The sequence below is a fragment of the Canis lupus genome, chromosome 3 (genome assembly GCF_011100685.1).
Source record: "Canis lupus familiaris isolate Mischka breed German Shepherd chromosome 3, alternate assembly UU_Cfam_GSD_1.0, whole genome shotgun sequence".
Classification (NCBI taxonomy): Eukaryota; Metazoa; Chordata; class Mammalia; order Carnivora; family Canidae; genus Canis; species Canis lupus.
In genome coordinates this window covers 40,341,049-40,629,406 of record NC_049224.1, presented here as the reverse complement: position 1 = coordinate 40,629,406, position 288,358 = coordinate 40,341,049, and the positions used below count along the sequence as shown (strand labels likewise).

At 45.8% G+C, this 288,358-nt stretch overlaps 2 protein-coding genes, 1 long non-coding RNA gene and 1 pseudogene across 6 annotated transcripts; 3 read left to right on the top strand and 1 right to left on the bottom strand.

Moving 5' to 3' along the window:
* Positions 1-74,618: 74,618 nt before the first annotated feature.
* Positions 74,619-78,817, bottom strand: LOC111095359. The gene is made up of 3 exons (XR_005356337.1): positions 78,700-78,817; positions 78,355-78,597; positions 74,619-75,301 (listed from the first exon to the last, which is right to left on the bottom strand). It is a non-coding gene; the product is annotated as an uncharacterized LOC111095359 (long non-coding RNA).
* An 18,767-nt stretch (positions 78,818-97,584) lies between these two features.
* Positions 97,585-135,290, top strand: ALDH1A3 (aldehyde dehydrogenase 1 family member A3). Its single transcript, XM_038532642.1, has 13 exons — positions 97,585-97,776; positions 103,128-103,232; positions 105,219-105,359; positions 109,478-109,607; positions 110,147-110,208; positions 112,827-112,955; positions 114,562-114,675; positions 117,383-117,485; positions 120,004-120,188; positions 124,854-125,018; positions 126,220-126,377; positions 127,421-127,495; positions 133,394-135,290. The coding sequence occupies exons 1-13, from the start codon at positions 97,678-97,680 to the stop codon at positions 133,464-133,466; spliced, it is 1,539 nt and encodes a 512-aa protein (XP_038388570.1). The 5' UTR covers positions 97,585-97,677; the 3' UTR covers positions 133,467-135,290.
* Positions 135,291-138,638: 3,348 nt separating this feature from the next.
* On the top strand, positions 138,639-262,984 carry LRRK1 (leucine rich repeat kinase 1). 4 transcript variants are annotated; one of them, XM_038532639.1, is made up of 34 exons: positions 138,639-138,655; positions 143,943-144,159; positions 180,897-181,060; positions 189,093-189,264; positions 193,593-193,772; positions 194,187-194,335; positions 211,905-212,131; positions 213,198-213,325; positions 213,412-213,575; positions 214,704-214,841; positions 216,717-216,829; positions 218,133-218,209; positions 223,086-223,215; positions 223,851-223,963; positions 224,357-224,571; positions 226,644-226,808; positions 227,354-227,526; positions 228,540-228,660; positions 228,945-229,104; positions 229,536-229,812; positions 232,395-232,566; positions 234,918-235,081; positions 236,068-236,207; positions 238,226-238,475; positions 241,006-241,172; positions 243,609-243,806; positions 244,836-245,113; positions 247,016-247,210; positions 248,224-248,375; positions 254,429-254,546; positions 255,571-255,687; positions 258,437-259,287; positions 259,644-259,745; positions 261,546-262,984. In XM_038532639.1, the coding sequence occupies exons 2-34, from the start codon at positions 144,063-144,065 to the stop codon at positions 261,721-261,723; spliced, it is 6,045 nt and encodes a 2,014-aa protein (XP_038388567.1). In that variant the 5' UTR covers positions 138,639-138,655; positions 143,943-144,062; the 3' UTR covers positions 261,724-262,984. The 4 variants fall into 4 exon arrangements, with proteins under 4 accessions (XP_038388567.1, XP_038388566.1, XP_038388569.1 ...); XM_038532638.1 differs by lacking the exon at positions 138,639-138,655 and adding an exon at positions 141,686-142,001; XM_038532641.1 differs by lacking the exons at positions 138,639-138,655; positions 143,943-144,159 and adding exons at positions 178,687-178,780; positions 180,003-180,290.
* Positions 262,985-268,714: 5,730 nt separating this feature from the next.
* On the top strand, positions 268,715-277,788 carry LOC119876158 (annotated as a pseudogene).
* The last annotated feature ends 10,570 nt before the right edge of the window (positions 277,789-288,358 follow it).

Below are 288,358 nucleotides of genomic sequence, written 5' to 3'. Positions count from 1 at the left end.
GCAAGGTGACAGCCGGGCTCAGCTCGCTGTGCTCGCAGCTCCCGGGGAGGGGCTTCCGCGGGAAAGCCCCGGGCAAGGCGGTCATCCACGCGCTCTGCACCGGCGCGGCCTTGTCCATCTCGGGAGGCTTGTCCCTGAGCTCCGCCACCGGGCCTCCATCGGGGGTCCGCGGCAGCGGGGGTGCGGGGACGCAGGGGCCACAGCGCAGGGAGGCGCGTGGCGGAGCAGAGGCAGGTCCGGCTGCGGCTAGCTGAGCTGCACAGATGCCTTCTAGAAGGAGGGGCCTGGCGGGGTGCGCTCAGGGTGCCTGGAGCTGCTCTGAGACTAAGAGCACACTGCCTGGCTCAGGTGAGAGTCAAGACTTTGAAAGGAAGGAAAGGCCCCGGGAGCCCCAGGACCTGTGCTATTGGGTGAAATAATCAAGAAAAGCTGCCTCATCTCCCACGGAGACATAAATCATCCTGTGCCCCTCGGGACTGATACTCACTGTCGAGTTCCTAATTTTTCACAGCTGTCCCCTCGAGAGGCAACTGGGTGGGGGGAGGGACGAGAGTATGAGGCAGGAAAAGGGGCTGAGAGACCGGCCCAGAGAGGAGAGGCGGCAGGGAGGCGGGGAGGCGGGGAGGCGGGGAGGCCGGGGAGGCGGGGAGGCAGGGAGTCGGGGAGGCGGGGAGGCGGGGAGGCAGGGTGAGGCAGGGGAGGCAGGGAGGCCTGGGAGGCGGGGAGGCAGGGAGTCGGGGAGGCGGGGAGGCAGGGGAGGCGGGGAGGCAGGGAGTCGGGGAGGCGGGGAGGCAGGGGAGGCGGGGAGGCGGGGAGGCAGGGAGGCGGGAGGCAGGGGAGGCAGGGAGGCAGGGGAGGCAGGGAGGCAGGGAGGCAGGGGAGGCAGGGAGGCAGGGAGGCAGGGAGGCAGGGGAGGCAGAGCCAGAGACTGAGGGAGCTGCGGGGATCGGTGTACAGGCACGGGAGGAAACAGGAAGGGAAAGGGAGTCAGAGACAGGAGAGACACACAGAGGGAGACAGTCGTGAAGTCAACAGAGAGCCCGACTGCTTCAGGGGACATGGGATAGAGGTGAACTAAGGGGATTGTGGCAATTAGGAGAATCAGGGAAACTCCGGGGGAAGGGGGGGTCCTTGGTCTAGTGCCACCTGTGGCTCCTATGTGCCCGGGAGGCGCAAGGCAGGAGGCCATAGGCCCTGGCCTGGGTCCAACTCCTACTGTCCCCATCTAGAAACAACTGTGAACTGTTTTCTGAGGCAGGGACAGGGCTGGCTGGGCATGTGCAGGGCCTCACCATCCAACCTCCTCAGAGGCCGCCCCTGCAGATGAGAAGCAGGGGGTCAGAGAGGGAGTGAGGGCCTCTGCACCACCCCCAGGCAGGAGGCGGGGCTGAGGAGGGCACTGCAGGAAGGCAGGCAGGTTCTGCTGCTTTCTGAGGGCTGAGGCCCAGGCCCATCCTTCCTGGAGACCCCAGAAATGCCTGTTTAGTGGGTGGCCACTGAGGCCAAATCTACCCTGCCCCCGCCCTGGAGAGAGCCTAGGCCTAGTCCTGATCCCCAAGGATCAAGGATAAAGTGAGATGCCTGATCCCTGTTCCACAGAACATCTCTGATGGGAAGACTGTTACCCTGTTTTATAGATGGGGAGACTGAGGCTCAGAGGGGCTGAACATCTTGGCCAAAGTCTCTCAGCTGGTAAGAAGAGGGACCAGGAAACAGAAACCAGATGGGCTTGCTCCTGCCCCTCCCTTCCCTCCTCCTCCTCCTTCACTATCCCTCACCCTTCTCCTTGAGTCCTCCCTCTTACACTAATCTGTGTCTCCCCACTCATCTGTTGCCTGAAGAGAGGCTGCAGGCACAGAGGAAGTGCCTCTGGGAGAAAATGGCGGCTCCTCTGGCTCCAACTGTAGCCATGGGCATCAGGCAGTGAGGGCACCGGAGCCCCTCTGCTCCTCCACATCAGAGCCACCTGAGCTGCTTAGGGACTAGGGAAGCCTAGAAGGAAATGCATCCCCCTTCAGAGCAGTGAGGGGTCTCAGCACACCAGGGACCACAAGCCTGAGAGATCCAGAAGCACTCACACTTCCTCCGTGGCCGCCATCCCTTCTAGTTGCACACCCCAAGACACACAAACTGGCCAAACCGAACCAGTCAGATGGCCAACTTGAGTCTCCCTCTCTTCCTTTCCCTCTCATCTGAGGTTGAGGTGCCCATAGGGTTTGGCCCTGTCATGGTCAGGTCCCTGGAATTCTGATGGAGGTCTAGGACTCCTTTTGATCTGCATTTGAACCCTGTGCACCAGCTCATCAGACTTCTGTAAAGTGAGGATAATTAGAGCCACCTTGGAGGTGAGTGACAGTGAAGGGGCAGCCGGTGCGCATGATGCCCTTCCTGAGCCTCCTTCCCGATGGCACTGAGGTCAAGGGCGTGCAGCTCCGGTTTCCTTCAGGCACCAGGGGAAGGACTTTGGGAACCTGAGGGCCAAGGGAGAAGGGGGACATCCTCAAAGTCCTCAGGGACATGCAGATGCAGCTGTGTCCACAGGATGGGAGCCAGTATGTTCTCCTTCCACCCTGAGGGCTTAGCAGGATCTTTGTGAAACTTTCCATTGATCCACATGCAGACATTTTGCTTCCCAAACTTCCTCTCACCTTGGAGAAGACCTGGCCCACAGGAAGCCTGCGGAGAGGACCTCTGTGTTCCCATTTTCCTGGGTGCCCCTGCCTCCCCCCATCAGAGTGGCCAGTCTTCTACTCCCTAGAAGCTTGGCATATAGGTTGCAGAGGGATTCGACCCCTTTCTAGTCTTCTGCTTTATTGTTGCTGTGGGTTGTTCTGGCCTAGACAAGTCCAGCACAGAGACATTAGATCAGCATTTCAGCCTGGAGCGCGTGGCCAAGTCCATTACAGCACTGCCCTCCTGGGATGGCCGGCAGCTGCCCTGCCCCATGGCCGCCTCCACAAGTCCTGCCTTCCCAGGGGCTGCCAGAATGACCCACCCAGTCCATCGGAGTCCAGCCTGGGGTACCGAGGCCTCCCCTACTGCAGACAGGGGCCTCCTTGGAGGAACCAGAGTCTACAAGGATCAAGTCCTGCCCTTCTGTGAATTACCCAGACCCCAAGATGGAGTGATGGGTGGCAGTCTCGTGAATGGGGAGCCAGGCATGTCTGAGTGTCAATCCCAGCTCCCAAGAGCTGACAAAAATCACAAACACTTATGTGTCACTGTCCCTCGGTGCCAGGAACTTGCTCTAAGGGCTTATGTTAATTCTTGCAAGAGTCCTGGGGGTGGGTCTCATGATATCTCCATTTCACAGAACAGGAAACCAAAGCACAGAGCAGGTAAGAAATATGCCCTAGCAATGTTTTCTGAGGATAGGTAGTGCTCAGAAAGTCCCTGGCAGGGTGCTGGGACCTAGGAGCCCAGAGGAGAGAAGTTATCATTACTGCTCTTGACACGATCCACCAAGACCTGGGACAGGAGCCCATAAGAATCTGTGGCATCCTGCATGTGGACCTGCCATAGTGGGGCCAGTGAGCAAGTCAGAACAAGTGGGCTAAACATCAGGAGAACCTTCCTGACTCTATCACCTTTTCCTGCCACAGCTTTTGTCCTGGATTGGTGCCAGGCCATTCACAGCTTGGACGGAGCCTATCTGGCACTGCAATAGAGAACCCAGGGTCACCTGATTCCTGGCCAGCCCATTTGGTCATGGAGTGGGGGGTCTTCTCTGATGCCACCATGTCTCCTCATCTCTCTGAGATATCACCAAGCTGACCCACACATTGTCTATGTAGGGCTGGAGCTTTAGCGAAGTCCCCATAATTGAATGGCAATAATATGGAATTTGAAAAAAAAAAAAAAAGTAACCGAGCACTAATGGGGCAGCTCTTCTTCATCTGCACATAACACCGCCCCATTCTAAACAATTTGAATCTCTAACAGGGCTTCCATCTATTTATGGATTCCACCTCAGCTCCATGTTCAGTAGGGAAAAACCATTGGACTTCTCCTCATTCATCAAAGGTGACTGGATCAGGAATGGATGTGGAACACTGGCTGAATCAGTCAAAGGCTTCCCCATCATTTTTAACTTGGGACCAGAGAAAGCTTCAGTCTGTCTCCTGGAGGGGGGCTGGGAGATGTGTGGGGTGAAGCTGCCAGGGGCCAAGTGTTTGTCTGAAAAAAATCAGCTAACAGGGAAGAGAGGGAAGAGTCTTGGTGGTGGATGGCTGGGAAGAGTGTCAGAAGGTCTGGAAAAAAGAATTTTTTCTGGTGAAAGGAGTTTCAGAAAGGAAAAACAATAGGACAAACAGAACTTGTAAAACTCCTTCATGGAAAAATAATCATGAATGCAATTATTGTGATGGAATTGACTCTAGAAAATACTTTCTTCCCTTAAAAAAACAATATTGAAGCATTTTTGTCTAATAGTTTTGTATTCATAAACATAGCATCAAAAGTCCATTAAGATGGTACATTCAAGATGCCCCGAATTCAGTAACTAAATCTATCATCCTTCTGGCTCTTCCTCCCCCACTCCCTCCCCACACCCTTTGAGTACTTTAGCAGATAGGGTTTCTTACAAACACTTCAATATGCAAATAGCACATTATTTCTAACTATTTTTTAAAAGATTTTATTTATTTATTTCAGAGAGAGAGAGAGAGAGAGCACACAGGAGTGGGAAAGGCAGAGGGGGAAACCTACTCTCTGCTGAGCATGGAGCTGCTTTCAGTGTTAGATCCCAGGACCCCAAGACTATAACCTGAGCTGAAGACAGGTGCTTAACTGATTGAGCCACCCAGGTGCCTGCCCCTATTTTTTTAAAAGCAGTCCTTTAAGTGAGGCTACTTGGCAACCCAGAAGTCAGATTCCTTCAAGTTACTTTATGTTTTCAAAAATATTCACAAGTAATCAAAATGCAACTACTTAACAACCACAATACAGAAATAACCCAAATGCCGATCAACTTATGAATGAATAAAAAAAGATATGGAACATAACACAAGGGAGTATTATTCAGCTATGAGAAAGGAGGACATTGTACCATTTGCAACAGAGTGGGTGAACCTTTTTGAGCGCATTGTGCTAAGAAGATAAGTCAGACGGAGAAAAACAAATATTGTATGATATCACTTATATTTGGAATCTAAAAAGTTAAACCTATTGAAAAATAAAAAACCAACCAGAGAATAAAACAGTGATCACCAGGGGAGGGGAGTAAGACTGATGGTGTTTAGGAGTACAAACTTATGAGTACTAACTAAGCCATTAGTTAGTACTAATGAGATCTAATGTGCAGTATATTGAATATAGACCATAGACAATAATGTACTATAATTACACAATGTGATAAATATCATTACTATGGCAATCATAATAAATAAGTGTATCTAAGTCACATGCTGTATACTTAAATTTACATGTCAAATTTACATGCCATTTTCATGTCAAATTTATCCAATAAAAATAAATATTCTAAGCTTTTGACTGCCCCCCCCCTTCATTTATCCTTCCACTAGTTGGGTGAGCTTCCCAAGGTTTTGTCCTATAAAATTCAGTTAATGGCATCTTCATTATCATCACTACTGTGTCTCTAAAGTTGAGTGTCCTCTGAAGAACTAGTCTCTATCATGTCTTTCTTTCCCACGTTGAACACCGCCCCTCCCGTGGGTGCACATGGCCAGGTGAAGGGACTGGCTCTATGTAGAGTAGGTATCTTGTCCTTGCCCTCGTGGGCAGCTGGCATTGACACCTCTGCCCACTCTGGCCCAGAGGACTAGGGTGGATCAAGGTCAAAGGTGGCCTGAATCAGGGTTAGTTCATCTGAAGCAGCAGCCAGGCAAAGAGAGATGTGGGATAATCACTCAACAAAGGGTGGTCTTCCTCTTGCAGCCCAGGCCACATTGCTGGCTGGCTGGTGACTCCAGGAACAGAGTGATCTTAGGCCATTTATCTCTGCCTGGGGGTAAGATGACCCTCCTGCAGTTAGGCCAGAGAAACAGGACTCTAGATGCCAGCTTCAGAGTCTGAGATGTTGTTTTCTATCTTCACCCTCTTTTTCAATGGTTCATCATATTTTCTTTTTTTAGAAAACATATTCGATTTAAATTCAATTAGTTAACATATAGGGTATCATTAGTTTCAGAGGTAGAGTTCAGTAATTCAACAGTTGCCTATAACACCCAGTGCTCAGGGCACCTGAGTGGCTCAGTGGTTGAGTGTCTGCATTTGGCTCAGGGCATTATCCTGGGGTCCTGGGATTGAGTCCCACATCAGACTCCCTGCAGGAAGCATACTTTTCCTTCTGCCTATGTCTCTGCCTCTCTCTCTGTGTCTCTGATGAATAAATAAAAATAAAATTAAAAAAAAAAACCACCCAGTGCTCATCACATCACATGCCCTCCTTATTGGAGATTTTCCAATGTCCCCACCTGACTCTCCCCACAAATGATTTTTTTGGGATTTAATTGACATATAACATTATGCTAGTTTCAGGTGCACAATGTAATGATTCAATATTTGTATCTGTTGTGAAATAATCACTAATAAATCTAGGTAACATCCATCACTGTACATAGTTATAAAATTTCTTTTTCCTGTGATGAAAACTTCTAAGATTTACTCTCTTAGCAACTTACAAATATACAGTGCAGTATTATTCACTATAGTCCTCATGTTGTGCATCACATCCCCATGGCTTATCCTATGTTTAGCTGGAAGTTTGTACTTTTTAACCCCTTCACTCTACAAATGATTTTTTTTAAACAAAGGATTTTTGATCAGAGCACACAGTAGGCTAACTTGCTTTCTGTCCTGGACTGAGGGAGAGAGAGACAAAGACAGAGTGGAAGAAGTAGGGAGGGAGGGAGATGGGGGGGAGAGAAAGTAAGGGGAGAAAGGGAGAGAAGCACATACAGAGCAAACCGGAGCGAAGCTCTACCCTTACTAGCTAGGCTTTTCCACTGAAGATGCTCAGCACCATCTTAAGACAGATGATTTCAGGATTGGGAGGAGTCAGGCAGGTCTGAGGCTCAGAAATGGGCTCCAAATCTACCAGACCTGGAAACTAGGAAGTGGCCCTGGGCTGTCATCAGAAGATCAGTTGGATGGTCAGGCCACAGTGCTAGAGGAGCAGGGAGGCTGTATTCTCTGGGCACCGTGGGGGTGAGGACAGCAGGAGGTGGCAGGCTGTCCTCAGTAGCTGGAAGCCTTCCTAGAGCTGGCCAGCCAACTGTTGATGTTTGTGTACTCCCTATCTGCACCCTTAGCAGTGTTCTGGAGGTTACTCATTCCTGATCATGAGACAATGGAGTGACATTTTCAGAAATGTTGTGAGCTGGCTGTTAAACACAGCTTTTGTGAAACATTAAATTATAGACTCACAATTAAATACATCATATCAAAAACAGAGGTAATGCTCAAATCCCATCCAACTCATCACTTCCTGATTAATTCACTCTATTTTACATTTGAGTTTATTTATATCTATTTATAATCTGTATGGTGCTTATATGGTGGAAATCCTGTATAATATGTGTTACTGTACATATCTCCCCAGCTCTGAGTTCAAAGATTGTCTTGTTGGCGGGAGTATTTATGCCATTGCAAACACTACAAAATGGGGACTCATGGGCTCCTCCCCGCCAGAGTGCTGGTTATTCATCACTATCAAGTTCTAAGAGTGTGTGTCCTCACACACCTCCCATGTGGAAAGTGCTCAGGACAAATCCATCAATGTATATTTAATAAGCAAGGTAAAGCACATATCAATATTTATGGCCATAGGGCTCCTCAAACTTTCCAGGACAGTTTCAATGCAACTGTTCTTTCCTGTGGTCAGAGGAGAGGACCCAATTAGGTTTCAGAGCCAACATTGGATGCAGGGGGCCACTTTGAGATAAATGGGTGATTTATAGACTTTTTGTCCTCTCTTTTTTCCATCCCCACAGCACCGATCACTCTTCTCTTTGTATATTAATTGCATTTTTAATCCCCCCCCCAATTTAGATCATGGGTACTTCAAATTACCTTCTTATTTACCGACTTCAAGATCTAATGCTGAAACCTCAAAGGGGAATAACCAGTTTTTTTCCAGGGCCAGATTTGAAAATTAATAATTAAGAATAATAATAGTCAAAACTCTCAAACCTTAAACATCTATTGCCTAAAATAGACAGTTTAGAGCTTGAAATCCAAGTGACTCACAAAATATGTAGCTGGTGACTGCCCCCCTACCTCCAAAGCTAATTGAATAAAAAGACAAAACAAAACAAAAAAAACCTTGAAGAGGCTGGTTTCTCCAAGAAGCAAACCCTGCACACTTCCTCTTCTCCAGGCCTGAGGCTCGCTTGGCCACACAAGGCATATAAAAACCCCATTTGGAGAATCACTTGTTTCCCATGTGGCTCTTCCATCAGTGTAATTTAAGAAAACACACAATTCCCGCACCCAGATTTGGAAATCACAAGTGATACACACCTGAAAGGGATGCCAGAGGTTGGAGGAGTGGTGTTTCTCTCTGTTTAAGCCCATGAGCTGGCTTCTTGAGATTCAAAACACTCTACGGAGGTGAGGTTGATATACACTCAGGGGGGAAGTAGGCTATAAATTCTAAAGGGAGTCTCTGGCCAACCACGCCATCAGCCAGAAATGAGAAGGAAGTAGGTCGGCATGTAAACTGTGCTCATCTCTGAGTGGTGGGGTTGGGGAGATTTTCATTTTCTTATTTATTGTTCTTTGAATTTTCCAAATGCTTACTGATGAACAGATAGGGCATTTTGTGTATAGTTGGGGTGGGGAACATTGTTTGCTTGCTTGGCAAAAAGAGAACAGGGTTGTGTCTTTGCTCCTCTCTGAGTGCCCCTGGGCTGGGGTTATTTGGTGTTTCCATGAGCAGGTCTATCCAACTCCATGTGAGTCATCCCAACCCGAGGCTTGTTATTTAATTAGCTGCTGAGGGCCTTAAGTTAAAAAAAAAAAAAAAAAGGTGATTTAGATGAAGGGGAAACTCAACACAGCAAATTTTTTGGTAAATGTGGCACTAGTAATGGTGCTAAAGCCTTTACACAACTGGGGAGTTACCATCTGTCACCAGTGGTGAAAGGCACCTGGCTCTTTGATTAGTCTCCATGGCAGGGACTGCTGGTTACCAACCCAACAGCTAGTTTTCTCCATTGCTAATATCTATTCTTGTTTTCTTCACTCCATTCTAATTTTGATAAGGGGATCCAGATGCTCAACAAAAAATACGTCTACTTCCTGGCCTTCCTGCAGCTCAGCAGCACGTGGTCCAGATCCAGAGGAGAGAGGAGAAGATCAGCTCAGCCCAGAATGGCCTCTGGCTGGTTGTCCTACCTCCTCTTTCCTGCCTGCAAAGTAGCAACAAGCTTGAAGGTGCTCAGCTCTGTGCTTGTCAGCTCCTCCATCCAGAACAAGACCTGCCTTCACCTGACATAGCCACTGATGGTTTTGTTTCCCAAAGTAGAAGGAGTTCTCCCTCAAAATGAATTTGGCATCTGTCTCTGGCCAAAAGGAGAAGTATTTGTGTGACTTCTAGTTTCTGGCCCCTCCATTTCCATGGCTACTAGAACTAAGAGCCCTCCAGATACACACTATGGATGAAGGACCCTCTAGCTGCTCAGCATGGACCTAAGTCTCCTGAGGTTGAAACAGGTCTCAGGGATCGATTCCACACATAGCAGAGATCCATTCATTGATTCATTTATTCCTTTCAGCAAACGCCTCTGATCCAGGCAAGGTTCAGTGTGAACAAGACAGTGTGCAGGCTTGTGGAGCAGCTAGGTAGTAAACAAATATAGACATAGCAATTTCAGGTAATTAAAGTGCTGTGAATAAAAATAAAGCAGGGTGGTGGAATGGGAGAGCCACTCGGTTAGGGTGTTCAGGCAAGGCACTATGTCATCTGCCTTGTGAGATAGGCAGTGACCTGAAATGAATGAGGGGGTGAGCAATACAAAAGTCTCAGGTGAAGGCATTAGGCAGTGGAAGCAGAGATCTAAGGCCATGAGACAGAAATCAAAGAATAGTAAATACATTCTATAATACTCTGGGCACTGTTTTCAGTACTTTAAATATATTCCTTGTTTAATCCTCATGACAACTCTAGGATATAGGTGCTATTATCCCTATTTTATAAATGATGAAACTGCAAACCAGAGAGGGTAGGTCATTTGCCTAAGGTCACATAGCAAATCAACCACTTGATTATTATTTTTTTTAATTTCATGAGCCCAGGTACTAGATTCAGGGGTAATTAACATTCAATCCTTCCTCTATAAAATTATAAGACTATATCCAGACCTTTAATGTCTATGGGTGTGGTATTATTCTGTTGTCTCCTTTGGAATAGGTGATGGGATCAATCCTGCTTTGCTATAATTCTAAATATCTGGATGCAATTGATGAATATAAGTCAATCATTTAACCCTACTTACATTTAATCCTAAATACATTAACCCTACTATATAACCCCTTCAATGTGTGGGTGGTTGAGTGGGCCACCAGCTGGGAATTGTGAAAATCTGGATCCTGGACTATGTTGATGATGCAGTTTTCTTATCCTTTTTATAAACATAAATAACAGTTTTATCGAGATATAATTCACATACCATACAATTTCCCTATTGAAAATGTACAAGTCAGTGGCTTTTATTTTATTCATAGGAATGTGTCTCAATCACAGTCAATATAGGAACATATTCATCCTTACAGAGAAGAAACTGTACCTTTCAGCAGGGACGCCTCTTTTCCTCCCTGACTTCACCCAGGCCTCTAGGAAACCACTGATCTATTCTCTCTCTGGATTTGCCTCTGTTAGACATTTCATACAAATGGAATCATATAATACTTGCCCTTTGTATCTGGCTTCTTTCACTTGCCATGTTTACAAGCTTCATTTATGTTGTAGTGTGTAAGGTTGATTCCTTTTAATTGCCAAATAATATTCCATGATCTGACTATACCACATTTTATTTATTCATTCACCAGTTGATGGATGATTGGGCAATTTCTACTTTTTGGATATTGTGATTAGTGCTACTATGAGCATTCATATACAAGTTTCTTTTTTTTTAAGATTTTATTTATTTATTCATGAAAAACAGAGAGAGAGAGAGGTTGAGACACAGACAGATGGAGAAGCAGGCTCCATGCAGGGAGCCTGATGCAGAACTCGATCCCGGGTCTCCAGGATCACGCCCTGGGCTGAAGGCAGCGCTAAACCGCTGAGCCACCCAGGCTGCCCCATGTCCAAGTTTCTACACGGACTATGTTCTCCATTCTCCTGGGTATATCCCTGGGAGTGGGATTGGTGGGTCCTACTCTATGCTTAAGCGATTGAGGAGCTTTGTCGAGGGGTACAGCTTTACTCTTCTTGGGCCATTTCTGTCCAGCAGCTGTGCTCACCCTTGACGGGTACCCTTGAAACCAGCCCAGGGGAGGGAGGGTCATTGGTTCTCACAAAAGTTGGTTGGCTTTCCCTGATCATCTCCTTTAGACAGTTAGGAGCATCTTTCTTAGCAATGATACTTTATTACTAAAGAGTATTTTGGGGGTTGACAAACTGTTGGCATTGTTTCGAGGTTGCTTAAAGCAGTAACTTCACAAACATATCCGCACCTCTGGGAAATCAGGCCCTAGGAATTAGCCGTTTGGTTTACTCTTGGCAGGAGGAGAGGGTCAGAATGAAAATAACTGAATTTCTTCTTTTATAAGCAAATGCTAGCTAGCTTTACTGCCCCTTCCCAGGGTCAAGGCGAATCCACCAGTTACTCTGTCACTGTCTACTGCTAATGATCCATGAGAATGGCAAGGACACCCCGCCGAGCAGTGGCCACTGGGCTGTCAGTATCCGGCTGTGGGCACAGGGCTACCTCACGACTAGAAAGGCCCAGAGCAGGCTGGACAGGCTCTGCTTCCTCCTCCCACCCCCCACGTACGTCCTGTCTGCAGGGAGACCAGCTGAGGCCCTTCCGAGGAAGTGGGCTGGGCCTGGCCAGGTGCTCCGCTCTCCCACATCAGCGCCGCGCACGTAGATGACAGCAGGCTTCCAGGTGGGAAGTGCAACATCCGGGAGTCTTCAGGGCCTGTCCAAAAATCCAGATGTTTGGCGTCGACGGCCCCCAAACCTGAGTGATTGAATCTGACACTTTTTTATAGAGTGTAGGCACAGCTGTCCAAAGAAAGCTCGTCTGTATTCACTCCTTCTCTGCCGGCTTGAGTGTGCTCTGAGTTCTGATTGCAGCAAACTTTTGGCAGCTTCCTTCCATTCTTATGCTGGCAAAGACCCAAAAGAACCTCCAGCCCCCTAAGAGAGAAGGAGATCAGGAGCCTGACCTATTTGATGGAAGGGCAAAAAGAGGGTCCAGATGAAATGGTGCCATGGGCTGGGGGGTCCTGCACTGAAAGGGGGTTCAACTAGACAGTCTTTGAGGTCACTCTCCATTCTAGGCTACTAGGACACTAAAGAAAGCTCAACAACCCCCTCTCCACCTCCTAGATTCCAGAAAAAGGTTTTTCCTTAGGAGGCCTTCAAAGGGCAAGACAGAGAGAGCTCAAGAGATACGAGACATCCCAGAGGGGATGCTGCTGAGCCTCTGCCCTTCTCCCACATAACTTCTCCCAAATGGCCAGCATCCTTGAGGTCCCCATCTGATGCCCCGAACAGACCACTTCTTTTTCCTGAAGCATACCATGCCTTCCGCTGCCCTCCTCTCCTTCCTTGTCCACCTCATCATCCTTCTTGGCTCAGGTTCAGCCCCAACGCCCCCTCCCTGTGACCATCAGTGAGCACCCCAGTAGGGCCACTGGCATTTCTTTCATAAGCCTGGGAGCTATGGATGTACTTCCGTGGGAGTACTCAGCATGTCCTCAAGGACAGAGACAGGGACCATCACTCTCTGTAGCTTCCTCTCCAGCCCAGAGCCCAGAATGGGATAGCATCATGAGAACCCCATGGAAGTTTGTGACATGAATGAAAGGAAAATCTGTTGGACGGCAACAAGATGGGTAGAGTCAAGATGCCAAAGTCAGCAAGAAGGAGCACAACGGAGGAGGGAGAGAGGTCTTCTTATGGTGCTGAAGCCACAAGCTAGAGCAATTAGGGTACCCTAGGCTTGCATCCCCTGAGGTGATTTAAACACCATTACAGGGTCACCCTTAAGAATTAGGAGACTGTCCTTAAAAATCCAGATATTTGGCATCTAGTAAAAAACTCAGACGGTCTCAGCAAGAGAGGCCAGAGCTGGGCAGCAGCTGCCCCGTTGGACAGCCATGGTCTGCCCTCATTTTCTCTTGGTGGCTTCTGTCCTGGGCCTGGTGGGCATCGAGTTTGCCACCCTCTCTGCTGGGAGGTGCAAAGCAGAAGGTCGTTGCCTTAGGAGTGGCAGGATAGAAGAGAACCTGCTCCAGATTTTACTGAGGGCCTGACTGGGATTTTAAATCACACCTGGGGCTGCCTTTTATTTTCCCCAAAGGAAAGGAGATCTCAGAGGGTCATTCAGAGCAATCCCTATAACTCCCAGGCATCTGAATCTTAGGTTTTCTCTTGACAGATCCAACCCCACAGCTGTATGTGGAAGTTGTGACTGTTCCCCAGCATTCCGTCCACACACTAGAGAAGCTTATTCTCCGGTTTTCACTTCCCACCAACTTCTGTTCGTAGAATGAAATTTAATTTATTTTAATTTTTTTAAAAAAATGAATGCCATCAGTAAAAGCAAGAAGCACAGTCTGGGTCGGGGCTGGGGGTGGCGGGGTGGAAGATGGAGGGAAGACTCCTGATGGGCTCCAGGAAACTTGTAGAGAGTGTCAATGTGCTCACTATCTTGACTGGTGACTGTTTCCAGGGCTGGGGTGGGGGGTGCCAGAGGTTATCAAACTTGCACTTGAAATAGGTTCAGCTTAGTATATGTCAATTACACCTCAATGAAACTGTTTTTTTTTGTTTGTTTTCGGGTTTTTGGTTTTCTTGATTTTTTTTTAAAGCAAGAAGCACCATTTGAATTTAGTTAAAAGGTACATGGCTTCAACATGGAACCATAAACCTTGCAGAGCCCAGTGACTCCTGTTTGGACAGCGTGCTGGGTATTTGAGAGAGTGGTCAATAGTGAGGGGCCCAAGGCACAGAGATCCAGAGGCCAGGGTGGGTCCTGGTACTCTCAGAAAAACCCACCCTGGGTGGCTCAGTGGTTGAGTGTCTGCCTTTGGCTCAGGTCCTGATCTCAGGGTCCTAGGATCAAGCCCCTTATCGGGCTCCCCACAGGGAGCCTGCTTCTCCCTCTACCTATGTCTCTGCCTCTCTCTGTGTGTCTCTCATGAATAAATGAATTTTTAAAAATCTTAAAAAAAAAAAAAAAAGAAAACCCCACCTTTCTCCCACCTGTCCCCGCTGGATACTCCCCCACTGTGTTCCCCTCCTGGGGCTTCCTTCTCCCTACCTCCCACCCAGAAGGAGTGTTCTTCCAATCCCTGGTAGGGGGGGTTAACAGCTCTCAGCTGAGGAGGAGCCAACCCTGCCCCCAGCAGATTCTGAACCCCAAAGGCCCCTGCCTGAGAGTGAAAAGCATGGGGGGGGGGCACACCATCTTCCCCACCCTCTTCCTCTGCACTCCGCCCACGCATGTCCCCTGCAGGAGGACTGCCATTGGTGGCCTGCTCATCACTGCAGCCATTCCCAGGAGCTCTCAGGGCTGCCTTTTTTTCTTTGCTGAAGCCCACAATGTACAAACACATATCTAGCAAATAATTAAAGAAATAATAATGAGCAGCCTCACATCAGCAGCAGAGGTTAACTGCACTGAGCAGTCTTGCTCCCGTCTCCTGCCCACCCAGCTCCTCTGAAGGCCAGGAGGGCAGCCAGTGGACCAGCTTGGGTGGTCGGCCTGCCAGGCAGGCAGGCCTCTCCATTCCCGTTATGTGGGCAGCCCCAGGAGCGCTGCTCTCCATCTCTCTAATGAACTTTGACTCTGCTGGAAAGCATTTGTTTGCACAAAATGTAACTGGAGGAGGAGTGGGCGAGTGGGGAAGAGGGGGGCAGGGCCCACTGTCACAGTCTGAGTAGCTCCCAGGAAGGCATGGACAAGGCACCCCAGGTACATTTGCCCCTTCTGTAGTGGGGGAGCCTGGGCTGGGCTCAGGCTAAAAGGCATGCTGGGATTTCCCACTGTGTGAAGCTACCAGCCAGAGGGAGCTGATCTTGATGTAGGACATCTTTAGGAGGCACCTATCCTGTTTCCAAGGGGGCTGGATGTCTTTGGCCTTGTTCTAGCCACCCCATTGGTACTCAGAGGGTCTGAGGGCAGGGCCAGGCGTGAGAAGGATCAAGAGTCAGGCCCAGACAGCTCCTAGCTCTAATGGGACAGTAGCCTAATCAAGAAGTGAGAGTGTAGGAAATGGGTGCTGTCCTTGAGGTCTTCAGGAAAAGAGAATGACCGAGGGCCAGGCAGTACCCAGCCAAGCTGGCAATGCTCAGCATGGGAGTTCTGGATCCAGATGCAGATCCTCTGGTCCTGCCCTCGCTCTCAGGTGTTCTGTCCAATCCTTGCACCCAGCATCATCACCCCATAGTCTGCCCTGTGTCTGCTTCCCAGCCCATTTCCTGTTTCCCCAGCTTTGGACTCATCTTCTCCTCTTGGACTTTGAGAACCACCTCTCAGCTTTGAACATTTGCTGCCCCCATAGACCATGATGCAGCCAGTCCCGAGTGGCCTCTCAGGTGTCAACCACCCATCAGCCCCGCTTGGCTTGGGATCCAGTCCCATAGCAAGGACAGTGCAGGTGATGCCCATAGCTGAACTCAGGCCCACTAGTGAGACAGATGGGAAGAAAGCCTGGTGGTATGGACTGGAATGGCCCCACAGCACAAAGCTGGCAGCTCACTGGCAGCTGAGGACCTGGCTGGCCCCAGGCATCTGTCTACCAGGCAGTGTTGGAGGCCCCAGTGGGCTTCTGCTCTGCTCTGTATTAAGTCCAATATTGGCATCAGTGGTTGAGGGCAGTTTTGGACAGAAACTGTGGGAACTGGCCTCAGTGACTATTTGTTTATCTCTTGCTTCCTAACAAACCACCCCTCACTTACCATTAATATCTCTTGTGGTTCTGGAGGTTGACCTGGCAGTTCTGGCTTGGCTGCTCTCACTCAGGATGTTTTGAGGGACTACAGTGAGTAATTGGGGTCCAGGGTCATCTCAAAGGACTTCTCCACTTACACATCAGGCAGTAGATATTGGCTGCCAGCAGGGCTCTCAACTGAGACACCTCAATGGAAGCCTCAATGTGCATGGGCTTCCTCATAGCATGGCGACTGGCTTCCAGAGACAATCATCCCTAGAAAGAACCTGGCAGAAACTGTCCTACCTTTTATAACCTTTCCTTCCTGGTCATGAGGCACCATTTCTACTCCTTCAAGCATTCCTCATAAGGGAGGAATTCAGCTCAGCCCAGATTCAAGGAGAGAGCAATTAGACTATGCCTCTAGATAGGAGGCACATCAAAGAATTGATGAGGTGGTTTCAAACCCTCCTGAGTGACTCCTGCTGAGATGGGCCTGGAAAAATAGAGCATGGAAACTAAAGGTAGTTTATAGGATTTTATATGCTCTCATTGCCAAGAAGAAGTCTTCTGGAATCTTTGACTCCCAGCTGGCTTTCCTACTGATGATGCTTTTATCATGACAAGTTTGAAAAGCTCAAAAATGCCTGCTCATGGGGCTAAGACACTGGGTACTCTTTAATGGGTGTGACTGGCCTTTTCAGAGGGTGCCGGCTCATGTGGGCTGGGAGTCATACCCTCAGTACACAGGACAATGCTCACATGTCATGGGGAGGAGCCCTGCTGCTCCCAGAGGCCTGTGTCCTATGGGGGATGGTGTGCCATAAGAATGGCCCATGAGGAACTCTTCTAAGTTCTTGCCTTTGTAGGGAAGAAAAACCTTTTCCTCTCTACTTTTATGTGTGGTGCCCAGAGATCAGCAAATTAGACTTATAAAAGTCATACTAACAAGAGGAAAGAATAGATATAATTACATATGTATGCACAAGACCTCTCAAAGAAATGTGACTCAAGCATTTAGAATTTGGAGCTTATATATCATCTTAACCAAAAGCTAGGAAAAGAAAAAAACTCAGGAAATAGGTTTGGGGCTTCTGGGAGTAGTGAGTTGTGGGAAGGTCAGAATAGGGGGAAAGCTCATAGAACATAAGGAGTATTTCAGTAAGGTTTGTTTATGCAGATTCAAGTTGGTGCCATGTCAATAATGAGTGGTTTCCTCTTCCTGGTCTGGGAGAAGGGAGGAGAACACCTTGACAAAGGGAAATTTATGCTCTACCTTGAGGCAGATGGGGGGAGGGTAGAGTTTTTTCTGGGTCTGCTGTTTTTCAATTGTCTTCATCTCAAAATAACCCTTACATATTTTGAGGTGGCATCTTCTGATCCTCTTTTCCTTCCTGCCACAGTAGCTGTGATTCTGCCTACTGCACTACCTTCACTCCAGGGGGTTTGGAGTCAGAGGACAAGTCAGATTCCTGGTTCTGACCCTTACCAGTGGTGTAATCTCATGGCCTGCCAGCTTCCTGAACCTCAGTTTCCTCTACTGGGAAACAGGAAACCATGTGCCTACCTCCTAAGGGGAGGTTATAAGCATTCCATAGGATGGGATGAAATACTAGCCAGCATGGATGTTACCTTCAAAAGGATCAGTGATGATAATGGTGATTTCAGAGCCATGTAGCACATCACCCAAAAGATCCTCATGGATATGGTGTCAGTGAATCCTCACAGTTCTTTCATTGTGTGGATAAGCGCATGAAAGCTCAAGCCAGTGCCTGGCCCAGGTCACAGAGCCCATGGCTATAGCTCAGGCTCCTGGTCCCACATAGCTGGCTATCCCAGGCAATGCTTCCCTGTGTGGCTCACTAAGACAATGAATCCTGATGTCCCTGGATGGTGCCTACAGGCCCCAGGAAAGCTGTGCATGGGAGGGAAGGTTTGCAAAGGGTTCCATGTGGCCGGTGGGGGGTGGGTGGGGATCCTGAGAACTGGAGGTTACTCTCAAGGCAAGCTGAAGAGGAGAGACATCAGCAAGAGCCCAAGAGGAAGGCCCAGGGAGCAACAATTGGAAGAACAAGAAAGAGGCAGGTAGAGAGAAGGAATGAGATGCAGGGGAAGAGCAGGCTCAGTGAGGTGAAGCCCTGAGGGGACACAGAGTGAGGGTCAAACTTGGACCAGTCAACACATAAAGTCCATGTGTGCTTCAGTATGTAGAGGCCACAGCTGGTGTGTCTCTACAGCTGGCAGCTCTGTAAAGGTGTGAGCGGGCATCAAGAGGGCAGGAAGAGTAGGTTCAGCTGGGCTGTGATGAGTGAGGTGGGTCTGTAAGAAGTCCTGAGGAGAGAAGGCGGGGAGACAGAAAAGGAGGTGGGCCTGAATGTGGGAAGCTGGGACTCCAGCTTGGTCACTACACAGAAGGGGCAGTGCCCCAGGCTCTCTGCTATAGATTCCATGTTTGTGTCCCCCCACACACAGTGTTAAATCCCAACCGCCAATGTGATGGCATTAGGACCTAGGGCCTTTGGGAGGTGATTAGGTCAGCAGGGTGGAGCCCTCATGAATGAGATTAGTGCCCTTATAAATGGACCCCAGAGCACTCCCTCATTCTTTCCACCAGGGAGAACACAGCAAGACTTTGCAGCTTGCAGAAGCATGAGAAATAAATGTTTATTGTTTAAGCCACTTATCTATGGAATGTGTGTCATAGCAGCCCAAACAGACCAAGATATACTCTGATCCCGAGAAGTTCAAGGCCCTCAGCAGGTTGTGTAGGGCTCAGGGCACATTGTTTGCCTATCTGACTACCCTGAGTGTTGGTGAAGGGGTTTGCAAAGGGGGCTCTCCCACTAGCCATCAGAGAAGTATTGTGACATTCTGGAAATGTGCCTGCAGTACCTACTAACATGAAGAAATGCACCCCTGTAGCTCCAATTCCACTCCCAGGCACATTTCCAACAGACACTGTGCACAGGTGTGCCCAAAGACAAGCACAAGGGGGTTCATGGGGACAGTGTTCCTAGGAGCCAGACCAGAAACCATTGCCAATCCACCAGTAACAGAAGACATGAAGAAATGGTTCGATTCACATAAAGAGGTGATTATGTTGAAATGAGATCATTAGGGTGGCCCTAATTCAATCTGAGTGGCATCTTATAAAAAGAGGTGATCAGAACACAGACACACACAGAGAAACGCCCAGGTGAGGACACAGGGAGGAAGTAGCCATCTACATACTAAGGAGAGAGGCCTCAGGAGAAACTAACGCTGCCCACACTTTGATCTTGGACTTCCAGCCTCTAGTACCATGAGGCCATCTCATCCTCGTCATTCCCCAGCCCCCACTCCATGAAGGTGCCATTTCATTGGATTTCACCCTGGGGCAGAACCTCATACCTCACCTGGACCAGACCTCTGCTCTTTATTTTTTTTTTTTACATTTTTATTTATTTATGATAGTCACAGAGAGAGAGAGAGAGAGAGGCAGAGACATAGGCAGAGGGAGAAGCAGGCTCCATGCACCAGGAGCCCAACGTGGGACTCGATCCTGGGTCTCCAGGATCGCACCCTGGGCTAAAGGCAGGCGCCAAACCACTGCACCACCCAGGGATCCCGACCTCTGCTCTTTAGACCAGGAGGTTAGCGGCTTGTTGGAGGTCATACAGCTCCTAACAGATCTGCTGCCACTACTGGGGCAGATGGTCCTTCAGGGAAAGGAGCTGGAGCAGAACTGGGGTGGGTGGTGTGTTCCTATAGGACATGACCCTCCATCCAATCAGAATCATGAAATTTAAAAAACTTACCCTGCCTGGATCTACCTGGACCAGTTAAAGCAAGATATCAGAAAGTGGGACCCCCTGACTTGCATGTGTTTTCTTTTAAAATCTCCCCAGAGGGTTCTCATGGACAGTCAGAGCTGAGAACCCCACCAAAGGGACATCATGGGTACTCAGTGGCTGCTGCCACTCTGTTCCCCTGGTGCCACTTTTTGGGTAGTTTGAATGTGCTCCTTGATGCCAGTTGTGTGGGCTTCCCACCTTCCTGTTGCTAAATCCTTGTTTGGCAATCGATTGGGTCAACATGACTTTTCCATAGAAACATTTCTGTGGTCTGGTTCTTCAGGTAGAAATCGTATGCCCTTTCTGTTGTCATAACCGATTTCTCCAGGCAGAATGAACAAGGGCTTGGGTCCCTCCCAGCACCACACCTGCTTCCTTCCCCACACGCCCAGGTGGCATGAGGTCAGCCACTTGCTCTGGGAATGCAAGAGGCAAGACCAAAAGAGGAACCTGCCCGGGCTGCAGCTTCCCCCACACAAGGGAGCAGAAAGCCAAGTTGGGCTGGGTGGGGCCACACAAAGGGAGGGGTGGTATGGGGGAGATAGCCAGAGCAGAGTCTAAGCTAAAGGTGTGCTTTTGGGCAAGTGGCTCACATGCGCCAGCCTCACTTTACTCCTCTGTAGAGCAGGACCAGAAGCACCCAGCTCCAAGGATAAACGAGATGTAGCATGTGCCTTGGGAAGGCAGCAGAAAGCCCTCATGGTGCCGTAGTTGCTCCTAATTCCCCCCCCCCCACCTTGCACCCTTTTGGTATCCCCATCCTTGTAAGCATCAGAGGAGATTCCCATGTTGCTAAGGAGGGTGTTCTCCTAGGGCTTTTCCCTGATAGTTCCCCGCCAACCTCTGGGAACTTCCTCTCCCTCTTTTCCTTCTGAGAGCCTCCAGAGTCAGTATCTGCCAATCCCACAGCAGGCTCCAGGGCTGGGATGAGACGGAGGGAGAGGGGTTAGGGAAGGGAGCCCTGTGGCTGGTGGACCGGACATGGTAGGGGGTGGGGTGGTGAGGGGCAGCAACGGCAGCCAACTCTTAGCCTCCTGGAGCATCCCCTGCAGCAGCTTTGGGATCCCTTGCAACTTTGTTCCCTGGTTGTCAAGATACACTGGGGTGAAGGAAGCTCAGCAGCATTAGTGAGATGGATAGCACTTCTGTGTGGATTATAGAAGGTGCTCCCTCTAGGCAGCAGCAACCATGGGCATGACTTGGCAAGTGGGGTAGGGGCTGGATTTCAGGTCCAGTTTGCTTCCCAGCTGGACATCTTTGGTACAACACAACTACACAGTTGAACGGAATGATTCTAAGGGTAATGGACATTTAATTGTCACATGTGGAAACCATTTCTAGTAAAGGAAACTCAAGTTCACTCCATAGCCTGACTTGGGATCTGTCTCCTCCCTCCCTCCAGGCACCATGTCCAGAGTAGAGATACTTGAGGGAGCCAATGGCCCTGTGTACAGAGAATGGAGCCCTGCAGTATCTGTGCCAGCTACTGCTCTGATATTGTGGACAGTCCTGAGTCAAGGCTTCTCAGCAGATACACAGGAGAACATGAAGATACACAGTCCTGTCAAGGCAGCGGTCTGGCTGCCACAGAGATGGCTCTAGAATGAGATGCCTGCGAATGTGTCCATTGAACAGAATGTCACAGGGTTTTACCCTCAAAACCCCTTGAGATGTGAACTCTTTTCTTGTCCCATTGACCTCCACCCTCTTGGCTATGCTGCCCCCATCTATTCATTGATTCTTCCAGCAATTGTTGAGCATCTTCTGCATGTGCATGGAGGAGCACACCATGGGGGTTGGGGAGGTTAGAGAGGGAGCCATATGACAAAGTCAGAAGGAATTTAGTCAAAGGGGGTGTTCTGACATAAACACAACCTTCACTTTGTGACTGATTGCCATGGGCTCGGCAATGCAACAAGAAGGTCACAGAACCAGTCAAAGGAATATTTTGATGGTCTGTGCAGCAAACCTGGCCCTGTCCAGAATAGTGGGTGACCAACCCCCAAAAATGGAATGGAATCAGACACACTGACCCTAGAATTCCTGCTTTTCCCACTGCTCTCCACATCCCACATCATTGTGCAGCATACACATGGCTCTGACTAGCATAATGGGATTTCATTTCTTCAGGAAAGTCTGCCCTCAGCAGGTGACCCCCTCCTCCGATGTATGTCCAGGCTTTCAACCTCCCCCTATGCCTGGCTTCCAGAGCTTGTGAACCTTAGTTGTACTAAGGAGTGAATGAGCCCTTACAGTTTAGCATACCCCCATGCCCCAAGAAGTTGGGAAATCCCAGAGAAGGAGAAAGAAATGAGCTCTCATTCCCACATCTTAGATTCTAGCTGGAGGAGGATACAGAAATATTGTGCGGTCTGCTGCCTGGCCTTGAAATCCCAGCATGGTTATTCCCTGTCCACCCTGAGCTAGATGCTTTTCCACACTATATACATTGTGACATGCTCCACAGCTACCTGAGGGAAGAATGCTCATCCATATTTTATTTATAGACCAGGAAATAGAGGTAAGAGAAGAGAAGGGTCGTCCTTGCCTCAAATCACTAAGAGGGTCATGTCACACTGGAATATTTGGACTCCACCCACGCCTTGTGCTCCTTTCTCCATCCCTCCTCCCTGTGCCTGGCCATGTGGATGTGGATCAAACCCAGGATCCTGAATGGCCAAGGTGCTTTCCAGTAGAGGTACCTGATGATGTTCTGACCATCCTTCTAGGCCTTCAAAAGTAGCCTTTAGAGCCAGGCCAACTGGCAAGAGGGCCCCTTAAAATCTCTGTGCTTCTATTTCCTCATCTCTAAAGTGCAGGTAGCCATGACTGTGTCCAAGCACTGTGAGAGTCAGAGAGAAAGGCCCAATATAGCATCCACACATGTTCCCAAAAGCAGGAGTTATGAAAGGGAGGGAATGTAGTGTCTGTTCTCAGGCAGGCATTTTTCACAGCACAGGCCTCCTGGAATATTCCTTTTGTACAAGGCTTCCTTCTTAAATATTCCCTCACCCTTAATGTGGCCCAAGCCCCAGACATCTAGTGACTTCCTTTGCCTCATAATCAAATATGTCACCTCTCATATAATCTACTCATTAAGACCTTCATGGATTACTTTTTAAAATGAACCAATGGATAAATGGATAAACAAATGTGGTCTATCCATACAATGGAATGTTTCTCACCTTAAAAAGGAAGGAAATTCTGACACTTCATTCACTTCAACATGGATGAACTTGGAAGATATTAGGCTAAGTGAAATAAGCCAGTCACCAAAAAAAAAAAAAAAAAAAAAAAAAAAAAAAAAAAAAGACATGTACTGTGTGATTCTACTTATATGAGATTTCCAGTGTAGTCAAAATCATAGAAACAAAAAGTACAATAGTGGTTGCCAGGGGCAGGGGGGAAGGGGGCAATGAGGAGTTAATAGTTTTTTTTTTTTTTTTATGATATTCACACACACACAGAGAGAGAGAGAGAGGCAGAGACACAGGCAGAGGGAGAAGCAGGCTCCATGCACCGGGAGCCCGATGTGGGATTCAATCCTGGAGCTCCAGGATTGCACCCTGGGCCAAAGGCAGGCGCCAAACCGCTGAGCCACCCAGGGATCCCAGGAGTTAATAGTTTAACTAAAAGGGACAGAGTTTCAGTTTGGGATGATGAAAAGAATTCATATACCTAATGCTACTGAACTGTACATTTTAAAATGTTTACTTGGTAAATTTTATGTTATGTGTATTTCATTTTTTTTCTTTAATGAATCATGTTTTTTGTGTCAAGTCTAAGAACTCTATGCCTAGCCCTAGATCCCATAGATTTTCCTCCTAGGATTTTTCTAAAACTTACAGTTTCATGTTTTACATTTAAGTCTGTGATATGTATCTTGTTAAGTTTTCTATAAGATGTGAGGTTTAGGTCAAGGTCCTTCTCCTTCTCCTGCTCCTCCTCCTCCAACTCCTCCTCATTCTCCTCCACGAGTTATCCAATTTCTCTAGCACCATTTGCTGAAAAGGCTGTCCTTCCTGCAATGAATTGGTTTTGTATCTTTGCCAAAATCAGTTGAGAATATTTTTGGAGATCTCTACTTCAGTTCTAGGTTTTCTCTACTCTTCCATTAATCTATGCATCTATGCCTCTATATTGCCACACCTGCTTAATTACTGTAGCTCAATAGTTAGCCTTAACATCAGGAAGAGCAAGGCATCCCACTTTGTCCTACTGTGTCGTTTTTATTTTCTTTTTACTTCTCCTTTTCATATAATTTCAGAGTAAATTGGTCTATAGGTAAAAAAAAAATCTTCCTTGGATTTCGGTAGGAATTGCATTAAACTTATGGATAAATTTGGGGAGAATTGATGTGTTTACTATGTTGAACACTATAATCCATGAACATAGTATGTCTCTCAAATTTTTAGGTCTTACTTGATTCTTTTAATCAGCATTGGTAATTTTCATCATACAAATCCTCCACAGGTCTTCTTAAGTATATCTAAACATTTCTTTTTTTTTTCACTGATTATAAAAATGATATGGTACTTTTAATTTTGGTTTCTGTGTGTTCATTTTTAGTATATAAAAATGTGATTGATTTTTGTATTCTAATCTTGTATTCTATGACCTTGCTGAACTCACTAATTAGTTATAGGATCAGTAGGTTTAGGTGTGTTTGTTTGTTTGCTTTTTGTAAATTCCTCAGGATTTTCTATGTAGACAATCATGTCAACTTCAAATAGAAAGAGTTTTATTTCCTCCTTTACAATCTGTATATCTTTTTCTTGCCAAAGACTTTTGATATCCATAGTGGAATGGGTATCCTTGCTTTTTTGAATATCCTTGAATATGAGTAGTAGAAATGAGTATTTTTGGTTTTTTTTTTTCCAATCTAAGGGTAAGCATTCAGTCTTTCTCTATTAAATATGATGTCAGTTATAGTTATTTGTAGATGCTCTTAATTAATTTGTGATAATTTCCTTCTATTCCTACCTTTTTTCTTTATAATATACTGTCTTTGGCCTCTCTATATATATATAGTATATACAAACAACAGTGTCTTATACCCAGTAAATGCTAAATACATGGTATTTACTATACTGATGATTATAATGATCATAATGATTATATATATGATTGGGTAGGAAGCACCCCTCTAGAGACACCGGTCCTCAGGCTCTATAACTTACTTGCTGTGTGAATAAAGTCAATTATTTAATACAATATTACTATCAATTATTATTTATATAAGCTTATACTGTTATCATATTATTTATTATCAGTTAGGTGTTATCTTTGAGCCTATATACTCTCATAGGGAAATGGGGTTGACAATTGCTGTTTTACATCCTTCATGGGGATCAAATGAGATGTAAATGAGTTGTGCAATGCAAAGTGATTGTCTGGGAAAATGCAAGGTAGCAATGCTACCAGGTGGCTTCACCTAGCCACGGTTGTAGTGGACAAATATCCAGCTGTATAGACACTGTCCTTTCCATCTCCAGGCCTCCCGTTCACTCTTGTACATTGCCAACTTCATACTGTGATCCTGGCAATAGTACTCTTTCAGTACCTGTCAGTACTAGTCATCTATGAGTACTAGTAAACACTGCATCGACACTAGTACTTATATGAAGTGAGAAAAGACACTTGTATTAACAGTTTTCAACTAGGTGTATCACTCTGGCTGAGTCATCTTACTGCTCTCTAATTGGTGGGATTGAACCAGATGACATCTGGGCTCCAACGTTTGAGAATTTGATCTGGAAGAGGTTTTAGATTTTGTAAAATGCTTCTTTGCATCAATTGATATGATCCCATGATTTTTCATCTTTGACTGGTTTTGAAATGTTGAGTCAGTCTTGCATAGCTGGAATAAATCCCGCTTGGTATGGTATATAATTATTTGTGTACATTGTTAGATTTGGTTTGCTAATATCTTGTTGTGAATTGTTACTTCTAGGTTCATGAAAGATATTGTTCTCTCATATTCTTTTTTTTGTACTGTCTTTGTCCAGTTTTAGTAAGGTAGTACTGGCTTCATTAAAAAGAGTTGGGAAGTATTCTTTTCTCTTTTATTTTATGATAAGGATTATGCAAAATTAATGTTAATTCTTCTTTGAATGTTTGGTAGATTCCTCCAGACTTGGAAATTTCTTTTTTGGGCAATTTTAAATAAAAAATTCAATTTCTTTGGTAGTTACAGGGTTATTCAGATTGTCTTTTCATCTTGTTGGGGTTTTTTTTTTTATTGTAGTTTTTGTTTTTTGTGGAAGTGATCCATTTTTTTGTCAAACTTATGAGACTAAATTTGTTCATAGTATTCTAATATAATCTAATTAATGGCTACAGTCTGTAGTCATATCTCTTATTTTGTTCCTGAGACTTGTGATTTCTGTCTTACCTCTCTTTTATTTTCTACAGATTTATCAATTTTATTTTCAACTAATCACTTCCTTATTTCATTAATTTTCTTTCTTGTTTTTCTATTTTTTAATTTCATTGATTTCTGCTCTTTGTTGTTTCCTTCCTTCTTCTTACTTTCAGTTCACTTTGTTACTTTTTTTCTAGCATATTAAGGAAGAGACTTTGGTTATAGATTTGAGATCTTGCCCCATTAAACATTTAGTGCTATAAATTTCCCTCTCAGCTTTAGTTGCATCCCACAAATTTTGATACATTGTCTTTCTGTTTTCAATCAACTATATGTATTTAAAAAAAATCCTTTAAGGCTTCCTCTTTGATCCATGAATTATTTAGAAGTATATTGTTTAGAGGCCTGGGTGGCTCAATTGGTTAAGCCTCAGACTCTTGAGGCTCAGCTCAGGTCATGATCTCAGGGTCCTGGGATGGAGCCCTGAATCAGTGGATTCCACACTTAGCATGGAGTCCACTTGAGTTTCTCTCTCTCTCCCTCTCCCTCTGCTCCTCCCCATTACTCACATGTGCACACTCATCTGTCTCTCTCAAATAAATAAATAAATATCTTTTTTAAAAAAGAGGTGTATTGTTTAATTTCCACATTTGGAGATTTTCCTTTTGCTTTTCTGTTATTGACTTGTTATAGTCAGAGAATGTACTCTGCATAATTTTAATTCTTTTAAATTAATTGAGGTTTGTTTTATGGCCCAGGAAATGATCTATATTGATGTTTCATAGGTACTTGTAAATGCTTGGTGCTTGGAATGCTCCTAGGAAAAAATGTGTAGAAAGGAAAGCTTGCTTCCAGCAGATCACCATATTCCCTTTTAGGTATTATTTTCCCTTAAAATTTTTTTAATCCAGAAGGAATTATTTAGATATATTTTTATCAAATTGTCAAAGAAGAGAAAATTTCTACTTTTATAAGTTACTCCACATAATGGGAAATAACTAAAGCTTCTTTTGAGACAATTATAATCTGGATGAAATAAAAACTGGATAATCTCCATAAGAAAAGAAAATTATGGGCCAATGTCACTTAGGAATATAAATGTAAAAATCCTATAGGAAATATTAGCAATTTTAATCCTGGAGTACATTAAAATAATAATTTGTCACACCCAAGTCAGGCTTTTATACCAGGAATGCAAAGATGGCTTTGCCATTAGAATAAATGTAGATATAATTTATCTTATTAATAGACTAAAAGAGAAAAATCATAAGGACTCTCAAAAGATACAGAGAAATCATTCAATAAAATATAAAACTCATTCATAAGAAAACTTACAGCACCTAAACATAGAAGAAAATTTCTTAAAAATAATAATTGTTAGTTATCAAAAACCTACTGCAGACAGCATATCTAATAGTGAAAAAACATATTTAATGATGAAACTAATGTCTATCTAAGATTGTATTGGAGTTCCTAAATAATGAAATCAGCTGAGAATAAGAACTAGAAATGTAGACAATTATAGATGATATGATCATCTACATAAAAAAACAAAAGGAAAATAAATAAAAGTATAATAGAATTAGTGAGACAATGAAGAAGGGCATACAGACACAAAGTTTTAAAAATCAGTAATGCTGTTTTTTATGTGCAATAAGGAACTAGAAGTGGAATATTTAAAAATTTTACAATTGTTAAACACAGGCATCTAAAAATAAACCTAACAAAAATATGCAAATGTTATGGAGATCATTAGAACACACTGAAAGACAGAAAAGAGACAAAGAATTAGATATTCTCTCTTCGTATAGAAGGACTCAATACCATAGAGGTCTAGCCAGTGTCCCTCCAAGTAAATACATACACTGAGAGTGATTCCAATTAAAATTCTTTGGCTCTTTGATTCATCTCAGAAAACTGTTTCTAAAATTCATATGAAACAATAAAGGAATTTGAATAGCTAAAATCAACTCTGAACACTGTCATCAAAGAAAACCTCACCCAACAGACATTAAGCCATTTTACAAAGCCAGAGTAATTAAAATAGTGTGGCACTTGTGCCCGATGGGACACAGTGGCGCCCTCAGAAACAGGCATGGACATCTATCAGACTGCAGCATTCATGATGGAGGCAGCACTGTGTTGCCTGGGGAATAGCCTCTGGGAAATAGAAACCAAACTCCAGATGAATCCTGTGAAGCAGAGGAAAGAGGGGCACTAGCTAGAAGGAACTTTGAGAACAAGGCAGTTTTGCTTTGTTATGGTTTTTTTTTTTTCTCTTTTTAAAGATTTTATTTATTTATTCACGAGGGAGAGAGAGAGAGAGAGAGAGAGAGAGAGGCAGAGACACAGGCAGAGAGAGAAGCAGGCTCCACGCAGGGAGCCCAACGTGGGACTCGATCCCAGGTTTCCAGAATCAGGCCCTGGGCTGGAGGCAGTGCTAAACCGCTGAGCCACCTGGGCTGCCCTTTTTTTTTTTCTTTTCTTTCCTTTTTTGTTTTGATGGAGAGATATCTAAATGCAAGAAAAGCTGATGGGAGGGACCAGGGTGAAAAGCAGAGTGTGAGCTTGCTACAGGGATACGATGGCCTCTGGGGTCAGTTTCTGGAGACCTTGAGATGTAAGCACGTTGCATATCTGGCACAGGAAGAGAAGGGAGTGCCTGTGTTTCTATTCGCCACTGTTCCATAAATTTTCCTGGTGCACTAAGCTTATCTACATTTTAGACACTGATCAGTGGTAACTAGAACCTGCATGGGAGCCTTCCTGTCTGTGAAGGTCAAACTCAGAGAACTTACCCAGCTGCTGCCTCTCAAGGACGAGGACCAAGGAGGGGATCCTCAGCTCCAAACTAAGGGAGGAATGCGGTACACAGGGATCATTATGCACTCCCTCAAATATCTACCCAGCTAAGAATATGTCAGTGTGTGCCATGCAACTCTGCTCACAGTAGTAAAACACAAATGCCTTCAGTAAGGTGCAAGGTGCATTTGGGAGGTTTGATTGGACATGGATGGGGCTCATAAAAATATGAGTCTGCTAAAGGGGTAAGGTCTTAAACCAGCCCAGCTCATCTCTTTGATCATTCCTCTCAAGCTCTAATACCAACCAACCAAATGAAACAATGTAAAAAGGAATGAGAAGATACCTAGGTTTCATGCCTAAAGGGAGAACCAACCATGTGGGATGAGCCCCATGCTTGGACTAGACTGAGCAGGTTGAGGACAGTTGGGAGTATTTGAGAGAGAGTGAGGTTGGTATGTCACCCAATGCAGCCAAAGAGAGTAGAGCCAGGGAGTGACTGGCAGCAAAACCAAGCCCTGGAATAAGCTCTTGGGACCAAAACAGGAGCCTGACCCATGTCAGGGGATCATATCTGGGGGGTGAGCAGAGAGTAGGGAGGCAGGCGAGCAAGACAGGAACATGACAGGAAGCAAGGAGGAGGTTCTGGGCTTTGGTGTGAGCAAGGGGCATGAACCTGGGGCTCCTTTCCAACACTCTGACCATCCAGGTAGGATTAAGTGGGCCAAGGAGAGAGGCACCAGATAAACTGAAAATTAGAGACACGAATCGTTCTGCAAACAAAAATCCGGGGCTTCTGGAGGCAAATAAAAAGGAACCGGTGGCTGTCCAGGGTCCAGGAACAACAGCTATCAATTCAAGAATCTGTTAGAGCTCAGCATTAATTTGACTACATCAGTGATGGCCCCATGGAGGTGCGGTTCAGGGGTTGCTGGCATTCTCCAATGAGGGTCCCAAACCCAGACCCCTGGTCCCATGTAGGATGTAATTGCCATCCACGAGGTTGAGTGTCTTCTGCTCTGTTCATGCATTTCAGCCATTGTATCTGGGCTCTAATAACACTGAAAAATTCCAGAATAGTCTCACATTACAAAATATCCCTGGTCTTTGGAGCTAAATTGCTTCAAACCTACAGCAAAGGTGTTAGTGCCCTGGACTGAGCTTCATTTCCTTTGACAAGAAACCCAGCCATCATGAATAGTTTTTTTTATTATTATCTTCATGATTTTCACTATTGACAGATGTGAAAACATTCCTCCAGGCAAGTGGCTTTGTACCTGTGAGGAGCACGAGCCAGGACAGCCTCTGTGTGTGTGTGTGTGTGTGTGCACGCGTGTGCACACGTGCACGCATGTGTATGTGTGTGTGTGTGTGTGTGTGTAGGTTCCACCACCCTATCGAGTGGTTTTGGGTGTCTATGGGTGCATCCCTGCCCACAGCCTGCCTAGGACGAGCTGGGCCCCACAGCCTGGGGTCTAATAACATGGCCTGAGCCCTCTCTGCTTTCAGGTGTCCGGGCCTCTCCAGCACCTGCCCCCTGGGGCACAGATGTAAGCGTCATTGGGCCATTCAGCTGGAAATCTGGGAGCAGTGACTGTCTGACAAGACTCCAGGTGCCCCGGTCATTGTGGACAGAGATTAGATGCCAATCTCCTTCCCTAGGACACACAATCCGGCAGGCTTGTTTACAGTCAGACAATTGACCACTGTCCCCGCCTGGGGGGCTACTCGGCCGCCTGCCCAGGCCGATGCCAGACACGGAGCAGGAGCCCTTCCCAGCATGCTGTCTCCTGGGCCCAATTAGGGAGGGCGGCGTGGGCCTGCAGGGATATCCTAGCGTGACTGGCCCTGCTACTGCCCAGGGCCCCCTTTCCACCACTCATCAAAGGCGGCCAGATTAGAACCCACTTCCCCTTACTCACAGGAACCAGTTAAACAATCTCAAGTGTCTTCGGATGTCCCCTCCTGCCTGTTTGTTTTTGTGTTTATCCCCACAAATAGGTCACAGCATTTCCTATAATAGTGGAAAAGGCAGAGCGAGCAATGGCGTGTATTCAACAGCCAGTAAAGAAAAAGAAATCTTGTCTTTGAAGCCAATAGCGTGTATCTAGATAGCTAGCAGAGACTACAAGACCACTCCTCGGCCAGTCTGCTTTGAGCTGAAGTGAAAGATGTTCCCACAGCTCGTGCAGCAGTGTGGCACTGTCATGTAATCATGGTGAGGGCTAGTGGCCACCTTGTCTGAGGTTAGCAACCATAGATCAAATGCATTTCGGTGGGCCAGGAGGTTCTCCAGTCCTCGCTCATCTCTGGAAATATGACAGGACACAGGATAGGATAATGCAATGGAATTTTGGTCATGGTGTGATTTTGCCATTCCGAACACATCCAGGCTGTACTCCGACTGGGCCTGCAGATGCCACATTGCCAAGTATGGTTCGGGCATGGCCCCGGAGTGAATTCTGGGGACAGTCTCCTGAGGCGGGGGGAGGATCTCTCAAGAGTGGTTCTTCGTCCACAATGGGGTGAGAAGCCCTCTGCCATGCCTAGCAAGTGCTGAAGCAGGACAGTGCTGAGCCTCTTGAGGCCCCAAACACTCTTTTTTCCTACCACACAAAAGACCTATTGATTTCATTATGCAGTTCCCATGCTTGGGCCTAACTGAGCTCTCCAGGGACATTTCTTCCAAGCTGATCCCTGGGTCTCCAGTGGCTGAAGGCAACTAGAGGTCACGAGGAGCCTGCAGGGCCAAGGGCCTCTGCTGCATTGGGTGTTTACTAAGGGCATCAAGTCAAGCTCCAGTTATTTGGGGGCAGTGGATACTTTATGAATCAAGACACTATACTTATTTACAGGAATGGTAAACCAACCTGGAAAGTAGAGTAGAGTCCAAGTTTCCACTCTCAGACTCTGGATGAACTTGGGATATCAGGCTGGAAGGCATTATTTCCTGTCAACGATTTAAATTCAAATCCAGCCAACCAGGAACACGGTGAATAAACACACAGGGACCTGTTAAACATGGAACCGTGGGCGAAAGTGAGTTTATCCCTTCCCAGGACAGGTATCAGATGTTCACTTCCCTGTCTGTAGGGGACTGGTAAACAGCCACTGGGGAGTTGCCTGCCCTTTAATTGGAGTGGTTCTTGAAGCAGATGTCCATTGCAAGGAAGATGTGGATGACAGCTCTGAGGCCTCTGGCCCTAGAGGCTGAAAAAATGAAGAAGGCCCAGTAGGCCAGACCAGAAAAGTATCACTCAAGGGTCAATGCCTTAGGCCTTAAATCTACCCAAAGCAGCACCTTCCCTAGTTTACAACCTTTTGGCATAATATGAAGAAACTTAAAAAGTTATTAAGTGTGTTGTATTCAAGCCAGATTCTGACAATGATTAGAAAGTCTCTTCTGAAAAAAGCTTTTCTCAATCTGTTTTCTAAACTTTGCTGTTTAGAGCCTAGGGTCCAGGCACAAAGCTCCTTTCTTCCCCCCTCATTCCTGCCTGTCCCTGCCAGGGTGGATATGCAAACACACATTACACTTGCTCTCTTTGGGGGAACACAACCCAAAAACTGTTTAAAAGTTACTAGCAGTGAGGTTGTGCTGAAAAGCAGAGCTTTTACAGATGAGTTTGAGATTTGGTAGAGTTAAGTCTTGCCATGGGAGCTGGAGACAGGCAGGAATAATCAGTAAGAGCAGGAGTCAATGCAACAGAAAATAGAGAAGCAATGGATAAAATCAATGAAAGTAAACATCGTTCTTTAAAAAAGTTAATAAAATTGATTAACCTTTAAAACTAGATCGATCAAGAAAAAAATGATAGAAAAAGCAAAATACCAATGTCGGCAAGGAAAGGGGCTTTTAAAGACATTAGCAGGCTAATGAAAAGAAACCATGAACTACTCTATGTACATAAATTCAACAACTTGGATGAAATGGACTGATTTCTTAAAAGCCATAAGGTACCAAAAATTAAAAATAAATAGAATATATAAAAACTTTGAATTTGTAGTTTAAAAACCTTCCAAAAAAGGCAAAATCCAGGCCTAAATGGTTTCACTGGTGAATTTGGCCAAACATTTAAAGGAGAAATAACAGCAATTCTTCATAAATAATTCCAGATAATATTAACTGAAAAAGGGCACCCTTCATAATTCATTTTAGGAGGAAGCCAATGTTACTCTCATAATAAAGCCAGATAAAGACAATTATAAGAAAAAAACAATGCTTCCATTAATATAGATTCAAAACTCCTCAATAAAATATTAGCAAATTAAACATAAGATATTAAAAAAGGATAATACACCATTGGTCAAGTAGCATTAACCCTGAGATAAAGATAGGTCAACACTTGAAAAGTAATGAATATGATTCACCACATGAACAGTGTGCACACACTAACAAAGAGAAAATATTCATGACAATTATTGTCCTCGTTTCTGTAACTGGTCATTTGGCTGTAGCTGGCAATTATAACTACCTTCTTCCATATTCCCTTTGCCTTCAATCAGTCATGACCTCCATTGGCCATGGTTTTTTTTTGTTTGTTTGTTTTTTTAATCCCTGCTGGAGTAAGCCAAGCCTTAATTCGTGAAGGATTTGAGCCATCAGTAGCCCTGCTGGGATTAGGTTTTGTGGTTTTCCTTCAAACTTAATCACAGAGCATAGTGACACTAAGAGACACTAAGAGACACATTAGGAATTCCAGACTTACTTCTTCCTTGTAGAGTAGCAACCCAATTTCCTTTTGGTATTCAGGATCAATCATCTAAATCAGGGTACGCACCTGGGTGGTTCAGTCGGTTGAGCATCCAATTCTTAATTTCAGTTTCACTCAGGTCATGATCTCAGAGTCATGGGATGAAGCCCTGCATCAGTCTCTGCACTCAACAGGGAGTCTGCTTGAGATTCTCTCTCTCCCCCTCTCATTCTGCCCCTCCCCCTGCTTGCTCTCTCCCTCCCTCTCTCTTTCTCTAAAGTAAATAAATCTTTAAGAAAAATATCTTAGTCAGCAGAGTAACTTCTTTCTTTACCTATTGATTCAGAGAAATGTGAGTCGAAAATGGTTGGATGGCAGTCTTAACTTCTAGATCAATGAAATCATTATTGTGCCTCCTGGTGAAAGCATTTCTTCTTCTGGAACTAAGACCCCTAGGCCAGCAGAGTGTAAAACTGTGGGAATAAGAATCAAAAATTTCACTACTGAATCACTAGGGGTAAGTAGTAGCGAGTGATGTCACTTCCATTTCTACCCCTTGATTCCTGATCCCATGAACCTGGCTATGGAGGAAACAGTAACATAGATGTTGATTCAGAGCATATGCAGCTTTCTGAAGAACCCTTCTCCAGCCACGCAAGTTATTGCCACCTAGCTGGAACTGTAACTGAATCTTCAAAAGGCCATTTTACCATTTTATATAGCAAGCCCATTCAGTATGGAGGGAACATGGCAAGATCAGTGAATTTCATGAATATGGGCCCATTGTGGCCTTTCACTTGCTGTGAAGTGAGTTCTTTGATCAGAAACAATGCAGTGTTGGAATACCATGATGATGAATAAAACATTCTGTAAGCCCACAGTTGGATGGCAGTTTTAGCAGAAGCATTGTGTAAAGGAAAGGCAATTCTATATCTTAAATGTCTATTCCAGTAAGAACAAAATGTAACCCCTTCCATAAAGGAAGTGGCCCCATGAAAACAACCAGCCACCAGATAGTTGGCTGATTACCATATGGGGGACTCAGTGTTGGTCTCTGCTGCAAAAGATTGTGCCCTTGGCCATGGCAAATGGAAGTCTATGTTGCTGAGTCCATGCCTAACCTCTATCCCCACTGTGGCCACTTTGTTCAAGAGCCCTTTAAGCAATGACAGGTTGGGGAGAGGCTGACTGGCATCCAAAAGGCAGGCAGGTCATCTGATCCACTTGATTATTAAAACTCTCCTCTTTATATGTCTCCCTTTGGTGGCCATTGACATGAAATACAAATATCTTCACATTGTTAATCTATTCAGAGATATCTATCCACATACGTCTTACCCAAAATTATTTATCATCCATTTTCCCATTGTGTTCTTTCCAAATCCCTGACCATCCAGCCAAACCACTGGCTAGCCCATGAATCAGTATATAATCACACATATAACCATTGTTATTTTCAAACAAAATGGTTAACCAGGTGCACTATTTGAAGTTCTGCCCACTGGGAGGATTTCCTTTCACTGTTGTCCTTCAGGATATTCCAGAAGGAGGCTGTAGTGCTGTGGATGTCCATTTCTGAGAGATGCCTGCATATCATGCAAAACCATATGTAAACCACGCTCAACTTTTCTCTTCTTCTGTTAACTAATTATGAGGAACTCCTCATGAGATCATAGGTGAAGACTGGGAAAGAGAAGTAGTACAGGAGTAGTACAGCAGGAGTGGCTTTATGCCACTTCTTTATGTAATTTACTTGGATGATTAGGGCCTGTTCTGACCCAATCACATATAGACCATTTCATTTGATGATGGAGTGCTGCTGTGCACAACCAACTTTATGGCTCAGTGCATCAAATAACATCTAGTTCATGATGAGTAGCTTAGATCATATGGTAACTTGGTGGCCAATGGTTAAGTGTCCAGTGTCCACTAAGGCCAGTATGAGACCAAGAGCTATTTCTCAAAAGGAGAGTAGTTATCTGCAGTGGGTGAAAGGACTTTGTTCCAAACTTGACTCATAGCTATAGAAGTAAAGAGTTGTGTGTGCCTGTATGTGTGTGTGTGTGGGGGGGGGGGGGCGGGTATTGGGAGGTGGGAAGGGACGTCTGAAAAGAATAAGGATTGTCTTGCATGGAAATTGCCTCAGGGAGGCCATAACAGTTTCCTCTGGCAATGTATAGCTAATCCCCTGAGATGGGGGTGGGGGAAGGGGCTGCTTCTACTGGGAGTGGACCCTCAGGAAGACTTTAAGAAATTAGGTGCTCAATGTCCCCAGTTTCATAAAAGTCTTCCCACATATCCCCATTCCAACTTTCAAGAACACATTCCTTCCCAATGAAAATTACTGTAACAGTAGAACTTTGCAATGTTGGAAATTAAATTTGCATTGTAAGTCAGCCACTCACATAATGGGTTTCTACCTTTGGTTTTCAGCAATCTCAGCTCTGGAGCTACTGGAGATAAGTGTCTCTTTCAAGGTAGACATTGGAGTTTTCAGGTCTTTTATTCAACACTTGAGCTAGAAATTGGAATCCCTCAGCTCATCGTTTTGTTTCCCAACTTTGCCCAGTGATAGGAGCAACCAGGCAATCTCATTATACTCATTAGTTTGATTAAAATGTTTGAAAATATCATATATATGATACTGCAGATTCTTGCTTTTTATAAGTATTTGATTAGGAATATCTGGTGATGATATTTTACATATCTCTATTGCCAGATCCTGCCACTGACTATCAGTGCTGTTTACTATCAGAAATAAAGTCATTATGTATTTAAACCTAATTAAATTAGAAAACCAATTCTAGAAACACTAACACTAATTCAGAAAATTTGTTCTTAAGATTTTGTTCCCCTAGAGCCACCCTTATTTCCAAAATCTCTATTAATTAGGGTTCTCAAGAAAAATGGAAACATAGGAGACATATACTATATTATAATTTAGTTATTAATAAGATTAAAATATATTATATTCCTTAGAATAAATAGCCAATTCCTTAGAATAAATCTCTCCATGTCTCTACCTATCTAGATAAAAAGATTTATTCAAAAATACTAGCCTCTCTGGCATGCATATTATATATAATATGGGATTATATATATTCATACTTCAAACTTCAGATGAAGTCCAAAGGTAATCTTTTGGAAATTTTTCTCTTGCTCAGGAAAACCAGTCTTTTTCCTCTATTAGGCCTTCACCTGAGATGGCCATCCCCATCATTGAGGGCAATCTGCTTTATTTTCATTGATTTAAATGTTCACTGACTTAAATGTTAATCATATCCCTAAACACCCTTCAAGTTGATACATAAAATTAACCACTATAAGAATTAACAAGAAAAATCACATCATTATATCAATAGATATAACAATAGATGAAGAAAAACATCCAAGCACTATTTTTAAAAAGTTTTTTGACAGAAAAAAATAGAAGTGAATTTCTTCAATCTGATAATGGGTGTGTACAAAACAACTACAGCTAACATAATTCTTAATAGTGAAAGACTGAATGCTTTCCCTCTAATACTGACAGCTAGGCAAGGATGTCTACTTTCACTACTCATACTCAATAGCATACTTCTAATGCTAGAAAATGTAATAAGGCAAGAAAAAGAGTTAAAGGACATCTAGATTTGAAAAAAAAAAAAAACTATTCCCATTCAGAGATAATATTATTATCTATGTAGAAAATCTCAAACAAACTATTTTAAAAATAAGCTCCTAGAACTAATAACTGAGTTTATCAAGGTCATAGCATGTAAGAGCAATGTAAAAAATCACTCGCATTTCCATATAATAAAAATGGACAACTGGAAACTGATATTTCTAAAAATAGTAATACTTACAATAACTTCCAAAATGAAATAGAAATAAACATGACAAAATATGTGCGGAATCTATATGCTAAAAAATACAAAATGCAATGAAAAAGAGCAAAGAAGACCTAAATAAACAGTGTCATACTATACTCACAGACTGAAAGAATTACTTAAAATGTCAATTTCCCTAAATTGATTTATAGATTTAATCTTAGTAAGATTCTTTGTACACCTAGACAAGTTGATTCTAAAGTGTACATACAAAGGTTAATGAATTAGAACAGCCAAAGAATTTTGAAAAAAGAACAAAGTTCAAGGACTCATATTACCTGATTTTAAACCATATAATGAAATTCCAGTGATTAATACAGTATAGTATTGGCAAAAGACTAAACACACACGTAAGTGAAGTAAAATAGAAAATCTGGAAATAGGTTGCACAAATATGGCCAACTGAATTTTGGCAAAGTTGCAAAAGCAGTTCAGTGGAGAAGGAACAGATTTTTCAATAAATGATTCTGAATCAATTTAACATCATGTGCAAAAAGAAAAAACCTCAATCTTCACTTCATGCCATATTAAAAAGTTAATTCAAATAAGATTATAGGCTGAAAAATAAACATAAAACTTGTAGGAGAAAAACTCTTCATGATCTTAGGTTATTCAAAGAATTCTTAGATATGACACCAAAATGTAATTTTTCTTTCCATTAAAAAATTTGATAAATTAAACCTACTCAAAATATAAAACTTTTGCTCTGTGAAGAGTAATGTTTAAAGAATAAAAAGACATGGGAAGCCCGGGTGGCTCAGTGGTTTAGTGCAGCCTTCGGCCCAGGGCGTGATCCTGAAGATCCAGGATTGAGTCCCATGTCGGGTTCCCCGCATGGAGCCTGCTTCTCCCTCTGTCTGTGTCTCTGCCTCTCTCTGTGTGTGTCTCTCATGAATAAATAAATGAAATCTTTAAAAAAAAAAAAAAAAAAGAATAAAAAGACAAACCAAAGACTGGAAGAAAATATTTGCAAATCACATATCAAAGGACTTGTATTCAATATTCATAAAGAATTCTCAACAAAGAGAAAATAATAACAAAAGGAGCAAAAATTGAACACATACTTTATAAAGTGGATACATGGATAGCAAATGAACACATGAACAGGAGCTGAAGAAAAAACAGCAAATAGATCCTACGCCCAGCAGAAGAAGATAATTAATAAAGATTCGAGCAGAATTCAATGAAATAGAGACCAGAAGAATTGTGGAACATATCAACAAAACCAGGAGTTGGTTCTTTGAAAGAATTAATAAGATAGATAAACCATTGGCCAGCCTTATTAAAAAGAAGAGAGAGAAGACTCAAAGTAATAAAATCATGAATGAGAAAGGAGAGATCACCACCAACACCAAGGAAATACATTTGATTTTTAAAACTTATTATGAGCAGCTATACACCAATAAATTAGGCAATCTTGAAGAAATGGACGCATTTCTGGAAAACCACAAACTACCAAAACTGGAACAGGAAGAAATAGAAAACCTGAACAGGCCAATAACCAGGGAGGAAATTGAAGCAGTCATCAAAAACCTCCTAAGACACAAAAGTCCGGGGCCAGATAGCTTCCCAGAGGAATTCTATCAAATGTTTAAAGAAGAAACCATACCCATTCTACTAATAGAATGGGTAAAGATAGAAAGAGATGGAGTACTTCCAAACTCATTCTATGAGGCCAGCATCACCTTAATTCCAAAACCAGACAAAGACCCCACCAAAAAGGAGAATTATAGACCAATATCCCTGATGAACACAGATGCAAAAATTCTCAACAAGATACTAGCCAATACAATCCAACGATACATTAAGAAGATTATTCACCATGACCAAGTGGGATTTATCCCTGGGTTGCAAGGCTGGTTCAACACTCATAAAGCAATCAATGTGATAGATCATATCAACAAAAGAAAAAACAAGAACCATATGATGCTCTCAACAGATGCAGAGAAAGCATTTGACAAAGTACAGCATCCACTCCTGATCAAAACTCTTCAGAGTGTAGAGATAGAGGGAACATTCCTCAGCATCTTAAAAGCTTTCTATGAAAAGCCCACAGCAAATATCATTCTCAATGGGGAAACACTGGGAGCCTTTCCCCTAAGATCAGGAACACGACAGGGATGTCCACTCTCACCACTGCTATTCAACATAGTACTAGAAGTCCTAGCCTCAGCAATCAGGCAACAAAAAGAAATGAAAGGCATTCAAATTGGCAAAGAAGAAGTCAAACTCTCCCTCTTCGCAGATGACATGATACTGTACATAGAAAACCCAAAAGACTCCACCCCAAGATTGCTAGAACTCATACAGCAATTCAGCAGTGTGGCAGGATACAAAATCAATGCCCAGAAATCAGTGGCATTTCTATACACTGACAATGAGTCTGAAGAAAGAGAAATTAAGGAGTCAATCCCATTGACAATTGCACCGAAAAGCATGAAATATCTAGGAATAAACCTAGCCAAAGAGGTAAAGGATCTATACCCTAAAAACTATAGAACACTTCTGAAAGAAATTGAGGAAGACACAAAGAGATAGAAAAATATTCCATGCTCATGGATTGGAAGAATTTATATTGTGAAAATGTCAATTTTACCCAGGGCAATTGACACATTTAATGCAATCCCTATCAAAATACCATGGGACTTTCTTCAGAGAGTTGGAACAAATCATCTTAAGATTTGTGTGGAATCAGAAAAGACCCCGAATAGCCAGGGGAATTTTAAAAAGGAAAACCATAGCTGGGGGCATCACAATGCCAGATTTCAGGTTGTACTACAAAGCTGTGGTCATCAAGACAGTGTGGTACTGGCACAAAAACAGACACATAGATCAATGGAACAGAATAGAGAATCCAGAAGTGGACCCTCAACTTTATGGTCAACTAATATTCGACAAAGGAGGAAAAATTATCCACTGGAAGAAAGACAGTCTCTTCAAAGATGGTGCTGGGAAAATTGGACATCCACATGCAGAAGAATGAAACTAGACCATTCTCTTACATCATACACAAAGATAAACTCAAAATGGATGAAAGATCTAAATGTGAGACAAGAATCCATCAAAATCCTAGAGGAGAACACAGGCAACACCCTTTTTGAACTTGGCCACAGTAACTTCTTGCAAGAGAAGGCAAGAGAAACAAAAGCAAAACTGAATTATTGGGACATCATCAAGATAAAAAGCTTCTGCACAGCAAAAGAAACAGTCAAAAAAACTGAAAGACAACCTACAGAATGGGAGAAGACATTTGCAAATGACATATCAGATAAAGGGCTAGTATTCAAGATCTATAAAGAACTTATTAAACTCAACAGCAAAGAAACAAACAATCCAATCATGAAATGGGCAAAAGACATGAACAGAAATTTCACAGAGGAAGACATAGACATGGCCAACAAGCACATGAGAAAATGCTCTGCATCACTTGCCATCAGGGAAATTCAAATCAAAACCACAGTGAGATACCACCTCACACCAGTGAGAATGGGGAAAATTCACAAGACAGGAAACCACAAATGTTGGAGAGGATGTGGAGAAAGGGGAACCCTCCTGCACTGTTGGTGGGAATGTGAACTGGTGCAGCCACTCTGGAAAACTGTGTGGAGGTTCTTCAAAGAGTTAAAGATAGATCTGCCCTATGACCCAGCAATTGCACTGCTGGGGATTTACCCCAAAGATACAGATGCAATGAAACGCCGGGACACCTGCACCCCGATGTTTCTAGCAGCAATGTCTACAATAGCCAAACTGTGGAAGGAGCCTCGGTGTCCATCGAAAGATGAATGGATAAAGAAGCTGTGGTCTATGAATACAATGGAATATTACTCAGCCATTAGAAACGACAAATACTCACGATTTGCTTCGAGGTGGATGGACCTGGAGGGTATTATGCTGAGTGAAAAAAAGTCAATCAGAAAAGGACAAACATTATATGGTCTCATTCATTTGGGGAATATAAAAATTAGTGAAAGGGAATAAAGGGAAAGGAGAGAAAATGAGTGAAAATATCAGAGAGGGTGACAAAACATGAGAGACACCTAACTCTGGGAAATTAACAAGGGGTAGTGGAAGGGAAAGTGGGCGGGGGGTTGGGGTGACTGGGTGATGGGCACTGAGAGGGGCACATGGTGGGATGAGCACTGGGTGTTATGCTATATGTTGGCAAATTGAACTCCAATAAAAAAAATTAGAAAAAAGAACACATGAACAAATGCTCAATATCCTTAAATATTAAGGAAATGCTAATTAAAACCACAATGACATATCACTACACACTTAGAATGGCAAAAAATAAACAATAAAAAAACCCAAAACTGTGAATAATACCAAGTGTTGGTAAGATTGAAAAGCAACTGGAATTCTCATATACACATTGTTAGTGGGATTGCAGAATTGTACAGTTACTCTGAAAGATAGTTTAGCAGTTTGTTATAACAATTGATGTACATGACAACTTGGATGAATCTCGAAGGCATTATGGTAGTGGAAGAAGTCATTTTCCAAAAGTGCTCACAGAAGGCACCTGGATGTGCAACTTAGTTTTGACTCAGGTTACGATTTCATGGGTCATCGGGTGGAGCCCTGTGTCAGGTTCTGTGCTCAGAGGGGAGTCAGCTTGAAGATTCTCTCCCTCTGCCTCTCCCCACCTTTCAAATAAATAAATAAATAAATAAATAAATAAATAAATAAATAAATAAATATTTTTTTTAAAAAAAGCACTCACCATGTGATTCTATTTATATGACATAAAAAAAGCAAAACTGTATTGATGAGAACAGGTAACTGATTGCCATGGGCTAGAGCAAAAGGAGGATTTGACTACAAATGGGCAGCACAAGGTTTTTCTTTTGAGTGTTGAAATTCTTCTGTATCCTATTTGTGGCGGAGGTTATGGAAATCTATGTGTATGTAAAAACTCCCAGAACTGTTCATAAAGAAAAGTCAATTTTATAGTGTATGAATTAAAGCATTAAAAATTTATATGTTTCAAGTTGTATATATCTGTTATAACATATATGTTTAATATAGGTAAACATATATCTATTATGCACATACACACACACACATATATATATATGGGTCTCAAATCTCTAGAAGTCATTATGTAATATGAAACTTTTACCAATGGGCTAGAAATCTTTTAAATGTGGAGAAAAGAAAAAAATCATCTTAGAATGCTTAATTATACATAATTTATTGATGAATAGAGTCTGTACGTTTTACAAAATGTTTTGTGGGCATTGGATTCCTAAAATTACAGTTGTCACATTTCTTGGGTATAATTAGATGGAGAATAGCATTTTACATTGTTTAAAAAGAGGGAGTGGGGGAGAAATGTCAAAGCTTTTCTGTCTGGCTTAAATGATAGGTCAAACTGCACAGAAATCTCTCTGGTTTTGGAAACTGGCATTTGGGCCTAGATTGTCCAATTATCTGAGCCATCAGCCTCATGTCTGAGCTGTCCACAATGATGCTTTCTAGGCCCAAGGCCAAGGCTGCTAGGCCAGAAAAGCCTTCACTGACGTCAGGAGGCCGAAACTGAAGAGGAAGGGAGGGAGGGATCCTATACTGATCTGCATTTGCCTTGAAGGAATTATTTGACTGGTAGTGTTCAGGATAAGAATTTTTACCTTTTCAAATTAGCTCACTATGATATGGCATGTGAGAGCTCACTCAAAAATCCCAGTGCATACTTTAGAAGGAGCCCAAGATTATGGAGCTGAAAGACTTATCCTCTTTCTGACAGTATATCTGCTTCCCAACAAAGCCCACAGTGAAATCCCTTTCAAACTGCGAAGCCCTAAGATAAAAGACCTCATCCTGCTAGCACCTCAGACGTAAATCCAGTAGTATATAGGGATGGTTTTCATGGACCATCCCTAAAACCGGACTCCAGTTTTTCAGGAAGGCTCTCATATTCTTTAAGAGTGGATATGAATCTTATCTTTATAAAGCCACCACCAACTAGATTGAGATGACTTGCCAGTGGTTTGCTCTGCACCATTTATTGGGTGATTTATATGTTGAATGTGCCGGCTTCTTGCAGCAGCCTGCATAGATTGATATGAAGGGCTCTGGAAATTACCTACTCTCTGAAATATTTCTTCCACTGGCCTCCAAAGGCCCCAAATGCCTATAATATTTACCCTGCAGACCAAATTATTAATATGTAAATGCTAACCAGGATGGAGTAATCCATTAGGTTCATCACCACAAAGTGATTGGCTATTCCATCAAGAAGGAGAGCCCTGGAGAGATGGGACTGAGAAGTTTTGACATTAGAGAAGAAAGCATTTAAAATATAGGACTTTAGGGTGGTTCTAGTGAGGAGGTTACACCAATGTACTGGGGGCCTGAGAAAAAGGGCAGGTGAGGGTACATCCCAGATCTCACCATATTCATCATTTCTTTTACCAAAACGACCTTCCTCTCCAGAGTATCTGTCAGGTGACTGAGTGTGTACCTTTCCTTAATTTTTTCCACTGAGTTAAGAAAACTGGTATGATTCCTACATCCTGGCAGCAAACACAGCAGGGCAGGCCACACTGCCAGATCAAAATATTAGAAACAGACATCAATTAATAAACTGAGGGTTTACATTTTTATATTAACGAAAAGCAAATGGGTCAACGTGTTTGGTGGAGGAATAAGGAACCGTTATAGGAAATCAACGCCCCTTATCTAAATATTGGGGAAACTTCTTAGTGGGCATATATATCAGAAATGTTTTAAGAACTGGGAAGCTGAGTATTTTAGTGAGTTGGCAGAGAGGGGGCATTCCAGCTCAGGCATGGCTTTGGAGAAAGAGAGGAACAGGAATGCAATGTTAAAAGATAGCGGGCTTGAGTATTTAAGTGCCAGGTGGATAGGAGCAAGATGTGGTGGTGGGGGGGGGGTGCCGAGGGGCTGAAGGACAAAACTTGAAAACGATGTAGCCCAGTGTGGCACAGACTTTTGTCTTGTCCCATTAATGTCCACTAGATTTAGGGTGCCCATGTCAGATTTCCAGCTCCTCAAAGGTGACAGCCCCTAGAAGACACAGCTCACCTTGGGCCTGGGTTTCCAGTCATCCCGGACTGAGAAGTGGACAAGCTTAGCAGCAGAGATTGGGGAAACTCTGCTGGTTCGTGCCCAAGAACACTCGAAACTCATTTATACCTAGTCAGTCCATCAGCAGCATCCCTCCCACGTACCCCCTCCCCCACTTAACCCCATGGGAACCTGATCTGGCCTCCCTTCCCCCCTTGGGTGCATGACTTCTTTTTCCTTTCCAGCTTATCTTTGGGAACTACTTTTTAAAAAGCACTTTATTATGGAAATTTCCAAATAAACTCAAAAGCAGAAAGACTAGACAAATGTACCTACACGTAACAATCATCAACTTCAACAAGTATTAAGTCATGGATAAGATAGTTATATCTACATTATGATTCCCCCTTTACTCCCCCTTATTGGATTATTTCAAAGCAAATCTCAGATATCATATCATTTTGTCAGTAAATAATGAGATATGAATACCCAAAAAGTTAAAGACTCATTTTGGAAAAAATAATAAGCACAATATTATTACCACACTTAATTTTTTAACAAAAAGCCCTTAATTTCATCAAATATGTGGGATTTCTTCTGAGCATGAGCCCTGGAGCTGGGGAGATGAGATCTGTAGGTCAGGGCTTGGGCTCTGAATCCCAGGATAGGGCCATTCTAGAAATCTGAAAACCTTGCCAGAGTCCACGGTTCTAACCTTCAAGCCCCTCGATTTGGTCCACTCTCCTTGCCTTCCAGTTCTAAGTCTAGAATAAAAAAACTACCTGTGCTTGGTGAATGACCCTGTTCTCTTACTTATTAGCTACCTAGTCTTGGGCCAAGACTAATGACCATTTTCTCATCAGTGAAATGAGATAATAGCACAATATCATAGAACAGTGGTGATCATTGTGGACAGTGATTTGTTGGGGTGCCTGGGTGGCTCAGTACGTTAAGCGTCTGACTCTTAATTTCAGCTCAAGTCATGATCTCAGGATTGTGCTATTGAGCCCTGCATGGGGCTCTGTACTGGCATGGAGCTTGCCTAAGAATCTTTCCTTCTCCCTTGCCCCCCTCTTCACCCACACTCGTTCTCTCTCTCTCTCTCAAAAAAAAAAAAAAAAGGACTTCTGTTGGTCATTCTTCTACGGTAGGCCTGTTAGTAACAAATTCTGCTTTTTTTTTTTTCTTTTATCTTAGAATGGCTTTATTTTCTCTTCATTCCTGAAGGATATCTTTTGCTGGATATAGAATTCTGAGCTGACAGTTCTTTTCTTTCAACACTTGAAAAATGTGCCACTTTCTTCTGGACTTGATAAATTCTTTTCTTTTTTTTTTTTTTTTTTTGGACTCAATAATTTCTAATGAGAAATGCATTGTCCTTCAAATTTTTTTTCCCTGTAGGTAATATATCATTTTTCTCTCTAGGTGCTTTTCCTATGTTCTGAGTTTTCAAAAGTTTGACTATGATATGTTCAGACATGGAATTTTTGGATTTATCCTGTTTGGGATTCACTAAGCTTCTTGAATATAGGTTTATAACCCTTAACAAATTTGGGGAAATTTCAGGCATTATTTCTTTGAATATTTTTCCAGCCGCATTCCCTTTTTCCTTTCCTCTTGAGACATGAATATTAGTTCTTGAGGCTCTGTTCACTTTTTTTCAGTCTATTTTCTTTTTTATCCAAAGTGGGTAATTTCTATTCATCTGTCTACAAATTCACAGATTCTTGTCTCTATTACCTCCTTTTTTTATATCAAGAATTTTAAAACTTTGATTATTTATACTTCTCAATTCTACAGTTTCCATCTAGTTTTTATATTTTCTCTTTCTTTCTCGAGATGTCCCATTTTTTAAATTGTTTCAAATGTTCTTAATTATTTATTAGAGCATTTTTATGAAGGCTGCTTTAAAATTCTTGTCTGAAAATTGCAACATCTGAATCATCTCAGTGTTAGCAGCTGTTGATTGTTTTTTCTCAAGTTGTGATTTTTCCCAGTTCTTGGTATAACAAATGATTTTTAAAAATTATATCCTGGACATTTGGGAATTGTGAGATTCTGGATTCTATTAAAATCCTCTATTTTACCAGCCAGTCATCTGTTTAGACTTAGCACATAGGTCTAGTCCACTTCATTTGTGTTACCTTGAGGCTAACCTGAAAACCTAGGCGATATTCCCTACTGTATCACTCAAACATTTGTCATGTTAATTATGAAGTTTTATATGTAGGTCACTTGGGGTCATTTCATATACAGGTTTTTTTTAAATATTTTTTTTATTATTCATGATAGTCACACAGAAAGAGAGAGAGAGGCAGAGACACAGGCAGAGGGAGAAGCAGGCTCCATATAGGGAGCCCGACGTGAGATTCGATCCCGGGTCTCCAGGATCGTGCCCTGGGCCAAAGGCAGGCGCCAAACTGCTGAGCCACCCAGGGATCCCTCATATACAGGTTTTAAAAGTTTCTTTCTCTACTGTCTTCACTCTGAAATTCTCCTGACTTTCTAGTTGGGAAATGAGGAATATAATCTTCCACTTCTGAGTGAAGATGGAAGTCCACCTCCCTACTTGGCCTCTTGAACACCACCCTGGCTCAGGAATTAAAGGGATCCCTGATACTTCTGGGCAGGCAGTGGAAATCAAGGCTCACCTCTCAGCCTTCACTGGCACTTGAGGGCTGAGGGAAACTGGAAACAAAATGGTTTCTGTTCTGCTAGGAACCCCTTTTCCTTGTCCTTTGGCTAGAGAGACAAGGCTTTTCTTGGGGCTTCAAAAAATCTAGACCTATTGGTGTTTCTCAGTTGAAAACTTTTCCAGCACACAATCCAGAACATATGGGAGACAAAAAGAAAATCTAGGAACACACTATCATGCCATTCCTCAATGCCCAAGATTCCTAGCCTGTCCTGTTTTTTCCACTATTCAGAGGCTTCCTATGTGTGTTGTATTATTATCAGAATTTTTAGTTGTCCATATGAGAGGAATAGGAAGAAATGAGCCTATTCTATCTTGTCAGGCTCATCACCTTCAGAAGATCTATGATACCAAGCACCGCTTGAGTGAGAGGATCCACATCCTGATTTGCCTTTGCCTTGAACTTAGGCATTTATCTCTGACTTTTCCAGGGTCAGGGAGCTGCTTCCCAACTTGGGATGGCAACTCTTGAAGGCTCAAGGCCCCTGGGAGTCTTGGAGCCCTTATGGAATTCTTTCTGTATTCCACAATCGTGGCTGAAAATGTTGGCCAGAAGAAGCATCCTGGCTTGCCTGCATGTAAGTGGCCCATCTCTTGCTGTGCTGGGGAGGTAAGAGTCAAAGATCAACCATAGTATCCTCACTGCAGGACTTCTGTCCCCTGAACTTCACAGCTGTGCCATATAATTGTCCAGCCTTCAGTATCTAGAGACTGCAAAGCCAACAATTAGGAAGAGAAATCAGTCCCAGAGCTGCCATTTCAACCCTGTGAGCAGTTGCTAACTTAAATTCCCCAGATTATTACAAATGCAGGTGCCTGCAGTGTTTCTTTATCTCTACCTTTGTCCCAGAGCAGAAAAATCACACTTAGGTAGTGAAATATTTATTTTCAAAAGGAAAGTCTCATTTAGGACTCCAATAATCGTATTTTCTCAGAGAAAATTATTGCCAAACAACAATCCTATTCCTGTATGCAATCTTTTATCATCTCAACTTTTTTTTTATAGTTCTTGGATCTAAAAATTATTTCCCTAAACATTCCATATCAGATATCCAAAAATCTGCAGAATTTAAGTCCTATAATTCAATAGATCTCAGATGTGCTTACCTTCAGGCTGACCTATCAGGAAACTGCAAATTTTCACTGAGGCAATGCCTGCAGAATCTCAGTGACACCCTCCTTGGTGGATATGACTCCAGAAACAGGCTCCCTGGGTTTGCTTCCTCAGAAGCACACCTGTTTCATTTCTAGCTTTTATGGAAATGATTTTATTTTACTTTGTCTATTCCTCAGGAATTCCCCAAAGTAACTATTACCTGAGTATTAGTGATTCCTCAGGAGGCCCATGCTTGTGGCTTAGATTATATGGGATTGCACAGGATCCCATATGTTCTACACACTCTTTTTAGAAAAGTTAAGTCCACCATTAGGTGGAATTTAGAAAATATGTCCTTCTTTCAGGAAGAATAAAATCGAGATCAGAATTCTTTCTAAAATTACCGTTAAAGTCCAGGACAACCTCTAACCACCCTTTAGTCTCTCCTTCCTCCCCAGATTTTTCTCTTGTCTCTGAATGTAAAGGGAAGGGGGGATTTTCAAAGGAAAATTCCTTCATTTTGGTGGAAATGTTCCCATTGCTTCTTGATTCTACTCAATAGTTTGGTTCACCCACTTGCTCCTCTTTAGATAAAGATGAAATTCAAAAGAGATGAAGAAAATGGATTCATAGTAGATCAAGTCAAATCGCTGATGGTTGAGAACCCACTCCCTTCATTTTGAAGCATAAATTGTTCCCAACTTTTCTTTGTAGACAAAGCCTCTCATAAGCAACTTTGAATTCCTTTTATAGTGAATGTAAAACTGCAGAGTTTCCATCAACAGAAAAGTGAATTCCACACCAGTCTGATGATATGGATAATTTGCCTTTGTAATGACATAGAGCATGTAATCAAATGGCCATGGATAAGCCTGGGCAACCAGACGCTGGGAAATGTCCTGATTTTTTACTGTGGTCTTTCAGGATTGTCTCCTGGCACTCTTGAGGCAAGATGGAGCCTCTTGACAACTTGTGACCTGGGTCAGAGAGGGACCTCCTCTACTGTCCCAGCCAGTACCATAGCAGAAGAAGCAAGTGCAGGAGGTGGCTGGCAGGCGGCACATGCTTGGGGAATGTGTGGACACTTGCGTGTGGACATCAGAGGCATGGGATCTCAGGCTGAGCTGGGAGCCAGTACCCGACAGCACCGAACGTGAGGAGCTGCATAGACTGAGACAGTCAGTTCAGCTAGCAAGGGGCACACACGTGTGTCAATTATAAGGGTGACCAGTTGATAAGAGGCCCCTTGAAGAGCCATGGGAGCCTATGCTGTGGCAGGAATGAGTGGGGAGCTTTGACAACCATGTGTTAATAGTCATATACAAATCAAATCCCATTCTGTGTCTCATGATTGCCATTAGAAGTGGTAGTAGGAATGGGACAGGGCACACAGCTGATCTCTAAGTTTGGGAGTGCCACCAGAGGAGCGTAGGAAAGGGAAAGAGGAAATGTATGACCTTCTCTTCCTTGGGCAATACAACTCCCCCGATAAGAGCATACGTTCCCCCTCCCACCCGCCCCCAAGATTGACTCTGATACAGCTCCATCCATAGGGATCTGGTTTAAAGCCTGGAGTGCTTTATAATGGGACATGGAACAAGAACGATAGATGCAGCGCCAGGAGAGCCCCAGAAGCCAGGAAAAACACAATCTAGGTGCTGTCATCCTGGGGAAATGAAGAAACTCTGAGCACCCACAGGAATGGGAAGCAGAGGGAGTCAGGCCAGCAGTTAGGCTGCCCCAGAGTACACACAGAGGATGCCAGCTGGTTGGTTTGATGGGAAGGAAACAGTGATGAGCAAGGGATGAAGAGACAGGAAATTGCCAATCTTCAGGTCTCTGAAGGCCAGCTCCACCAGCCTTACAGGGCATGGAGGCAAACGCCCTCAAGAAATTCATTCATTCCTAGGTGAATTCCTTCCAAGGGGTGGTACCAATCCCTATGAGCACAGGAAACTGGTACAAAGTTCAAGTTTTAATACTTCTTGGGTATTCCTGAAGGATCACATCGCCAATGATGTTGGCATTTTAAATGCCTCTCATTGACCCCCCAATCCTCGGGATCTAACAGATCACAGACCCAGACTGGACTTTCTGAAATGTGGAGGATTTTATTCCACAATTTTTGGAAATCCATAAAGATTCTTTTACCTTTTTTCTGAAAGGCTCTTTTCTTTGCAGATTCCACATCAAGCAGTTGGCTTCTGATGGCTTTTCCTTCACCTTCTGTTCTCCCTTCCTTCTTTCTCCTCTGTCTTACTTTACCTCATTTTCATAGATTTCCCCCAAATAAAGTCATCCAAAGATTATTCATAAAACAGAACTCCAGAAGTTTCTAAACTATCATTAAGTCACGTGCCTTCATTTTAGTGGAAGAAATTAGGGTGCAAATCATGACTACAGGGCAAATAAATAATGGCTTGTCTTAGCTGAAGACATTTTAAAAACCAGTGCACAAGCTCCATGCAAAGTCAGATATTAGCATTGTCTTTAAAGATGTTATCACACTGGTGACACGTTATGGTGAGTTAAACAAGGTGCGTAGCATTTTAGACAAGGACAGGAAAAAACATGAATTCAAACAAGCCTCAAATGATGATTGTTTTGATGATAGAATTTGCAGGGTAAAAATATCAGAGACTTGAAAAGCATAGCATTCCAGATGAAAGACTTTAAGTGGCAAAAGAAATTCATTACTATAATAAGGAGGATAGAAATAATACAACCTAGCAGATTCGGAGTGTTTGTTGAACAAATGATCAGAAATGCAAGCTAGAGTAAGTGGTGGTTTCTAACTAATGATGATGACATAGCATATCTCAGTCGAATGGTTAACACTTGAGACAAGTGAAATTTCATTCAACATGTTCACAGATAATCTGACGGGAAAATTGTTTCCCCTTCCTCAGGGAGTTACTACAGGATGTGTTCCACAAAAAATGAGAGAGTAAGCCAAGAAAGAGAAAGATGTGGATTCTAGGAAATGAGATCCAATGAGGAAGAAAGTAAAGGGAATTTATAAGACATCAGCAAAGAAAAATCAGTGGTCAACATCTGTACATCTGTACAGCAGGCTTCAGAAACTGCCTGTGGAAATTGGTGCAGGGTGGAGAATCTGGGCAGGGGGTCTCTAACATGCAGGGCTCCGAGGGAGCTGGCTGGCATCAGCAGTGGCAGCCAATTGTTAAATATTCAGGAATTTCACAAGCCAATTGTTAAACACAGCCACTATTAAAAATTAGGTTATGAGGGACACCTGGGTGACTCAGTGGTTGAACATCTGTCTTCAGCTCAGGGCATGATCCTGGGGTCCTGGGATCGAGTCTCACATCAGGCTCCCCATAGGGAACGTGCTTCTCCCTCTGCCTGTATTGCTGCCTCTCTCTCTGTGTGTCTCATGAATAAATAAATTAAAAATCTTTAAAATAAATAAATAAAATAACAGGTTATGTAAACTAATAATTAAATAAATCATACTAAAAATGAAGGTAATACATTTTCAAAATTCATCTCTAATTTACCTCATCTTACTAATATTTTTGTTCTTGAGGTTATTTATGTTTTTTACATTTGGATGGTAGAAGTATATAGTGGATGCCATTACACATGTTTCCCCAGGTCCATGTTCAGTGATGTCACATTTAGTAGCTAGAAGTTGGCCAGAGTGGAAGTACTTACACTACGGAAATTGACAAAAGCTGCAAATCAGGCCTCGATTTTTTTTTTTTAACGTGATTTAACAATCACGTAAAAACTATGCTTACTTATTATGGATACTTAAGAGTTTGGCAAAAAGCAGTGAAAGCATTCTATGAGAACAGAATGGCTATGTGGATGTTATGATAGAATTGCATGTTTTAGCATTAATTGTAAATAGTAAATTCTGTGCTGCATGTTCTTATGTCTGCTCCATGGGCTTTAGCCCAGGACAAGTAACCAACTTGCAGAGCTGCCAAGAAAAGGAACCTGGGGCAATCAGCCCCGCCAGTCTGCTGGTCCACCTTCTTTGCATTACAGTTACATGCATAAATATGCACATGCTGTTAGCAGGCACATAGGCTATTAGCATGTATGTAGACCATCAGCATGCACATACAGTGTGTACATAGTCTGTAGTATGCACATAGACTGTTGGCACACACATAGATTGTTAGCATGCACATAGACCATTAGCATGTACATAGACAGTATGTACATAATCTGTTAGCATGCATATAGATTGTGCCAATGCTTATAGAATTTTTACAGCGAGGCAGGCACTATTGTTATAATGTCCCATTCACAGACGTGGGGGCTGAGATTTCCAGTGGTTTATATGCCCCACAAAGTCATCCAGCGTAAGTGTGCCTCACCATACAGCAATGCTCTTGTGCCCTGAAGAACCACTTGCCTCCCCAGGGCTAGGGGACTGGAAGCTCTGGAGGTGACCAGGAGTATAGGTGAGCACCCTCTACTCACCAAAAAGGTTCTCTGTTCACCTAATGACATCATCTTCTGATGGCAGTAATCCTATCCACTGAGTGTTTCCCTGAGAAAATAAATTAAAGCAGGGCTCTCTCTGTCTCCAAACCGTTTAATTGTCCTGCTTTCACAGTCTTTGTCTGAGAAACAGGCCTTGCGTCTTGCATGGGTACCACACTTCGTATATGGCTTGGCACCCAGTTAGTGCTCAATAAATGTTAGCTGATATTTTCACTTACTTGCTTTTACTATTAATATTTAAATTTATATACAGTCAAATTGACTTAGGATGCATCTTAAGACCCTTTAAATATGTATCTGTTTGGGGGTGGTTATTTCCGGAATTTAGGCCTTTGAAATCCCACTCAATTTACAAAACATGTTTTATGTTTCATACATCTCACTTGTTTGGTCTACACACAGTGGATTTTCCCCCCAGAGAAGAAGCTTGCAGTCAGTCTCGAAACACAGGCCTTTCCCATACACTTTGCCAGGGCCCCACACTCATCATGGCAGATTGGGGTCACTCTCAGAATACCACACGGAGAGTTTGGGGTTACAACCAGCTAGGATGGAGAACACACAGCAGAGGGGAAGCACAGATGGACAGACTCACAGACGTCTGCCCACCCTCAGGATCAGATGGGCCAGGCAGTCTTCAGTATGCCTCAGCTGGCCACATTCCAGTGAGTCCGGGCAGAGTCACCTGCAGCCACAAATCAACTCCAGAACCTTCCCTGAATCACATTAACATCTGACTCTGGTCAGATAAAGCCCCACTCCTGCACTGTTTAGAGAAAGAATTATAGGCTTTGTGTGGAATGCTTTTAATTTTTATCTATGTCAGGACGAGGCTCGTCTTACTGAGCACTAACTTGTGTGGTGACTATGCCACGGCACCCTGGACAGCCCTAATCAGGAGCGCCCTCCACTGAACCAGGGCGGTCTTTTTCCATACTACATGGGTATCAGGAATCAGATTGTATGGCTTTTCTGTGTGCTCAGAGGATTGACTCCTGGGAATGGCCACCATCAGCTCAGCCTCCTGGCACATACCTGAGTCCACCTTGGTGCCATTTGCCAATCTCAGCTAGCACAGAGCTTCCATCCAGAGAAAGCCAGGTCTCATGGTAAGAGACCAAATCCCATGCACCAATCTGTGAAACTTAAAGAAGAAAGTAAAAAAGCAAGTGGAAAAGTCATTGTTAGAGCAATCACCAGTGATAGATAACATTAAGTTGTTCTGGGATTTGGGATTTATGCCAGTTGAGTTGAAAAGGCAGGTGGCTGAGATGTAGTAGAAAGCTGCAGTCTGAGACCAAAACTGAAAGGAGTGAATTACATGACCTTAAACCAACCACATGTCTCATATGGCTTGGCACCCACTTAGTGCTCAATAAATGTTAGCTGATATTTTCACTTATTTGCTTTTACTATTAATATTTAAATTTATATACAGTCAAATCGACTTTAATTTGATAAATAGTCCTGTGAGTTTTCACACGTAGGTAGATCTGTGTAACCACCACCAATAGGTTATGGAGAATTCCATCACCCCAAACAAATCCCTCATGCTGTCCCTTTACAGTCCTTCTTCCACCCCAACCCCAGGAAACCACTGATTTGTTTTCCGTCTCTCTAGTTTTGCTTTTCTCAGGATGTCACGTAAGTGGATTTAGACGGTAGGGAAATTTTGAGACTGGTTTCTTCCTCTAGCACAATACCTTTGAAACATCTGTATTGCCATGTGTATCAAAAGCTGGTTCTTCTGACTGCTGAATAGTATTCCATGGTATACACACATGTCTGTAGTTTATCGATTTGTCCATCCAAAAAACACTGGGGTTATTTCACTTTGGGGCAGTTATGAAGATTGTTTCTCTAAGGATTCATGAACAGGCTTTTCTACATTTTTCTAGAACAAATATCTAGGAGTGAGATTATTGGGTCACCTGGTCGGTACATTTATAAGATACTGACAAATTGTTTTCCAGAATAGCTACATTCTAATTAGCAATGTATGAGAGTGCCTGTTGCCATATTCTTGCTAGTACTTGGTATTGCCAGTATTTTTCATGTAAACCATTCTGGTAGATATAGAGTGCTATGTTAGGGTGGTTCGAATTTACCTTTCTCCAGTGGCTAATGATGTTGAGCATCTTTTTATGTGCCTATTTGCTATCCTTACATCTTCTTTGGGGGAAATGTCAGTTCAAATATTTTGCCCATTTTTAAAATTGGGTCATTTATTTTCTGACAGTGAGTTTTGAGAATTCTTTACAGATTCTGGATATAAATCCTTTACCTAAAACATGATTAGGAAATATTTTCCTCAGTCTGTGGCCTTCTAATCTTTCCTAAATAGTGCCTTTTGCAGAGCAAAAGACTTTAATTTTGATGAAATTCAATTTATGAAGTTTTTCTTTTTCCCATCAATTGTCTTGTTAATGTCATATATGAGAACTTTTTGCCTGACCCAAAGTCATAAAGATGTTCTCCTGCTTTCCTAAAAGTCTTATACTTTAACATGATCTATTTTGAATTTATTTTTTATAAGGTATCAGATCACAGTTTTTTTAGGTTTTAAGAGGTTTTTTTGGTTTGGGTTTTGTTTATGAATGTCCACTTGTTTTAACTTCAGCCAATATTAACACAAATTTTTAACCCTTTTTCTACCCCTCTTTATATAAATTTTTATTTCTCTGTAAATTGAAGATCATTTTTTCTTACCTCAAATAAGAAGATATATACGTGGAAGGGCCTAGCCCAGTGTCTGGCATGTGGTTCATGGAAAAATAAATAAATAATGGTTTAAAATACACACACACTCCTAGAAAAAAAATTGCAAATTAGGCCAAACATTAAGATCCATCACCTGAAATTAAGTTCTGAAATCACAAGGTAGCATTTGCAGCTCTAACTCAAAGCCACTAAAGAGTAGCCATCACTGGCTCTAAGGTGGCCTCTGTGGACACCCTCCCAGGGAAGAACACACCTGCCTTCCTGTAGAAATGAGGTCCCTTGTCCATTCCAGTGAGTGGTCAGACAGGTGCGCTGTTAAAATGCATTGACCTCAGCTGAAGTTGAAAACTGTCCTCATCAGCTGCAGCATGTAGCTTGCGTGCGTGTGTCAACGTGTGCACACATGTGGGATATGTACAAAACCCAGTCCTTCTAGGCAGACTGCAGACCCACAGACTTTGCCTGCACAGACCCCTCCTGGGAGCTGTCTTCATGTGAACGATTTACCCTGGTGACTTCAAGACCACAGAACTCATCCAACAAAGGGGCTCATTTACTTTCTGACATGGTTAATGTCCTGATTTAATGACCCTCTTATATCACACTCAGCACCCTAAATTATAGGGCAGCTCAGGCAATTACACTGCAGGATCTCAGGCTGCACCTCTCCCAAGAGTTGCAGTGTGGTTGTCACACAGCTGCCTTCCAGGGCTCTGCTGAGCTGCTGGAGGAGCTTCCAGCCCTTCCCGTGAGCTACAGGCCTTGGCTCCCATTAAAGTAATTGTTTGCACCTCCTTGTTGCTCCAGATCACTGTCTCCTGGGATTTTCCGCCACAGGAAATATTATCCTGAGCATATAACCACACGTGTGAAAGACTAGAAATGTCTTTCTTGTAGTTATTACTAAAGAAGCAGAGTCTGTGTTTCTTGTGCATTCAAGGGAGAAAAAAAATCTCGTCTCCTTGGCGTGCTCTGAAATGTCTGAGTTATGAAAGATCATTTTCCATAATGACCCTTTGGGATAAAAGTAGTTGTAGTAAGGATTTCACAAACAGGAGTCTCCGAACTTGCTCCTGAACACTGCCAGACTCAGAGCACAGCCAATTAGAAAGGTTTAGCACCTAGCAAAAATCCTCTCAGGTTTAAGAGATTTTTGCAACCCTGGCATTGATTGTAAGGCTAGTGTAAGGTAAAAAGGTAAAATTCTGATGCTCAGGACCCACATTCAAGGGCTTACATCCAAGGAAACCTATGGTGACTTACAGGTTGATGCATTCTAAGCATTTCTCAGCTTTGATCTACTATTTATTCAGCAAATGATTTTGCTGGTGGGAATAGTGGGAAATGAAACGGTTGAAAACACGAAGTATCTGTGAAAGGAAATTTTTCTTTGAAAAATAACATCACAGTCTTAAACTTAGAATCCACTTTATAAATATGAGAAATAAAACAATCTATGTTTCGATGAGACAAAATAGGGAATGACAAGTTAAAGAAATTAGCATTCAGAACAAGAAAGAATAGCTTAAAATCCTGTAATTATATCAATTTGGTTCACTAAAAATAGATCAGGTGGAAAGGAGAGCCTTCTTGAGAGAGAGAAATTGTAGGCAGGAAACAAGAGGACTCGATTTTCTGTTCCAAACATTGACTCCATGCTGAATCCTCAAGCTCCTGACCAAGCTCTAGAAAAGGATTTATGGCCACTTTGGAGGAAGAGTCTTTGGAAGTTAGAGATAGGGAAGTAACAGTGGCTATTGTCTTCCTTCCAGCATTCCAACCACTGCTGCTTATATATTCTGAGCTTTATCTCAGTCCCACCTGAGGTTAATTAATCACCCAGCTCCCTCAGTTTCCTCATGTGTAAGATGGGAATAAAAATTCCTATCTCACAGAGTTGTTGCAAGAACCAATGTAAGATGCTTTGCAAAGACTGATTTAACATAAACTGAAGATTCAATGACATGTAGCTGGTATCATTATTGTCATGGCTCTCATTTGATGAATACTTGAAGATGTTCAAAGTCAAAATGAAGTACTGGTAGAATTTAAAAGGAACATGAGTGAGCTGCCCTGAGATTCATATACAGCTATGTTTGCTCTGAGAGAAAAAGAAGCTGTGGGAAAAAAAGAAACAACAACAAAAAAACAAACAAACAAAACACATTAAAGGCAAAGTATAAAGGGAAGAAATAGTAGGTAACACACTCTCTCTTCTATTCTGAGTTGACTGGCTAGGGGAACCTAGGCCATTCCCTCCAGCTGGCAACGGAAGGAAAGCCTAGCTCACAGGGGCCCTGTAGAAACCATAATAGAAAACACCCCTTGGCCCTGTGGAATTGAAGCCTGCTGTAGTTGATAGCACGTAATACAAAACACATTTGTCATTTTTCCTTATATCTAAATAAATAAATGCCCAGGGGGAAGGGGAAGCACACTACAGTAATCAGATTTGGTGATGTGTCTCAAGAAAGAATGCACACCCAAGGACTGGCATGAAAGATGTGAACAGCAATCAGCCAAATGAAACAACCCGAGAAGACCCACCGCATTGGGACAGGGTAGAAAATGGCAGATGGTATGGGCAATGGAACCAAATGAATCCCTTGGGAATTATATCATTTTTTTTTTTTTTTCCATCAGATTGAGTCATTGTGAGAAAATTGGCGGGGGGGGGGGGAGTTCAAAATTCATTACTTAAGGGAGCATTCAGGGATAAAGTCACAGTTTTATAGGTTGTATGTGAATATTCATAAAACCAACGTTGGATTTTATATGCCACATTTCTGAATGCTTTGGAGCAATGCCTTCCCTTGGAAACACACGGCAAAGGAGAGAGGTATCTGTTGGAGAGGCTCTTGATGTCCATGGTGGCACATAGAAAAGAGAAGGGATGAAGTGTGACCACTCCCAAAGCCAAGAGGTAGAGTTGGAACCACGGTCCATCTGGGAAGGTGATGCCCCATGAGGGGGCCAAGCTTATCTGTTCTGAGGTTGTTGACTAGATTCTTGATTTTGCTCCTTCTGCTCAGTACCAAAGGGCCAGGATTATTTCTGGCAGGGATTCCAAGAGCAGCCTACATTAGCACTGGGGCCTGGAATCACTTGGCTTCCCCTGGTATGAAATTCACAGATTTAGGAGTATATTTAAACACTCCCTTCTCCCCTTTATGTCCTATATGTCTCTATCCTCACAGAAGCTAAGTTTCTAAACCTATGCAACCTCTCAAATGGACATAATTTAACATTGTAGGTCCTTGAATTTACCTGAAAGTTCAATGCTACCCCTAGTAAATTGGGAAAGTAGGAAAAGGAAGCTGGACTTCCCAAAGTGTGGGGAGGCATGGCAGAAATGAAGATAAAGAGTATCGCTTTGTTTGTTTTTGGTGTATCAAATAGTCAAGATCAAATAACATTTGGAGAGAAAAAAATTAACAGCGACTATTCACCTTATAAGGACATTTTCACAAATATAAAAAATCTAGCAAGTGTTGTTTTTAAAAGTAACTGATTCCTACAAATTTTAATAACTTTCTCTCTACAAATCTCAGGACCAAAACTAAATAGAAACTGGAATTTCAAAATATTAGAAGATATGGGCACCTGGCTGGCGCAGTCAGAAGAGCATTCAACTCTTGACCTCAAAGTTGTGAGTTGAATCCCACGTGGGGTATAGAGATTACATAATAAATAAAACTTTAAAAAAGAATATTAGAAAATAAAAATAATAAAAATATATATCAGAAACTACATAATACAGCTAAAACAACACTCTGGGGAAAATTTATAGCCTTAAGTACTGAAATTAATAGTGTATGACTCAAAAATATTAGGAAGAGAGCAATAAAATAAATCTGAAGACATTTCAGGGGGATAAATAGTAAAAATAAAAGGAGATAAGAAGAAAATGTGGTAGAACTGCCAAATAAGTCCGATGCACCCTGCCCAAAGGAAAAAAGGGTAAACTAGAGGTTATTTAAATAATAAAACTTTAATTATAAATAAAATAAACAATTTTCCAAATGGAGGGAAAAGAGATAAAGCCATAAAAAAAGAAAGAAAATATGAAAATGGGGAAAATTCTCAGCTACAAAGGAAGATTTTGAAATAATAAATGATTTCGCTGCTCACTTCTACCAAAGTAAATGTGAAAACCTCAATGACTTCCAACAAATATAAATTACTAAAAATAGAAACCATAAGAGATGGAAATAGAAACAAAATTATTTGCATATAGAAATTTTATGATATCAAAACGTTGCTTTCCAAAAACAGTACAATTGGTATTGTAAATGAATTCTATCAAATATCCAAGTACAGAATACCTTCAGTGCTCTTTAAAGTGCTATGGATTAGAAAGAAAGAAGGAAAGTTTCCAAACTACTATTAATTTCAGAATTTTGATTTTGAAATACTTTTAGATTTGCTCACAAACAGCTCCAAAATGTCTAAATAATCCAACCAACCATGCTTTAAAAGAAAAATACACCATAGTCAGATGGAATTCAATCCAATATGTGAGAATGTTTCAATTTAGATCATCTATTAATGTAACACAGAGTAGGCCAAAGGGAAAAAATTAAACTGATTTATCTATAGCTTTAGGAAAGGCACTTATTAATTTCAACATAATTCATCATTTAATATCTTTATAAAATATAAAGAGGCACTCACAATTTTACACACACAGCAGCATTTTGCTTAAAGGCAAAGCATTGACAGTATTACTATTGAAGTCAAGAAAGAGATACAATTACTAGAGTTATGAAAAATTGCACAGAAATTACAAGCCAATGTAAGTAGACAAGAGAAACAAAATGCAAAAAAAATTGAGAAGGAAGTTAATTTTTCATTTTTGCAGATGATAGAATAGTATGCCTCAAACAAACATATACATTCAAACATATACACAAAAGAAAAAAACTATTCTAAACAATAAGGGAATTTAGTAAAATGGCTGCTGACAAAATTATGCAAAAATCAATAGCTTTCTTATGCGCAAGGAATAACTCATTAGAAAATAAAATGGAAATAAAGGGTAGAAAAAAGGAAAGAGAGAGGATGTCTGGAATCATACTTCATAATAAATGTGCAAGTCCTAGATAAAGCCACTTTAAATGATATTAATGGTCATAAGAAAAGAAAATGAGAGAAATTACCTTAATGTATAGAAAAAAAAAACCATTGTAAAGATAGTAATTTCCCCCAATTAATGTGATCTCAATAAAAATACCAACAAGATCTCCCAGTTTGGGTTTTTTTTTTTTTCATTCTTAGATTTTACTTTTAAGTTATATCTACACCCAATGTGGGGCTTGAACTTACAAACCTGAGATCAAGAGTTGCATGTTTCACCAACTGAGCTAGCCAGGCAACCCACTCTGGTTTTTTAACTGCATAAGCTAATGCTAAATCCACATAGAAAAAGAATAAGCATTTGATTATTTCCAGAAAAATTGTTAAAACCCAAGAGCAATGAGAAGGAATGTGCCCTACACATGTTAAAGTATTATAAAGCTGTAGTTTGGTTTTTGTGCACAAATGGATTAAAAGCAAGGGAACTGTGTAGTAAATACAGAAACAAGTTAAATGCATATAGCAATATGGCATATGATCAAAACTGCATTCTAAATCAGTGAGTAAAAGAGTAGATGATTCAAAAGTAGAGTTGGGGCATGGCATAGCAATCTGCAAAATATAATATGGAAATCCTTATTTCATTCCATTGAACCAAAAACTTCTGGATGGATGAAGGATTTAAACACATACAAGATGAAACTGCTGAAATATTAGAATAAACCTCAGGAACATTTGAAAGAAATGAATGAAATCTTAGATGAATTGATAAAGATAATGTGGTCTAGGGATGCCTGGGTGGCTCAGTCAGTTGAGTGTCCAGCTGCTCTTGATTTTGGCTCAAGTCATGATCTCAGGGTTATGGGATTAAACCCTGCATCAGGAGGAGTCTGCTTGAGATTCTCTTACTCACCCTCTGTCCCCTGACCCTGCTCATATGCTCTCTCTAAAATAAATAAATATTTTTTAAAAAGATAATGTGGCCTATACATACAGTGGAATATCATCCAGCTTTTTAAAAAGGAAGAAATCCTGCCATATGCAACAACATGGATGAACCTGGAGGACGTTACACTAAGTAAAATAAGCCAGTCACAGAAGGACAAAGATGGTATGATTTCACTTACATGAAGCATCTAAAATAGTCAAATTCATAGAAGCAAAGGATAAAATGGTGGGTGCCAGGGGTTAGGGAGAGGAGGATATGGGAGGTTGCTAATGAATGGGTATAAAATTTCTATTATGCAAGATGAAAAAGTTCTGGAGATCTGCTCTACAGCATTATGCCTGTAGATGAGGATAGCATATTGTATACCTAACAATCTATTAAGAGGGTAGATCTCAGGTTAAGTGTTCTTACCATGATAAAGAGAAAGAAAAAAACTAAAAGCAGAAATTATAGCATAACACAAAAAAGACACAAAGCAGTTGTTATATATGCGAAATAAATAAATAGACAAATAAATATCCCTGAGTGCTTTTAGGTCTTTCAACACAAGATATGATATCCTGAAATAATAAGGGTAGTTAATATGACCACACAATTTTGTTTAGGAAAACATCATAAACAGTGTCAAAAAATAAATGGCAATCAGAGAAAAATAATTGTTACAGAAAGCATATGAAAGGGGCTGATTTCCATAAAATGCAATGATCTGTTGAGATTCAAAAAAAAAAAAAAGACAACAAAGGAATAAGTAAAGCTATTTTCATGTAGAAAGGAATACAAATGGCTGCCCAACCTTAGTAATAATTATAAATTTTATTTAATTTAAAAGTCTAATACTTCTACCTTTCAAATTAGCAGTGATAAAAAGGTTTAATTTTTTCACACTATCATAATGAAGCAAGACTCCCATTCAGCGGCCACAATAAGTATAGCTTCTTGGGAAGTAAATTTCGCACCATCTACCTTTTGACTTGGTTGACAGAGGATTGTACCCTTTATTATACTCACAGACGTGTGCAAAGACACACTTAGAAGGAGGTGCACAGCAATAATATCCGATCCAAACAACCTAAATGGCCATCAGTTAGAAGACTGGTTAAGTCAGCTATGGTACTTTCCGACAATGGAACACAACACAGCTGTGTAAATGAATGAGGAAAAAGAAAAACTAAATGAGATATCGTTTAGAGATTATTACATATGGAATAAAATGGTTTTTATAAAGCAACACAGTGTGCCCGAACCTCTGCAATTTTGGACAAGATCTGGTTCTAAACTGTGTTGGTGGGCTCAAGGGTCTGTGTTTCATTACTGCGCTTAACACTATATACTCTTTAGGGGTTCTATTGTATCTACCAAGTATTATGTAATAAGAGCTGTCTTTTGGAATTGAGGTGGCTCCAGGGCTTCAACAGCAGTAGAAGTCACACACAGGTTCTGCTTTGGAGTCTTGGGTTGGCCCCCCAGATTGGTGACCTTGGGAAAGTCATGCCTTTGTTTCCACATCTGTAAAGTGGTCTTAATCATTGTACCTACCTCCTAAGAGTGTTGAGGAGATTAAAAATATATGTAACAGCACTGAACATGATATCCTTTGTGCACAGAGTAAGAACATGGAAGAGTCAGTCATTATTGCAGCGAAGGAATGACCTACACAAAGCAAGAGGCAGAAGTGGGTGAGGGACCACTACCTTTGGTGTAGTAGGTGGGGAAGAACTGTATTTTGTGAACTCCTAGAATATTGACGCCCACAGAAGTTAGGCAATAATGGCTCCTCTGGAGAGGACAACTCAACTGGAAATTTAGAACAGGATGGAGGCTTGCCTTTCATTGTAGAGTTTGACTCCCCACCCCTTCCATGTAAATGAATTCCTTTTTTAATTAAAAAATAAATCTTGTATTGAGCCAGTACTAAGCTGAAAGTTTTTCTACTCTGGCTAGGAGGAATTCCACATGCCCACAGCCTTTCTCTCTGTCCACTGATGCTTAAGCTATCAATAATCATCGGGCTTGATGTCATGCCAGTTCCCAGTGGTGTTGACAGACTCCAGCTCAAAAGTCCCTTTATTAGACCTTGTCCCTCAGTAAAGCTTGCAAATTGCTCTGATCTTAGGAGACAAAACCATCGCTCATACTCTGAATCTCTGAGCATCCTACACAATAACATAAGAATTGGCGAAAATTACCCAAGATAAAGCGTCCTTTAGAACATCAAAGTCCCTGATTTCCAGGCTGTAGGCTGCAGGTATGTGACAGGCCTGACAGGCCAGGTGGACGGCAGAGATAAAGCAAAAAGTGAAATTCTCCAGCCACGGTGCCCGCCTTGGATGTGGTGCTAGGTTTTCTGTGAAGGGGATTAATGTTATCCTATGAGGTGTGAGCACATTTTGCTATTACCTTCAAACCCAGGTAATCAGCAGCAGATGCAATCAGTGAATGAAGCCTTTAAACCCCACATTGAGCTGCAAAGCCTTCCTCCTACCAGGCTTAATTTTGGACTGGGCCATTTCAAATTGTGTCCACACATTTCATCTCCTATGTTTAGGCTAAATTCTTTGTGTTTCACTTTATTTATGGTGAGAGCATCTTTTCCTTACTACCATCATTGCTGTGCTCTTAGGAGCAACAGCAGCCTTTGCCTGCATTTCTGAAGATGGGTTCTGGCAAACTTACCATTTCACTGAGTTGACATAGTACTGTACGTAAATATGGCCAAGATGGAAGCTTGCATATTACCCAAATGCATGCACATCCAATCTGAAACCGGCAACATGAGTTAGAAGTTTAATCATCCGGATCCCTGGGTGGCGCAGCGGTTTGGCGCCTGCCTTTGGCCCAGGGCGCGATCCTGGAGGCCCGGGATCGAATCCCACATCGGGCTCCCGGTGCATGGAGCTTCCTTCTCCCTCTGCCTGTGTCTCTGCCTCTCTCTCTCTCTGTGACTATCATAAATAAATAAAAATTTTTAAAAAAGAATAAAAAAAAGAAGTTTAATCATCCACTTAGAAGAAAATGATGGTGTCTTACAATTCACAGAGAAATTGCTTAGCTTGACCACTGAGCTCTAGCTATCTCTCTGGAAATATTTTACCATACAACCAGAAGAAAGGTGAAACTTTTTATACTGAACAGTTGGACTCTTGGCCTCACCTTGACTATTTTAGCCTCAAGAGTTCTGTTCATAAAAATAAGCTCAAGTCACTGAATTGAACAGGCTCTTGTTACTTCAATGTAGATTATGGGAAACTAACAAGAAAGAGGTCAGTAATATGGACATCATAACTGAAGATTCTGGGAGAAAGTCAGACGTGAAAAAAATGTTCTTGTTGAGTTCAAAGTAATGTTGATGTAAGTACAGTTTGTAAATGTCACTGATCCACCATAGCTCTGGAACAGTATTTTCAAAGAAAGCAGAATACAATTCAAATAATTCCAGTGCTATGACCTCTGGCTCAGGAAATTTAATAATTTATAGAATTTATTGTTTAGATAAATGCTTCTTGAACCTGGAAGAAACTCAAGTGCATGTGGATCAGTCTGTGGGGAAATGCTACGAAGTGGGATGGATATAGAGCTGTTGGGTATCTCTTTGAGAACACAGCTGTGTTAGAAAACCACAAGGCCCAATGAATACAATAGATGGATTCCCAAAGATCTGAGTCCAAACCTGCACATTTAGTGGAGCATAGCCTTCCAAAGCCACCTCTTTGGGAAGCTGGACATCCATTCTCACGATGAAGTTTTGCAATATTCTTGGAAGTGCTACTTAATACACATCATCACAGAAAGTGGTCTCATTACTTTTCTTAAGATCATAAGATTTTTAAAAAATAAATAATGGCATTACCTACTACGATTATTTTTTTCATCAGATCTGAATGATTTTACACCTGTTTTCAACCATAAAACCCACTATCAAAGAACAAATACTTGTCACCCTTGAGGAAAGTCAAAATCATGCAGCACCATCCCTGAGCCATCTGGTTGTATTTTGGACAGGGCTGGGTGGCTGGAATGGAGCATCGATCTCCTGAAGAGCCCACTCCTACCAAGACAGCATTGGTTGTTTGTGTGAGGGGCATGTGTATTCTACACATCAGCTCTGTGGCCTCTATTGATGCCCGTGTGTGCTATGTGGTCCACACCCTGAGCAGTAGGCTCCCCTCATGTCAGGTCTCTGGAATCTAATCTAGTGAAAGGCTGAAGGCCTTTCAATCTGAACAAGATGCATTGGTGTTTCTTGCCTCACCCAAGCCATATATAGCCATTGTCCAAAGGTCATTTAGAGCCACTGCCCCAAGGTCATATGGAGTCACTTAAAAGGGTTCCATCTACTGACTGAGTCTTGTCCCTGAAGGGCATTCAGATCACAGGGGCCTGTTTCTGGCAGCTCAGGTAGGCCCTCTGGCATCACCAAGAAATGCACCAGACACATTGAAACTCTGCAATCGTGTAATTCAGAAAGATGGGAATTATAAGGCTGCTCTGGTTTTTGGTTCATGGTTAGGTTCAGTTCAAGATCCAAATCAGAAACTTTTTGTCGGGGCAGCTCCATTGGTTAAGTGACCAATTCTTGGTTTCTTTCAGCTCAGGTCATGATCTTGGGATCGTGGGGTCGAGCCCTAAGTCCACCTCTGCACTCCTCGCTCCGTGGGCTGGAGTTTGCATGGGACTCTTTCCTTCTCCCTCCCACTCTCCCCCTCTCCCTCTCTAAAGTAAATAAGTGAAATCTTTAAAAAAATTTTATTTACCTAAGGTATCTCAATCCAATGGATAAACAACAAAATGACATCCTTTCTAACTTAGAAGCCATTTGCTTTTCATAAAGTAGCCTCACTCAGAAATAGCTTCGCTTGTCATCCCTCCAAGAACCGACATTTCAGAATGCTTTACCATGTGTTCCAATGTGGTTAAGGCACAGACACAGTTGGTATTTTAAATCTATTTTTGAGAAGAGAAAAGAGGGAGTCCCTCACCTGCAGGTGAGTGGGGCAGGCGGACACTGGACAGGGCAGAAGCGCATCAAACCATAGGTCACGCCTCATAAGCTGTCATCATTATGATGCTTTAAAACTAAGCCATGTTTCATACCACCTGTTGTACATGTTCTTATCATTTTCAAAGATAACAAAGGGAAAAAGGTAAATGTCTTCAATTGCTCAAAAAGAAAACTTTGATACACACACACACACACTGAAAATTATTCAGCCATGTAAAAGAAGGTGATCCTGCCATTTGCGACAATGCAGGTGGAATTTCAGAGTATTATGCCAAGTGAAATAAGACAGAGAAAGACAAATGACATACGATCTCAGTGATATGTGGAATTGATAAAAAACAACACAAACCCACATGAACTTAGAGATACAGAGAACAGATTGGTGATTGCCAGAGACAAGGGGTTGGAGGTAGGTGAAATGAGTGAAGGTGCTCAAAAGTTACAAACTTCAATGACAGAACAAGTAAGTCCTACGGATATAAGGTACAACATGGTACTATAGCTAAGAATATCGTATTGCATATTTGCAAGTTGCTAAGAGGACCAATCTTAGAAGTTCTCATCAAGAGAGAAAAGTTTGTAACTATATATGGTGATGGATGTTAGAAATTTTTTTAAAATTTTAAATAAAAGTTGTTACTTTCTAAGAGTCCATACTCACTAGGCCAGGATCACCAAGCCCACTTCTGACATGCAATGGCAGAGGCTAGCTTACTGGGTCGAACAAGCCACCCAGGTGAGAAAGGTCTATGCTGGGACTGATGCTCAGCAGAGTGGGGCCCAAAGCTGGCATACCAGCCACGCTCTGTGCCCGCTCTGAGTTGGGCCATGTGTTGGAAAAACAGGCTATCAGTGACATGGTTTTGACTTTCTTTGTTTTGATTTTTATGCCATTTGCTGTTGGGCATTTTAAAAAGCCCAACTTTTAAAAAGCCCAAAGTTACTAAAAGTAACTCTCCTAACACATGCTCTAAACTGAACAGAATTATGAACCAAACCTGGAACAAACCTAGTAATTAAAAAAAAAAGATTTTAAAATGAAAAAGGTGATTAGAATACATGAATAGGACAACTGCACCCATAATTTCACTCTCTTACCCTAACTACTATTGGTACTTCTGATTTTTGCATATACTTATACTCCCTTATATACATTCACACAATTGTTATCACGTAATATGTACTTTTATTGTCTTCTTTGTTTTTTTTTTAAGATTTTATTTATTTATTCATGAGAGACACAGAGAGAGAAGCAGAGACATAGGCAGAGGGAGAAGCAGGCTCCATGCACGAAGCCCAATGCAGGACTCGATCCCGAGACTCTGGGATCACGCCCTGAGCCAAAGGCAGACGCTCAACCACTGAGCTACCCAGGCGTCCCTATTGTTTTCTCCTTCAAAAAAAGTTATAACATAAATTTTTCCCTGTTTCTAGCACTTACATAACTTTAATTGCTAAATACCATGTCATACACTTGATCTATTGATATATTATTTTCAGCTTTTCTGCTACTATATAATGTACTATAATGAATACCCTCACATACATAGTATTTTTTTGTTATCTTAAGATAAATTCCCAAGGGGGATGCTAGTCAGCAGCACAGAATATTTTATAGCTCCTGATACACAGCATCAAGATACTTTCTCAAGTATCAAAATTCTCAAAATTAGAAGGCCAGTCCACAGTGCTACCAGAACAACCACCATAAGCAGTACTTTTATTACAACTTTGCCAATCCAAGTCCAAACCTCCCGATAATACTCACAGATTTGCATGATCATTAGCTATTCAAGATGTCATATATTTTCTGAAACGATTACTGTGCAAAACAGTAAAACATCAAAAGAAATACAAAACAGAATTTAAGTATGATTTTAATTACTGAATTTTAGAGCTCACCAGGACCTCAGGAGGAGAGAAAAGCTGGAGACACTTCACCCTCTCCCTTTATTTAGCCCATGAAAATTCTGAGACTCATTTGCCTGAAGTCACAAATCAGGTCAGCAACAAAACAGGACGGACAAACTGACAGACCTACTGAGGCTTTTGATGACAAGTCCAGAGCAAAGAGGAGACTCCACCTCCTCCTCCCTTTCAGGCAAAAGCCCCGGATTGAGTCCCACCACTGCCTCAGAAAGGGAAATCTAAATGTGCCCTTGTGGTTTCTGGTGATAGGCATCAGGGTGTTAGAGCATTTCCAAAGTCACTGCAGATGGCCTCTGAGTTGCGATGAGCAACATGTCCCAGACCACTACCCACTTGGATCGCACCATCCCTCCTTCCTCCATCCTCCCACCTTCTGTTTTTAATTAGGACCTTGGAACTCACTAGGTCAGATCCAAGCAATTTAAAGAATGACTTTCAAGTTGTATCTTTTAAGGAAAATGACTCTTGGTCTCCAGCCTCTATCAGACATTATACCCTCAGGGAAATTAGCAACCTGATTCTTCCCCAGGCTGTCATTTAAAATAAAAAGCTTTCTTATTTGCCATTCAAGAAAAAGTACAGTAAACCTAGCAGCAGGCGGATAGGGGTAATGAAACATAATTAACCATATTCAACAGGTTCCCAGTATCATATGTACCTGCATGTTTCCTGGTGATGTAACTCAGAGATGATGAGTATTGGCAATTTGCAATCATGCTGCCTGTGAGGGCTGGGTGTGATTGTGACAGAGAGAGCAGCGTGTCCCATGAGATGACCTCAGTGTTCCCAGGGCTGTCCATGCTGCCCCGATGCTGGATATACAGAACCAGCATCTGTGTTCAACATGAAGCCTTCAACAAACCCCACTGTGTATGTACTGGGCTCTCTTCACAGAGGCTGCTTGAATGGCACTTATGTCCTCTGATGATTGAGCTTCTCTGGCTAAATACATGTTTTTTCCAAACCCCACATTAACACGTGCTTACTGTGTACCACACTGTGTTAGGCACCTTCCTGGTATTAATATAGTGAGTCCTCTCAACAAAGTTACAGGAAGATTCCGCTACTCTCCTCAGATAAGGAAACTGAGGCATAGACAGACAGATAACTCACCCAAGTTGGGGCAAGAGCCATGGTTTGAAGCCAGGCAGTTGGGCTTCTGAGGCTATAATCTCTGCCAAGCCTGTACCCATCCTTTTTTTAAAAAAAAAAAAAGATTTATTCATTTATTTGAGAGAGAGAAAGAGTAGGGAGAGGGATCAGAGGGAGAGAGAGAATCCCAAACAGACTCCCCACTGAGCTAGGACCCCCCCCCCCATGTGGGGCTCCATCTCACAACCCCGAGAACATGACTTGAGCTGAAATCAAGGGTCGGACGCTCAACTGACTGAGCCACCCAGATGCCCCTATGCCACCTCTTCTGTGGACAGGGTCCTGGCTCAGCCTTTCAGGAAGCTGTGAGTGCCTTCCAGAGAGCTGCAGGTACAGAGCCTCACCTGGGAGAAACTTCCTGCCAGTAACATGCAACCTGCAACTAAGCCAACCTTTAGATGGAACTCTATAAGCACAGTTAAAGAAAGCCACAAGGAAACAGGACATTCTGTTTAAGCAAAGCATTAAGCCTAGTCTCTTAAACACACATATATACATGCACATCGCAATGCCACGGGAGAAAGGGCAAGCAGAGGCAGGATGGCTGTTTTAGATGAAAAGAAACTAAGGAGGCATCATGTATCTTCTCAGGTGATATTATAGCATCACAGGTACCATAGTTATATGATACCAGTCTTGCTCATTTTCTTGGGGGTTATTACTGTGTTGCATCATGCAGAAGAATGCACTTATTTCCAGGAAATGCATGCTGAGGTCTATAGAGCTAATGATGTCTGCAACTTAGTTTCAAATATTTTACAAGGACACACATACATAAAGACAAGGAGGTAAGGCAAATGTTAATAACTGAGGAATCCAGGTGGCAAGTACCCAGTTACCCATCGTACTGTTCTTTCACCCTTTCTGGGTATTTAAAACTTTTAATAATTTAAGTTGGAAAAACAATAGATCTGGCTAGACTTATTTTGGAGTGTGCTCACTGAAAGGAGACCCACAACCAAAATCTTAGAACATAAAATTATAAAGAAGAAGGAACCTGAGATTTCATTCAGCTTCTCTTGTTTTAAAGAGGAGAAAGGCGAACACATTGAACAATTAAAAGCTATTTAAAATACTGTGTTATAAGTATTTCCATTAAGTGTTTATTTATCCTTGTAATCATTTTCGCAGTCTTGAAGAAAAAAATCAAAATGTAAATAAGACATCTAAATATTGTGCTGGTTATTTTTAAAATGTTTAACATTTTAAGAAGCTAATATTGCTGTATAATCACGCAGCATAAATGCTAGCATATTTGGCGCATGTTATAAATTAAAGAAAGATCCGGGTTCTTTACCAGAAGAATAAGTGCAACAGGCAGACTTGGGTTTAGTTCCAAACAACTAGAGCAGAGGAAAACTGAACATATTAAAACCTAGGAAAAAGGGGTGGAGAGAGGGTGTAATGTGATGATTTTACCAAGGACTTCTTTATACCAACCAGGCAATACCTGGTACAATAAATAACTCTGGGAAACCGAATCCAACATGAAGGGACCAAAGCACATCTCAGGAGTCATTAACCAGGTATTTCCAGATGACAACTGTGATGTGACTAATGTGCCCTAGCTGGACCACTGCAGTATGCATCTGCACCCAATATGGAGTGTGGCCAACTGCAGTTCCAGGGTAGAGGTGGGAGGCCAGGAACCTGGATCTAGAAGGTATCAGTAACTCAAAGTCCCCACATTCATGGTTTTCACCCTCTTCCTAAGCCCCTGTATATGCCATCCCCACCCTCAACTGTCCTCTTCCATCCCTCAAACCTGTGACTGCATTACCAGGAAGGTCCACCACTCATCAGCTCTGGTTCCTCAACAAAGGGACTAAAAAAAGGGGGGAAGTAAGCACAGAATCATTTGAACTGTTGGTTTACTGGAATGCCTGTCACCCAGATGTTTAAACATTCTCCAGATGTTGTCCTTGCTCTGCACCTGAGAGAGAAACTGGCCATGGGCACCTCTTAGAGTTGAGACCAAGAGGGAACCGTGGTCCCGAGGGCTTGAAATGCTATTCCAGAAAGGTTTCCACTCTTTCAGCACTTTGCTGCCTGGCCCTGGACAGCAAGAACCTGCTCTTTAAGAGTGCTTAAATAAATACATCATCAGATCTGGAAACAGATAAAAGCCTTCATCTAATTTCTTTCCCATTATATGCATGTGTTTCTTAATGCTCTTGATCTTGGATAAAATATGTTCCAATGAATTAGATTTTAAGCCATTCATACATATTATAAATTAAATATCCAATTATTTCCAATGTCTTCCTTGTTAATTGATACGAATCTTTATTAATTCATACTAACTTACAGATTTAGTTAATTGATAACAGAAGTTCTCGAAGTAAAAATTCCTGGAAAGATATAAATTAATATTAACAGTTTTAGAAAAACCTGTAGGTATTGTTTCAAGTCACCTTGGGTACTTGATAAAATTATGTTCTCCAGGTACCAAATAGTATAGCACCCCAACAAATGTGTAGCAATTGACTTTTGGCACTTCTACCTGTTGGATTTAGTTTGGTGGCATAATGCTACTTGCTTGGGCTATAGCGTCACATATTAACAATCACTAGAAATATGAAGGCAGAGGGAATAATGTGGGTCATGGAAACTGTTTGGGATGTTATACTTAGAGCAATGCCAGCAAAACTTCCATGGTGACCCTGACCTTAGAAGGTGGCTGGGGACCTGGCAGCCTATTGTGCAAGGTTCAGCTCAGAGGGCGAAACACTGACCCCACTAAACGCTGCATTAATGAGCTGGGATCTCCACTCCCCCCAGCTCCCTGCTTAGAGTTTTCCCAGTTTCTACGTGAATCAAATTACGGGCACCTCTGCTGGGTTTCCTGTGAAATAACAGATCTTACTGTAACCAAATATTACCATCTCGGAAAAACTTCATGCAACTAGCGAGAGGACTCTTCATTCTCAGGCAACAGAGAAAAGCTTCTTTGTTTTGAGATTGAACACACCTGGAACAAGTTATCTGGGCGGAGGGGGTGGAGGTGGGGGTGGGGGGCTCCCTGGGCCCACAGTGGAGAGGGAGCTCCCGGGACCCAATCACATCCCTGCCTGTCAAAGGCCAGCCGCCCAAATCTTCTTCCCAGCTCTCTGGCCAATTTCATTGGAACTTGCAGTTGGCTGTAGCCACATGGCAGAGGGAGCCCTGCATCTACATGGAAGGATGACGCTGTTAAGGATCACAGAGCTCAGAGGCAACATTCCTACAAGCTCTGAGAAAGAGCTCACGATTCAGAGACCGGAAGTGTGGAACCTCTCCTCCTGTCCTCTGACCACTCATACCCCCCACCCCTGCCCTGAAGCAATGACCAAATAAGAATTCTGGCTGTGTCTCTGAGACAGCAGGCAGACATCTGGCATAGGATTAGTCAGTGTGTGCATCTGTGCATGGCTTCCCTTGGAAACCAACGAAACCCTGTGTTTCCACCTTTGCCTCAAAACACTTGCTTTCCAGAAGAAAACCTTGTGTTGCTCCTTTCATCTTTATGCCATGGCTGGTCCAGCAGCCGCAGAAAGGAATCTAACTCAGACCAGTGTGGAGGCAGGAGGTATGGCTGGTGTGGTAGATATCAGGTTATAAAACCATTGTTGAGAGGGGAACAGGACCATTCCTGGTCTCATCTGGAACAGGACCATTCTCACCTGTTGAGAGGGGAACAGGACCATTCCTCAGTGTGGAGAACTGGGGTGAATGTAAGGCAGACACCCATCCACACGCTAATGCAATTTTTGAAGATAATATCCCATCTCTGTTCACATTTTTTAGTCTTTTTTTAAAAATTTATTTATTCATGAGAGACACAGAGAAACAGAGACATAGGCAGAGGGAGAAGCAGGCTCCCTATGGGGAGCGTGATGCAGGACTCGATCCCAGGACCCCGGGGATCACGACCTGAGCCAAAGGCAGATGCTCAACCACTGAGCCACCCAGGCACCCCTCCACACCTTTTAGTTTTAATAAAATATCAGGTTTTTGCTGGAAGGGACCAGCTCTTACTCACCTTTGGTCCCTTCACTTAAGATGCCTGGATGAGGTGTGTAGTCATCAACACCTATTACTAGAACTAGTCTTACAAACCCTTATGTGTACAGCAGTGCCCTGGGGGCTGAGACAATGAAGATTCTGACTCAGTGACAGGGTCAGGCCTGACTTGGTACTTTTCTAGCAAGTTCCCAGGAGCTGCTGGAGCTGCTGGCTTCAAGTCTGAGTTGAAGGATGTCCTAATGACAGTTATTTGCCTGTGGAACGGGCAATTTCCCACATCCAGGGAAATTGCCATCTCTGACTATCTAAGGTAGCTATATGAACGTGGCATTCCACGCACCACCACCCCATTGCCCCACCAAACAAGAACGTGTTATTGTGTCTCTGTACTCATTCTTGTGCCATTAATTCAGCCATTGACATATGAATGGTGAAAACAAATCTAAGCAATTCATCAACAACCTAACTCACAACACTTTATTTATGGATTGATTTTTAGAGAGAGAGGGAGAGAGAGTCTTAAGCAGGCTTCATGCCCAGCATGGAGCTCATCACAGGGCTCGATCTCATGACCCTGAGATCATGACCTGAGCCAAAATCAAGAGTTGGATGCTCCACTGACTGAGCATTCCAGGGGCCCCCTAACTCAAAACACCATACATGAGGATTCAGGAAAACAAAGCTGAGACTTTTTTACAGAATGGTGGGAACTATGTTACTGTTGAGCTATTGCTATTTTAAATAATTTTAAGTAAATTTTAATAAAAGCCATTAGATCTTGCTAAAGATACCAGTGTGTTTTGACAGGGACAGAAAACCAGGTAAAGCCTCCCTGAAGGCTTTCCCCTTTGCACTAAAGTCATTGGGAGTCTATACCTAGTTGACTCTTTTAAAATGCATTCCTTTATTTCTGAACTGTTGATAAAGGGCTCTATCAGTTAGCAAGACCTCCCTTAAAATGGGAGGGCGACTATTAATTATTTCCCTCCCAGTGTCCTGTTTCAAGGGACCTGGTGTGTTTTTATTCCAGCAAGATGCCATTCGGCTGCTGCTTCTTGCTTTATAGCAAGTTTAATTTACTCGATTAAAAGTACACCTATGTTCGTCGTGTCTCCAAAGGGCCAGAGAGAGACATTCATGAAGACTTTCCCTTTGAAATAAAATATACAGATTTTGTTTCCCAGTGTCTCTATGTCGATCTTCCTTGCTTTGTTGGTTTCCATTGTGGTATCCAATATCACAGAGGCTGGCAGCAGAACGATGTGGAAATGCTTCTGATGAGAGCCCATTCTTGGGCTTGTCGGCATAACATATATTTTATAAGAACAATGAAAATCCGTAAGGGGTCCATTTTGCACGTCCCCATAGAAGAAATGCTCTCTCCACCAGAGGTGGGGGTGCTGGGTAAGTGGCTCTGATATAAAGCCCCCGCCAGAAACACAAGCACTCCCCATTTCTTGGGATTTCTTGTCACTACATTTTCTTCCACAGAGTTCCTCTGCCTAGACGGTTCACACAAACCATAAAAATTCCTGAAGAAAAAGGAACTTTATTGACCAGAATGCATTACCCAATTAAAAAAAAAAATCAATGTTTTATATTTATTTGTATATTTATATCCTGCAGGGGAAAAGTATGTGATGTATCTTATTTTTACCATGATGTGCAGCAATTCCTTAAGCAAATATGTGATCAGGCCATTTAAAATGCAGGGTGTATGTATTTATAGCTTATACCCACACATTTATTTTTATTTATCCAAAAGATTGAAACTGCGCTTTCTTGGCCCTTTCTTTGGTTTCCTGCTAAAATATATAATTAGGCAGATTTTTAATGTACCTAATGTGCCCTGAGGAGACTAAGCAGCGACCTTTTTTTGAAACTTTAAAAATATTGGTAGGAAGCAGTTCTCTTTTCTTTTTCCCAAGTTCAATAGCTCAGCTCTCCGTTTCCTGTTTCCAATAGCCAAGGTAATTAGACCATAATGAGAACTCTTTGCTTGGAAGATGACATCTGAAAATTGAAACTATTTGCCACACCAACCTCGACACCAGGGGGAGGGGGCAGGGATCGCCTCCTTAGAGAGAGAAAATTCTACAACTAGAATGTCATACCTCCAAAATTATTTCTTCCTGAAAAGACTCTGAAGTCTGGAAGGTAAAGCGACATTTGTATTGCATTTTGTTTGTTTGTTATGGAGTAATCAATTCTTCATTGTTAAGGAAACATCTCTAAAAGCTTTAGAAAGAGCCCGAACATGCGGGAAACCTGTTCACCACATCAACTTTTTTCTTTCTAGGCAGCAGCCATACAGTAAAGTGCGTGTGTCTTAAAAGTACAGCCTGGTGACACAGAGAGGGAAAATATCAGCGATATTGTCATAGTGTTGTACGATGTTGTATGGTGACACATGGTGGCTACACTTGTGAGCACAGCATAACATACAGACTTGTCCAATTACTATGCTGTACACCTAAAACTAATGTAACATTATGAGTCAACTACATTTCAATTAAAAAGTAGATCTTGATGAATCTTTTCATTTCCCATGATAAACCTGTGTAACGGCTACCAAGGTAAACAATTAGAACATTTCTAGCCCGTGAAGGCTCTCAACCCCTTCCTAGCAATACCCTTCCTAGCAATACCTACCCCCCCAACGGAGCCCCCATTCATCCTGACTTCTATCCCCCAGAATGGTTTTTTTTTTTTAATTTTTTTTTTTTTTTTTTTTTATTTATGATAGTCACAGAGAGAGAGAGAGAGGCAGAGACACAGGCAGAGGGAGAAGCAGGCTCCATGCACTGGGAGCCCGATGTGGGATTCGATCCCGGGTCTCCAGGATCGCGCCCTGGGCCAAAGGCAGGCGCCAAACCGCTGCGCCACCCAGGGATCCCCCCAGAATGGTTTTGCCTGTCCCTGGATTTCACATAAATGGAGCTGTGAAGCATATACCCTTTTCTGTCTGGCTTCTCTCTTTCAGCTTTGTATCAGAGTCAGCCACGTGGTTGTATATACGTTGGGTTCTTGCATTTTCATTGCACTATGGTATTTTCTTCATGTGGATATGCACACTTTATTCATTCTACCTTTCACAGACATTTGGGTGTGTCCTGGTTCCTAGCAAGAACGCTGCTATGGACATTCTTGCCCATATATTTGAGTGAGGATAAACACTTATTTGCCTTAGGTAGGAGTGGAACTCCCGGGACATGGAGTGTGTACAGATTCCGCTAAACTGCTTCCCAAGGACGTTTTATCAGTCATCCCTGCAACTGGGTGCCTGTAGAGCACCTTTTGAATGGCAACACGGGATGCCTGGGGTCTCACCATTGAAAGCGAAGTCTCAAGTATTCCCAAAAGGGAGTACACTGGGAGTGAGCAACAGAGGCAGAGAAAAAAACCATTTCACAAAATGAAAGCTACTCCCCAGGGAGGAAGCTGGCTAAGTGGGCTCTGGCCAGGGTCCTAGGGCCTCTCTGGGTGAACCATTTCACACCCACACTTGTGGGTTAGTCAGAGCCAGTGGCATCGGTTGGCCAGCTCCCAACCTCAGGGCCTTTGACCACTTGCACATAACCAAAGAAGACTTTCCCGGGGTCAGGCTGCCCCTAGCCAGGCCAGCCTGGTTAACAGCCTTGAAGAGGGACACCTCTCGCCAGATACCTATTCAACCCAGTGAATTACCTGAGCCTTCCTCATTTGGACCAAATTCCTTATTTTCTCTTTTTCCAGTCATCTTTCTAATTATTGACCAAAGAGTTAATAGTGGGATTATCTAAGGAATAGTCCTTGTGGCCAGTAATCCTCTAACCCACACTAGCCCTGCTGCCCTCAATGGGTCCTGTCTGCCTCCTGGGGACACCACCTTATCCTCTCCACTTATATGCAGACCCTCCTCAGGCCCCAGAAGAGAGACTTTGGGATCTGTGCTCTACATAGGCCAGAATCCCAGGGGAGGTGAGAATCCTACCCACCAACCCACCCCCTCTGCCAAGACATTCTAGAAATGAGGAAGATGATGGTTCATAAGAGACTGTTGCCCCTACTGACAACTTTTCTGAACATCCACCATGATGTCATCTAAAAAGTTTAATATTCTTGCTGTTCCCTCTCCAAATTGAGAATCTTCCATTGGCAGAAGCTATATGGGTTATCAGAGAGGGACTTGAGAGGCCTTCCTACCACTGCAGGCCAGAGCCTCTGGGTCAGGGCCCACAGCTGGGCACATCTTGCCCACGTCACTCCCCACCTCCATCGCTCTGATTGCCAACTTCCCACTGGGTTTCCTCTCAAAGCTCTGGCTCTTTCCTCTTGTCTGGTTGCAATCTCTGCTAGAAGTTTCACAGGAGCCAGGATGTTCATTAGGCACTTGGCCTTAAAGTTTCACTCATAACTCAAAGGGTTACATACATAGTGGTTTGTCATTTCTCTGTAGCATAGACTTGAACCTAGGCCTTGGGAAGACCATGCACTTAGTATATACGTAGCTAGTGAAGGGGTCCAGCTGTCTGTTAACCTTCCTCACAAAGGAACATCTCAGTCTGCCTGGGCAGAGACCCCGGCTCCAACAGGCCATACCCACCTGTGGCAGAGCAGAGCTGGCATAAGCCAGAGGAGGGGTTGGGCAGCTTCAAGGACTTAAGTACTTCCCTTCTTTCTCTCTCTTTGTCCTTCTTCACCAGGAGACTCTGGAAAGGTTTGCACTCCTCTCTTCTCACCTTCCTCCCATTTGGAGACTGATAAGGATAGACGGAGAGGCCGGGCTACCCCTGAGGAGGACTGAACTGTGGCCAGATAGACTCACAGCTAATCTGCTCCCAGATCCCTGAGTAAGAAAATAAATAACTGTTGGTTGAAACCACTAAGTTTTGAGGTAATGTGTCACACAGCAATACATAGCAAATGGAAGGTTACTGGTACTACTGACCAAATATCTCTGGTCTGCCTTCTAGAAGCATAACAAAAGGACACGTCTCCTCTCACATATGTATATGTCACTTTCTTTGGTAATGATGTGATCACCTCTGTGAAGGCAGCTCAAGAGCCAATGTGCACTGTCATCATCTCTTTCTCCCTCTACTACACCCATGGTCAGTTTTGCTCATAATGGGACAATGCTTCATGAGTGTAGGGCCCCAAGGGGAGGTGATGGAGTGCAGAGCTTTGAGCCCACCCCATGAACATGCAGCAGCAGCAGAAGAAAAAATATCTTTGCAGGTCGTAAGCACCTCCATTTAGGGGGTTTGTTACCATAGCAGCATCAGAACTATACTGACTAAACGGGCAAGGGTACGCAGGGATTCCCCGTCCGTCCACCTCTGTTTCTTCCTGCCGACACCTCCAGCCAGGGCAGCGGGATTGGCCCCTCCATATGGGATTCCTACAGTCCGCACATGGAGCAGGACTCTTTCTCCTGTGGGAGCCTGATTCGGGAGCGAGTTGGGACGCCGGGCATTGTCCCCGTGACTCCTGTGCTTCAGAACCCAGTGAATAGGAAAAGCTTGTGTGTGAGTTAGAGGAGTATAAGGTGTTAACGGCCCATGCGATCCAGTTCTGAAAGGCACAAAGTCAACACCCATTGATCTTGTGCTTTTTTTTCCGGAACCAGAGAGAATTTGGGGGAAGTTACTGTCTGGCCACCCAGAAAACAAAGGCCAGTTAGGATTTGTTTTATTTTCTTTTCTTCCCAGATCAATCCCTAGTTCCCCGAGGATCCGGTGTGGTTTTGAGCTTCCTCTGTGCCTGTTCTGCTCCCCACACACCCCCTGCTCGCCCCTCCCAGCCCCCTCAACCGTTCTGTCCTTCCCCATACCCTCCTCTGCTGCCCCCTCCCCTCCTCAGGCTGTGGCCTCCTCCTCGTTAGGAAGTGTTAGAAAGTTGCTGGAGTGCGAAATGAGCCTGCGAAAGCTCCTTGTCCTAATTAAACTTCAACGAGGAGAGTGACAAGAGGCGACGGGGAGGAAACGGGTGCCACGGGGGTCTCAGACTGGGTCCAGGCTGGGGAGGCCATTGTCCTGGAGAACAAAAGCTGCTGTTTGCATGTGTTAAACCCCATCAAACTTCATCAGACCCAGGTGCAAAAGCCCACATCCCAAATGCCATCCCGGCTTATGCCACCTTCCAGAGCACGGCTGGGGCCCCAGCCATCAGCCCTAATCAGGACAGGGCCCCACATCAAAGCTGGACTCCCTCCACAGACAGCTTCTGCTCCAAGATGCATTGTTGTTGCGACTCCCTCCGCTCAGCCCTTGCCCCACGAATTAGGGCACCGAGCCCCCCCCTGCCGAGCCCCCCCCCCCCCCATAGCATGGCTGGTCTCTGCTGGCATTATTGTTAATGAGGTAGGAAGTGCGGCTTCGTCCTAGCCCGGGACTAACCTAATCACATAAAGCTGTCGCTCTGGAACAGACCGAGCGGCCCCAGAGTCAATTTCCCTGAAAGCAACGCAGAGCAGAGCTTCCTGGGAGAAGACACAATGCTGTCTATTGTCTCTGTCACTTCCTCTGCACCCTCCCAGCGTGGAAGCATCTCTTTGGGAGCCACAGTCCTTTGCAAAAGCTGTTTGCTGAGGCCCCGCCGCGGTTTCCAAAACCCCCGTGAGAAGCAGTGTCTCTCCGCAGTCATTGTTTCCAGGCTGGCCAAGCCGGCTAGGGAGGAGAAGCCAGACCCAGGGAGACTGTCTCCTGGCCCTGGGCTTGCGACACTGGACCCTGGTGGTTCCTGGCGCCTCAAGGTCTCTAGAAGCCGCCCCAGGATCTGGGCAGAAGCCAGGGCGATGCCAGATGCAGGAGGAGCACCCTACAGGGGCCGGGCCCTGGGTGAGAACAGAGCCAGAATGATCTAGAAGGTCCTCAGGATGTCACTGGGCATCCTGAACGAGCTTCCCATCAGGACTCTGGGCAGCCATCTGGGCCACCGCTTACCCAACCGTCCTTCCTAATTATGGCCCATTCCCGGGGCGTGGGCCTTCCCCTCGAAGTGACCAACACTGGACAGAAGTTTCACTCACTCGTACCCGATGTCCTCATGTTTCTCTCTTCCCGCTGCGATGTGTTCCCAAGAACCCAGGCAGGGAGAAGGTGGGCTGGGGGAGGCCCAAAATGGGCTGAGGAGGGCCTGGGGCAAGACAGAGGTAGGGTCAAAATGCAAAAGTAAAGTAACCTGGATGGGGTGTGGATGCTGGTCTATGCTGAGCACTGGCTAGGAGACCAGACATTACAATGGAAGCTACGGCTCCCCATCTTCCCGAACGAAGGCTGTGTGTTTGGGGGCTTCTACCCCATTCTCTGGGTCACCAAGATTCTAGAGTGATCGAGATACAGCCCTTCTCTTATCAGCCAGGAGATTGACATGTGAACAGCCAAACCTAATCCAAGGCAGAGTTTACAGAAGGCTGTTTGGAAGGTGGCCTGAATGAGGACGAAAGAGGAAGGTCTGGTACAGGAGGAAAGAAGCTTTCCTGAGAGGGCTGCCCTCACTGTGGCCTCAGTGACCCAGCAGGATTTTGCAGAGAGAGAGAGTGGATCATAGGTGAGGCCAAGCCTTTGCTGAAGCATTGTTCATAAAAGGAGTCCAAGCACTTACTTCCCTCCCAGCCCCAGGTTAGCCTGGTTCTCCAACCCAGTCTTTGGCATTCCTGGGAAATTGTGACTTTCCTAACCTGCGGCCAGCCCACCACGTTCTCCCACCACTCATTTTGCAGGCTGGTGTGTGTGTGGGGGGTGGGCACTCAGAGAATACTTGCTGATCCTGGGGAGTGAAGCCATACAGTAGGGCCCCTGGAAACCAAAAGGGCCCACTTAAGCAGATCACTCTTGGATGCTGGCAAGAGTGAAATCACTTGATAGGTATTTTGTCGTGTGTTTCTTTTTAACTATATAAAAAAAGGGTGGATGTGCAAACCCAACCCAAGAATACCTTGGCTCAGGCTCAACTAGATGAAACCTTAAAAAATGATTTAATGTTCTGTTAGACTGTTGCATATTAAGGCAATGTAATGCCTTCTAAGAGATGAGAATCAGATCCTGTGATGACTCGGACACATTTAAAGAGTTATAGCTCACTTATCAAAAAAGCAACAATAAACATTTTGCCCAATGTGTATAGTGGCCTGGACCTCAGAGTAATGTATGCAAGTGTCCCTTTGTTCCCAGACTATGATGCTACCACCTCCTACTTCCCTTCCTGAGCTGCGCTTTTGCAAACAGGAAAGCTTGTGGGAGAAGGGAGTACGTGGGGCTGCGTCTGCCCATGGAGTGGGGCTGTGTGATCACTGAGTTGCAAAGTCAGAGCTCTTCCCGGGAAACTGAATTTCCAATGGCTCTCTGGGCAGGGTTGACAGGGGTAGGCCGCAAGTATATGCATTGGGTATGTTGCACCTTAAGTAGTGCAGCTGTGAAACCTTGCTGTACAGAGGCATTCATGGAAAATTATTGGGCACTTGGCCCACAGCAGATGTGATGAGAAATTGGGCCAGGAGGAGCTGGGATGAGGCAGGAGAGAAGACATGGAAGGACTGCAAAGCCTTACAAGGTGACCACAGGCGGAAATCTTAAAAAAAAAAAAAAAAAAAAAAAAGAAGAAGAAGAAGACATTCCCACCAGTTCCAGAAAGTAGGGCTAACTTAAAATGCAACTCCTTTCCTTGAAGTGGGCTTGGCAGGCTCAGTTGTTGAAAGGAAAAAAAAAAAATCAATTTTTTAAAAAAAGAAAGAAAAGAAACAAAATCAACATGTTTTACATTTGTCTAGCCTGCGTTTCCCCCCAGGCATCCCCCTCCTCACATGCTGAAATGATGTGTGAGATCAGAACAAAAGAAATTTAGAGAAGCTGTTGCCATAGGGTCCAGAGCTAAGGAGGCTGCAATTTTATTTTATTTTATTTTATTTTATTTTATTTTATTTTATTTTATTTTATTTTATTTTTTATTTATGATAGGCACACAGTGAGAGAGAGAGAGAGAGGCAGAGACACAGGCAGAGGGAGAAGCAGGCTCCATGCACTGGAAGCCCGACGTGGAACTCGATCCCGGGTCTCCAGGATCGCGCCCTGGGCCAAAGGCAGGCGCCAAACCGCTGCGCCACCCAGGGATCCCCGGAGGCTGCAATTTTAAAATATTGTTTCATGTATTTATGATGTGAAATCGTCAAACAGGTAGTAGTATGCCGAGTCCTCTCGGATGGTATCAGAGTCACATAGCTGGAGCCTCTCCAGTCATTGCTTAGGAGAGTCACCTGTGCCCCTTGCCTCCAGACGCCATCTCAGCCCAAAAACCAGAGGAAAGGCAGCATTTCCCCTTGTGTTCAGAGTTCTTTATTTCTCCATTCATGTTCCAGGACCCACACTCCAAATCTGTTGTTCTGTAAAGAGTGGACACTTACTTATACCCTAATGTGAATGGGAACCCCAACTTTTTCTTAAGATGGATAGGAAGACTTATGTTTTCACTGATCCTAAGCTAAAGTAAGGTTAAACAGATGAGGGAATTATATTTAGGGGCAAAGTGTCCATACCCGACTCCTATGAGCCTTCCTTAAAGGCTCTATGAAATTTCTTACCTCCTAGGCTTTATGCAGAAGTTGGTTCTCTCCATCTGCAATGCTTTCTGCATAATTGACTCATATTTTCTTTCCGCTTCATGATGACACATTTCTCTAGAATGGTCTTCTATGATTAGGAGTGTCTCTGTGGCAGAAACTGCTAGTTGCCTACCAACATCTATTCCCCTTTCTTCCTGACTAACAGACTCCTATGTTGTTAGGAGCATCAATGGGGCCAGCTGGAAAAGCAAACCAAAACAAAACTTCACTTCCCAGCTTTACAGATATCTGTAGCCAAGGAGATGTAAGCAGAAGACATTGATGGTGGGGAGGGGGTTGCTTTAGAGAAAATTCTTCAGAAGGGGAATAATTAGACCAGGAAGCTGGTTTTCTTCTTAGCCTTTCTCCTTGGAATCTGGCCATGATGGTTGGAGCTCCAGCAGCCATCTCGGGGCCAACCTGAGGATGGAATTAACAAGCTACAGTGGCAAAACAGAAAGAAAGACAGAGATGCCAGGCTTTCTACTGACTGTGTGTGGTGCTGTCTTATCAGCCCTTGGCTTCCCATCTCTGTATGTATTTCTTTTATGTGAAAATGAACTTCGATCTGCTTTCAGTCACCATGATTTCCAGTTTCTGTCACCAATTGAACTAAACCTAAGTAAGTCCTCCTCTTTTTGCACCTCTCCAAATGGCTGTTTACATTCCCAATCTCTCATCGTGAGCCTGTCTTCTCCCCAGTCTGTGAGAGCTATAAGGTCAGCAGTGAACTTTGACTTTTGGAGCTTCAGTGCCTGCCTTGGAGTCTGGCACATAACAGCAGTCCTACACATGTTTGTTGAGTTGGAGGCCCCTGAAATATGGCTCTGCCTGTATGTGGGCATACTTGAAACCCCTTTCAAGAGTTAAGACTACAGGATATTGGGAGCCAGAGCCCAGGAGAAGTCAGTATTTAGACTACTTTGGACTCAGAAGGGGAAAACCCACCTATTTATATTTATTTATAACAACAAAATGGCTATTTTTGAGCACCAGCTACGTGCTCCAAATATTGGTTCCCTCTGTCCCACTTCATCCCATACTTTTAAGATTTCTGCCTGTGCATGATTATTGCAGATTAAAGCATATTCCCACATGCACCTTGCCTACCTCACCTTCTCCCTCTTCAGCCAGGAATTTCCCCAGTGAATCTCTGCAGGTGCAACAGGAACCAGGGGCCTCCCGGGGTGGGGTGCTCAGGAGGTGGGAGATGGAAGCATGACCCCAGGGCCCACAAGGAGCCCCAGAAGTAAGGTCCCCACAGAGCCCCTGAGAGTTTCCTTTGTCCACCTTGCATCTATTTTGCCCAAATGTGCTTTTGGGTGAACAGTTACCACAGAAGAGCAGGCCAGGCCCCCTGGCCTCCAAGCTCAGCCTTCAGGGTAGGGCAGAAGAAAGAATGTAATCAGAGTTATGGCTTAATGAAGTGAACCGTGATGACCATAAACAGACAGTTTGGGATTTGGTTTGTTATTTTGTACAAGGCAGTATCTTTCAACAGCGACTGGTGTTAGGGTCAGTCTTAAACATTTTCGTGTCACCCACCAAAAAACAGTAATGCCATTGTTACACTGTACTTTTCCACCTTAAAATGGGATTGGTTTTGTGGGTTGGGAAAGTTACCAAAAATAAGTTTCTTCAATCACAAAAGTTAGCACAGAGGAAGTTGCTAGATCATTTGAAAGATGGGAGAGGACCATAGATAAGAAAGAGTTGTTACAGACAACAGACTTCCAGACCACCTACACTCCAGCTTTTTTATATTTAATGTATATAATAGACAGTGAATCCAGCCCAACTGGAGGAGAAAGTTTGTCTACTAGACCCTATTATATGGGGTAGAACCCAAAGAGCTTTATGGGATAGCTCATAGCTGTGTGCCATTTTACAAAATAGCAATAAAAAATGTTCTCCCTCTTGAGATCAGCATCCCAAATGCAGTAAGCCCAACATGGCCATGCCAAACAGCCTGGCAGTGCAGCTTCCTGAGTCCGGGATGGAAGGTGACAGATTTGGGTTGTGGGCAGCATTCCCTCCTCCTTTGGAAAAAGTCTCTGCTATAAGTTGGTGACCTTTATTTTGTGCCCAAACACGTCAGCACTATCTAGTAACAGCCCGAATCAGGCCTATTTTTGGCACTTTCAGAGTTTATAGCCACTTGGGGATGCCCTGAGGGGCTGTTCATCTTTAAAGCACATCCTAGAAATGCGTTGCATGGGAGATGCTGGGAACCAGGCAGAAATGGCAGGTCTGAAGGATGACAAGGAGCCTAGGTCATACGTTGGGCCGAGGCTGGCCAGCCCCATGGCCCCAGTGCGATCCTTACCCAGAGGTGAAGCTGGGACTCTGGCATCTCTGATGCAGTTGAGCAAATGCTGCCAGCTATCATTTTGTCAAACAAGATTACAACACAAAGGTCCAAGTGTATGGTCTTGAATCTTTTTTAAAAAAAAAACCTTCCATTATAACCAAGAGTACCATCTCTTACCTCTATTTCTCCAGGCAGGCATTATTCTATCTGGATGTATTTTCCCATCTAAATGAGAAACTCCTTGAAAACAAAAACCACATCCAATTTTTCTGTGGTCATCATACCCAGCTCATAAAATGTTTTAACAAAGTATAAAATCCTTTGGATTCCCAGATGTCACTTCACTCAGGATTGACCTTTTTAACTTCTTACAAGGTAAAAACCAAGAGGGTACTTTAGCATATGCAGAGGATTGTAGATTTCCACCTGGTGTAGAAATCACCATGTGGTTGGGAGCCAGGTGTCTGGGCATTCTAGCCCTGGTTGAGTCACAACTAACACAAGGAATTCATATTTTTTAAAAAATAAGAAATTAGGTAAACTGTGCAAGCAGATTGATTTGTCACTTCATATTGGATCATGTTTACCCTGTCTGTTGGAACAAAGTGAAAACTCATGGAATATGAACTAAAGCTTAGGAGATTACTATATACTCATGGAAGATTTATTATAATTTACTTTAACTTACCAAGAGAACTTCTGAATATATTTCTTAGAGTTGTTTTATTTAATTCCTACAAAACCCTATAAAAAATACATTTCTCAAGTGAAAGGAAAAAAAAAACTAACACTGTGACCCCAGACAATACTGACCCTCCAAGTCCAGAGTTGATTTGCCTGTGAAATAAAGAAATAGGTTTTGGAGAGCTCTGTGGTCTCTATCAGGTCTACAATAGAGGTTAAACATTGAGAATGGCATCTCATCTATTAATATCCCCAGAAAGGGTGGAAAAACAAGCAGGACTTAACTGTATTACTCCAGCTCAAGGCTTTTAATTTATTCTAGAAAGAGAATCTATTGTGATGCATTCACTGCAGACCTACAAATAAAGTACCCAACTCACAGTTGATGAAAATGCTTAATATGTATTGACCATTTGCATTTTGCGTATTTTGGGTCCCTTTCAGGACCTAGTACCAAGCTGTCCTTGGTCAATGATGCTCCCTGGTGGCTGGTGTGGGTGGTACCTCTATAGTTATGCATTTGGATTCTAGAAATAGGAGTCCAGGCAATAAGCCAACTTGGAAAAGGATATAGTAAGTGCTGTAAAGGCAGTAGGACAGGATGCTATGAGGGAAGAATGTTGTATGGGCTAGTCAGGGAAGGCCTTTCTGATGAGACAGCCTTTGAGCTGAGACTCTCATGATAGAAGAGGTCACAAAAGAGCATTCCAGGCAGAGGCAATTGCAATTGCAAAGGCCCTGAGGTAGAAATGAGAATGGATATGTTTTCAGAACAGAAAGACACGCTGTGCAGCTGGCAGCTGACAAGCATGCAGTGTGGCCTGGATGTGGCACAAGATGGAAGAGAGATCAGGAGAGGCCTTTTCGGGTGTGAGGAGTTGATTCTGGGTGGGAGGGGTTGGGAACCAGAAAGGAGACTGATGTGGTGCTACTATGCTAGATGTCTTCACTCTCTTGCACATTCCTCACACTTCAGTCAATTCTACTTTAGACAATATTTCTTTCTATCCCAACTTCTGTTCAAATAGCTCAGAAAAAAAAAATTGCTTTTCCCTTGATCAGCCTTCCATTCCATCCCATTGAGAGCAAAATGACCCTGACCTTGGCTAATGTACAGCCGTGGTGTTGGAGAACACCCTCCTTGAGAAGATGAAGAGCAACCACACACCCAACCTGACCAGGCACCCTCACCTGCAGAAGCCCATTTCCAGAACAGCCCAGCACCTTAACGACAACCATCCACATAGCTTTGTGCTGCTAAACTGTCCTATTTTACAGAGTAGGGAGCTGAAGGCTGAAGGCTCACCCCAGGTCACATGGCCAACAACTGCCAGAGCCAGGATGTTAGAAACTCCTAACTTGGCCTAAGTCCATGACATAATATGGAGGCAATGCATGGACTCAAAATTTAGTGATTTTTTTTTTTTTTTTTTTTTTGCACATCCACTATTTTGGCCACTTGGCTGGTCAATGGGGGAGAAACTAGACAGTGTTCCTGCCCTCAGAGTTCAGTCTCATAAAGAAGGGGCACCTGGGTGGCTCAGTGTGTTACGCATCTGACTCAATTTCAGCTCAGGTCATGATCTTGGGGTCTTGGGATGGAGTGCCATAGGGCTCCTGGTTCAGTAGGAAGTCTGCTTCTCTCCTTCTTCCTCTCCTCTTACCCATGCCCCCCACCTGCTCACATATCCTTTTTCCCTTTCTTTCTCTCTCTAAAATAAATAAAATAAATCTTTTTTTAAAAAGACCAATATCAAATTAATGACTACACAAATAGATGTATAATTATAATTTTGCATATGCAAATCATATTTATAATATAATGTAGCTACCCCATGAGTTGGAATCTGTACAATGGCTAGAATTGCCACTCCTACAAAGACACCTGAGACTTGGTGCCATCTCCCTGTTCTGGCCTCTCATTTCCTGCATTGACTGTCCACTGTCCACAATTGGCCAACCATTCTGGGCAAACCCCTTGCCATGCCCTGCAGCCCACAGGGGGAGTGAAGCCTCATATCCCAAAGTGGGCCTCTTGACCTAGTAATATCCATCCCAGCCCCTCCAGTGGCACAGAACCTAATTCCCAAAGTGCCTTAAAGCCCCTCCTACCTTCCCCAGGTCTGCATCTCATTCCATTAAACCTGTCTTCCTCGAGCCCCAGGATTCAACACCAGTCTAAAGAACAGTTCTTATTCCATGGAATGAAAATATAACCCCTTCTTCATAGTATTGCCCTGGTGTTTCTGGGCTCTGATCTTGTCAAACTGTATTGATTAAAATTCTGCAAAGCCATTCCTTTGGGGGTAGCTGTAAGGAGTCTCTGAAGAGTGGGGGCAGTTGGCTCTTGGCTGAAATGGGTATTGAACTTTCCTTAGGTTCATGGTGAGATATGAGCCTAAAGCCGATCTCTGTTCTGAAAAGAAACAGAGAACTAGAGAGAGGGAAAGGACTCATTTCAGCCATCCTGAGAAGATGGGCTTCAGGTTGGGGGTGGGGGTGGGAGGTGCCTTTCATAATAGACCAGGTATTGGCCAACCAGCCATCAGAGCCTGGTGGCCCTTCTCATGCCGTGATATGCATACAAAACTCCCAGGGCTCTGGTTAACATGCAGATTCTATCTCTGTAGGTCTAGAGCAGGCCCTGAGAGTCTGCATTTCTAAAAAGCTCCCAGGAGATGCTGATGCTGCCAATCTAGAAAGCACACTTCTTAGATACTTGTTATCTAATATGAAGTGCAGAATCCTTTTTTTTTTTTTTTTTATGATAGTCACAGAGAGAGAGAGAGAGAGAGAGGCAGAGACACAGGCAGAGGGAGAAGCAGGCTCCATGCAGGGAGCCTGACGTGGGACTCGATCCTGGGTCTCCAGGATCACGCCCTGGGCCAAAGGCAGGCGCCAAACCACTGTGCCACCCAGGGATCCCTGAAGTGCAGAATCCTGAGCCCACCTCAGACCTGTGAATTGAGTCTGTAAGTTAACAAGATCCCAGGTGATTCCTGTGCATGGTACAGTGTGAGAAGGCTGGTTTCTAGAGCTTCTCTGAATGCTGTGCCCATGGCAGACATGGATGGCTAATGAATCTCCACACTGGTGATGAGTTGAGATCCTTCTCTGCAAAGTCTACAAATGAGAGTCAGCCGGAGAAAGAAACCTTGAGGCCAAAATGCACTAAAAATACTGGGAAACAGGGTTGCTGGAGGGGAGATGGGCAGGAGGATGGGGTAAATGGGCATTAAGGAGGGCACATGATGTGATGAGCACTGGGTGTTAAATGTAACTGATAAATTATTGAACACTACATCTGAAAATAAGTATGTACTATATGTTGGCTAATGGAATTTAAATTTAAAAAAAAAGAAGAAGAAAGAAAGATTGGAAGAATTAGCCCTAACATATGACTGATGTAACAGGGGATAGAGAAACAAGGAAGGGCAAAGTTAAGCTTTCCAAATCCAAATGTTTCTAGAAGGAGACTAGGAAGAGAGAAGTTTCTGCAGGAAGCGTCTGCAGTGTCAGGATGAAGCATAAATATATGTGAAGGGGATGAGTTTCAAAGGGTGTAGGCCTGGAGTCAGACAGAGAAGGGTCTCTGTCCCCTGGCGTCTGGAGCTGCTGAAAACCACCTATGATATACATCACAGAGAAAACTAAGTTCTAGGAAAAAGGTTCTAGAAGGGCTGAAAAGCTGCCCACCCAGCTGGGAGTGTCTTGGCCAGGGCTGAAGGAAGGAACTGGCTTCTGTCCCTCTAGCATGAGAGTCTCAAGTGGCATAAATGGAGCATTCACCATACACCACACAGGACTGGCCCTGACACATCTGTGATGTCATTTAGGTTTCTCAACCCGTTCAGGAGGTCCCACCATCCCTTTCTGATAGATGAGGAAAGTGAAACCCAGGAAGCTTCAACAATGAGGCTAATAAATGCCTTTATGGGAATCCTTCAGTCCATCTGCAAGGCTGACCTCCTAGGCATATATATTTATCCTTTGGCCTGAAAAGAAACTTTCCTGCGGTCTCTTGGCCAATTTTCACTAGAGGGTCCTTGGCTGCCTTGTCTGTGTGAGGGGCAGGAAAGGATGAGGATCAGGAAGCCTCCAGAAGGCAGTGATGCCTGGGAGCTGAGGGAAGGCAGGAGAGGGCTCTGGTGTGATACTGTCTGTCCAGTCAATTATGATGTGGGCAGCAGTGATGTCGTCCTGTCTGTTTTACCACGCGAATGCTTGGCATGTCACACCTGCTCTCTTGTGTATTCCCATGACCTTGCTGGGAAGGAACTATTACTCTCATTTTCAGAAGAGAAAGTGCAGTGCAGGAAGAGGTGCAAAGCGCTTAGCTCAAGTGCCAGGTCCAAAGTGCTCCCTGGACAGAGAGTCACACCCACATGTGTCTGATCTCAAAGTTAGGACCCCTTTTCAGGCTAAGAAGTGAGTGGGATTTTGTGGGCGAGTCTGGGCACTGATCTCTATTTCTGGCATCGTGTCTATGATACAGGTGAAGTGTTGGGTACGATCAATAAACTGTTGAAACACCATTTGTTTGTAAGTTGGGGAATTCCTGCTTCTCGCAATGGAAAAAACTTTAGTGGCAACTTCCTACCGAACTTGGTCCCATGACATCTAGTGGCCACCCGGAGGAATGCAGTGGAACCCCTGGACGTTGGCTAGCAGGTGCAAATGCTGGTACTTCCCGGGATAAAAGACGGGCTGAAATGGACAATAATTGAAGTATCTGTGGAATTTATAAAATGCACACTTAGGCCTCGTGACACTTGTAATTCTTGGTTTTGTTCCTAATGGTTATGCTTATTTACCATCACTGGTGGAAAATACACCTTATCCAACCCATTGTTTTTTAATTGGTAAACTATGTTTAATGATTATAATAATATAGTATAGCATACTAAAATATAGTATAATAGAATATAAACTCATTTTGGGATTATTCTCAATAATAAAAAGCATTATAAAATTGAAAATGCTATAGGTGGCTAGTCTTTTCCCCTGGGGGTGGTGTGGAAGTCTTAGGATCACCATAATGCTGTATCAAAAAAACTATATGACGATATACATAAACAGGCTTCCCATCTGTTGTGCCTAAACATATTCTAAGACATGATGTGCTTTATAGAGACTTTCTGATTACAGGGGAACCTCCAGAGCACTGCTTGAGTGACTTTCACACCACAAAGGCACGACAACAGGATCCCCAGGCTATTTCGTGAGAACACAGATTTCAACAGCTTCTCCACTCCCCGCCTCCATCTCCACCCCAGGATTCAAATAATGGCAAACGTCCAAAGGAAGATTCTTCCATAATTGATGCTCCTTTACAGGGAGTCCCGGCTACAAGGCAAGAGGAAAGTCTTGTCACTGTGGGGTTAGGATACGTGGGTCCAAGAGCAATTCACCAAACTTACACACTCAAATTAGTTTTCAAACATTTTGGGTTTGGCAAACTACATCTTGCTAAGCCCCCTTTCCCAACATTTTTATACCCATGTGGATTTCAGGGGAAATTTAATATGTATGTTTCTGATTCACTTAGGCTTAACTCAGCACAATTGTTTAGCGAAAGGCACTTTATGTCCAAGAATCTTCCAGAACCCTTTTATAAGCCCCTTAAATACCTTTCCTTCTAACCAGGAAGTGTGTTTTGCCAGAATAAATTGAGCTCACCACCCCGCCAAATAATTCAAATTTAGTTCAAAACGCAGAATCCCTGAACTTCAAAGAGGATTGCAAATTTTGCAAACAACTCTTCATGTCACTGAGAAAGTCTGGTGGCAATATTGAGAAGTGTAGAATGCTACGAGGGAGATGCAGTGGTTACATGTAGTGGCATTTTGTATATTTTAAAACCAGAAGTCTCACTTCTTGCTGCATGGATTGAGTGCTGGCCTGGCCAAGAAGCTTCCAGATCTGGGTGGCCCAGGGACCTATGCAGTCACATCAGCTCTCTGAGCATTGGTACCATATTCACTCAGAAAGTGCAGCCCAAAGCTAATACCCCCCAGCACCTCAAATGGTGGGCTACCTGCCTAGCCCCATAATCAAAGCTGTGGATGAATGACTGAGTTAGCTTCATTTATTCCATCCCAGGGTTATTTTCTTCTTTGTTCTTTAATTTACCATAAACCTGAGCACAGATATTCAGAATATTTGATTAAAGCCAAAAAAGATAAAGATGGTTAAGATTTCAAATGTGCTTATTGTATATAAAGAAAACATTATTATTCCACCAGGGTTTAGAAGTTTGTCTTTTTCTAATCTTGGTGATACAGCATGATTTAAGAGTCTCATGCTCTACTGACTGAGCTAGCCGGACGCCTTACAGCATGATTTAAGTAGCCAGTTGTATCACTTAGGATTAGATTCAACCACATATAACAGAAAGCCCCAAAAGGAGGGATTTACCCTGTGCTCACATGAAAAAAATCCAAGGGAGGAAATCTGGGGCAGAAAGCCTCATTCTACTGTAACCAGGGACATAGGAATCTGCTCCAACTTTTTTATCACATAACTTCCATTCTCAGAACTGCTTTATGGTCATAAGATAGCTGCGAGAGCTCCAGCCCTTGCATCTATGTTCCAGGCAGCAGGAAGGAAGAAGAGCCTCTCAGCTGACTCAGCCCCACGAAAAGAGTTCTTCGGAAGCCAAAACCAAAGACTTTGGCTTATATCTTATTAACGGTTCCCATCTGCAAGAGGGGCCTGAAAATATGTTTTATCAAAGCGCACTGTTGTCCCCAGTAATTCGAAGTTCTACTAGCAGGAAGGAAAGGAAGAGTTGGGTGATCAACCAGTTGTCTCTGCTTTCCCTGCCACGCTGTCTCCTGGCGTTGTCACAACTCTTAATCACTGGGGTAATGGGTGGAAGGTGGACCAGGGGAAAAGTTCCAGCAGTCGTAAACTGTCAGGCTGGGTATGTGTAAGGCCTGATCAAGGCCTGACCCACAAATGTTTTGATGTATCGTCTTTTGCTTTTACATAGTTATTTCTCTGCTTCTGCGTGGTCTGAACTTGATTTACCTCAGACCAATATTGTGTGTAAAGATTTTCTCTCAGGTCTAGAAAGGACCTGGAAAGGAAGCGGCTAAAAACTGTGGTTCTGTGGCCCTTTCCGCTTTGACGTGGTTGGGTGTCAGCTGGCTCATCTTCTGCAGGCCCAGATGTTCCTGTGTCTGGTGTAATCACTGAAGAAAACTCACAGGAAAATAGCTCAGTTTGTGTGTTCCCTGAGGACAGAATGATGGAGAAGCACAGAGCCATCTTGTGGGACCTTGAGTTCTAATGAGTGCGAAAGCCAAGTAGCTCCCTGTTCACATCAAGTTTCGGCAACACTGAACAATTCACATGAAAGGTGGGATCTACCTCATTGACACCAGGAGGGAGATGCCTGCGGTAAAGTTATATTCTCGGGATATCTGGGTGGCTCAGTGGTTGAGCATCTGCCTTGGGCTCAGGGCGTAATCCCGGGGTCCTGGCATCTAGTCCCGCATCGGGCTCCCCCCAGGGAGCCTGCTTCTCCCTCTGCCTGTGTCTCCGCCTCTGTGTGTGTGTGTCTCTCTCTTGAATAAATAAATAAAATCTTAAAAAAAATAAAGTTAATATTGTCTCATTTCAAGGGACCTATCAGCCCATTGTAGCCAAGAAAACTGAGGTTAGGTCACCTGTCCTGAGGCACTGAGGGGCCACACTGCTTCCCAGCTCTGGAGAACCACCTTCATCTGAAGAGTCTGGCTTTCCGTGGAAGTGTTCTGAACACCCAGGGGCCCCAGAGCCTGGTCTTGACTTCTAGATGCTGGGTGAGGTGAGTGGTCTTTGGGAGGCAGTTCTGCAGCTGGCCACCAGCTGTGGGGATGCTGAGGACCTTCAGGAGGTCTCTGGGCACCCCTATGGAGGCTTAGGTACCAGACTTGAAATGAAGGATAACGAAAATGTGGGATCCATTACTACCGCCATCATTATTAATTACATTTGCTACAGACCTCAGTATCTCCCACATTGTTTTATAAGTTTAAAATAGAATTAGGTGGAGCTTTCAAAGCTGGTGGAGGGGTAGAGGGGTAATCGAACTTTGATTTTATCTTAGTGTTCTCTTCACAATTGCTTTTACTGAGCATTCATCAAACAAACAGGCCCTCCACACAAAATGTCTTGGATTCATAGAGATGCCAAGAAGCCAGACAATAGCAGCACCACAGAGCTGCATACAGAATAAGAAGAATATTTTTACAGTGACATTAGTAGAGTGACTGTCGAATAGAGAAGCTTCCACAAGTCAGAGAAACCAGCAGAACTTGCTAACTTCCCAGAGGAATCAGTCTCCAAGAAGAATGGGAAAATGAAGAACCGGTATACATACAGCACTTTACAGTTTATAAAGCCTTTCTTTGCACCATTCTGTTGCTTGAGCTTCCTCAAACACTGTCAAGTGGGAAAGAGATTATTTTATAGAGAAAGAAATCGAACCTCAGAGTGATGAGGCATCTGACCCAAGGACACCCAGCTGGAATCTAGATCGGAGATGTGGTTAGAAGGGGCTGGGCCTCTGCGCCTTGGTGTTCAGGCACTCTCTCTGGCACCCAGACACCCAGTGGTAGACTGTGGGAGGAAATCGTCCTTCCTCCTCCCTTAGCAGTGGCAGTCACCATCTTGGAGGCCAGGACCCCAAGGTCTGGTCCCTAAGAAAGGCACAGCCTATAGGAATGCTGCTACCACTTCCACCTGTGCCTTCACCCCACTCTATGCTGCTCCAGAGGCATGGGGCTACAGGAGGACCCAGGTGCTCGCTCACCTTGGTGAAAGAAGAAGAGCATATACAGAAGAAGGTAAGAGAAATCCCTCCTCCACAGTCTGCCCCACCCACCCCCACAGCGTCTGGTCTTGATTCCTCCACGGCCGCTGATGTCTGGGGCAAGTATCTGCATGCCTCTGTTTACTCACCTGTAAAATGGGGGGAAGAGCATCTTGCCTTCATCCCTCCCACTGAGTGGCAAGACAGGAGCAGGGGTAGCTTGCTGGTCTAGACAAGTCTGGAATCAGGCCCATCCTTCTGACCTGTTCTCTGGGAGCTCCCTGCTATGACTGAGGGCCCTGCTCCCAACCCAGGCTCCCAGGATCATGAGGGTGGCTGTCAACAGGAGGATCTGCAGGTGAGGGGGTCAGCGTCATTGGAGCTGGTCCCCAAGGCCAGATGCTGCAGATCACAAGGGTGTCTTGGGGTGTGAGCTGAGGTGGCTTCTGTCCCCAACTTCATGATAAGCAAGGGGGCTGCTGTCTACCTTCCAGCACACAGGCTCCACTCTCTAGGCGAGCAGAGTTCTACGCCCCCACCCTGTTTGCCTCTACCCATCCATCCAGCAGTCACTCACAGAATTCCCTCCACAGATCTTCAGACTTTTTTTTTTTTAAGGTTGGCACAAGTGCCATAAGTTCAACCATCCAGGATCCCACAGAAACTCTTGGAATGGTTCAGTTTAGAAAGCTTCTCCAGTTGCAGAGCCATTATCATGCCATGCTTGGTGTACCCACCAGCCTTGGGGCCCTGGCCCTGGGGGCAAGGAGAATCTACTGCGGTACCCTGCAGGCCTTCCGGGGCCTAGACGCCCAGATGCTAGGGTCCAGCATCCAGCCAGGGGCCCTGACAGGAGACATCTGCCCATGTGTTTCCAAGAGAGCTGAATGGGGGCCACAGGGCCAGTCAGGCAGGGCAGGGAGCCCAGACACTGGCAGCATTGCTCTGGGACTCATGGATGTTAGTGAGCCTGGCACTAAAGACAGATTCACTGCTGCGGGTCGGCCGTAACCCGCGGAGTCCCGGGACCCATTACCCCCTTTCCTTGCTTCACCTGTGCATTCTAACCCATAACAGCACAGGACCCTTCCACCCCCAGCAGGCAGGTGATCTGATGAAGGGTTCGCAAAAGCTTCAAAGCTTACATACTCCACTGTCTGGAGGGACACTCAGTAGCACTGCCTTAAGGAGGAAGAGAGGGGACAGAGATGGACGCTGAGCCCCGCAAAGCCAACAGGAAGAGCATCAGGACAGTAAAGAGTGCCTCCGTTTCCGTTCTCCCCATTGAGATTACTCACAAAAGGAAACAGGCTGACGGGCTGAGCCTAAGGATTAAACCCTTGCTTTCGTTGCTGGTGCCTGCCCCACACCATTGTTCCAGAAACCTGAGGTATGACAAGCATGGGAAGCCACTTGCATGTCTCAGATGGGGACCCGGGGCAAGTCCCTAGGGTTGTTGGAGAGCGTTTCCCAAAGAGCGACACTAGAGGAGCTGGACTTGCCTCTGCTTCCCTGGGAAAGACGAGCCACCCACCGGACAAAAGGCTTCAACACTTAAAACACAAAATTGCAAAGATCTCGTGTGCTTTCTCTTTGGTCTTCTTTTTTTCTTTCTCTTCTTTCTTCCTTTTCTCTTCTTTCTTTTCTTTTCTTTCTTTCTCTTTCTTTTCTGTTAAATCGAGGTATAATTCATGCATTTTAAAAGTCAAAATAATTGCACCCAGGGCCCCGGCTGGAGTGCGGTCTGCGCCCGCTCGGGTCAGAGGCCCGGCGCGGCCCAGCGAGGGCCGACGGCTTGTCCTGGCCTCCCGGCCCTCCGCGTGTGAGGCCCCGGGGCAGCAGGGAAAGTCCGGGCCATCTGGGCCAGCCGGGCCCGGAGGCGGTGCCAGCAGGAGCCGAGGGGGCGCGGCGGGCGGCGGCCGAGCCCAGGCCCAGGCACGTGGGCAGCGGAGCGGGGCCGCCCGGCGGGGCGCGCAGACCCCCGACGCGCCTCGGGGCTCCCGGCTGCGGGGCGCGCATCCCCGGGGCACCGCGCGCCAAGCGAAGCCGGGCGAGTGCGCTGAGCGGCGGCGGTCAGGGGGCGGCAGGTGCGGCCGGCGAGCTCGCCCGACCGCGGGGCAGAGCAGCCGACCCGGCGCCCCCGGCGCCCCCACTCCGCGCCCCGGCCGGCTGCCCGAGCCCCGGCGCTTCCGGAGCCCGGGGGCGCTTCGGGGCGCTCCTCCAGGGGCAGCCCCCGGGGCGGGGGAGCGCGCGGCGCGGTGGCCGGGCGGGGGGTGGCCGGACTCCGCAGGGGCGGCGGGCGGGGTGGGGTGAGGCAGGCAGGCCGGCCCCCTCCCCTCCCCTCCCCTCCCCTCCCGTCCGCGCCCGCCCTTCCCCCGGTCCTGCAGCCAATTAGACAGCCCCCTCGGGCGGGAGGCGTGGGTCGCTCCATAAAGCGGCGCGGAGCTGTCACCCCGCGAGCAGGCTGCGCACCCTCCGGCCGGAGCCCGCGCCGCAGACTCGGGCGCCTGGGGCCGGGGAGCGCAGGAGAGCCATGGCCACCACCAACGGGGCCGTGGAGAACGGGCAGCCGGACAGGAAGCCGCCTGCCCTGCCGCGCCCCGTCCGCAGCCTGGAGGTCGAGTTCACCAAGGTGAGGCGGGCGCCCGCCTGCCCGACGGCCGCGGGCTCGGCGCTGGGCGGTGCGGCGGCGGCGGCGGCGGCGGCGGCGGGGCCGGGGGTCCGCGGGCCGGGAGCCCCGCCGCCGCGCTCCGCCCCGAGGGTGCCGGGCTGCGGGCGGCGCGCCCTCCGCCGAGCTGGCCCCGCGCGCCGCGGACCCGAGCCTCCGCGCCCGGGTCGGGCCCTCTCGGAGCCGCGCCGGGAGGCGGGACGGCGCGGGCGGGACCGGCCGCCGCGCACCCGCAGGGCACGGGCTCCCGGGCGGCGGGGCTCCGCGCTGCCGGCCTCCGAGCCGGGCCGGGGTGGCTGCAGCCGCCGCGGCCCCGACGTGCCCTTACGGGCCCGCCTGGGAGGCGAGCGGAGGGGCGGGCCGCGGCGCCCCGGGCTCGCCGGCCTCCCCGCGGGCCCTGCGGCCGGGTTCCGGGGGCTGAACGGGTCGGGCTGCGGGAGGGTCGGGGGGTGCCTGGGAACACCGGGGGCTGACCTGGAAGCCCGGGGCGCGCTGGAGACGTCCAGAACCACGTCCTCGGGAGCGCCCGAGCGCTTCGTGCCTTCCGTGCCAGGCCCACCATGGTTTACCCAAGGTGGGCAGGAAGGTGAGCCCCGGCGAGGCTGCCCGAGCCCAGCGGCCCCGGCTCCCACACGCTGGGACTGCGCTCCCTGCCCGCGGGCTCCCAAGCCGGCCTGCGAGCCGCGGGGGGCCAGGCCCCACCGGGCCGCGCCCCTGCGGTCTCTGCTGTTTCGCGCTGGGCTGGGGAGGCTGGAGCGTCGGCAGAGCGGTGAGATCACCTGCCTAGGGCAGAAGGAAGCCGGCGAGGCCTGGAGCCCGGGCCGCGGAGGGCAGGGCGGCCGGGAGGGAGCGCGATCCGTGGGAGGACACCCCGAAGCTGCTCGGAGGCTGGAGCTGTGCACTGGGGCCGGAGCCTCGGCTGGCTTCTCCTTCCCCAACTTAACCTCCTTTTCATTTTTCTTTTAATTTGCATCTTATCCCTAGCTCCCAACTCCAGCTGCCGCAGCGCTGAGAAAATTTCCCCATCAATTTTACTTTCAAAAGTAGCAATTATGTCCCTCAAATAGTTTTAATCAAGCGGAGAAAGTTGCAGGCCACTATGTGTGGCCTTCAGATTTTGGTCTCTTGGCACTTCATGTCGGCTCTGCCTCTGATCACATGACATTTTAAATTAACTGTTTTCAGAGGGCTCCGTAATCAACAAAGACACTTCGCCATGAACGCTGGAGATTATTTTTAATGTAGTTTCCCTAGTGGTATCAGCTTCAGAGCGAAAATTCCATCACCAGTTCGGGGAACAGTAAGAATAGTACTTTTCAGATGCTGACCTGGTGGTGGTGATGGTGGTGGTGGTGGTGGGGTGGTTTTGTTTTATTTTTGTTTTATGAGGTTGTGATGCAGAAGCCAGAAATTGCCCATGTTAGTGTCCTTTGCCTTTTTACCTTTTTGAGGCCTCTCAGAGCAATGCAGCCACCTATGGAAGTTTCCTTCTTGCTCTGCAAGTCTCTATGGCCCTTCACAAGTGGATATAGAGGAGGATCTTAGCAGATTCGCAGAGCGACCAGTGTCTCTTGTCTTGCTGCGTGCCCCCTCTTCCTAGTGGAACAGACTGGGGAGAGGCAATGAGATAGAGATCCTTAGGGGCTCTCAGGCCATGACAGCTGCTATGGCCTGACACCAGGCCACCGTACCTGCTTCCCTGTGGCTCTGTCCTTGCTCCTGGCCCGCAGGCCGACCACCACTGAGGCCTACCCCTAACAGCAGCAGGGCACAGGCAGCCTGTGTGGTGGTGGCTGATGGACAACAACCCCAGCAAGCAACGCTTAGGGAGCCTCTGGCTGGAGAGACAGCAGACGGGGCCTGGGAAAGAAGCAGGAAACCCAGAACTGCAGAACCCAGGCCCTGGAGCAGGCAGTGGGGAGGGGTGGAGTGTGTGAGCCGGTAAAGGCCTGTTAGTTTTCAGATGGAACTCATGGAGCTTCTTGTTAATGGAGGACATGCCAGAAATGGTGGATCCGAGCCCCAGTTTGGGGGGAACCATTTCCTAGGATAAGTCCTGTTTCCAGAAGGATGGCCTTGTCACAGCTTCTTCATTTGTTCTCACATTTTTTAAAAAAAGATTTTATTAATTTATTCAACAGAAAGCGTGCGCACGCCGCCAGAGAGCAAGCATGAGCAGGGGGAGGGGCAGAAGGAGAGGGAGAAGCAGACTCCCTGTTAAGCAGGGACCCCAGATTCTCAGGGCTCCATCCCAGGACCCCGAGATTTTGACTTGAGCCAAAGGCAGACACTTCACTGACTGAGCCACCCAGACACCCCTGATCTCACATTTTAACACTGGCTCTGCTTTGTGACACTAGTGAGGGGAGGGTCGCCTTCAGCATTCCTCTCCCCCAACCCCCCCCCCACCCCAGATCTCAGAGGATAGCAGCCTCTTTCACTTTAGGGCGATCCTTTCCTTTCCTTTCCTTTGAAAATTTCTTCCACTGACAGAGATTCTCTTTAGGAGTTTCTGGTTCACTCAAACACCCTCTTTCTGATCCCTTTTTATAAGAAATACAATTCCCTCCAATCTCCTGTTCTGAAAACATACTCTCTTGAGTTTAGCTGAAGTCCGATGGAAGTTATGGTCACTGACATCAGCAGCCCTTGCTTGAGTGGCCACCACCTTCACCTCCACCCCGGGGCACCGGGCTCCTCTGAGCAGTTGTGGTTTTCCGGCTCAGCCCGGACAACATGCCATTCCACTCCTACAGTAAAATATGAATTCCATAACCTAATTTTTATACCTCTGTAAGGTTTATCTGATACCAATTTACAAGTCGAGGAGAACATTTTTTTTTCTAGGCACATTTTTCTGATTTGGGGCTCAATGCAGTACAGGCAGCATGATTGGTAGGCCACACTTACTGACCCTTTCTTTATTTGTGTTTTTGTTTTGTTTTAGTGGGGAGGAAATCAACAATAGAAACCACTTATAAGATTACTTACTAGCGTCGTATACAGAAAAAAATTTTTTGCTAAATTGGCAACATCATGATGGGAAAGTATGGTTAGGGTTGAGGAGTCTGACTGGTTTGTTTTGTTTTGTTTTTTAATGTCTCTGGTAAGAAGGGACTACAGATTAATGTCATGACTGACCAAGTAATTTTTTTTCTTTGAGGAATGAACATGCTTGGAGATGAAGTATTATAGACATCTGATCGTTGCAATCTGTTTCCATCCTCCTTATTTATATTCTCTTCTACCATCTCCTCACTTTCCCTCCCCCTTGGAATTGATACCAGGAAGGATCTAGAATCAGCAGTTTTCACTGATGGTCTGTATTTTCTAACCCACGAAATTTCATCTTCCGACAAAGAGGCCTCTCTCTCTGGCTGCACTTCCCTCCCCGCGCTAACTGAACCTCTCTTCTCCACTTATTAATTTCTCGCTGTTACCGAGTGATTACTTGCTGGATGGCAAGAGTGAACTCCTGGATTTGGTTTCAGCTGGAAGAATAAACCTGTAATTGTAGCCTGGCTTGTTCCACGTGCTTCCCTGGGGGCCTGGCCTCATGGTGAAGGCACTGAGCTTCCAGAAGTCGGATGGGCACATCCTATAGGCAAGGGATGCTCTCAGCTCTGGATCCCACACGGGGGACAAGGTGCCTCTGCCCACCTGCCCGGCAAGAGCTGGCCTTCCGTGCTTTGTTCCCACTCTCCCGGGAAGAGTGATCAAAACGGTCTCCCCTAGACTGAGTTTCTTTCCCAGTGAGTCTTGGAGTTTTCACAGGAGAGCCCAGGACGGAGACAGTAACCAAGCCGCACACTGGATGAGATGTCTCCCCTCTCATCTATCATCACTGGGGAGTCAAGTGTTCCAAATGAATAAAATTCACAGTAACTGGAATTAGCCCTTGGAGCGACACGATTCTTTTAAATGACTCAAAGACAAGCAAAGAGATGCATATAGATACAGAAACGGAATTCGATGAGCTAGTTCTGTACTTAGAAATTATTGATGGCATTTCGTTTGATAGAAAGGCTTCTAAAGCATCTTTCCCGTGTCTGTGACTGGGGTCTCTGTGGGCTGTGAGCTGTGATGACAACGCTGTCGCTGTCCCAAGGTGGTATGGCAGCAGATTGTCTGTCCCCTCTGGGTAGCTGGGCCCTGCACACTGTCAAAATGTGTTTTGTACATTATCTGTCACCTCTGTTCCTGGTTCTTCTCCAAAGGCCCTCTCCTTGAATATGGTGCCTTTCAAAGGCAGTTAGCAGACTAAACTAAGAGTAAACAGCACACACCTTTCAGCATGGGAACTTTGTGAATTCTTTTTCATTCACTCGTGATGTCTTCTTATTTTTAACGTCCTTATTCTCAACTGTGTTCTAGATAATTGAGGCTCTGAATGAAGTGATTTTTGTGGATGAAGTCTTTGGTTTTAGATATAAACGGTTATTTGCTGCATCTGTTCATACAACCAGAACATTTCCCAGCTCAGATAGTTTTCTTTGTAGTCCAACACTGGCTTTTAGTAAGGCCACCATAAAAATAGACATTTTAAAGAGAATGGGGGAGGTGTACTAATGTATACCAGTGAAGATTAAGGAGTATATATAGTAAGATTCTTGTAGAAAGCCAGTTCCTCGGCAATCTGGCTGAGGGTTTTGGCAGGGAGGAGGCAGGAGTGCTCACTGCTGACCTACCCTTCAGGGGCAGGTGATCCCTTGGCACTTTATATGTATGAACCTATTTAATATTCCCCCAAACTCGATGAGGGTGTAGGATTTAACTTATACCCTTTAACTATTTAACTCAGCTCTTCCTCCATGAATCCATGTTAATGCTTTAAATGGCTCATTCAGTTAAGGGTCTGCCTTTGGCTCAGGTCATGACTCCAGGGTCCTGGGATGCAGCCCCTCATTGGGCTCCCTGCTCAGCGGGGAGCCTGCTTCTCCCTCTCCCTCTGCCCCTCCTCCCTGCCTGTGTGTGCATGTGTGCTCTCTCTCTCTCTCTCTTTCTGTCAAATGAATAAATAGAACCTTTTAAAAAATAAATAAAAAGAGAGAGACAAAAAAATTGTCTATATGATTTTAGTTTCATTATGACAAAACGTAATTCTCTGAAAATGTATTAGAAGTCAGGAGACTTGGATTCTAATTCTGAGTGTGCTCCTGGTTGGGCATGTGACTCCATTTCCCCTCCAGGTCCCGTCTATAAAAGGGTGGGAGGCAGGGGAGGGAGGACAAGACGTTACCTAAGGTCCTCAGCATGTTGGAATGATACGATTTTGATTTAAGCCCTAATGCATTACAACTTCCTTTCTTGGTTAGATATTCATCAACAATGAATGGCACGAATCCAAGAGTGGAAAAAAGTTTGCCACATATAATCCTTCAACTCTAGAAAAAATATGTGAAGTAGAAGAAGGAGATAAGGTGAGTGCTTCCCCCACTACCACCCCCACCCCCAGAGTAATTAAATTACAGATAACTAAAGGATAAGGAGGTGGTTTGGCTTAGCTGTAAGACAGACCTGGCCCATACTTGGGGTAGGACCTAAGTGAGCTCCTTCTCAGACACATGGCCCAGAATGGGATCAATTAGGGACGATCCATTGCAGAGTCACTCTCCTTTGATAGATGTTCCCCCGTCTATAAGGATGACCTCAGCTATCCTCATCACATGGCTAAAGGAAAGGTTTTTATCAATGATTTGAACCTGGAGGCATGAAACCATCTTTCCAGAAAGCATTTCCGGCTGGTATGTTTCACCAAGTGCAGCATTCTAGCAGGAGACACTAAAAAAAAAAAAAAAAAAAAAAAAAAAAAAAAAAAAAAAAAAAAAACCTTAAAGGGAAAACGACTTGCTAACCAAGTCATGCGGGGGTAATAACATCATGCAATCACCAGATTTCTCTGAAATGATCACAGAAAGCTACAGTCTTTGTAATGATGTATGTACTTATATATATAAGGGACTTCTGGCATGTATCCTTGATACATTTCAAAGCCGGAAAGTATCTTTTAAATATATGTGCCATTAGAGGAAAGGTTGAAGGTAAAGATTTTCTAAGGAGGGAAGAGAAATCTAAACCTCTCCTCAACCACTAATCATCTGATGTTCTTCTAAGTGTATGGGTAACATTGAATATGGGCAAGGTGAAAGATACCTGTAAAATAGGCTTGAATTTGATCCCACCAGTGAGAGTTCTGTAACAGGCAGTTCCCCCCACACAGTGGTTCTACCTGTACAGACTCTCATATGCACAGTCCCTCAAGCTAAGCTCTGTTTACAAAGATAGTAGCATCAAGGAGCTCATCTCTATATGACATGAGGACATGGGGTGGCTAGGGCGTGGGGGGCATGATGTGGAGTGGGATCCCAGTGGGTGATCCCCAAGTACAGTACCCAGTTATCAAGGAAGAGAATGAGATCCCTGCCCCAGGCTCTGGTTTTCCCTTGGTCTGGAGGACTGCTCTGAGAACCCAGAAACAGAGGCTCTCCCGTCCACTGCAGTTGGAGAGGCCCCGGCCTCCAACCCAGAGCCTGGGACGAGGAGACACAGGATCTTGGTGGAGTATCACTCTTAACTGCATCGGCAGCCCTTGCCTGCTGTATACACTTCCCTAGGGAAATGAGGCTCAGCGGGGCCTGGGACATGAGCCATTGCTCATCAGCAACCAAGCCTTAACTCATTTTCCTGAAATAAGAATGAGTGACATTAAACAGCTCTAAACAGCTCTCACTTCTTTCCTTTTAAGAAGAAGGTTCCATTGTGGTTCTCCTATGGGTGCACAGAAAATCCAGTTCCTGCCCATGGAATGGTGCAACACTTCTGCCCCGCCGAGTAGGGGCGGGGTGAGGGGGGGTAGGGTGGAGGTGAGGCCGAAGAAGAGAAAAGTTCCAGATCCTCCCTGTCTGTGGACTTTTCCGATGTGGTCAGTTCTGAGATCCCGAGAAGCATTCATGCCCTGTTCTCACTTGCGGACCGCAGTCCTCAGCTTGAATAAAATGCCAAGACAGACATTTCCCACCTAACTGATGAACTGCAGGGGTGTGTGTGTCCAAACTGAGCCAGCAAGTGGAAAATCTTTTCCCATTTGGGTCACCAAGAAAAATAATTAAGGTCGGTTGTCTTACAAGCTATTTTAACACGCTTTTATAATCAGAAGGGAAGTTCATACTTGGCCGATGTAGAAATCTTGAAAAAGATACATGATGTAAAGACGCAAAAAGTCACCTGGAAGCCCCGACCAGGTCCAGTGATCTCAAACTGAGCTGCCACCTTGACCACCACCACCCTCCCTCCTCTGCAGCGTGATGGAGGCAGGTGTCTGCTAGCCGATGAAACTGACTGCTGAGTTCCCAAAACGCAGTTCCTACAAGAGGTGACACACTCTTTTCTGGTTTTTGGCCACTCAGCTTGACGTGGATAAGGCAGTGGAGGCCGCACATGCCGCCTTCCAGAGGGGCTCACCCTGGCGCCGCCTGGATGCCCTGGGCCGTGGCTGGCTGTTACATCAGTTGGCTGACCTTGTGGAGAGGGACCGCGCCATCCTGGCTGTGAGTATATGTACACAGGCGGCAGGGCAGGAGTGGGACCACCTGGCCCCCTATGGGGCTTGGGGGAGATCCAGGGTGCTGATTTTGTATGGAGGTAGATGTGTTGGGTCCTTTGAGGTCTAGCTCTCTGGCAGGAGGCACACCTGCCAGAGAGGTGTCCACACCTTCTAGCTCCAAACCCTTTCTGTTTTGAAGTCAGACTTTTGCCTCCCCCCGCCTTTGTTCTTGACCAAGAAGTTGCCTGGAGGAAGTTCAGCTGCGTTGGTGGCTCCCAGACTCAGGAGGATCATGGCCCACCAGATGATTGAGGCCATATCCTGGTCCTACCTGTACATTTATGAAATTAACTTTTTTAAAAAGATTTTTTATTTATTTATTCATGAGAGACAGAGACAGAGAGAGAAGCAGAGACATAGGCAGAGGAAGAAACAGGCTCCATGCAGGGAGCCCCATGTGGGACTCGATCCTGGGTCTCCAGGATCCCGCCCTGAGCTAAAGGCAGATGCTCAACTGCTGAGCCTCACCCAGGTGTCCCAATTAACTCTTTTTTTTTTCTACCTGAAATCTCTTTTATTATTAAGTCTAACTTCATCCTAGGTGACAGGATCCATGAAATTACAGGTTTAATGTGCTGGCATATATATTTTTTTCAAATACTTATTAAAATAGATGCCACCACTTAATATAGAAAATATTTCCCATAGAACTTAAAAATGACCCCATTTCACCCCTGAATTGTGCAGTGGTGAGCATGTGTGGAGTGATGGTGAGAGCAGGGTAGCCTGGTCATGGGGAATCTTAGGGTATCAAAGACCTCAACTCCAATCCCAGCTCAGGACCCTGAGATCATGACCTGCACCAAAGGCTGATGCTTAACCAGCTGAGCCAGCCAGGCACCCCAGTTCCCTCCTCTCTTGATTTGATGTCTGGAACGAGCAGTAGAATAGCTACCTACATGGAGACCGCATCGTCCAGGACACTGAAATTGTTTTTGCCTGTGGATATGTGATTTGGGGCTGGAGAGTGGGGGAACTGTGTATCTGGGGTGCTGCTCTTAGGTGCATTGCCCCGAGGGTGCGTCTGCATAGACAGCTGAGCTCTCCTGCCTTCTGGCCCAGTCAGGCAGTCCAGCATGTTTGCCCCCAGTCCGGACGAGGGCGGCTCCCTCTCAGGGTCAGCGTTTCTGTCCGTGGAGCCTCTGGCTTCTTCCTGCAATGAGAGCCAGCCTCAGCTCTCTCAAGCTGCCAGACTGGCTTTTTCAAAAACATTTCTGTTTTCACCCAGCATGAGCTCATCGGTCTGCAATGTCCGTGGGGGCTAATAGCAGGCGGGAGAGGATGTGCCCTGGGCACCCCTCCCCACCCTGTCCCCAAGCGTCAGTATCATCTTAGGGAGCAGGGGCTGGGGAGCCACCTTTGCCTTCAGCCCGCCCCATGGTCCTGGGAGAGACAGAGCAAGTTGCCTCTGTCATTGGGACCTTGCTGCCCACGAGAAACGAGATCCAGCTCTTTGCCACATCATGAAAGGAACAAGAGAATGACTGGCAAATACAGTTCTTCGAACCAGGACCACATCACCCTCCACCTCCATAGGGTTTTCCTGCATTTTCATGCAGCGAAGTGTTCCTTTCCATCACATTCTCTGGCCGCCTCAGTGGTTTTGACAGAGCTACGTATTCACTTCTGTATTCAATGTTTAGAAACAGATGTGGGGGACCTGGCAGCCCCACGTTGCTCCCCTTCTGGAGGCACCTGGGGCCCAGGCTCTGGCTCTTCAGGTGCTCTTTCTGGAAACCTCCAAATAGGGGCCCTCCCTGTTTACTCTCTTTTCAACCCAAGCCCTGTTTCTGGGCCTCCTCATTCTAAGCCTTGGCACACGAACGGAGTCTCAGGGCAGGTTCGTGGGGCCCTTTTCTTCACTCTTTTCTATCTGCAAGTTACAGGGTGTCAATTTTTCAGAAGGCATGTTTTTCTCTTAAAATGTCAAAGGGAGTAAACTCGAGAGCAGCTGTGGTTTACTCATGGTCCAGCCGCAATAACTGTTTCAAAGTCCCAATCGGTAGCTGACACTTGATTTCCCTGGTCCAGTCCTGTCCACTCATCTGTGAATCTTTTTTTATGCTTAAAAAGAATTTCCTGTCTACACTCATTATGATCCCAGTTTTGCTTGGACAGCTTCCATAGAACCAACCTGGCAAATTCATGTTGTCACTCTGGGAAGCAAACTTGCCCAAGTTAATAACAAAAGAGAGCCAACGTTTGCTGAATACTCACCGTGGACCAGGCTTGTTGTTAGACACTTGGCCTGCACTTTGATGATCCCAATGCAGAGATGAGGACACCGAGGCCCAGAGAGTTTCAGGAACCTGTCTAAGGTTATCCAGCCAGAGAAAGTAAGCCAGGGCTAGAGGCAGGAATGCCCTGCAGGCTATGCCATGGTCCCCTGCCTTTCTCTTCCTTGTCCTATCCCAGAAAAGGGCTAAGAATAAACTCCTGGTCCCACTGACAGATCCACAGGTACTGTCAGGAGTAGCCTGGTCCTGGGCCTTTTGGCATGATTTGCAACAGTTGGGTTTCCCATGGGAAAACAAGTTTCAACTTGGAATTTAACTTAATAGGAGCCAGAGATACAGTGACTGGATGTTACCTTGGCCTGAGCAGCATCTGCTGGGGGGCACGGGGATACATAACAGACTCAGACCAGCCCTGTAACCTTCAGCAACTCACAGTCCTGTTTCCTTGGTGTCCCCAAGTAAGGATCGCCAAAAAGGAAGATGACCATAATCATCACAGCTTTTACTGTCATCATGAAACAGTTAGCATGGCACTTCCTGTGGGCAGGCCCTGTCTTAGCCCTCACCCCAGCCCTCATGAAGCAAGTACCCCTATTATTACTATTATTATTATTATTATTATTATTATTATTATTATTAAACAGATGAGGAAACTGAGTCAGGGAAGGATTTGAGGGCTTGCTGCCCAGTGAGGGGAGCAGTTGCTCCTGTTTAGGAATGCGTGGCTCCTCCCTGAAGCAAAGTTCTGATAGTCTCCTGGAGCACCCTATGTAGCCATTCTGCAGTCTTCCTAGATGCAAATGTCCTGGAGCAGCAGCCTAAGGAGTGGTCACTGTGCTGGCTGGAAGTTAGATGCCCCAAATTCAGTGTTCCACTGGGTGACCTTAGGTATCTTCAGCCTTGGTGTGGACACCTTGAAGTGACAACAGAGGTGTCAAAGCCAGAGATGAGGTATATGCAGGTGCACGTGGAGGGGCCTTTCTTCCCCAGTGAATCACCAGCTCACTGCATGGACTCTAAAATGAGAATCTAGCCCCAGGCTATGTGTCAGGGTGGCCACTTCCTGCAGAGATGGATGACAGGCGGTTTTAGCGCCGGGCTCAACTGGGGCCGCTTGTCTGAAGGACAAAGGAGTCCTCTTAAACCCAGGCTGGAAATAGAAAAGAATCCTGCCATTGAGCGGCTGCACACTCGCCCTGGGTAATCACCTCCCTCACCACAAGGACGAGCCTACTCCTTCCAACTGTGCATCCGGCTTCGGCAGCCCAGTTGGGGAGGACTGTGCCTTTGTGCTGGTGGCACTACCCTTTGGGGGCTCTGTCACTCTTTCTATAGCCACACTGGTCAGCCTAGCCAGGAAGGAAGAACCTGCATCCCCACCCCTTATTGCTAGAGGAAGAGAGCGCTCTCTCCCGCCTCCCCAAAGGCAGCCAAACTCACGAGAGCCCCCTGGGAGTGCACAAACCCCTGTGGCCAGGCCACACAGTTGAGACAGCTGTGCTCCAGACAGAAGACTAAATACAAAGACCGTGTCTTCCTTCCCAGCGAGGCTCCAAATCGGACTTTTACTGCTGTTCTTCATGGGGACACATGCCCATGCCCTAGCCAATCCCCTAGACTGGGGTGTTTTGAAAGAAAAGTCATCCTTGACAATCTGAGACAGGTCTTAAAGGAAATGGAGTGTCTTGCTTTCTGAAGGGACACGGGGAACATTGCGCGTGCAGTGTCAGAGGACTGTGCTCTCTTCTCCTGCACCGATAGCCTTAACCACCTGATGGCTAAAAAGGAAACTATATCTGAAATAGATGTTGTCTTTGTATTGCAGACCCTGGAAACGATGGACACGGGGAAGCCGTTCCTTCATGCCTTTTTCATCGATCTGGAGGGCTGTATTAAAACCCTCAGATATTTTGCAGGGTGGGCTGACAAAATACAGGGCAGGACCATCCCCACAGGTGAATGAACACAGGATTCCTAGCCTCATGGGAGGGGGAGAGGGGAGGAGCGTTGGTTTTGGGGGGCTTTGTCTTCTCTTTGCTCCAGCTAGCCTTTTCAGAGCACCCCTGGTTTTTCCCTCCCAAGGCACCCTGCCCTATTGTAAAAGAAGTGGCACTGTGGCAATTTCTTCTCCTAAGGAATTTTACTTTTCTAAAACTTTTTTAAAGATTGTGTTTATTTATTTGAGAAAGAGAGAGAGTGAGCACAAGCAGCAGGGAGAGGGAGAAGCAGGCTCCTGCTGAGCCAGGAGCCCAACACTCAATCCCAGAACTCCAAGATCATGACCTGAGCCAAAGGCAGATGCTCAACCCACTGAGCAATCCAGGCGCCCCAGGAATTTTACTTTGAAAATTGAGTTAAAGATCATTTCTTTGTGGACTAGACAAGACTTTGAGCTGACACCTTTGTGGGCTTCTTGGTTTCTTTCTCATCTTTTTGCTACGTAAAATCCTTATAGGTGAATCCCAGTGTATTCTCCATATTACCTCTCTTCCAGATGACAATGTTGTGTGCTTCACCAGGCATGAACCCATAGGTGTATGTGGGGCCATCACTCCTGTAAGTATGGTGACTTTTCTAGATAGATCCATGTAGATCCTGCCCCACTCCCCTGTAGTCTTTAGAACCAGTTTCTGGTGTGTTTTGATCACAGCACAGTTAACCGAACATTTGCGCTGTGGCCTGGGGCTGGATACTTGAGAGATACCAGGATGGGTTCCATCCAATTCCTGCTCTCAAGGCGCTGACTCCTGAAGTACAGCAGAAGGCACTGTGGATTGCAACCAGAGGGCTCAGGAATGACCAGTTTCTCTAGGGCAGCCGTCTCTTAAGTGGGCCTTGAGAAAGAGTTGTTCAATAGGAAAACAGGTTATCTAAGCAGTAGGAATGGTCTATGTGAAGGTTTCCAGGTGCCTGAGCTACTTGGAGGACAACAGCAGGATAGCTGGTGAGGCCACACTTAGATGAGGACGAGATGAGGAAGAGGAGGAGCACACATCAGGGGATACAGGCCCGGCACCTGATGGGCTGTGGCTGCCAAGGGCCTGGAACTTTATTCACTGGGCAGGTTCCAGGGAATGTGGTGATGCTGCCCATCTATCAAAGGAAGTCCCAGGCCACTGCAGTACCTGGGCAGGAGGCTGGGCAGACACGTGGCACCTTGGAAGGAAGCTACATCCCTTCTACCAACAGTTGAGAGCCTGCTGTATGCCCAGCATGGCCCCAGGGTACCAGATCCTGAAGCCATGGAGGGAAAGGGCCTGGCCTTTTGCCCCTGAGGAACTTGCAGGGCAGTTAAAAGGCTGAGGAAGGAATCTCCATCAAGAAAAATGAGAGGACAGGAACTGTTTGAGGAGCTCCTGCTGCAAGCAGAAGCATGGATTTGAAAGCTCATAAGGCAATTTGATTTGGTAGAGTTTAGTGTCTAATCGAAGGCTGGAGGTGAGGCCTGGCTGGAATTGAGTGGATGGTGTTGCTGGTTGATTTGAGGAAGACTAGAGGAGAAGTAGGTTGAGGTGGAGGGACATGAAAGCTGAAGGTCATTCTGGGCAGGTGTGGTAGAGAGGCCAGTGGAAGAGCCAAGCAAAGAGTTCCATTAGGCATCTGCATCTTTGGGTCTGGAGCTCAAGAGAGAGGTGAGGGCTGGAGCTACCCCACAGGCAGTGGTCACGACAGAGGTGTTTCTGCCCACCAAGTTGGGAGGGGGTTATCCAGAGAGAGGTACAGAATGGGAGAAGAAGAGGGCCTGGGGCCAAATCCCATGGACTATCAGGGGATCCCACTGAGAAGTCTGAGCATTTAGGGTCAGGAGCATCCCAGGAATGGAATACAGTTCCAGAAAAAGACTATGGTCAACAGGGGCCTTTCCTTTATAGGAATAAAAAAGACATAAATACAACTGTCAGATTTGCTCACCAACATCGGTGTCAGGATATTAGGTGCAGTGGAAGTCCCACTGCTGGGACTTACATAAGAGGATCTGGGCAGGTGGGCACAGCTCTTCCAAGAAGCTTCAAAGGGAAAGAAGGATGCTGCTGGAAGTGACAGAAGCCAAGGGAAGGTATGGATTTTCTTGTTGGATAGGAAAGATGATGATATTTGTGTGCTAAGGGGGTGGGGAATCCAGGAAGCAGAGGCGACCCCGATCATTAGTCGGGGGAACCCAATACAATACCTGCCATCATTTAGCTGAGCATATTGGCCCTTGGGAACTGGAATCTTATGTTTATTGTCTAGAGGTAGGAATTCCAGACAGAGCTGGGGGAGGAATTGTAATGGCAGTATCATGAGGTGGTCACCCTCGGCCAGCCCTGTCGGTGTAGCTTTGCAGAGAGCTCTTATGTTTGGCATCCTTGGAACATAAGGAGCCGAAGGAACTCCTTTGGAATGAGAGTGGTTGAGGGACAGCTAGAATCAAGCTACCTGCTGTCTTAGAGATGCTTGTCTTCATTTTGCCTCATCAAAGATACTACTCGGAGTGGCAGTGTAGCAGAGGACACAGGCTATGAATCCTGGCCTTTACCTGCTAGTTTGTGATCTTGGGCAAGTCACTTTCCCTTCCGTGCCTCATCTGGAAATGGAGGTGATAATATGACTGTATCATATGGATGGGTAGGGATCAAATGAGTTAAGTGTTTGTGAGTGGCTAGAACAGGACCTGGAACAGAGTTAATGTTCAGTGGCTGTTAGGCTTCTTGTCACAATGACTTTGGTATCCTTGCCTCTGTAGTTGAAAGATGACAGGAAAAGCATTTCCCAAACTGAATTTCAACAAATAGCAATTCAGTGGGGGTTTCGTATGTTATTCTGGAAGAAGAGGAAGGTCCTGTGACATCTGAGTTTAGGAGGGGCGGGCCTCACTCCTGCAGTATTTTTCAGATCCTTTAACTCATTGATGGCATCATAAACCTCCAAGAGGAGATGTAGGGCACATACAGCAGAAACCTCTTTGCAAAGACTACTTATTAACATCTCCTAGAACGCAGTCTAGGAAGTACGGGGCAGGAATGCAGTTCCGATCTTTACACACCCCTATATTACCTCTTATGCCCCAAATCTAGACCATGCAAACAGATATCCTGCATGGAGACACTGCTGGGCCTCCAGGACAAGGTGCAGGGTGGATCCAGGCACCCCACCCCCGCACCCCCTGCAAGTTCCTCTGTGTTTCATTGTAGTGGAACTTCCCTCTGCTGATGCTGGTGTGGAAGCTGGCGCCTGCTCTCTGCTGTGGGAATACCATAGTTGTGAAGCCAGCGGAGCAGACTCCCCTCACTGCCCTTTATCTGGGCTCTCTGATCAAAGAGGTAAGGCACCTGAAAAAGAAAGAAAATATTATGCATTGTTGATAATATTCCCACTCCTCAGAACCAGGCCACTGTCACAAGATAACGCTGCCCCGTGGAGCTGAGCTGTGCGTGACAGTGCCAGCCTGCTCACAGCCGAGTGGGAAGGGAACGGCTCCTGTGTTGCACTTGGCAACTGTACACTCTTTCTCTTGCCTGTGGTCACTGAGCTAGAAGAAACTCATTCCTCCCACTGATCCTAATGAGAATACTTAACTCTTATTATGGGTTCAAACCTATGGTTTAGGAGCAAATGTTTTGTCTAGAGAATTTGCAGCAGGGTCACCGGAGAGGGAGCCAACTCTTTGGAGGTTCTCCGGGCCTTGCATTTGTGGTGGAGGAAATGGCCCATTTTTATCTTGGAGGGGTAATCTTGCCAGCTCCCACTGAAGGGGCTGCACCAAAGGGGGGACTCCCTCACCCAAGCCTCCCCACCAGTGCTCTGCTCTGGGACTCTGGGACAAGTGTTTTCCCCTCCCCAAGCCCTGCCCTCGCAGCCACTTTGTCGGAAAACATGCAGCCCAAAGAAACACCTCCTTCCAGACACACCTGGCAACACGCTTCAGTGGATCTGTGCCCCACTTGTATGTAGCAAAGAGGTTAAAAACGAAACAGGAAGGGAAGAGGGATGGGAGAAAAGATTCATTCATGTCCTTTCTCAGCTGGGCTCATACGATCCGGAAGCATGACCTTTACCACTTAGAAGTAAGGCTGCAGCCACCTGGAACCGACAGGTTTTGCACCTCCCTTTGCCTGGTGATGGAGGACATGATGATGTTCTGTTAATGAGACTCACAGATTCTAAGGTCACGACCATTAACACACAGCACCTAGAGAAACGAAAGACTCACTCCTGCACCATGTCCTAAAATCTTGCCTAAGATCATGCAGTTTTAATAGCATTAGATATTAGATTAAGTAATGATTCATTAAATAGCATCCCCCCCACCTCATTCATTTGTGGTGTCCTTGGTTAACCAAGAGGCCACAGGTGTAAAGCAGGAAGCTTGACTGAAAGAAGCGGCGGTCCCCACCATCAGGGTATGCCGGCTCCGGGCGTGGCTCAGGTTCAATAAGCAGGAGCTTTGAGGGAGTGATACCGAGTTGCCATTTGGAACATTGATAGGGCAGGTTTAAAGAGTGGGATCTGAGGCTCAGAGAGGATTTTTTGTGGGAGCCTCTGAGCCTGGGAGGTTGTAACCAAGGTATCTCTTTTCTCCCCGAGAATACATATGCATAGACAGATCCACACAGAGGTACTTAAGGACACGCACAGAATGGTGCTCGACTGTGGAGCCTCACCGCCATTTTGCTCAGACACCATTTTGGGTTATGAAGAGCTGCCTGGAAGGAAGGGTGGATGTACGCCTCACTCAGGCACAGCACGCACACTGGTTGCCTGGGTCTGGGTCCTGGGGTGGCTGTATGACTGGGGCCCTGGCTTCCCAGTGAGGATGCCACGGTGCTTGTGGACATCCTACAGCCCTGGGTCTCTCCGCCCAAGCGTGGTCTGTGGTAGACACTGGTCCAATCTCCTGTTCTGAATGCCACCTCGATTTCCATCCAGGTCGGATTCCCTCCAGGAGTGGTCAACATCGTGCCAGGATTTGGGCCGACGGTGGGAGCAGCAATTTCTTCTCACCCTCATATCAGCAAGATAGCCTTCACGGGGTCCACCGAGGTAACTCTCCTCACTGGCTGTTGGTCAACATAGCAGTCATTGTATGATCTGAGACCAGGGTATTTTTTCCTTTGAACAGCTAAATGATGAGTTATTACCCTAAGTATGACCACGTTTTAGTACATAACAGTCATTAAAAAAAAAAAAAAGTAAATCATTAAAGACACTGGTCCAGTTTCCAAACTAAATAAACATCAAATAGAACTCAGAAGCCTTAGAAGAAAAGATTGGTAGATAAGATAAAATAAAAATGTAAAGCATCTGTAGGAAAAACAACGTCACAATCAAAGTTAAAGGATAAATAGCAATCTGGGAGGAAAATAGTCATAATTTATACAGCTCTCCAAGGCTTAAAAATCCATAATATCCCTAAAAATCAATGAGAAGGAAAAACAAACAGACAAAGCACACAGAATGGTGGGACAGTGAATAATTCAGAGAAGAGAAACACCAAACATCCAATAAGCTTGACCTAGCTCGTTGGTAATCAGGGAAATGCAAGTGCACATTCAAAGGAAAGTCAGGAGTCTCCTTTTTTCTGTCAGATTGGTAAAAATTGGAATCTGGTATAATGGAGGCTGTGGGAGGATAGGCACTCACCCGCACCCGTCCCGAGGCACAGGGCCATGTTGTACTACCGATCACAAATTTGATCTTCAGATTCAGGAATTCCATTTCAAAGCAACTACTTAGAGAGATGTTCTCACGAGCCTCCTTCAAGGACCTGTTTTGCCATATTACTGCATCCATTCTGGACGAGGTGTTATAGCCATTCCAATAAGGAAAACTGTCTGCCATCTGTGGTTGCAGCACAATAAAAGCACACTGTGGGAACATAGCTATAGTATTAGGAAGAGTGTGTGTGGAGAGAAACAGAAATTGTCCATGAGACACCCAAGAAATTCTTCCTATGGCCACCTCTGGACAGGTCCTGGGACACAGGGTAGGGGGAGATGTAAACTCTCCTCCTTTTAAGTGCTACACACCTGTATGTGGAATTATTTTTAATATTCTGAGAGAGAAATGAGTAAATGCTTCCCAAGTAGTAAGAGTCCCCATCTCCCCACTAATTTGGTCCAGCCAGGAGCCTGAGCCCCCTCCTGTGGTCTGCTGGTCAGTACTGCCTCCACCCTCGTTTGCTGGCTGGAGTGAGCATTGCTAGAGAAGCCGAGTCAGGGGCCCGGCATGGTGTCACAATAGCTGTGGGTGCTCAGCATGCCCAATGGAGCAGCAGCTCCATGCCTGACTTGGGGAGATGAGGGGCCAGAGAGGTGCCAGGCATGGCTCCTGCCCTCTGGCTGCTGCCCCTCCTAATAGCAGAGTCATCCCTTCTCCTCCCCCTGCCTGGCTTTTCTGCCTGAACCCTCTCTAGGCGTCTGTAGGGCTGCCCATGGGTCCAGGGGGGTGGTGCTCTCACTCGCAGCTAACCTCGAGGACAAGAAAGTGGTCTCTGTGGTCCTAGAGATTGCTCAACTGGCAGGCATCTCCATCAGTGGGGGGCGGGGGTGTTTTCCCACCCTAGGTCCGCCTGCTGCATCCAGCCGGGAGAGCACACCCCAACCCACAAGGAATGGCCAGCCTGTGCACACTAGTTTTGCTTCTGTCACTCTCTGGGAACGATCACTGTCACCGCGGAACTATTTCAAATGTCATTCAGTCCATCACCCGCGAGCTGGCCAATTTTTGAACTTTTTTTCTTTTAAAGATTTTATTTATTTATTCACGAGACACAGAGAGAGAGAGAGAGAGAGAGAGAGAGAGAAAGGCAGAGACACAGGCGGAGGGAGAAGCAGGCTCCATGCAGGGAGCCCAATGTGGGACTCGATCCTGGGACTCCAGGATCATGTCCTGGGCCGAAGGCAGGCGCTAAACCGCTGAAGCACCCAGGGATCCCTTAATTTTTGAAATGCACTCATGCCTTAGTCTTGGGGCAAACAGCCTCAGCCCGAGAAGAGCCCAGCCCTGCCTCTCGCTAGCTGTCTGGCTCTAAGTGTCCATGTGCGCAGTCGTCTCCTGAGAGTCTCCCCAGCTCTGAATCTGGGGGGCCTGCTCTGGGATGGGCCAAGCCTAGCCTCTCGCAATGTGTGGAATGATAGGCAGACCCTTTAGGCACGTGAAGGAGGCTGGTGAGTGAATGTCCCAATCCTCTCTCTTAGCCCTGGGGAAGCCTCAGTCCTGAGTCTGTTGCCAGAGAATTGGCTCCTTCTCCTCCTGATGATCAGCTTCCCCATTAACCATAACTTTTTGAGATTCCCTCAGATTATACCAAAGAGCCACATGGAACCACATCCCCCACGAGTGAGGGTTGGAACAACTGCCCCTGGGTCCCCTTGAGCCCTTTACCAGACTGGCTGTCCCAGTCTGCTGCCAGGAAGGATGGGCACCAGGACTAGTGACTAGCTGACTCTGCCGCTAGCCAGCTCTGTGGCTGTGGGCAAATCCCTGGGCCTTCCAAAGGCTCCCACTCCACCCCTGTAAGTGGAGCAGCTCAGATGGAGGATTTTGGTGATGTCAAAGTCTGATCCATGAGGAGATGTGGGGAGAGGCCACAGGAGTGGAGAGGCATCATCATGGCCCAAGGCACCTAGGTGGAGAGGCAGAGAATCCCTGGCCACGTTGTGCTTGTTGCCTCCTAGGCTCGTCCAAAATGTTCAAACCAGGTCTTGCCCCATCCAAAGTTTCATCCAGTTTGTTTTTCATCCTGAAGGTTGGAAAGTTGGTTAAAGAAGCCGCCTCTCGGAGCAATCTGAAGAGGGTGACGCTGGAGCTTGGGGGGAAAAACCCCTGCATCGTATGTGCTGATGCTGACTGTGAGTCTCTCCCCTTCTGGGCATTGCTGGGGCTTAGGCAGTCCATAAATCTCTCCCTGCTTCCTTGCCCAAGTTCAGAATGAACTGAGAGAGAAACACACACACACACACACACACACACACACACACACACACACACAGGCTGTTTTTCCACTTTGGGTTGTCCTGCCGTAACTAGGCAGATGGTGATCTAAACATCAGCTTTATAGCTCATAGAAAAGCTGCATTGGAAAGAAACATGTCCTATGCGGTGGCCCAGAGGCTGCCTGTTTCTGTCCTTCGAGATTATGTTTATGGTTCCCATCCCTGCAGAGCTGGGGCCACAAAGAGCAGATCCAGATTCTTCTCCAGAGCCCCCTGTGCAGGGAGATGGCCAAGAGAAGGAGGAGCAGGGCAGGTGCTCCCCACTCACAGGCATTAATCAACCTCCCTCCCCCCGATCAGTATTTCCTGCAGTGCTTAGACTCTCAGAAACTTGAGATGTTTCTTCCTTCTCAGGCCTGACAAGTGAGAGGCCAGTGGCAGCAGACCCTTAAAAATATCGCCCATGTCTGGGTTCTCTCTCTCTCTCTCTCTCTTTCTCTCCACCGCCTCTGCCCTGGAAAAGCAACCCTGCCCAGCAGCTCAGGGGCAGTTTGTGTCTTACCAGAGCTTCATGACACAATATGAAACTATCTGTTGTTCTTGGCTGTCATGTCCAGAAGAAGGAAGAAAGGGCCTCATTGGGCATTCATTCACCTGCTGACAGGGTCAACCGCCAAGAAGCATGATTTCCCAGATACCCTGAAGCACCTTGTAGAATAGCCTCCCCCACCTGCCCACTGGTGCCAGAAATTCCTTTCATGGAGAACAAAGCTTCCCATTCCACACTCCCGATAAGGTGGGAACTGCAAATATCCCGAGTAAAATTATTCTAGCACCATTTCTTGCTAAGGTGTAAAGGACTGATATCACTTCCTCTCCTTGAAGCTGGCTTTCCATGGGAGAATGGCCTGGGTGAGAAAGCAAGCTTCAGGGAAGGAGGAGGAAACTGGGCATGAAGACAGATTGCTCATATTTTGCCTGGGTTGGTGCTCCTTTGTAGAAGTACCATTGGTGTCGCTACTGGTTTCTGGAGCCACATGGAACAGTTCTGACTGGTGCCCCATTCAGGTCCCATACTCCAGTCCTAAAGAGGCAGGACCCCTGTTTTGGATTCTTGGATCACCATATCTGGGTGCCCCATCTCTATCTCAGCTCATTCCCTCTCCTCACCTGGGAAGAAAACTATAGCTAAACCACAAAACTTCCTGTTTGAGGATTGGTTTTATGATGGTCCTAAATGCCCTCCGGAGCCATCTCCTGCTCCTCCTCCAGGCAGTGCCAGTCCACAAAATTCAATTCTGGCATAACTGGCATCCACCCATGATGTCAATTAGTAACATGCCCCCATCCCCCACCCACTCCTACAGCCACCACCCCTGGCTCCCATCAGGGCACAGGAAGGAAATGAATTTGTTCTTTTAGAGGAGGGACAGTTGTGAGTTGGCACAGAGAAGGGGAGGGTGCAGGGAAGGCAAGATCCTTATGATGCTATCTGCTGCTATAGGGACTTCTATGGAAGACCTGGCTGGAAAGCAATGGTTCGGTTCTCAAAGCAGAGGGCAGCATTCCTCTGAGCTGCTCAAGAGCGATGCTGGGTGTCTGGATGACCTGCCCCATACCCCCAGGGCAGGCAGGGGGGTGGGGGGAGCATGCTTTGGCCTGTGCAGAGGAAAGCTACATTTCCTAAGCAGCAGTATGTGTGTTGGAGGGGAGTGGGGGGTGCACAAAAACCAGCTAACCGTGGAGCACTAGAAGCCACACCAGGAGCTGTAAATGATACCCTGCTGAGCATTCTTCTTCATGAAGCACATCCCCCAAAGATTTTACTTAGTAAGCACCCTTCTAGTTTTAACACGATGTCTGCCCAGTTCAGATTGAGCACCCTTCAGGCAGAATCAGTGCTTTCTTTTTAACCCGTGTGAGTTCTACATGAAGTTAATATTACTTAGACTCAATAGGCAAAAGAAGCTGACTTAATAAGACTTGATGGTGGAGGAGACTCAAGGTGGAAAAGCTCTCACCAATTGGTCTACATCAATACTTGTGGGAGGTTATTCTATAGAACTGTGGGTCCTCTAGAAAGGGGGAGGAGGGATCCCTCTAGAACTGTGGGTCCTCTAGAAAGGGGGAGAGGGAGGGACCCAGGAGCAGGTGAACCAAGAACCAGGGGAATGTAACAACTCTCTGTGCTCCTTAGCAGCAAAGAAGCCCTGCAGTCCTCCCAGGGACTGATTTAACCCCAAACTGGATACACCAGAAATCCTTTTTTCCATCCTCTCTATTGAGAAATGCCGGGAATAAAATTAATTTCTGAAATGCAGCCATTCCCAGGGCTGTTTTCTAGTGCGGGCAATTAGAGTTACAGCTGTCACCAGTCCTGCCCTAACGACTTAATCGCTTCCTCTTGCCCCCGCCATGGCCTCCCCCCCTCCAGTGGACTTGGCAGTGGAGTGCGCCCATCAGGGAGTGTTCTTCAATCAAGGTCAGTGTTGCACAGCCGCCTCCAGGGTGTTCGTGGAGGAGCAGATCTACCCTGAGTTTGTCAGGAGGAGCGTGGAATATGCCAAGAAACGGCCCATCGGAGACCCCTTTGACATCAGAACAGAACAGGGGCCCCAGGTAATCAACTGATATGTCAGTGCGTCTGGGGGCTGAACCAGGCAGCCCCTCTGGCCCTGGCCCCTTACAGCTCTGCTGCTTTTCTATCGATTCCAGGGTCCCTCTCAAAGCAAAAGGGAGGCTGACTAAACTTGCCACTCGAGGCTTTTGTTTAGATGCCGATCAACAGTCCAGTCCCATCAGGTCTCCGTGGGGTCATAAAGCGGGAGTGGACACACAGAGGTTTTGCTCTTTGCAACAGAGAATGCTCAGCTCAGGGCCTCAGCAGTAGAAAAGCATTCCGGGTTCATAGCACCTTATGCTTGCACCCTCCAGCCAAGAGGACCATCCCATCTCTGAGCCACTGGGATCCCCAGAGAGAAACTCAGGCAGAGGCTGTCTTACCTGGCTGGTCTTCCCTGCAGGAGAACGGTTGTAATCCTGGCTGAAGGGCGGCAAGGTACAGGCAGAGGCAGAGTAGCTGGAGCCCACAGTCTCAGCCTCCAGGCCTTCCCTCGAGCTCACAAGACAAGGTGACCGTCAGAAACCAAAGAATCCCAGTGGAGAGAGAGAGCGAAGAGGGCTCGGGGAATGGGGCTGCATCTCTGGGCAGAACATGTCTCTGGAGGCCTGTTTTCCGAAACTAACGACAGGATGAAAATGATCATAACTACGAGGTTTAATAACCTCTTTAAAAGGGCACATCCTGTATCACTTTCTTACTAATTATGCAGTGCAGCAGATGGATAAATATTTAAGAGGGCAGCCTCACCATCCCATGCATTATTGAAATGGAGCTCGACAGCAACCTACTTTTCTTGTAGCCAGAGTCCTATTCTGGCCATGAAGTTTCAAATCACATGTCAAGACTCACCTACTTGTGTCTATGCCGGGAGCTGGCTGCTTCCCCACCGCATTGGCACCATGTGTTTACTCGGGAAGCTGTGGATCTGAGCGCACGTTTGGCCCTGTGACTTTGGGGAAGTCCCAAGCTCCTTCCAAACCTCCCTGTCTTTGGAAAATGGGAGCAATGGATGAATATTATGAGTATTTCAAGGTACCTAATAAGTCTTTATTCTCTAAAGGTGGTGGGGGAGCATTAAATGACAGGCTTCCTGATCTAGGGTGGCAAAAATGTCTGTGCATGACTTGAGGCCAGGTCTTGCTTACCATCCCGTGGGGACGAAGAGGGAGGACCATGTGCAAAAGGTGCATTTCTGACCACCGTGCCCATTCTTGCCAGGCCCCAGTCCACATGCCCTGTGGCTCCAATGCCACGTGACCCTGGTAAGGAGAAGCATCCCAGCTTGTGGCCAGAACTCCCCACCCTGCCAGACCTCAGCTCCAAACCCAGTGGCCAGTGACACGAAGTTGTCTAGTGGCCTTGGTTGGATTTCAGGTCTGAATGCAAACATGGCCACATGCCATTATCAAATCCACCGTGATTGTAAAGCTAATCCAGACTCCGTGGGAAATATGCGAGCTGATCCCATACTAAGGAAAACCTTTCACCCCATCATTATTCATAAGTCTCTTTTCCAAGGCTCCAGGCTTGACTTTTGAAGCCAGATACAGAAATCTCTTCCAAGAGAGCAGATTCAAGCAGAATGGGTGTTGATTTCATCGGTGCTTTTGATGCTGCTGCTAAAAGTCCTTTTGAAAGCTCACTTAAGCCGCCTAACCTCAGCATATTATTTTAGGACACTGTTGGATTTTTTTCTCCCAAAGTGCTTTTTCATCTACAGTAATAAGATTTTTACTCAGAGAGGATTTACAGCTGTCTAAATAGTCCTGTCTGTCTTCTGCCTGTAAAACAGCTAGCTGACCTAGATCGGTGTCCACTGCAGGCAGTTGCTTGCTAAATGCTCCAAAATCTTTCAGGTTTATTTGGCAACTTGAGCAATGAGGCGCAAAAACATTGCACAGGCCACCTGGTGGGAGCAGGATCCGGTGCCCTCTCCAGCAGAGCCAAGTGCAGCTTTCGACATGTCCTTTGGGGTCCATCCGGCTCTGTCTCTGGTGTTGTGCCCTGCCGCGTCCTTCGCTTCTGGCAGGTTCTTCCAGCACTGGAAGGCTCCAGCGGACATTTCTTGGGGGATTATTAGATTGAAACAATGTGTTCACATGGATTCATCAGGAAGAGTGGAGTCTGGATTTGCAGGTTTTCCACGGGGGCCCAGCACTGCCTCCGGGACAGATACGTAGAGAATGGTCATAGCCACTCAGGACCTATAATTTGATGAAGCCCTGAAAGCCCTCTTGTCCTCCAGGGAGGAGGAAAGAGCAAACTTGGAACTTTTAACCAAGACCTGGCTCACTGAGAGAGAAGTTGAGAGAACCTTGAGATACGACTATATCCATTGCAGTTGTTTCAATTACTTTCTTGAGGTGGGAATACATACAGGGGTTAAAAGCTAGAACGCATATAAAGGTCAGTGAAGAAAAGGCTTTCTTCCATCCTCCCCACTCCATTCATAGGCCTGGTTCTTAACCTTCGCCCCGTGGGTATCCCCTGGTCTTAGTTCCTCATGTATCCCTCCAAAACTTCTTTATATACGCATTTATGCATATATATACACATATATATGCAAATATCTATAGATATCCTCCCTCCTGTTTTTACCCAAAAGATAACTGTGATATCCATCCTGCTTTGCATCTTGGTTTTTGTGTCCTCGTAAGAAACTTGAGGAGCCTTCCATACTAGTCCATGAGAACCCGCCCTATTCTTTTTCATGTATACACAAAATTCTGCTGTAAAAATTCACCAGAATTCGAATGACATGTTCTGATGTACAGGCGAGTGTGTACAGTTACGTGCAATGTCTCAGAGTATGTCGTTTTGCACTCATGCAAAGAAATCAGTGGGACACAGTCCTAAGTGGGATTGCTGAGTGAGAGCTCGTTTGTAAGTTCTATAAGCATTGCCAGATCACCTTCCAAGAGGATCAACCAACCTGTGTTCCTACCAACCTTGTATGAGCTTGTCTGGGTCTCCAGCCTTACTGATACAACATGGATTTTGCCCATCTGATGGTTCAAAATGATATCTCACTTGGTTTGAATTTAATATGCATGCATGACTTATGATGTTTAAGGCAGCACATCTTATCATGTTTAAAAGCCATTTGCAGTATCTTTTCTATCAACTACGCAGGTGCTTTACATATTTTCTCTTGTATTGCTGGTCATTTTTCTTCGACTTCCAAGAACTCTTGAAATGCAAGGAAAGATTAGCTCTGGTTCTATGATATGGTTGTCAGATTTTCTTCCAGTTTGTGGTTTTGCCTTTGACTTTGCTTGTATGATGTCTTTGCCTTTATTTTACAACTCAAATTTATCAATCTTTCTTTTTGGCTTCTGCATTTCACATCATAGAAAGACCATCAGCAGCCCATGATTATAGAGGCTTTTTCCTACAGGAGAGAAAAACTTTCATTTTCCATGGTTAAATTTTTGATCTGCTTGGAATTTATGCTGGTACAAGGTGTGAGGTATGGATCCAACTTGGAATTTTAACACTGGATCCACACTTCCGGAGATGACTGGCCCAGTACAAGGTTATGTGCCCACCCTTTCTGGGAAAACCAACCTGATCCTCAGGAACAGACATTTTTCCAAATGGATTTCACCATTGGATTTGCTTATTTTTTAAATTTAAAGTTGCTTTTAATGAAACCAGTTTTTCTATCTAAAAAGCTCAGCTATGGCAAACCTAACAAAACTCTGTCTCTCTCAGCCAAAGAGGAGGGGAGTAGCAACAGGGTCATGGTCAAGAACAGGGCACCCACAGATGTGGGTAGAAGGACCACTGGGGATGGAGAGAGGACTTCTGCCCTCAAGCACAGTCTCCCTAAAAGGGTGCCCTTTGACAGCTGGTTGAGCGCCATGTCAAAAAGAAAAATGTTGCACTGGGGGTACAGGGTGCACTATGGCTCCAGAGATCTCTAGACAGGGTGGCAGAAGGTAGAGCCTTTCTGATGATCTGGCTCCTCACCAGCAAGGAGAAGCCCATCCATCTCACCTTCAAGCTTATGCCACTCTATGCCCTGGAGTGCTGGGTAAGGTGGTCAGCTTTCCTCCTCCCTTCTCCTCTGCACCATGGATGGACAGTTCCAATCACTATCACCCTCGTGCACGGTGCCCTGTGAGAAGGGAGCAGGGTTTCCAGATAACCTACATGACACTCAGTGAGATTGGAAGCTCAAATAAACAAGACCCTTTTTAAGATAAGCACTGTTTGGGATATGCTTATGCTAAAAAAGTCCTTCATTGGTTTTCAAAAATTAAATTTAACTGGGCATCCTGTAGTGTTATTTACTAAATCTGGCAACCCCCTGAAGGATGCAAAGAGTTGAGAGAGCAAAGAATGTGACCACTTCAGATCTTGTTTTGTTCATAGATTTGCTTAACTGCATGGAAGATGTCAGTCTTATGAATAGACCCTACACCTGGAGAGGATGAGGAGATCCTGTCTCCCCTTCTCTCCCCTGTGCCAGCCAAAGATCCTAGACTTGTGCATTGGAGGAATATTTGCATATAAGGCACCTCTGTTCTGTGTGACTTATGATTTGGCAAGGTCATTTAGGAGTAGCACAGCTAATTGTGTGAAAGGCCGTGCGATCCCCAAGATGGCAGCTGCTGCCCCAAAAGAATCTGGGCTGTACTCCTCATTGTGTTTTGCAGATTGACCAAAAGCAGTTTGACAAAATCCTCGACCTAATCGAGAGTGGGAAGAAGGAGGGGGCCAAGCTGGAATGTGGGGGTTCGGCCATGGAAGACAGGGGACTCTTCATCAAACCCACTGTCTTCTCAGAAGTTACTGACACCATGCGCATTGCCAAAGAGGAGGTACTGAGGGGGTGTAGGAAACGCTTCATCCCAAGGGGACTCTTGTGGGACGTGGGGATGGGGAGCGAGAGGAATGAGCCTTACAAACAGAAGCCTTCTCTAGGGCTCAGACATCCCAGAAGTCTTTGTGAGGGGAGCATTATCTATTCTCCTGTGGCCTCCTCCTCTCCTTTGGGGTCTCGAGATAAGCCATCTTGCCTACCTGCCTTTGGGAACCCCCACCATAGTTTAGCGGGTGCAGAGTTTGTCCTAACCCCCTCCCGCATTTTCACACATCTCTGGGGGGTGACAGTCCCTCTTCTCTGTCTTCTCACACATCCTCTGGGTGGCCCATGGTGGAGGGCTCTTGCCACCTGTGGGTTATACCAGTGGATTCATGGCCCAAAGCTGCCCTCTGTCCCCCGAGACAGAACTAAAATGACAGACAAGCATGTTCATTCAAAGAACAATCCCGGTTGGAATTCTCTTTGAAGTTTTCCATCATGAGCGTCCTTAGAAATGGTGGAGATTGAGGAGCCCCCCCATAAGGGATTCTCACGTTGTTGTTCAATCTTACTGTTAATCTAGATGGGCCACTGACTCCCACCTAGGGTTCTGGGTAATTGGATCCCAGAATGTGGTCTTTTGGGACGCAAAAGAAAATGAATCACTGTTGAGGGCTTCCTCTGTGGGTATTTTATAGACTTTCCCCTGGAGATTTTTATTTTGCATGGCAAGGAACATTGTCTCTCACCCCCTTACCTGGGAGTTGGGAGTTATTAGGGAAACATTTTATGGCGTTCTCATTGATGGCGAGCGCAGCACCAAGAGGTCGGGGCACCCGGTCCCACAGTTGTGCCCTTGCAAACACCTCAGCAATAACTTCCCAAGAAAAACATGCAAAATTTTGTCTTCCGTGCACATCAACGGGCAGGGGCTACTCCAAAGTCAGGGGCTGGGGCTTCTCTGAAGCCCTGATTACAATAAGAAATGGAAGCCTGAAATATACTTCCAGTTGGCATTTTAAGTTTTGTTTAATTGTAATCCTTCCCTTCAGATGTCAATGGTCAAGTAGCCAAAAAGATCTCCTGGGATTCTTTTTCCTCCAGCCATCCTTCCTCGGGCATGTGAGCACTCTGGGTAAAATGAAGGCAATGCTTGCTCACAGTGTCTGTGCTTCGTCCGACATGTCTTTCACTGCCATTCTTGCAATTAATCACAGATTTTTGGACCAGTACAGCCAATACTGAAGTTCAAAAATATTGAAGAAGTAATCAAAAGAGCAAATAGCCTTGAATATGGACTCACAGCAGCTGTGTTCACAAAAAACCTCGACAAAGCACTGAAGCTGGCGTCTGCCTTGGAGTCTGGAACTGTCTGGTGAGTAGAGGAAGTGTGTGTTTCGGCTGTCCTGAGTCGCTGGCTTACTAGCTTCATTGCCCTTCTATTGACAGACTATTGACAGACAGCTTTGAGTCATATGTTATGTGTCAAGCACTGTCTGAGAGCTTTGCTCCATCCTCATGACCACCTGTGAGATAGGTACCATTATTGTCTCTATGTTACAGAGGAGGAAATCCAGACACAGGGAGACTAGGTGATTTGCCTGGGGTCACACAGCCAGTACATGGCAGAGCAGAGCCCTGAGTCAGCTGTCCAGCTCTGGTGCCCCTGCTCTGGACCACCGTGTTGTGGTGCCTCTTGGGCTTCACTCCCTCTACCTTTCATTTTTATTCTGACTCTAAAAGCAGTGCATGGGGACGCCTGAGTGGCTCAGTGAGTGCCTGCCTTCGGCTCAGGTTGTGATCCTGGGATCCTGGGATCGAGTCCCACATCAGGCTCCCCCCACAGGAAGCCTGGTTCTCCCTCTGCCTGCATCTCCTCCTCTCTCTCTCTCTGTGTCTCTCATGAATAAATAAGTAAAATCTTAAAAAAAAAATAAAGCAGTGCATGGTCTTGTTCAAAGTGTGGACAAAAGTCCTTGCTTCACGACTCATCCTGCAGATGACATTAGCCTTATTTGAAAGATGGTAACGCTGATGAATATAAATTGAGGATCAGAGAGACTGAGTAACCAGCGCAGAATCCTTCAAGCCAAGAAGCAGAACTTTGAGTTCAGGTCTGGCTCATTTCAAAGCCAAATCTTATTCCCCAATGCCACAAGTTCCCTCTCCTTTCTTCTCACCTTGACATTCCTTTCATATCCCAGCGGAAAGCTTTATACTTAGGAATATTCACATTTTAGCTTCTGGTGAGAAGAATGAGAAGACAGAAGTTGAAAACGCACTGTCCCCATCATTAAAACTGTGACGAAAAGTCATTCCTTAGGCAGCGGTCTGCTTCAAGCCCCTGAGAGCCGGGACAGCCACGCCCCAGGTGGGTCTTCTCCAGATAATCGTGAGCATCTTTCGTTCTTCCTCTAGGATCAACTGCTATAATGCCATCTACGCACAGGCTCCATTTGGTGGCTTTAAAATGTCAGGAAATGGCAGAGAACTGTGAGTATCTGTGATCGCACGCCTGCCGGCAGGTGAATACAACACACACTAGGTTCTCAGGGTGGTGGGGGCACAGGCTCCAGGCCACTGACCTTGCCTGTGCTCCCATGGGTCAGGCTGGATGGGCCATGTCAGGAAGGCTGGTGGCCCTTTCCCTCTGGGGCTGTGATGGAACTCTCCCATCCTCTCTCTCCCTCCTGCCTTTGCACTTCTGCTTTTCTCCACCCTCATCCTGGTGCCATACTCATTCAGGATCCAGGACCAAACCTCTAGCCTCAGCTTCTAGGTCCTCCCCAACACCCATCATGCATGGAGATGTTCAGTAGAGACTTGGTGCAGGCTCTCCACATGAGGATAGGGGTAGAACTTTTTGCCAGACTCACGCCAACCCCAGCCCTCAGCAAGGAAAATAGGCTCCCTCCCAGGTCAGGCTCTGACCGTATCTGCCGCACTAGCAAAAGGCTCCACAGACAGACTCTCGGTGACCCTGGCTCCTTCTCAATGCCTGTTTGGGAGACATACTGCCGTGTCCTCCATGGCTCCATCAAATCCACCGCATACTCCTCCAGGGTTCCTTTCTGCCTTGCCCTCCAGGAAGGTGAACTCCATAGGCATAGACTCATGGACAGGCCTTCTTGTGTCTGGCCCAAGATGAAGGGTCCAGGGATGGAGCTGGACAGAACGTTCTGGGAGTGGACACACTGTTGTTTCCAGCTGGATGATGCCTTCTCTCCCACGTCCTTCATGGTGCTGCTTGGGATTTTATTAGCCTTTGTGGACAAACAGCTTGTAGGACCAATCTTCCCAGGGGGACCTTCTGTGACAACATGCAGGGCTACTCCCGGAACATCTCAGAGGGCTGCGAGCTCTCTTAGTTAAACAGTTTGTATTATTTATACACAAATGTATTACCTCGGCCTTGTTTGTACATCTTTCAGTGAGAGCACTCAGATGCTTCCCCTCGGCCCCTCTACTGGGGCCTTTGGGCAGCTCCCCTTCCAGATTCTTAATAAAGATGTTATAAGAGAATGGGCTGGCTTCCTTCCCTGAACAAATGCTTTTGACCAGTCTCCATGGAGCTGGGGTCCCATCCCCCGTCTTGGTCTTTCTTTCTAGTCCATTCCTGAGCCATGGCACATATGCCAGAACCATCTACACATCTGAGCAGAGTGTATCCACTGGTGTCCCTCTATGTCCAATGACTTGTTTCCCCCTCAGTAAATTCTCTGCCATGAAAACCCTCTGCAGAAATCATGTTTTGTCCCCAGAGTGGCTTGTCTGTGTTAGGGTCTATGCACCTCTGCTTCATTTTCTTTTCACATCCTCCTGCCTAAGAGAGACAGGCCTGTGCTGGGGTCACCTGGGTCCCTGTCAGGGCTCCCCCAACAGCCATAATACTGGTGACATCTGGCACTTGCCAAACACACTCTGCCAAGCTCTGTATGAGCACTTTGCATGTGTTAATTCATGCCATGCTCACAGCAGTCCATGTGATGCTGTCTTACTTTGTTCTGGTTGCTCTAACAGAATATCATAAACAGGGTGGCTGAAACAAGAGTCAGTGATTTCTCAGAATTCTGGAGGCTGCAAGCCTGAGATAGAGGGGCCAACAGATTTGGGGTCTGGCAAGAGCTCCGCTCCTGTTTCACAGATGGCTGTCTTCTCACTGTGTCCTCACACAGTGGAAGAGGTGAGCGAGCTCTCTGGGGTCTCCTTTATAAGAACGCTTATCCTATTCATGAGGGCTTCCAACTCTTCTAACCTAACCACTTCCCAAAGGCCCCACTTCCTAATGCCTTCACATTGGGAATTAGGGCTTCAGTGTATGAATTATAGGCAAACATATACATTTGATCCATCGTAGATGGCTATTGCTACTACCGTCGTTTCTTCATGAGGAAAGCCAAGGAGGCCAGGGAGGCTCCGTGCCTTTCCTGGGTCACACGGCCAGAAGAGACAGAGGTGGGGTTGAACTAGTGGACCTATCACACCACCACACCCTGCTCAATAGAGGTGTCACCTCTCTAAGGCACTCAGAATGAAGCCAGCCAGGTCATCCATGGCCATTTGTCCCCTCTGACCAGTTGCCTTCGACCAGCTGTGGTGGGGGACCCAGAACCCCACACAGAGGCCAGGCGCAGCTCCCTGCTGCAACAAGAATTTTGCTTCCCAAGCAGATGGCCTTGGATGTCGAAGCTGCTGGAAGGGTGTGTAGAGCCCACTTGACTTCTAGCCTCTACAAACTCACACTGACTGTTGCTTATTGCTTTCCTTGCCTGTCACTGGTCTCCCTTCCCACTGCTCTGACAGCCCGTCCAGGGTCCCAGCACCCCCACCTGGCACAGAGCACAGCCCAGCCCGTGTCTTATCCTGCCACTGCGGGGACTTTTTTCCAATGTGTTTTTCTGACCCTCGGCCTATATTTTCCCAAGGCTTTTGATAAAGCACTTTAGCATAACTCACAAGGAGCCTGGAAAACTGACTTGAAACCCAATTTCCATTTTCACTTGTCTCTGATTAATGTCTTCATGTCGCAGCCAGTTCTCCTTTTGTATGCTGGAGCACGGTGCGGTGGATTCCATGGTTTTCCCCATCCCCGGCCGCCTGGACAGGGGCTGGCTCCCTGCCGCCCACCCATGGGCCCCTTGGGGGATCTGTTTCTGTGTGGGTCTTGGGACGAAGCTTCCAAGTGCTCTTCCTTCTGGGCACTTTTCTTGGTGGTTTTGCAGCAGCAACAATAACAACAAAAATCCACGTGTGGAAGAGACGTGTGGAAAGTCTAGGCCTCCCTCCACTGATCCACAATCCCGTTCATTAGAAGGAACCACTGTTCCATCATTCATTTTGTTCATTTGTTCACTTAGCTAATATTTCATGAGAACCTTTGGTGCACCAGGCAGGTGCTGTGTTCTGAGTGCATAGCTGGTAGCACATGGTCACCCAGCCCCTCTATTTCCCAACATTCTGGTGAGGTCGGATAGGAGAAGGGCTGGGTTCATGGATAACCTTGAGCGCCAAGATCATTATGAGGGGGCAAGAAACACATTAGGACACGCCACCGTGGGTCCAATAAGAGCAGCAAGAATTTGAATGTTGGCAGTGATTGCAGTAATAAGAATGGGATGATTCATGTACTTAATCTTACAGGAATGGTTTAATGTTGGACTTATTAGTTAGTGGGCTAATGAGCTACTTATTAGAGCTACATCATTCGGTTTACTTTTCTTTACGAAGTTGATAAATCACTAATTACTTTGCATTTTTAACAGTGCCACACTATAGGCTCACTTTTAGAATTTATTGTGCATTTCTTTTGCATACAGTGGGTGTACATATGTGCATTCTTTTCTGTTTTCAAATGAAATGGGAGCAAATTACTTTCTGCCCTTGAGAATGGGCCCTTGAGAATGGGCTTCAGATATCCCTCTAGCCTTTTCATTAAGGATCTTCCCTGATGGACTTTATTTCCAAGGGCTTTTGCCCTCACCAACCATGCTGGTGTTCCCCCTTATGCATAAATCATTATGCACTCATGGGAGATTGTTTTCAGAATAAATTCCTAAAATTGGGTATTTAATCTGCCACATGAAAAATGAGCTCCTGCTCTTTTGGTTTGCATATCTTTAATTGTGAGAGTGTTGAGCATATTTTTTGCACTTACTAGTGATCTGTATTTGTTTTTCCGTGAACTGCCTATTCATGCCCTTTGTTGATTTTTTCCATTTGGTTGCTGTGGGGTTTTTTAATTGGTTTTTAAGAACTTTTTGTATATTAAGGAAAACAGCACAGTTTCTTACACAGAGTTGTGAATATAACTTTTTTCTAGTTCGTCATCTGTTTTGAGGGGATTTTTAAATGGCTTTTCTGCTCTACAAAATGAATTCATCATTCTGTATGTGACTTATATTTTGTGTTATGTTTAGAAAAGATTGCAAAATACATCACTCATTCTCATGGGTTCTTGACCTCTTTCTTTTAGGAAACTACCAAAAAAAATCCCAATGACATATTAATTAAATAATAATAATAATAATAATAATAATAATACTTTCTACCCTTTATTTTTTACCTGTACATAAGTACATAGGTGCTTGATAGTAAATCATCTCCAGCCATTATAATGACAAGAAGGCAATAGGATGCCCATTTTAAAGATAATGGGTTGGAGGCTTAGGGAAGGCAAAGAACCTGCCTCCATAGGCCTAAGCAAGTGGATCTCCAACTGAGCTGTATCAGAATCCCCTGGCCTGTTAAAACACAGATTTCTGGGCCCCACTTCAGTAGGTGTATTCATTTTTTTTATTGCCGCTACAATAAATTATCACAATATTCGTGGTTTAAACAACATAAATGTATTATCTTATACAGTTGTGTGGGATAAAAATCTGACAGTCTCAGTAAATTGAAATCAAGGCGTGCGCAGGGCTACATTCCTTTCTGGAGACTCCAGGGAGAGAATATGTTTCCTTGCTTTTTCTGGCTTCTAGAGGCTTCCCACATTTCTTGGCTGGTGGCCCCTTCCTCTGTGCTCAAAGGCAACCCTGTTGTTGCTCTCTGAACCTCTTTCTGTAGTCTTATTTCCCTCTGACTCTCTTCTTCTGCCTCCCTTTAACCCTCGTAAGGGTCCTTGTGATTACATTGGGTGTATCCAGGTAATCCAGAATAACCTTCCTATTTTAAGACCAGCTAATATTTGCAACTTTAAAAATCCCATCTTGATCCCCCTTTGCCATGTAACCTAACACAGGTTTGGAGAATTGAGATACGGTCACCCTGAAGCAAGGGCATTATTCTGTCAGCCCCAGTATATCAGGGGCAGGGTAGGCAGCCTGAGAGCACTGAGGTGTTGCCGAGGCTTTGAGACCACACTTTGAGAACCACTGATCTAAGGGATTAAATGGGAACCTTCAGTGGCCACCTCTACTTCTACCTCTGTTCCTTAATAAGGATCCGTGTTTATTCATCTAACAGCAGAGCAAGTGTTGGAGCAGCGTTTAAAGCTGTCCAAAGCCTCATCTCAGTTCTGGGAAGGGGAGCTGCCCAGAGGATGGAGGATGGCCCATAATGCCTGAGAAGGGTCATCTGGGCTCTGCACGAACCAAAGATGTGAACTCAAAGGCTGTGGTCATCCTTGTGTCCAGTCTGTGCTAATGTCTGCTCCCTTCACTGCTCTGGGCTGACCTTAGACCTCTTACAGCTGGTTGCCAGCTGCAGGCTCCAGGGTTGACTCTAGGCTCTCCGTTTCCTTGCTCCTTGTGAATCCTCTGGCCATATCCCCAGCTCTCCTCCTTGTTCACCCCTGTCGGCCCTCTTCTCGCTCTGTACTCCCCACCCAGGGACTCCACCTCTTTCTTTTCCCATCCCTTTCATTCATTAAAGGCAAACCCTTCTTTCCAAAGCATCGCGCACCAAAAAACTTGATAGGTAAACTTAAGTTACACATCCGGTGACTTAAAAGCACTAATGGTGTTACCATCCTGGCCATGCCTCTATTAAGTCATCCCATTGTGACTTTTTGCACAGACTCCAAATGCCCAACAGAGGAATGACCCATCAAATGTTAGAATGCACTGGAAAAGGGGACCCCTGGGTGGCTCAGTGGTTTAGCACCTGCCTTTGGCCCAGGGCATGATCCTGGAGTCCTGGGATTGAATCCCACATCGGGCTCCCTGCATGGAGCCTGCTTCTCTCTCTCTCTCTCTCTCTCTCTCTCCCTCTCTCTCTCTCTCTGTGTGTGTGTGTGTGTGGTGTGTCTCATGAATAAACAAAATCTTAAAAAAAAAAAAAAAAGCTGTTCAACCTCCAAGAACTTATTTAAAAAAAATGTTAGAATGCAGTGGAACAGAATGGCTAAGTGACATGCCCTGTTTCATGTTCTCCTCTTTTCTGTGATCGCAGAGGTGAATACGCGCTGGCTGAATACACAGAAGTGAAAACTGTCACCATCAAACTCGACGACAAGAGCCCCTGAAGAAACAACAGGCTCCTTCCTCAAACATTTGACAGCTGAATGTGGCAGATGGAACTTGCCGAAGAAAACCTGCATTTCCTGCCTTCCCCGGTTACTTTGTCCTGGAGACTTTAAATCTACTGGATTTGAATGATTTTTATTTTCCTCTCACACTTCCTGTTTTATTCTGGTGTGTGTGTGAAAAATTGCCGTCCTGCCTGAGGGATGGAGCTATTGGCCATTTCTGTTTTTCCCTTTCAACCAGGTCCCCGGGGACAGTGAAGAGGCTCAGGGTGTGGCCAACAGGAAGTGGTATTTGAAGTATCCAGCGGTCACTTAAAAATGTTTTGCCAACTCTGACTCCAGTAAGAACTTGGAAAAACTACAGGTTTGTTCTGCAATCAGGGCCCTCCCTGCACCTGTGGCTTCCTCTGGGGGGTTACCTGCTTGCAGAAGAAGCCCCTCCTACCACTTAGTGGGAAAGAAACAGGACTAAGTTAAAAACAAAATAAAAACAGGATTTTGAGGATCCAATGTAGGGAGCTCGGGGGAAGCAAGTACCATGGATGGATACTGAAGGTCTTGGTTGTGAATGGGCATAGGTCTTCAAGGACTACATCTAGACATTGACCATGGGACTCAGCTTAAAACCAAAACTCCTTTTGGAACATGACTGAATCAACCCCCAAAATACTTATCTAAAACTATGTCACGGTCTACCTTAACCAAGGCACTTTCTTAGGCAGAGAACATTGCTAGTGTCACCATCGCTGCTAAGGACACAGTACTGTGACACTACCACAGCATAGCAACCGCGTCTTGCACATCAGAGCCATGATTCACTTTTACAAATTAGGAATTTCTACCACTTGCATTAATAGTTTGTGATCAGCTTATGTAGATTTCTTCGTCTCTGGTTTGGGTCTCTGGTTTGGTTATCTATTTTAGATTAGCAAAACATACGCAACTGGAAAGGATGTTGTTTTAATACAGTCTGGTTTTTTAAAGTCCTCTTTTGATATTAATTAATGATTAACAAATATAACATCCAGACTCCATGGAAGAACCAGGTCTCCAACTGAAGTGGCCTGAGTACTGCACTAATGTGTCGTGAATTTTTCTTTTCTTCTTTATATGTGCAAATGCGGTGCAACCCCAAGTTCTAAAGTGTTCAGTATGGCATTTAAAAAACAAAACCAAACATACTTGCGTTATTTGGATACTTTCACTGTTACTAACTAGTTACTTTTCAAATGGTGCTTATGTTTGGGAATTAAATTATGTTTGAGAGTTAAATTGGGGGGAGAGCACTAGTAAAATAAACATTGAAACCAGTGTATGAATGAAGGAAAGTCATATATGGAGTGGGGTTGTCATTCTTGTTAGAAATAGGCAATATGCAATTCACCTCCTCTACATCAGTTAATACTTATCACTTAAACTGTCAGCAACTTGCTAAGTCAGGAGTTGACTCCATACACTGAATTTTCAGGATTTTATCTCAAGTAACTATAGATACTAACCTTGATAGTAATTCATTAGAGGGTTCTTAATCTCTCATTGTACAATAATGCCTTTAATATGAAATGCTACATTATTTATAATTGGTATAGTTAATGTATCTTTTTATAGTTGTAAGTAAACAGAGGTGGTATATTTAACCTTCTGTAATATACTGTATTTAGAAATGGAAATCTATATAGTATTAGATTTCACTTCTTTTAAGGTTTACTCCTGTGGTATGGTTTTAAAAAAAAATCCTATTGGCCTGGGAATTCTGACCCCAACTGCAGATTGTGTCCGACAATGCAACAATGATAAAATAAAATCAGATATATGACAATCCTTATGTTTTTTTCATTTAAGGACAAAACTTGTTTCATTCTGTGGCTGACCTTTCTCTTTCTCGGAGCTTCTGTACAAAATGGCTTGTAATAAAGAAGTATTGAGAGTTTAAGATTCAAATTCCATTTGCTCAATCAATCAGCCCTAGTATTTAGTCTGAGCGTGAAGCCCACTTGCACGGTGTTGCAGGTTGAGCAGGCAGGGAGCTCAGCCTCAGAGGCTCTGCATTTTAGTTGGTAAAGTGTAAGCTGTCACCTAAGCTGCTCGAGTCTCCTTTTCCAGAGTGGGTGACTCTGGTAAATGGTGGAGAGGACTGTACAGGGGTTTAGGGAACATACTGCATCCTGCTACTGTGTGCATTTTTCACAAGGATCTAGGTGCTTGGGTTTAACCTACCTGAAGTTTCTAAGAAGCCTCAATCACCAAGTTGTGAGCTGACACTGAGGTTGGATCAAGAATTGGGAACCTGGGCACCTAGGTGGCTGAGTGTTTGGGCATCTGCCCTTGGCTCAGGGCGTGATGCTGGGGTCCTGGGATCAAGTCCCACATCAGGCTCCCAACAGGAAATCTGCTTCTCCCTCTATGTCTTTGCCTCTCTCTTTGTGTCTCTCATGAATAAACAAAATCTTAAAAAAAAAAAAAAAGCCCTTGTATTTGGTTAGGTCCATCCAGTTATACCTGTGTATTTGATGTTGAGAGTCCAGATCACTTTGGCCATGGGTAACAAGGTGCCACCTTTTAAGAGAAAACTTAAGGGAAGCTTGGATCAGATCTCTCTTAATGTATGCACTTACATATGTATTAATTTATTTAGAAACCTTTTCTTTCTCAATCTAAATGTGAGTAGAAAATTCTAGGAAAATGGCCTTTTCCTTCATTTGGTTTACTCTCTGAAGGGAACCATTCTGGGGACACCAACTGGCTGTCATTTGTGTGCATGTGCCTGCATGTACCTGTGTGCTTGTAGTGGGGGGGGGGGGGCCATAGGAGATGGGCACGTTCTCTAAAAGTGGACCTTTTAGAATACAATAACTTCTCCTGACAGTGGACAAATAATTTATGTCCTCTCCCCTAGCATGTATCTGACTTGAGCTTAAAGGTGGATGATAAGGGATTTGAAAAAAAAAAAAAATGTCCAGGAAAGAGTATCTGAGGAAACTTTCCCAGATGAAGAATGACTAGAAGACAGTGTGGGTGTGAGGTGGAGATGTTAGGTTGAGGAGGTAGCCTCCCGCTGACTCCACCTTAGGAGGGGTCATTCCCACAGGAGGTGCTGAGAATCTGGCTACCCACAGCAAAAGCTAGAGGACCATGGGTCAGTGGTGGTCAACAAGAAGCAGGAAGAGATCTTAACGGGTCTGTAATAACTTTCCCAGGCAAACTTGTGACTAACTCATGCCTAATGAATAGAGTTAAATGCTGGGATATAATTGACTCAAAACAGTCCACTCGCTGTTCTCTACATTGGAAATGTTCCCTAGCCTATTCCCAAATTAATTTAAAAGAGAAGCTGAGTACTGGGTGTTACACTATATGCCGGCAAACTGAATTTAAATAAAAAATCTAAAAGATAAAATAATAAAATAAAATAAAATAAATAAAATTCAAAAATAAAATAAATAAAATAAATAAAATAAAATAAGTAAAATAAAATAAAATAAAAAAATAAGAAAAAAATAAAATAAATAAATAAAATAATAAAATTAAAATTAAATAAATAAAATAAAATAATAAATAAAAAAATAAATAAAATAAAATAATAAATAAATTAATAAAATAAACTAAATAAAATAAATCAAATAAAAAATAAAATAAAATAAAAATAAAATAAAATATAAAATAAATAAAATAAAATAAAATAAATAAAATAAAAATAAAAAAATAAAATAAAATAAAATAAAATAATAAAAATAAAATAAAAAAATAAAATAAATAAAATAAAATAAAATAAAATAAAATAAAATAAAATAAAATAAAAAGAGAAGCTGAGTTGCCCAGGCCGCGTTGGCCACATGAGCTCCAGGGTCCTCCCGCCGCCCCTCCCCGCGTGCTGTTCCTCGTGCTGCCACTAGATGGCGGGCCGCGCGCCCCGGAGGCGCCGCACCGCGAATGCCCGGCTCACTCAGCACCGCGACGCCACGCCCTGCAAATTATTAGGGACTTTTCGGTAGCAATCACATTGCTGCTTTTTGAATACTGGAATTAGGACCAAAATATTGAGGACAGGATTGCAAAACCGCACCCACCCTTTTGCAAAGGGCGTTCCGTGGCCGGCGAGCTAAAGGCGCAGCCTCTTGGGAGCAAAGCGAAGCTGCCCCGTGGTGCCCTTGCCAAGGGGCCACTGCTCAGAGTGTCCTTGAGGTCGTGCGGGGGCCCTGCGTCTGCCTGGCGTTTGTGAAATGGCAGTGAGGGTGGTGGCGAGTCTCTGACTTGCGCTAAAGTCCCAGGAGCCTTCCAGTCGCAGCGCAGGAGAGGTCTAGCCTAGGCTGCGGGTCCTGCCGGGCTGTGGAACCATCTGCTTCTTACTGGGCCGGCTTGTCTTCCTGTGGTTGGCACGCGGAGCCAGGTCTGATGCCTGCTGCACGTCCCTGCGTCTCTGTGATGCCGTCGGATAATGGTCTCCGTCGGGTGATGAACATACATATCGGGTCGAGACATAATAAATGGCCAACATTCCAGCATGTTTTATCTACTCCCCGCAGAATTTAAAATGATTCACCCAACAGTGACATCTTTCTATATTCAGCCCCAATTAAATTCTTGTGACGGAAGGGGCACCGTTTGCCAAACTCTAAAGCTAGAAAATACCTATTTCTATCCTGCCCTGCACAGAGGTGTAGGTCAGAGTACAGTCACTGCGAGGCCCTGCCTAACCCATACAAGTCCGAGGTTAGCCCTTGGGTTTTGCTCCGGAGCCCGGGGACGGTGGACGACGCTGCGTTGAGCAGAGAACCGACCAATCTTGCGGCTGCGCCCGCCCCGACAGGAGAAGGCAGGGCCCCCAGACCCGGCGGGGTCCGCGCGCTGCGAGGGCTCACGGGCCTCCGGGGCGCGGCGTCGGGGCACCTCCGCGTTCCGGCTGGGGAAACTGAGGCGCCCGCGTGCAGCTCGCCGGCAGCGCCGCGCCAGCCCCCCCTCGCCCGCGCTCGCTCCCCGCCAGCCCGCGGGCCGCAGGATTGAGGAAGTGCGTCTGGGCCCGGCCCGGCCCCCGCGCGCGCGGCCGGAGGCGCAGGGGGCGGAGGGCAGGGGACGGCCAGGCCTCGGTCCGCGCGCCCAGCCCCGCGTCCCCGGCGCCCCGGCCCCGGCCCCGGCCCCGGCCCACGCCCCGCCGCCCCGGCCCGCCCCCGCCGCCGCCGCCGCCGCAGGTAAGCGCCCGTCCGCCCGCGCCGCGCCGCGCCCCGCCCCGCCCGGGACCCCCGCAGCCCCCTCGGCGCCCGGACGGCCGCGTGCTCCGCCCAGGTGGCCCGGGGAGGGGGGCACCGAGGGCGCGGGGGACCCCAGGCCCCGGCCCCGGCCCCGGCCCCGGCCCCGCGGAGTGGGGGAGGCGGCGGGCCCCGGAGGGCCACCCCGAAACCCCGCGCGGGCCGCGGCCGGGAGAAGGCGCGAGAAGCACCAGTGAGGCCGAGCCGCGGCCGGGCGACCACGGTCTCCTCCGCCCCTGGAGAAGGCTCCTTGCTTCGGGCCGGCGCGGGCCGGGTGTGAGCCGGGTGTGAGCCGGGTGTGAGCGCGAGCGCGCAGCGTGCGGGCGAGTGTGCGTGCGTGTGTGCCGGGGAGCAGCGCCCGCACCTCCCGCCGGGCTGGGGCTGGGGCTGGGGCTGGGGCTGGGGCTGGGGCTGGGGCTGGCCGGGCTCCTGCGCTCCCGCCGCTGCGGGGGAATCCGCCGTCTCCGCCACCCTCCTCCGCAGACACGCGACAGGTCCGCGAAGGGGCCAAGAGGGGAGCCCGGTTAGGTGGGGGGCCGGGGGAGGTGGCGAGGGAGAGCGTGGGGACCTCTGGCCCGCTCAACCTGCCCCTGCCCGTTTGGAGGCCTGGAAGCTTTCTCCCGGAACACATCAGCAGGGGTCGGAGAGGCAGAGAAAACAGCAGCCTGTGGCGAAGGCTTCAGCAAGGCTCTCAGTGAATACACTCTTTCTAGAGGGTGCCGGCCCCTCAACTTGGTAACAAAGTACCCAGACATTAAAGGGACAACTAGAAGAGGTGCCATTTGGGACGACATTAACATGAAATGCTTTTTGTGATTTGACTCTAATTATCTTTGCTTCCGTCCCTGAAGAATTAAAAAAAAAAAATTAAAAACAAAAATCTCACATCTGATTTGTCCCTAAAGGAGGTTTTGGGGTCAGGGAATGAGCCCATAGTCAGCTCACTTGTTCGCCTTTCCTCTATCCCATACCCTCATCCCTTGAATTCTGTGAACCATCAGCAAGTTCTGTTGGGCTTACCTATGTGTCTGGCTGAGTCCAACCTTTCTTTCTCATTGTCTCCACCTTAGTCCAAGGTACCAGCATTTGTTTCCTGCGTGATTACAATCCTCCCCTCTCCAATTCTTTATGTGACAGCCAGAGAGTCTGTGCGTGTGTTTTTTTTTAATAGGTAAATCAGAATGTGTCAATCCTCTGCTTAGAACCCTGCCATAATTTCTCCTTGTGATTGGCATGAAACCCAGGACACCTCCTTCCCCTCAGTTGATATGGAGTCTGGCATCATCAACCACCTGGCCATTGCTCATGCCACCCTCTACCCCACCCCACCCCACCAGCCACCATGGTCCAGCTGGCTCTTCAGCATATGGCCTCTACATGCTGACCCCTGACTCCTCATACTGCCAGCCACCCCCTGTAAGCCCAGCCTCTTTCTCACATCCGCCCCCCCCCCACCCTTGCTGTCTTTTGCAGTCTCCACTGGTATTATGGTCCCTCTTCATCTATTTGCTCTCTTCTTTAATTGCCTGGCACTCTCCTGGAGCTCCAGGGGTCAGAGACCATTCCTAGGCACCAGCATGGCTCACTGCTGCGTCTTCACGCCCAGAACTGTCTGAGAGGTGCCCAGTACACCCTGGCATACAGATTGAATGGCGAATGGACAGTCTTAACTTGTTTGTGGTTTCAGACTCATGAAGGGCTTCTGTTCCCAGACCTTTGGGTGTTCATCTAGGACTGAGATCTACACATTTCTCTGGTCCGCAGCCCCTTGATATTTTGAAGTCCATGAATCCATTACACACATTCTGTAGGCAAGCCGGTATGTGGTCAGAGGAGGCTAGTAGTGCCAAAGGATTGTCAAGGACTATGGGCCAACCATCTCTACCATGCTTTCACTAAAAAGAATTACTGGATTATCTGAGCTGACGTGCTCATTTGCAAGTGTCTTCTAGCTCTTTGGTACTGACAATCCTTTCCAAGCCTCCTGAAAAGACAAGTAAGCAGGTCCAGGGTCTCCTCTATTTCTCCTCAGTCAGAAATTTTGTGGCAAGCACTTACTTAACTGTGCCTTCCCACCAGCTTTAAGTTTCATGAACACATGGAGTTCACTCCTCATAGAAAGGGCCCAATAAAAACATTTGCGGGATGAATGTCAGCTTCCCCTTTTCTCTTTTTGATTAAGCATTCAGTTTTATTCATTACTGCACGTATAAGGAGCAATGAAAAATTGGTGAGGTTTTAAAAAGTATTAAAATTATTACAGAAAACCTCTTGAAGTCCTCTTAAGGCTGTATGCACCACAATGAAAGGAAGACATGTAACTTACAACCATGATTTGTTGCATTGGTCTGAGCCCAAAAGAAGCAGGAAGAAGCAAAGATCCGTTTGAGGGCAAAGATTGAGCAAAAGTTGAGTTACCTCATTTTAAACCTTCTACCTTAGAGTCTAAGCCAACATACAAATTACAGTTGAAAAACTGTGCCAGTGGTAAAATCCTCCATCGGTAAAGAGATTTTCAAAAGGAAACTGAAAATGAAAAGGGGAACAAAATGTGCTGGCCGAGGGTTGGCCTAAAATATTTTAAAGATTTAAAAAAAAAAAAAAAACTTAAAAGCACTCTATGGTAAGACACTTCTGTTTTCAGAAGGCAAGTCTACTAGCATTTGGATTTTTTGAGGTGGTACTGGGTAGATGTGGTAGCTGATTTTAAGACGTTTGAAAGCAGATGGCCACTGTGCTCCTTGGTGTCTGAGTGTTACTGCAGGATTTAGAGCCTTTATTTTAAAACAAATTGTTTTGCTGTTCCTCTGACTTCTTGTCTCAAGTTGATTTTCCTGATCATATTTTACAATTTAGAAAGCTTTCGATGGTCTCCTAAATGTTGTCCAGGTTGATCATTCCTCCTTGGGTTTTTCAGGCTCCCAGACTCCAAACACAGGTTTTCCTAAGGATGGTTTCCTTAAACCTCTCACTCCTTGGTTCAGAAAGGTGAGGGCTCATAATGGACAAGGCCTCTGGGGCAGGGTTTTTCTAGCTCCACCTCTCCCTGCCTATAGGAGTACAGCCCGCCTGGGCCTGATTTCCAGGATCTAAGCTGAGAAAGCTCCAGTGCTCGCCCCGCCTCATTCAGTAGCTTGCTCAGTGCCCACACTGTTCAGGGCACCTTCTAGAGCTTGCTCACTGGAGAGATGGTGTATCTCCCTCCAGCGGTGATACTCTGAGCTTGTTCATCAGAAGGGCCCGTGGGAGAGACCCTGCTGGTCAACCAGGCCTCCCGCTGATACTACAGGTGAGAACCACCTCCCATCTCTGGCCGTTATAGAAAGTGATTGCAGAAAATTTACCTTAGTTGAAATCACACAGCAGCCCTGCGAGGTCACCTGGGTAAGAGGGTGCATGTCTCTTTTTAACAGATGGGAAAACTGAGACACACAGGTTTCCGCTTGAAGTCACCCTGCTGACACGTGACACAGACAGTCCAAGCCTTTCACATCCAGATTATGCTTTTTTCCTTTCGATGTTGTCTTAAGCATGATTTACATGACCTCAACTTTTTTTTTTTAACTCTGCACTTCAGAGTTATCTGTCTCAGAGGGTAGTCGCTAATGACCTTGTACTTATGCCTAGTGTAGTCTCTATACGAAGACCCATAGAACACATGCATTTCACATACTAATTCCCTTCCCATTGTGCGATTTATCCTGTGCCAGGCCTCACCTGGACCAGGGTCTTGCCCTCGAGGCAGTTCTAGAAATATAATCATCATGGCAGGATGGGCACCTGTGTTGGGGGGCACCTGTGTTGGGGGACCCCTCCCCCAGGCTCAGTGGGAACCCAGCATGAGCGAGCAGCACACTAGCTTAGCGGTTATGGTAGCCAAGTTAGTTTTAGGAGGTAAATCTTTTTTTTTTTAATTAATTATTATTTTTTTTATTGGAGGTCAATTTGCCAACATATAGCATATCACCCAGTGCTCATCCCAAGTGCCCCCCTCAGTGCCCGTCACCCAGTCACCCCAACCCCCTGCCCACCTCCCTTTCCACTACCCCTTATTCATTTCCCAGAGTTATTTGTCTCCCTCACTGATATTTTCACTCATTTTCTCTTAATCCAACTCAAAGTTTTTCCATAATTGGAACTCTTCGGGCCAGATCATTTTCTTTTGTGGGTGGCTGCTCTGTGCATTGTGGGATGTTCAGTAATGGCCCTGACCTCTGCCCACTGGATGCCTGTAGTGCCCTAGTCTCCAAGCCTGTGACAGTTAAAAATGCCTCCAGCCATGGCCAAATGTCCCCAGGCAGGCAGAATGTGTATGGCTCCTGTCCGTTATTCCCCAGGGCTCAGACTGCTTTGTCTTCATAACCAGTACCAACGCCTTCCAGACACCTTCTTTTTGGGATCATTGTCTGCTTGCCTCTGGGCTTCCAGAAGAGTTTGTTCTGGGCAAAGGGAAAGCCTTGTATTGTGATCTGTTGTGTGTCTGCCCCACCCCAGCTTGAAGTGTGAGCCCCTGAAAGCCAAAGCTTCATTTAGTTGTACTGATGACACTGTGCAATAGACAACGTTCATGTGTTGACTGAACAGTCACTGAACCCTTTACCAGTGGGTGTCAGCAATTGCTGGGGTTTCTTCGAGACTATTTTATTTTAGAGAGAGAGAGAGTGAGAGAGTGGGGGTGGGGAGGGGCAGAAGGAGAAGAAGAGAGAATCAGTGTAGAGCCCAATATAGGGTTTGATCTCATGACTCTGAGATCATGACCTGAGCTAAAATCAAGAGTCAGACACTTAACAGACTGAGCCACCCAGATGCCCCCCCCTTTTTTTTTTAAGATTTTGTTTATTTATTTACTTGAGAGAGAGAGCATGCACAAGCAAGGGGGAGAGGTAGAGGGAGAAGCAGATTGATGCAGGGCTCGATCCCAGGACCCTGAGATCATGACCTGAGCTGAAGGCAGATGCTTAACCAATTGAACAACCCAGATGCCCTCACCCAGTGCTCCTTGGGACTGTTTTTAGGTTAGACATGTTCCATGAGGTGGGGGGATCTCTGTCCTTCCACTGCCTTCACCTGATGGACGTGTCTAGACAGATGGAATGTGAGGAAGAATGTCGCAAAGAAGAAAAAGAGTACCAAGGTGCAATATATAAATGGTAAATGTATGCAGGACTATGAGAAGGGACTTGCCAATTAAGAAAAAACTTTCTGATTTTATGATATTTTTCACCACCAGAATGAGAGAGCTTTCTGCTCAGCCATGACTGTGTGTCACTGGCTTCATCCATCCTCCCGGCAGCGGTGGCGGCGGTGACCCTGGCCAGGATTGACTTGGAGGGCAGCCACCCAAGAGTTGATGGCTGGCATGTCTCGACGACCGCCCAGCATGTACTGGTGTGTGGGGCCAGAGGGGTCAGCTGTGTGTCCGAAACGTGCCATGGAGACTCGCAATGGTAAGAGCAGAGTCAGCCTGGCATGCCAGGCTCCACCTGCCGTTTGCATCCTGTGGGGAGTCTAGAACAAAGGGTTTTCAACCCAAGGTTAAAAAAATGCCAATTGCTTGGTGAACATTTCATTATAAAATATATCTTGGGATTCTCACTTAAATTGTAAACTTTGAGGAGCTGTGGGGCAAAATTTATGATGGAGTCAAGAATCTTAAGAATTGGGGTGTTACTTCACATTGGTTTAAAAGCTTTTTTAATGGAGATTTGGGTTTGTTTTCTCAATATAAAAATAATATATGTTTATTAAAGAAAAACTGAGAAAAGGAAAAAAAATAAAAGAGAAGTAGGGGAAAAAATCACCAGGGGTCTCACTGCCCTAAACACAAGCATGCTAAAAGCTTGGTATGTTCTCTTCCAATCTGCTTCTCTGGGTTTCAGGGATTTTGTTTTAATTTTATATTGTTTTTTTTTTTAATTTTATATTGTATATAGTTTAGTATCCTATACTTTTTTCTCCTAACTTCGCTAGTCACCTTGATTGGATGATCTAGTAAAACATCATCTTATGTGAGAATACTGTATAAAATGATGGACCTAGTCCTTATTGCCCTGTTGGATGTATGGGAGTAGTCTGGTTGTTTCTAATTGCTGACTCTTACACAAAGCATCGCATTCCCATCTTTTTAGACGTGCTTTTTCCATAAATCTTAAAATAGATTTATGGAGGTGGGATTACTAGGCTTGAACACTTTTAAGCCTTTTTATATGTATTGCTGGGTTTCTGCTAGAGTTGAACCACTTTTAACACTATCAACACGAGTAAAGAGGATGGCATTGTCACTGTTGTTGATGATGACACACCCAATGTCAATGTGTAAGCCCTGAGTGCATACCAGGCACTGGATTCAGTGCTTTAGGAAATAATCTCCTTTAATCCTCACAATGACCTATAAAATGGTCATTTATCCCCATCTAATAGTTGAAGAACTTGAGAGTGAGAGACGCCTAGACACTGGTGTCAACAATTTATAAATGGTGGAACTGCAATTGGAACCTTCATCTTCATGTTAGAATTCTAGCCCTTAAAGTCTAGGCTACTGTGTGGGGTTGGAGAGGGCCAGTATGTTGGATCGGAAAGGGCCAAGTGATTGTACCCTCGATGAAGTTGGGGATTCAACATTGTACCTGGCTCAGCAGACACTCTGTTCAGTTACTGTAGAACAAGATATCTGATTTTTGAGTAGTGGCTCTGTTTTCCCATACTTTCCAGCTCTATCATTGTACCTGTCTCTCCTCTTAGCAATCCTGATGAATGAGGGTGGGGCTGGGACTTTGGGACTTACTGGGTAGGTGACTGTGGCAACTGAAAAAGCCTCAGAGGGCATCTGCCCCATCCCCTTCCTGGTCAAGAGTTGGTGATCTAAATGAGTAGGTCTCCACCCTTGCCCCCAGAAATCTGGGGGTGTCTAAACTATCAATGCCCAGGCACCCCCCAGACTCACTAGAGCAGCATTTTGGAGGGAGGGGAGGCATGGGCATTTTTTTAAAGTTTTGCACCTCCTTCCCATGATTCTAATGTGTAATTGGGACCCCGGTTGACCCCAACTGCTCTAAATTGTTTGGGTCCTCTAGAACAGAATTTCTCAAATTGCAATATATACTTGGGTCCCCTGGTCATCTGGTGAAATACAGATTCTCACTGTGTAGGTCTGGGAGCACTGAGAGTCTGTTTCTAATGGGCATGCCCTGTTTCCCGGGGCATGCCGAGGTTCTGGTCTACCTACCTGCCTCTGGGCCTGAGATCACACAGATAACCAGGAAATGTTCATGTGCACTAGGAGGCCATGCATTGATACTCCCCAGCTCCCAGTTTTTTTCCCTTCGAGATCTGTCTAGACTTTACCCTGTTCCTACAGTAGATTCCCCACTAGGTTGGAAGAAGCTGGCTCAGAAAAATCTTTTTGCTGTAGGGACTTCTTTCCCCAATGGAATCTCAGGACTCCCCCCTACTCTGTTCTGAATGAGCAACAGGATGCACACAAGGGTACAGGAGCCTATGGGAATCATGCAGCCCCCACTGGGTCCTGTTCCAGATGCTGGGGGTTGGAGGGAGGGGGTCCCACAGGGAGGGAATGTCTTATGAATCCCTAATGTGAGAGAGGTGTTTGTGTGGAGACAAAACACATAAACCACAGGGTTGAAGAAGGATAAGAGGAAAGTAGCCTGAAATGCACTGGAAACTTCTATCCTGTGGCTCAGCATTACTGGAATTAGAGTCGCTATTAAGGAATTATAATAGTAACTGAATTCTCATGAGGATTCCATGAAGAAGTGCAAATTTATGCCCAAACTCTGAGAGTGGAAAGGTACCATAGGTGGTAGCAGAGGAGCTGAGGGTGGGAGCTCCACCTTGGGATCCTCAGATCCTCAGAAACCTTTCAACACTCCCTTCCTGCTGGCCTTGGGCTGCTGTGGTGGCCAGACATCAGGCCCCTCCTGGCCTTCTGCAACTACCTCCCCCCACCGACGCAGACGCAGTGGAAGAATGCGAGCAGAGGAGGACCCGCCCTTCCTGCCTGTCTCCTCCACAGGGGAACAGCAGCACTGTGGGGGCCTCCACCGGACCTCCCAGACTCTGAGAATATTAAGTCTGTTACCTCTGGCTCCAGGTTAAGGAGCCACTACTAAAGCATGTTAGCTAGAGTGATGAGCGCTTCTGTCACTGCCCTGTTTAGAACCCACAGGTAGTTGATGATTGTGTTTCTTTTCCCTGAGCAGGAAGGGGTGGGAGGACATTTCTGGGATTCACACAGTGTAGTGGGGGCTCAAGAGCCTGCCTGTGGGGTTAATCAGGACTGTATTCAGTTGTTAGTACTGGGTGACCTCCACTGTGTGGCTCAGTTTCTCTGAACCCTGATTTCAGACAGACACGGGATCTCAGTGGGTTGTACCAGTGACTATTTGTTTCTGGCCTTCACAGCAGGAGGTGGCTGGGGGGCTCTGCTGCATGCTGAGGTCTGAAGCTCTGCTCCACATGATTCCCATCCTCCTGAGACCAGCAGATGGGCAGGGGACCTTGTCCCCCTGCCAGTGGCAGAGATGCAAGTGGAGAAAGTAGAAACATACCTTACTGCGGAGCCCCAGAATGGCGGGCTATTACCCGTGGCCAAAGCACATCATGTAGAGGAGCCCAAATGAAGAGCTCCATCCACAAGGAGGCCCTGGCCAGGCTGTGGATATGGACAGAGGTGAAGGATCAGTACCTGTCACTCAGTCTGCTGTGATGAGAGTTGGTGGGCATCAATCCCTTGAAAAAATATGTTTATTTATTTATTTATTATTTATTTATTTACTTACTTACTTACTTACTTACTTACTTACTTACTTATTTAAGCAGCCAGCATGAAGTCCTCCCGAGAGCCTATGTAACACTTCACAGTGGAGTTGCTTTGATGGGCAGTGGTGAGTGGTGGGGCTGGTGAACCCCACTCACCGGCCCTCACCTTGACCCCAAAGCTCTGCAGGCCCAATTTTAAGACATTGCACGTCTGGGCTTTATTTTCACAAAATGTAAATATATTTTATATTTTGGCAGGCAGGTGACATTCTGAGGGTAGCACAGTCACGTGGAGATTACAGCCATTGCTCTTTGCTCATCTGTAGGGTTTATGTTTTCTACACTGAGCATGTGCTCCTTTTTTTGTTTTGTTTTATTTTGTTTTGCATTACATTTACAGCCAGAAGACTAACGCTGCAATTTATTTTTAAAAGTGTTGCCTCTTTAATACTGATGTTTTGTGATTACAATCTAACTGACACACTTCCATGCTCACTTTTAAAGCCAACATTGCTTCAACTGGCCTCTTTCCTCCTAATTTCTTTCTAGAACAAATAGGGGAGTATTTGGCTCCATGAGGCATAAAGCTGCATCTACCTTCTGGGCTGTGTCCCCCCAAATGAGCCAAATTTGTTCTGCTCACCTTCTCCCCAGACCTCCTGGGAACACAGGGAGCTCTGCTTCCCCTCCCATCACCCCAATGCACCCACCTCACAGCAGGGAAGCTTATCACACACCCAACTTCCAGCACCACCTAAGGAAAATTGACTGCCATAAAGCAAACCAATAAGACTCAAATTATAGTCAATGGAGGAGCAGCTCTCTCTCCCTTTTAGAAGCTCTCTCTTTTAAAAATGCTTGGAAGACAACATGCTTTGGAAACGACAAAGTTATTATTAGGCTTCCAAACATAGTTTAGAAAAAGCTCCAAACGTTAATGAAAATCAGGAGAGAACTCATGTTTTATTTTTGGGTTTGGGTAATAGCATTTTGTTTGCATATGGATATGAACTAGGTGTGTTTCTCGCGCCCATACCTGTTTTGATTGTGTAGTTCACCTTATGCTTGTTTAGCATGTCTAGCCCTTCCAAAGCCCGTGAAGGTGGGAGCATCTCACCAGTTGCACAGTGGGGCCAAGGTGGAGGGGGGGCGGGGGGTGCTGTGTGTGTGCTGTGTGTGTGCTGTGTGATGCCTATCCTGTGTTTGTGTGGCACAGTCGTGTCTCAGGAAGACATGTTGCAACCTTATTAGCACTGTCAGCAGTCAGCTTGCCTGTGGTACAAGAGAGATATTTAGAAAGTGTGGAAGAGCTGAGAGTGTGAGTTGATAGAACAAGGGTCAGTGAGATATTAGGCTGGGGCTCAGGGGCAATCTGTGTGAACAAACACATCATTGCACATTCTTCTGAGTCAGAGTGGAAAAACCTGTCCTGCCAGCTGAGGTGAGGCTCCCTGGAAAGTGGAGAGGTGAACAAACTTCTAGATAATTCAGGCCAAGAACTCTTGGCGAGACTCTTCTGAGCCACGGAGGGTGAGGGGTGCTCAGGCAAACATCAGCGGGCTGCTTCCAGTACCCCACCGCTCTATGAGCCGCCCCGACTTCAGCTGCCTGCCTCTCAGAGCACTGTCCTCCACTGGACCAGCATGGACCAAAGGAGGATGAGAAACCTTCCAGAAGGTCTTCAAATCCCAGGTTTTTAATTTTTACATAGCTACTTTCAGCATTTTTCTCTTTTTCTTTTGACTTTTTCAAATCTGTATTAAAAATAACTTCCTAGGAACCAAGCAGTTTCCTCAAGTAGGGGCTCTTCTTGCCTTCCAGAAATAGAAATAGGAAATAGGCTGCAATAGGAAGTGCCCATCTGGTGGTAGTTTGCTTTCTCAGAGGACCACTGTCGAAAACCCTACAGGGGACAGGTCCATGTTGAGGTGTGCCTTTCAGAGCCAAACTGCCAGCCCACATCTTGAACCTGTTTTTGGATTGGATGTCCTGCTCCTGCAAACTGGGCCATGTTCATACCATGGGAGCAAGGAGGGTGGACAGGGCTTTGTTTGGATGGAGACTTTGGTCCATGGGCGCCCCCTGCCTCAGCCTGGCCTTAAAAGCAGCACTGGGCCCTCCAGGAACCGCAGCCAGTATCCAGTGAGGAATCCTTTACTGAGGGAGGTAAAGGGAAGGGAGGCCAAGCAGTGACCTCAGGGGCTGGAGAAATGGTTGTGGGCATCCATCCATGAGGGTGGCAGTTAACACGGCTGTGCTGCATGCTGCCCACAAAGCCCTGCCCAACTACAGAAGCTCTGGGTTCGATGGGGATTTTAACATTAGCCTTAATCTGAGGCTTGGGTCTGATTCTTTATCCAGAATGTACTTGCTTACTTCTAGCAACGGGAAACTGACTACCTCTCAAAGAACGCCAGCCTGCCTATGGGCAACTCTGTTAGGAGGTTTCTGCCACAAGACCAGTCCTGCCTTCATTGCATCTAGCTCCACCTACCCTGGCTGATAAGAATCCCTTCACCCCTTTCTTGAAGTAACTAAAAGCAGAGCCTTGCCCTCCCTCCCTGTGGATTGCTTTTCAGGCTGAGTAAACCACCCACTCTTCAAGAGCAAGCAACCTTCTGCTTGGTTATCACTGAGTTTTTTTGGTCTTTGGTCTGTGGAGCCATTAGGCCCTGGCCACCTAGGGCCAGGGAAAGAGCTGCCTCCCACCCCTTCCTGCCACCTTGCTGCAGGCTTTGTATAGGCTCTTGGGAGCATCCATTCAAAGTGGCAAGAGCCTGAAGCTCACCCAGGACCTCAGCCCTGACCCACTGCCCACCTCCCCCTACCCAACATTGGCCCTACCTCGGCTCCCTTTCTGAGGATGGGCAAGGCCGTCCCACCTGATAGCCCTCAGTGCTTGCTGGAGAGCAGCCCAGACCCACCTGGCATGCCTTCAGTGGCCAAGAGATGGAATGCTCTTTATCCAGCCCTGCACCCAGGCCCCCATGGAGACATCAGTGACCTGTGACCAGGAAGGTGCCTGTGTAGACATCCCCAGGTCCCAGGGCAGAAGAACAAGGATTTTCTTCCACCTGTTTGGTTTCCTGGTCCACATGAGTCAGACCTTGAAGCAGCCATAATTAGGGATTTTTATGAAATTCTATAGTTCTCTGGGAATGGACCCCTCCTCTGCAATAACATATAAATCCAAACTTTCGTCTATGAATTTCACACACATTTCAGGAACCGTGATGAATGAAAGTAGGAGGATTCCAATATTCCTTAGAATCATTCACCACCCTGACCTCCCCTGTGTTCAGTTTGTCCAGATTCCACTTAGACATCTTGTTATTTATTGACATTTGTCATAAAGAAGAGGAGAGAGATATCTGGGTGGCTTAGTTGGTTAAGCATCTGCCTCGGCTCAGGTCATGATCTCAGGGTCCTGGGGTGGAGCCCCAAGTCCTGGCTCCCTTCTCAGTAGAGAGTCTGCTTCCACCTCTCCTCTGCCCCTCCCCCCTGCTTGTGCTTGCTCTCTCTCTCTCAAATAAATAAAAATATTTTAAAAAACAAAAGCAACAAGCAAGCAAAGAACCCTTGACCAACAGTGGGCAGGAAGCTCCCCAAGGTGAAGAAAAAGGTTTTTATGTATAATTTATACCCATTCTCATAGAGCATTCACATGATACAGATAAAGCCACTGTACTCTTTGGCTCCTTCCCATCCTTCCAAGTGATCACAGGTAGCTGAGTATGTTTCCTTCCCAACCTCTCCCTAAACTTGGGCTCATGCATGGACACACACACACACACACACACACACACACAATTCTTCTGTGTGTGTTTCTGGCTTTACATGCATAATCTTCAATTGTACATATGTTGTGCAACTTATTTTCCTTGAGTTGTGTTGGAGGCTTTTTCACTTGCACCAAATTTGGTAGTGTGAATAGAATGATGTTTATCCAATCAACCTTACATTAAAGCCCCTTTAGATGGTTTCTACACTTTGCTTATTGTCATAAGAGTTGATTGTCACTGCCTGTGAGCTAGCAGAATTGCAGAACCAAAGAAGCACATTAAACCTTATCGAAGTAATACACACCCCAGGTTAAAGATGCAAGTGATACAGAACAGACTACAGTAAAGCACCAGTGTCAACTCCCAAAAGAGTTTCTATTTCCTGTGTCTGATTCTAGTTCTTCAGGTCATTATCATTTCTCTACATAGAGAATATATGCCTGAACATCTGCTCCATCACCCGAGCCAGTCTCTGTGGCCTGCCTGCCGTGATAAATGATTTCCTTCACTTCCACGCCGTGTCTCCCAGCTGCTCCATCCATGCTGAATTCTATCAGTGTTGACTCATCTTTGGATTGCATCTGTGTTGTTCAGTGATATGTTTCCATCACGGTGACTTGGCCTGGGGACTCCGTGTCATCCTTGTCCTGTGGGGCCCAGGGAGTGAGTACCTCTTCCCTTCTTTTTATCTCCATTTCCCATTTCTGACTCATACTCAGAAGTCTTTGGCCCCTTATTTATTTGAAGCACATCATCAAGAAAGCTCCTAGCACAGGGCTCATGCAGGCACACAGAAGAGACTGGGCATTCCTGGGAGCATGTTCACCTTGCCCTCCCCAGGGTTCAAATTAGAAATCATCTACTTTCAGAACTTGAAAGAGTCTGCCCTGCTGTCCTCTGATGTCCTTTGATTCCCACTGCTTTGTGGATGACCTTTGTTTTTGGTTCTTTTCTCCCCTCTCTGGAAGCTTTTAGAATCTTACCTGTATGCTTGGTCTTCTGAAATCTTGGTCTTCATAACACAGGACCTGGGTGAGGGTCTTTTTCATTCCTGCTGCTTGGTGCTGAGTAAGCCAACTGGAAAATTCTTTGTATTCTCTTTGATAATCTCTTCCTCCTCTGCTCTTTCTCCTTTGGGTTTGGTTTTGTTTGTTTTTATGGAACTCCTTGTAGTTATGATACACGTTGCTCATCTTTTCTTCCACATTTTCTGATTCTTCTTCTTCTTCTGAAAATTTGAGAGATATTCTTGACTCATCTTCTCTGCCCTCTACTGAACGGTTTCATTTCAGCATTCATGATTTCCAGAAAGCTCTTTCCTTTTCTTGGTAGCTTGTTTCATAGCATTCTGTTCCTGTATTATGTTATGAAGTGTCTTCTTGAATTCTTCTGAGGATCCTAATGGGCATTTATTTTATTTTATTTTATTTTATTTCATTTTATTTTAATGTCAATCTTATTACCTTCTCAATTATTTTTTAAATTGATTTCTTATGTCAAATTTATTAAGATCAATATTCTTACAGTGAATTCCAAATAAACCAATAATTATATGGTTCAGAGCATTATCAAACAAATTTGCAGTCAGTTGACTTGATAGGCAGAGCGTGTGTATAAATTACCAAGGAAGAAATTTCCCATGATGCTAAGAGAAACCAGTAAGAATGCTGCCAGAAAACTATTTTTTCATTATGTCACTTATTATGGAGGTTCTTTTTAATGCCCCGTGTTATCTGCATTTCTTCTACTGCCTCACTGTTTGTTTTATTAATTCAGTGTTATTTTGTCAACAGTTATCAAACATCCCTTTGTGGTAGACACTGTTCTAGGTTCTTAGGACATAACAGGAGCGTGGGCTCTGCTCTCATAGCACTTGTAATTCTAGCAGGAAAAATAGACAGCAAGGAACAGGAAAAATCAGAGTGATACTTGATGCAAGAGAGCATTACAGCAAGAAGAGGTGCTCAGGGGATACCATGTGGCTTTTTTAATTTATCTTTTTGAAGATTTTATTTGTTTATTCATGAGAGACATAGGCAGAGGGAGAAGCAGGCTCCCTGCGGGAAGCCCAATGCAGGACTCGATTCCAGGACCCCGGGATCATGGCCCCAGCCAAACGCAGACGCTCAACCATTGAGCCATCCAATTGCCCAGATTGGGGGACTTCAGAAGCAGAAGCTCCTGGTGCCTCCTTGAAGCTTAGGGCAGGCACTATCTTTTTGTCACTTTGCTGGAGGGAAAGCAAAAAGTTGTGGCCATCTTTAGTATACCACAGAACTTGGTCATGGATTATAGGTGACGAGTAGAAGAAAGAGGATTCAGACATAAAGCATGACACGTGTAGTTAGAGTGCCCTTTGGACCACTCCCTGATTACTGCCCTCCACCAGCCCCCAAAGGTAACCAGTATTTTGAAGGTAATTCAAACCCTTTGCCCAATTTTATGCCATTGCTAAATATATGTGAGTTCATAAACATATAGTGTTATTTCTGGCCTGCCAGGAGGGTCCCCTCTGGACTGCCACCTGGATCAGCCTAAATTCCACAACATTGCCTGCCTGGGTTCCTGAAACTTCACTAAGGAAAAGGAAATCACAAAGCCTGGGTCTGCAAGATGGATTGCATGTGGTCCCCAGCCTCTCATCCTCTCTTAGGGAGGCATGCCAGAGCTTTGACGACATGGGTCCCAGTCCCACGAAGGGTCTCACAGGGAGCTCCCCTCTCAGAAGACTAGCCTGGTGTGTAGGTGTGCATGCTGGCTGTGAATAGAGGACATCTTTGACCTACGAGGTGCCATAATCCCTCAGCCACCAGCCGAGGGGAAACTGAGCATGGGTGCCAACCCTTCAGCTGAGAGAAGGTGGGGTACCTCTTAGCTGGCTCACTATCCCTGTGAGCAAAGTAGTGGCAGGGGAGGGGGTAGCAACCGGACTCACACTTTGACAATCGTACTCTTTTCCAAACAGTTTAAATATTTAAAATTTTTAAATCAGTATTTTCAGACTGTGCCAAAATTTTCATAACTTGCTTTTTCAACCAACAGTAAGTTTGTACAGTATAAGAGCTATATTTTCCAAGAAGCTGGATAAAACCTTTTGCCTATAAAACTATCGAGACCTGGTACCTTTTTATGGGTAGATGTTTTACCATTGATTCCACTTCTTTAAAGATTGTAGGTTTTTATTTAAACTTTCCATTTCCTCTTGAGTTAATTTTGGCAGTACGTTTTTCTAGATAATCATCCATTTAATCTAGATTTTTTTAAGCGTATTAGCATAAAGTTCATAGCAGCTTTGGGATTTAAAATACATTTTTTAATTATTTTATTCATTTGTCACAGAAAAATCATATACTTAATATAAAATTCAGAAGTACAAAAGGGAATATAATGACAAGTAATCCCTCCCACCCTGACCCCCAGTCTTTCAGTTCCTTTCCCAAAAAGTCAGAGGAAAAAGCACCCCTTCTTGGTTTTTTTCCCTCAGAAACCACAGTTTTTTGGCCTCAATTTACAACAGCTGTTTTTCTTTTCATAAATGTTTAGCTTAGGCAGAATTTTGAAACGTTATGTTTTTATCTTAGTTATTTTCCACTTTCTATATTACGAAAACTTGTGAACATAGTACAAAAGTATAAATAATGCTGTCCTGGACCCCTGTGTGTCCATCATTCTGATGCCCATAATTGTCACCACAGCCAAATCTTGATCTGTCCATATCCCCGTCCCTCTCCCTCGAGATTATTTTAGAATCCAATTCCATGTTAAGAAGACTTAAAAAAAATCACAGCATATTTCAGATACATTTTTAATTTTATTTTATTTTTTAAAGATTCTATTTATTTATTAATGAGAGAGAGAGAGAGAGAGAGAGAGAGAGGCAGAGACACAAGCAGAAGGAGAAGCAGGCTCCATGCAGGGAGCCCGATGCAGGACTCGATCACAGGACCCCAGGATCACACCCTGAGCCGAAGGCAGACACTCAACGACTGAGCCACCCAGGCACCCCTCACATACGTTTTTTTAAAATAAAAACATATGGGGATCCCTGGGTGGCTCAGTGGTTTAGCACCTGCCTTCAGCCCAGGGCGTGATCCTGGAGTCCCAGGATCAAGTCCCGCGTCAGGCTTCCTACATGGAGCCTGCTTCTCCCTCTGCCTATGTCTGTCTCTGCCTCTGTGTATGTGTGTGTGTGTCTTATGAATAAATAAATAAAATCTTTTTTAAAATAATAAAAATAAAAATATATTTCATTAATAACATTGACATCCATGTTCAAATGCCTTTGTTTGGGCCCATGAATCAAGATCCCTGCATTCTGTTGGATGATATGGTTCTTAATTTCTTCCTTTCTCCCTCATTTCCTTTTTCCTTGTGATTTAATTGTTGATAAAACCACATCTGCCATTTCCCAGTCTGGATTTTGGTGATTGCATTTGGTATGTATTGCTTAACACATTTCTCTCCGTGTTTCCATAGATCCAGAGGCTTGCTGAGATTCAGTAAGATCTTTCGGCAAGAATGCTAGGTAGTTGGTGTTTTGTACTTACTGTTTCATCAGTGGTAGGACTCACATGATGTCTAATAGTCTCTCCTTGGTGGTTAGATTTTTCAGTGATTTTGGGCGTTGCTGAGCAGAAGGCAGATGCTCAACCACTGAGCCACCAGGCACCCCTAAAATTATTCATCTTTGGCCAGTAGAAGCTCCTTTGGGTTGGTTCCCCTGTCTTTGGACATGACCCCAGGAGTCTTTGATACCCTCCTTGCTTTCTGATGTGACAAGAAAGTCCAGGTTTGGAATTTGTTGTCTAATTCCCACCATCACCATTTCTCTAAGGAGCCCTCTTTCTCCTGGTGGTCTCATGATTTCATTCTCTACTGTATAGTCTTGTCTCCTTTCTCACTGAAGACACTGTTGTTTTCTCTCCCTTTCTCCTCCCTCCCTTCCCCACCTCACCCTTTTTCTTATTGTTCATTGATCAATCTTCCAGTGAGGCGGTTTTGAGTCTTTTGAAAAGAATCAGCCCTATGGTTGTTATTTTTTATTTCTGTTTCTATCTCTTATTTTCTAAACTCAATTTCCCTTTCCAACTTCTTAAGTAGTATCCTCTCCCTTCGGAGAACTCATCTTTTTTCACCTTGAGAATTTTTCTCATTTATTGGAGGATACAGTTCCGAGAATCATACTAGACACATTTTGGAAAGCTTCAAGCACCATCTTTCATGTCTCTTAATTTTTTGTCTGTTCTCTTTGTGTCTGGATGCTACACCTTCTTCTTGCTCTTGCAGAAGACCAGGCTATCCTCCAGTCCTGTCCATTCCACTCTGTCATCCATGTAGTGTGTTTTACAGTGCAACTCTTCTAGCTTTCCTTTCTGAGCTTTTTCATCGACTCTTGTTTATGGTTGCTGTGTCCTCCTTTACCTCTCCAAGACAGCATTTATATTCATTCTGAGATCTTGTTTTTGCTTTACAAACACTAATTCTGGGTGGAGACAGATCCCTGATGCTGGAAAGCCAGAGCCCAAGATTCCACTTAGAGCAGTTCAGGCACTGACTGACTCACCTTTTCCTCCTGAGTGAGGGTGGTGGTTGTTCTATCAGGACTGGGGGAGTCCAGAATTTGCCCACATCCCTTATCTCAGTGACTGAGTTATTTGGATAGCCCCCCCATCCAACCCTGAGCAGTAATGTAAGGGTGCAGCAAGCAATGCAGGGTCTCAGATCTGGCAAGATCCTGCCTATACAGCCATTGTCAGTGTCAGCTGCTCAATTCCCCTTGGGGACACTCAGCCCAAGGAGGGCTGAGATGAGATATGCCCCACTTTCTCCTGCCTCAGTGGCCAGTGTACTTCTAGTGGTACTGGGTTTTCAATTATAAGCAGGGAACTTAATTTAGCTTTACTTTCTGTGTGTGGGAGTGGGAGGTAGGGAGGTCTCTTCCTGCTAATCTGTAGTCTGCTGTGGGCTTGGTAGGTGAAACTGCATGCTTCTCCTTATGGTGTTCATCTTCCTCAAGAATTTGTGGGTGCACAGCTGGATGTTGACCTCTATGGCTGGGATTCCCCGCAGCTTCTGTGAATGCGGTATCAGTCATTGCAGCCTCCAGAGAGAAGGGCGGAGAGACTGTAGTGGCTGCCCTGGGACTGTACCTGGAGCATGTCTTCTCAGTGGAGGGTGCCTCCTGGGTGCCACCAGCCACCTGAAGTGCCACATTTGCCATTTGCATAGAAGAGGCAGAGCCCTGGGCCCTCCCACTGCCTGGCACAGGCTGGACTGGGGCTCATTGTGGTTTCCACCTCCCTGCAGTCCCTCTGCTGGTGAACTCCTGCTTCCTCTATGCTGCAGGCAACCTCAGGGCACTCCTCCAACCTTCTTCACCTTGTGCATCCTGATTTTCTATCCTCTTAGGTTTCCTTTGTGTTTCCTGTGCTAATATAGTTTGGTGGTAATGTTTTGTTTTTTTAAGATTTATTTAATTATTTGAGAGAGAGAGAGAGAGAGAGTACAGGAGGGGGAAGAGGGAGAGGGAGAGAGATTGAGAGAGAGGGAAAGAATCCCAAGCAGAATCCCCGCAGAGTGCAGAACCTGGTGCAGAGCTCCATCTCATGACCCTGTGATCATGACCTAAGCTGAAACCAAGAGTCGGACACTCAACCGAATCAGCCACCCAGGAAACATTTTTTTTTTCATAAAATTTCCAAGGACTAGAGGCAGAAGGTGATGACTACATCAGGGTTCTGTCTGCTGTCTTAATTCCATCTTCCAGCATCTTCTTGATATCTCTGAGGTATGTTTGTAGGGAAAGGTGGGTGACAGCATCAAGAATGTGGGCTTTGTTTTGGAAAGAGCTGGGTTCGAATCCTTTCCCTGGGTGCCTGAGTGGCAACTCAGTCATTTAAGCTCAGGCTTTGGCTCAGGTCATGATCTCAGGGTCCTGGGATAGAGCCACATGTTATGCTCCCTGCTCAGTGGGGAGCCTGCTTCTTCCTCTGCCCCTCCCCCCACTCATTCTCTCTCTTTCTCTCAAATAAATAAATAAACAAATAAATAAATAAAATATTTAAAAACAAAAAAATCCTGGTCCCTCCCTATCTGTAACACAGGCACTGTTAGAATGTGTTCACGGAATGCTTAGCACCATACCAGGTATGATCTGCTGCTTCTGTGACCCAGAGCCCCACAGTTTATGTTCGTTTCTCTCTCTTTCCCTGTTGGGCAAGTTATCTAGCCTAACCTGTACTGGCTTTTTGCCAGTGAAAATGATAATAATATTGATGATAAAAATGGGAGTTCTTAATAACGGCGGTGTCTTTGATTTTATTTGAAGGCATGGGATTGAAAACATGGCCAGTCCCCCTTTTCAAAAGTGTGTAGAACTAAAAAGCAATGAGCCCCAATCAAACCATCAGAATAGAATTGTTTTCATTAAAACTTAATTTAATTAAAAGTTGTTTAATTTAAGTTTTAAATCCAAAACCTTTTCATTTAAGTCAAAATCTTCCCTTTCCTCATGTTCAGAGTGCTTTCCCCCCCCCGCAAATTAGCAAAATGCATATGTCTTATGGAAGAACACTCTTCGTAAAGCTCAGAGTTCTAACATTCTTGAGTATCTTCAGTGTTTGGCCTCAAGCTGTCCACAGGGAGTGCCTTGAACATGGGTCACAGAGGAATTGTGCAAGGAGGCGGGAGGCGGGTGTCAGTGGGCCAGGGGCCATGGTAGCGGAGCCCAGGCATTCTTGGGATATTTGTGGTTACAGAGAATCATGGAGCTCCTTACTTTAATAATCAGGATATCACTCATAAAAACAAAGAGCCCTATTGTCATCCAGCCAGGGTTAATACCACACTGAAGAAAGCTTGTACTACGCGCGTGAGCATTTCCATACAGGAAAAGAGGCTGTGTAGGTGCCAACCAACAGAGCAGTGGGGTGTAACTCAGCCACAAGCTAAAACCCCAGCCAGAGAGGAGCACAGCTCCCAGGTATGTCAGCTCTTGCTCAGATGAAGATCTCCTGAGCGTTTTTGTCTTAGGACAAAGGGAGAGAGGCTGCAGGCATTCACTTCTGTTAAGCATTATCTTGTATACGATGTGATGTGTTCGTGGCATTGGCTCTTAACTGTTAAGAGGACACATCATAGTCATCCTAATAATGCATTGGGTTCCCCTCAAATCCACACATTAACTAAATCAACTTACAACTCTGAGAGTCACAGAGGATCCCCAATCCTGGCTTTTCGCTTCTTTTGTGTTTGCCTGCTTTTGGATTTAGAAGGCAGATGGCGGTCCCAGTATTGAGGCAAATCAGCTGGAGTCAATTTTTGTTGTTTGAACTTGAGGGTGTGTGTCTCTGCCTGAAGACATGCAGAGGAAAAGGAAGAGCAAATGACCTCATATTTTTTTCCTTTGCCAAGATTTAAAAACTTTAGTTGAATACAGATCACACAGTTCGAAAGCCCTAAGTATCAAGCTACAATTCTTAGATTCTTACATCATTCCAGAATTGCATTATATGTATACAAGCCAAACAAATTCTTACGTCTCCCTCCTTTACACAAAATCTAATTGATTACACCCACTGTTCTGTACATTGCCTGCTTCTTTCACACATTTTCATACATAAAAGCTAGCATCACAACACAAATCTAGTTAACATAGTAGAGATTAATAAATGTGATTTCACAACAGTTGGAACTCTTCTGCAGAAAATCCTCCTCAGATGACAAACAACAAACAGGTAAAAACTGTTTTCCACACATACCACAAAGAGTACTTGCTGATCAATGGGAAAAAAGAACATTCCAGTTTCCAAATGAACCAAGAAATAGAAGTAGAGAGTTTTGTTCATTGAAAAAGATATAAATAGTGGTGCGATGTATGAAAATATGCTGAATGTCATTCATATGGGAAGAAATGCAAACCAGAGCCAACCATGAGATGTTATTTTGCTCTTTGAATTGGGAAAAATCAGAAAGTTTGTTATTATTTAGTATAACAAGGATATAATTTCTGCTCCATTTTTCATATTTTTAACTAATTTTGAATGAATAACTAAGTAAGGATATAATTGGTACAACCTTTGGAAAAGTGAATTGTCAATCTTTATGATAATTAAGGGTCAGCAAATACTCTGCTTCTTCCACTACCCTGAATTAACCTGAAAATAGAGCTCACAGGTGAGCAGGAATGCACACGCGGGATGTTCAGCACAGCATGGGAGGGAATTACAAAAAACTAGAAATGCCCTAAAAGTCCATCAGTGAGGACAAAGAACTACCATGAAATAAGATGCCTGGATCTCTATGTGCAGATACAGAAGAACTTTTAAGTGGGAAAAGCAAGTAGCAGAACATAATCATAGTATAATCTATTTATTAAAAAAAGAAGTGGAAGGGGTGCCTGGGTGGCTCAGTCGGTTAAGCATCTGACTCTTGATTTCGGTTCGGGTCATAAGATTAAGACCCGAGTCAACCTCCATGCTGGAAGCAGAATCTGCTTGAGAGCCCCTCTCTCCTTCTTCCTCTGCCCCTCCCCCTGCATACTCTCTTTCTCTTTAAAATAAATAAATAAAATCTTAAAAAAAAAAAAAGAAGTGGAAGATAAATGTATATTTATGTGAGATCCAGGGAAATTTGAACAACTTTATGGCCTCTGTCATCACTATACAATGATGTATTCCAAGGAAACTCCAGCCTGAAATCTTAAAATCAAAAAGCAGCTTAAATCTTTACTAAAGTTTGTTGACAGGGCATCCATGGGGAATTCCATTTAAAGCATATGGCCAAGCCTTGGAATTCCTCTGCCCAGATCTTCCTTCGAAGTTCAACACATATAGTCCCTGTCCTCAGTCTCTAATCTCATTCTCTCAAGAGATCCGCAGCTGTTTCCCCCAAAGCCAGCTTGTCTTGGTATGTGTATGGGTCTGGAAGGAAGGTGTACTCTCTGCCTGGGAGGTGGAGGGGAGTGGGAATAGGGAAGTGCCTCCTTACAGGTTCTGCCTCCGCCATCAATACTTATGGATGCATGAAGATTAAGGAAGGGCTTCAAGAGAATCCTTAGCAGAATGACCCATGGGCCCAGTGACAAGGAGGAAGACAGCAAGCCTCTCCTTCCAGGAACAAGTGTCAGCTTATGGTCAGAGCAAACCAAGCATGAGTGCTGCCTTTCTTTCACTGCATTGTGCCACAGCTGCCACTTGGAGGCAAAGTTCAGGCTCTTCGTTGACCCTCTGCTGAGTTTCTGTCTTCCAGCTCTAGGATGGGTTGAGCAGACCCAGAACACAGGGTCCTAGAGCATGGAATGTTGTTTGCCCATCCCTGGAAGGAGGTAATGGGAGCTGCCCTGAGACTCAGAGAAAAATATGTGACTCCAGAGTGTACAGAACTTCTCTTTCCTTCTTACCATTGAATAGGACTCTATTCTGTGCATGTCCCAGAGTTTATTTAGCCCCTTCTCTACAGATAACATCGTATTGCTTCCTCTGCAGTAATGCTGCAATGAATAGTCTTGTGTAGATAATCATTTTGCATTTTTGACATCGTATCTTTGGTGTAAATTTCTAAAAGCCAGAGTGTTGGCTAAGAGGGGAAATGCAGATTTAATTTGCTAGGTATTGGTAAATTCCCTTCCATAGGGGCTGCACTATTTTTCATTCCCTCCAGCAATGTAAGAAGATGTTTCATCATATTAATCCTTTGTCTATAATATAAGTTGCAATTTTTTAAAATTTGTCATGTGTCTTGCTATCCTATTTGTGTGTTGTGGAGCACACATATTTGGGGGGGGTTCTTTACATGTTTAAATTTTAAACAAACCTCGACAAATTTAAAGAATTGAAATCATACAACATAAGCTCTGATTACAATGGAATGAAATTAGAAATCAATAACAGAAGGAAATTTGGGAAATTCACAAATATGTAAAAATGAAATGGTGTGCTCCTAAGTAACCAGATTAAAGAAGAAATCACGAGAGAAATTAGAGCATACTTTGAGGTGAATAAAAATAAAAACACGACATACTAAAACTTTGGGGATGCAGCTAAAGCAGTGCTTAGAAGGAAATTTCTGGCTATGATCATCTATATTTAAAAAGAAAGATCTCAAATCAATAACTTAACCTTCCACCTTAAGAAACTAGAAAAAAGAACAGACTAAACCCAAAGCAAACAGAAGAAATAACAAAGATTAGAGCAGAAATAAATGAAATATAGACTACAAAAACAATAGTGAAAATCAGTGAACTCAAAGATGGTTTCTAAAAAAATCAACAATGTTGTCAAACTTTCACTTAGAATGACCAAAAAAAAATAAGAGACAAGGCTGAAATTACTAAGATCAGGACAGAAAAGGGGACATCACTACCAACTGAACAAAAATAAAAAGAATTATAGTAGAATACTATGCACAATTGTACACCAAAAATTCAATAACCTAAGTGAAGTGGATAAATTCCTAGAAAGGCACAACTATCTAAACTGGCTCAAGAAGGAATAGAAAATCCAAACAGAATTATACTAAGTAGCTACATTGAATTAGTAATCCAGAAACTCCCCAAAAGAAAAGCCAGGCTCAGACAGCTTCACTAGTGAATTTTACCAAACATCTGAAGAATTAACATTAACCTCACAAACTCCTCCAAAATATAAGAGAGGAGGGAACACTCCCCAGTTCAACCTGTGAGCCCAGGATTACCCTAAAACTAAAACCAAAGATACCACAAGCAAACTACAGACCAGTATCTCTTATGAATACAGATGCAAATACCCAACACAATATTAGCAAATCAAATCCAGTAATATATAAAAAGGATTATATAACATGACCAGCTGGAATTATCCAAGGATTGCAAGCTTGATTTAACATCAATCAGTAAAATATGTCATAGTAACAGAAAAAAGGAGGAAAAATACCACATGATCATCTCAACACAGAAAAAACATTGACAATATCCAACACCCTTTGATGATGAAAAATTCAGTGAAACAGTAATAGAAGGGAACTTCCTCAACCTGATAAGGGAAATCTATTAAAAATCCACAACTAACATCATATTTAGTTATAAAACACTGAATTGCTTTTTTCTGTCACATCAGGAGCAAAACTACGATGTCCACTGTCACAGATTCAATTAACATTATACTGAAGTGTCTAGCCAGCATAATGAAACAAGAAAAAGAAATAGAAGGCATCCAGATTGTAAAGGAAAAAGTAGAACTATCTCTACTAGTAGATGATATAATATTTTCTGTAGAACATCCTAGAGAATCTACAAAAACTTAGAACTAATAAATCAGTCCAACAAATTTTTAAGATGCAGGATCAAAATGTAAAAATCAATTATAGTTGCATATATTTTCAATGAATAGTTTGAAAATGAAATTAAGAAAACTATTTACAATAGCACCAAAAAGAATAGAACAATTGAGAATAAATGTAACAAAATAAGTACAAGATTTTATACACTGAAAACTATAATACTTGATGGAAAGAAGTTAAAGAAAACCTAAATAAATGGAAAAAACATCCTGTGTTCGTGGTTTGGAAGACTTAGCAATGTTAACATGGCAATACTCCCAAAATTGGTCTGCATATGCAGTCCCTATAAGAATCCCATCTGAAATAGTCACAGAAATTGACAAGCTGATCCCAAGATTCATGTAGAAACACAAGAGATTCAGAATAGTCAAAATGATCTTGAAAAAGAAGAACAAAGTTGGAGGAGTCACACTACCTGATTTCAAAATACACTACAAAGTTATAGTAACCAAGACAGTGTAGTATTGGCATAAGGATAGACACATATAGATCAGTGGAATAGTCCAGAAATAAACCCATGGCATTCATGGTCAGATGAACTTGGTTAGGGCACTAATACAATCCAGAGGGGAAATAATCATTTTTTCAACAAATGGTGCTGGGACAACGGAGTATACAGATGGAAAAACAAAACCAAGTTGGATCCCTACCAACACAATATACAAAAAATAATTCAAAATAGATCACAGACCTAAATTAAGAGCTAGAATTATAAAACCCTTAGAAGAAAACATGAGATTAAATCTCATGATTTTGGATTAAGCTATGGTTTCTGTGATATGACACCAAAAACAAGTGACAAAAGGAAAAATAAATTGGATTTCATCAAAATTAAAAATCTTTGTACTTGACAGACATCATCAAGAAAGTGAAAAGACAACTCCCTGAATGGGTGGAAATATTTTCAGATCATGTATCTCATAAAGGGATTGTATCCAGATTATATAAAGACCACTTATGAGTCAACAAGAAAAAGACAAAATAAATAAGCAAAGGATCTGAATAGACATCTATCAAAAAAGATATAAAAATGTCCAATAAGCACCTGAAAAAAATGCTCAACATCATCAGTCATCAGGGAAATAAAGATCCAAACCACAATGAGATACCACTTCACACCCACTAGAATAGATAAATTTTTTTTAAAAATTGGACAATCTTTACCAAATGATGGTGAGGTTGAAGAATTAGAACCCTCGTACATTGTAGGAGGGAATTTAAAATGGTACAGTCACCTTGGAGCATGGTTTGGCAGTTTCTCAAATTTTTGAACATGGAGTTACCATTTGGCCCAGCAATTCCACTCCTACATGAAGAGCCAAGAGAATTGAAAACATGTTCACAGAAGAACTTATGCATAAATGATCATAGCAGCATTATTCACAACACGCAAACAGTAGAAACATCCAAATGTCCATCAACCGATGGAGGAACTAATCAACTGTAGTATATCCACTCAATGGAATAGTAGTACTTGGCAGTAACCAAGGAAGAAGTACGGACACATGCTTCAGCAGGGATGAGCCTTGAAAACACGCAACGTGGAAGAAGCCACATCTCGCATGATTCCATGTATATGAAATGTCCAGAATAGGCAAAGCTACAGAGACAGAAATTAGTGATTGCCTGCAGCTGAAGGAGGGACAAGGAGGGAGGGACTACTCATTGGTACAGGGTCCCTTTTGGGGTGATCAGAGTGTTTTTATTAAGTCTAGAGGACTGATGGTCGTTGCACATTTCCGGAAATAAGCTAAAAATCATTGAGTTGTGGGGGCACCTGGGTGGCTCAGTCAGTTAAGCGTTTGCCTTCGGCTCGGGTCATGACATCAGGGTTTTGGGATGGAGCCCTGCATGGGGCTCCCTGCTCAGCAGGGAGTCTGCTTTTCCCTCTGCCTCTGCCCTTCCCCCTGCTCTCTCTCTCTTTCAAATAAATAAATAAAATCTTGAAAAGAACCATTGAATTGTGCACCCTAAAATGGTGAATTTTATGATGTGTGAATTATACTTGATAACACTGTTATTTTCAAAATGTGGTCAGATTTATCAGTCATATTGCTACTAGGTTTTGAGTCACAGTTAAGAGGATTACACCCTCCTAGGTTAAAAGGGAATTCACTTGTTTTCTTCTATTGCTTATGTGGTTTCATTTTTTACATTCGTGTGTCTGATGCATGTGGAAGTGTCCTGGTTTCTCAGTGAGGAATGAATCTGACCATCTCTCTCCCATGTGGCCCCCAGTTGTCCATACTGTTTATTAGCATAATAAACAGTTCTGGGGGTGTCCAGTCTCCTGTCCTGGGCCACTCTCTCCTCTGAGAGGGAACAGTTAGCATTGGATCCTAGCACCTTTCCCTGGAGAAAGTATCAAATTGTTAGTCAGGATTTTGATTACAACCAGTTTTTGTTTTAAAGATTTTATTTATTTATTCATGAGATACACAGAGAGAGGCAGAGACATAGGCAGAAGGAGAAGCAGATGCCCCACAAGGAGCCTGATGTGGGACCCGAACCTAGGACCCTAAAGGCAGATGCTCAACCGCTGACCCACCCAGGTGGCCCCTTGTTTTTGTTTTTTATCACAATAATTTCCCATCAAGGAGTTTACAGTGATTAACTGAGCAGTTAACTCTGAGCGCTGCCTCCAGGATTAAAAACTGTATTAATATAAGGTTACCTCTTACATGGGAATATTATTGGGCATTTCCCATGCTTTTAAGTAAGGTCATTGCCATGGCCTGCACATTGGTGTCCCAACAAAATGTGTATGTTGAAACCTTCACACCCAAGATGATGGTATTAGGAGGTGGGTCCTCTGGGCCTTGAGTGAGTCACAAGGATGATAGGATTAGTGTTCTCACAGAAGAGACCCCACAGAGCTCCCTAGCCCCTTCAGCCATGTGAGGATGTAATGAGAGCCACCCAGGAGAGGGTTCTCACCAACCATGCTGGCACCCTGATCTCAGACTTCCAGCCTCCAAAATGATGAGAAGCAAGCTTCTGTTGTTTACAAGTCATCCAATGTGTGGTATTTTGTTAAAGCAGCCCTAATGGACTATGACAAGTTTGAAAGAAGAGCTATTAACCAAATGAACTCTAAAACCACTGGTCTGAACTTGGCTGATCTCATTCAGCAGCATTTTTAGATAGGGTCACTGTCAGAGTAAACAATGGTCTCCTTATTTTGGCCAGTAGCATTCATAACTCATATCTATTAAGCTCCAGCTGTGTGCTAGACAGCATGCAGGGGCCTGGCTGTGTCCACTGGCATATACCACCATGGAGTTATTGGGGTGCGTTTGGGTGTATCCATACCTCTACTCCCCCACAGACTCAGCAAGGGTGCTAGAGGAAAGCCCTTTTCTTCCTCTGTTTGGCCCCCACTTACACCTGACCCAGAGCTCAGTAGATAAGATACAGGAAACCACCAACTTGTCCATTTGAATTCACATCAGTTATCTCAGATGCCTGAGGAATAAGATTGGACCTCAGACTTTACAAGTTTTAGACACCGACCTCATTTAACCTAATTTCAAATAATGGTAATAAGAACTAACATTTGTCCAGAGCCCACTAGTTAGGTAGTGGTCTAGCACTTTCCATACTTGCATCCTTCCATCCATTTGACCTTCCAATCACCCTTCTAAGGTAGGTGCTGCCATTACCTCCAGAAGGCACAAGAGGGCGATGTAGACACACCCAGCTGGGTGCAAAAGGAGGATGACTTGGTCATTCCATTCTTCATTCTGTGGCTCTCTGTGCTCTGGGGCCTCCTTCACCCAGTGTGTATGATTAAGTCCTGGGATACTTGCATGAACTGGAAAGCCCCAGGGTATTATCTTGAAACAGTATAAATTTTGACCTGACATGAACCCTACCACTGCTTTGCTGAACGGCCCACACTGGAGCAGGTGGGGTGGAGGCGAGGTTCCGGGGCGGGAAGGAAATCGGTCATGAAAAGTAAACCCAGAAGGACCTGAAGACATCCTTCTCTTTTACCAGGAGAAATCTGTGCCCCTACGCCCATTCTGAATGATACCGCAGATGAGCAAGATTCTAGGCAAATCACTTACTGACCTGCAGAGAGCTCTGGAGGTTCAACAAACTGAATTCGAGAAGCTCTTAATGAGCACCTACTGTGTACATGGCACAGTGCTAGGCACACATGACTCTGAGGAAGAGGACCCAGGCTGCAGCTCTCCTGGACAGAAAGGAGGTGGACAGACACCTCACAAGAGGATGGTCCTGGTCAGGCAGAAGAAGAAGGGAGCCCATAGAGAGCCCCCCCTCCCCCAGGTCTTCCATGGGGAGTAGCACCTATGCTGAGCCTGGAAGCAGGAGGAGAACCTTGATAAATGGTGAAGGAGTGGGCCTCTTTCCAGGTAGGAGAGACACCAGAGTGAGGGCTGAGGGAGCCGGGGGTCCATGGTGGGAATGAGGCTTCAGTGTAGGGAAGGGAGGGAGTAGGGAGAGGCTAGGCTTCCTGCAGATAACCCCCATTTTTGTGCCAGTCCCCTTTTTTAGGTCATGAATTTTGCAGTGGTGTTTTAATGTGTCTTTTTGTTGTCATTTTTACAAGAGGTGACAAGATTCAGACATAAATCCTTGCTAAGACCATGCAGCCATTAAGCAGCCAAGGTAGGACTTGAACCCAAGCCTTGTCATCCGAGGTTTTTTTTTTAGAGATTTTATTTATTTATTTATTTATTTATTTATTTATTTATTTATTCATTCATTCATTCATTCATTCATTCATGAGAGAGAGAGAGAGAGAGAGAGAGAGAGAGGCAGAGACACAGGCAGAGGGAGAAACAGGCTCCCTGCAGGGAGCCTGACGTGGGACTCGATCCTGGGACTCCAGGATCACGCCCCAGGCTGAAGGCATCACTAAACCGCTGAGCCACCAGGGCCACCCTGTCATCTGAGTTGAATGGCATTTCCACCACCATGTCTTAGCACCATTGGTTCTTGGGATGCCGCTGGAAAAATCCGGGTGCCTCATGTTTAATTTCCCTCTAGGTCTATTTTCTTCCTTTGTGCCCATCTTTGCTAAGAGGAAGTTGGATTCAGCCAGAAGTTCTACTTTACTAACCTGAAAAGTATATTTTTAAAAACTACTTTTCCATGACAGCAGTAACAGAAGTAACTGGAAAGTAGGGCAAAAAATTGAGAATCTCCTCAAATTCCACCACTTAACAAAAACCAATGTTACCATCTTGGAGTGTTTCCTTCCTGTCAGTTTGCCTATGTTGCAATATCCCTCCCTGTGCTCAATGCCATAAGCATTTATAACGCATTAGATCCTTGGCATAACCACCATTCTTTGCTCTACTAAACCATACTGCAATCAGCACCTTCATTCATACTGCCTTTTTTCTTTTTGCATAATTTTTAAATGGGTAGAATTATTCCCTTGGAAATCAGTTCCTTAGAAGTAGGTTTGGTGTGAGAAAGAGTGGCTTAATCCCCAGTGTTTATAAACACGATCACCTCCCCATGGCATGACTGATTTCTTTTTCTGTCTTCAGGTTGTGCCATTTTATATTATGGAAGTATTAAATAAAGGAACTCTCTTACTTCTGTGCTTTTTATTTCCCCTCAGAAGGATGGTTCCTCTTTCTTTACCAGAGTGGTGTTTGTCCCGAGTCTCTTGAGCATGGTTTCTGTGGTAGATGTTTAAAATCTGGGAAGAAGATAGCCTCACACGCTAGCTCTTCCTTCTGTTTCATCAAACTGTGTCCCCAGGGCTTAGCTCAGCATATACTGGGTATATGGTATTTCTAGAATGAATGAGAAATAAAGAAATGAATTCTTGGAAGAAGAAGGAAGTGTAGGAAAGGATTCGTTGTGGTAGTTCTGTATTTCTGTGTTTCTTTGCTGCTATGCCAGAAAATTCACGGAGGAGTGGGCTTCCATCATTTTCTCTCTGGTTTTTGGATCTAATGAGACAGAATCAACTCACCTTTTAGTTCCCATGTGTTTGCCAAGCACATTGTGTTCCAGATATGCATGCCATGTTTGGTTGGAAGCACACAGCCTGGGGGGTGGGGGTAAGACTTTGGTGGCAGGTGTGGGGGTTCCAGGTCCCAGCTCCACTGTTGGGAACTGAGTAGAGAGAGCTTCTCTGATGCTTCAGAACACTGGTCACCTCGTGGAGGGGGTTGATGAGAAACCCTGGATTGCATGGGTTTGGCAGGAAGGCAGAAGTAGGCAGGACATTTCTTACATCATTAGCTAGAACTCAATAAATGGCACCGATTACTGGCATACTAATTATTATTATTATTATTACTAGACCATTTTATTTTATCTTTTAAAATCTATGTTGTGCTTGTAGATTATTATCCCAAGAGATTTTCTTGTTCTCTGGCTCTTCCCAGAACTGAAACAACTTGTTTTTACAACAATTGATTCCTTCAGTTTAGATAAGGCCGTCAAAGAACTAGTTTGTTGAGCCAGGGTGAAAGTGGTCAAACTTAGGCTAGATATATTTCATCTTTTAATTTATTTTTTTGTTCCAAAGTCAACAAGAGCTTGGTGAAGAAAAAAAAATACTGGAAAACACAAGAAAACCCAAATTAAAAAAAAAAATCTCCATTCATTGCACCTGCTGAAGGCAATTGCTACTGTCATTTTGTGTGTTCTTCAGACTTTCTGTCCAGAGGAACAGACTAAATTTTTACAAACAAAAATAGCAGATTATACACATTAGAAACCTTTCTTCAAAGCACTTTAATCTCAGATAATCTACCAACCCGGAGTAAATTCTGTTATTTTGCATATTTTCAAAGGGTGTCAACTAATTTACTGTGTTAGGTATTTCCCCATGATGTTTCAATCCATGCCCTATATCCTACTCTTTTTGGTTAATATTATATAAGTATTTTTCATTATTAGTCTTCATTATCTGTTTTAATGGCTGCATGGTAGTCGCTTATTTTGAATGATCTTGAAGCACTATTTTAAAAGTCAGCTCTAGCTGCTGTAACAAATTGCCACAGTCTGGATGGCTTAAACATTCATTTCACACAGTTCTAGAGGCTAGAAGTCCAAAGTCAAGGTGCCAGCAGACTGTTCATGATGAGGGCCCACTTTCTGATTTGCAGACAGCCATCCTCTCATTGGATCCTCACTAGGCGGGGAGCAGCGAAGTAAGCTCTCTTGTGTCTCTTCTGTGTGGTCACTAATCCCATTGTGGGGGGCTCCATCTTCATGACCCAGTCACCTCCCAAAGGCCCTGCCTCCTAATACCATCATACTGGGAATCAGGGTTAAAACATGAATTTTGGGGGCACCTGGATGGCTCAGTGGTTGAGCATCTGCCTTTGGCTCAGGACATGATCCCGGGGTCCTGGGATCAAGTCTCACATGAGATTCCCCGCAGGGAGCCTGCTTCTCTGCCTGTGTCTCTGCCTCTCTTTCTGTATCTCTCATGAAGAAACAAATAAAATCTTTTTTTAAAAACACGGTAATTTTGAGGGTACCCAAATATGCAATTCATAACAAGTATTAAATTGGAAAGCAGAGTAGTGGAAATTCTTAGCTCTGGGGTCAAAAAGACCTGCTTCCACTTTTGCCCAGCTACCAGCCAGCTCTATCACTGTGAATGGTGTCTGCATCCTGGCCTCCCCCATATGTAAAATGACACCAATGACACCTACTCATAGCATTGCTGTGAACATTAGATTAAATGACAAAAATCAGTACTTGGCACCTAGACATTGTCTTTGCTAAAAGCCATTCCCTGATTCCCTGATTCCCTGATATTGGCCATTTACCTTGTTAGCAGGTTCTTCCCTCCGATGTCGTAGGTTACTCTGCAGAGCAGTGACTTAACTTAGGAGTGGATCTTTCTCTCCATTATTTATTCAGATAAACTCTAGGAGAATAAGATCTTGTTATATAACATTGTTCTATTGCTTTCTGAAACAGCCATGCAATTTGCCAGTCCTCCCCCAACAATGACAAATGTCACCACGCTCTGGCCAGGTGGGCATAACATGGCATTTTATGATTAATTGTATTTGTTATTTCTAAAGAAAATAGCACTTTTACTTGTGATTTTTCCCTTGTGTGAGCTGTCTGTATATATAACTGCACATCCCCCTTTTATTAACAAAAAGCCATTTGGTGAGAACATCCACAGAGAAGTTGTGCATCTGTGCTGTGAGGCTCCGAGGTAAGAGAAACACTCAGCCTCCATTGCCAGAGTGCTGTTCTGCATGAGCCATGAGTCAGGATGCCACCGTTCCCTGCGCTTTCTTTTCCGATGCTGGTTGATCCAAGTGGCCCACTGTGATGGGGCTGAGCACCAGCCATCTGGAGCTGGAGAGGAATTATCACCCGGGGTCACCCCGGAGGGACATGTTGCCCTCCACACCCCCCAAGCTCTGCATCTTCCCCGAACAAATAAAGGGTTGGATTTCACCGTAATTCGACCCAGAGATGAAAACTGCTTGCTGAGGCTAAAATCCCAGAGTGATAGCTGCAAAGAAAGAAGCATCCTTCCAGCTGATGGCTGGAAAATCTGGGGCTATAGCAGGTGAGCCCCTGCAGGGCCAGGAGGGTGTCACCTCTGGGGAGGGAAAGCCCCTGCTCCTATGCTCTGGCCGCTCGGGGACTTGGTGGAGAATGCACAGCAAGGTCCTTAAGCAATTATGACCAGGTCAGTAGCATCCTAAAGTTTACCTTTGTTTGCTTGGTTGTGGGTTAGTAGATATGTTTTTACTTTCTGCTACTCTATTGATAGAGATGAATGTAATAAAAAACGTTCATGAATGTGCAAGTAAAATGTTAGTGTCTCTTCTAGGATATACAGAGGATGCAACAGATTTTGAATTGACAGCATTCTCTTTCTATCATACATGTTTCTTTGGTGGAGAAGAGAGAATTAAATATATATATTACATATAGATCTATAATATGTAACATATAATTATAACATAATGACATATAACATATAATATTGACATAACTCTATTTTAGTTATATACACATGCACACACACACACACACACACACACACACACATATATATGAGGCTAACAGAATTAAAGTCACTCTCATATTACCTCTCCATTATCCTAGATTTGCAAGGAAAAAAAAACAGTAAAAAGAGAATTATATTCTGATTTTTGGGTCAGGAGGATAACTTAACAAATATCATTCTGCAAGAAATGGTAAGACTCTCCTTAGGATATAAGGAAAGAACAACAGCAACACAAAGGATGTAAGGACAGAACAGACTCCAAACAGACAAAGGACTCTCTTTAAGTGGGTACGTCCACAGGAACTGTTCCTGTAAGGGACATGGCTTTTACAGTAGACATCACTATAATATTCATGGAATTCTATTTTACTGTTCCCCCCAAATAAAAAAAATAATTTCCATTAGTTTTCCTGTAATCAGAATACTCTGTATTTCTAGAACCCAAATTACAGAAATATTTAGATACCAAGTTATTGGCAACTAACATTTTCTTCCATTTCTGGAAGAAATGGCTAAATATGTAGAGCACACAGGGTCACTGAAAGTATTTCTTTATAAATAGAATATTAAATTGAAAGTGATTTTCAAGAACTAAATAGTGTTCTCATTCCACAGGCTTTTAAATATTGTTTTAACCAAATACTTCCTCACGTAATGAACTTTAATTAGTGTCCACGTCCAGCATATATAAATACCAGGCTATGTAGATAATGAAATTTGTCACCACCAGAAATATGCTGTCCACTTGTCACTTCCCAGCTTACAATAGATGCTTCTTGTATTCCTAAGAATTCTACATGGACTCAATCCATAACCCTCGCCATCCACTGTATTTGCAGTCTCCTCTCACTAGCTCCTAATTAACTGACTCCTAAAATCAAACAAGTATCACCACCAAAAAAGAAAAAAATCACTCTCTTGTTTTTTGCTTCTCCTCCTTTACTTGGTAACTTACTTCATTAAGCATATTAATTTTGCATTAAAAGTAAGTGAGATGCCTATTGGTAGTGTGTGTATATATGTCCATATAAATATATGGACTTTTCATTGCTATATAAGAAAGTAATGACATTGTCATAGAGAACTAACTAAGCTAACTAAGCTAAGTAGCTAACTAAAAGGAAATTTTTTTTAATTTGAAGCTGAGTCATCCTAATGTTCTATGATTGTTTTCCTACTGGTTCTCATTGCTTATTTGATACATTAATATTTTATTGAAATAGAATACATTTTGAGTACTTATATTTTAAAAAGAGTTTTATAGCCGTATGAGGAAAATATTTAGAACTGTCATATTTTATTGCACACAAAAATGTAATATGGACAGTGGTTTATTAATGGGCACAATAACTGAATAATCTCAAATGGAGTCAGTACATTCCTCTGCTTTAAGTTTAAATCAGAGGTTAACAATTGTCAATTACAAAACTGGTATTTGGGGCAAAGTACTATAAAAGTAAATATTTACCTCTAAGAAATGTGTCTGATGGTGGGAGGAGAGACTTCTGCTTTTTCACATGATATATTTCTGTAATCTTTTTTTTTCAATGAGAATTACATATGTAATTCTTTTATTATATGTGTAATCTCTTTAAAATGTAAAATAAAACAGTCATTTAATTCCATTATGGGGAACTTGGGAAATAAAGAAGAATCTTTTTCTAATTCCATCATTAATTCTACCCTAGCCCATCCTCAATACTATTATTGAGCATTAATACTCAATATAATATATTATTAATATATATTACATATAGTATTATAATAATATAATACTATTATTAGCATTGTGGTCTTTTTTCTTTCAATGTAAATATGTGTTAACCCTTCTCTTTATAATTTCAGGAAATTAAAAGAAAGTGGCAGATTAAATTAAATGCATGAGGCTTCGCGGATGTTTTCCCAATAATGTCCTCCCAATAATTCAATTGCACCAGAACCCCCAGCTCTCAGCATCAGTGACAGTGGACATGCGTTGTCCATGCAACCTAAAGGAATCAGATAGAAAACTGAAAACACCACAATATTGAAAAATACATAAATAGAATAGAGTCTGGGCTCAGATTACATAATTAGCTGCACATATGCTTCATTATTTAAAAATCAAGTGAAAGTAAAATCCACCTTGTAATTTGACATACACCTTATACCCTAGCTTCTGCCTTCTTGGTGTCGCTTAACTGATTGGAAGATGGACTATTTTTATCTACATTCCTACAGTGAACAGAAGAGGTTACTTCCTACTTGCGTGTACACAGAGGCACTCACATGCACACGTGCACATACACACACACACACGCCTGTATTTTACGGAGATAAGGGAAATATTTGTTTAATTTTGAAAGATGAGCAACAACATAATTAAGTGCCCCTTCTGATGGATGATGCTGCCATCAATTCTACCTCTTTCTCACAACCTGCCAATGCCTCTCTCCTTCCAGCCAGCTCTCCTCTGCTGTCCCAGGGTCTCTGATGGTAAATAATTAATAAGACTGTTAGTGTGTGATGGGAGTGAAGCTGCCTTGCTAACAAATGCAATGACTCACACACTAAGCCATTTTCTGATTCCTCTTTGCAAAAATACACAGCCAAAAAATACCCCAATAATCTCCACTCAGACACAACAATCTTTTTTTTTTTCAGACTCAGCTTACTTTTTTGTTTATTGGAATAAACCAAAACACAAAAGTAGTGTTTATGACCTGGTATTGTTCATTTTTCTTTTTTTTATAAATTTATTTTTTATTGGTGTTCAATTTGCCAACATATAGAATAACACCCAGTGCTCATCCCGTCAAGTGCCCACCTCAGTGCCCATCACCCAGTCACCCCCGCCCCCCGCCCTCCTCCCCTTCCTCCCCTTCCATGAGAGTTAGGAATCTCTCATGTTCTGTCTCCCTTTCTGATATTTCCCACTTATTTTTTCTCCTTTCCCCTTTATTCCCTTTCACTAATTTTTATACTCCCCAAATGAATGAGACCATATAATGTTTGTCCTTCTCCGATTGACTTATTTCACTCAGCATAATACCCTCCAGTTCCATCCACATCGAAGCAAATGGTGGGTATTTGTCGTTTCTAATGGCTGAGTAATATTCCATTGTATACATAAACTGCATCTTCTTTATCCATTCATCTTTCGATGGACACCGAGGCTCCTTCCACAGTTTGGCTATTGTGGACATTGCTGCTATAAACATCAGGGTGCAGGTGTCCCAGCATTTCATTGCATCTGTATCTTTGGGGTAAATCCCCAGCAGTGCAATTGCTGGGTCGTAGGGCAGATCTATTTTTAACTCTTTGAGGAACCTCCACACAGTTTTCCAGAGTGGCTGCACCAGTTCACATTCCCACCAACAGTGCAAGAGGGTTCCCCTTTCTCCACATCCTCTCCAACATTTGTGGTTTCCTGCCTTGTTAATTTTCCCCATTCTCACTGGTGTGAGGTGGTATCTCACTGTGGTTTTGATTTGTATTTCCCTGATGGCAAGTGATGCGGAGCATTTTCTCATGTGCTTGTGGGCCATGTCTATGTCTTCCTCTCTGAAATTTCTGTTCATGTCTTTTGCCCATTTCATGATTGGATTGTTTGTTTCTTTGCTGTTTAGTTCAATAAGTTCTTTATAGATCTTGGAAACTAGCCCTTTATCTGATATGTCATTTGCAAATATCTTCTCCCATTCTGTAGATTGTCTTTGAGTTTTGTTGACTGTATCCTTTGCTGTGCAAAAGCTTCTTATCTTGATGAAGTCCCAATAGTTCATTTTTGCTTTTGTTTCTTTTGCCTTCGTGGATGTATCTTGCAAGAAGTTACTCTGGCCAAGTTCAAAAAGGGTGTTGCCTGTGTTCTCCTCTAGGATTTTGATGGACTCTTGTCTCACATTTAGATCTTTCATCCATTTTGAGTTTATCTTTGTGTATGGTGCAAGAGAGTGGTTTAGTTTCATTCTTCTGCATGTGGATGCCCAATCTTCCCAGCACCATTTATTGAAGAGACTGTCTTTCTTCCAGTGGATAGTCTTTCCTCCTTTGTCAAATATTAGTTCACCATAAAGTTCAGGGTCCACTTCTGGATTCTCTATTCTGTTCCATTGATCTATGCAGACACAGCAATCTTGCATTGGTGTTTTGAAAAAGATGTGGATTGTGTGTGATGCTTTATCCACTTACACGGATTTTCAGAATGGTTGCCTTTGAAACAGTGAAAGTTATGGCTTAGAATGAACGGTAAAGGGCCTGAACGGTTTCAAGGGCCATTGCTATAAGCAGATTGTCCTTGCCTTTCTACAGAGCAGGATTTTTCTGCCCTGATGGTGGAGCTCATTCAGTATGCCATATGGTGGGCCCTGAATTGAGGGCATGATATTTTCATTCACTTCTGTCTACATTTTGTTATGAAAAATTTTAAACATGAAGTTGAAAGAATTGAACCATGTACATCCATTATCCACTACCTGAAGTCTACAATTAACATTTTCTATAATTGCTCTCTCACATTCTACCGATGTGTCCATCCCTCTATTCATCCATCAATCCAATATTTTTAGTGTATCCCAAAGAAAGTTGCATGTATCTGTACACTTCACCCTCAAAATCTATAGCATTTGTATTATTGACTAGAGTTCAATATTGTTTATAGCACTTGGGGGTAGAATCCATTTAGAGCAAAATGCACAAATCTTCACCAGACTGACAAGTTTTGACAAATAACACCAATGTGATGAAAAAAAATCAGTTTCCCCGTGCCTTCCCTGGCAAACTTCATACCTGTCCCTGCCTCCAGGAAGCACTACTCTGATTTTTTTCCTTCCATCGATTAGAACAGCATATAAATGGAATCATTGTGTGCAATCATTCTTTCACTTAGCATTATGTTTTGAGCTTTCCTGTCACTCATTTCATGGATCAGTAGTTCATTCTTTTTTTTTATTGCTGAGTAGTTATTAAACCACAGTAGTTGTTTATCTGTTCTTCTGTTGATGGACACTCGTGCTATGTACAGTTTGGAAATACTATGACTGAAACTATGAACATTCTTAGACAAGTTTTTTTAGACCTATTTCTTTTGGGTAAATATCTGAGAATAGACTTGCTGGATCATAGGATAGCTGTATGTTCAGTTTTGTAAGAAACCACCAGACCTGTTTCCAAGTGGTTATACCATTTTATACTCCAGCCGATAAGGTAAGAGTGTTCTGGTTGCTCCATAACCTCACCAAGTCCTGTAAGTCTTTTTAAATTTTAGTAATTCTGGTGAGAGTGTAGTGGTGTCTCCTTCTGATTTTAATTTGCATCTCCCTGATGACTAATGATATTAAGCATTTTTAATATCTTCTGCTGTTCCAATCGTTGCCCATTTTTAATTGGGTTGTCCTATATCACTGAGTTATAGGAGGCTTTTTGTATTTTGGATACCATTCTCTCTCTTTTGTTTTTAGATTTATGTTTTGTAAGTATTTTCTTCCAGTATTGTTTATTCATTTTTGGAAGGTAGATCAGGGCAGCCCAGGTGGCTCAGCGGTTTAGCACCGCCTTCAGCCCAGGGCATGATCCTGGAGACCCGGGATCGAGTCCCACGTCGGGCTCCCTGCATGAAGCCTGCTTTCCCTCTGCCTGTGTCTCTGCCTCTCTCTCTCTCTCTCTCTCTCTCTCTCATGAATAAATAAATAAGATCTTTAAAAAAAATGGTAGGGACGCCTGGGTGGCTCAGCAGTTAAGCGCCTGCCTTCAGCCCAGGGCGTGATCCTGGAGACCTGGGATTGAGTCCCGCATCAGGCTTCCTGCCTGGAGCCTGCTTCTCTCTGTGCCTCTCTCTCTCTGTGCCCTTCATGAATAAATAAATAAAATCTTTTTAAAAATGGTAGATCAATCCTTTGATGAACAGAAATTTTAAATTTTGCTGAAGTCTAATATAGCAATTTTTCCTTTCATGGTTATTGCTGTGTCCCATCTAAGAAACTTTTGCTTAACTCTCAAGGTATAAAGATTTTCTCTTGGTTTTTTTTTCTATAAGTTCCATAATTTCAATCTTTATTTTAGGTTATGATCCATCTCAGTTTAATGCTTGTGTGTGGCAAGATGTAGGAGTCTGTGTTTCCTTTTATTCATTGTAGATGTCAAGTCATTCCAGCACTATTCATTGAAAAGACTGCTTTCCTCATTGTATTGCCTCGGCACTCTTGTCAGAAACCAGTTGGATGTACAAGTGTGAGTGTATTTCTCAACTCTATATGCTGTTCCATGGACATATTTGTCTATACTAGTACCCCAATGTCTCAATTACTGTAGCTTTTTTTTTTTTAAGAGAGAGCATGCAAGCAGGGGGTGGAGGGGTAGAGGGAGAGAATCCCAAGCAGACTCCATGCCCAGCATAGAACCTGACATGAGTCTCTATCCTACTACCCTGAGATCATGACCTTAGCTGAAATCAAGAGTTGGACACTTAACTGACTGAGCCACTCAGGTGCCCCTGATTACTTTAGCTTCATAGTAAGTCTTGACATCAGGTGGTGTACATCTTCCAGTTCTCTTCTTTTTCAAGATTACTTTGGATGTTTAAAATCCTTTGAATTTTGGGATCCCTGGGTGGCGCAGCGGTTTGGCGCCTGCCTTTGGCCCAGGGCGCGGTCCTGGATATCCGGGATCGAATCCCACGTCAGGCTCCCGGTGCATGGAGCCTGCTTCTCCCTCTGCCTGTGTCTCTGCCTCTCTCTCTCTCACTGTGTGCCTATCATAAATAAATAAAAGTTTTTAAAAAAATAAATAAAATCCTTTGAATTTCCATATAGATTTAAAGATCAGATTGTTAATTTCTATCCCCCCAAAGCCTAAGAGAATTATGGCTGGGATTTTATTGAATCTATAGTTAAAATAGGGAAGAATTGACATGTTAATAATATTGATTCTTCTAATCCATGAACATGGGATGTCTTTCTATTTATATGAGACTTCCTATCTTTTGTTAAATTTGTTTCTAAGCATGTCATTTTATGCTATTGGAAATAATTTTTTCCCCAAATGATAGCTACTATAGGGTGATTCACTTCTGTGATGAGAATATTTGGAAGCCAGCCATGCTTGGCATTATTTCCACATGAGAAGCTTCTTTTTTATTCATTCCTTCAAAGAGGCAATGGAGAGATGGAGGGGGTTCACCCTAGCCTGAGAACAGGGGGGCCAAACTTCAGTTCAGGTTTGCCTTTTACTGACTCCGTGGACTTGGCCAAGAATGGTAGGAATCTCTCCCTATTTCACTCAAAAATGATCAGGACATAACTCTTCATTTATTGCAGTCTTTTAAGTAATATTTATAGTGATAAAACTTTTAGCTAGGTTCATTTACACACTTGGAAATCTGATAGAAGCCTTGTATTTTCTCCTCAGAAAATGTGTGTGTGTACATGCTCACATTGTTTTATGTTCAATCTAGGATGTTCAGGCAACCTCTGAAGCCTGTCCATCAGCTGTTGGAGTCCACAAAACACCTGTTCTAAGGGGAGAGCTCAATGAGGGTGGAAGCTGACTCCCTTTACTTCTACATCTTCAGCACCCTGTCTGGTGCTTGACCTATCACAACTGCTCAGTGGATGCCCCAGCACTGCAGCATCGTGGCCTCCTGCAAAGCTAAGCACTCCTCCTAAGCAGCACTTGGAACTGTGCTCGGTTGTCCTGGAACAGCCTGGACCATCTTCCACCCAGTAAAGCCAGTGTCCAGGAGGTATCCCCTAAGAGGATACCCTGAGCCAGTCACTCCAGTGGTCCAGGGGCATCCCAAGGCCCAGAGTTCCAAGAGATTGCCAAGATCATAATGTGGCATATTTGTGTGAGGGCAAGTATGGATGAGGGCTGCTGATTCTAAATCCTATGCTCTTAGTGGAGTTTTCAAGGCAAAGAATGTATAGATTTCCAAATCTATCTAGTATTAGACCTTTCTTTCTTCCACCTCTAGATACTATATCCCCATGAAGGAAACAGCAGGGAGACACTTTGGCTGGACTACCAGCTCTCCCACCAAGCCCTTGCTTTTCTGTTGCTGTCGGTGAGATCAGCCTGTCTGTTACCAGCAAGGAAGCTGCCCTAGGTGTCTTGGATGTACTCCACAGCAGCACAGTCTGGCTTAGCACCAGCCCCACACAGGAAGTCCCTCCCTCAGGGCTGCAGGTCCCAGGGTCTGATGTCCTTGATGACACTGGCATTATTTCAGGGCAACCCCTTTCTCTTCCTAAAGCCTCATAGAAGCGCATCCTGCCCTCCTCTCCAGTGATTCCCGTGAGCAGCACTGGCAAGTAATAGTGACATTGTGTGTGCTCTTCTGTATTCTCAGGTGCCGAGGACATGGGCAGCAAACCGTCCACACCAGGCAGTGACCCCACAACACAATGCCCTGGGACAGAAGGCATTCATGCTGCATACAAGCAAGGAGACCCCAGCAGGGCCCGGCACCTGCTCAGAGAGGCTTGTGATGAGAGCACGTCCCAGCTGGAGAAGGTAGGGTCAATGCTGGCTCCTCCAGCCAGAGTGGGGACCTGGCTTGGATGAAGGCTATCACTCAGATTATTTCCTTCTTATCATCATAATCAAAAATGGGGATTTTTCCCCCCTTTTTCACACGTAAACTGATGGGTGCCAATCCTTTCAAGCCAACTTCTTAAACTGCCACCATCTCTATGCAAACCCTTTCACCTTCCCAGAAGACAGGGGAAGAGTAATTGAAATGTGAACAACAAAAGGCCGATCTGAAGGTTGAACTTACCATATTCTTTTACATTTCTCTTCCATGATAAAAATAGCACATGCTCAAAAAAGAAAATTTAGAAATATGTAAAAGTAGAGAGGAAAAGAACAAGAAAATAACCATATTTCTAATGCATCCAAACAGTCCCACTTGACAATTTCATTATATTTTCTCTCTGCTGATCTGTGCATATGTCGTTGTTTCTAATATAGATATAGTCACATTGTATATATAGTTTTGCATGCTGTTTTCTTACATAAGATTATATTAAGCACTTTCCATATGATTATAAATTCTGTATGTGCTGCAAAGGAAGAAATATTTTTACACTTCATTTTAATTGATAAAGCATTGAACCCAGTAGACGTCGTTAAGCTATGTATGTAATACCTAGAGCAACCACTTTAAAAACAATGCAAAGGGATACACTCAAAAACACTATTGACCAATCAAAATGGAATTTCTGTTCTGTTTTTAGGATTTTATTTATTAGGGACACCTAGATGGCTCAGCAGTTGACACCTTTGGCTCTGGGGGTGATCCCGCAGTTCTGGGATCAAGTTCCGCATCCGGCTCCCTGCAGGAGGCCTGCATCCCTCACTGCCTGTGTCTCTGCTCCTCTCTCTGTGTGTCTCTCATGAATAAATAAATAAAATCTTTTTTTAAAAAAGGAGGGTCCCCGCTGAGCAGGGAGCCTGATGTGTACTCAATCCCAGTACCCTGGGATCATGACCTGAGTGGAAGGCAGATGCTTAACTGACTGAATCACCCAGGCGTCCCTCAAAATGGAATTTTTTAAATGTCTCAGAAACCACAGGAGAGCAGGGAAAAAATATCAAAGAAATGAAAAAGCAAACAGAAAACAAAACAAAAAAATTAGCAGGCTTTAGCCTTAGTATATAAATAACTATATCAGCATAAATGGCTCAAATACATGATGAGATTGCAGAGTAGATTTTAAAAACATGAGATTCTATATGCTGCTTATGAAACTCACTTCAGTAGGGTATATGTAGATTGAAAGTAAACGGACAGAAAAAGATATACCATGCAAACATTAATCAAAAGAAAGAAGGAGTGGCTAAATATCAGATGAAATGAAACTTCAGAGTAAAGGGAATTACCATGGACAGGGAGGATATTTCACAATGATGAAGGGATCAGTCCACCAAGAAGACATAGCAATCCTAAATGTGCATGCACCAAACAACAGAGCTACAAAATATGTTTTACAAAACTGATATAACAGAAAAGAGAACTAGATAAATCCACAATCATAGGTAGAGAGTTTGATACCCTCTCTCAACAAGTGATAGAGTAACTGGGCAGAAAAGCAGCAAGGATATAGAACTTAACAACACCATCCATCAACAGAGTCAAACTGACATTTATAAAACATTCCACACAGCAACAGCAGAATGCACATTCTTTTCGAGTGTCCACAAAACATATCTCAAAAAAGACTGCATACCCTAGGCCATAAGATAAACCTCAGCACATTTAAAAGAATTAAAATCAGACAGAATATATTCTCCAACTTCAGTAGGATCAAATTGGAAATTTATAACAAAAAGATAATAGGAAAATCTCCAAGCACCTGGAAACTAACCACAAACTTTTAAATAATCCAAGAATCAAAGAGAAAGTCTCAAGAGAAATTTTTAAAATGCAGTTAACTGAATGAAAATGAAAATATAACATTTCAAAATTTCTGGGATGCAGCTAAACCAGTGCTGAGAGGAAAATTTATAGCACTAAATACTTACATTTAAAAAGAAGAAAATCTCAAATCCAAGCATCCACCTAAAGGAACTACCAGAAGTACAAAATAAATCCAAAGCAAGTGGGAAAAAGGAAATGCTAACGAGTAGAAAATCCATGCAATTTAAACAGAGAAACAATAGAGAAAATCAGTGAACTAAAAGGCATTTTTTTTTTGGAAAAGATTAACAAAATTGACAAACCTCTAGCAAAACTAACAGATAAAAGAGAAAAATCACTAATATCAGGAAAGAAACAGGGAATATCAGCCCATACCCTCCAAATAGATTGTAAGGGAACAATATGAACAACTTTACACACATAAATTTGACAACTTAGATAAAATGGACCAATCCTGGAAAAACAGGAACTACAACTCATTCAATATAAAATACCCAATTTTAAGAACCCTTTAACTAATAAGGAAATTTAAAACCTCCTAAAAAGAAATCTACAGACTCATCTGGTTTCATGGGAGAATTCTGCCAAATGTTTAACGAATTAATACCAACTCTACAGATACTTTCCAACATTTTGTAAGTCCAATCAATATACCTGATACCCAAACCAGACAAAAACAGTACAAAAAAGGAAAGTATAGACCAATGTCTATCATGAATATAGATTCAAAAAGCTTAACATATTACAAATGTATTTCAGCAATATATGGAAAGAGTTATATACCATGACTGAGTGAAATTTATTCTAGAGATACAAGACTGGTTCAGTACTCAATAATCAATCATACAATCCTCCATATTAATAGAATGCTATGGACTGACTATTGGTGTTCCCCCAAAAGGTGTGTGTTGAATAATGTGATTGTGTTTGGAGCTGGGGCTTTTTATTCTGTCCATTTATTTCCAATCTACATATACCCTTCTGAAGTGAGTTTCTCATAAGCAGCATATAGAATCTCATGTTTTTAAAATCTACTCTGCAATCTCATTATGTATTTGAGCCATTTATGCTGATATAGTTATTTATATACTAAAGCTAAAGTCTGCTATCTAATTTTTTTGTTTTGTTTTCTGATTGCTTTTTCATTTTTCTGATTTTTTCCCCTGCCCTCCTGTGGTTTCTGAGACATTTAAAAAATTCCATTTTGAGGGACACCTGGGTGATTCAGTCGGTTAAGCATCTACCTTCCACTCAGGTCATGGTCTCAGGGTCATGGGATCGAGTCTCATGTCGGGCACCACGCTCAATGCAGAGTCTGCTTGAGATTCTCTCTCTCTCTCTGCTTCTCTCTCGCTCGTGCTCCCATTCTCTCTAATAAAAAAAGAAAAAGAAAATGCATAAAAGAAATTATCCATAAAAGAAAAATAATTGATAAATTGGACCTCCTCAAAATTAAAAACTTTTGGGGGCATCTGGGTGGTCAGTCAGTTAAGCATCTGCCTTTGGCTCAGGTCATGTTCCTGGGGTCCTGGGATCAAGCCCCACATTGGGTTCCCGACTCAGCGGGAAGCCTGCTTCTCCCTTTTCCCCCTGCTTGTGCTTACACTTTATCTCCCAAGTAGCATAAAATCTTTTTTAAAAATTAAAAACTTTTGCTTTGAGAATATGTATAAGAGAGTGAAGAGACAAGCTACAGATTTGGAGAAAATATTTGTAAATCATCTATCTGACAAAGAGCTCATATCTCGTTCGTACATAAAAATCTCCCAACACTCAACATTAAGAAGCAAACAGTCCAATTAAATAATGTGCGAAACAGATGAGGAAACATTTTGTTGAGGAGTACAAATGGCCAGTAAGTGCATGAAAAGATTTACTGATTGTTCAACATCTTTAGCCAGTAGGAAAATGCAAATTAAGACCATGATGATGGATGCCAGGGTGGCTCAGCAGTTTAGCGCCTGCCTTCAGCCCAGGGCATGATCCTAGAGTCCCGAAATCGAGTCCCACATTGGGCTCCCTGCATGGAGCCTGCATGGAATCTGTGTCTCTGCCTCTCTCTTTCTCTCTCTGTGTCTCTCATGAATAAATAAATAAAATAGTTTTTAAAAAAGACCATGATGAAATATCACTGCACATCTATAAGGATGGCTAAATGTTTTTTTAAATGTGACATCAAATTCTGATGAGGGTGTAGAGAAACTATCTCTCAGACATCATTATGAGAATATAGGATGGAACAACCATTCTGGAAAATAGTTTGGCAGTTTCTTAAAAAACAAACAAACAAACAAACAAACAAACAAAAACACTTACATTATGACCTAGCATGTGCACTCCTGAACCTAGTTTAGCCTAGAGAAATGAAAACTTACATGCACACAGGAGTCTGTGCATGATTGTTCATAGCAGCTTTACTTGTAATAGGAACTGGACATAGCACAAAACTCTTAACACATGAATGGTTGAACATACAATGGAATATAATGTAGATAGAAACTGTAAATATATAAAATATGTAACATGTACCATACATATAAATATAATTCAAAGCATTATAAAGAAACTGAGAAAGAGGAACCCTCTTACACTGTTAGTGGGAATGAAAGCTGATGCAGCCACTCTGTAAAGCAGTATGGAAGTTCCTCAAAAAGTTAAAAATAGAGCTTCTCTACCACCTAGCCACTGCACTACTAGGTATTTACCCCAAGGATACAAACGTACTGATCCAAAGGGGCACCTACACCCCAACGTTCATAGCAGCAATGTCCACAATAGCCAAACTATGGAAAGAGACCAGATGCCCATCAATAGATTAATGTATGGGCAGCCCAGGTGGCTCAGCAGTTTAGCACTGCCTTCAGCCCAGGGCATGATCCTGGAGACCCAGGATCGAGTCCCATGTCAGGCTCCCTGCATGGAGCCTGCTTCTCCCTCTGCCTGTGTCTCTGCCTCTCTCTCTCCCTCTCTGTGTCTCTCATGAATAAATAAATAAAATGTTTTTAAAAAATAGATGAATGTATAAAGAAGATGTGATGTGTATAGATACAGATATGTATAGATAGTGGACTATTACTCAGCCATCAAAAAAATGAAATCTTGCCATTTGCAAGACATGGATGGAACTAGAGAGTATTATGCTAAGTCAATCAGAGAACAACAATTATCATGTGATCTCAGTTATACGTAGAATTTAAGAAACAAAACAAAGGATCATAGGGGAAGGGAGGGAAAAATAAGACAATATGAAAACAGAGAGGGAGACAAATAATAAAAGACTCTTAATCATAGGAAACAAACTGAGGGTTGCTGGAGGGAGGAGATGGGGGGATGGGGTAACTGGGTGAGAGACACTAAGGAGGTCACGTGATGTAATGAGCACTAGGTGTTATATAAGACTGGTGAATCTTTGAATGCTACCTCTGAAACTAATAAAACACTATATATTAATTAATTGAATTTAAATAAAATAAAGAAATTCTTTGAAATATGCAACCACTCAGATTACTCTCAGAGGTTGAGCAGGAAATTAAAAAAAAACTCAAAAGATCACATTCTGTATGATTCCATTTGTATAACAACATTCTCAAAATGGTGAAATTATAGAGATGGAAGAGAGATCCGAAATTTGGGGATGGAGGGCAGTAGAGTGAGAGTGACTATAAAAGGAAGGGCTTAAAAGAGACTGATCTCAAAATGGATTAGTTCTGCATCTTGATCGTGGTAGTGATCACACAAATGTATACCTGTGACCAATGGCAGAATGATATACCCACATTGTACTAATGTCAAATTATTGTTTTTGATCTTGAACTACAGTTGTGTAAGTTGTCACCATTGGGGGAAATGGAGTTACAGAAACATAGATGCCCCTCAAGACTATCTTTGCAAGTTCCTATGAATCTCTATTTCAGGGCAAAAAGTAAAAAATAAAATAAAATTAAGTTAAAAAATAAGTGAAGTATAGTTCCACTTTAATAATATATAAAAACTGGCAAAAACATATCTCTGGTGTTAGAAGTCAGGATAGAGGTTATTCCAGTAGGACAGTGACAAGAAGGGGGCAGAAAGGAGACTTCTGGGCACAGATAATAATCTTGCATTTTGTGGTCTGAGTGTCCATTACATGAATGTGTCACTTTGTAACAACTCATGAAACTGAACACATAATTTGTGCTCTTTTCTGTAGAGTTCTTATATGCCAATGAAAGTTGTAATGAATGAAGTGACAAAGCATTTGGTTTCACATGGGATTACCCATGTGCTGATATGGATGAACATGTTCTGGAAGGCTGCATAGGAACAGTTTCCTTTGCAAAAAGGTGTTAGGAAGGGAGGCCTCCTTTTTGTTTTATACTTTTCTATGCTGTCTCAATTAAAATAAATACATGCTATTGAGCCTCTGGGCTGTCTTTAGCTAGAGTGCCACCCCTCTGGTTCCTCCTGGCCTCCGGGCTGGCTCCTGTGACATCACCACTTTGTGAGGATGGGGCTTTTAAGCCTCTTACCCACTAGAGTCTAGACAGATGTTGGTTGTGTGCAGTGAATCATTTAATCAATCCCTGTGGCTTTTCTCCCTAATGCAAGTGCTTTCCTGGAATGGCAGGCCTAGTGGGTTTTTCTCTTCTGGTCATACTGAATGCATACCTCACATCACCAGCTCATTCACTCCACTTACACAACCCGGCCTCCCTCCAAGCCCCACATCTCATGGGAAGTCTTGGACAGAATAGAGAAAACATAGGCTTTGGAGCTAGACCCCAGTTCAAATCCTGGGTGGTTGTGCAGACTGTATAAACTCCCTCCCTGTGGGTAAGCCTTCATTTCCTCACGCACGAGATGGAAATACAGTGTGAAAATGAAGGAAACCTCATTTAAAATGGGGTCTGGATGACCTGAAGGAGGAGTTGTCATGTACTACCAGTCACCTTAAGAAGAAAACCTTGCATTCCCCAGAGAGAGGAAGCTTACTTTCCATTCCCCAGCAGGAAGAAGGAAGAATTTCTCCTTGCCCCGTAACAGCCCACCTAATGGGAACTCAGTAAAATACCCTCCTAGGTTCCTCCTTTCCCTTATGAAAACAAGCCCCTCTATTCTATTCTCCAGCCTCGCCTATGGTTCACCATAGTTTCCTTATTCTGATTACAATTCCTCTGCTATTCCCAAATAAACTCATTTTGCTGGTAAAATAACTGGCTCTTTTCTTTGTTTTTTTTTTTTTAATCAATAACATATACAGACTTAAGACTTAAAACTGCTATGAGGTTTAAGTGTGACCATATAAATAAATTGTTCCATGCAGCATCTGGCACATGATAAGAGCTTAATATATCAGTTCTCATCCCTGGGATCCTGCTGACCCATCCCTACCCGTCTCACCCTAAAATGACTCCTAATACACTTGTTTTCTAACCTATTCAGCAAGCAAACTAAGCTTACTTATGGCTATTTTATGCAGATTCCGGACTCAAACTTAACGGTTTCATCCCTGCAGTCAAATTCTGTACATGTCAATCCAGCACTTCTTTTGTGGACTTAGGAACTCCATGAAAAGCCAGGGCCATTTGTACAGTCCTTGAGAGCTATTTCCTATCTGTGTAATCTTGGGCAAGTCACAACACCCCTCTGAACCTCCATGTCCTTGTCCACATATTAATATATTGCTTCAGATGGGGATATTCCCATTATTCCCATCCTCATGAAGCTAATGGTGAAGAGCTGTGCTGTCCCAAAGAAATAGAATGGGAGCCACATTTATATCAAATGGTCTGGCAGTCACATTCAAGAAGCAAATAGAAACAGATAAGATATTAATATATTTTATTTGATGAATATATTAAAGATCATTTCAACATGTAATCCATATAAAAATGATTGACAAGATAGATACATTTTTACACTAAATCTTTAAAATTGCATGTTATTTGACACTTTGAGCCCTTCTTGCTTTGAATGAGCCTAATTTCAAGTCCTCGACAGCCACACATGACCCGTGGTGCCATCCCAGACAGCACACCTCCAGCCTTGTCCGTGGACTGAGTGAAGCATTTAGAGTTTCCTCTCCTGGCAGTTCCTAAGGGCACTCATCTCACTGAAGTCCTGTCCCCACTCTGTGTTGACCAGGGCCGGCTTCTGAGCATCTCAGCGGCCTACGGCGATCTGGAGACCGTCCGATACCTTCTCACCGAGAGACGGGTGGAACTGCCCACGGAGCCCACCGATGACAATCCAGCCGTGGTGGCAGCACATTTTGGGCATACTGACGTAGTACAGGAATTGCTGGAGTCTTTGCCAGGTAAATCCCAGGGCATGAGCTTCTTGCCTACCTCTCAGAAATCACCTCTTCTTGGGAAAAAGATAGGCATGGGTGTGGGGGGGAGTTTCCCTCAAAATGCTTGTTTCTTCACACTTTCACCAAGCAGGAGAACCAAAGATCTGGGGCATCAGACTGACAATCCAGAGTAAAGACTACCTGCTAACGGCTGTGCCACATCCCACACTCATTCCCCTTAGCTCAGGAGGTAAATTCTCTCACACTGTATTTGATAAAGATTTTGGATCTCTGCCCCCTTTTTATTTTTTTTAAAGATTTTATTTATTTATCTGACAGAGAGCACAAACAAGAGCAGCAGGCAGAGGGAGAGGAAGAAGCAGGCTCCCCACTGAGCAGGGAGCCCGATGTGGGGATTGACCCCAGGACCCTGGGATCACCACCTGAGCTGAAGGCAGACACTTAAACAACTGAGCCACCCAGGCACCCCCTCTGTCCCTTTTTTTAAAAATTTAATAGATTTTATCCTTTGGCAGTTTTAGATTTTCAGAAATGTTGATGTGAAAGTACAGAACATCCCCATATACCTCCCCGCCAAAAGTTCTTCCATTGTTGACATTCTGTGTCAGTGTCATCAGTTTGTCACAATTGAGGAACTCTTACTGACATATCCTTAGTAACCAGAGTGCAGTTTCCATTAGGGGTCACTCTTTGTGTTTGTATATTCTATGGGTTTTGACAAATGTATAATATGTATCCACTATTAGGGTACAATAATGAACAGTTTCACTGACCTCAGAGTCCTCTGGGCTCCACCCAGTCATCCCTCCCTCCCCCAACCCCCCTGGCAACCACTGATCTTTTTACTGTCTCTGTGTTTTGACTTTTATAGAACGTCATATAGTTGAGCTCGCACATTTTGTAGCCTTTTTAGATTAACTTCCTTTGCCTGATGGTATGCTTTTAAATTTCCTCCATGCCTTTCCATGGCTTGGTAGTCCATTTCTTCATATCCCTGAATAATATCCCACTGTCTGGATGTAGCATGCTATGTGGTGTTTCTAGTAACATGTAATTTTTTTTTTTCTTGGCTGATAGACTCAAGGTGTCCTGTTGTCTTTTAATTTCCTCTGGTGGCCTTGAATGTCCAGGAAGGCATGCCTACAGCTATAGGCCAAGACATTACCTTAGCGATGGCCTTTGGGAGTTAGGTTTCGGTTTGGGAGTGAGGCCAGCTTCATGGGCATGCAACGGTGTGGGCCCTGCACTCAGAAGGCCCGTGCTTGGTTTAACACTCTGCAGTCATCATCTTGAAATCTTTGATAATTTTTAAACAAGGGGCTCAGCTTTGTGTTTTGCATTGGTCTCCACAGATTATGGAACCGTCCTGTCAGGAAAGTTGTCCAAGAGTGTGCTTTGAGTAGATTTGTGCTCAGACTTGTACCCCCTTCATATGTCTGGAGGGAGAATGAGGTTAAGGGTAAGAATCAGGATCATGTTGTGGTCCACAGGTGGAGATTGGGTCCAGCGAGACGTAGGAAGACAAAGAGGAGCCTGGGCACCCCAGAGGGCAGACTCCCTCTCTTCAGGGATCCCCGTGATTAGCTCTGTCATCACCCCAAAGCATCTACACCAGCTGGCTCACAACCTAATGGTGCGGTTTGCATTTCCTGAGCATTCACCATATGAGTCTCTCACTACTGCATTGCCAGGCATTCTGCAGAACTTGAGAGACCTGGAGACTTTTTTAAAAGGTGATCCCAGATCTTTCATAGCTCCTGGGTAAGCAGAAGAAATCGAAACAGAAAGGAGTAATTCCATGCAGTGTCCCCATGCTGAGGTTGAAGTAATTACATAGCGGTCTGGGAGCACACATAGAGAATGGTCTTGTCTGGGTGCAGGACAGGGTCTTCATAAGGAGCTGACATCTGAGCCGGGTTTTGCAGGGTGAGTAGGAGTTTACTTGGCAGACAAGAGAGGGAAGCACTGAGATGGTCCACTTTTGCAGAGCAGGGAGCTTGGCTGGATCTGAGGATGGTTTTCAGCTGCCTTGGAGCATCCTATCTTCAACCCAACTAGGGACAGAGTTTCTGAGACCAAAGGAGTCTAGAGCATTGTTCTGGACGCTGCAGGAAGTACAGAGATGGGCAAAACAGTGGGTGTCCCTGTGAATTTCCAAGCTGGAGGGGAAGGCAGCCACTATCAGGAGTCTGTCGGTAAGACCAGAAGACACACAAAGATACAGCCAGAGAACAAGGGAGGGTTTGAGAAGAGGAGAGATGAGAGGCTCATGGGGGTAGGTACATCATTGTATAGCTATAGACATCATTTGAAATATATGATTACATCATGCCTCATCTCTGTAGCTGAGCAGAGGTGGAGCAGAGGAGGAAGAGGAAGGCTGGAGGCTCTAATAGGGCTCTTTTGGAGTATCCTTGGATTTGGGCCTCAGAAAATACATGTAGGGGGCTGCCTGGGTGTCTCAGTCAGTTAGGTGTCTGCCTTCTGCTCAGATCATGATCTTAGGGTCCTGGGATCCAGTCCTGCATCAGGCTCCCTGCTCAGCGGGAGTGTGCTTGCTCCTCTTTCTCTACCCCTCCTCCTTGTTCATTCTCTTTCTCTCTCTCTCTCAAATAAAATAAAATCTTTAAAAAGAAAAGAAAATACGAGTGAGGCTTTCATACGGTTAAAAGAGCACCCTTTGGTTTCAAGTGTTTAAATCCTTTAGCTTTGCAGGGTTTAAGTTTTGACTTTGCCATTTACCAACTGTGGGACTTTTGGGAAGTCCCCAAACCTCTCTGAGTTTTGATGTCCTCATACTAAAATCATGGCTATGAAATATAGCCTATTACAGCCTCCTCAAATGGGTGTACAGCCATCCTCAACAGAAGGCAGCAGCATGAGGACTGGATCTCTCTTCTCTAGATATCGTTGCAGTAAGCGCGTTGGGGATCCCTGGTTAATAATCAGGGATCCTGATTGCCTACCACCTCCTTGAAGTTGTTAATCCTAGTTATCAGAGGGAGAAGAAGGGACATTTATTTAGCATCTGCTACAGCCCAGGCAGTGCGCCAAGTGCCCTCTCTGCTGGATTTTCATTTCCTCCATCCCGACTTCACCCCTGTTTCCTGGTCAATTTCCTATCATGAAGAGGAGGGCCACTCTCTCCATGCTTGGAAGCACTTTGTTCCTAAGGACTCTGGAAATGAGACAATGTGATGATGCAATTGGGAAGTGTCAGTGTGGAGGATGAGATCATTTTTCCATGGCCTCTACATCCAAAAGAGATTGCATTTCTTTGAACTTGCAGATACTGTAATATTTCAGCCCACACTGTCCCTGCTCATTCAGTGTGCTCACTGTTATTTCCTCCTTGAATTAAGTTGGTGGTTGTTGTAGGGAGTAACTCTCAAAGTTTTAGGCTGGACAGTTAGATCTGTTTCTTTCATCAAAGCCTTTTTTCTTTCATTTTTGAAAGTAATATATGTATTTACAGATCATTTAGAAATGCAGAAAAGTGTTAGTATGCTAAAAACATAATGACAAATAATGAGTTAGAACGTATAAAGCCAGGTACTTGACATACATAATGTCACGCAATCCTCACATTACGCCTGGGAGGATTTGTGTTTTCATTTCCATTTTACCAATAGGTAAACTGAGTCATGGAGAAGTTAAGAAATTTGTTTAAGATGACACCGCTAAGGGGTGCCTTGGTGGCTTAGTCGGTTAAGTGTCTGCCTTCCACTCAGGTCATGATCCCAGGGTCCTGGGATCGAGCCCTGCATCGGACTCCCTGCTCAGTGGGGACCCTGCTTCTCCCTCTCTGTCTGTGGCTCCCCCTGTTTGTGCTCGCTCTTAAAATCTTAATAAAATAAAATAAAATAAAAGATTACACAGCTAAACTATTTTAACCCTAAGCTACTTGTCTTCAAAGCCCATGTCTCTGTATGTATTGATACTCTGGGGAGGAGGTCAAGGCTAGGGATAGGGAGAGAGGTGAGGTACATGGTCACAATCCCACTACCCAGAGATAATACTGCAACACTGGGGTGGTACATTTGGTCTTCTTTCCACACATACATTTTTTAATTCAGTTACAATCATACCATATATAGTGTTTTGAATGCTTTTTCCTCACTTGGCATTATGTGATGAGCAAGTGGGTTTATAATGATGTGGGAATATGCAATCCATGAGAACTATTCCAGAAAATACTACCAACTTGACAGAAGGGACTTTCAGCTGGAAACAGGACAGCTCGATTTATCAATGGTCCAAGGGGAGATCAGAGTGGTTACAACCAAAACCCTTCAATGGTACTTTCCCGTTGCCCTGTCATCTCCTGCTAGGTCCCTGCAGCCCCCAGCGCCTGCTGAACTGGATGCTGGCTTTGGCTTGCCAACAGGGGCACCTGGGGCTGGTGAAGCTCCTCGTCCTGACACATGGGGCTGACCCGGAAAGCTATGCAGTCAGGAAGAACGAGTTTCCTGTCATCGTGCGCTTACCCCTCTATGCGGCCATCAAGTCAGGTGAGTCCCCCAGTCAATCCTATCCATGGGAACCCTTGCAGGTTTGAGATGTGGGATGATGTCTTCCCCCTCACCTCTAGCTCTTGAAGTGCCTCTGTGGAAACATTTGCAAAGTCCATTACTTGCCTCTTTTTCAAAATGTCTGCACCTTCCCTCATTTACCCCATTCACCTCTTGCAAGGGGATCTCAATGACAGGGACAAACTGTGGCAGATGGAACCATAGTAGGGGGCACTCCACAGGACAGAGGCCCACAGAAAGTCACTCACTAACAGGAACTTGACATCTCAAGAGAAGTAATAGAGAAGTTCTACCACACAACTACCCTTTTCATTCCCATCTCACATACTAGCATCTGCCATTCTGGACAGCTCTGACACACTCTACATCTGGATGCCATTTCCTGTCCTTTAGGAAACGAAGACATCGCCATATTCCTGCTGAGACATGGGGCTTTCTTCTGTTCCTACATCTTACTGGACAGCCCTGACCCCAGCAAACATCTCCTCAGGAAGTATTTCATCGAAGCTAGTGCCTTGGCCAGCAGTTGTCCAGGAAAAATGGTGAGTAGTCACTGCCTGTGGATGAATGCATAAAGAACAGGTGGTACACGTATACGATGGAATATTTTTCCATCACAAGCAAGGAAAACATCCTGCCATTTTCAACAACATAGACAGATTTTAAGGGCACTGTGCTGAACAAAATGAATCAGACACAGAAAGACAAATACTTATATGATCTCACTTCTATGTGGAATCAGAAAAAAACAAACTCAGAAACAGAGTAGATGATTTGCCAGGGGCTGGAAGGTACAGAAAATGGGGAGATGTTGGTCATAGGGTACAGGCTTCAGTTACAAGATGAATAAGTTCTGGAGATCTAAAATACAGCTCTGTGATTATAATTAATAATACTGTACTATATACTTGAAAGCTGTGAAAAGAGTACGTCTTAAGTGTTCTCACCACAGGAAAAAAAAAAGTGGTAACTGGATAACATCATACAGGTGTTAGCTAACACCATTTGCATTTCCCCTAATGTGTGTTGCCTGTTACTGTTTGTTGATTATTTTCCTGAAGGGTTGGTCATCTCTTATCATTTTGGACAGTCTTTTTGTATATCACATATTAAACCTCCTTTTATCATACATGGTACCAGTATCTCCCCCAATCCCTTATTTTTCTTCTGTCTGTTATCTTTGTGATAATGAAGATATGAGAATATGTAATCAAATATATTTTTCATTAATGGCATCTGGGCTATATGAGAAGGTCATTTCCCCCTCAATTTTATATAAATATTCTCCTCCTGAGGTATCTCATAATATTTTTTATTATTTTGGTTTTTACATTTGAAGCCTCAGTTTTTCTGAAAAACATATTTATTTGTATGTGAGGTATGAGGGAGAGAATATAGCTTTCATCTTTTCTAATTGGGTGATCAATTATTATGGCACAATTTTTTAATTAGAGCTTCCTTTTCCTTCTGAATTGAAATGTCATCATTGTTATTTTCCCCGGTATCTATCTGTATGCATTTTGGGATTCTCTGTACTGTTCCTATTAATGTGTTTCTATGTTTGCCATACTGTCTTGGGAACACACATTTCATTTAAGTCTTACAGCCTGTTAATGCATGTTTTCTACTTATTGTTTGTTTTTTTTTCTTTGAAAAATATTTTGTTCTTCCATTTTGTGAATATCCTACAGTGACTTTATTTGTGCAGAGTTCATGTTCTTTAATGAGACTTTGTATTTTATTTATTTTGTATTATTTTTCATATTTTAATGAGATTTTATAGTTTTCTTCATAGAGAACCTGGATCTATAATGTTTATTTGTGGCTTCTTTCTTGTTTTTGCCACTATTTGAATGGAATATAATTCTTTTCCATTTCTATTTCTAACCCGATGTTACTGGTATGGAGAAAAGCTCTTCTGTTTATTTATGTTTTATCTAGTACCTTTACCAATTTCTTTTATTAATTCTAATAGTTTCTAGAAGAATTCCTTGAGACTGTTGGTATGTGATAAAAGCACGTGTAAATTCCAAATAGGTTTGTCCCTCTTTTTCTATTATTTATATAACTTATTTTATTTCATGTCTCATGGTACCACTAGAATTTTCAAGAGTTGAATCATGGTGATAGCAGATTCATCTCTCTTGTTCCTGATTTTAAAGGTCTTGACCTCAGCAATTTATAGGCATTTGCTGTAGATTTTTGGTAAATAGACTGTTGTTAGATTTAGGTAGTTTCCATGTATTCTTTTTTTGCTTCAGAGTTTTTACTAAGAAAGATTGCTGGATTTTGTTAAATCCATTTTTGGCAGCTTCTGATATATTCATGGAGCTTTTCTGTTTTGATTTGTTGATGTAACGAATGATGATAATATATTTCCCTTTTCATTTTTGATGTTGGACAGTTTTACTTTTTCTCTTTTATAAACTTAATCAGACCAAACAGGCATTTACATGTTCAAGTGGTCTTGTCAGAGGACTTGTTAGATTTTATTCATTTCTTTTTGGGGAAGCAATTTGTTCTGTTTGTTATTTCATTAACTTTAGCTTCTATCCCTACTAAAACCTTCATATTTTCTTGAGTATTTTATTTGTCTCTGAGTATGTTGGGTGTTGTGGTTAAGGCAAGGCCATGGCATGAGACTTATGGCCTAATCTGGGCTCCAGACCTTCATCTGGTAACTTTTCCTCTCTGTGTTTCCTCATCTGAGAGGTAAGAAAAATAAAGAGAGAGAAAGTATCTGTCTCAGAAGGATGCTTGACAATGAAACGTGGTAATATTGGTAACATTCTAAAACCAATGCCTGGCACATAGTAAGTACCTAATAGATGATAACTATTATTATTGGAGTTACTTTTTGGATTTATTGAGTTAAATATTTCAGTCTTTTTTCCTCTAATTTTAGCTTGTCAGTTGCATCATACAAGTCTTTCAGGTGCTGCCAATTTGTGCTGGATTTCTTTATCAGAATCTAAAATACACACATATGTACACATATACATATTTATAAATATACATGTATATATGTTTATACATACATATATATATTTCCTACTTCTGATTTTTTTCTAGTTCTTCACATTGTTCTATCAAGTTGTTGCTTCATATGCCTGGTTTATGGCTTTATGACCTGTTTTGACGTATTTTGATGTATTTCATTATGTCAAATACCTGCTTTAATCCTGTTCATGCTTTTATCCTTAAAATTGGGATTGTCTGCTCTCCACATGGCCACACTGCATTCTTTTTCTTTGCATCAACATTGTACAAGTTTTCCCAGACATTCATCTTCAGTTTTTTCATTGTCTTAGGTGTATTTCTTATAAACAGCATTTAGTTTTTCATCCCTCCTCAGAGTATCTTTGAGGAATTCACTCAATTCACTTTTCTGTGGGACCTGTCATACTGATTTATTACTTCCATCTTTTTGTATCATATTTTTTGCTATTCCCTTTTAACTGTTCCCTTATTTTTGCTGGTTTCCTAGTTTTTAAAGAATACCAATATTCTTATTGATAGTAAATGTACAATAAATATTAAATATTAGCCTCACATTGTAAAAGGAAATACTTACCATGCAGCCCTTATCTTTATATTGTGCTTGGTGTTTTTTCCAACACTTTCTTATCTTACTTGATCAACTCAATAAGAACTGCAGGGAATAGAATCTGTTTTCCAGATGAAAATATTATGGTTTAGAGACATTCTGTTACTTGTTCAAGGACAGCAAATACTAAACAGTATCAGCCCAGAACCTGAGTCTTTCGAACTCAAGGCTTTTCTCATTTCATGATTCACGAACTATACCTCAGTACATCATGATTGTCATACTTTTCTGTACAATAACTCCCTGGGAACTTTTAAAAACCCCAGTGCTCATGACAGACCTGATACTAATTGAATCTGAATCTCAGATGGACCTGCATCAGTTTGGCTTTTAAAATTCCCCGGGTGATTCCAGTGTGCACCCAAGCTTGAGAGCTGGTAACTTTGATCTTCTTGGCTAAACATTAAAAGCAGAAATGGTTGGCATCTTTATCTGCCATCTTTTCTACAGGGCAACTCCAGCTCTGCTTGCCAAGATAGGCATAGCGCATAGAAGTGATTATTGCATTTTAAGAAAGACAATGTTACTTTTCTTCTCCTTGGCCTAGAAGAGAAAATGAAATTACAGTGCAGGCTGAATCATAAGGATTTTTTGGGCTTCCTCAAAGCAGGTGCTATTTTCACTATTCACATGAATTTCAAAGGCAAGTGCCTTGCAGTGGGTGTGTCTGGCTGCCTGTGATCTAGAACCTGTAATAGCACATTCCTTCAGTGCTGCTGGCAGAAGACAGGGAGGCAGGCAGCCCAGAGGGATCCAGCAGTCAGGAAGGATGACTCAGGAACCAGAGGTAAGTGCTGGTACCTTCCCAGGTGTACCTGGGAGTACCTGTAAGTGTGGGTTTCCCAGGTGTGCAGTGGGTTTGAACTGGCGTTTTTGGTCCTGAATAGTAGGTAGGGGCAGTCATTAAAAGGGTGCTTTGCTGCCCTGTATACATGGTCTAAAAACTCCTTGGTTTTGCTGGCATTCATGGCAGTGACCTTGCTGAATTAGTCATCTTGTCTTTGGTGTGTTTATGCTTTGCCTCCTCCACCAGCTAGTGGGTGTTTTTTGTTTGTTTGTCCTTTAATGTAATTACTGCTTCTGTGGAAGCCACTGCCAGGTTCAGAACCTTCCTGTGTGTCTCTGGGTCAGGCATCCCCTCATTCCCAGCCTGCCAGAACCTGCGTCTGCCCACAAACAAGGAACTGCAGAGAAGCCCATATTGGTTGTGTTGGTATTTGGTAAGGAAATTTCCAAAAGCCCACACTACGTGGTCTGGACATACTTTTAGAACAGCAAACACAAAGCCAAGTCGGACCTGACCAGAGATGCTTCTTGGCTCCAGTTTGTTGGCACCCCTCTTGAAAACTGCCAAACTCCTGCCTGAACATATAATGAGACAGTCCACGTTCATGGCAAGGGTCCTGTCAATGTTTGCCTTTGCTTTGTTGCCATGAGAAATAGCAACATTTTGATGCTGGCATGCCCAGAAAGGAGCAGGAAAACTCAAAAATGCCAGGAAAGGCCGCCTAAGCAGGTCCTGGAATATGATCGATGATGTTTGTCTCCAGTCAGGAGGTAGAGGGCCAGGCTATAGGGCTTTCTGGGGCTATTCTGAGTGTTGCAAGTAGACAAGAGCTGGAATTAATTTTGAAACAACCCAGTGGAGAAATTATTAATTTCCTCTTAAAAGTCTCTAATGGTTTTAAATCTGGCAGCTCACCTAGAGAGGAACATTTATCATTATTACCGTCATCATCATCATTCTTTGGATCAGTTCTGGCTTATGTACCTTAAAAATTCCTGGTGGCCCACCATTCAGATGCCTGTGTCTGTGCTCAGAGAGAAACATCCTGGCTGCACATTTTCAGATCCGAAGCAGGCTTTTTCCATCCATGGGACCTGCTGCGTCTGAGGACTTGTGTTTGCAGGATGCTCAGAAAGGATAAGAGGCAGCAAATATGGCCTCCTGGATGTTTCTGAAGCCTTCGTGAGAGGTTGATAGAGTTGGCTGAGTGGGGGGTGTGTGCTCCCGAGAGACCCTGAGGCACTGTGGGCAAGCAGCCTTTCCTGAGGGACCCTGAGTCCTCTGGGAAACACCCTTGTCTTGGGTAAGGCCTCACACTTGGTGCAAAGAGTTTTTATTCCAGAGTTCTATGCTTTCCAGAGCATTTCAACATACACAGATTCCCACCTTCCTGGTCCCTCACACCTTGCTCACAGCTGGCAGCATAGCAGGTGTAGGAACCAGTGTCTCCAGAATTCAGGCTCTGGACCAGCAGTGACCCAGTAGATAAAGAGGCAGAGCTAGGTACAGATTCACTGCCCAGGTCCTGGCCTCTTCACCACTCACTTGGGTGAGAGGAAGAGAGAGTCTTTCATCAGCCCCTCAAAAGTTGTGAAGGCACACTCAGAACTGCTCAGGCCTCTGTCCATCCATTCAGCTTTTCCTGTGCCCTAGTGAGGAATTTAGCTAATCATTCCACTTGTGTCCATTTTCTCTAGTTTCCAACTACTGAATCTTTACCTGCCCTTAGGCCTTCCTTATTTGGATGCTTTCCCTGTGGCTACTACCCATGCTATTAGTTCTCCTTAAAACCTGAAATCAGGTAGCAAGATGAGCCAGTAGATCCAGTGAGCCAGTTACTCTATAACCTTTCAAGGAGGTGTTCATGACAAACTTCCTACTAGACTTAAAACACAAGACAAAGCAGCAGTGTTAGAAACCACTTCTACGGGGCACCTGGGTGGCTCAGTGGTTGAGTGTCTGCCTTTAGCTTGGGTCGTGATCCTGGGGTCCTGGGATCGAGTCCTGCAACAGGCTTCTCACAGGGAGCCTGCTTCTCCCACTGTCTATGTCTCTGCCTCTCTCTGTGTCTCTCATAAGTAAGTAAATAAAATCTTTTTAAAAAATTTAAAAAAGGAACCACTTGTACTTGGTTCAAATGGAGGAAATTATTAATAAAACAGAGATGCAGAAATAGTAAAACTATTATTTAGCTTACATGATCAACTGGAGAATATAGTCAGGGAACAATGAGAAGAAAATGTTCGATGTCATTGCAACCATGGGTATCAGCATAGACAACTGTGTATCAATTGTATATCATCAGTCAGTATAGACATTTGTAATGATACAAATAAATTTCAAACAGGTAAGAGTTAAAATTGGAAACTCATCAGAATATATTTTTAAAAGGGCATTTATCCCACTTGTAAAAAGGGAGATGATTCCATGATCATTTTTACAAATATACAAATGATATAAAGGTACATTGTCAGAAATAAGATGAGTGATTTATATATTAAAGCAAAATACTTGTAGGAAAATATAATTTTAAAAAGAAATATATTGGGATCCCTGGGTGACTCAGCGGTTTGGCGCCTGCCTTCCGCCCAGGGCGTGATCCTGGAGACCCGGGATCGAATCCCACGTCGGGCTCCCTGCTTGGAGCCTGCTTCTCCCTCTGCCTGTGTCTCTGCCCCTCTCTCTATCTCTCTCTGTCTCTCATGAGTAGATAAATAAAATCTTTAAAATATATATATATATATATATATATATATATATATATATATATATACACAGAAAAGAGAGCAATGAAGTTTTCTGAAAAAAAAAGAACTCACCAAAACACCAGTAGGTCACTGATACAGTGTACATGTCAGCTGATCATTAAACTTAATTCAGCCAATGTTTATAGATCACCCACCAGATGCTCAGGACTCAGCAGTGACCAAGCCAGGACCATGACCCTTGCCACCGCATTGCTTACAGATGCCACTGGGCAAGAAGAGAAATGAAGAGTTTTACATAGAAGAAACACAGCCAGTACATCATGGCATGAACACAGATATAACTCCATTGACAATTACAGAAATTCAAATTAAAACAACTTGAAAGGACTGACACAAACCTATTAAACCAGCAAAAATAAACATGAATACTGAGTAAGACACTTGGCAGGGTCGTAGAGAAATGGGCACACCAATCAATGCCTTACTGCTGGCACTGTAAATCCGTTCCATATGTGTGGAAAGTCATTGGCATCATGTGACAAAAGCCATAAAACTCTTCTCCCAGCAAACTGTTCTGAATTTGGTATTTCCTTTCTGAAAGATACCTCTAGGACATAATTCAAAAGGAAAAAAAAGCAATTCCCACACACATGGTCAAAGCACTGCTATTTGTAATGAGAAGTTAGGGGAAGGAAAGAGAAATGTCCAGCTGCAGGAGGAAACTATACCATCCATGCTATACCTTCAGGGTGGACAGCAGAGAGCCAGGAAGAAGCGCGCCTGTCTCCTCAGCACTCAGCACGCCAGGCTCCTTGACCCAGGATACCCTTCAAATCTTAACCCTATACAACATCCTCAGGAAGGTTCCTTTGACCCCTAGTCCTGATCCGATTCCCCCTTATATCTCCCCAAGCTTCCTGCCCATGACATTCTCATCTAATGTCAACTCCCTTATTTGAAAGAACAATTCTCAAAAGCAGAGAATTTAGCCAAGTTGGCTTACCCTGTGTTTGACCCCCCAGTGTAGGGCTGGAACAGAATAAACAGATGGTTGCATGGATGGATGAATTTATGGATGGATGGTTGGATGGACGGATGGTTGGATGGTTGGATGGTTGAAACTTTATATATGCAGTAAATCTCCCATTTACGTAAGACTTCATAGCTGACAAAGAACTTTGCCAAACATTCTACTTTAATCACCTATAAGGTAGAAATTTTTGTCTTTATTTAAAAGTTGAGAAAGCCGAAGGTTCTCTCAACAGCAAGTTAACAGTAAGTTAACTGCAGACATTTCGGGCTTCCCCCTCCCCCCCTTCTCAAATAGATGTTGGCAAAATTAACTTGGAACTAGTGACGGAATATTTCTTGTAAGCTTCCTATTTTTAAAAGGAATGACTGAAATACTACAGGAGAAAAAAGCATAGTGATTTTTTAAAAGAAAAAAACCTCTATTTAAAAAGGTTTTAGTGAAGAAAAAGTGATACATTTTATTAAACACCTTTTGGCATTCAGATATTCTTTTTTAAAAGATTTTGTTTATTCATGAGAGACGCAGAGAGAGAGAGGCAGAGACGCAGGCAGAGGGAGAAGCAGGCTCCCTGTGGGGAGCCCAATGCAGAATCAATCCCTGGACCTGAGATCACAACCTGAGTTGAAGGCAGACGCTCAACCACTGAGTCACCCAAGTGCCCCCAGATATTCTTAACTACAGAGACCAAACTGGTGGTTACCAGAGGGCAGGAGGGGGGTGAGGGGTGGGGAATGGAGGAAACAGATGATGGGGATTAAGGAGGGCACTTGTGATGAGCACCAGGTGATGTATGAAAGTGTCACATCACTATATTAAACACCTGAAACTAATATAACACTGTACGTTAGCTCCACCAGAATTTTTAAAAATTAATAAAAAATTAAAAATGAAGAAAAACTTTGAAATAAAATACTAAAAAAGAATTATATTGGATTAGGAAGCATTGTGGAGTGACTCTCCAGTTATTTTCCTTATTTATCTTAATACATTATTTTGTTTTTCTCTTTTTATGTCACTCTGAGAATTTTTTGTTTTGTAAGTATATCTTGCATTTCAACCTTGTCATTTGGTTCTTTAGCTGTGGCCAAAGACAGCATTTCCCATAACTTAAGCATTGTTTTTACACTGGTCACCAGGTTGTCATTTTCATTCTCAGACTATTAAAGGTACGTTTAAAGCTTTTTAATTTAGTAAGTTGATTATTGACTTTATTATTTTTTTCAAAGACCCTTGACTTGGCTTTATTTATTGACTTCCTTGTCTTGACTTCATTCCAGCATTTCTCTATGCTTAGTCTAATTATCTTAATTTTCCTGTTTTCTTTTAGCTTTCTACTCTGACTAGGGTGGGGTTGCTTTACTATGTTTCACTTTTTTTTTTTTTTGCAACTGTAATCAGAGTTGTGCGCTGTCTTTTCCATTACTTGTAATACTTTTTTTGTTCTAAAAATATATTCTTCTTTTTTTCTAAAAATATATTCTGTTGTGACTTGGTTTTCCTCTCCTACACAAACATGACTTACAAGGGCATGTTTTCATGTTCAAAGAATTGGCAACCCTCATTCTGCTTCTCTCGGTTCTGCCTCAATTTTGCTTTTGTCGTCAGATAAGATAGATCAGGTGTTTGCCTCTCCCTGCACCTTCTTCCTATTCCTTTTTCCTTTTTGCTTTTCCTTCATACTCAGAATTTAATCAAGTAATGGGTAGGCTCATACCTGTTTGAACACAGAATTCATTCTCCTGCCCCCTACCATTGGGGATCCCGCATTTTTATGGCAGTGTGTCGCTCTACAATTCCTCTATTCATTTTTTGCATATTTGGCCTATCATCATCTGCTGGCATTTTTCTTGAATTTGCATTAGTCTTTCTTTTACCTATTTTGCCTGGGGTTGGAACATAAAGATTCAGCATGGTCGTATTTTGGGAGTATGGCTGTTTGAGCATCTTTATTACTATCAAGGTGCTTTGGTTATTTCTCTGAATGCCTTTGAAACCATGCCAGCTTTTCCACGGCCATGAGAACATAGTGGTCCGGTAGGAAGAGACCAGACAGAGCATTCGGCACCTGAATTGCCATCCTGGCTCTGTTACCTTTGAGCAAGTTGTCTCTCTGAGGTTCTTTATATGCCAGACTTTACAGGGTTAGTGTGAGGGCCAGCTGAAAACGTGAACACAACAGTCTGTGAATGCATTGCAAAGAAAGCATCACCGAGATGGTGTCAGCATGTGATCACAGCCCAATTTCCAGTTTCCCTGCTGGACCTTGACCTTGGAGGCAACACGTGAGTCTGTGTTAACTGTTTAAAATGCCATCATATGTTTACTTGTAAGTTATTTTTGTGCTTATATTTCCCATTGATCTCTTTTTTTTTTTTTTTAAGACTGAGAGAGACAGAGACAGCAGAGTGAGAGAGAGCATGAGCTAGGGAGGGGCCGAGGGAGAGGAAGAAGCAGGCTCCCCACTGAACAGAGAGCCCAATGTGGGGCTCTATTCCAGCACCCCAGGATCATGACCTGAGCTGAAGGCTCAACCAGTTGAGCCGCCCAGGTGCCCACCCCCGCACCATTGATCTAGTTTCTATAGCAATATTTCCTTTGTTGGTTCCCCTTAAATCATATTGGCAGCTAACCACTAATTCTGGTAGTTACAGTATTTTGAGCAGACATGCTTTTTTTCAATGTTGATAGTGTGTTTTGTTTTGTTTTCTCCTTCAATCATTTCATTAACTAAGTCATTGAATTAATCTTCTTCCTGAGTCAGAGAGGAAGGCTGAACTCCCCTTCCTCTTTATCTCTCTCTTCCTTTACTCCCTGTATTTATTCTCAGGTCACTTTTGAAACTCTCCTTCACATGATGGAGCCCTCCGAGGCTTTTTGCTAATTTAATGACCAATCTTACCGTCCTTGTCCTTCCCTATTCATATTTCTAATCTACTTGTCTCCATGGGCATCCTTTTTGCCTTCTAGAATCTCTATTTCTTTCTTTTCCATTTTAAATGTGTGGGCCTCTGTCCATGGAATGTTCTAGGTTCTAGGGTCTTGATTTCTCTCACCTGCATTTGGCTTGTTACCATCTGTATCAGCACTACTGTACCAAAAATTGGTTGGCTTGGATAACAGAGATGTACTGTCTCAAGTCCTGGAGGCTAGAAGTCTGACATCAAGGTGCTAGCAGTAGTGCTTTGTTCTCTCTCAGATCTTGAGGGAACCCTTCCTTGCCTCTCCCTAGCTTCTGGTGGTAGTTGGCAGTCCTTGGCATTCCTTGGCATGTAGACCAATCATTACAGCCACATGCCATTTTGTCCCTGTGTGTCTCCACATCGTCCTGTCTCTTCAGGGACCTATCGTTGTGACTAAATTTCCCCTCTTCATAAGAAAACCAGTCATATTAGATGAGGACCTATCTTAATGACCTCATTTGACTTAATTATCTCTGGAAAGACCCTCTCTCAAATGATGGTCACATTCTGAGTTAGCGAGGGTAAGGGCCTCAACATATCTTTCTTTTTTTTTAAGGTTGATTTATTTATTTATTCATAAGAGACACAGAGAGAAAAGACGAGACATAGGCAGAGGGAGAAGCAGACTCCCTACAGGGAGCCCGATGCAGGACTCAATCCCCAGACACCAGGATCATGACCTGAACCGAAGGTAGACGCTCAACCACTGAGCCACCCAAGCATCCCTCCAACATATTTTTTATGGGGAACACAGTTCAGCCCATAACACCATCCTTGTGGCCACCACCAGCCACTCCATTGCTCTTGGTCTGGGTCCACCAGTCATGGCCACTTCACAGGCATGGGCAGTTGTCCAATCTCCTGCTCGTCCTTACATGTTGAATGTCCCATCTCTTCCTGAGAACCTTTCCCAGCCAGAGTGCAGGGACTTGAGCAGCAGGTGTTTGGAGGGTTTCTCCCGGGGGCAAAGAGGCAGGCGTAGTAGCAAGCACAGTGGCAGGCACAGTCAGTCAGGTCTTGTATGGCATAGCCCTCACATGCACGGGGAGGCTGGGACAGAGCCACTGTCTCCAATGTGCTGATCCTTTATCCAGCCAAATCCTTGTCATCCATGGCCTCCCCTGACAGTCTGGGTTCATGGAGGACATTTGCAGGCATCTTCATTTGTAGGGTTTCTTTTGATTTATTCTTCAGGCTTTTCGCTGAGTCAGTTCTATTTGGATTAGACCCATTCGTTTGGCAGTTTCTCCAGCTGTCTGGTTGCTCCTTCACATATCAGAAGGTGGCTGTTATCTTTCTGGCTGGGACAATAAGGAGAAGGCACTCTGCCATCACACCCAGAAATTTTTGCTTAACCACCCAAAAAAAGGCTTGGGTTTTATGTTGGATTAGCAAATACATTTTAGAAGATTCTGTGGCTTCCTGTCCCCTTTTAACATGTAAGGATGGATCTTTGAACCTGCACTCTGGCGAAGCTGTTCTCTACCTAACCAATGGCAGAGGCGCACAGCCCCCTGCCAACCCACAACTCTCAAGGTGAAAAGCCAGGTTGAAAGCATCTGTAAGCCACAGCCTTTCACTTAACAATTAATCTGTCTCCAGCCAATAAGGGTTGCACTGATCCAAAAGCAAGCACAAGTGATGCAGTTGTGGCCTGCTGGCTCTTTCGGTGGTATTTTATGTCTGGTAGCTTCAAGAAGGTTTGTCAAGGCAGATAACTGCCCTCCTGGACCGCAGTCCCCATCGCGGGACAAGGAGGTCTTTCGTATACAGAAGCACCCCAAACATCACTCTCTGCCTTGAGCTGTGCCCTTAAATACCTTTAGTCCTTGATTCATTCCTAATCACTACCTTGGGAAACAAGTTTCAAAGTCATTACGCTATGCCTTCTGGAAAAGCAGTACTTCCTTCTCTTTTGCCCAAAATTTATGAGGCTCATCCTTGAAGACAAACATGAGCACGTTTCTGTTTGTTCCAGAGCAGGGGTGACTTAAGCACGGCACTGGTGAATTGGTGGGGGTCTCCGCATCCACCTGCTTTTGATTTTTCAATTCAGCGTGCATGGATTTCATTATGTAATTGCTGGCTTTGCTCCCTCGGAACTTTGTTTATTGTGATCCTTCCCAGGGCTAAACACAAATAAGTAATAAGGACTTTGGGGCTTACCCGGCTAGCTTCCCATGTCAAGTGCATGGCCATCTGCTTACCTCTGCGTGTGTTAACTTCCCTTCTATCACTTTGTAAACACTCGGGCACCCTGTGATGTGTGGGCACCAAAATGAAAATCACTTTTGTTAATGACAGTTTTCAAACCAACCCAAGACCAGGTAGAAATCTCACCTGTTTTGGGTTTGTGGTTTGTTGTTTGTTTGTTTGTTTTTCCAGCCGCCAAGCCCAGAAATCTTTTCACAAGGATGTCTATACTCTGAGTGTATTGTCCTGTTTTCAGACTTCTACTTTTCACTAGTTATCCTGGGGAGTGAGTTTAACAAGATTTCCACCCTGCAGAAACTCTGGCAGGGGAAAGACCTCGAAAGAGCTCTCAGTTTCAGGAACTGGCAGCATCTGCTTCCTCATGTCCGGCAAAATCAGTGGCACACACAGCCACTCCCTTCTTATTGGTGATTTTCTTCTAGCACATGCATTTCCCTACAGGTGTTCTTTCTTGGCTTTGTGGTCGACGTCACCTGCTCACAGTCCATGAAGATCAAGAAACCCATGAGTTAGGGTGATCAGATGCACGTTCAACGCACGCATGTACAGACACACACACCGGAGCCTTTGAACCGGGAACTCCCTGAGCCTTGGTTCTGTCTGCCACGTCCGCGTCTTTAATCCGCCTCAGTGCTGACAGGATGGCTTGCAAGTAGCAGTACTCTGGCCAACGTGGCTGAATGTACATGTACAAGAGAAGCAAGATGGTGTCCTCATAACAGAGCTGCAGGTGGTAACACAGACCCCTGCTGGGAACGAGGAGGGCAGTCCTTGCACCGAAGCTTGCAGGATGAATAGAACTTAGGGGGTAGGAGGGCCATGAATCCCAAGGGACAGAAACCAGAGCAGGGTGCAGAGCAATTGGGGTAGCAGAGTGGAGTGTGAAGACCAGCCAGGACTGCAGAATCTTGGATCCTTGAGTGATCTCATGACGCCTACTGTCAAAAGAAGGCCAGTTTTCAGGAATAAGCTTTTACAAAAGCTCTCTCAGCTCCAGGCCCACCAACCTTGTGTTTCCCACAGTAGCCAAGCATGACCAGACCACGCACATTCCAGGCGGAGTGTGCAGCCCCAGAGCACCCCAACAGCCCTTTGGCAGATGGCACAGTCAGCTACTGACGGCGAGGCCACACTCCCATGGTCCCCACAGCTTACCTAAGAATTTCAGTGCTGCGTCCACTTTCTGAGCTTTGTGGTTCATTCACAAACAGGCAGTTTCTGTGTTTAATTGGCATTTTTTCCCCTTGGCCTGGAATCCTCTGCTCTCAGGGGCATGCCTATCCCCCAATTTCTTCTACCTACAACAAATTATGAACTCCATAAGCCCTCTGCCAACAGGAATGCAGAGGGCAAGCAGAGGGCAGGGAGGAGACAGGCATAAAGCTGGAAAGTGGTTGGGGAGGCTGGCAGTGTGGGGCTCCCCGGGGAAGGAGGTCAGATGTTCAGCTGCAGACAGGCTGGGGGGTCAGGGAAGGCTGACATTTTAGGATGATCGATCCAATTAGAGGTGTGAATGGATGGATTGCATTCTCAGTGGTTTGATTCCTGTGAGTGCACAAACATTCATTTAGTGTCTGCTGCATGCTAGCCATGCTGCTAACCATCCAAGGCTGTGAGTCTAGGCTCTGTCTGTACTGGAGGTGCACACAGGCCAGGTTCTGGGCAGCTCACTCAGACCATGGGTGCAGGAGATGATCCTTGGTCTGAGCTAGTGCAGAATGAAATTAGCAGGCAGGTTCATATAAGGGGAGCCTAGCCAGACAGGGCCTGAGAAGGTATCCATGTCCACCACATCATGCCCAAGGCACAACCTAGAGTTAGGCAGACACAGGACTCAGGTCTCCTGAGGTCAAGCCCCTGCTCCTTATTCAATTATAGGCTGCAGTCGATCCTCCAAGAATGTCTCGTGTATGCGTACCATAATCGGTTCATGTCAGAGCAACAATCTGATCAATCTGATTCATTTCTGGCTCTCTCTCTTTTAAGATTTCATTTATTTATTTATGAGAAACACGCAGAGACATAGGCAGAGAGAGAAGCAGGCTCCCTGTGGGAGCCTGATGTGGGACTCGATCCCCAGGACCCCAGGATCATGACTTGAGCCGAAGGCAGATGCTCAACCACTGAGCCACCCAGGTGCCCCATTTCTGGCTTTTTATTTATTTTTGATGGTCCTGTCATTTATTTATAAGACTTTCAAAAGACACCTAAGATTTGTTGTTGAAAGTCAAAACCAAAACCAGCCTCCTTTTCAGCTTCCATCTGGCTGCTGTATTAGTTCAAGCCAAATCCACTTGATGTTGAATGACATACAGTGTGAGTGGAAAGTCAGACTGTCATCCCAGCCTTTTGGCTTTGTGTCCAGCTGTCTGGGCCTAGGCCCGGGTCCAATGTATTTCTCCAAGAACCCAGGAAGAGGAGGCCACCAGGCCCTTGGAGGGCCTTCTGTTACTTGGCATTGCAAAGCCTGGAACAGTGACCTTCCTGTCCACCTGTTCCTGGGTTGGCTATCATGCTTATCCCAAGGCTCCCTACAGGAGGACACTGTCCTTCTTAGCACACAAACCAGAGAGATCCTGAGTCTAGAAGTGACCTAGACATCGTCTGGTCCCTAAGCACTTATTTAACAGATGAAAACCAACAATAACCTGATGAAGGGTGATACAGTTATGAATTATGGAAAGATTAGGAATCCTGATACAGGACAGAAAATAGTCATAAAGACATTTCTGTGCTAACTGGGACTATTTGAACGTGGACTGTGAATTTGATCGTATTGATCAAATGGTAAGTATATGGTGGTCACGTAGCAAACCATTCTTGTTCTGTAGAGATACATGCTGAAGTATTTAGGGGTGAAGTGCCACCATGGTTATAATTTACGTAGAAATTATTCAGCAAAACATAAAAAGTATGGGTAGGCACCTGGGCAGCACAGCTGACTAGGCATCCGACCCTTGGTTTCAGCTCAGGTCATGATCTCACAGATCATGAGATCGAGCCCCAAGTCAGGCTCCATGCTCAGCAGACAGTCTGCTTCAGACTCTCTCCCACTCTCTGTCTGCCCCTCCCCCCCAAATAAATAAGTAAATCTTTTTTTTTTTTTTTTAATGAAAAATGTGTGGAGGGAAAGGAGAGAAAGCAAATGTGGTGTTGGATTAACAATGGAATCTAGGTGGAGGGCATTTCATGCGTATTTGCTGTCCAAGTCAGCTCTTCTGCAGTTCTGAAATTTTTCAAAATAAAATATTGTGGGGGAAACAGTAATGACAAGAGAAACAGCAATAGAGTGACTTGTCTTTTAAAAAAAAAATCAGCTGAAGTTAAAACGCTGTTCTCTTAACCCCACATCCAGCAGACCATCACCTGTGCTTCTTCATCCAGGTGAATGGAGAGCCAAGACCAGAGCTTTGAGAGGGTGTCAGAGACCCTCCCTTCCAATCCTGGCCGGGTCCCCAAGGAGATAAAGACCAGACTCACATCGCCATCTAGTGGTCACATAAGGAAGTCTGTCTGCTGCTGCCAGTTTTGAAAGCAAACTTAACCCCTGTTACTGGCCTTTCCCGCAGTTGGCTTGGTTGTTCCATCTCCCTCTTGGCCAAACACTGATTTTTGTTTCTCTAATTTTCTCATATAGATTTCCAGTTGCTTTGGAGACACAAGACAAAAAGCTGATTTCCAATCCCCCAAAACTGAGTCAAGCCCCAAATTCTTTGATCCAGGAAAAAAAGAAAAGCCCTGCTTGTGTATAATGAACCAGATCTTTTTTACCACCACACACCAGCAAGCGGCTGGCCTTTCTGATGCCCTCTTGTGGAAATAAAGGCCAACCAAATGAGAAAAGCAAAGGCTATTTATTCCCAGCTCGCTGTAGCCAGGGAGTCAGCTACCTTCACTTGCATTTTGGCAGAGGACTGGGCAAGCTTTATAGTGGGAGAGGGGGAAAGCCTCAGGTGTGCCCTCAGCCCCCTGGAGGCTGTTGATGGGGAAGCCGGAGGCAGCTCACTGGGAGTGTCCTGTGTGATTGGCTGGGGGAGCACTTTGGCTTTCTCTGGTTGATTGAAGTTGGATGTGGGGAAGCTGTCCATCATTAATCACATCCTGGCCATTTGGGCTGATTGTTACAGAAGTTACTGTTTAGCACCCTGGATTGTGATGCTAGCTAGCCATGGCAGTGTGGTCGCCTACAAATCTGCCTTAGAGCAGGCTGGCTTCCTGGGCTGGTTATTACAGAGAACGGGGTGAGGGGGTTAGTTTCCCAGGCAGGTTGCCATAGGCTGCATGTCAAAGTTTTGCTTTTTATATATCCTGGCCACTGTCTGTATATTTGGACTTTCTCAGTTGGGAAGCAGCCCATCCACAAAGCACCCAATGCGGGGCCTGGTGTGTTGCAGGCAGCAGCAGCTCTAATCACGGGGGTGAGACCCCTGGAGGGAGGTCGGAAGACCCAGGTGTGATCTTCAGCCTTCTTCTCCAGCCTGGGGAGAACTCTCCAAGTGTGGGTGGCCTCCTCTGTACAGAGCAGGTGCTGTCCAGCTGATTCCTGCCCTGTAAGATGCGCCCCCTAGGGGCTGGAGCGTGGGGTGGTCTCGCAGAGACCATCTGTGAGATAAAGATGCGGGTGGGAATAGGTACCTCCTCAATGCCAGCCCACCACTTGGCCGAGGTCCTGACACCCTGGGACTCCAGCTGAGATAAACAGACAGACTCACGTGGAAATAAATCATTGCTTTATTCCAAGCCGACACTGGCCCTGGGCTCACCACCTGACGGTGCTTTCTTTTTACTTTCTCCAAACCCAGGCTCTTCGTGTGAAATGGTCCCACCTCAAGCTACCCTGGGTGGATCTAGACTGGCTAATAGACATCTCCTGCCAGATCACCGAGCTGGACCTTTCTGCCAACTGCCTGGCTTCCCTTCCCTCGGTCATCCCCTGGGGTCTCATCAACCTCCGGAAGCTGAACCTCTCCAAAAACCACCTGGGGGAACTGCCTGCTGTGCAGTCATCGGACGAGATCATCTGCTCCAGGTGGGCGCTCGCCCCACGCAGGCCCCTTGGAGGGGGCGTGGGGACCCCTGTACCCAGCCACCACCACCGTCCTCCTAAAGGTACTCCTTAAATGGAGTTTGTGGTCTTGAAAACAAATTCTCAGTGGCAGGGGAGAAATTCTGCCTTCCTTTACACCAGCTCTGAAGAATAAGATCCCACTTCCTTTCGAGGTGAACGCAGAGAAGTCTGGAAGGGCTGTTTGTCTGGCACGCCTTTCCACTGCGTACCAGTGGCCACGCGGCCCTGCTTGCCTGAGGTGTCCAGGTCTCCGTCCTGCAGCCGCAAGTCAGGAAAGTCAGAGTGCTTCCTGGCGGGTGGAAACGATGAGGCCCAGGGGTGCCAGATTTTATCTGCCCTCCCAGGGAGAGTGGGAAGGGCCTCACAGAAAGACCTCACCCTGAGTTCTCTGGCAGCAGATGCACAGTATCGGCAGCTCCTGGTCTCCTTTTTCAGGAGGCCTTGGGAAGAGGCCTGAGCCTTCCCCCTGAAGCTACGTGGGAAGGGGAAGCGCCTTCCCTTCACTGATGTGCAGTAATCCTCATTTTATCTATAGAGGATTTGAGCCGATTTCAAAAGCTGTGGCTCTGAGTGAAATAAGAGAGAATGTTGCAAAGAGCACAGGGTCAGAAGTCACCCACAGGGAAGAAGGTCACACACAAATGTTTTAAAAACAAGGGCCTTCTGAGTGGGGGTCCTTAACCAGGGCCAGACTCGCGAGTCCAAATGGCCAGAAGCACAGCCCAGTGGCCTTCCAGCAGCTTTCAGGGCACCAGCTTACTTTGCTCTCATATATTGAGAAAGGTTTGCATCCCTGTGGGCCGGTGAGACCAGGGCCTACCAAAGAGACATGGGGCTTTCTTTGTCTACACGGGACATAGTCACAGTTAATGCGTTGAGTGAGCGTAAGTCATATCACTACGTGTTCAATGCACACTATGCAGCTTTATGCGAATGGGAAAGAGAAATATGTCTACAGAGAAACATGTAGCAGTGATGCTTTTCCTCTTTCTTCTGATGCCTTGACTGTCTCCCTCCCCAACCACAGACTCCTTGAAATCGATGTCTCCAGCAATAAACTGCCCCACCTCCCACCCGGATTCCTGCACCTCTCAAAACTTCAGAAACTGACAGCTTCCAAAAATTACTTAGAAAAACTGTTTGAAGAAGAAAGTGGTATGTTGTATGGTCAGCAACCTCCGCTACTTTGTCATTTTGTCCTTGATAGGAATATTTCACCAACTTCTTTCCTGTCGCCCTAGCCACTAACTGGATCGGTTTGCGGAAGCTGCAGGAACTTGATATTTCTGACAATAAATTGACGGAGCTCCCCGCGCTCTTCCTTCATTCCTTCAAGTCTCTCAGTTTTCTGAATGTCTCCAGAAATAACCTGAAGGTGTTTCCAGATGCCTGGGCCTGCCCTTTGGTGAGTCTCATGCTGGAAATCGTGAAAGGCCAGTCAAGCCTGCATCTCACGGGAACCAGAGCTCTGTCGGTGCTCTGTCTCCCTTTTCCCCCTTGGTGGCCACGCTGGGGGGCAGCATTGCTGTTCCCCTGTTACCACCACCCAGCAGTGTCACTCAGCATCCAGCCCCTGAGCATCTCAGACAGGTGACTCACCTGAAAGCCAGCCACACCCTCCACATCACCCTGCCCACCCCCCGCCCTGGCTCCAGGCTTGAGATTTGTGCAGTAACACCCATAGAACTTTCCACAGTTCCAGCTTACACGTCTGGCATAGGAGGAGTTTTGCCCCCAGAAGGGGGCCACGGTTCCTTTCAAATAGCTATGAAATCAGAACAAAGAAGAGAAGAAAACATAATCTGCATCCACAGCACTGCCAACTAAAATGGTGTTTTTGTTTCTTGGGAAGTTTGCTTGTTAAAACAGATGAAATTGGGGCACCTGGTTGAGCATCTGCCTTTGGCTCAGGTAGTGATCTCAGGTCCTGGGATCGGGTCCCGCATTGGCCTCCCTGCAGGAGGCCTGCTTCTCCCTCTGCCTGTGTCTCTGCCTCTCTCTGTGTCTCTCATGAATAAATAAAATCTTAAAAAGAAAAATAAATAAATAAAATAAATAAATAAATAAAAATAAATAAAATCTTAAAAAGAAAAGAAAAGAAAAGGAAAGGAAAGAAAAGAAAGCGGAATAGCATAAAGAATATTTGTGTTTTATTGCCATCAGTTTCAAACCAAGAAATTCTCCATCACTAGCATTAACATTCTGGTTTAAACATATGTGTGTGGGAAACCGGCTCCTCTCTAGAGCTGGGTCCTGAATGATGCCATTATTTCCAAGGACAATAGGCCAGATGTTCTGGAATGAAGGGAAGGGAGCATGAGCCACCTTCGTCTCCCTGAGGAAACCATTCCGGTCCCTTCCTTAGAGCAAGGACAGGAAAGCGAGACAAGGACAGTGTGTAGCCATTTATGATGGAGCCTTATTGGCATGTTCTGATTTTTCACATCAAATTTGGACATGGTCTTTTCTCCTAAGCACCGCTGCACTTACAAAGCTAATTAATATCTCACTCTCTTTCTCGTCCTACTCCTAGAAATGCTGTAAAGCATCCAAAAATGCCCTGGAATCTCTACCAGACAAAATGGCTGTCTTTTGGAAAAACCACCTGCGGGATGTGGATTTCTCAGAAAATGCCCTCAAAGAAGTTCCCCTGGGGCTTTTACAGCTTGATGTAAGTTCGATAGGGCTCTCTTTCTCATTTTTTGGCTTTTGTGAGGAAACCAGTCCACATTGCAGGGAAAGCTAGAGGCTTCTTCTGAGCTTCTGAGACCAGGAAAAAAAAAAGTTCAACTGTCAAAAACATGCGTGTTTATGAGCAAAGATTGGGAGGAAATGAGCAAAATGAAAACAGATATGTAAGGGGAGGGGAGAGCGTGGGTTTTTATCCTCCAGGACTCTTTGATGTTGAAAAGTGTAAGCGCAGCCCAGCAGCCCCCTTTCTGGCCTTCTCTGGCTCTGACCTCCTAGGACAGGGGTGACACCCCCACCCACCCCGCCCCCCAGGCCTACTGGGAGCAAAGCCCAGAGAGCACTGTGGGGTGGTGCGTTCTTGCCCCTGTCTCCCTCCCCAGAGGCAGCAAAACTGGAATTCCTGAGGGTCAAAAGCTTTGGATGTGAATGTGGGAAAGTGCCTTTTGCCGGAGCCCTGTGTGCACCCCAACCCTCACTCCCCTCCATGGGGCTGCTTTCTTGTCTTAGGTTGTTTGCAGATCTGCTCCTGTCTTCCCCACTCAAATACAAGCCCCTTAACGCAGAGCATAGACCACGTTCACCTCTTGATTCCTAGAGCCAGCCTCAGATCAAGGCCTGGCAGGTGTTGGCAGGAGGAACCAGGGCACCCCCGGGCAGAGTGCACAGGCCTAAGCCCCAGTCCGGCCATGCAGGCCATCCAGGCCCCCACAGGTTCTCCTGCAGTGGAAGTATCTTCCCCTCATGTGCAGGGACACCTCCCACCCTAAAGGACCAAGAAGGTACTTTCCATCTGTGTGGTCTCGGGGAGGAGGGCCATGAAGTCTCAGGCCCCGGGGTGTGCACATTTCAAGGGAGGCCCTGGCAAGTGAGGACATAGATCCCTGCTCCCCTCAGGGGCACCCCTGGCCATAAGCTGAGTCCCCTGCTCTGAGTAGATTTCTGCATTTCACACCAGCCACATGCCAACTGGGTTTGCTGGTTCCCACTGTGGCCAGAAGCAGCAGATCAGGAGGGAAGGAACTTAGTCCAGGACCTTACCCCTCAGCCCTGTGGGGATTCATGTTTGTTCACCATCTCCCCCTCTGGATGGGGGTCCTGGGAGGCCCTGCACAACCCCAGCCAGGGTCCTGGCACCTGGCGCAGGCGTGGCCTAATGAGAAATTCGGTGACAAGCTGGTTGTGATGGTGGGGGCAGCGTGCCCCCCCTTGGACAAGGGAGGCCCCCAGTGATGGCATCAAGAAAGGTTACAAGGAAAACATGTGAAAAGTCCAAGGGTGGAGCTTATACCACCCCACACACAGTTTATGGTGGGTGGACAGAAGGTCAATGGCTCAGGAGTCCACAGGGGGCACCTGAGGCACACGGGGGCGGTTCCCAGGGAACTGGCCAGCAGAGAGGGGCCTGGCTGGGGCAGGTGACCATCTGTGTCCCTACACTGCTGCCCCTGCACAGGGCATCACCTGAGGGGGTCACAGGAGGCAGCGGCACCCTGCAGTGGGCTACAGTCCCTGCCCAGCAGTGTGACACCCGGGCCTCCAGGCCCCACAGCACCAGCCGCTGCTCCCAGGACAGGCCCATGAATATCAGTCACTCTCTCAATGCTGAAAAGTACTTGAACTCCTTTCATTCTGGAGTAACTGCCTGCCACTGACCTGGAAGGAAGGATCGTGTACAAACCACCCTGGGTGCTGTGCTGGGTATAATTTTGTGAGTTCTAAGAGACTGTGGAATCTTCTAGAAGGTGAACAGGCTATCATCGTTTGGCTGCATTTTGTTGGGGAGCTGTCCCTCTCCTCAGTCTCTGCTCCCTTCAGGCTCTGACGGTGCCTCTACCTGTCTTTCTTTCTCTCCCAGACCCTTATGTCCCTGAGGCTCCAGGGAAACCAGCTGATGGCCTTGCCACCTCAGGAGAAGTGGACCTGCAGACAACTCAAAACCCTGGATCTGTCCAAAAACCAATTTGGCAAGTAAGCATGGGGGCTCTTTACTTGGGTAAGTTCCCAGATATGTGTGGGGAACCGCAGTCAAGCACCCCCTTGGGTTGGTGTCTCTGTTGGTTTGTTGGGGCTCTGCAGGGTCTGTGGGGAGGGAAAGGAGGGGACAGGGAGGAGGAGCTTAAACAAGAGACAAGAAACACGCATTCCGCGCCCCCCCCACCTCCCCACCCCACCCCATGCTTCTGGAGGCAGGAAGTCTGAGGTCAAAGTGCCAGTGTGGCTGCTTTCTTCTGAGGCCTCTCCCCTTGGCTTGCCTAGAACAACCTTTCTCCTGTGTATCCCATGGTCCCTCTGTATACCTGTGTCCCAATCTCCTCTTAGAAGGACACCAGTCAGATTGGATCAGAGTCCATTCATATGACCTCATTTTAACTTATTTGCCTCTTCAAAGATCCTACCTCCAAATACAGTCACCTCTGGAGGGCTTCGGGTTTAGGACGTCAAAATATAAATTGGGAAGTGGGAGGTGGGAGTGTAGTGGGCACAATTCACCCATGACACTGTCCTCCTCTTTTAAATTTTTAAAGGTTCCTGGAGGGGTTCCCTGGGTGACTCAGTGGTTGAGCATCTGCCTTTGGCCCAGGGCATGATCCCGGGGTCCTGGGATCAAGTCCCACATCGGGCTCCCTGCATGGAGCCTGCCTCTCCCTCTGCCTGTGTCTCTCATGAATACATAAATAAAATCTTTAAAAACTAAAGATAAAAAATATATAAATAAAGGCTCGTGGAGGATCTTATCACATCAGCCTAACCTGTCATTCTGTTTCAAGGTTTTGGGTAATAACTAATCAAAATGTACATCTACTGAATAAAAACGACTCCCAAAGCCTTCTAATAAAAGGTGAAAATGTGGGGATGGGCACAGCTGGCCCTGGGGGCCCTGGAGATCGGCCCTCCTGTGTCACTTGCTGAAGCCCACTGCTTAGCAGAACTTGACCCCAGCCCACTCCAGGTGAGATATAGAACAGCCCCTGGAATGGGCCTACCTACCAGGCACAGAACAGCTCACAGCTACCTGAAATGGAAAAGCTCAAGAGTGGTTATGCCAGCGTTAGATACCTCTGGACATTTTTCCCACCCCAAAGACTTGGGAGCATAAGCAGTGCAATTAGCAGGCCGGGGCTGTGAGCACTTATCTAGCAGCTGCGGGGTTCCCAAACGCCCTGCAGATGGAATGTTCTCCTGTATATCCTCATGGCTCAGCATTAAACAGTAGCAGCAGAAGTTGTCATGCTGTCCTCAAAATCTGATTTTTTTTTTTTTGCCCCTGCAGAACTGAAGACGGAATGAAAACAAAGCGTATTTCCTTTTTCACCACCAGAGGGCGGCAGCGTTCCGGGACCGAGACAGGTGTGTGTGTGTGTGTGTGTGTGTGTGTCCGTCCGTCCGTCCGTGGGGTCAGATGAGACACCGGACGGGCAGTTCCCTGCTCCGCCACCGGGGGTCGCCCTTGCATGGGGTTTTCCCTGAAAAACCTGAGCGCGTGCTGTGCCCGTTGTTCATCGAAGTTTGGCTTGCAAATGTACGGAAACCCTCCTTACCGTTTGCAGTCCGATGAGACTGGTGGTAGCTATTGTGCGGATGGCTCTGCCGTGAGTGAGCACTGCCCTAGAGATGGTCCGTGTGCCGGCACCTTCTGTAAGGGTCACAGCAGGGAGTATGGCTTGGGGCTCCCCATTTTGCAGATGAGGAAGCTGAGGCTCCCACCGGGTTGCAGTCGTCTCAAGCTCCCATAACAAAGCACCACAGACTGGTCAGCTGAGATAATAGAAATTTATGCTCTCTCAGTTCTGGAGGCTGGAAGTCTGAGATCAGGCTCCTTATGAGGGTCTTCTGGTTGTATTCTCAGAGACAGAGCAAACTCTCTGGTGTCTCTTCTTATAAGGGGCACTAATGCCATCATAGGGACCCTACGTTCATGACTTCATCTAAACCTAATTACCTCCCAAAGGCTCCAGCTCCAAATATCATCACGTGGGGCGTTAGGGCTTAGATGTATGAAGAGGATGGGAAGGACACGATCGGTCTGTAGCACAGGGGCTGTGGCTGGTCAGTGACAGAACTGGGTTTCAGCCCGGCATCTCGGGACTCCAGCCCTGAAGTCGGGAAGGGTAGCACCATAAAGTCCTCACTGCCACACTTAGAGTCTGGTGAAGCCCACATGGGAACACAGCCCCCCTGTCCTGGCCAGCCTGAGTTTCTGGAGGGGCTTGGGGGCTTCCCTCAAACTCACCAGAAATGGCACGGTTCCTAGTGTGTTTCTCCTGGTCTTACAACCAGGCCAGGTCAGTAGATACTATTCCAGGAAAACAGACTTCTCTCATTCTCACAGATCTTCTGTGAGATATGGGGCAGCTGAGGACCTGTCCCTCCAGCTGCTCAGCCAGCCCTCTTTTTTAACCTGAAAGCTAAGACTTCTAAAGCTAGCAATGCACACAGAAATATCCCTCAGGACACTGTCCTGTAGAATGGGAACCAACATGTAGGTCATTCTAAATGTAACATAACTTTCTTCTTTGGCTCAGTTCATGTTGGCAAGTCCTTTTTTTTTTTAAGATTTTATTTATTTATTCATGAGAGACACAGGCTCCACGCAGGGAACCCGACGTGGGGCCCATCGCAGGTCTCCAGGATCAGGCCCTGAGCTGAAGGCGGCGCTAAACCGCTGAGCCACCAGGGCTACCCCGGCAAGTGCCTTTTAGTACAGATGGTATAAGATGGAGTCGAGGTGTGCCGGAGCCCAAGACACATGTGCCGGCAGTGACCTAAATAATATCCACCTGTTACACTTTCTAATGAACCAGTGTATATATACATACGATACACATATGTATCAGTCATGTAGGAATGTGTGTGTTTACATATGAATGAAAAAGTAATATGTCATCAGTGGAACAGACCTAAGTCAAGATAGGAATTTAGTATATGACAAAGGTGGCATTTCAATTTTGTGGGGGGAGAATGTTTTATCATTTTAATACGTACTGTGGTATAACTGCCTGTCCAGTTGGAAGGGATAAATCATAACACTGGATTCCCTACTTTATGTCAACTGCAAAAATTCCCATGTGGATTTCAGACTTAAACAAAAAAGAAAACAGGAAACATTTAGGAGAATATAGGTAAAATTTGGGATGGAAAAGACCTTTAAAAACTAGGTGGGAAATCCAGAAGCCATTAGAAAAAGACCAAAACTTCCAGCTTTGGTAAAAATCGAAAAGCTTTGTTCAGTAAAAGGCACCATAAACCAAGTCATAGGGTGGACAGAGAAGAAATATTTTCAACAAAAATCATTGCCACATAAATTGGCTGAAGTCCCTAATACACGAAGCCTGCTTACAAATTGATTTGGGAAAAAAAAATAGAGGAGGGCAGTGGATATAAACAGTTTGCAGAAAAGGAAGTGCAAATGGCCCAGAAACAAATGAGGAGGCCCTATAACACACTAATGGGGACGCACAATTAGGAATTTCATAACTGATCCTTTTTAAAATGAAGGGCCTTAGGACTTGGAACATGGAGTCCAGACACAGGGATTTCACTGGGAAGGAAGGATAAACCAACACTTTCTTCTCATTGACACCCAAGGGGGATGACACGCGTGACAAGTGTAGCTGGGATGGATCTCGTTCAGGCTGCCATCGCTGTGGGGTTGAGCCTCGTTCATTGGAGTGGTTTAGAAAGGCGTCTCCAGGTTAGAAACGCAGAAGTGCAAAGGAGGTAGGGCCCACCACTCATTGAGACTAGCCACTCCCTTGTGAAGCCACCAGAGTACAAGGCCAAAGGCACGCCATGAAAAGCACAACAGGAACGTGTACCAATGTTCTGGAAAATGAGTTTGCCAGTGGCCCACCGGAGCCCCTCTGGGGAGCTAGGTGAAGAGGCCACACCCCTTGGAAGTATCCCTGGCAGAGGTAGATCGTGGCGTTGGCATCTGACAAAGGCTTCTTGAGTGTTTCAATTTCGTCTCGAAAGCTGAGGCCCACCCCTGGATGAAAAGGAGACCCATTGCAAATTCTTCCCCTGTGGAGGGTTATTCTCTTGGGGGCTGTTGATCCTTGGGTAGGGAATTATCTATATAAAAGCTAACTTGTTTGCAGACGGATAGTAAAATTCCAAGGAGATTTATGTACATTCAAGTAGTCCTATTTGTGCGGCAGCCTTGTCCAAAAATAATTTGGACAGCCGTTTTTACGGTAAAATTCAGACCAGCAGAGTCATAAATAACTTAGGAATAATTACAGTTCATAAATACCTCGAGCTGTGCTCCTCCAGGCCCGTTTCTGCTCTGGGCCAGAGACTCTATGACAGGTGTTGCCTCTGTTTGCAGTCATAATTTCTCATTCGATCCACCCGTCGCTTAGAGAGGCTTCAAAAACGACTTGAAAATCAGAAAGTACCAAGGTCAGGTGTGCAGAATGTGTTCTCTGGGAGGAAAGTGAGCCTTTCCTACTGTTCTTTCAATGTGTATTGGGGCTGGCTAACAATCATTCTTTTTCATTGAGGGGAGGAAAAAAAAAGTCCTTTCAAACATTTTTCTTTTTTTTTTTAAGATCCTATTTATTTATTCATGTGTTATTATTTATCTCATGTGTTATTAAGCACAGAGAGGGGAGAGAGAGAGGCAGAGACACAGGCAGAGGGAGAAGCAGGCTCCATGCAGGGAGCCCGACGTGGGACTCGATCCCGGGTCTCCAGGATCACGCCCTGGGGTGAAGGCGGCGCTAAACCGCTGAGCCACTGGGGCTGCCCTCAAACATTTTTCTTACATTCAAAGCCATCTTTAAAAATCTGTTGCACCTTTATTACACTCAAGGAGCCACGGCACCAAGTCCCCTTCCCACAGGGGGCCAGCTAGGCTGGTTCTTTTGGGCACCAATCGCAGTATCCGTTATCGCCTCTCCCGGAACATTCTCTGATGCCAGGTTACCCCATTACCATCGATACCGGACGACATGTGTGGAGAAGAGCCAGAGCGGAGGGAGGAAGTTGTGATCAAGGGCGGCGGAAAGTTTTTCCAGCCCAACAAAAGAATCCAGGCTTCTCTATCTCACTTGGCGGGCAAGAGGGCCAGAGGAGAGGGCTCGGGCCGTCTTTTATCTTGAGTTCTGGGAGCATGGAGTCCTGCCCACCAGGGAGGACAAGGCGCTTTGGAGATTTTACTGAAACCTAAGCCTCTGATCTCCATCAGCGTGTGAGTCCAAGCTCCCTGCCACATTCTCTCTCAGCTCCCACACTCCAGTGGCCCATAGAAGGAGCTCATGTGACATGATCTTAATAGGAATCTCATAATTAGCCTAATTAATGAAGTCTCTTAAATAATAGAGAGCTGGCTGGTTTTTTCAGAGAGTGGCATCATAGGAAGCATTGAAACCAAGCCCATCTTGTTATTTTTTTACTCCATTGGCTTTTTTTAATTGAAGAAGACGTGTCCGGGGTAAACAGAATTTTTGAACAGTATCAAATGTGTGGGATGAATATCCAGTCTCCTCGTAATTCTCTTCCCCAGAGACAGCTGTGGGATTTAATGTGTCTCTAGTAATGATTATGTTTGTGTCTAACATACACGTATGCGCATGTGTGCCTGGTGTATCCACATGCCTGTAATACACATGTGTGGTGTGCCTATAACATGCCTGTAACATACAGCACGTCAATATACCTGTGTGCATGTGTGGCACACACATAAACATCATATAGCACGAATATGCATTATAGCACACATACATATGACATACACACATAAATGCACGGGGGGTGTGTATTTGCTCGCAAGCCTGCACACACACGTTTTATAATACACAATTTAAGCCTTCTAGATGTCAGATTCCACTCTTTCCTTTTCCAGTTCACCAGTAGTCCCTGATGTCACTCCATACCCATGGACCTGCCTGCCCCATGCTCTATAAGTTGCATCTTACCCGTTACTCATCCGCCACCTCCCTGGGTGGGGGACACGCAGCCTGTCCCCTGTCTTTGCTATTACAAACAGTGTGCCCACGGAGTGTCCTGCCCTCACATCTTTGCCACATGCTTGCAAGAATGTCTGTAGGACCATCCCCTAGAACGGGAATCCTTACTTAGGTCAGTAAGATGAGCACGTTACTCAGACCGATTTACTGCAATGCCCTGCGGAGGTTTCACCAGCTGGTACACCTGCCTGGCCTGCACGCCGTGATCCAGAATCATCCGCAAACATCCAGTCCGTTTTGCCGTTTCTTTGCAGTGGGTGTGCTGGAATTTCCGGCCTTCCTAAGTGAGTCTTTGGAAGTCCTTTGTCTGAACGACAATCACCTGGACTCGGTCCCTCCCTCGGTTTGCCTCCTGAAGAGCTTATCGGAACTCTACCTGGGAAAGTGAGTACCCAGCCAGCGCAGGCGCACTGGCCCTTCAGGGTGTCCTCCCGTGACCCATCTGAGGACACAGGCAGCAGGGAGAAAGAAGCCCTCTATGGACCAGGAAGCAGCAGGGAGACTTTCAGGACTGGGCTTTAGTCAAAGAGGTAGGGGAAGGGAAGACAGGGGCCGTGATGCCATGATGCACTCCTTGCTACTTGGCTCCTGTCCTGACGAGAACTGCTCAGTTATTCATCCTTCCATTTACTGAGTACCTATCGCCAGGCGCTGCTGAGGGGGCACGGGAGTGTGCGGTGTGCAAAACAAGGAAAATATAAGATAATTCAGTTACATTGCCTTTTTGAGAAGTGACTAATAATCTTTATGGCACCATAATAAATAGAAAATATGACGACACTGGGTGGGGAGGAAACTTAGTTCTAAGCCACAGGGATTTGCAGAAGACAGAGCTGCCATTTGCAATTCTGGCTTTCCAGCGAGAAAGCCTTTGGAATTGCTATCTAATGGAACATTTGAAAGCAGGGGTGCAGGAAAAGTGGACCCTAGAGACTGACGGGCTGCTGCATGTATGTGTGTGTCTGTGTGTGCTCGCACATGTGTGTGTGTCCTCCCATGATGTGTGTGTGTGCCCTCAGCAATCCTGGCCTCCGTGAGCTCCCTCCTGAGCTGGGGCAGCTGAGCAACCTCTGGCAGTTGGACATTGAAGACCTGAACATCAGCAACGTGCCCACAGAGATCAAAAAAGAAGGTAGGGCTTCCTAGGCACTGCCCCCGGAGAAAGACTGCTTAAGTCCAGAGGGTAAGGACCTGGGCTAGAAGCAGCTGGGCGACCTGTGCAGGTTACCCAGAAAGTGATTGGTGCTGAGCACCAGTGTATTGCAATTAACCATAGGATAAAACTATCCGTGATTCTGTGGGCAGGAAGGATATTGTCTATCCGAACACCATTCGGATTCCACTTTTGGGGTAATTATGACTGCACCTTCTTCGCATCAAATCCAATCGCCCTCTCCACTCCCTACCACCCATTAGAACATATGGAAGGTATTCCTTCAAGACAGGATTTTGTTTCCCAAGAGCTGTGAGCATGTTCTTGTCCATGTGTCAGCAGCATTTTCCCCCACTCTGTGATTTTCTGTAGGCCCCAAAGCGATGTTATCTTACCTGCGTGCTCAACTGCGGAAAGCAGAGAAGTGCAAGCTGATGAAAATGATCATCGTGGGTCCTCCTCGCCAGGGCAAGTCCACCCTCCTGGAGATCTTACAGACGGGGAGGGCCCCCCAGGTGGTGCACAGCGAGGCCACCATCAGGACCACCAAGTGGGAGCTCCAGAGGCCAGCTGGCTCGAGAGCCAAGGTCAAGGATGGTCGGCGTGCAGAGTCCCCATGGGTGGGAGGGAGCTTCCTGCGCCCCTTCTGTCTCCTCTCCAGAGAGCCTGGGATTTTCACAGCCTGGTGTCTGATACCCAGGATATTTGCAGGGGCTGTTGTGTGCTGTTTCAAACCAGCTACTGCCAAGGGCCGTGAATAATTTCATAATAATCTCCTAACATGCCCTCATGGTTGTTCTGTTCTTTTAAGATTTTATTTTTTTTGAGAGAGAGAGAGAAGCACAAGCTGAGAGGAGGGGTAGAGGGAGAGGGAGAAGCAGACCCTCTGCTGAGCAGGGAGCCCCATGCAGGGCTCAACCCCAGGATACTAGGATCACGGGATCATGACCTGAGCCGAAGGCAGATGCTTAACCGACTGAGCCACCCAAGTGCCCCGGTTGTTCTGTTCTAAGTTGAGGCTTCAGGCCAATAGTTCTTAATCTTGGCTGTCCATTAGATTTCTTTGATGAGCTTCTAAAGACAGCAGGGGCCAGGCCTTGCCACTCCTGGCCCTATGGATTGCAATTCAAACAGAATGGATGCACTGTCCTTTCTGACACCTGCTTTCACCCCAAGTTCTGAGAAGTCTTGATCTTCAGCCCTACTTAAAATGAATCCTTTGGTAAACCTATTAATCATCTACTTTGCCACTCAGTATGAGACAAAGGAAAATGAAAATTGTCTTGTATTAGAATCAGAGAAAAGAGCCTGCAGAAGGGCTAGGACATAGCACACGCCCTTAGCTGTTTCTCCCAGCTCAGGGATGGAACGCACACCTATAATGCCTCCCTTACCTGTTGCTGTATTTGTGGTCACACAGAACCACACGGGGTGCGAGGAGCCTTGGGGCCAGAGGCTGCATGATTTACCCCCACAGCCCCCAGGACAGGGCCAGCTAGAGATAGGTTTCCTTGCAAAAGTCTTTTACACAAAATCACTTTCCAAATCAGGCATTCCAGTTCAGGTCATTAGGCATTTAAACTGTCCTCTAGAGAGCAGGGTCCTGCCCTGTAATGCCTTGTAATGCCTTGTAACGCCAGAACGATTGGTTACTTAATACCAGCAGTACCATCACCACCACCCCTGAACACCCCAGGAGTGAATCTCACTAACTCCTGTCCAGAGCGTCTCTAAAGTCACCCATAATCTCTGGATTCTCTCCTATTTTTTTGGTTTTGGGTTTTTGGGTTTTTTTGAGTAGTGACTTAGTATCACTTTCTTTCAACTGGTCTGTTTCAAATGCTTTCCGAGGTCAGAGAGGTGAATTGCTGTTTCCATTTTTCCTGTCCTTTGGCATCCACTTCCATTTGGCCAGCATTATAATTTCCCCTCCTAACCTTTCGAATGCTGAGCTGTGTCACTGCCCGTGTGTCTGGGCCCTCAGCCAGTTCAGAACAGCTGTCCATTTTCATGCCTTTGCAAAAGCCGGTCAGCACGCCTTGTCTTGGCCTCCTCTTGGAGGCCAAAATGCAATGTCGTGCAAACGATTCTTTGCTGCAGGAAACTGCAGTCCTAGTTGCTGGGGCCAGACTCTGACCTCATAGGACAATAGAGAAACCACCGTTTACACAGCCTTTCCTGGCAGCACAACAGCACATCTGTTGTTTGATTCCCACATCAGGGCAGCTGCCCATCATCCTTGGTGGGCGCCGCCTCCCAGCCTACGCAAGTTCAGAGGCCCATCTCCTCGGCCTCACCCTCGCAGGCACCGATGGAGTTTAAGCCTTGGGTGAGTGCTGACGTCAGCACCTGGGTGTCCCCTCCAGTAGGGAACCATCTGCAGCAGAGACAGAGGCAGAACAGTGTCCCCAGCGTTCTGCAGACACAGTTGGACACAAACACCCCAGCCCACAGGAGCCAGCCATCCAGGGCCGGGCCCCCTGCTCTGTTGGCGGTAGATAGGAGCTTCCAGAAGTCCTTCTCTTGGGTTACTTGATTCCTGAGACAAATGGCAGGATGAGGAAAGCCCTTCCCGTGCTGTGCCTGAGCCATCTCAACGTGTTTGGCTATAGCCTTGGTCCCTAACTGCCTCCTGTCACTGTTCTTGTTGCACAAGCAGGTGGATTCTGTGGAATTCACCGTCTGGGACATCGGAGGCCCCGCCAGCATGGCCACTGTCAACCAGTGCTTCTTCACGGACAAGGCCCTGTACGTGGTGGTCTGGAACCTGGCACTGGGAGAGGAGGCCGTGGCCAGCCTCCAGTTTTGGCTGCTCAACATTGAGGTGAGGAGGCACCAGCCCTGCAGCTCTCGGGCCTCGGAACATCACGGGGAGCAGGGTGAGGGGGTCTGCCGCTGCTCTGAAGCATCCCCTTGACTGCGGAAATAAAAGGAATGGTCAGGGAGAAACGCTTGGCATCTTGGCAGGCTTTCAGAGGACCCAGAATCAGGTCGCAGTGAAGCGCTTCAAACCCTCCTTGACCAGGTGATTATCAGCACTCTTAAATTTAAGAGCCCCCACCCCCGACTCTTGGACGCAAAAGGAAGACAGAGCTCCCGTCTCACAAGTCAAGGTGGCAAGAGCCTGGATGCAGGCCACAGCCACAGGAAGCTGACATAGAGGCTGAGGGGATCAGAAATCCAGCTCTTCTGGGGTGCCTCATGCAACCCCTCGGTGCATAACATGCCCTCGAGGCTTACAGAGCGGAGTGTGGGGCACAGTCCTGGGTGGTGCCGAGGGTCGGCTCGCCTCTGTGCCCGGGAGCTATGTCCCAGTCTCTTCTTGGAGCAAAGGAAGCCGATGCTCAGCTGTGGGGTTCTCTCTGGCAGGCCAAGGCCCCAAATGCTGTGGTGCTGGTGGTCGGAACACACCTGGACTTAATCGAAACCAAATTCCGAGTGGAGAGAATTGCAACGCTGCGCGCCTATGTGCTGGCGCTCTGCCGCTCACCATCCGGGTCCCGGGCCACAGGCTTCCCAGACATCACCTTCAAACACTTGCAGTGAGTGTCCTGCTCTCTCTTGCCTGGTGCCTGGCTGTGGCTGAGGCTGCTGCTCCTTCACCTGTCCATCTGCCGGGGGCCACCGGGATCTGCCTACAGAGGGCTCCTGAGCCAGAGCAGACCAGACCACCCCGGGGAGGGCAAGCTGCCTCTAGTGGGCAGGCAGGGCAGAGCCTGGGCACACCCTCTCCATGCTTCCCTCGGGGTCCCCTCCCCGCTGGAGCCAATGCTGAGCATGCATGGCCCTGATGGGACCAGGAGATAGAAATGCGTGTGCCTGCCACTCGTCACGTTTGCTGATCTCTGACCAATCGCAGACCCAGGTGTGGTCCTGGTCCTCACACTGGGTCTGAGCGGTCCCGGCCACTGCCAGTGGGACCAGAGCCCTGGGCTTGTTGCTTCTCTCTTGACTCACGACAGCCCTGTGGGGTTATGGGAGTCCTTGTGCCCACTTCACAGGCGATGGAACAGGCCCAGCAAGTTAAGGAAGCATTCTCTCGTAGGAATGAAGTGTGAGTTGCTGTGCTGGTGGCTCTCAGGTTCCTTCACCCCACTCCCCCTGGGTGGAGTGCTGCAGACCTTGGTGCAGGGTCAACCTGGGGACACCTCCACCTGCCCCAGAATGCAGGATCTGGCTGGTCCTGATGCAGAATTTCAGGAATTCTTCGTGTGCCCTTGAGGACACCCTGAGGCCGGCGATAAAATAGGGGCACTGGCCCTGGGCCAGAACCAGGTCCACCCCAAGTGTGCTCCCTTCCAGCTTGTGTCCTTGGGGGGGTGGGGGGTGTCACCTGGCACCTTTGGTCCTCACTTTCCTCCTCCTCAGGACACATACTACATCGCTCCCAGCACAGAGCTTTGCACTGAGAGCTTAATACATTTCTCTGTGTTCACCCTTCATGGGTTCTTTTAACTTGCCAGCCTTAGGGATGAAATTTTGGGACACAGATGCTGCAGAACTTGTCAGTGAGAAGAGGTGTGATGAGTGATCACGTTCTGTTTTGCACTCACAGTGAGCTCTCCTGTAAGAGTCTGGAAGGCCAGGAGGGGCTACGGCAGCTGATTTTCCATGTCACGTGCAACATGAAGGATGTGGGCAGCACCATCGGCTGCCAGAGACTTGCGGGGAGGCTGGTGGGTACCGTAGGCAGGATCCCACTGAAGCCAGAGGGGCTGTTCCCTATTCGCCAGGAATCTAAACTTCCCAGCCCCCCCATTGTCAAACACGTGTGCTGCGGGCTTAGGCTCAACAGTCCCCCATGCGAGCAGTTTTCTGGGGCAGGGGTGGGGAAGGCTGGGGATGGGGCAGCGAGAAGGGAAGTTCACACACTCAAGCCTCCGAGGGCAGCAAGCAGGGTTGGGTGGGCCGGGCACACCTCAGGACCTGAGGGGCCCAGCCTGCCCCCTCTGCACCCCAGATCCCCAGGAGCTACCTGAGCCTCCAGGAGGCTGTGCTGGCAGAGCAGCAGCGCCGTAGCCTGAGCGACGACGTGCAGTATCTCACAGACAGGCAGCTGGAGCAGCTGGTGGAGCAGATGCCTGACAATGACATCAAAGACTACGAGGACCTGCAATCGGGTGAGCGGGCAGGCCAGGAGGGCAGGTGGACGGGACACAAGCATGGGGCCTCCAGAAAGGGAGACTCACCTTTTTCACTGCTCTGCACCTGTCTGCGAATGACTGTCAGAGCACTTCAGGTGGTTGTGACACGGGAGTCACAGATACATTGTCACAAGGAGCCAGATCTGTAGAGATAGATGGAGAATCTGGATGATGGAGGTCCGCAGACCAGAGTCCTCCTGCTGGCCATCAGATCGGCACGCTGGAGAGTGTTATGAGGTGCCACCAGGAAACCAGTGACAGGGCAGCAGGCCCTGCTAAAGGGCAGTGTATGCCTGGGACCATTGATTGCTTCCTAAGGAAAATTTGTGACCTGGGTCCCCTAGGTCACCCCAGAGTCCCTATCACTCTATGTCTGATGCTGCTTCATCCTCCCCTTCCCTGGGCAGCCATCAGCTTTCTCATCGAGACTGGCACCCTGCTCCATTTCCCCGACACCAGCCACGGCCTGCGCAACCTCTACTTCCTTGACCCCATCTGGTTATCCGAATGTCTGCAGCGGATCTTCAACATCAAGGGCTCCCGGTCGGTGGCCAAGAATGGGGTGATCCGAGCAGAGGACCTCAGGATGCTGCTGGTGGGGACCGGCTTCACGCAGCAGACAGAGGAGCAGTACTTCCAGTTCCTGGCCAAGTTTGAGATCGCCCTTCCTGTGGCCAATGACAGGTAAAGCCACTGCCAGGCTGTTCCCACTGCTCACTGGAGGATAGAGTAGAGACTGGGGTTGCTGGAGGCTTGAAGAAGAGCTCTAGGCATGGGCCATGGGGAGGGCCTGCCTGCCCAGGCCGGCTGCTCCTTCCTGGGCCACGCGTATCTCTTTCTGGTGGGGAGTGGGGAGGAAGTGTTCAAAGAAATGCATTTACTGAAAAAAATGCAGGAGAACACACAAGAATGGCATTAGAAATATCTTGCTGGCAGAGTTGGGGGGGGTGTTTCTTGTTTTAGAGGGTTAATTGCTTGGTTATTTAGTGAATGCAAATGGGATAAGTGACAAGGATGTGCATGCTAATTACACAGCTGGGCTTCAAAATGCAGGGAGGGCAGGGGCCGGGGTGGGATTGGGCTCACGTGGTCTGATCTATGAGAGATGCTACATCTGAACGAGCCAGGCACACATGGCCTCTGTGCTAGAATTTCAGTTTTAGCCACTTTCTGGGTCTGATCCTGATGTTGTCCACAAAGCAGTAGCCAGGACCCCAAATCTGCAGACCTTTACCATGCACCTACCAGAGTCCCTATCACCACCTGCCCACACCCCAATCCCAGAGCTCTGGGGACATGCATACCAGAGGCTCCTGGTAAGCTGGTCTGGACCCTGTGTGGCCAGCCCAGAGACTCTACCTGCATAGACTGGGCCTTCTGGGAGCCAGACCTGGGCCACTGAGCCCGAGGCACCGCCCAGATTTCTGCTCGACCTTATAACTATGGGAGAGGGTCTCTTATCGCTCCAGGCCCCTGGGAGGCAAGAGTGAGTCCTATAAGGAGAAATCCCAAAGAGGAATTGTAAGTCCATGTGATCCCCCATACCATGACCTATGTGTGTCCTTGACTTTGATCCATGCAAAGTGAGGCAGCCTCTGAGTTTACAGCATTGCCAAAGTCTGACAGTTTTCCAGTTATTTTTATCTATAGGTTAGAGGAAAGAGGGGTTGCCAGCACTCAGTAAAAGCAAGTCAGTTATACACACATGTATGTCTGGTTGAACCATGAAATCCGCCAGGTCATGGCCAAGTCTTCAAGGAGGCTTATAGGACAGCAGGTGAGACCACAGAGCCAGAATGCCTGAGTATGAATCCCGACTGCCTTTCTTATCTCATCTGTACAATGGGAATAATACTATTATCAACTAGTATTGCAATTATTATGAGGATTAAATGGGATAATACATGTAAAGTACGAAAAGTGTCTCTTGCATGGAAGAGCTCCAAAGATGGGGCACCTGGGTGGCTCAATTGGGTTAAGTGCCACCTCTTGATTTCAGGTTGGGTCACCATCTCAGGGTCTTGAGGTCAAGCACCACATGGGGCTCCTCATTCAGCAAGGAGTCTGCTTGAGATTCTCTCTCCTTCTGCCCCTCCTCCTGCTTGCTCTCTTTCTTTCTCTCTCTCTCTCTCATCTGTCTCTCTAAAATAAATAAATCTTAAAAAGAAAAGCCTCGAAGACATTAGGTATCATCAGCATTATTATTGTTACTCTTTATATTAAATACTCATAGCCAGTGGCATCTGGTTCCACATAAAGTTGCGAATGTCCAAGCATTTTCCATTTTAGCACAGGTATGATGGTTCCCTTGGGGTCTCCCCCACTGCACAGCCCAAATCCACAGCCCCCGTCCATCCTGCACCAACCCTGTGGGACAGGTGTCCTTTCTCTTCCCACGCCAGGAAAGCAGAATCCACAAAAGTTTACACCATGTGCTGAAGACACAATGCCAGGATAGACACTTCTACAAAATTTTCAGGGGTCTCTTCCAGAACGTTCTAAAGATGTTTTATTGGAGCTAAACCGGTGTATTTTAAAAGCCTCTGGGTAGCTGAAGGCAAGACCTTTGTTAAGAAGGCACATCTGAGGGCCACCCTGTGCCTACCTCCGCAGCCCCACACGCACAGAAGATGCTGGTTTTCAGGCGTGCTCTTGAAAGAGGCCTCCCCAGCTTCAGCTGTTGTCAACTGACTCGGTGACTCAGCAGGTTTATGATGAGCAAGAGCACTCTCATAAAACATCCCTCGGTACACAAACAGCCACATTCTAACTTTTTAAAGGCGACAGTGTTGTCTCAACCAGCCAAGAACAATAAATAGCTTCAAGGGCCAGAAACAGGACTCTGACCCCAATGTCTGCATGGTCTTTGGAACTGTGTGGCCATACCCATGTCTCCTTCACGGTTCCGAGTTAATTTTAAGCGATTCCCCAATCACAGCCCTGTTTACAGAGAGCGAACCAAGATTTGCCATGTCTGATGTGTTACTGATGCAGACCTTTTCATGTCTTCCCTTAGCATGTTCTAGTGGCTGTCCTACAGACCTGCCTTGAGAGGTTTCTCTGCTGTGCCCATCTTCATTTCCTCTTGGAGCCTTCATTGTCAAGTACAGAAACTACTCGGTCTTTCTAGGAGTAGAATTCCAGAGGCCCTGGAGGGGAGGGCACCAGGGCCGCATGCCCAGGCCAGGCTGTGTGCGTGCCAGGGTCAGGGCACCCACGGCAGACGCTGGCCGCGCCGTTCACTTGTCCCTTCCGATGTGTTCCAGCTACCTTCTGCCACACCTCCTTCCGTCCAAGCCTGGCCTGGACACCCACGGCATGCAGCACCCCAAGGCCAACACCATTCAGAGAGTGTTTAAGATGAGTTTTGTTCCTGTCGGCTTTTGGCAAAGGTTTATAGCACGGATGCTGATCAGCCTGGCGGAGATGGACCTGCAGGTAGCCGCAGCCTCTGCGTGGGGGAGGGCGTACAGGGAGCTGTGCCCTTTCGGGAAGCAGAGGCCTTTTGCTGGAAGGGCTTCAGCAAAGCTTCAGCAAAGCTGAGGACCAGGAGGCCAGCCTGGCATAGCTGCCTTCTCTTCTGTCGGCTGGCAGACCCATTCGAGCCATTCTGTGAATCCCAAACCAGCACCTAGCTGGCTCAGAAAACTCATTTTAGGAACCATGGTTGAAAACCAATGCACATCAAAAATCCCCTCAAAGGCTTGTTAGAACATAAATGGCCGGGCCCCCTCAAAGGGTTTGATTCAGGGGGTGGGGACTGGGACCCAGCATTTTGTGTATCAAACCACCGTCCCCAGTGATGCTTTGGGTTTGGGGACCACACTTGGAGGACCATGGCTTTCGAACCATGGTTTTGCCACTCAGGCTGTGCACTACACTTACCTGGGGAGCTTCCAACAGACATGGGCAGAGCACAGGCTGCCCCAGTTAGAATCTCTGGATACACCACCAGGCACTGCGAGTTTTTAAGGCTTGCCAGGTGATTTCACTATCTAGTCAAGCTTAAGAACCACTGGTGTAGATCTTTAACTTGGTCTGGAAGCAATGAAGACCTAATCCAGGGAGTTATTTTCTGTGGATTCACCTGAGGTGGTTGTAAGGCATCCTGGCTGTCCGCCAATGTTTATTTCATGGAAAACAGTAACATGAAAGTAGCATTTGTCTAGAGTGGTGTTTCTCAAAGTGGGATTCCTGGACCAGCAGAAGCAGCCTCACCTGGGAACTTGTTAGATGCAAATCTTTGGGCCCACCCCACATCCACTATTTCAGAAACTCCAGGATGGAGCCCAACCCTCTTTTTTTCACAAGGCTTCCAGGGAATTCTGACCCACTCTACAATAATAGCACCCCTGGCATAAACCTGGACTATTGAATAGTTGATGTTAAATTCAGTATGAGTTTCTTTTTGCCACATTCAAATTAAAAGGCCCTTATGGAATTAATGACTCCTTGGCTAAATAAAGATATTCTTTGATCTTCCCATATTGCTGAAATTTTAAAAAGTAAAGAGAGCCTGAAAACCCTAACTGCTGTGGCTCATGTGGGCGAAGGAACTTGTTTGCAAGGCCTAGGGGCTCCGTGATGATGGGAAGAGTGGGTGCAGGAGCTGGTTCTTCCACAGGTCTGATTCCATCGCTCTGCCCTCCCTTTGAACTTGTCCTCCTGCCATGTTCTAAGTGGGAGGTCATAGAACACAGTGCTGTCATCGTGTGAGGCCTGAGCTCCCAAGTGGGCTCTGTGTTGGGGATGGGGGCCCAGCTGGGTGTGGAGGCAGGCGCCCTTCCAGGCAGCATCCTTCACTCAAAATGAGATGAAAAGTCCCATTGAAATTCAGATGAGGAGAAGGAGTTCAGTCTCAGGAGTAATCAAAAGCATACAAATTCAAGCAAGGATGAGATGCTGGCCACCTTGCACCTTTCAAAAATCAGCAGAGTAAAGCCACCGTAGCCAGCCCAGAAGCATGACACAGGTTCATACACTGTGGTCAGTGTATACATAGTCTGATTGTTTCAAAAGTGGTTCCTCAATACGTATCCAGAGCCTAAAAACGTTCAGACCCTTTGACGGATTAATCCTACGGCTAAAAATGTGAACTAAGGAAATCATTTGAAATCAGAGGACGCTTTATGACTTTTCATGCATCATTGGCCCATTTGAGGGAGCAAAACATTGAAACAACCTATATATTCAGAGAAATGAATGATCTGGAAAGTTACTATAAAATATTGAACTTTGGAAAAATGGCTTTTGTATGAGTCTGGATGGCATAGGAAACGTGAAGTTCTTAAAAGTATATGAAATTAGAAATTTAGAAAATTAGAAATACAAAATCAGAAAATACAGCTTCAGCTGGTTTTCCAAACATATACATAGAAAAAGAAAAAAAAATCTTAGGATAAAATATATCAAAATCCCTGCTTTGTGGTAAGTTGTTTTGGTTTCTTTTGTACATTTTTCTGTATTTTCTACATTTTTCTAACAAAGTTTTGCTTGTCAAATCAGGAAAGGTTTGAAATAGGAGAGCCTTTTATCAATCCTTTGGGAAAAATGTGCTCCCAGAGTGTTGTGGGGTCCTCTCCAGATAATACAGTGTTTAATTTGGCAACAGGATGCGTGGTGACGGAGGAGGAGGAGGAGGAGGCGGGGGAAGACGGGGGCGGTGGCGGGGGAGGGGGGGAGGGGATGGTTATTTATCACGATGGGGCCAGGCCAGCCTCTTCCGAGCTCTGCCCAAGGCCAGCGAGGAGGCTGGAATACTTAAGCAGGATCTTTTCTCTGTCTTTCAGCTTTTTGAAAACAAGAAGAATACTAAAAGCAGGCACAGGAAAGTCACCATTTATAGTTTTACAGGAAGCCAGAGAAATCGCTGTAGCACATTCAGAGTGAAAAGAAATCAGACCATCTATTGGCAGGAAGGGCTCCTGGTCACTTTTGATGGGGGCTACCTCAGGTAGGAATACTCGGGAACCCACCTGACAGGGGCAGCCTGAGGCCATGGGAACAGCCTCCTTGGCCGCCTTCTCTGGGAGACAGTCCCCTCAGGGTCCAGAGTTCTCCCCAGAGCAACACATCATGGCAGCTTGTTGGAAACAGGAGATCCTCCCCAAAAAATGTCTAGAGCACCCCCATCTCCTCACCCCTCCTCCTTTCTCCTCGCAGGACAGGAAAGGTGAGGGAGGGTCTGGTGACCACAGCCCACGGCCACTGAGTTCTGGGATGAGAGCCTGCAGTAGTCACTTAGGTGGTCACTTAGGTGATGCCTGCAGGACCCTTGCTGCCATCTGGCCCTGTCTTCTCGTCCTATGTGATGATGGCCTAGGTGACACCAGGGATCCTACAGGCAGCATAACAAGATACACAACTTAGCTCCCCTTTTCTGTTTTCTTTACCTTTTTGAGAGAAACACATCAAGTCAGCTCGAGAGGTTTAATAAATGACTTTTAATCAGCTTCGATAAACACGCAAAGTTATTTCAACTTTACACTGAATTTTTCAAAATATTCTTCAGCTCCATGAAGGAGAAGGGTGAAGTATCCTCTTTGGAGGGCCTGACTTGAGTTTTTCTTGGTGCCTAGTGCTCTCATATAGATGTTCCCACTTAAAGCTCACAGCTGCCAGCTGGCAAACGAGAATCTCATAGTTCAGAGAAGGCGAGAACCTGCCCCAACGTCCCACTTGGGGGACTGACCCCTGCCTGAGCATCCGTTACCACCAAGTCCCCGCTCTGGCCACATCACCATGTTGGGAAGTGGTGGAGGGGACAAGGCATGGTCACATACACAGGGACGCAAACACGGAGGCCCCCTTGACAGTCCTGCAGAGGCACAGAGTCCTGGGGTGGGGGTGGGTGGGGGGTCCCTGGGGTCTGGAGGCACAGAGATCATCCCAGGGCCCCCAACGCCGGATCACAGAGGGCTCTTTGTTTCTGGGTTGCAGTGTGGAATCCTCAGACGTGAACTGGAAAAAGAAAAAAAGCGGAGGGATAAAAATCATTTGCCAGTCGGAAATGAGGGACTTCTCCGCGATGGCTTTTATCACAGACCATGTCAATTCCCTGATCGATCAGTGGTTTCCCGGTAAGAAAACGTTCTGGAACCGAGTCTTTGCTCATGTATTTCTTTATGAATCAGGGTGGGGCTTGTTATCTGGGGAGCAGAAGTCTCACTGGGATTCAGCCCGAGGAAACCAGAGAGGTCCTAAGCGCCCTTTGGCAGAATCCTGGTCCCTGGGGAAGTCTGGCAGTGACACGGGGTCAGGAGCTATGGGGAAAATATGGGCCTGGATCCCCATGGTGTGAGGGGAGACAGATAACCCTGGGTGCCCCGCGTGGCCCAAGAGAACCCTCCATGTGAGGGTCACCCGGTCTTGTTTACACAGTGAGGACAGTGCTGAATTCTGAGGGGATTTGACCCTCTGACAGAGATGGGGGACTAGGGAAGCCACACCTATTGAGGACCCCCATTTTCCTCCTGCTCCCTCCCCCAATTCCCAGAGGTGATCAACCACCCACATGGCCCTTTGATCAGCTTCTTCATTGACAGTCCACCCAAAGAAAATACTTTTTGAAGTGAAGCTTTTGAGGCCTTCTGTTTGTTTTGCTACCAGAGTGGAGATGAACCCGCGGGGCATCCTGCAAGGAGGAAGCTGTGCAGGGAAAACCAGGCAGCCTCCTCCTTGTGAGCCCTCAGCCTCTGAAGGCTGGTGGCCGAGAGAGTGAAGGATGGCTCTGGACTCCAAGACCTGCTTGGCCAGTGCTCTAACCTCCCCGGGCTGCCTTCTCGCCTGTGGCTGTCCCCATGTCCTAGGACAGCATCAGGGGAGATGCTTAGAGAGCTCTCTGCTGGGGGGCATGCTCTGGACACCAGGGTCTGGGGGCCATCCAGGGCTGATGGGAAAGCTGACCTAGAAGGAAAAAAGGGACCCAAGAGTGGTGCCTGGGTGGCTCAGTCAGTTAAACATCTGACTTTTGGTTTTGGCTCAAGTCATGATCTCAGGTTCTTGGGATCGAGTCCTGTGTGGGGATCCACACTCAGCATGGAGTCTGCTTGGGATTCTTTCCCTCTGCCCTTCCCCACCTCTCTCTCTCTCTCTGCCTCTCAAATTAATCAATCAACCAATCAATCTTGGAAGGAAGGAAAGTAAGGAGGGAAGGAACAAATGAAAGAAACAAAAGAAAGAGAGAGAGAGAAAAGAAAAGAAAAAGAATGAAAGAAAGAGGAAAACAGAAAAGAAAGGCAGGCCCAAGAGAAGGCAGTTTGGTGTATGAGTTGTGGCAGTCTGGGAGTGCTTGGTCATCCAAGGAAGCCTCTAGACCCATGTGAGCCTCCCTGGGCTTTTGTGACTCCCTGCCAACCAGTGAGCCCCACAGCAGGTGCTGGGGAGGATGTGATACGGGCATTAGACAATCGTCTGAGACAGGGCAGCTCAGGAGACAGCACCACCAGCTAGCCAGCAGGATGTGTTTACCTGGGCCTCCAGATAGTGGATGCACCCATAGGGTTCTAGGAGTCCCCTCCTACCCTGCACAAGGCAGGCCATCAGCTCACCCTGAGGTGCCTTGGAGACTACTTCTTTGCACCTCCTCTCAGAAGCGTGCAAAAAAGCTGTGTGCCTCCTGCCAGGGGGAACACAGGTAAAATGACTAGGTTCTGTCTATTATAATTTGTACTCATTTCTCCCCCTGCATTGCTCTTCTACGAAGGATCATGGTAATTGCAAGCCTTATGTTTCTAATTTTAAGAACAACTCCTTATTGGTTGTGGTTCGCTTGCTGGAGTGTGGCACAGCTCAGACGCAGCCCACAGCATCCTGTCGGGGCAGCTGTGCAGGAGGGATCCCCAGCCTCTCAGCCGCTCCCCAGCCGGCCCGCTCAGTTTAGGCCACCCACTGTCTGTCCAGTGCATCCCTCACCTTTCCCAGTGCTCGTCTTTCAGGATCTCTCTCTCCAAAAAAGAACCTGAGTCATAGTTCAGCCACTCCCTGGGGTCCAGGCAGGGGCACCCAGACCCCCTCCTACCAAATAGCCTGGGTGCCGTTCAGGGACCCACCTTCAGCCGCCTTCACATAGACTGTCTCCTGCTCTGTCCCCACTTAGCCCTGACAGCCACCGAAAGTGATGGGACCCCACTAATGGAGCAGTACGTGCCCTGCCCTGTGTGCGAGACCTCCTGGGCCCAGCACACTGACCCAAGTGAGAAATCAGAGGGGGTGCAGTACTTCGACATGGAAGACTGTGTGCTCACGGCCATCGAACAGGACTTCATCTCCTGCCCCAGACACCCCGACCTCCCTGTGCCTCTCCAGGAGTTGGTTCCTGAGCTGTTCATGACTGACTTTCCAGCCAGGTAGGCCACAGCACCACCCTGCCTGGCGGCCCCTTCCTCAGGTGGTGGCTAGCTGGTGTAGCCACTGCTTCCCACCCAGTCTCCTGGGACTTATAGGTTTCCAGCCTAGGCTGCCCGAAGGGAGCCAGGGTTGCCATTTCAGAGGCCACAGCAGGCCCAGCTGGGCAGAGCACTTGGAGGGGAGCCATTCTGGGTCCCCACCCCATCTTGCCCTTGTATCAGCTGAGCTCCTTTCTGCTAAGCCAGCCATTGCCTCTGATTCCTACTTTCCTGCCAGCTCAAGGTATAGAAGGCAAATTCTCCTCGGTGTTCAAAAAGGCAGTGCTCCCAGGCCTACAGCCTCATTTTTCTGTCTTGGCAAATGCTGACCCTACCTGCTGCCCTGAGGCTGGGCATTTAGATCCCCCTACATCTGTCCTTGAAGTTGAGTCTGCCTGTAACCTAAGATAATGACTGGGGAGAGAATGCCGAGGAAGAGGAAATGTTTTGTGATCCCATCCAACAGTAAAGAGTCACAAAATCCAAGGGCTGGGTAAAAAGATGGAATCTTCTGTAGTCATGGAAACCAGAAGCTATGACTTGGTCTCCTTGGAGACAGTTTGACCTTGGTGGTTACCAACTCTTTTGGAGTTAGGAAGTCCTGTTGTCATCTTAGTCAAAGGATTGCAAAGGATGTTGTATCTGGCTTCTTGAAATAAATGTAAACTTTTTGGGGTGTGGGGGGATGGTAAGAATATTTGTATTCTCATTTTTCCAAATTGTCCCCCATCCCCAAAGAATCGATGTTGAATACTCTGAGATATTGCAGATTTGGAGTTCCAAAGCACACTTCTGGGTCTATCAAATTAATAAATTGCTTCCTACATTGGATGATAGACTCCCCTGCCCAAAGCCCTTTCCAATATCCCCAGTTATCTCACTGGTAGGAATGATGATGAAATGCTGCTCTTCTGCAAAATGAGCTCCCTTTATTCCTAGAACTCTAATGTGAGGGTTGTTGCTTCTTAGAGACCACATGCAGAGTTTTATATATGCATGAATCAAATTTCTGTAGAGGAGACCCAATTAGGGAGCCCCAAATGTTAAGATTTTCATTTATTTGCTGTTACATTTTACACCCTAGCTGAATCTGGGCTGTGGCATCTACAGTATGAAATCTGGAAAGGCAGACTGGTTGTCCCCATGGGTTTGGATCAAATTGCAGGCTGTATCATGGTTCTTAACCGAAGGTACTTGGCTAGTAATTGAAAAGCCCAACAGTGTGGACAGGATTCCCAATCCAGCAGAGGCTCTTTGGACACTTGAGCTGTGCCCCAGCGGGGGCCCTGAAGCACTGCCCTCCTCGCACTAGGAGTTTGGGTGGTTCGGGGTTGGGGGAGTGGTTACTTGGCATCCAGGGAACCCTGTCCTAGGCCCCATGTTTACAGGATGCCCTAAGGGATCGCCAGCATTCCTACTGCTGGTCCCGGTGGCCATCCTGGGAAGCTCCCAAGTGCCCATGCTGCCCAAGCAGGTGGTTTTGGCAGTGGGTGCTTGGAGAAGAGCTCAGCTCAGCTGCTATACCACCACGGGCTTCAGTGGAGGCAGTGGCACCTGCCTGTAGTGTAAAGCATGCAGTTGAGCTGTGCAAAGTCTGAGCAGCTGCAGAATCCATTCATGGAAGGCATGAAAAACAGCTGCCTAGTGGAGTCGGCCTGTGGGGCCAGGAGGACTCCAGTGGAGGCACCTGGCATAGCCAGCTGGTGAGCAGCCCAGAGAGGCTTCAGCAGAACAGGGGGAGGCCCTGCAGTGGGAGGGCATCTAGACTGCCTTCCCCCTCCCTCCTGTCTCCCATCATCCCTTTCTCTCCCTCTCCCCCCAGCCCTGCCACCTCCCATCATCTCTCTCTCCCTTCCTCCCTTCCAGGAGTGACTTACAGTTTTTCCAAAAGCCCAAAAGAAATCTCCCCTTCACCTAAGATTAGAACACATAGACCAGTGAAGTCTAAAACACCCTGCCCTTGGGTGAAATCCTAGCCATCGGTTGTGCAGACACTGCTTGTGCCAATCAGAAGCCCTCCATGGCCACTCACCTAACCTCTCACTTAGTAAAAAGAAATAAGGAAACAACCAACCTAGCAGTAAATAAATGCAGTGTGTCTGCTGGATATACTAGCTCTCAAAGCACAGAATCTTTTGGAGAGAAACTTCCTAGAGAATTTGTTTTTTCCTATGTGGGCCACGTTGCAAGGCTCTCCCCAGTGCGAGCCATCATCCACACCTACAAGGCAGTTACTGTTACGATCCCACTTTATGGAGGAGACCCAGGCTTGTTGAGGCTACACAACCTGTCCAAGGCCATGGTGTATCCTGGATCTGTCTGACTCCACAGGTGGCTTTGAACTGTGACTTCCTGCAATGGAAGAAACGACCAAGGGTGTCCTCACATCCATCCATCCAAGGACCACCCCCACCCCACAGGCCTCTCTGGGCAGGGGGGTCAGGGACCAGTTAGGAGGCTTGGTCTGACCTCTATGTGGTATTTCTGGCAGGCTCTTCCTGGAGAACAGCAAGCTGGAGCACAACGAGGACGAGAGCAGTGTCCTGGGCCAGGGCGGGAGCGGCACCATCATCTATCGGGCCCGGTACCAAGGCCAGCCTGTGGCAGTGAAACGATTCCAGATCAAGAAATTCAAGAACTTAGCCAACACCCCGGCAGGTAAACAGGGCCCCATGTCCCTTCTTTTCAGGCATGTTCTTCCAAGGTCGTCACACTTCCTGCCACCTTGGGGAGACTGGATGAGGACGGTGGATGAGGCGAACAGAGCCCTCTGAGCAGTCGACCTGCTTTGTTCCTGGCAGGATGTGGAATGGGTCTAAAGGTCATGCTGAGCAAAGCTTAGAAATTATCTTGGGAGACTATTTTCTTGTCTAGATGTTAGCCCCCAAGAGTATGGGCCATCCTTACAATTTCTATCTGCTCCCTGGCTGGCATGGGCCTGGTACATGGTGAGTGCACACTCAGACCTCATGTGGACCCCTTACCTTGCAGGACCCCTCTCAGCCATCTCCACTAAAGAAAGGAAGGTGGCACCCCAGGTAAATGCATGGGAAAGCCAGCCTGGGTGTCTTCTCCCCCACCCACACAAGGGACGGAACACCTTCTTGCCTTGGCACATCCAGGTCCACACACCACGTGCAGCTCAGAGATGTTCTCTACCTAGAGCAGCCCATCAGCACTTAACACCCAGCTAGTGTGGGTACTGGGCGGCCCCCTCACTTCCAGGCGGCTGAATATCACATTTCTCACAGCCCCTGGCTTAGCATGTTCCTCTTTAGGATCATTAAGGTAATTTACATTCCTGGTGGAAAAATCAGAATCCTAGAGCAATGGAAAGAAAACAGATCAGAAAGGAAGAGACAAATTGTTACTATATGAATGACTTCCTGCACAGAAAAATCCGAGAGATTCTACTGACAAACGTGAGAGCCAGTAAGTGTCACAGCATTGCCAGACGTGAGCTCAACCTCAGAACTCAGAGCGTTCCCATTTACAGCAATGACCCATCACTAGAAAATGTCTGCGTGCCGCAATTATACCATAAAGTGCTGAGGGATAATTAATGTATACAGTTCAGTTTCATTCCCATTGAAGTCCTAGCAAGGGGGGTGTGTGTGTATGTGAGAGAGAGAGATCGCACCCACTGATTCTAAGTGCACATGAAATGACAAAATCCCAAGAACAGCTGAGAGTCCTATAGAGGGAGACAAAGAAAAGAGGCCTGCCCAGCAGATGTCATGACTTATAACTCTGCAGATGTGAACCCTGCAGAGTGTTCTCTGGGGCTCGGCCGGGCCCGCCAAGGGAGCAGACACAGCCGCGTGTGTGGAAAGCTGGCACACAGCAGACGTAACATCATGAGTCAGAGGGGAAAGGCTGGCGGGGGCAGCCCGGGTGGCCCAGTAGTTTAGCGCCGCCTTCGGCCCAGGTTGTGATCCTGGAGTCCCGGGATCGAGTCCCTGTATGGAGCCTGCTGCTCCCTCTGCCTGTGTCTCTGCCTCTCTCTCTCCGTCTCTCTCTCTCTCTCATGAATAAATAAATAAAATCTTAAAAAAAAAAGAAAAGAAAAGAAAAGAAAGGCTGACAGGTCACTAATCAAGGCCGAGACTTGGGTCAGACTTCACACCATAGTCAAAAATTCATAATGGGTTAAAGACCCAATGTGAAAAACAAAAGCTTTGTACTAAAAAAAAAAAAAAAAAAAATTGGCCGGCCTCCACGCAGATCTGACACAACTGATGCATTTTAACGCCAAGGGTTTTTGCATGCCGTTTAAACCTCCATGTCCAAAAATCCCTGACTTTAAAATCCAAATGCAGGGGAAGAGACACAAGAGGACCCTGTTTGGTGACCTCAGGGCCAGCCACAAACCGGTGGGTAGCATCTTGCCCCTCCACTTGGCAGGAGAGGCCCCTCTGGGGGACTTGGGCAGCCACCTTCTAGGGTTTACAGCGCAGACTGGAAATTGCCACCCCTGCCCATAGACCTTGCTCCTCTGGCCTGAGATGACCTGTCACAGGCCCATGGAAGCCCTAGTTTTCTCTGTGTCTGAAGAGAGGGTGCTGATTCTTTCTGCCTTTGGGGGTCCTGGCTGCTGGCAGGGAGTCAGGTAAGCAGTAGCAGCCAAGCCCCCAACATCCCTGCGGGTGAGCAGGACTCTGGGTGACACTCAGGGATGCAGAACTGGAATAAGCCACAGCCGTGACCCTCAAGTGGCCAGCAGCGGGGTGGGGTGGGATGAGAGCTCCAAGGGGAACAGGAGAGCGGGGACATGCGCAGCTCTCCATTGAGGGAGCAGGAACTGCCCAATGTGTTGGGACCAATTTAGCACTCAAGGCGGAGGGACTTGGTATCAGCCCAGAATGCCTCAAGAATGCCACCACTGGGGGGCCAAATTCTGGGTGACGGTATTGCAGCCCCTTTTGTATTAAGTGCCTTAAAATATAAATGCTGCACCTGCCAGCCCCTCAAGTCCCTGTCGGGGGGCTCTGAGTGTGGCAGGAGTTGCCCTAGAGGAGCTCCTGGAGCAGGTGGCGCAGGGCTCTGCATCCCTTACCTCCCTGGGCAGCCCTAATGGCTGTGCTCCCCTTGCAGACACCATGCTGAGGCACCTGCGTGCCACAGATGCCATGAAGAACTTCTCGGAGTTCCGGCAAGAGGCCAGCATGTTGCACGCCCTGCAGCACCCCTGCATCGTGTCACTCATCGGCATCAGCATCCACCCACTCTGCTTCGCCCTGGAGCTCGCCCCCCTGGGCAGCCTCAACACCGTGCTGTCTGAGAATGCCAAAGGTACCAGCCAGGCTGAGAACTTTCCAAAGGGGTGGCTGGGGGCCCGCCCACCCAGATACAACCCCTGGGAGGCAAGTGAGCCCATGGCAGGCAGCTCAGATGCCAGGGAAGCTGTATCCCTGGGAGGTTCCCTCCTTTTGCCTGGCCTGGCTGTCTGGGCCAGAGCACACCTGCCCCACAGTGCACACAGCCAGCTCCTTGTGGGTGAAGAGAGTCACTTCACCAGGTCTACACTCTGGATGGTGCTGTTGCCAAGGCTAGGGAAGCTGATGGTTTAGAGTCAGATGGAACCAGGTTCCAAGTCCTGGTTCTCTGCCATCATCCAGTAAATTAGGCCTGTAGAAGGAGTATGATAATAGTCCCACCAAAGAGGCATTTGAGAGTCTTAAACAAGGCAACCAGGGGGACCTGAATAGCAGCCTGGGGCCTACAAGCCCACTGGCCACATAAATCTCTCCATTCCCCAAATGCACACCTGTGTCCATCATCATTCAAAACTCTGAAACCCTGAGGTTGGCTTTATCATATTTTTTAGTGAAATTTTAAAATAATTTTCCTTGGGAAATAAATAGGGAACTGAATCCCTGACAGGAAAAGAGCTGACAATGCGAGGCTGACAGGAGAGAGGTAGCTGTCTCTTGACTCAGGAAGAAGAAACATCATTAAACTCAAATTATTTCTCCCTCAGTGGAAGAGAACTTTTTTTTTTAAGTGAAGATCTTATATCCCCAAACTCCTCCCCTTGACAGTATAACAACCTTGGCCTGTGATGAACTCTAAGAATTTTGAATCCTTGCCCTTTTAGTAAGAACACCCACAATTCCAGGCATAAAATACCACAAATGAAGCTAGAACGATCAGTGTTTCTATCCTAAATATTGTTTTACATCAGAAGGTCATTCTCTGTCTCCTGTGGCATCCAGCAGGGAGAATAATGAGAAATATCTGTAGAATATAAAGCATCCGAGGAGAGAGAAAGTCAGAAAAGACAATTGTTGTAATGATAGTTTGTATTTTTTCTTTGCAAAGATTCTTCCTTTATGCCCCTGGGACACATGCTCACCCAAAAGATAGCATACCAGATTGCCTCTGGCCTGGCCTACCTGCACAAGAAAAACATCATCTTCTGTGACCTGAAGTCGGACAACATTCTGGTCTGGTCTCTTGATGTCAAGGAGCACATCAACATCAAACTGTCGGACTATGGGATCTCAAGGCAGTCATTTCATGAGGGGGCCCTCGGCGTGGAGGGCACCCCTGGCTATCAGGCCCCGGAGATCAGGCCTCGCATCGTGTATGACGAGAAGGTACCCACACCCCAGCCCACTGCCAGCCCCAGGTCCCTGGGAGGCCAGCCAGGCAGGCCTGTGGCACCTGCAGCTTCTCAGCTCCGTTCTCCCAGGCACGCTTCCCTCCCTCTCCTGTGCTTGACCGGGGGGGCTCTGACTTGACCCAGAATTGCACAGGCATCTGTGCCCACATCGCAATGTCAGGATTAACTTCTCCTTGGCTTCAGGAACAGTGAATTCGGCAACCTCTGAATTCTCTAACCTTGATTCAAAGACATAGTCAAGGTGGTACACAGTGAACGATGAGTCCAGGCCAGAAATGAGTCTGGATTTGGGTCCCAACTCTGCCATTTAGATGTATAAAGTGGGGACAGTGGGCCAGCCTCACGGGGGCTCAGGAGGAGCAGTCAGAATAAGGATGGCGGAGGCTCCTGGCCCATAGGTGCTGTTTGCAAGGCATTGCTCGAAGTGAACAGCAGACGTGTTGAGGCAGCACCACCAATGCCAGGAGAAGAGAGGGGATGCTAACATGACAGCGTGGGCTCCCCGAGCAGCTACATGGCCAGCCTCAGCCAAGATGATGGCTAAATGTTTACCTTTCCCTGAAAGCTGGTTAGTAGACTCAGGCACACAGACAACTTAAAGCCATCTTCCAGCTAATGCCAGCTCCAGGTCATTCTTTGCTAGCATTGAAACTCCCCTGGTCTATAATTTTTCATTATTTGGTAATTTGCAGATGAGTCATTGCCTCATTGCTTCAAAAATGACCTAAACAGCCTGCAGTCCCCATGCTGTGCATCACATCCCTGTGTTATTTTATAACTGGAAGTTTGTACCCTTGATCACCTTCAAAAAAGGAAAAGGAATGGCCTTAGTAGGGGCACCTGGGTGGCTCAGTTGGTTAAGCGTCCAACTCTTGATTTTGGCTCAGGTCATGATGTCGGTCATAAGCTCGAGCCCTGAGTCAGGCTCTGTGCTGGGCATGAAGCCTCCTTGGGCTTCTCTTTCTCCCTCTCCCTTTGCCCCTCCTCAACCCTTCTAAAAAAAAAAAAAATGACCTTAGCCTGAGTGGGTGAACTTGCCACCTGCGTCTATTAACTAAAATAGAAAAGGCAAATCAGAGTGATAAAAATAAGAGCTTCTTAAGTAGCAGGTGACCCAGACAAGGCACCTAAAAACTAAAATTATAACAGGAACCTTCACATTGAAAATTCTCAGGTCTACCTCAGCCACTATCCTGCTAAAATGTTATCTCTTGGCCCTCCTGGAGGCCTACACTAACTTCTCCTTGTTGAGCTTTTTGATGACATTAAAAGTAGAGGAGTCAACATATTGTGATTTGAGAGACATTCCCCCTTTGTGATTTGCATACACTGTTCTTCTGGTGCCAGGCACATTAAGCCGAGGCTCTGTGTTCTCCTGCCTTTTCTTGATTCTCAATGATAAGGAGCATGGCATTCTTGGAACCTGTAACCAGTACCTGATGGTTAGAGTGTGTTGATTGGATGGATGGATGGATGGATGGATGGATGGACGGACAGATAGGTATATGGACAGAAGAACAGATCGTCAGATGAATGAATGGGTAGACAGGAGTATAGATAGATAAATATGCAGAAGGACAAGCAGGTGGGTGTATGGATGGATAGATGGATGATGAATGGAAAAAAAAAGAAAAGGGAGGGAGTATGGAAGGATCAGAAATGGATGGCTAAAGGGACAGAATGATGGATGGTCAGATGGTTGGATGTTTGGACAGGTCAAGGGAGGGTGGATGCATTGGTGGATGTATTGATGATTGTCTCCCTTTGGCAGGATCCCTGGTCTGATTGTGTCTTCTGCTCCCTCTGTCTCAGGGCCAGCTTATGAGAGCTGCTGGGCCCAGACAGGGGACCTGACTTGGCATGCCTCTTTGCCCAGGTAGACATGTTCTCCTATGGAATGGTGCTGTATGAGTTGCTGTCGGGACAGCGGCCAGCGCTGGGCCACCACCAGCTTCAGATTGCCAAGAAGCTGTCCAAGGGTATCCGCCCAATTCTGGGGCAGCCAGAGGAAGTGCAATTCCATCGGCTCCAGGCACTCATGATGGAGTGCTGGGACACAAAGCCTGAGAAGGTACCTGAGGACCCCGGGCCTGGGGACCTGGCACCTCCTGCCCCTGTGGTGGAGGGTCTGGATTAGTCTACTTGCCCATCCTTTGCTAAGTCTAGAACAAATGGGGCACTCTTCTCTGCTTACCTCTTCTATAAAGAGATAGTTATGGCTCCTAATATATCCAGTTTATTTTCTCTGTATGTGTGCCACTCAGGAAAAGTGAGCTTTCTTTTCCTCTCCAGCTTTTGTGTCACACCATCATGCAGGCAGAGCATACCAAACCCTTTATAGCACTATGGTCCCCACGCTAGAGCAGAGAGAATGTACATATTTCTTTTTAGAGTAATGGGGAGCAGGTCTGCTCATGAGGGCAGGAGTCATAAAATCATTTTAAAGCGTAGCTATACTATATTGTTCTGTGTGTTGATTTTATGTTCTGCACAAATAAAACTTTATTGAAAGAAAGAAAGAGAAAGAAAGAAAGAAAGAAAGAAAGAAGAAAGAAAGAAGAAAAAGAAAGAAAGAAAAAAAAGAAAGAAAGAAAAGAAAAGAAAAAAGAAAGAAAGAAAGAAAGAAAGAAAGAAAGAAAGAAAGAAAGAAAGAAAGAAAGAGAAAGAAAGAAAGAAAAAGAAGAAAAAGAAAGCTAGCTAGCTAGCTTAGCTGTTTGGGAAAGAGGCCAGTGATGTCAAAGTTAGAATGCACTTATCAAAGTAGACAGTATTTAATGTATTGGGAGTAAAATAAGATCAGAGAAAAATCCTTCACAAGATTGTTTGTCCCTGGGCCTGGGGCTTGGAATATCAGGGTTTAATCTAACTGGACCATATAAGTCCATGTTCTCCTATGGTTCAAGTCGCTATGGAGAGCAATGACCCAGACAGACACTCTGGCATATGAAGTTGTCATGGCCTCTTGCTTTGAGCCACTTCTAATCCTTCCCCCCTTGTTCAAGACCATTGGTTTCATGGGCAGGCCAGGCATCAAGTTGCTGTAAGTGACGCACGCTCATGGTTCTGGTGGCCTCTCTCCCTCAGCGACCGCTGGCCCTGTCGGTGGTGAGCCAGATGAAGGACCCAACCTTTGCAACATTCATGTACCAGCTCCCCTGCGGGAAGCAGACTGCCTTCTTCTCGTCCCAGGGCCAGGAGTACATGGTGGTGTTCTGGGACGGGAAAGAGGAATCCAGGTAACTTCCATAGTAACTTAACATGCCCTGCTAGTACCAGGGGGGCGGGGGGGCTTCTGTGGAATTGGGGAGCCGTCAGGGATGGCCATGGCCAGAGATGTCTCATGGATAGTGGGTTGAAAGCCTGATGGAGTTCCCTCCTGAGAGAAAACTGAGTCCATGCAGATAGAAAGGCATGTATGTGTTTGTAGTTAAAAGAAGCAAAGAGAAGATGGTGTCTGGCAGGGGTGTAGGGTCAACAGAGGGCTTTGTTTTTTATACTTGTTTTTCCCCTTTTTCATCATCATCCCCTATTTCCCCCATCCCTGCACCCCCTTCCCTTTGGCAACCACCAGTTTGTGCTCTGCTTATGAGTCTGTTTCTGTTTTATTTTTTCTTTTGTTTTTTAGATTCCACGTTTAATTGAAATCATATGGTGTTTGTCTTTCCCTGACTTATTTCACTTAGCATAATAATACCTTGAGGTCCATCCATGATGTGGCAAATGTTAAGATGTCATTCTTTTTTCTGGCTGAGTAATACTCTCTCTATATGTGTGGGTACACATACATATCCATGTATCTGTCTCTATAGCTATACCCCATCTTTATCCATTCATCTCTGGATGGATGCTTCAGTTGCTTCCATATTTGGCTACTGTAAATAGTGTTGCAGTAAATATAGGGAGACATGTATCTTTTCAAATTCAGTGTTTTCATTTTCTTTGGGTAAATACCCAGAAGTGGAATTACTGGATCATATGCTATTTCTATTTTCACTTTTTTTAGGAGCCTCCATTCTGTTTTCCCGAGTGGCTACAGTTTTACGTTCCCACGAACAGTGCACAAGGGTCCCCTTTTCTCGACAGCCTCTACCACACTTATTGTTTCTTGTCTTTTTGATACTAGCCCTTCTGACAGGTGTGAGGTGATACCTTTGAGTTGGACTCCCCTGATGATGAGTGATGTTGAGCATCTTTTCACAGATCTGTATATCTTCTTTGAAAAAAAAAATGTCTGTTTAGGTCATCTGCCCATTTTTAAACCAGATTGTTTGTTTTCTTGGTGCTGAGTTGTAGAAGTTCTTTATATATTTTGGTTATTAACCACTTATCAGATCTATCGTTTGCAAATATCGTCTCCCATTCAGTAGGTTGCCTTTTCGATGGTTTCCTTCTCTGCACGAAAGCTGTTTAGTTTGATAGATTGTTAATTTTTGCTTTGTTTTCCTTGCCTCAAGAGATAGATCCAAACAATATTGCTAAGCCTGATGTCCAAGAGTTTAACTGCCTCTGTTTTCTTTTAGAAGTTTTACGGTTTCAGGTCTTACATTTAGGTCTTTAATCCATTTTGAGTTTATTTTGGGATGGGGTAAGAAAATGGACCAATCTCATTCTTGTGCATGTGGCTGCCCTGTTCTCCCAGCACCATTTGTTGAAGAACCTATCTTTTCCCCCATTGTATATTCTTGCCTCCCTTGTCATAGATGAATTGACCACATAAGTATGGGTTTATTTCTGGGCTTTCTATTCTGTTCTCTTGATCTGTGTGTCTATTTTTGTGCCAGAACCATACTGTTTTGATCACAACAGCTTTTTTAAAAGATTTTATTTATTTATTCATGAGCGAGAGAGAGAGAGAGAGGCAGAGACACAGGCAGAGGGAGAAGCAGGCTTCATGCAGGGAGCTCAATTTGAGACTTGAACCTGGGACTCCAGGATCACACCCTGGGCCAAAGAGAGGCGCTCAACCACTGAGCCACCCAGGCATCCCCACAACTTGATAGTATAGTTCAAAATCAGAGATTGTGATACCTCCAGCTTAATTCTTCTGTCTCAAGATTTCTTTGGCTATTTGGGACCTTCTGTGTCTCCATATGAATTTTAAGATTATTTGTTGTAATTCTATGAAAAATACTGATGCTATTTTGATAGAGATTGCTTTGAATCTGTAAATTGCTTTGGGTAGTATGGACACTGGAACAGTATTGATTCTACCAGTCCATAGACATGTGTCCATTTATTTAGTGTCATCTTCAATTTGTTTTATCCATGTCTTCAGAGTACAGGTCTTTCACCTCCTTGATTAACCATATTCCTGGATATTTTATTCCTTTTGGTGCAACTGTGAATGGAATCATTTTCTTAATTCTTAATATTTCTTTTTGCTGCTTTATTATTAGTGTGTAGAAACACAACAGATTCCTGTATATTAATTTTGTACCCTGAAACTTTACTGAAGTCATTGATTAGTTGTAATAATTTTCCCATCCTGGGAGGACTTTGTCTTAAGATGGGAGCTATTTGCAGCTTGATGGCAGAAGAAGTAAATGATCCGAGGGGTCGGAGAGAGGGGCAGGTACTGAGGTGGACTTGCCAGATAGTGAGAGGGGCAGGGGACCCAGAGACAAGCATTTAAGGTGCCCTTAAATAAGAATTTGTGGGCCTTCCATTCTAGTCACATCTTTCTCTCAGTGAAGTGGCAGGAAGGATGAAAGCACAGAGAGAGGTTTTGAATATTCGAGGAGAAAAAGATGACATGTGACTTGAGCACCAATTCATGAGATCAGGGTGGTTGCAGGACAGCACTGAAGCCCACTGGAAGTTGGTGGCCACTGTTGGAAATGAGGCTTGTCCACAAGGTTATGTGCCCCAACATGTACTGCTGGCCCCAGGTTGCAAGATAGGAAACAGTTGATTTTAAGCAGAGCTGGGGTTTTGCCAGGAGGAAGAGAAGGGCATGAAAGGTGGGGGTATTTTCAAGAGGGTCATGATAAAGATGGATTATGGAAACTGCGTGGGGCCATAAAATGGATGAGGAACAATTGAAAGTACCAGAAATCCTAGGTCTTGGCAGAATGTAAACAAAACCAAAAACCCTGTGATGAGTTATGGTAATAGGTGGAATGGTCTGAAAAAGTAGGAGGTAGTGGTCAGAAAATAGTTACTTGACCCTGAGTGGATGGGAGGGGCACAAATATTAGTAAAGATGAGATCTGATGTGCAACTTTGGGAGAGGGTGCCTGGAATAAAATGGGGATAAGCGAACTGGGAAGCGAACAGGAAGTCACAGGACCAAGATGCCAAGGTATTGAAAAGTTAGACTGTGCAAGCTCCAAAAAGCCACCATCTGGTGTAGGATCCTTCCATCCTGGCCAAGGTGTAAGGTCTTTCCCATCCCCCTAGGGGGACATCTTCAGAGTCAACGAGAGCATTTCATGACCTAAGTAGTCTTCCAGTAAGCCTTGTGGCAAACATTTGCAGGTGCAAAAATCTAATAAGGCTTAGATAAAGTGAAGCTTGAGACACAATGAGATAAGTGGAAGGAACTTTACCATTTTCTCTAGGTCATCCAGGTGACCTTGGCACCACATTTTATGGCAGTGGGACTGAGTGCTCTGACATAAGACATGGTCTAAGAAACCATGCCCTAAAAAACCACGTATAGTTGTATGTGTATATTTAGTTATTTTTATTTATATTTATATAAGTAAATGTATACGTTTTCAGTAATTACATCACTGGCGGCACTGTTGTTATTTTAAAGCATTGCTTTAATTGCAGGGTAAAGTGAATGAGCAAGCATAACGGTATCAAGCATTGCACATTGTGATATTCGGCATGCAAAGTATGAAAGATAGGTTAAATTTAAAAACCTGTCATTCTGAGTATAAATTTTGAGACTCATGATAGATTTTATCTTTAAGAAAAATAAACTCATGTTTCCTAGCCCTGCCCATTGAAAAGGCCTAACAATAATGACCAACCACCAATGATGACCTCTGGGACCCAAATGGTGATCTCTAAGTGCCATAGGGAATCAGGGCTTATTTAAGAAGTGACTGACTCCAGGTCTGGGACAGGAAGATGGCCGGGAGCATCTGACACATCAGATCAGGGATGCCATCAGACCCTCATGAGAGTAAATTAAAGAGATTGAGGAGTCAATCCAAAGAGGTTTGTACTGGCCAAAGATAGGACAGTTGGCCATTAGTAAGAAGAATTGCAGTGGATTGAGACATGCCAAATTGTTTAAATTCATGAATTTCTAATGCTACTTAATAAAAACAAACTGAGGCACCTGGGTGGCTCAGTCGATTAAGTGTCCGAGTCTTAATTTTGGGTCGGGTCATGATCCAGGGGTCATGAGATGGAGCCTTGCATTGGGCTCCGTGTTCAGCAGGGGGTCTGCCTGAGTCTCTCTCTCCTTCTCCCTCTGCCCCTCCCCCTGCTCATGCTCTCTAAATAAATACATAAAACCTTAAAAACAAACAAAAACCCTTCATTGATCACCCCTGGAGGCTCCTAGAGAACCAACACGTTATTTTAGAAATTAGTATACACAGAAAGAATCAAGATTTTATTCTACCTTTCCTATGTGAACTGTACCCCAGGGTAGCAAAAGAGATAAAAGGAGGAAGTTTCTCTTTCTAGAATAAATGAAGCTAATACTTGAAGAAGGAGTGCCAGAAATAGAATGTTGGCCCTTTGCAATCTCTACTGAAATAATAGATAAAAGGCAGTGATTGTCAATGATCACAAAAGGAGTGAGAACTGGACATTCCCAATAGAAATGCAAGTGCACAGTGAGGAAATGTCCTTGCCTTAAAAAAAAAAAAATCGAACAAAATGTAATCAAGACTTGGGACGCCTGGGTGTCTCAGTGGTTGAGCATCTGCCTTCAGCCCAGGACGTGATCCCAGGATCCTGGGATGGAGTCCCACATCGGGCTCCCTGCAGGGAGCCTGCTTCTCCCTCTGTGTCTCTGCTCTCTCTGTGTCTCTCATGAATAAATAAATAAAACCTTTTTTAAAAATGTGATCAAAAATAGGGATCCCTGGGTGGCGCAGCGGTTTGGCGCCTGCCTTTGGCCCAGGGCGCGATCCTGGAGACCCGGGATCGAATCCCACATCGGGCTCCCGGTGCATGGAGCCTGCTTCTCCCTCTGCCTGTGTCTCTGCGCCTCTCTCTCTCTCTCTGTGACTATCATAAATAAAAAAAAAAAAAAAAAAAATTTAAAAAAAAAAATGTGATCAAAAATAAATAAAAAATTAAAAAATGTGATCAAGACTTGAGACAGGGGGCAGGGGGATAAGGCAGGTGACACCCCAGGGCTGTGGAGACACTTCCCAGAATCCTTAGCACATAAACTGCCAGAGAAAAAAGAGAGGTGGGAGGGGAGAGCCAGTCATCAGACTGAGAGACATAAAGACCAGTGGAAGTGTGGGCAAAAGATGTGTGTGACCCAGGTACATAACCTCCGTCTCTGCCTCAGACGGTGAGCACACTAGATGCCCATGGAGTACGGTGAGGAGACAGAAATATTAGGGGACGGCCAGGCCCTGTGAGTGAACAGTGGTGCCCATAAATAACAGCTTATTAGTTTTCAGAGCACTCATGTTGGGGGGCATGTTCTGAGGACTCCAGCCTACTCTGAAATTTACCCACCTATCTTTTTTTTAAGATTTTATTTGTTTATTCATGAGAGACAGAGAGAGAGAGACAGACACAGGCAGAGGAAGAAGCAGGCTCCCTGCAGGGAGCCCGATGTGGAACTCGACCCCAGGACCCTGGGATCACACCCTGGGCCAAAGGCAGATGCTCATCCGCTGAGCCCCCCAGGTGTCCCTCACCCACCTATATTTAGTCTGGACTTGTCTACTCTGAGACTGAGGGGCTCCCTTGTTCCTGGGGTGAGACAGACATGGCCAGTGGGAAGGGCGAGTGGCTCTGGTAGAGGTGTGGCCCCCGGTGCCCCTTCTTCACACTGGAGAGGCCATCTCTTGAACCCTGTAACGTCACAGGCAGAAGAGAGTCTTTCCTCCCACTGGGAATGGCCCTGCGTCCCCCAGAGGTTCAATCACTACCAGGGAGGCAGAATGCACCTGCACCCAAGCGTCATGCATGGCTCTGGATGCTTGCAGATCGTGGAAGGATTTGACCTTGGGTTCAAGGGGGTGGTTGAGGCCCGCAGCTCGCATCCCCCTCCCCCTCCAAGGCTACTCGGGCCACGCCGAGATAAGGGAGGTAGCCCCTGGCCACCGTGCACTGACTGTACCATTGTCGCCGGCTCTAGGAACTACACCGTGGTGAACACAGAGAAAGGCCTTATGGAGGTGCAGAGGATGAGCTGTGCAGGGATGAAGCTAAGCTGCCAGCTCAAGGTCCAGAACTCTCTGTGGACGGCCACCGAGGTAACCGCCTCCATGCAGGGCTCCCAGCGAGGTGGGCAACGCAGCCCACACAGGGGCCCAGATCTAGCAAATAAGAATATAGGATGCCCAGGCACACTGGAAAGTCAGATAGCCCCAGCCTACATGTGCGAGACCCCCAAAGCAGTGCCAGCAGCCCTGCGAAGCAGCAGCGTGTCACAAAGGGCAACCACCTGCCTTATCCCTGGTGGGTGACTGGGACCCAGCTGAGAGAAATATCAGGTGCAGGATCCCAGCAGAAGGAGAACCCCAGTACACTGGGTTTCTTATAACACTGCCAGGTCTCCCCAGGGAATGCACTCAGCTCTGAAGGCATTTTGCCTTCAGGTCAAGGAAATCAGCAGAAGCCCCAAGGAGCTGTCTTCTGAGAAATCCAGAGAGGAATGCCCCAATCAGTAATGCTCTGAAGCTACAGGTGCCATGGGGTGGGGCGGGGCGGGGTGGGGGAGATTGGTGCAGCCAGCCAAGACCCACAGAGTAGGTCTGTAAGACTGCTCATCCCTGTGTAATTCCCAGTAGCGAAAACTTGGAACCGGACTGAGCATCTGACGGCAGATTAGCCAGGTTGTGGCACCCCCGAGCGATGGGCAGCACAGAGGTGCTCAAATACAGTTCCCTTGCAGGCCAGGCAGGACAGGGCTTCCCCTCTACCCACCATGCAGTGTCACGAGAAAAGTGAGGAAACAGCACAGTCGTTGGTCCCACTTTTGCCAGGAATGAGGACACACCCACAAATACCAAGGGGAAAGGAGTCTGGGCCCCAAGTCCCCATGGAGGTTTTCTCCAAGAAATGGGATATGAATGATTTTATGTTTCTTCTTTCAACTCTTCTGTAGTTTTCAACATTTCTACAAAGAATAGGAATATGCAACCAACCAACTTGAAAACCCCCAACACATGTTGCTTTCTAAGGCACAAAGGGATTCCTGAGGTAGAAGGGACCCTAAGACAAAACTGGCAGATATATTCCAACCTGGGTCTCATGTTGGTTTGTCTGCCTCTACAGGACCAGAAGATCTACATCTACAGCCTCAAGGGCATGTGCCCCTTAAACACACCCCAACGGGCTTTGGACACCCCGGCTGTTGTCACCTGCTTGTTGGCCGTGCCTATTATTAAAAAGGTGAGGTAAGGGAAAAGGTGGATGCCCAGGTCTGTGACTCCCTTCCTTTTCTGTTGGAGTGGCCCCCCCACCTCAGCTTAAGGGGAGGGGGTATGAAGAGTGGGAGCAAAGCCATGGCCTCTTGGACCACCAAGCCCAGATCAGGTCACACTCAGCCTTGGAGAGACAGGCCATCATTTGTGCCTTTTCAAGAACCTGTGTCACTAGCAAAGCAAAACTATGAGCCGAGTGGAAAGCTTGTATTGCACCTGCAAATGCCACGGCCCCGATTCGAGTGAGGCCCCTTTTTGGTACAAATGATATAAAGAGCCATTGTACATGTGCCCTTCCCCTTTGGGTAGCAGTGGTTCTCCAGAGTGCGGGCAGCCCTGCCCACCCCCCTCTGGAGCGCCCACTGTCAGCCTGAGACCTGGGTCGCCTCTTGGTCCATTTCCTCTACCTTCCATCCCCCACCTCTCTGAAATGGAACCCCAAGTGATAAATCTCCACAGCCCAGGGCTCAGGCAGCTCCACCACTCCTCTGATGGGACTGGGTACCTCTGCAGGCCCGGCAAGCTCCCCCAGCTGGCTCCTCGCTCCCCGTCCCATCCAGCACCGCACTCTGAGGGGACCCTTCCAGCTAGGAATGGCCCCACCCCACACACCCCTGCCAGACTACGTTTCACTCCGTTCTCAGGGTCAAGGACCATCAAGCCTGCTCTGAGAAGCTGCCCCAGCCTGGCCCCAGCCCTTCAGTGGTGCTCTCAGGCTTCTCTGGCCTCCGAGTCCAGGCACTGCTCTTCTGTCTTTGTCTCAGCCCTCCTGCTTTGCTTATCCTCATCCCCCATCCCCACCCCTCTGCTCCTAGTAAATGCTCAAGGTGATGTTTGGTTAAAACATGTTAGCTGTCATCATCCAATTTCAGTTTTCTCATCTGTAAAATGAGGATAAGAAGAGGTAGAAGAAGGTTCTTTCCTTCTGGGCATGACACACCCAGAGCCCTGGACCCACACACTTGGGTAAATGTGACCATTATTATTACTTCCTGACAGTCATGAAATATATATGCTCTTCACCCTACTCCAGTTTATTTCTTTAAAACAAAAAGAAAAAAAAAAAAGAAGGTCTGAAATCAACCCTAGGGTCATTTATGAGTGTGCCCCATGGGCGAGGCTAGGCAGCTCAGGACCCGGTCTGCCCCAGAGCCTGGGAGAACATGACACAAAGCGTTATTTAAGGCCACTGCTGGCCAGAGCCCCCGAGCCAGGGCACCACCAGCCTCATGACCAGAGGGAATAAAGCCGGCTCTGTGCGGAGCCTCCCAGTCAGGGCGCCTGCCCCTCGGAGGCCGTGCTGCCCCGTGGCCGCGACAGCAGGCCCCTACATTCTTGCACGCGCACGTTCACACCCAGCTGGGCCGTGGGGCTCACCGCCCTGACTGGGGCCCGGAGCCGGGATTCAGATAGAGACTCTGCTCCTGTTTGCTTTGGCTGCTTTCTTGCCTACAATTCTGAAAATGGATTTTGATAAATGTTCTTTGGGCTTATTGGCCTTGCTGCTGAGCTAGAAGCTGGTTTGCTTGTTTCCTTGGCCGCCTGAGTTCCCAAGTAGCTCCAGGTTCCAGAAAGGGGGCTTTCTGCTGCTCACTCGCTCTGGCACAAAGCCTGGGTCCCCGCTCTGTCTCTGTCGTGGCTTCAGCTTTGTTCTGAACTCTGCCCATCCCACCTCAGCCCTAGGCAGGCATCTAGGGTGTGACACTGCCCTCTGTTCCCAGCTCTGCAGAGATGCTCCAGGGAGACCCTGGGGCGGGGCGTGGGGGCATCAATCAGCCCTGTCCCTGCAACTTTGGCCTCTGCCTGCTGACCTTGGTGGCTACAAAAGATCACATTAAAAAAAAAAAATGCTTGGGATCCCTGGGTGGCGCAGCGGTTTGGCGCCTGCCTTTGGCCCAGGGCGCGATCCTGGAGACCCGGGATCGAATCCCACATCGGGCTCCCAGTGCATGGAGCCTGCTTCTCCCTCTGCCTGTGTCTCTGCCTCTCTCTCTCTCTGTGACTATCATAAATAAATAAAAATTTAAAAAAAAAAAAATGCTTCACTGCAGGGGTGGAGAGCAACCCCAGGACTTTAACACCGCCAGTGAGGCATTTCAGAATAGGTGTGGTAAGTGGGGAGTGTAGGCACAATGTCCAAGAAGCGCCTCCATGAGAAGGTTCGGTTGGAAGCTATTTCTTCAAGAATAGGTTCAGCAGGCACCTATCATCTGCTAGTGCAGAAAACCAGGTGGAGTCACAGAGATGGATGAGACTCGGCCCTTCCTATGGCAGGCCAGTGCCCAGGCGGCAGTGGCAAGCACGCAGAGCCGCTGTCACTTCGTTAACAAGCAGAACCACATCCCGTCTCTGAAGGAGGCCCTTGTGACCCGAAGGAGAAGGCAGGCCCCTCCTGCTCACGCTGCAGGAACCCAGCCTGAGCGAAGGCAGGTCGTGTAGTGCAGGCCACACGTGCTCCCTGCCAGGGGCTGTGAGCCACGCTCTTCCCAGGCTTGCTCTTCTCCTGCTTGCAGCAGGAAGGGTGGGCATGGCTCTTCCGGGCTTGAGTTACACCTCCTTTGGGAGCATGCCCAGGAGGTCCTGCTGGAGCCCCTGCCTTTTGGGGAACATTGCTTCTCTGGGCATGCTTGGGTGGGTGCAGAGATGAGCCTTGGGCCCACTCTGCTTCTCTCCTGGCCTGCGTGGAACCAACAGGCAGTCCCGTCTTCTGCTTGCAGAATTCCTACCTGGTGCTGGCAGGCCTAGATGACGGGCTTGTGGCAGTGTTTGCCGTGGTGCGCGGTGTCCCAGACAACAGCTGCTCCTACCTGTGTTCACACACGGCCAACAGGTCCAAGTTCAGCATCCCAGATGAAGACATGCGACAGAACCCCTACCCCGTGAAGGCCATGGAGGTGGTCAACAGCGGGTCTGAGGTCTGGTACAGCAATGGGCCTGGCCTGCTGGTCATCGACTGTGCAGCCCTGGAGATCAGCAGGAGGCTGGAGCCCTACCTGGCCCCTTCGGTGGTCACCTCGCTCGTGTGCAGCTCTGAGTGCAGGGGGGAGGAGGTCGTCTGGTGCCTGGACAACAGGGCCAACTTGTTGGTGATGTACCACGCAGCCACCTACCAGCTATGCGCCCGGTATTTCTGTGGGGACCCCAGCCCGCTCAGAGACATGTTTCCCGTGCGCCCCTTGGGTCCGGAGTCCCCGGGCCGCCACATGGCCAGCCCCAAAGAACCTGAGGGGGACTCCATCGCAGACGTGAGCATCATGTATAGCGAGGAGCTGGGCACGCAGATCCTGACCCATCAGGACTCACTGACCGACTACTGCTCCATGTCTTCCTACTCCTCCTCCTCCCCGCACCGGGCCCCCGCGTCCTCCTCTAGCCTGCCCTGCTCCCCGGCAAGCTCTTCCAGCGTGCCTTTCTCCACCGACTGCGAGGACTCTGACAGGCTGCACGAGCCCACGGCGGGCTCCGACAGGTCCGAGCACGACCTGACGCCCGTGGACGGGGAGGCTTTCAGCCAGCACCTGCAGGCGGTGAGGATCCTGGCCGTGAAGGACGTCATCTGGGTCCCCAGGTAGGGTTCCCGGGAGGGGGTGCGCTCCTGGCTGGGCCACGGGAGCTGGCAGGTGCTGTCACGATCCACCCCCCCACCCCCAGGGATCTCTTTAGCAAACCTGAGAACGGTGGCACTTGGCTCATCTGCCCCCCTGGGAGCTGACCAGGCCCTCGAGGCAGAGTCGTGGTCCGCGGAGATTCGGTTTCCCGCTGGGAAAGGCCTCCTGGGCCCGGCTGCGGCGCCCTCCCAGTAACTCAATCCAGTCGCAGAGACGGCGAGTTGGTTGCCCTGCCTCTGTGCCCGCCAGCTCCCTTTCCCCCTGGAGAGCACAGCCCGGGACAAAACACTTCCCCTTCTCGGTTTTGGTTTCGCAGGCGCGGTGGCGATGTTATTGTCATCGGCCTGGAGAAGGACGCCAGCGGCCAGCGGGGCCGAGTCATTGCTGTCTTAAAAGCCCGTGAGCTCACTCCACGTGGGTAAGTCTCAGGACACCTCCTGTAGGCCCGGGGCTATGGTGTGGGGCATTGAGGCCCCTCTGCCACACCCCCACACAGTGGCCTCTCGCCCTTCTGTCCTCCACATCCACTGATGTGGCCATAAGGCAGAGCAGGAACAAGATGGGGTCCTCCAGGCAGCTCCTCGGGGGCCCAGCAGGTACCAGCTGAACCGAGCATTAGCCACTGGCCAGGGCTGGCTATTTCTGGGGTACCCAGTGCACCTATGAACCAAGTGTCCTGCCTGGGATATATGTCTCCAGGGCTAGAGTTCAACTGCAATGGAAACAGGGAGCCAGGTGATTCACTGGACTTCCCAGCAAGCAGGAAGGCCCTTCCTGGGGTGCTCCACCTGCCCATATAGCACCTAGAGGAGCCACAGACCTCGCATACACCACCCCTCACTATACCCAAGCCCAGTCTCAGCCATGGCTCCATACCCATCTTCTAGGGGGTCCTGCCAGGAGGCAGGCCAGACTCCACTGTGAGGGTCATTCTGGAGCAAGACAGCCTATCTGGATGCAGTGTGCATGGCCACGAACATGGGAGGCAGCACCGCCTGGTTCCCAGAGTCCCTTGGCAGCCAGCAGTATCCACAGCAGTATCCATTGACCTCACTTTGTCTGCTGAGCCTCATACTACAAATCTCCTTTATGGAAAAATCCCATTCGGCCTATTTGCCCCAGACCAGGACGACAATGAGAGAAGAAACGTCTATGGCGGGTCCCCTCTCTTGCCCAAAAGCATTGAGCATTCTCAAGGAGTCACCAGATCCATTGACCCTGCTCTGCCAGTAATTCCAGAAACAGGAGCTGGATTTTGTTTTGTTTTGTTTTTTCTACTGAGCCCCAGTTGACTTTGTGGGCTGAGGTAGTTAATCAGATCACAGGTGGGGCTTCTTGGGGAGCAGGCGACTCTGTAGAGCCCCAGGCCTGTTGACCTCAGATCACCCATCGTTAGTGTCCCTAAAATTTTCACTAACGATGTTTTTCCTATTCAGCAGCCCCAAGGCAGGTTTACCAGGAACCAGACACACTCCCTGTAGGAAGAAATCAGCCCAGGCGGCCAGCTGATAGGAGGGCCATAGCCCGATCCCTCCAGCTTTTTGCAATGTATCTGAGACACTGATTCCCTCAGTGCAAAGCTAATGAGTGCCCGCAGTGTGCAAAGCCCCGAGGAGGCTAGAGGCCCTGCTCATACTGGTTTGCGTGCTGGCCACAGCGCACGGCAGTGAGGGTTGGGACGTGGGCTTCCCTGTCCAGCTGAGGCCCAGCAGGAAACCTGCGGTGTGTGCACAGATCAGCAAAACCATCCACAGCCTCAAAAAACACATGCCTATAGTTAGGACATGCTGGCACAGGTTTTTTCTCTGATATACCATCATGCATTTCCTGCACTGGGAATTTAGCGTGAGAAGAACCAGGCCTGAGCTGATGTCAAGGGAACAAAGTCAGTGCTTCAAATCCATTATGGGCCATTGACAAGCAGCATCGATGGTGCTTTCTGGACACATGGAGGTCTGGGTCCAGTGACAGAGGCCACCTGTTCTCGTTGCATCTGTGGCCTTTCATGGGGTGAGTCCCTTACAGGCAATCCCCAAGAACACCAAGTGATGCCCTAGGCTCTTCTGTTAGGAAGCCTCTGCCTGCGGGCTGGACCACCGGGGAAGCAGGCATCCAAGCACATCACTGCTGCCAGGCTGGGATGTACAGATACCCCCAGACTGGCTCTGACCAAGTGGGGACCCCTGGAGGTTTTCTCAGACCTCCCCTCTCTCTGTAGGGTGCTTATGGATGCGGCAGTGGTTGCAAAGGACACAGTTGTGTGCGGCTTTGAGAACGAAAACATGGAGTGGTGCCTGGCTGTCTGGAGGGGCTGGGGCACCAGGGAGTTTGATGTTTTCTACCAGTCGTATGAGGAGCTGGGCCGGCTGGAGGCTTGCATGCGGAAGAGAAGGTAATTCCTATGGAATGACGGTCTTCCAGACCTGGCTGCCCCGGGGCCAGCGGCTTGACCCCTCTGCTGCAGCCCACCACCCACTGAAGGACTCAGAAGACAGACTGGGTTCTCCTGTGAGCCACTTGCTGCTAGAAGTGCTGAAAAGTTACCACCCTGGTGGTGGTTTGGGGGTTCCCCGGTTCCCCAGGGCAGAGTTAGCTGCCTACCTCCATTCTCCCATTGCTGGTTTTACAACCCAAGAGAAGATGGTAGGGCCTGGCTGGGGGAAACTCCCCCTGCCTCCTCTATCCACTTCCAGGAGCAGGGGAGGGGGATCCCGCTCCTGACTGGGTCACACAAGGTGGGGCTGGGCCCTCATGGCATAGTGGGCCTGCCCATTTTCCTACCCAGCTCTGGGATGGAATTACACTAGAGGCTCTCAGCTGGGGAGCAGTTCAGGGCAGGGTGGGAGGGGGCTGCGACCTCTGCCCCTTCCCCCAGTGGCCTCCAGGCTTTCAGCACATTTCACAAGCCCCTGGGTCCCCGGGGCCCAGGGCCCCCGCTTGGGCAAGCCAAGATCAGATGTCTCCCGCTCAGGAAAGTCTCTGTGTGAGAAGCCCTCAGAAGGACCCTCGGGGAGGAGCACTGCCCAATCCGGGGAATGAATGAGTTCCTTTAAGTGACACAGCTGGAAAGCCAAGAGCTAGCACAGTGCCCAGAGCACCCACTCAGCCTCTACATTCTTCTCCTGCCGACAAAAGGCAGGGGGAACTCAATCAGCAAGACTTAAGAAAGGGCCATGTGTTTATAGCTTTATGAAATAAACTTGGATGCAGCTGGAGCACAAGCCCTGTTTGTTTTGCACATAATAATCTTGTTTATCACTTTAGCAAATTAAGTAATAGCTCAGTGGTTAGGCCCCGGTTGTGAAGTCACATCATATGGGGCTTATACCAAATTATGTATTTGCTAAACATTGACTACACACATGAACAGCAAAGCATAGAATTCAAACTTGTTAACGGGGGATTTGTGGGTACGACAGCAACAGTTTTTATAAATTATGCACACACATACACACATGCACATGTACCATGTCGCTACCAAGAATAATCATTTGAGGCTGCTGAACCCAGAATGGTGGTGTGAACATGAGGTCATACTTAAGTGGTTTTGACCTTTTTGTAAAATTAAGTTATAAGAATCAGACTTAACATTCGCTGGGATATGCGGGCAAATGTGGTTCCTTTTATCTGAAAATAAACTGATTCTCTTGAGGATGATGTCACAGCCTCTGTCTGTAGAGTGTGGAGTAACAGCACGGGCTCTGTCCTGGCCAGGCCCACTCACTGTCGGGGTGCAAGGGGAGCCCCGCCAACCTTGCCTACAGCTGCCTCTGTGCAGGCAGCCCCACAGCAGCTTCCACGGGCAGAGGCAGCCACTCTGTCAGCTTCCACCTCCCCACTGCCTTTTGCTGGTCTGGGCACCAAGTCCAGCAGGGGCTGCAGGGCTGCACCCCTGTCCATGTCACTTTCACATCCCACCCTCATCCCTTAGCTGGACCTCAGTGGTCACTCCTCTCCTGCCCTTCCCATCCCAGCACCCCACAGCTGCCCCATTACTCCCACCCACCCCAACTGCAAACTGGGGCCTGTCCTTCTCCTGCCCCGATCCTGCACTCTACAACCTGCAGCCCAACTGCTAGGCTGACACTCAGGGCCCCCATGATCCAGTCCTGACCCATCTCTCTGACCTGGCCTCCCCCCAGACTGAGGCATAAGCTTCTGTGACAAGAGGCTGGCCATTCAGCCCACAGCCTCATGGAGCCAGCTTGGGGCACCTCTTCACAAAAGTTGGAAACCATGCAGGAAATGGTTTCACTACATAAAAATTAGAAACTTAAATGGAAAAGCTACCACAAAGTCAAAAGACAGTCAACTGCGAAAAAAATATTGGTGACAAATGAGAGGCAAACAGCTCATTTATATCTTACATACAAAGAGTTCATACCTTTCGATAAGAGGAAACACAAAAGGAAGAAGGCAGAGGACATAAAAAGCACTCAACCTCACCCAACAGTGAGGAAATAGATATGAGGACAGCAGCAAAATGTCATTTACTACCCTCACGTGGGCATTCCTGTGGAGATCCGCAGGTACCACATTGGAAGATCCACATGTGCAAAGGCCCTGTGGTGGGGCTGAGCTGCTGTGTGGGAACGACAGATGAAGAGCTAGTGTGGCTGGAACATTTGGAAGAAGGGGGAGCTCAGAGGCCCACTAGGCATGGCTCTATAGGCATGGATCTCCATCAAAGCTACTGGTTTTAAGTTTTAGGCAGGGACGTTTGATGACCTGTCTTTTAAAATCACTTTGCTAAATGGAAAGTGGGCTAAACGGGAGCTAATTGACCGTGGGGCCACCCCTTAGAGGGCTTTTTGGCCATCCAAATTTGGTGGATAGATCCAAATCCATCAAAATTTCAAATGCACAGACCATTTAGCCTAGCAGTCCCACTTAAGTATTTGATGCTGAATTTCCTGTGAAAATACCCAAAGGTAAAGAACAAGAGTGTCGCTGTAACATCACCTATAATGGTCCCAAACAGGAGACAACCCAAACCTCTATCAGGAGGGAAGTCAAAAAGTGCCTGAACTTCCAGCCATGCTGCCGTACTCCGCAGCTGCTCAGAGAAGGGCCGGGGCTAACGGCACTGGTCCGACATGTTCTCCAGGGTATAATAAATGCATTGTTTTTCTCAAAGGCAACTCACAGGGTGGTGTGTATAGAGTTACTATTTGAGTAAAAAAGAAATTCACAGGGAAAATATCCCGAAGGATGCCTGAGAGTTGGGTAGGCATCGGTTGCCTCTGGGGAGCAGAGTTGAGGCCTGGCATAGAGCAGTAGATCATTAGCTTCTGCCTTACACTTTCCTCACTGCACTGTTTGAATTGTATATAAGCCTTGCCTTGATGGTAAGTCAGGTCAGGAGGGACTTCTCCCCCGGGCCCCAGAAATGACATACCTCTGCCTTGCTGTCCAGAGGCCTGGGAAATCCCCAGGGAGGGTATCAGGTTCCAGGGGCAGGGCCAGCCATCTGACCTCATGGCTCAAGCAGAACCCACCCTGGCTGTCTTTGGGATGCAGGCAGAGGTGGATGTTCACAGTAGGAGGACAGCTGGGGGGGCCTGGGGAACAGTTGGCAAAGGTCAGTGGGCTGTGACCCTGGTCTGCCCTTGCCCATAATATTATGAACACGTGCAGCCCAACTACAGGATCACAGCCCCTTCCTCAGCAGATAAGCACCCAGCTTCCTCCCACCTCCTGCCCACCACCCTGCACCAGGGAAAACAGCACTTTCTGACAACTGGCCACCGATTGGTCACCATCTTCCAGGGCCACTGATTATTTGCAATCTCTGCAATGACCCTACCTGGGGGTGCACTAGACCCCACCTACCTGCCCAGCCCCTTGGACCAGGGGAATGGGTCCTGCTTTCTCTGCTTCTCCTCTTGCAGAAAGCATCTGCTGGAGCCTGAAGGAGGCATGGTGACACAGAACCCCCTCCCACCAAGGCCACAGAAAAACAGCACCGTGAAACCCCTCTAGATGCCAGCAGGCTGCTACCCTGGAAGAAGCCACGTCTTCTGGCGTGTCAGGGCCTGGGGCCTCAAACCCTCTGCTCCCTAAGTGCCTAATGATATGTCTCATCCTGGGCAGAATGGAGCAGTCTTGAAGGAAATAGGGCCAAGGGAGGTGGGGGCAGTCAGTTAAAACAGCACTTAGAGAAGCCCTGGCAGAGACTGTTCGGTAACAGACCATGGTTTGTGGTGCATCATTTCACAGCCTCCCTTACAGGGAAGGGATAGTGTGCCAATGGGTCCAGCTTCAGGGAAGCATCACCAAAGGGCTGACTCGGTGGGAACCCCTTGAGCCCTGCCCCTGCCTCCCTGGTTCTCAACAGAACATAAGCCCAGGGCCCTCCAGGGATTCTGGGAAGATCTTGGGACAGTGATAGGGAGGCAGCCCTCCATGCCAGCCCTGGATGCTCACCCCCAGTCTCCTCATTACCTCATGGACCAAGAAATCACTTCCTTGTTTAAGCCAATATTTTCCAACTCTCCACTACTAGCAGCCCAGTGCAATTCCTAAATGTTCGTGTACGTTTTCCACCAGCACAACTTGAGCCCTGAAGGCAAACAAGTGATGCTCTCAGGCTGGCCCTAACAAGTTTCTGTTCAAGTTCAGGCAGAGAGACCTGAGCAATGATGAATTGGAACATTCTGTGGCCAGACCTGCCCCTGAGAGCTTACTGCTGCATCATAAGAGGCTGGACATGGGCTATAGTTCTTCTCCCTAGAACAGCCACAATTAAAATGAGGTCCAGGGTTGCATCCAGGTTACCCAAAAGCCCACTTTGATCTCCCGCAAGTTTTAAACCCTGAATGCTGGGCAAGAACCTCCACCCCCACTTCTGTGACCCTGGTTTCTTCTTTGTGAGATGTCATGGAAGTTCTCACCCTGTCAGGATCAGGAGGGACAGTGTATGTAATGGACCCAGCCCAGCCCCCGATCCAGGGCCAGGACACCCTCCCCACCTCCTAGTCATGACCACTCCCTCCCTTGTCATTACAACCTAGGAAGGCTCAGAAACACTTGGAAGAACTATGGCTATGAGTAAGATAGGGGCTCATGTGAAACAAGTAGAGTTTGGGTCTGCTTTACAGTGAGTACTTGGTTTCATAACAGATGTAGCATTTTATGTATGTTTTATCTTCTTAGGGTATTTAAAGCACTGAAGGTAGTCTAATATTTTGATTTTTAGTTAAATGTGATGAGACTCGATAGAATTTTAAATCAATATTTAACGGGGGAAATTGGTCAAGACTCAGGTGTTACATATTAGGTATATAAGGAGTATAACATTTAAAGAGAGGTTGATTGTTTTGTGTTTAGCAGATCCACAAGCTTGACTAACCAGACATCAACAGTGTACAGGCAGTAACACAGGAGCCCAGCAGGATGCCCATAGCCTGACTCCCAGCCTTGCACCCAGGCTCACAAATCTGAGTTAACTGAAAGCAGAGGGAGAAAAAAATGAAGGTACTTCAGGTTTATAGGCTTAAAGTTCTGGATACCACCGCCCCCCAATCCCTGCCATCTCTCTGATCTACAGGTCAGAAAGATCCAGAAAAGGATGACATCCTATTCCCACCTCTCCCCAGTCACATTTCTCCCACTCCAGGGCAGACCCCTGCCCCACCTTCCCTCTACCTACAGAGGACACAGGGGAGGTCTGAGTGATGAAAAGAAAGATCAACACAGGGGCTCTGCTGTGCACATCTGTATGATTCTGCAGAAGTAAACCTTCAAGGAGTGGGACTTAGCTACATTTGGGGAGGCCATGATGGTTGATGGCCTTGCACAGGCCCTGCATGCCACTGTAGAACCTCTCTCTTCCATCCTGACTACTGCAGAATAGAGACCCTACCAGAAGACTGTCTTCATCATGCCTCACAGCAGGTAGAGTTTTTGTATGTGATAAAAGTTAAGTTTTTATCAGGGTGAAACAGGTTCTTATCAGGCTTATGTTTTATGTAAGCCTCATGGTAACCAGGAGGCAAAAACATAGAGTAGATACACAAAGAATAAAGACAAAGGAACCAACGTACACCACAATAGAAAATCATCAAATAACAACAGGAGTCAGCAAGACAGAAAAAAGGAATAAAGCAACTATAAAATAGGCAGAAAACAATTAATGAAATGTCAATAGTAAGTCCTTATCGATAATTACTTTAAATATAGATAGATTAAATTCTCCAGTCAAAAGACAATGAGTGACTGGATGGATAAAGAACGAGACCCAAAGCTGTCTATAAGAGACTTTACTTCAACTTTAAGGACACACATAGGCTGAGAGTGTAGAGTTGGAAAATGATATTCTATGCAAATGGAAACCCAAAGACAGTAGAGATAACTAAATTTACACAAAATAAACTTTAAGTCAAAACCAGTAACAAGAAACAAGAAACTAATTATATAATGATAAAGGGGTCAAATCATTAAAAGGATATAACAATCGTAAAAATATATGCACCCAATACCAGAGCATCAAAATAAATAAATATTAAAATTTGCAAAAGGAGAAATAAATAACTATACAATAATAGTAGGGGATTTCAATACCCCATTTTCAACAATGGCTAGATCACCCAGACAGAAAGTCATCAAGGAAACACTGGATTTGAACTACACTTTAGACTACATGGACCTAAAAAACATATACAGAACTTTTCATCCAACAGCAGCAGAATACACATTCATCTCAAGTGCATAGGAACATTCCCCAGGATAGATCATATGTTAGGTCACAAAATAGGTCACAACAAATTTAAGAAGATTGAAGTCATCAGTATCTTTTTCTGACTACAATGCTAAGAAACTAACATTAATATCAGGAAGAAAACTGGAAAAATCACAAATATATGGAAATTAAGCAACACACACCTGAACAACCATTGGATCAAAAAAGAAATTGAAAGGGAAACCAAAGAATATCTTGAAACAAACAAAAATGGCAACACTGTATAGCGAAACTTATGGGGTACAGCAAAAAGCAATTCCAAGGGATACGTTTACAGAGATAATGCCTACAATAAGAAGAGGGAAAACAGATTTTAAATATACAATGTAACTTTACACCTCAAGGAACTAGAAAAATAATAAACTAAAAAAAAAATAAAGTTAGCATAAAGAAGGAAGTAACAAAGATCAGAGCAGAAATAAATGAAACAGAGACTAGAAAAACAGTAAGAAACATCAGTGAATGTCAACTTGCTTTTTGAAAAAATAAAACTGGCAAGCAAAAGCTAGACTAAAAAAAATATATCCAAATACATAAAATTAGAAATAAAAGGGGTGGAAGTGAAACCAACGCCTGGCTCGGAGCAGTAGCCTTGACAGGGCCGCCGAGGGTTTCTCTGGCCAGAGCTGCTCGCACCAGTCTACAGCATGGGAAATACCTTCGCGAACCTGTTCAGGGGCCTTTTTGGCAAAAAAGAAACGCGCCTTCTCATGGTGGGCCCGGATGCTGCAGGGAAGACCACCATCCTGTACCAGCTAAAGCCGGGGGAGATCGTGACCCCCATTCCCACCATAGGCTTCGATGTGGGGACCCTGGAGCACAAGAACATCAGCTTCCCCGTGGGGGCCATGGGCGGCCTCTGTGGTGCCACTGCTTCCAGAACACGCAAGGTCTCATCTTTGGGGGTGACAGCAACAAGCGAGAGGCGTGAACGAGGCCGTGGGGAGCCCGCGAGGATGCTGGCGGAGGATGAGCGCGGGGATGCCGGGGATGCCGCCCTCCTGGCGTGGCCAACCAGCAGGGCCTCCCGAGCGCCCGGAATGCGGCTGCGATCACGGCCCAGATCACGGCCCAGATCACCGCCCAGATCACCGCCCAGATCACGGCCCAGATCACCGCCCAGATCACGGCCCAGATCACCACCCAGCCGGGGTGCACTGCCTGCCCACAGGAGCCGGTACACCCAGGCCGCCTGCGCACCAGCGGGCACGGGCTCTGTGAGGGACTGGCCTGGCTGTGCAAACATCTCGGGAACCAGAAGGGAGGCGCCCCGGCCCCTCGCCCCCTCCCTGCACCCTCTTCCCTCCTGTGGGGTGAGGCCGGAGCTGTCCCCATGGTCGGGCGCAGGTGCTTCACCAGCTGTCAACGGCAGCCGCAGCCTGCAGCCGGGTTTTTATTTAATGTAATAGTTTGTGTTCCCAACGAGGCAGTTTCTGGGGCTCCTATGCAATATTACTCAGCTTTTTTTATTGTACGAAGAGAATCAACCCAGAGTTCAATACTGAGAAGGGATTTAGGCACGCGGGCCTCCGGGGTCGCTGTGTGGACCAGCCTGGCGCCTCCTCTGGGCTTAGGTCTATGTTGAGATCCATTCTCGTGGTTGGTTTTAAACCCAACTCAGTGCATTTTTAAAATCGTTACAAATACAAGAAAAGGAGAACACTTGAACACACAGAAGGGAGAAACGTGCCTAGTTTAGGTTCTGCAGTGGAGGCCAGAGCCAGTCCACGGTGGGCTGTGTCCCGTTGGGAACGGAAGATGGGCCAGAATGAGTCACCATAGGGTCCCTGTGATCGCTCTGTCTCGGGTCATGCCGCATCCCCTAGCGTTTGTGCTTGTGCCTGTGCCTACACGGCCGCCCAGGAGATGGGCTGGGGGCTGCGCCACCGCCCACGGACCCTGCGGAGGGACCCCGGCCTCCCTGGGGGTGGCGTGGGCATCTGGCTGGCTCCGGGCCACCTGGGGTCTCAGCCGCAGGAGTGCGGGCGGGCGGGCAGGCCAGTCATCCCAGCACCTCAGCCCCCTACATGTGCTTTCACTCCCTCAGCCTGCAAGGGTCAGATTTGGCATCGAAACGACAACCTCTACTGTTTTCTTTTGTATTTTGATAAACACTGAAGAAGCTGGAGCTGTTCAACTTTATCTTGGGGAAGTCCCCAGAATTGATTTATTTGGTGTCGTGGAACCTCTTACTGCTTTCAATACACGGTTGGTAATCAACTGTTTTGTATACTTGTTTTCAGTTTTCATTTCAACAAACAAGCACTGTAATTATAGCTACTAGAATAAAATCTCTTTTTAAAATAAATAAATAAATAGGATACAGATTACAACTGATACCACAGAAATACAAAGGATCATGAGTGCCTACAATGAACAATTATACCCCAACAAATAGGATAACCTTGAAGAAATGGATAAATTTCTAGAAACACAAACTACCAAGATTGAATTATGAAGAAATAGAAAAATATGAACAGATCAATAATGGGTAGAGATTAATCAGTAACCAAAAGTCTCCCAACAAACAAGTCATCCAGTAGTGAATTCTACCAAACATTTAAAGAAGAATTAATACCAGTTCTTCCCAATTATTTCAAAACATTCAAGAGAAGAGAGCACTTCTAAACTCATTTTATGAAGCCAACATGACCCTTATACATAAGCCAGACAAGTATACTGCAAGAAGATAACATTAGAGATCAATGTCTCTGGTGAACATAGCTGCAGAAATCCCCAACAAAATAAAATAACGTGAATTTTAAAAACACATTAAAGGAACCATACACCATAATCAAGTCGAATTTATCCCTGGGATGCAAGGATATTTCAACATATACAATGTCAATAGGTCACATTTAACAGAATAAAGGACAACTATCATATGATCATCTTAATAGAAGCATTTGACAATCATTCTTGTCATTCTAGCATTCTTTCATGCTAAAAGGTATTCTCAATGAGTTAGATATATAAATAATATACCTCAACATCATAAAGATCACAGATGATAAGCCAATAGCTAACATCATACTTAGTAGTGAAAAGCTAAAAACTTTTTCTCAAAGACCACAAAGAAAACAAGGATCCCACACTCACCACTTCTGGAAAGTACTGGAAATCCTAACCAAAACGATTAGGCAAGAAAAAGAAATAAAGAGATCCAAATAGAAAAGGAAGAAGTAAAATTGCCTTGGCAGATAACATGATGTTATATATTGATAACCCTAAAGACTCCCCATACAAACAAAAATAGTCAAGCTGTGGAAGGAGCCACGATGCTGTTCGACAGATGAATGGATAAAGAAGATGTGGTCTATGTATACAATGGAATATTAGTCATTAGAAATGACAAATACCCACCATTTGCTTCAACATGGATGGAACTGGAGGGTATTTTGCTGAGTGAAATAAGCCAATTGGAGGATAAACATCATATGGCTTCACTCATACATGAAATATAAGGAATACTAAAGGGATTACAAAGGAAAGGAAGGGAACTGAGTGGGAAAAATTAGAGAGGGAGACAAACCATGAGAGACTCCTAGCTCCGGGAAACAAAAGGTTGTGGAAGGGGAGGTGGGTGGTGGGATGGCAGTCACTGGGTGACAGGCAATGAGAAGGGCACTTGATGGAATGAGCACTGGGTGTTATACTATACGTTGGCAAATTGAATTTAAATTTTTTAAAAATGTAAAAAAAATAATATATCTTGCAATTTGTTCAGACATTGTTTGCATCTCTAAATAAAATTTCACAGATTATCATTAAAAAAACAAAATAAAAACTATTTAAACTAACAAATTTAGTAAGATTTTAGGATACAGAATCAACATGGAAATATCAGTTGTGTTTCTATACACTGAAAATGAACTCACCCAAGAAGGAATTAAGAAAACAATCTTATTTATAATAGCACCTAAAAAAAAATGCTTGAGGAATAAATTTAAGCAAAGAGGTGAAATATCCATACACTGAAAACTACAAACATAGGTGAAAGAAATTGAAGACAAAAATAAATGGAAAGATTTCCCATGTTCATAGATTGGAAGAATTAATATTGCAAATACTATACAAAGTGATCTATATAATCAATGCAAACCTTGTCAAGATTCAAATAGCATTTTTCACAAAAATAGAAAAAATAATCCTAAATTTCCTTGGAACCACAAAAGATCCCAAACAGCCAAAGCATTCTTGAGCAAGAAGAACAAAGCTGGAGTCACCTTCCTGATATTAAACTTCTTGATGTTACCAAGCTATAATAAATGAAACAGTATGGTACTGGCATAAAAACAGACAGATGGACCAATGGGATACAATCAAAAGCCTAGAAATAAGCCCACCCATACATGGTCAACTAGTCTTTTAAAAAGGCACCAAGAATACACAACGGGGAAAATATCATCCCTTCAATAAATTGTGTTGGGAAAATTGAATATCCACACGCAAAGAATGAAATTGGACCTTTGTCTCACACAATACCCCAAAAAATCAATTCAAAATGGATTTAGAATTAAATGTTAGATCTGAAACAATGAAACTTCTAGAAGAAACATAAGGGAAGACATTGGTCTTGGCAATGGTTTCTTGGATTTTACTTCAAAGGCAACAAAAGCAAACACAAACAAATGGGACTACATCAAAGTAAAAAGTTTCTTTACAGGAAAAGAAACAATAAGAAAGTGAAAAAGCAATCTATGGAATGGAAGAAAATATTTGCAGAACATATATCCAATAAGAGGTTAATGTCCAAAATACAGACAACGAATTCATACAACTCAATAGCAAACAAAACAAAACAAAACAAACATTTTTTAAAAACCTCCAAACAACCTGATTTAAAAATGGGCAAAAAACCTGAATAGACATTTTTTGTAAAAAAAAAAACAAAAAACAAAAAAACATACAAATGGCCCACAGATATATGAAAAGTTGCTCAATGTCATTAATCATTAGGAAGTACAAATCAAAACAATAATGGAATATCACCTCGCACCTGTTAGTATGGCCATTATAAAACACTCAAAAGATAACAAATATTGGTGAGAATGTGGAGAAGAGGGAAGCCTTATACACTTCTGGTAGAAATTTCAATTGGTATAGCCATTGTAGAAAATAGTATAGAGGTTCCTCAAAATATTAAAAATAGAATTACCATCTTCTCCAGCAATCCCACCTCCAGGTATGTAGCCAAAGGAAATAAAATCACTGTCTCAAAGAGGTATCTGTACTCCCAGGTTCATTGCAGCTTCTTAGTCACTTATATGGAAACAACCTAAATATCTGTCAACAGATGAAAGGATAAAGAAAATGTGGTGTGGATTCATATACACAATGGAAAATTAGTCAGCCTTCAAAAAGAAACAATTCCTGAAATTTGCCACACTATGGATGAACCTGGAGACATCAGACAAAGTGAAATAAGCCAGGCACAGAAAGATAAATACTGCACGGTATCACATGTGCAATCTGCAAAAGTCAAAGTCAGTAATAGAGAGTAGAATGGTAGTTACCAGGGGTTGGGGTGTTGGTGCAAAGGGGAGATGTTGGTCAAATGGTACAAACTTTCTTCCTTTTTCTTTCTTTCTTTTTTTTTTTTTTTTTTAGATTTTATTTTTAAGTAATCTCTACACCCAGCTTGGGGCCCGAATTCACAACCCCAAGATGGAGAGTTGCACGCTCCTTTGACTAAGTCAGCTAGATGTTCGCCCCTGGTACAAACCTTCCATAATAAGTTTTGAAGACCTAATGTACAGCATTGTAACTGTAGGTAGTAATATTCTGCATGCTTGAAATTTGCTAAAAGAACAAATCTTAAGAGTTTTCACCACACAAAAAAATGCGGCAACTTGGAGGTGATGGGTGTCAATTAGCCTGATTATGGTATTCATTTCACAATGGACACATGTATCAAAACGTCACGTTGTTCACCACAAATATACACAATTTTTATTGCCAATAATACTTCAGTAAATTTGGGGGAAAAAAATAACATCAAAAGGGAAGGCACAGGGCACGTTCTGAAGCTCCAGGAGATGCTTCTCCGCGTCTCCACGGGCCCTGGAGAGCCGCATCCTGCTCTCCCCTCCAAGTACACACTAGCCCAGGAGGATTCTAGACAGCTCTGCCTGGTGGTCCAGCTTCCACTGCACCTGGCCAGGACAGGGAGCCAGCTTCTTCACTTCCTCCACAGGTGGCCTCCCAGCTGTGCTGTCGCATTGTGCAGGGCAAGGTGACATCTTTCCCACCGGCCTGGTCTGGAATGGATCCTCTGCCTTCAAGGCCAGCCAAGTTCCACCCTGTGTCAACTCTGCTCTCAGAGCAGAGTAACTCCTCCCCAGGTGCAGTGCAGATGAGGGGATGAAGAAGTGGAGGGAAGGAGGGAGGGAGCGGGGAGAGGAGGGGTGGTGGGGTGGTGGGGTGGAAGCTCTGCAGAGGATACAGTCTGCACCTGGGAGCTAGAAGTTCACCTCCACCTCTGCAAGAGCTGGATAGGTCTGTGCGGCCTCCAACCAGCCGCATTCAAGAAGTGGAAGTGAATTAACATTTTATCTGGATTTTATTTACTAAAATGGCTTAAATTGTATCTAAAGCATGCTAGGTGTTCATTGCCTCCGGTGGAGCAGAGTATGGGCTAGAGCTCAGCCTGCTGGTCAGTGGGGGAGACATCCCCTCCACGGAGGGAGTCCCAGGCCCTCTGGTGATCTCCCGGCCCCTTCCAGCCACTGGGCCACCCATCCCCCAAACCCTGGCCTTGAAGTTGCCCTGCTAGCGGTTTCCCTTGCATCCATCCACTGCTATGTTCCGAGGTCTCAGAGGTCTGCATGCAGAGAGCAGAGTCACACTGAATTCGGCTGCGTGGTGAGCAGCAGCTGGGGCCAGAGTCGGAAAACTAGGCCTTCCCTCCTACCACCTGGCGGCACCACGGCAGCCCCTCGCTCCTGGGACCTCCAGCTCTGTCCCACCTGCCTCCTGGGCAGTGGCAGAGAACCCACAGTGAGGGCTCAGCACACCACTCAGTCCCAGGGTGACGAAGTCAGACGGGTGGGGAGGAGGAGGCCTCAGAACAGAGAAACCCAAGAACTTGAGCTCAGGGAAGGGATGGCTAAAGGTCTCTGCCTGGTCCTGTAGTTAGCCTCTCTAAACTCCAAAAGCCAAATGAATGCCCAGAGTTTTCACCCCAAACTTCCCTGTCAGGGTTGCTGAAGACCAAGGGAGTGGCTATTCCCCAAGGTGGTGGCAAGTGAGGGTTTTGGAGACACAGAGAGATCCAGGTTCAAGTCCTGTCCCTGACAATTGCCCTGAAAGGCCCAGGAGAGTTTCTCAGCTCAGTGGCTCTTGCACATTCCCTTCAGGACCAGGAGGAATGGATTGCCCAGAGGTCAGGGGCCAGGACCTATGTGTTCAAGGGAAATGGGCAGGTGGACTCTGAGCCAGGGCAGGAGAGAGGTTGGGGTGCAGAGGCTTCCCCCGTACCCCATAAGCGTGCACTTCCTGATGTGGGCCCTCTCAGAAAGTCAGTCGGCCCCGTGTGGTGAGGAGCCTCCAGATGGTGCCAGTAACACCTCGGGTAAGCCAGGGGCTGGGTCTGCCTCTTCCACAGCCAAGAAAGAACTCGGCTGACCATGGTGGCCAGCTGCTGAGTGCTTGGCCAAAGGATACGCTGTTTCCCAAATCTTAAGAGCTCTTCTCCCTCCCTGGAGCCCAGGGGAGGAAGAGGTTGACCCCGCCTCTCCCCCCACCCCCTTTCCTTACGGCCACCAGCTCCCACTGCAAGTTCCAGACTGTGGTTTCCCCACCCGCGGCCAGAGGGCGCCCTGCTCCAGGAGGCCTGGCCCCTGCCCTCCCCGCCTCAGCGAGGTCTGATGAGAAATGGATGCCTCTGGGCTCCTGGCCCTCTGAGGAGAGTTTGTGGGCTTGATGAGTTTACTTTACCAAGTATTCCCAAGTATGATTCCATCTGGGGAAGAAGGAACCCTGTGGCTGTGTGTGGACGTATGTAAATACAGACACTCAAGCTGCTGGGGTGGGCGCAGGCCCAGAGGAGCCCTGGCATGCCAGGGGAGAGCCAGCTGTGGGAGAGGCGGGGCCGTTCTCTCTTCTGGACTTCTTGGAACATCGTAATCAACATTCTACTTTCTCTGTGCAATAGAAATTTTTAGGAATGTGACTTGGCTTTTCTGTAGGTGCCATGGGCTTGTGAAGAGTCTTTTCTCTGAGTATGTGAGGTGTGTGTGCATGTGTAGAAGTGTGGAGTGTGTGGGTGTATATGTGGTATGTCGTGTGAGTCCCCATGTGTGGGAATGTATGGTGTACATGTGTGTGCTGTGTGTGTGTGTGGTATAGTGTGTGTGCATGTGTGAGTGTGAAGGGTGAGGGTGTACATGTGATGTATAGTGTGATGTGTGGTGTGTGTCCTTATGTATGTATAGTGTACATGTGTGGTGTGTGTGCATGAGTGGTATGTGTAGTGGTGTGTGCACGTGTGGCATATGTGTGTGCATGTATGTGTGGTGTGCCTGGCATATGTGGTGTCTGTGTGTACAGTATGGGTATGGTATGTGGATGTATGGGTATGATTGTCTGGGGTGTGTGTGGTATGGGTACATTTGTGATAATAGGGATGTGTGTGTGTGATGTGAGTGTGGAGGTGTGGGTGTGTATGTGGCATGTGGTGTGTGGCATGAATACGTGTGATATTTGGGTGTGTATGTGTGTGGTGTATGGTGTGTGAGTGGTGTGTGGTATAGGTGCCTGTAGAATGTGGTATGTGTACATAAGTGTATGTGGTATATGTGTGCTATGGACGCATGTAGTGTGTGGCATGAGAGAGGCGTGCGTGTGCACATAATGTGTGGGTCTGTCTGCGTGCGTGCGTGTGCACAGACAGACACACACGTTTCCATCGCTGGCGTGTCGCCCAAGGCCAGGTGCAGGCCTGAGTCGGGCCCTGTGTCCACTCCGGGGATTGCTCAGGTCTGAGGGTCAGCCACACGTGGGGAACAGACAAAAAGAGTGCAGGGGGTTGGTTTGAAAAATCCAGAGAAAACTATTCCTGCGAGAGTCTCTGGAAAAAGTAGCTTCTGAAACTCCAAAGATCCCACAATTCTCACAGCTGTGACCTACTCTCCTTTCACTGTCCACGACTTCTGAGCCCCCAGAGGCAGCAGGAAGCACCTCTGCCATTCACTCCACCTCAGTCCCACAGACACTGCACACCACAAAAAATAAGCTTTACACAAATAGGAAGGGGCAGGTCAAGGGCTCTGTCCCAAGACTCCTGAACCACAGCCACGGAGGGGCAGCCATCCACAGAGGAACCTCTGGGCCACTGGGGGGCTCGTCGGCCCCAGGCCGCTTGGCTCCAGGGTGAGGCTTTGCTGGCTCCCCTCATTCCAGAGCTGCAGGTTAGAGCCAAGAAAAACAAGCCCCAAAGCCACACGAACGGCCGCAGATACTGAGGGAGGTGAGTGAGCCCAGGCTCTCAGGGTTCCCCCACTAAATCAAATGGCCCTCTGAGCTCCAGTGAACCCTGAACATGCCTCCTTAGCCCAGCCACGGTGAGAAAGGCAGAGGTGCAGGGAGCTGCCCCGTACCGTGTGGTTGGCTCACTAACAGGCCAGTGGAGGAGCTGGCCCACCGCTGGTCGGGGGGGAAGAAACATGGCAGAGGCCCGGTCAAGGCCATCGGTGCAGATACCGTGGCTGGGGCCGAGTGAGAGGAAAACCAATGAGCAGTGTATCCCACTATGACCCAAGATGGTCACAATAGCATCTCCTATCCCGTGTGCTTTAGTACAACTGAGCTTGACATGCCTCCCTCAAGTCAAGGAGGAGAAGGGTGTCTGTTCCCCCTACCTCGAATCTGGGGGTGCTTGTGATGTGCTTATAACCAAAGGAATACAGAGACACCTGGGTGGCTCAGTGGTTGAGCATCTGCCTTTGGCTCAGGTCATGATCCTGGGGTCCTGGAATTGAGTCCCCCATCAGGAGCCTGCTTCTCCCTCTGCCTATGTCTCTGCCTCTCTCTGTGTCTCTCCTGAATAAATAAAGAAAATCTTTAAAAATAAATAAATATTAAATAAACAACCAAAGGAATACAGTGGCAGTGATGCCACGTTACTTCCAAAGCTCAATCAGAAAACGCAATGAAGCCAGACACTCACCTCTGGAGCCATAAGGCGCCAGGTAAGAAGTTGGGACTGTGATGAGGCCACCATGCTAAGAGGAAGCTCAAGCCACGTGAAGATGCCACACGAAGGTGCCCTGACCCTCGGCCCAGCAGCCAGCATCGTGTGGGGAAAACATGAGAGAAGATGTCTTCAGATGATTGCCAGCTCTTAGGTTGCCCTTAGCAGTCACCTGGGGCCTCGGACATCACAGACTAGAGGCAAAGCAGCCTCCCAGGCCCTGTTCAAATTCTAGACCCACAGAACTGTGAGCATAGGAAGATCGTTGTATGCTATGAAGTCTGGGGGTCACTGGTTATTTTCTGACAGGAACTGGAACAAGTGACCAAGGAAGGCATCTTGAAAGCTGTGCCAATCCACCTTCCTGTCTTCTGTCCCTTTTGCCAGTACTGCTGGGACCTAGCAGGCCACTGTCCCTCCCTATCTCTTGCAGGTAATGACCCGGGCTCTGGTCATGGGAGCTGCCTCCCGTGACACAGCTTATCCATAAGCCCCCGTGACCCCAGGCCCAAGAAACCAGGTCCACAGGTCTTGTCAGGCAGAACTGGTCTGTGTCCTTCCAGGCCTCAGGAAGACATTGGTGGCCAAGAACGGGCTGTTCACCCTGGCTGAGCTCCAGGGATGGATTTGCCCAGATTTCCGAGCCTGATGGATGTATAGAGGCCCAAGTCCTGGGGTGCTGCAGCCACCAAGTCCTCATGAGTGGTGAGCAAACCCCCATCACCATGAACTGGTGAACTCGGAGAGGGAACAGGCCTTCCCTTTGCCCCTCGTTATCGGCCTGGGCTCCACCCTCCTCTCCATCAACTGCTCTCTCTGCTTCAGAGTGGACAGATGAGTGGAGATTTCCAGGAGAGGGAAAAAGGATGTCAGGTCCCCGTGGCTGCAGAAGCAGGGCTGGGGCTCCTGGCCCAGTGCTCCCAGTCCCAGGCACCCGAGTGATCCACAGGAGTCAGGGCCCCCTCATAGCCACCTTCATTGGCCATCAATTGATCTGCTCCCTGGCCAGCGGCCTCTGCAAACCAGCACCACGGATGCCTTTATCCTGCCTGCTGCGATGCCCACCAGGGAGCCAAGGGGCAAGAGAGAGGCCCCTAGGGATGGGTTTGACTTCCCAGAGCATGCAGCCGGAAACAACCTTGACCTTCTCCTACCACCCCCTTCTCCCCCCCGCCATTGTGCACACGGGAAAACAAAGTTCCAGAGGAGCAGCCAACCTAAAATGTGTCATCACTAGGGGCAACCCAGCTGAGGGGCTTGCTTGCTCCCCGGCCTGGGAAAAAGTTGTTGTCCATCCCAGTGGGGGCAGGTCTTTGTTTTGTTTTGATTTTTTTAAAAAGCCTGAACTAAATCAGCTTTTTAAAATTCTGCTCCAGGACACATCACCGCTTGCAGACGGTCCAAAGGGGCAGATCCCGGCAGAGAGAGGACACATTCCAACAGAAACCCTTGCAGATTCCCAGACACCCGTGCGCAGCTCCTGCCCAAGACCAGAGCCTCCTGCGGGAATCTGTCCCTTTCACTCAATCAGCAGCTTTTATGCTCGGATGAAGTTAAGAGATTGAGTTCTTTGCTCGTGATCTGACGCACTTGCCATATTTTCTCTCCTCTGAACAGTTGGACATCTCAAAGTGGAGGGGTCATTTGTCATTATTTCATGTTGTCACACACATTCAATTAATTGTCCCATCAGACCAAAGAGCAGTGCTAATCCAGCTGCGTGGGACATGACTCCAGACTTCTTTGTGAGTAATGGAGATAATTATGGCAGAAATCCAGCTTCCCTTGTTTCAAAAGAAATCAAGTCAGCAGCCTGGCTGGAGGTTCCTTCCACTCATTACATCCTGAGCATTTTGCTGGGAAAAACCGGGAAGCCAGCCAAACTGCCCAGGGCCGACCACCTTCTCTTAACTCCCAGCCATCGCCCCAGGCCCCCATTCCCCACTGGGGGCTGCCTTGCCCTCCTAATTCCCCTGCTCCAAATGCCACTGTGCTTTGCCCCTCCTCTGAGGCATCTAAAGTCTGAAGCAGGATTGCAGGGCAGCTCCTGAGCACCCATCTGCAGGGCTGGGGAGACAGGGCACCAAGCAGAAGGGAGGGAGCTAGTACAACATGACCACACTGCTTTCTGCCCTTGCTAAGGGTGGACCATAGGGATCCAAAGGACATCTAATGATGAGACCTTGGAAATCGAGTCATTACCCACCACTCTTTCCCCAGTTGATTGTCAAGTTTTTAAAAGATTCATAATACCAAATGTTAGTGAGGATGTGAAGAAATTTTACCCTTTGTATATTCCCACTGGAAAGGTAAGTAAGAAGAGCTGCCTTGCAGAGCAATTGACAGTAGCGATTAAACATTCAAACCCATGTACCCTTGGACCCAACTCTTCCATTTCTTCATAGGGTTTTTCTTTTTTTTAAAGATATTTTATTTTATTTTACTTTATTTTATTTTATTTTTAGAGATATCACACGAGCAGGGAGGGGCAGAAGGAGAGAGAGAATCCCAAGCAGGCTCAACATCCATCAGGGAGCCTGACGCCAGAGTCAATCCCAGGACCCTGAGACCATGACCTTGAGCTGAAATCAAGAGTTGGACACCAAACTGACTGAGTTTGAGTCAGCAAACCGACTGAGGCGCCCCTTCGTATGTATTTTTTTTTCTAAAGAACGTATTAAGGCACTGCATGCATAATAAAAAAATAATAATGGGTAAGGTAAAATAGAACAAACAGAATTTTTTTGACTGGATATGAGGGTTACAAAAAGTTAAGAGGCACAAGCCACAAAAACAAACAACCTGAAAATAACAAGTTTGGGCAAGGATGTGGAGAGAAGGGAACCCTCATGCACCGTGAGTGGGAATGTAAAATGACGCAGCTGCTGTGGAAAACAGTATAGTAGTTCCTCAAAAAATTAAACGTAGAATTACGTTTCCACTCCAGCAGTTCCACTCCTAGGTATATGCCCAAAGATCTGAAAACAGGGACTCGAACAGGTATTTGTAGAACCCTCTTCAGAGCAGCATTATTCACAATAGTTAAAAGTTGGGAACAGCCCAAGTGTCCATCGACAGATGAATAGACACACAAAATATGATAAAAACATACAGTGTAATATTATTCAACCTTAAAAAGGAAAAATTCTGACACAGGCTGCCACATGGATGAACCTGTGGGACCTTATGCTAGATGAAATAAGCCAGTCACGAAAGGACAGATACTGTATGATTCTACCTCCATGAGGCACCTCGAGTGGACAGAGTCATAGAGGAAGAACATGGACTAGAGATTACCAGGGCTGAGGGGAGGGGTAAATGTGAGGTAATGTTTAATAGGTACTGAGTTTCAGTTTGGAGTTCTGGGGACAGATGGTGGGGATGGTTTGCAACATCGGGAATGCACTCATAATTTGAATTATTGCTGAGGGATTATACACTTTTCAAGTTAAGTGGTTAAAAAGGGAAAATTTGTGTTATGTATATTCCACCATAATAAAAAAAAATAAGTTATGAGGCAATCTCACCATTGTAAATAAACTTTCTGGGAACCCAAGAGGAAGTCAAAACAAAATCGTTTTTGCAATGCAGTATCAATAGGGTCAAGAGGCTAAGAGGTGGCAGATCAAGGCCCAGCCTCACCTCACAACTGCCTGGGTGGCCTAAGGTTGAGGCCGACAGAGTCAGGGTGGAGGAGTCTCCGGGCACTCCCTGGGATGGCCCTGATCCCATCCCTACCACCTGTGGGAGGTGTGGGCCTTCTGCTGGCACCTCCTTCAGACTCGGGTCTGGAGTTCATTATTTCCCTACTAGACCATGATTCTACTTTGTAACGACCATGGTCTACCAGATGTCCATCTGTTGGCAGCCTGGAGGAAGCAAAGACAAGGTCTGAGGGGTCAGACTCCATACAAATCCTGCCCCTCCTTCTCGTGTATTGACTAATCTTGACCAAGCTTGAGCTTTCTCAATTTCTTCACCCACAAAACAGGAAACAGTACCTCACAGGACTATTGTGAAGGTCACATAAAGAAAATATATAAATCACTGGGCATAGTAGGTGTTCAGTAAAATGATACTTATTTTCTCTTGTTGATTGGTAAGTTCATGAAAATTTCATTTTATGTGCAAAAGCCCGAAGTTAGCTCCCTCCCAGTTAACACGCATCCTTGCAACAACTAATCAAGAACCTTCTGTGTGGTAGTCACAGCGCTGAGTGCCAGGTATGGAAGACACAATCCTCAGCAGGGGCTAAGGATCTTGCACCAGAAGAAAAAGAGTAAGTCACTCATGGGGCCAGCCAGTGGCCAATGGCAGTCTCCCCAGATGAGGCAGCCACGACACTCTTGACAAGTGCCAGAGGTAATAGCACCCCTGTTACGGTGCCTGGTGTCGAGAAACTGCTTACCATACATGTACTTCCTTTTGCCTATTGTGCAAACAAGAAAACCAAGGCTCACAGAGGTTGGGTGGCTTGCTTGTGATCACACAATGAGTGGCAGCCTCCAAGTCCAGGCCCCTCTCCCAATTCCACTGGAAGCAAATCCACATGAGAATGGGAATCGGACATTCAGAGCTGGATGCATAGGGTCTTTTTTGGGGGATTCACTGAAGTGTTTCAACAGCCCAATTTGGCTGGAACTTCTGAAAAGAAAACTGGGCTCTTTCTCCCTGTCATGCTGGCCCCTGGCTGTGCTAAGAGCCTTTCTAAGTGGAGGGCATCAGGAACAGCAGACTGTCCCACAGCTGGGCCTTGGCATGACTTCCCCTGCAGAGCAGAGAGGACTGATGAGCAGCTGGAAGTCTTCGTAGCCACTGTTGGGGATCAGGACGCCACTGTCCCCTCAAACTAAATCATCATACTTTTTAGGAGGACAGTCAAGGTCCACTCAACTCACATTGAGTCTGCCACAGACTCTGAGGGGCATTGGTGGCTGTCATAGCCTTTCCCCATAAGGGGAGGTGATCTGGCATGGGCATGTTGGCCCCTCTGTTGGCCAGGTCCCACCACAAACACTGCACCAGAAGAAAAAGAGTAAGTCACTCATGGGGTCAGCCATGAGCCTCTGGAGCTCCCCACCACCCTGATGGCCCATGGCCTTGGCACCATGGGATATGGGACAGATGCATAAACTCTGGTCCTCAAAGTGCAGCCAGAATCAGCAGCCACCTCAGGATGAGGATGTATGAGATGAGAACTCATTCATTCCAGGGCAAGGTACCTCTGAGGGTCAAGGGCAGACAACGGGGACAGTGGGTCTATCCAAATATTACAAAAATTTCCTCTGAAACACCAGGACAATTGATATCACATTCCAGGGGAAACCATGAAATCACCTCAACTCCTCATCCACATTGAGAGTTAAAGGCACCAGGGATAGCAAGGGATGAGGAGTGGAGTTTTGGAAAGAGCCACTGATGTCCTGTGAGTCCCCTCTCTACCCCGCAAAGGAGAAGAAGAGTCAAGGGTGTTTCCCCCTTCCCCTCAAATCTCATAAGAAGGGCCCCGAGAGGAACTCTCAGAATCTTCATATCGTCTCCTGCAGCATAGGGCACACAGTGGATCAACACCCTCCTGGACAATCTGAGACACGCCATGGGCCCAGCATACAGCTCTGATGGCAGAGTGAGGGGGAGGTCATCCCAAAGTCAGTCCAAAGGGTGAGTCCCATGTAATGGAGAGCTGCTGAGAGGCCTAGCTAGAGAGACGCTGGGCATGCCAATCCTCACGGAAATGTGTTCACTGAGGCCAAGGGCGCTCAGCAGAGCCTACCTGAGGGAGTGTGAGGGTCAGGTTCTCTGGAGAACTCAGTGCCCAGGAAAGAGAGTTCTTTCTAAAAAGCTGGCTGGTCTAGGGGGAGCCCATGTGAAATCACCATGACAGCACCAGCCAAGTAACAGCTTCCTAACTGCCCTCTCGTCTTCTCTCCTCTGCCTTCCGAACAGGAAGGCATCAGAACCTGAGCAAGATGAGGAGTGGAAGGAGAAGAAGACACAGACATCACCCCCATCCCAACTCTGGGCTTCCTATGAACACTACCAGAAACGAGCACCTCGCTGAAGCAGAGAGACTGGACGGACACCCAGAGTGACCAAGAGCTATCTGGGAAGAGGGTGTCAAAAAGGGCAGAGGGCTTGCCTTGTGTGGTGACTTTGGGGCTGGTCCAAGGAAGTAAGACTTTGCTCTAGATTGGGTGTTGTCAGGAAGCAGGTATAGTGCGGTAATTGGGTGTCCCAGTAAATCCATATTGTCTGCCAGGAAAGCAGCCTGGAGCAAGGTGAGGGAGCAGGAGTCACTCATTTTAACTGAGAAGACATTTGCTGTTTTGTGGTTGGCACGGAGACCTTGTTGGTGTCTGTGCTCAGACACGGTTGTGAAGTGGCCTTGGTCGTTGCACTCCATCATAGCCTCGGGATGGTCTTGCCTCACACTGGTGTTGAATGAGGTTGTTTGTGTCCATGGGACACCAGGGCTGGGCGGGGAGTGCCAGGCCAGGCCTCACCAAAGCCAAGGCCCAGCTCTAGGAGCCAGGCCCAGCCCCAAACCAGGAGCTGCTTTTCTCTTTCTCCATGAAGACAACAGTTCTCAATGTGGCCTGCAAGTTCATGTGGTCTGGTCCCCCCAGCTTTCCAGAGTCATAGCCCATCTGCTATAGCTACACTGGCCTTTCTACACCCTGGAAATGCCTTCTTCCTCCAGTTACTACCTACCTATCTTCCAGAACTCAATTGTCACTTCTCAGTATCCCCAGGATAAGATGTTCTAGTGCCACCTCTCTCCCTCTACCATGGGTGTAATTGTGCATGTTTTCCTGGGGGTCCCTCAGCACCTCAGTCCCTTCTTAGACCTTAAACCCCACTAGAGCCAGGACTTTATCTCTTCTGCTTCACTGCAAGTGCTGCCTGAAATGCCTCGTCAGGAAGGGTATGTGAGCCAGACAGAGGTGCTGTGATCATTTGGTGATGTCTGCCATGGGCGTGGAGCTGGGAGGAGGTGGCACAGGTGTCTACACCTGGAGTCCTCCTGGAGCCATCATCTTCAAACCATAAAGCCCAGAACATTCTCCCCACTGGGACACAGAAGAGCTGAACTCCAGAGCAATAATCCCCATCCCCACAAACTGCATTCAAACATTTTAAAAGGTGCCCTGATAAATTTAAAGCATGCATTGCTCTTACGCTCCCAAAGAGGTTTGAAATAGGAAACCCATTATGCTGGGACAGGAGGCTTTTCTTGGAAATGGTTGTCTGCCCCGAATGCTAATTAGAACCTTAATTTCTTGCCAGCATTAGGGGATTTATTAAGTGCCCTTCAAAGCCCCATATGCTAATAGGAACTGAGGAGGCATGCTCAATCAATTCCAAATGAAAGGCAACTTCACTTTCAGACCTACTTTGGAGTTGCCAACCAATCTCAAAGCCAAATGCACAAGCTGCAAGCAGGGCACCTCTTGGATTTGGTAAATCCAATATTTGGTAAATATGGATTTACTGGGACACCCAATTACCAACTTTCATGGGTCTAAGCACACTCACAAGGGTGGCTCCCTTTCCAGGTGTTAGACAACAAACGTTGTTGTTGCCAGAAAGGTAGAAGAGAACGTGCAGACCAGACCAGACCAGACCATATGAACATGCCCATCCATAGTCTGACTTCATTTATTATAGAGTCTGTGCCTGCATGGGAGCCTTGTGGACAAAAGACAGTTTTGACGTCTTTTGGGCGTCACTGCTTTGACGCCCGGAATGATGCACCCGCAGATGGAGTTGAATGCAGCTCCCTAACAGAGACAGTTTGGGATGAGACTAGCAGGCATCCAAACTTCAACCAAAAATCTTCCTCTAAGGGAACTCAGAAACTCAGACACAGAAACTCTTCCAAGGCTCCAGATACACTAGAAAGCCTCCCTCGAGACCCATGCCATAGATTAAACAGATAAGCAGTGGCAGCCAGGTGTCCCTGAAGAAGAGCTGTGACATTCAGGCTAGTAGGATCATGGGGGACAGCTTCCCATGGGCAGTCTCCCAAGAGTATCCCATGCCACACAAAGCCATGCCTGGTGGTGGTTTGCCTGAAGCTGAGTGTCTTCTGCCAAAATGTCCCCCTCTTGACCTTTATGTTGTTTATCATCTGATTCCACTGTGACAGAAGTTGATAAGGGGCGACAACGACCAGGGTTTTCACCAGGAAACCCCAGGGTGGCATTCCACATGCCAATATCCCATGGTTCTTGGCTGGCCCAGGGTCTTGTCTGTGTGTCACCACTGGATGACTCGGGGAAGCCAACTTATTTGATCAAACGGAACTGCCAAATAATCATTCACACCAATGGGGTGCTCTTTTCAAGGGGTTGAAATTAATTGGTGTCCCAGAAGGATTTCTGGCTGGAATTTCCAGAAAGCCAAGTCATAAGAATGGCAGTGCTGGTGAGCATGTGCTCAGTGTACACGGGGGTGAGGAGTTGTGGGGGACCCTGCCTTCAGATCAAGGCAGGCCGTGTGATGGTTGGGGCCCAACCAAGCATCAACCCTCCAGAATTGATGGATAAACCCAAACGAGCCCTCATTCCTATGGCTTCCTCTTCCCAAGGTGTATTTAGGAGTGACTACCACCTCTTTAAATAAAATACGGTACACAGTGGGGCACCTGGGTGGCTCAGTTGGTTGAGCGTCTGACTCTTGGTTTCGACTTAGGTCATGATCTCAGGGTTATAGGATAGAGCCCCATATTGGGCTCACATTCAGTGGGGAGTCTGCTTGAGATCCTTTCTCTCTCTCCTTCTGTCCCTCCCCCTGCTTGTGTAAAAGTGCTCACTCTCTCAAATAAATAACAAAATCTTTAAAAAAATAAAACCATTTTAAAAATGCGATACATAGTAACATACATGCAATAGACAAAAGCAATGGTTTATAAGTATAAAGGTATTTTACATATTCAAATGTATAACCATGATGGAACAGGATAAAAATTATTAACTCAGGAGGTTGCAAGGACTTTGTGCTCTGCCACTCTCAGACAAGGGACAAGAGCCCAGAAGGTAGATTTTCAAAAAAAGAAGAAAAAGAAGTCAGTGAGGATAGGGGAGAAGAGGCTGCATAGAGTATGCCACACATCAGGGGACCTTAGAGTGGCTGGAGCTCACAGTGAGCAGCGAAGTAGGAAAGGAACCCAGATGGGGCATGATGAGCTAGCAAAGCAGAAGTTTCCTTAGCATTTCAAGAATGTTAAAAAATGCACATGGAGGTGTGTCTGGGTGGCTCAGTCTGTTGAGCGTGAGACTCTTGATTTGGGCTCAGGTCATTGAGCCCCACATCAGGCTCTGCACTCAGCCGGGAGTCTGCGTGACCCTCTCTCTCTCTCTCTCCCTCTCTCTCTCTCTGCCCCTCCACTCACTCGCATGTGAACCTTCTTAATCAATCAAATAAATAAACAAATACATAAATACATACATAAATAAAATCTTTAAAAAAAAAACCGGAATGCACATGGAGGTTTTAGTAAAACTTTTTATGGATATGGACCAAATTCTTAAGTGTTTTGGAAGATGTAAATAAAGTTGGAAATTACTATCTGGGTTGCGTTTCTTTAAGTATGAACAAGACACAGCTTCAGGTCTGGATACAATTAAAAATTGAAAGTTATGATTGATGGTTCCCTATCAGCCTTATTTTCCAATTTTTTTTTCCTGGCTATAGAGTTTTAAGGAAATTCTGATTCACAGAGACAATTAGTTGCAAATGATAACCATTGTTAACAAGTTTGTCAAAGAGATGACAAAAGCTTTATTTTAAGGTTTGCACCAAATGAAGTGAACCCATAAGTACCAGTCAATGTGTTGGTGGGCACTGGTGTGTAACTAGTTGGTCACACTAGTGTGTGTGTGTGTGTGTGTGTGAGAGAGAGAGAGAGAAAGTGAAGAAGAGGAAGAGAAGGAGGGAGGGAGGGAGGGAAACATCTTTAAGACAATTTACAAATACAGGGGTTGACCCTTGAACAACATGGGTTAGGGACACCATTCTCTTGCCCCACAGTCAGAAATCCACATACAACTATTGACTCCCCTAAAACACAATTACTATTAACCTACTGTTGACCAGA

Coding starts and splice junctions, on each gene's coding strand:
- ALDH1A3 (XM_038532642.1), top strand. CDS start 97,678: ATGGCCACCACCAACGGGGCCGTGGAGAACGGGCAGCCGGACAGGAAG. Junction 103,233..105,218: donor AAGTAGAAGAAGGAGATAAG/GTGAGTGCTTCC, acceptor TTGGCCACTCAG/CTTGACGTGGATAAGGCAGT. Junction 117,486..120,003: donor CGTATGTGCTGATGCTGACT/GTGAGTCTCTCC, acceptor CCCCCCCTCCAG/TGGACTTGGCAGTGGAGTGC.
- LRRK1 (XM_038532639.1), top strand. CDS start 144,063: ATGGCTGGCATGTCTCGACGACCGCCCAGCATGTACTGGTGTGTGGGG. Junction 223,216..223,850: donor TCGGAACTCTACCTGGGAAA/GTGAGTACCCAG, acceptor GTGTGCCCTCAG/CAATCCTGGCCTCCGTGAGC. Junction 241,173..243,608: donor CTTAGCCAACACCCCGGCAG/GTAAACAGGGCC, acceptor CTCCCCTTGCAG/ACACCATGCTGAGGCACCTG.